This window comes from Salvelinus alpinus, chromosome 15 (genome assembly GCF_045679555.1).
Source record: "Salvelinus alpinus chromosome 15, SLU_Salpinus.1, whole genome shotgun sequence".
In the NCBI taxonomy this organism is placed as follows: domain Eukaryota; kingdom Metazoa; phylum Chordata; class Actinopteri; order Salmoniformes; family Salmonidae; genus Salvelinus; species Salvelinus alpinus.
The window spans coordinates 37,714,275-37,989,539 of record NC_092100.1 but is presented as its reverse complement, the minus strand read 5'-3'; the positions used below and the strand labels follow the sequence as shown (position 1 = coordinate 37,989,539).

The following is a 275,265-nucleotide window of genomic DNA, read 5'->3' as shown; positions in this document are numbered from 1 at the left end:
GTGTCAGTATGCATGTGTGCGCATGTTATGTGTGTGTGATTGTGTAGGTAGAGTCCAGTTTGTGTGTCAGTGTAAGAGATTTAGTGCAAAAAAGGGTCAATGCAGGTAGTCCGGGTAGCCATTTGATTAGCTATTTAGCAATCCTGTTTAGCAGTCTCATGGCTTGGGGGTAGGAGCTGTTCAGGATCCTATTGGTTCCACACTTGGTGCACTGGTACCGCTTGCCGTGCGATAGCAGAGAGAACAGCCTATGGCTTGGATGGCTGGACTCTGAACATTTTCTGGGCCTTCCTGTGACACAGTCTGGTACAGAGGTCCTGGATCGTAAGGAGCTCAGCCCCAGTGATGTACTGGGCCATACTCACCACCCTCTGTAGCACCTTGCGGTCGGGTGCCTTGCAGTTGCCGTACCAAGCGGTGATGGAGCCAGTCAAGATGCTCTCAATGGTGCATCTGTAGACATTTTTTAGGATCTGATTTCCTGAAATCCACGAACAGCTCCTTTGTCTTGTTGACATTGAGGGAGAGGTTGTTGTCCTGGCACCACACTGCCAGATCTCTGACCTCCTCCCTGTAGGCTCATCCTACCACCGTTGTGTTTAAAGCAAACTTAATGATGGTGTTGGAGTGGTGCATGGGGGTGAACAGGGAGTACAGGAGGGGACTAAGCACACATCCCTGAGGGTCCATGTTGATGATCAGTGTGGAGGATGTGTTGTTGCCTACCCTCACCGTCTGGGGATGGCCGTCAAGAAGTCCATGATCCAGTTGCAGAGGGAAGTGTTCAGTATCACGGTCCTAAGCTTGGAGAGGACTATGGTGTTGAATGCTGAGCTCTAGTCAATAGATAGCATTCTTACATTCCTTTTTGGTATTCAGGTATTCCTTTTTGTCCAGGTGGATGAGGGCAGTGTGGAGTGCAATAGAGATTGCATCATCTGTGGATCTGTTGGGGCATTGGAGTGGTTCCAGCGTTTCTGGGATGATAGTGTTGATGTGAACCATAACCAGCTTTTCAAACCATTTCATGGCTATAGATGTGAGTGCTCTGGGGCGATTGTCATTTAGGCAGATTACCTTGGTGTTCTTGGGCACGGGGACTATGGTGGCCTGCTTGAAACAAGTTGGTATTACATTTCTGGTCAGCGATAGGTTGAAAATGTCAGTGAAGACACTTGGTCAGCGAATGCTCGGAGTACGCGTCCTGGTATTCCGTCTGGCTCTGCGGCATGGCGAATGTTAACCTCTTTATTAATTGTCTTACTCACATTGGCTACGGAGAGCAAAATCACACAGTCGTCGGGAACAGCTTGTGCTCATGGTGACAGATTATTTCACTTACAATTCAATGTATCACAATTCCAGTGGGTCAGAAGTTTACATATACTAAGTTGACTGTGCCTTTAAACAGCTTGGAATGTCGTGGCTTTAGAAGCTTCTGATAGGCTAATTGACATAATTGGAGTTAATTGTGGATGTACCTGTGGATGTATTTCAAGGCCTACCTTCAAACTCAGTGCCTCTTTGCTTGATATCATGGGAAAATCAAAAGAAATCAGCCAAGACCTCAGAAAAAATATTATAGACCTCCACAAGTCTGGTTTATCCTTGGGAGCAATTTCCAAACACCTGAAGGTACCACGTTCATCTGTACAAACAACAGTATACAAGTATAAACACCATGGGACCACGCAGCCGTCATAGCGCTCAGGAAGGAGACGCGTTCTATCTCCTAGAGATGAACGTACTTATGTGCGAAAAGTGCAAATCAATCCCAGAACAACAGCAAAGGACCTTGTGAAGATGCTGGAGGAAACAGGTACAAAATGTTCTATATCCACAGTAAAACGAGTCCTATATCGACATAACCTGAAAGGCCGCTCAGCAAGGAAGAAGCCACTGCTCCAAAACCGCCATTAAAAAGTCAGACTACGGTTTGCAACTGCACATGGGGACAAAGATTATACTTTTTGGAGAAATGTCCTCTGGTCTGATGAAACAAAAATAGAACTGTTTGGCCATAATGACCATCGTTATGTTTGGAGGAAAAAGGGGGAGGCTTGCAAGCCGAAGAACACCAGCCCAACCGTGAAGCACGGGGGTGGCAGCATCATGTTGTGGGGATGCTTTGCTGCAGGAGGGACTGGTGCACTTTACAAAATAGATGGCATCATGAGGTATGAATATTATGTGGATATGTTGAAGCAACATCTCAAGACATCAGTCAGGAAGTTAAAGCTTGGTCGCAAATGGGTCTTCCAAATGGACAATGACCCCAATCATACTTCCAAAGTTGTGGCAAAATGGCTTAAGGACAAAAAGTCAAGGTATTGGAGTGGCTAGCACAAAGCCCTGACCTCAATCCTATAGAACAACAAATGTGTGCAAGCAAGGAGGCCTACAAACCTGACTCAGTTACACCAGCTCTGTCAGAATTCACCCAACTTATTGTGGGAAGCTTGTGGAAGGCTACCCGAAACGTTTGACCCAAGTTAAACAATCTAAAGGCAATGCTACCAAATACTAATTGAGTGTATGTAAACTTTTGACCCAGTGGAAATGTGATGAAAGAAATAAAAGTTGAAATAAATAATTATCTCTACTATTATTTATACATTAACTATTAACTATTATACATTTAACATTCTTAAAATAAAGTGGTGATCCTAACTGACCTAAGACAGGGAATTTTTACTCTGATTAAATATCTGGAATTGTGAAAAACTGCGTTTAAATGTATTTTGCTAAGGTGTATGTAAACTTTCGACTTCAACTGTAAGCATTCAGACCCTTTGCTATAAGACTCGAAATTGAGCTCAGGTGCATCCCGTTTCCATTGATCATCCTTGAGATGTTGCTATAACTTGATTGGAGTCCATCTGTGCTAAATTCATTGATTGATTGGACATGATTTGGAAAGGCACACACCTGTCTATAGTTGACAGTGCATGTCAGAGCAAAAACCAAGCCATGAGGTTGAAGGAATTGTCTGTAGAGCTCAGAGACAGGATTGTGTCGAGGCACAGATCTGGGGAAGCGTACCAAAACATTTCTGCAGCATTGAAGATCCCACAGAACACAATGGCCTCAATAATTCTTAAATGGAAGAAGTTTGGAACCACCAAGTCACTTCCTAGAGCTTGCCGACCGGCCAAACTGAGCAATCGGGGGAGAAGGGCCTTGGTCAGGGAGGTGACCAAGAACCCGATGGTCACTCTGACAGAGCTCCAGAGTTCCTCTTGGCCATTATGGTAGAGTGGCCAGATGGAAGCCACTCCTCAGTAAAAGGCACATGACAGCCCACTTTGAGTTTTTTAAAGGCACCTAAAGACTCTCAGACCATGAGAAACAAGATTCTCTGGTCTGATGAAACCAAGTTTGAACTCTTTAGCCTGAATGCCAAGCGTCACCTTTGAAGGTAACCTTGCACCATCTCTACGGTGAAGCATGGTGGTGGCAGCATCATGCTGTGGGGATGTTTTTTAGCGGAAGGGACTTTGAGACTAGCCAGGATTGAGAGAAAGATGAACGGAGCAAAGTACAGAGAGATCCTTGATGAAAACTTGCTCCAGAGCACTCAGGACATCAGACTTTCCAACAGGACAACAACCCTAAGCACACAGCCAAGACAACGCAGGAGTGGCTTCGGGACAAGTCTCTGAATGTCCTTGAGTGGCCCAGCCAGAACCCGGATTTGAACCAGATTGAACATCTCTGGAGAAACCTGAAAATAGCTGTGCAGCGACACTCCCCATCCAACCTGACAGAGCTTGAGAGGATCTGCAGAGAAGAATGGGAGAAACTCCCCAAATACAGGTGTGCCAAGCTTGTAGCGTCATACCCAAGAAGACTCGAGGCTGTAATCGCTGCCAAAGCTGCTTTAACAACGTACTGAGTAAAGGGTCTGAATACTTATGTAAATTTGATGTTTCCGGTGTTTTTGTATTATACATTTGCAAACATTTCTAAAAACCTGTTTTTGCTTTGTCATTATGGGGTATTGTGTGAAAGATTAATGAAGGGAAAAAACAATTTAATCAATTTTACTATAAGGCAGTAATGTAACAAAATGTGGGAAAAGTCAAGGGGTCTGAATACTTTCCGAATGCACTGTAGATGAGCTTCAACTCTGGTGTTGTTGTGGTTCCCGTTTACATTCTGACCTGACTTCATATGTTTGGTTAACAACTAAAGTGGTTCTATATTTTCTTTCAGGATTTCGAAAGGTCCATGCAAAAAAAAAGTCCTAGTGTTAGTTTAGTAAATTTCTAAACAAAGCCAATTCATTGATAAAATGAAGTCATAAGCAGGTTTTTTTTACTTCAGAAATTCACTAAGGGGTCGATTCCAATTTAGGAATGTATGCCTTTCCTAAGCACTTCTCAGTATTTGGTATTTGGACTTAGCTTATTCAGTCCGTAACACACTCTGCGGGTGTGGCAACTTTGCACGCTCTGAATAAATTGAATTCAACCGCTGAAAACCCTTCCACTTGCTGGCCAACAGATTTTCTTGTGGAGTTTTCATTCAATAGTGTTTTCAGTGCACTTATCTTAAGCCATCCTTTTAAATACATTGTACATTTTAGTTAGAATTTTGTCTACAAATACATAGAGAGAACAGGTTAAGAATATCAGGGATTAATGAAAGAAAGACACGTAAATATATGCATATTCCTCAGTGTTTCAGCACCAATTGGTAGATTAAAAAATCTCTGATCTTGTAGATTATTTAGGTTTTGGAAAGTATTCATGAATAATTTCATGCAGATAGAAAACAGTGGTTTGATTCATTCTGAAACTTGGCACATTCAGTTCTTCAACCCATGGTAATGTTGCAAGACTAGTGTACATATAATTATATTAGGAAGAATAGTGTATAATAATTGTCTATACCCTCATCTATTGCCTGCACCAACCATGTAACTGTGTGATGACACGGCCCAGTATTGCTCCATGCGTTAGGTTCAAACTGTTACGGCTTGGTCTGCGCTCCATAATGATTTATTTAGCCTACATGCCTACATATATATATGCAGTGGCGATTTTAGCATGTAAAACTCCCCACATTATTTGTAGATGCATGCCAGCAAAGCCACTACACAACTCAACACTAAACAATACATGCACTGCATTATAACAGTGACAAATGGTGCCCACAAACTGGCCTATATAAAGCTGTCCCAACAGCAGAGCTTTCTTTTCAGCACCATGGAGTGAATCCTTCCCACTGCTACACCGGGCTATCAGCAGAGCCTTGTCTGGCATAAAAACAGTTCATTCAGCCTCATTTACGTGCCTTTTTAAAAACATAGCTGATATGGCTGAGTTGCTTAAACAAATGTGGTTTCTACTGACAATTAAAATGTAGAAATTATGGCATAAGGGAATGACGAGCGGATAAGTGGCAATCCGTAATTTCGATTAAGACATTAATGAGTGTGCTAGGATGGAAGTAGTCAATATAAATATTTGTTCAGCACTTTTGAAATGTACAGAACATGGGCTGTTCTTACAGTATTCTCCCAGCACACCAAGTCAGAACCGTAGAATAAATAAAGGGGGCATATAAACAGACAATGAAAGCTCTTACAATAATCAAATATTACATTTCTCTAAAACAGGCTATACATATGCCCCACCAAGTCAGAACAGTATGGATAAATTATGAGGGGGAAAGGTACCAAAGTATTAGGGTGAGGCACATGGGCTACTAACAGCTTACTACACAACATACTGTACACTTAGTATTACTTTCTTAGCTACAGTATACAAATATCCCTGGCATATTACATAATTCATGTAGCAGCATACAAGACATTTTTGGACTCCCTTTGTTGTGCTGGTCTCACTTGGAACAGGAAGGTGGCGGGGCAGTCCTTCTTGTGGACTCTAGAAAAGAGGCCCGAAATCCAGACTTGGAATTCAGAGTTGGATGTCCTTTCAAAATTATTTTCCATATTTTCCAGTCGGAGCTAGTTTAATCCGAGTTGCTAGTTTAATCCGAGTTCCCAGTTGTCTTGAACTCACTGAAGTCTGAGATTTCCCAGATCCAAGTATTCCAGTTGTTTTGTACACAGCAGAAGTCATGCTGGATTGACACCATGGCCAATGTATTCAAACTTTTCTGGTCCATGGCGTTACCCCATTTTTAGTGATATCCAATTGGTAGTTAAGATCTTGTCTCATCGCTGCAATTCCCCTACGGACTCAGCCAAGGTCGAGAGCCAAACCGCACTGCTTCTTGACACACTGCTCGCTTAACCCGGAAGCCAGCTACACCAATGTGTGGGAGGAAACACTGCCCGCCGAAAGGAGTCACTTGAGCACGATGAGACAAGGACATCCCGGCCGGCCAAACCCTCCCCTAACCGGGATGATGCTGGGCCAATTGTGCGCAGTCTCATGGGTCTCCCGGTCACGGCCGGCTGTGACACAGCCTGGGATCCCGGGCTGCAGTGGCACCTTAGCCGGGCTGCAGTGGGCTGCAGTGGCACCTTAGCCGGGCTGCAGTGGCACCTTAGCACTCATTGTTGAATTTGTGCTTTCCAGCTTGTTGTGTAATGTTTATGTCCATTGCCTGATGAGCACCGATATGTTTATCTATAATTTCTATTCATATGACAAGGATTGAAAAGGATTTGCCAGTAGATTGCCGACTTGATGTATGATGATGACTGCTTGTCTAGCTTGCTAAGATTTTGAAAGTATGATGTTGACATGATCAGTCCAATCAAAGCTAAGGTAGATATATAACGTGATTTGATGTCATTTTATCTGTGGCCAATGACCTTGAGCCTTCTTGGATGGCAGCACGCAAGGGGCTTGAATTTTCAAGCTCTACCCGTAGATTTTGCGGTGACGTAGTGTCCCTATGAATGACAGAACACTGAGCCAATCACGGCATGACTAGAGAACATTACCAGCCCCTACACTCCGTATTTTCCTATGGCTGACCCACCACCACAGAAAGCACTGAGCTAGGCTGAAACACCTACATTTTGGAGCTGAATCAAGAATGCAAAAATATACTTTTTTTAACATTGTTTGCAAACTGATATGTGACACATATTAATGTCAAAATAACATGCAAAACTAAAAATGTTTATTTTTTATTATGCTAAATATGATGCATCACCACTGGTTGATATGCTTCAGTTTGCTGCCATATGACTGGTTTTAAATTTGTCTCCAGTGATTATAAGGTATAATAGATCTAAAACAAGTGTAATTTATATTTACAATTCCCTTGATCAGACGGATTACTCATTTACCTAACTCATCAATAGCTCTTATTAAGTTGTAAATTATAGTGCATGGAGAATGGTGTTAAAGTAGATGCTTTTTCCACTTGGAACCGGTAGGTTTGCTAGACCTTATTCACGGTTTCCTTGCGTGTAAAGGTGGTGAAACATTAGGGAATTAAGTCAAGGTCAGAATACAGTGTATCTGTAGACACACCTCCGCCACATCTTTATTTATTTCACCTCCACCACAAACGAATAGCGGGTGAATAGCATTTTCAAGGTCAGAATACGCATAGAGAGAAAAGTGCATAAAAAGGGAATTACTTTCTATTTACACATGCTTAAATCGGCCCCTATGTGCTCGACATTCTCCAGTTGTCACGCCCTGATCTGTTTCACCTGTCCTTGTGATTGTCTCCACCCCCTCCAGGTGTCACTTATTTCCCCTGGTGTATTTATCCCTGTGTTTCCTGTCTCTCTGTGCCAGTTCGTCTTGTATGTTCAAGTCAACCAGCGTGTTTTTCCCGTGCTTCAGCTTTTCTATTCTCTTTTACTAGTACTCCCGGTTTTGACCTTTGCCTGTTTTTCTGGACTCCATTCGCGCCTGCCTGACCATTCTGCCTGCCCTGACCTCGAGCCTGCCTGCCATTCTGTACCTCTGAACTGGTTTTGACCTTTTGCCTGTCCACGACCATTCTCTTGACTACCCCTTTTTGGATTGTTAATAAACATCTTGGACTCTAACCATCTGCCTCCTGTGTCTGCATCTGTGTCTCGCCTTGTGCCCTTATACCAGTCCATCTTCAAACACTCAGCCTTTAGAGCGATAATGGCTGCATTATGGATAGGCTGCCAGACCCCATACCTCATGGACATGTAGATGAGCTTCAACTCTGGTGTTGTTGGAGATCCTGTTAACATTCTGACCTGACTTCAACTAAAGTGTTTCTATATTTTCTTTCTGCATTTCAAAAGGTCCATGCTAAAAAAAAGTCCTAACCACCGGCCAACTCTTTAGTGTTAGTAGTGTTAGTGTTAGTTTAGCAAATCTCTAAACAAAGCCCATTCAGGCACAAAATTCCCTGTTTTTGAAACAGTTAATAAGTCATAAGTAGGTGGTTGATTACTTCATAGGTTCACTAAAATAACAATAAGCTAAGAGAAATGCCTGTTTTTGACCATGATTTGAGTAGTCACAGTTAAAAATAACTTTAAGCATTTCTGTCGAATAATGTCTGATGGTAAAAAATTTTTTTTAATATGCTCATTATTCAGCATACATATTTTAATAATACAGAAGAGGAAAGAGAAAAAAGGTGTGGTTCATTTATACTTTAAATGCATAATGTAGACGTTTTTATATCAATATCCAATTATTTGAGGATAACAAATACCTTACTATAAGAGATGTCCAATAAAATGAACAAAAATTGCTTTTTACCCAAAAAATCTTCTTCAAGCAAGAATTTTGCTAGGACTGTCTGGGAGTGGTCTAAGTGGGGAGGGGGAAACGGGAAAACTAGCTGTTATTGGCAGAACGGTTTGGAACTCTCTTTGTTATTGGTCTTTTAACCATGTGATGTCAGTGGCAACAGGTAGCCTTGAGGTTAGAGCGTTGGGCCAATAACTGAAAGGTTGCTGGTTTGAATACCTAATCGCTCAATTCTGCCTCCAGGACAAGACTCATCCCAATAAACATCAACCTTCGATTAAAGCTGCAGATGTTGTTTGCTGCATTCCGTGCACTGGGCCTTTAAGAAATATTGTTCTTAAACCATTTCTCACAATCAGGCATTATTCCCCTGCAACCATCCATTTCTTCAGGCACAGGGCACGGAATGCAGCAAACAACATCTACAGCTTTAATCAAAGGTTGATATTTATTGGGATGAGTCTTGCCCTGGGAGCAGAATTTAGCAATTTCCCCTAGAAAGGACAGATGCAAAGTCAACATTTTCCATATTGTAAAAATTCATAAAAACAAACATTTGCTTTTGGGTCTTAATTATTAGGTTAGGGTTATGCATCAGGGTTAGCATGATGATTAAGGTTTGGGTCAGATTTTATGACTTTGTGGCTGTAGCAGCTAGTGACCACTCTGCAGAGTTGCCTCCAGAACAAGATTTATGACAAAAAAACGCTAACCTGCGCTATAATCATGGTCACTATGGTCATTATTATTGACCCCACGTACACTATATATACACAAAGTATGTGGACACCCTTTCAAATTAGTGGATTCAGCTATTTCAGCCACACCCATTGCTGACAGGTGTATACAATTGAGCACACAGACATGCAATCTCCGTAGACAAATATCGGCAGTAGAATGGCCTTACTTAGGATCTCACTGACTTTCAAAAACATGAAACATGACATAATACATAACATTGATAGACAAAAACAGCTCAAGGATATAACTACATCATAGGATGCCACCTTCCAACAAGTCAGTATGTCAAATTTCGGCCCTGCTAGAGCTGCCCCGTGCAACAATAGCTCAGCCATGAAGTGGTAGGCCACTCAAGCTCACCGCCGAGTGCTGAAGCGCGTAGTGTGTAAAAACCGTCTGTCCTCTGTTGCAACACTCCTTACCGAGTTCCAAACTGCTTCTGGAAGCAACGTCAGCACAATAACTGTTTGTCTGGAGCTTCATGAAATGGGTTTCCATATCCGAGCAGCCGCACACAAGCCTAAGATCACCATGGGCAATGCCAAGTGTCAGCTGGAGTGGTGTAAAGCTCGCCGCCATTGGACTCTGGAGCAGTGGAAACGCGTTCTCTGGAGTGATGAATCACGCTTCACTATCTGGCAGTCCGATGGACAAATCTGGGTTTGGCAGATGCCAGGAGAACGCTACCTGCCCCAATGCAGAGTGCCAACTGTAAAGTTTGGTGGAGGAGGAATAATGGTCTAGGGCTGTTTTCATGGTTCGGGCTAGGCCCCTTAGTTCCAGTGCCCCCGTGCACAAAGCGAGGTCCAAATAGAAATTGTTTTTCGAGATCGGTGTGGAAGAACTTGACTGGCCTGCACAGAGCCCTGACATCAACCCCATCGAACACCTTTGGGATTAATTGGAACGCCGACTGTGAGCCAGGCATAATCGCCCAACACCAACGCCCGAACTCACGAATGCTCTTGTGGCTGAATGGAAGCAAGTCCCCGCAGCAATGTTCCACTCTTCCCAGAAGAGTTATAGCAGCAAGGGTGACCAACTCCATATTAATACCCATGATTTTGGAATGAGATGTTCAACGAGCAGGTGTCCACATACAGTACTTTTGATCATGTAGTGTATGATAAGCAGGTCCACTTTTCTATTGAGATTTGAACAAAGGGTCCTGTTTGGTGTAGGAACTGTAGATAGTGGAAGGATACAGTAGTACAGTATGTCAGAGTTGTGGACTGGTGTCACATGACTTGGACTCAAGTCTGACTTCAGTCACAAATTTGATGACTTGAGACTCCACTTAATAGAAAATAAAATAACTTGAGATTTGACTTGGACTTGGAGCTTCAAGACTCAGGTCTCGACTTTGACTTGAGACTGAGAACTAGAAATTCTCTGGCCAGGTTTTGTAATGTTTTATCATTCGTTTTGTGCCACCGAGTCTAAGTGGATTAAGCTACATGCAGCCGAGACAGTAGCCGCAGCATCGCCTTCGCAAAATTAAAACTGCAACCGATAGACTAGAGAAACGCACACTCGGGACACTCTGATTGGACCAGCAAACTGTCAATCAACACAGGTCGGGTGAGCTAGCGAACAGATTGCTGATTTGCTGTACAGCTATAGGATCTGTTGTAGCGCAAACGTGAAATTGTAGGGAAAGAGGATTGCCATGATAAATAAATATGCAGCTCCCCAAAAATGTGGTGATCAAGAATATTAACTGTTTTCTTTGCAAGCTCACCAGTAAAGGGGCAACAATTGTTTGATATTGACCATTTACAATATGTTGTTAAAATCAAATATTACTGTGACGAAGACGCACCAAGAGCAATTCACTTGCGCTCTCCAAACTCCCGCCAGCAGAGATTGCTTTTTTTTCTCCTTGAAATATGTGCTGTTGCTTTCACACATTTAAAAGCATTGGTCCTATGTGGTAAATCTAGATTCCATCCAATACTACAATAATTGCTAGCGTTTCATCATTCCATTACCTTACTGTTTATTGGAACACGTAGACATTTATGTTTCATGTTTGATAGGCCTACAGTACATTTTCATTTTAAAGCCAACCATTTCTTACCGTGCTCTGAGTGGGAGCGATGTTTATAGTGCATATGAACATTCGCAAGAGTCATGAGATAGACGTTATGTTTATTTAAGTCAATGGTTTCCTTTGTTCATATTTCCCGGGTTATGTCCGAGTTCCGTGTGTGTGTGTCCTATGTCTCTGCCACTTTTGCTGTGCGTAATAGGAGCGTGTGCGCCTTACTTCGCATAGAAATAGGCTAAGTGGCCTGCGCTCCACGCTTTGGAGTCAGAATGTTGAATAAGATAAAATGATTGTTCCATGTATACATGGTGTTGGAATATCATTAATAATCATTAAGTCTGATTAAGAACAATGGTACCAATGTAACAATGGAGGTTGAAATTGCCTTTTATATTGTAGAACCAGTTTATAGGATGATGTAATTGCCAATAGGGTAATTGCATGGTCCTGGGGGCCCAAGTGCTTATTATGTAGACCTACCTGTTTGAGCTCCTGTTAGACAGATTCGATTTGGTTTTTCAGATAGGACAGGTAAGACCTGATACGGAGGCTATTTCCTTTTGGGCTATTGCTTGTGTATATTTGGTCAATCTAAATATTATTTTGTATGATATGGTACTTTCACCATTGGATCACCAAGACCTGTACATCTACACTCTAAGCATGTCAAGCTGCCTTGCCTTCTGCTGATTTGATGCCCTTACGACTGTCCCTATTTTACAATTACATAGGCTGAAAAAATGAGTTGTAAACAAAATAATGAAAAGGGCTGTCCTGTAGCCTCGATAACTAGACAAAGATTTGTGGTTGAACAAGTCGTTGCATGTATAGATATTTTCTTTTGCTTAACTTGTGACTCGACTCGACTTGCTCTTAGAATGCCCTACTTGGACTTGACTCGAGTCTTCACCCCGTTCTACTTGGGACTCTACTTGAGACTCTGACCTTGTGACTTGAATAATAGTGACTTGGTACCACCTCTGCAGTATGCCGTGATCATGTTTTGGAGGTTAAGTCTGAATCTGGTTACCATGGGTTCTTTCAATCAACTACCACCACAACACCTGACATGTCTCTGCTGTGTGTTCCATCCCCCTCCAACCTCCCTTCCCTCCCACCATACCACCCCGTGATTGCTTCAGCACTATTGTATCCTGGTGGGTAGTAATTGTGTTGAGCTAACCCATACAGTGCATGTCCTCTGAGCTCCATATAGAGCTGTGTTCTCAATCATCGTAAACAGAAGCACATCAGCTTGCACTTTGAGGAAGGAATGGAAACTCTGATGCTGCTGAGGGAGCTGGTCTTTCTCTGTCTTGACAAGCTGTGAAGTGTAGACTAGTGATGGGTCGTTTGCGAACGTCGTGGTGAACGTTGGGAAAGGAACCGCATCGACTCCATGATTTGTATACTGCTGCTATTGCTTTTTGAACTTCAATCAATGATTATCTGCAAATAAGTTACAAAATAATTCTCTGAAGATGGTGAATCTGCACTGCAGAAACAATAAATAGTGGGGAGAGAACCTCATTCTGCTCCATGCTCATTTTTTGCAGTTCATAAAAAAATAGTTATTTTTTTCACAGGTGATCTAATAATTTGGAAAGGTAAAAATGTATTTGAACGTGCGCATCACGATCTGGCATTATGGTAGCCTACTTTTTTTTTGGGGGGGGGGGGGGGGGCTTTACATTAGAGATATACAAAACAAAATACATACATTTCTCCAACGCAACTTCGAGAGCTGGAGGCTGATCATTTATCTGGCATATTGATACAAATCTATTTAGTGAATTGATGGGAGACAAAAACTTATGTGACATTTATACTCATTTTCCAATCGCCCTTTCACATATCTTTCCTACTGTATCGTGTTAAAATGTGTTGAGCCTATAGGTCAGGGCTTCGTTGCTGCCGTGTTAGATGGAAATAGGATATTTGGAATTTCAAAATCTAGCAAATCAATACCAAGTTCAGACATAGAAAGGGCCATACTACAAATTGGTAGACATGTCATGTACACACAGGGAAACTCAGGAAATGCCTTATACTAACTCTGTGAAACCATCTGAGAAATGTCAGAATCAAGGATGACCAGTTAATTTGTTCACTTCAAGACATCAATGCCGAAAGCTAATAGTTATGAAGAATGTCATGACCAGTCAATTGGTTTACTTCTAAACAGAAACTTAGCACAGTAGGGGAGTAGGGGAGCGTGGGGTAAGTTGAACCATTTATTACATTCAGCATCACTACATAAATGGAAAAATAGTATTATTTCTAACTTATTGCTTCTACACGTGCTAACAAAGATACCTAAATATATTTCAGGATGTTGTTTATCCCTGGAACTAATCAGAATTCATGTAAACATAACAGTTTTGAAAACATAGCTTGTCCCCAAAAAAAGTGGTCTCTTGGCACAACTTAACCCGGGTATGGGGTAAATTGAGCGTACGGACAGGATATGTTTTTACACCTTGGAGTAAGTGGGTGATGGTGCCCTGTGACAGTGGGTGATGGTGCTGGTAGGTAAAAGTTTAATTCATGGAATGGGGAGTGTGGTATGATGTAAACGCAGCAAAAAAATAAATGTCCCTTTTTCAGGACCCTGTCTTTCAAAGATAATTTGTAAAAATCCAAATAATTTCACAGATCTTCATTGTAAAGGGCTTAAACACTGTTTCCCATGCTTGTTCAATGAACCATGAACAATTAATGAACATGCACCTGTGGAACGGTCGATAAGATACTAAAAGCTTACAGACGGTAGGAATGAGCGTTACACCGAGTCCTGTACTCTGGAGAGGATTCGATTTGGAGGTGGAGGGTCCGTGTGTCACAGCATCATCGGACTGAGCTTGTTGTCATTGCAGGCAATCTCAACGCTGTGCGTTACAGGGAAGACATTCTCCTCCCTCATGTGTTACCCTTCCTGCAGGCTCATCCTGACATGACCCTCCAACATGACAATGCCACCAGCCATACTGCTCGTTCTGTGCGTGATTTCCTGCAACACAGGAATGTCAGTGTTCTGCCATAGCCAGCGAAGAGCCCCGAACTCAATCCCATTGAGCACGTCTGGGACCTGTTGGATCGAAGGGTGAGGGCTAGGGCCATTCCCCCAAGAAATGTCTGGCAACTTGCAGGTGCCTTGGTGGAAGAGTGGGGTAACATCTCACAGTAAGAACTGGCAAATCTGGTGCAGTCCATGAGGAGGAGATGCACTGCAGTACTTAATGCAGCTGGTGGCCACACCAGATACTGACTGTTATTTTTGATTTTGACCCCCCCTTGTTCAGGGACACATTGTTCAATTTCTGTTAGTCACATGTCTGTGGAACTTGTTCAGTTTATGTCTCAGTTGTTGAATCTTGTTATGTTCATACAAATAATTCAGTAGATTGTGGGTGAATAAAAGTTCAAATCGTTGGATATCCTCAATCAGGCTAGATTCCAATAGTAATAGACATGACTTTGCAAGCCAGCATAATGTGACTTGATGCTGGGTTTGCAGGTGACAAGCATATGCTGCTTATGCTTATGCTGGTCACCAGTGTCCAAAACACAATGAAGGCTGGTCACAAGCAAAAACACAGCGAAGGCTGGTCACCTGCGAAAACACAACGTATGCTGGTCTATGCAGGTTTTTCTCAGCAGGGTCTTCAGTGTCCTTCAGTATTTTCTTTGTCCCTTGCTGATGCTCGAATTGACTTCTTCCCTTTTTTCACTTCCTTGGCTGCTCTCTCAAGAACCACAAGGGGGGCTAGACCCCTGCTTGTTTTATGTTTCTATACACGGGGAATGATGATGTCTGCTCTATAACAATAAAAAGGCACTATCTTGAGTTCATGTGCATGACACATTGCAAAAATACTATGCATATTATGAATAAAACTGACTAAATGTCATCATAATTTGTCTTGGGTATGATGGCCATTTGCTCAACTTACCCCATGGCCATTGGCTGGGAGATGACAGATGTTTGTGTTCCCAAAATGTCCTCCTTTTTAAAATTGCCTATATACTCCAATGTCCATAATTAGCCTACAGTCTCAGAGACATGACGCCTGTTGCTAAAGAGATATTATGCAGAGTCTGCCTCAATTGGTTGTACACGTACGTGCACATTATAAATAGAAACTGAGAAAACACCGATTCCCAAAGCTCAGTGAATGTATCACCTCACAGCACAGCACAGCACAGTGGAGTGCTGCTCTGATACCATACATCGCGGTTTAGGCAGGAGACACAAAAAGAGGAGGAAACAGCACACTACAAATGAACCTCAGGTCTAAGTTAGTCAATTACCATGTCAAACAAAGCAAACCAACAAGAGTATCCACATTTTGACGTGCAAATTGCCCAAAGAGACAACAATCTAGCAAATTACAGTGATCAAATGACTCTATAAGAAGTGGATTTGAAACTAATAAGGGAAATATGTAGCGTTGCTCTTTTTCACCCACTAAGGCCTCATTAGCGTGTAGTGAAATTTGTAGAACTCAGATCCTAGGTTCATATTTCATTGCACCAGTTGACAACCGATCCGTGTCATTAATGGTAGAACGGTGGATGAAAAGGAAAGATCTACTGCAGCATGTGATGCTCTGGTGGGCTGGTGAGGAGCTGTAGACAGACAGGGGCTGACAATATCTTCACCAAACCTTTGTTAATATTGTACACATCTCTCAAAACATACACAGACACAGCAGCAGACACGCATGCGCACGCACACACACACGCACACACACGCACACACCACGTAATAAGAGGTGGACTAGGAACAGAGTAACAACCCTGACCAACACTATTTGGAAATCAGCTCAAGCACGGCAGATGAGTGCTGCTCTCTGCTACCGCAGGGCAAGCGGTACCAGTGCACCAAGTCTGGAACCAACAGGACTCTGAACAGCATCTACCTCCAAGCCATAAGATTTCTAAAAAAGACTGCTAAATAGCTAATCAAATGGCTACCCGGACAACCTGCATTGACCCTTTTTGCGCTAACTCTTTTGCACTTAGTATGTACTCATACTGGACTCTACCCACACATTCACACATACTTAGAGTGACCCCCCAACACCCCAACACACACACACACACACACACATCAGTGGAGGTTGCTGAGGGGAGGGCGGCTCATAATAATGGCTGGAATGGAACGAATACTCCCTAAATACAGCCATGTTATTTTCTACTCCCTAAATACAGCCATGTTATTTTCCACTTCCGATATATAGCCATGTTATTTTCTGCTCCCTATATATAGCCACGTTATTTTCTACTTCCGATATATAGCCACGTTATTTTCCACTTCCGATATATAGCCACGTTATTTTCCACTTCCGATATATAGCCACGTTATTTTCCACTTCCGATATATAGCCACGTTATTTTCCACTTCCGATATATAGCCATGTTATTTCCTACTCCCTATATATAGCCATGTTATTTTCTGCTCCCTATATATAGCCATGTTATATTCCACTTCCGATATATAGCCATGTTATTTTCTACTTCCTATATATAGCCATGTTATTTTCTTCTCCCTGTATATAGCCACGTTATTTTCCACTTCCGATATATAGCCATGTTATTTTCTACTTCCTATATATAGCCACGTTGTTTTCCACTTCCGATATATAGCCATGTTATTTTCTACTTCCTATATATAGCCATGTTATTTTCTTCTCCCTATATATAACCATGTTATTTTCTTCTCCCTATATATAGCCATGTTATTTTCTACTTCCTATATATAGCCATGTTATTTTCTTCTCCCTATATATAACCATGTTATTTTCTTCTCCCTATATATAGCCATGTTATTTTCTTCTCCCTGTATATAGCCACGTTGTTTTCTACTTCCTATATATAGCCATGTTATTTTCTACTTCCTATATATAACCATGTTATTTTCTTCTCCCTATACAGTGGGGAGAACAAGTATTTGATACACTGCCGATTTTGCAGGTTTTCCTACTTACAAAGCATGTAGACGTCTGTCATTTTTATCATAGGTACACTTCAACTGTGAGAGACGGAATCTAAAACAAAAATCCAGAAAATCACATTGTATGATTTTTAAGTAATTAATTTGCATTTTATTGCATGACATAAGTATTTGATCACCTACCAACCAGTAAGAATTCCGGCTCTCACAGACCTGTTAGTTTTTCTTTAAGAAGCCCTCCTGTTCTCCACTCATTACCTGTATTAACTGCACCTGTTTGAACTCGTTACCTGTATAAAAGACACCTGTCCACACACTCAATCAAACAGACTCCAACCTCTCCACAATGGCCAAGACCAGAGAGCTGTGTAAGGACATCAGGGATAAGATTGTAGACCTGCACAAGGCTGGGATGGGCTACATGACAATAGGCAAGCAGCTTGGTGAGAAGGCAACAACTGTTGGCGCAATTATTAGAAAATGGAAGAAGTTCAAGATGACGGTCAATCACCCTCGGTCTGGGGCTCCATGCAAGATCTCACCTCGTGGGGCATCAGTGATCATGAGGAAGGTGAGGGATCAGCCCAGAACTACACGGCAGGACCTGGTCAATGACCTGAAGAGAGCTGGGACCACAGTCTCAAAGAAAACCATTAGTAACACACTACGCCGTCGTGGATTAAAATCCTGCAGCGCACGCAAGGTCCCCCTGCTCAAGCCAGCGCATGTCCAGGCCCGTCTGAAGTTTGCCAATGACCATCTGGATGATCCAGAGGAGGAATGGGAGAAGGTCATGTGGTCTGATGAGACAAAAATATAGCTTTTTGGTCTAAACTCCACTCACCGTGTTTGGAGGAAGAAGAAGGATGAGTACAACCCCAAGAACACCATCCCAACCGTGAAGCATGGAGGTGGAAACATCATTCTTTGGGGATGCTTTTCTGCAAAGGGGACAGGACGACTGCACCGTATTGAGGGGAGGATGGATGGGGCCATGTATCGCGAGATCTTGGCCAACAACCTCCTTCCCTCAGTAAGAGCATTGAAGATGGGTCGTGGCTGGGTCTTCCAGCATGACAACGACCCGAAACACACAGCCAGGGCAACTAAGGAGTGGCTCCGTAAGAAGCATCTCAATGTCCTGGAGTGACCTAGCCAGTCTCCAGACCTGAACCCAATAGAAAATCTTTGGAGGGAACTGAAAGTCCGTATTGCCCAGCGACAGCCCCAAAACCTGAAGGATCTGGAGAAGGTCTGTATGGAGGAGTGGGCCAAAATCCCTGCTGCAGTGTGTGCAAACCTGGTCAAGAACTACAGGAAACGTATGATCTCTGTAATTGCAAACAAAGGTTTCTGTACCAAATATTAAGTTCTGCTTTTCTGATGTATCAAATACTTATGTCATGCAATAAAATGCAAATTAATTACTTAAAAATCATACAATGTGATTTTCTGTCTCCCACAGTTGAAGTGTACCTATGATAAAAATTACAGACCTCTACATGCTTTGTAAGTAGGAAAACCTGCAAAATCAGCAGTGTATCAAATACTTGTTCTCCCCACTGTATATAGCCATGTTATTTTCTTCTCCCTGTATATAACCATGTTAATTTCTTCTCCCTATATATAGTCATGTCATTTAACACTCCCTGTATATAGCCATGTTATTTTCTGATCCCTGTATTTAACCATGTTATTTTCCACTCCCTATATATAGCCATGTTTTTTCCACAACCTATATATAGTCATGTTATTTTCTACTCCCTGTATATAACCATGTTATTTTAAACTCCCTTAAGCCATGTTATTTTCCACTCCCTTAAGATATCCATGTTATTTTCCACTCCCTATATATAGCCATGTTATTTTCCACTCCCTATATATAACCATGTTATTTTCTACTCCCTATATATAGCCATGTTATTTTCCACTCGCTATATATAACCATGTTATTTTCTACTCCCTATATATAACCATGTTATTTTCCACTCCCTATATATAACCATGTTATTTTCTACTCCCTATATATAACCATGTTATTTTCTACTCCCTATATATAACCATGTTATTTTCTACTCCCTATATATAGCCATGTTATTTATTTAATTCTTTATTTGTTATTCACTGTGTATTTATTACTCATTTCACTATTTCAATTTATTTTAAAATGTTTTATCTTATCTTTAATTCCTGTTGGAAAAGGACCCATAAGTGGCCTTTTCATTGTTAGTCTACACCTGTTGTCTACTATTTTATTTGATTGTTTTGATTTGATTTGGTGAATTGTTTATTTCCATTAGTTGTGTTACCTTTAATGTAAATGTAGATTTTAACACAACGGAGAAGAGAAGGCCATCAATGCTTCAGGGGTACTAATTCTGGCTCTGCCCTACCATTTCATTGATTGTCATCATTATTTGGATAGAAAGTAATTGTCGATTCAAATACTGGTTTCAATCTATCAATAGATTTTACCACAAGGCAGTAGGTCCCTCAGTCCCCCAGTACTGCACCCCTAAGAGAACATCCCAGTGCTCCTGGGTGTAGTAAACGCGTCGGTGTTCCTTACCTTTTCACAGTAGGATAGGATACTCAGAGTTGCTTGAATAAGCTTGTCACACAGAACCCTGTAACCTTAGTGCCACACCTATGTTGGAGATTACTTTGGGATAGGAATCATGGAGATTGTTGGCTTTTCTTTTGCACACTAAATAAGTGAACTACTTCATCAAACAAGGAAAGCCATAGAGCTTCGAACCTCCTTTATTTATACTATCATACATGGGATGCTTCACGGGGTCCTAAAAGATGCAATATAAAACATTGAGTATGTAGATCACATTTCAAATGTAGATATTACAGTTTCTCCATCTGAGGAGAGAGAGAATGGTCGCCAAACAAGAACAAATGCAATCACAGACCATGAAATCATAAATTGTTTAAAATGTAATAAATATTGATTCAAGACGGATAAGACGTACAGAGAGAGAGGTGCAAATGAAATTGAAATGGGTTGTAGATTACATTACAGATTCTATCTGGTCATAAAATAAGACATTTGATTTTTAAAAGCTTTGTACTCTCATACTTGAGATGGAGTTGAAAATATATCGATGCCCATTAAATAAAATCGGAAATAGAGGCAATTCCTTCCCTTATGACTTAATGGCTGTGGCTATTCACAAACTTAGCTTGTTTCATTTGGCTAAATTGGGTACTACAGGTGTAGGGTCTTAATTTGAATTTTCTTGCAAATTCGTCCAGAGCCCTAAACGTTCAAATCCGTCCAGAGCCTTATTCATTCATGTCCTGCTGTAAATATTCCTGGTAGCTAGCTAAATGGAGCTCGCAAAGGATATTTTCAATAACAGTATTTCGCAAGTAAATAGTTTTGCATTCACCATGATTTTAGAGATACAAGCTTACAACCACTGACTGGTTGTGTTAAAAATTTGCCTAGCTTTCTGTGTCCGCATTGTGTCCGCCTCTGTCATGTTTCTGAGGGGATTACTTTTAAGCCCTACCTGCCCAAACTTGTGATTTGTTAGAAGAGCTGTCAGTCTGAAGAGCACCCTTCCTGAATTGGCCAAGAAAATCCGACATGATTCCCAGACCTAGTGTTGTTGTCCTAGGTCTGGGATTTTCCGAGACTACTCTCGCTCTCTGAACTGATGACCACAGAGTTCTGTGTGAACAGCAGCTTTAGGCTGAACATAACCTTTCAGCCCAGACTCTCAGCCCTCTATGTCCTTATGACCACCACTTCTCAGCTATTCACGCCCCCCACTTAAGTGTACTACATCACTGTGTGGTTATTGCTTTTCTCCACTGCAGAGGATGGACACAAAGCAATGGGCCTCTGCTTCTCTTGCCATGTATGGAGCGCCTCTGATGAGATCTGTCACCCGGGGCATCAACACTCCAGCATCAGGGACTTATGAGAAACTCCAGTGTTGTCTCAGAGCATCATGATTACCTCCCCTAGCAGCACAGGGGGGAGCATCCTTATTAGTCACACAGGAAATAAGTGATTACGTGAACACACTGGCATAATTTTTCATCTGAGGCTAATGAGAGCTCCCTGCGTACTTTCATTTAAACCACTGCCTCCATATGAACGTCATTCCTCACATCCTCAACCTTAGGAACAACATTACAGCATGATATGATTAACTCTTAGTTCATGCAATTGTTTTGTGTTGTATTGTTTTGTGTACTGCTCAAACATCCAACCCCCTTAACAACGATGTAGCCAACAGCACAATCACTACTGTTTGTGATTGCAATCTCATCTCAATGATAACACTGACTTGATGAACACACCACCAATGGTTTACCATAGACCTACATTAATTTTGGAAGGTATAATGATCACCATTGTTCCTGTAAACGTTATCAAACCTGACATAGCAAAGTTTATGCAGTATCTTTGCCAGCAAACACACATCAAGACAAAGATAAGTATTGTGTACACTATATACAGTGTACTGTGTATACTATAAAAATAAGATACATGCTACAGTATACATACTGGAATGCAGTTTTGATTTAAGTGATCCCATGCAGTCTCTGTACTACAGATGTAGAATCTTAATTTGATCATCCTGTTGCAAATACTAGTGTATTTCAGGTTTAAAAAGGCTGCTGAAGTTTGTAATTTAACAAAATAATTCACATTTCCTGTTGCTGCCGGGTTAAATCCTTGCTGTAGCAAACAAAGTTAAGATCCTATGTCTGTAGCACTTTAAATTAATGATTTATACCCATTGATTCTTGAATGGGTATAAATCATTTAGCTCAACAGTCGGACCCAAAAATATACTCTGTTGTTTGTAATTAATGTAATTATAAACAAACACTGTATAGCCTCAATACATGGTTAAAACTGTCATTTTGATCTTGGATGGGCAGTCCTTGCATTCATAGCTCTGTCTAAACACTACATGAACAAAAGTATGTGGACACCTGCTCATTCCAAAATCATGGGCATTAATATGGAGTTGGTCCCCCCTTTGCTGCTATAACATCTTTTTCGGTGGGGTTGAGGTCAGGGCTCTGTGCAGGCCAGTCAAGTTCTTCCATACCGATCTCGTCAAACCATTTCTGTATGGACCTCACTTTGTGCACGGGGACATTGTCATGTTGAAACAGGAAAGGTCCTTCCTCAAAGAGATTTCCCTTCACTGGAACTAAGGGGCCAAGCCCGAACCATGAAAAACAGCCCCAGTTCGTTATTCCTCCTCCACCAAACTTTACAGTTGGCACTATGAATTGGGGCAGGTAGCATTCTCCTGGCATCCGTCAAACACAGATTCGTCCATCGGACTGCCAGATGGTGAAGCATGATTCATCACTCCAGAGAACTCGTTTCCACTGCTCCAGAGTCCAATGGCGGGAAGCTTTACACCACTCCAACCGACACTTGGCATTGCGCATGGTGATCTTAGGCTTGTTTGCGGCTACTCGGCCATGGAAACCCATTTAAGGAAGCTCCCGATGAACAGTTATTGTGCTGATGTTGCTTCCAGAGGCAGTTTGGAACTCGGTAGTGAGTGTTGCAAACGAGAACAGAAGATTTTTACCCGCTACATGCTTCAGCACTCGGCGGTGCCCTTCTGTGAGCTTGTGTGGCCTACCACTTCACGGCTGAGCCATTGTTGCTCCTAGATGTTTCCACTTAACAATAACAGCACTTACAGTTGACTGGGGCAGCTATTGTAGGGCAGAGATTTGATGAACGCCACGTTGAATGTTACTGAGCTCTTAAGTAAGGCCATTCTACTGCCAATATTTGGCTATGGAGATTGCATGGCTGTGCGCTCGAATGTATAGACCTGTCAGCAACGAGTGTGGCTGAAGTGGCCTAATCCACTAATTTGAAGGGGTGTCCACTTACTTTTGTATATATATTGTATTTTAGAGTGGTTACATTTCTCCAGACCCATTTCGCAGCTGTTTACCAAATCAGTGGCGTTGTGAACCTGTGTTTTTATTTAAACTGCATATTTCCTTTTTAAATGTATGGGTTATAAGATCCTATGTGTTTGGTTGCATATGTATGGTCTAATTAACTGGAGTTGGCACCATTTTGTGACAGTGAGACCCAGTGGCAGGTGGGAGCAGAGACATAGAGGAGCCTCTGTACCACACTCTCATTAGTCTTCATTCCATGATGAGAGAGGTGTGTGTGTCTTATGCTTTAGTCTCTCTCTGATTTATATTGCCTCTCAGAGACATACATTGTTTACGTGAGAGCAACAAGGACACTGGCAGAAAGCTACAGTTAGTTTTTCTTTAGTCTGTTAGTTGCCATAGACGACAAGAAGGCAGACTCAGATTTAAGGAACCGAAAAGCAAACCCTTTTTTTCCTCAGCATGTAGCCACAACTGTTGCTGCTGGGCAACTGGACTATTGGTGTGTATTGCACACTAAAAATCTGGGTGTGGAGAAATCAAATAATCTTTCAAATGTACAGTCCAAATTGCTTTCCTGAAGCACAATTTCAAGAATATTTCCAGATGAAGATACAGGTGTTTGTATGGTAGTGCATCACTGTCTATCAGTAAAAAGCTGAGGATTCCGATACAAGGCACCAATGAGACTGCTCTGCATACCAACGAAGTGTGTCTTTTCTCTCACTCACTTCCTGAACCCTAATGCCAAGAGTTTAAAGGACTGCTTTGTTTTGGACTAAGCTCTCATCTCATCTCTTTATCCATCTGTTATCAACATAAACTGAATCAGTGTTTTCTACTGTTTATTGTCATCATGGCTGAAGACCTTGAAGACCTTGGCAGAACCATGAGAGGAGCTTCTCTATCACAACATTGACTGATTGACATATCCACAGTGAGGAGGACCAGATCCCCTTTGTTCCTAAAGGCAGCTGGGAGAAGCTAAGCCTTCAGTAAATCCTCCCTAAGTAACAAACTCACATGCCAAAGGCTCCAGAGACCCCTGTTTGATCGCATCATACTTATCAGTGAGTTTCATGTTAGCACGCCATTTGACGACTTCACCTCTGCCTTATGACATCACCCCTTTCAGGTGATACGTATTGATGTCTTCAAACTATTACATGTAGAAAATTTGACATTTCAGTGAGTTATATTAGAGATGGGGTGGTAGCTCTGCATCTTGTGGACACAATTGTAATATCATTAATTTGCAGCCGAACCAGCTTTGTACATGCATACATATGTAAGCAATGCACACACAAATGGTCACACACACACAAACGCACACACACACATGCACATCTCACACACACGCACACATATAGACACACACACTTACACAAGCCAGTGTTTTTCAATAAATATGAGTCTGCACAAACAGAATGTAGGTCCATAGTATGGTGTGCATTCAAAGGAGAGCATGGTTCATGGTTAACTTGAAACAAGAAAAGCACTTGAAACACGAGTTGACTCATAACAGAGGCTGGAGAATGAAAAACATATTTTCCTATGCATTTCTTTGACATTTTACAAGTTAATATCTTCACAAAAGGCATTTCTTTGATATCTTACAAGTTGAATAGCTAGGGAACATGAAAGAGACCTGTATTTGCTCATTTAGTGAGGCTTATTTTCCAACTAGCTGACATTTACTGTCCTTTTCCTTAATTAGCTTAATTGTTAAAGGTCTGTGGTGAATCCTTACAAAGTGACAAATAGGGAACAGAGTCATGTTTACATTTTCTTTTTATCCATTCTTTATCCAGGTAAATCAATTAACATCACATCCATTTAAAAGGCGACTTCACTTCCTGATTTGGCCTTCTTTTTCATCAAGGCTCGTTAACAAATGCTAGTGGCCATGAATGAAGGCAAACAAGAGTTGTCTTGGGGGTGTAGTTTGATGTGGGTGTTTATTGGGTGTGTCCTTGCCAATCACAACAAAAAAGGTAAGTAGTGAATACAGCAAGGTAAGCTAAGCTAGCTTTGCTGTGGAGAGAACAAAGTTTTGAAGTTGAGGACTTCTCCCCTCCTGACTGACTTTTCATCTCAAGATGGTCAGCTAATTCAGTTCTATGTGTAGGCTAAAGCCTGCGCTGACCTTGTGTTTAGCCAAGCTGATAGAAGCTAGCTAGCTACAGTGGTTACCTCAACTAAAGGTTTTGAGATTATGCTGTGGGATTTAGAGGTAATTTGTGGTTTAGTATGGTACCCTGCGTCACTGCTTCATTGCTCCAGACCACCACAAGGGGGAGTTAGACCACTGATTATGCTTTTGTGTCCCAAGGCGCTAATGTGTCTCTGACAATGAATGGGCGACATAAACCAAATAGAAACTGATAATTGTGCACAACTTCAAAATGTAATTTCAATGAACTGAATGATGAGGATGAAGAAGGTGATTGAATTTAGAACAATAGTGTAAGAATTACTATTCCTCTGTCCTGCACACCTGGAAAAATACACATATTTTTTTATTACTACTCGTCAGTATTACTTACTGTTACAAATTACTGTTGTTACACTAAGGTTTTTATTCTAAGAGAAACTACAATATTCAATTATATTCCATGATATTCTTAAGATATATGTGTTGACTGAATATAAGCAAGTGATGTCTGCTAAAATAATCAAGTTGATGGCACAGTCATATAGCCTCAGCACCTACATAAAGCTGAGTGACTTTGGATCAAAATAAATAAGTACCAATATTCTTTCTGATAGTCTTTAATAAAGAAATATTTTGGTTATCCTGACCTAGGCACCAAGTATTATAGTCTCTAAAAGGAAAAATATTACCATCATCTCTTGGGCATGTCATTTTTCATATGGATCCATAACGAATTACTATGGAAATAAATATCACTGAATGACATAAATATTGGAACAAAGTAGGCTAATGAAGGTAAACAAAATGTTGCTTACTGGAAAATACTCTTTCAAAAAAGACAGCATTCAGAGGTCAAGACAGCGCTGCTCTGAGACAAGCATGGGGATTGGTCTTGATAAATCAATGAGATTTTTATTTTCACTTAATCTCCATTTCGGTATTGGTTAGACTACAATTATGGTGTGGAAATGTTAGGATTATTTTGCTCTTACTGTAGTACTGTAGCCTACTCCTGACCGGTCACGTTGTACAGCGCCATTATGGGCTATTAGCAGGACAATAGATACTTTGTGTGAGGCAATTGATCAGTATTAAAAACTTTGTGGATGGGGCCTCCCGAGTGGAGCACTGGTCTAAGACACTGCATCGCAGTGCAAACTGCGTTGCTATAGATGCTGGTTCAATACTTGTGCCGGCCGCGACCGGCAGACCCATGAGGTGATGGTGGGATTTTGGTTTCTTTCCCTCAAAAACAGAAATAAATCATTCTAAATAACAAACTGGCTTAATTAACAAAAAACTTTTGACAATGTCCCTCCAGTATCTATTGTCGTGTCTTTGACTATGCCGGATTAAGTGATATGACATGCTATTCTATAAAATCCTTTCTCTGTAATTAATATTACCTGATTGAGCTAATCATGTAAATGTAATTAACTAGAAAGTCGGGGCACCACAAAATAATATTTATAGAGCAGTTATCTTCCGAATAAACTCTTAAAGACCTAGTAATATTTTACATCAATAGCAGTCAATATTAATCGTCACCTTATTTCAGTCTCATCTGAAAGTTGTAAATTCTTGGTTATCTTCACGAACCCTGGCTAACAAGTTGAATCAGCAATACAAAATTGGGTTTAATTATTTATTTACTAAATACCTAACTAATCACACAGAATTACATATACACAGAATGAATCATACCTTGATTACAAATTATGTCATAAAGGAAAACGTCCCTAGCGGACGGAACAGATATGACAGCTGGTTACACAAAGAAAAGGGGGTTGGGTTTGAGTGAAAGAGCGGGAAGACTGAAGAACAAAGGGAGAAGCTGTGCTATCGTAAATACAGTATCCTATGCATTCTAAATTACCGCCCATTTGGAAAAGGAAAATGCAATAAATATGCTGCGCTTCAATAGGTTGGTGGTAGATGGAAGGCCGTGTTGTCCAACAGAGTCCTTTGTCCTTTGAAGAGTGTCTCTGGTGGTGACCGGGAAACGTTGTAGTGTCGTCGTTGTGTGGTAGACGGGATACTCTGTCTGTCCTCTCCTAGCCCACGTTTACAGCGGCCGCTGCTAACTCAATGGCTAGGAGGTATCACTTCTGTAGCGAATAAGAGTTCAAAGTTCATACCATTCGCAACCAAAGCTCACGCTGAGGTTAGCTTCATTCTGTAGTTATTATCTGAATCCTTCTGACATCGGACCGTAATCCTAATGTACCCGGAACCGGAGATTACATTTTCGTCAAGGGCTTATATAGTGGAGGGAGAGAAGGGTGTGTTTCATAGTTTATAACCCATGTCTCTTCACAGGGGCGGGCCACTGATTGAGCAGAGCTCTAATCTTATGAAAACCCAATTCTCTCATTTGGAAGCTAAAATTACATTTAATCTTTTCACAAATAGTTTCATTTAAATTGCATTTAAATTGCGCAACAATTCCATGTGAATCTGATAACTATAATGTGTAGACTTTCCCAGATACAGTTTATGTCGTCCTGTCATCAGTCATAATGTCTCAGATGACAACCGAACTGACATCATATTCATTAACGCATATTTTCAACTGGTTCTATTACCGAAATATGGTTCCTTTCCCTCCACTTGTTAGATGTTCCCAGACTCTCTATGTTTAACAAAGGCTATTCAAGAGAGAGAGGGAAGGGAGAAAGGTATTTATGGGGGGGGGGTCATAAACCTTGCCCACAGGCCAACTTCATGACACTATGCTGCAATACTTTGTGTGCCAGGGGTCAAGGGTCAGTCTGTCATATCTGGTGTAATTCTCCTGTCTTATCTGGTGACCTGTGTGACCTTAGATATGCTCCCTCTAATTCTCCAATCTCTCCCCCCAATTGCGCATCTACTTGTCCAGTCTGTGTTTCTTTTACAACTGCTACAGAAGAAAGAAGAATGTGGGATCTTAAGTTGGTATAGAGAAAGGAAAGGTAAAGGGGATACTAGTCAGTTGAGAGCAGTGGTTGCTTCGCAAGGTATCTCTCCCTGAAAATACATGATCTAAGTGATTGAGAGTTGGTATTCAGCAGTCATAAAAGTATCCCTTATTTACTTTGATTTTGTCAGACAGCATAGGCAGCAGCTCTATAGAGATGATGACTTGGAATAAATAATAAAGTAATCAAATAAAACAAATGTAATATACACAACAACTGAAATATCTTTTCTGAGTAAAGTAATGTGCATGAATGATGGTTAATAAGTGATAAGCAGTACTGGGCAGTCACTACCATCATGGGACTTTTATTAATTGTTTTATTCTGTGTTGTTAAAGCATTCAACCCACATAATGCATAGTGCATTTAATGTCAAATAAAAACTAAATTGAAACCCGTAATTTTTTTAATAATCAACCTAAAACTGAACCAACCTCAAAAACTTGTAATCGCTCTATGAACAACAAATCCACCAGGTTTTATACATAGCATTTGAAGAAATAAAATATCATCACTCAAGAAACTTATAGCGACAAAAATAAGAATATCCTAGCTCTGTATATGAAATTAAGGACATGTGTATCTGGAGCATGTCTACTCTTTATATCTAATAAAATATCAGATATAAGGAAATATATAGTTAAAGATATCCCCTGAGATCCCCTGATATTGACCCTCGAAGTGTATTTTTCTCGCTATATGTTATTGAGTGATGATATTTTATTTCATTCAAATGTTATGTACAAAACCTGGTGGATTTGTTGTTCATAGTGCTGATTCAAAAATGATTGACAGATTTTTATTAACTTAATTTTTATGAATTTATTCATACTATTTCATCCTTCCACAATATATAGTCTGACACAAATCTAGGGGTGCTACCCAAGCAGGCTGGACGCTCGTTCTATCGGTTCGGTTTCTAGAGACACGACCCAGTCGTTCAGTCTTTTTGTTCTGTATCTATTGACGCAACCCAGTCATTCGTTCTAAATGTTCCATTGCCATACTGGCTGGCAACGTTCTTATCCCTTGCTTGCTGGCTAGCCAACTACTACTAACCCACAGTCACGTCAAAAAGTGCAGCCAGAATAACAGAAAAGTAGCTGCATTTGCATTTGTTTAAGCTGTTTTCTAGCTACATTTATTTGGATACACCCATAACAATGAGCTAATGAGGCGCGATTTTGCCTGGCATAGAAAATGTGCTTCCTCATCAGGACACTGTTGTTCAGAGGAGCTAGTCAACAACACAGCTAACACAATCACTTCAAATGGAAGTTGGAAAGACAGCAAACTAGCTGCACTTCATTTCGTTTTACTTTTTTTCAATTGACATTTCTTTGTATATATCCATAAAAATGATGCCAGCTGATTCATGATTTCAACTGGTTGAGAAATGCTGCCTGTCTGTCCATCTAGTCCCGACACGTTCATTACTATGGGACAGCTGGAGATTGAATTTGAATATTTAAAAAATATTGCAAATGTCGGAGAGACAGACGCAATGTTTATACAAATCTTAGTCTAAAAGAAATGTGAGATCATGTCTAGATGCTTTTTATAGTGGAGATCAAGTTTATAAATTGCTTGGCTGGGCTGATGAAACAGTGGATTGTGCAGTCAGATGGAACAGAGTTAATAGGCATTTTAACATCATAGATTTAGCAGGTGGAATTTGCGGAATAGACACCAGCTGGATTGCGCCTTTAACCAATCAGCATTCAGAATTTGACCCACCCGTTGTATAACTACAGAATAGATTCAGGCCGGTGATGGTGATACCGTTACTATGCAACCAGCTGTGAACGTTGCTGAGTGCTTGCTGATACATTTTGCTATTTGCTGCCAGAGCCATAGCTATATTTGTAGTAGACAAGTACAATTTATTTTTTCCCTAGAAAATAAACGAGCCACCTAACTTACAAATCCTGGTTATTCATCATATCTTTGTCCAAGACTTGTTGAAATTAGTTGGCTAGCTAGCTAACGTTAGCTAGCCAGTTTGAGTTGAAAAATTATTGAAAGCAAGCTGGCTATATCCTAGCAAGCTAGTATCCAAGTACCTGCACTGTATTGACTCTAAATGCCAAAGACCTAGTCACAACTGAATGCATTCAACCAAAATGTGTCTTCCACATTTGACCCAACCCCTTTGAATCAGAGAGGTGTGGGGTGCTGCCTTAATTGACATCAGGGGAGGAGTTGTTGTAGGGGGTTAACTTAAGGGTAGAATGGCTCAATTTTCTACCTTGCCGGCTCATGGATTTGAACCAACAAATATCCACATGGCAGATGGGGGCAGACCACAACGTGTTTTCTCTGGGCAATTGGGCATCATTGGCGAAAGTGAGTATGTAAGTAATCCATAACCAACCCTCCAGTAAATTTCGACAAACTCACTTTATGACCAAATTTATGATAGAAATGATCCTATCTACAGTCAGTTTGACACTAGAATGAGTGTTTCTGACTCATATCGATGCCACATAGGCCGTTTAAAACCATAGAAGTTGGTTCTAAAGGGTAGGTGACTTTTAATTGAAGGCCTTGTCAAGGGTCTTCAAACACAGCTCAAATTACCAACATATTTTACATACGGTAGATTACCAACTGGGGTCAAAAGAAGAAACTATTGAAAAAAGCAACAATCATAGAAAAATATATACTTAGTCAATAGCTTGAGGGTTAAAGAAAATATAATAATTATTTATACTCCAAGCTAGCACATTTGGTTCCTTGGAAGTTGTTTTTGGTTTCACATTGGTCGTGGGAACGAAGCCATACGTCTCGTTAACGGTAAAACGGAACGTTTTTTAAACATTCTGAGAACAGACACTGGGCGAAAACGGTCAATATCAGGGGATATCTTTAACTATATATTTCCTGATATCTGATATTTTATTAGATATAAAGAGTAGACTCCAGATACACATGTCCTTAATCTCATATAAGAGCTAGGATATTTTCTGTAATGGAAGAGTTTCTACATGCATCTAATCCGGACCTCAGAAATCTCCCTGCTACCATATGAGTCCAGTGAGATATCTGTGTGTCACGCCCTGGCCTTAGTATTCTTTGTTTTCTTAATTATTTTGGTTAGGTCAGGGTGTGACATGGGGAATGTATGTGGTTTTTGTAGTGTCTAGGGTGGTTGTAAGGTTTAGGGGGTTTATTAGAGTAGTTGGGTTTATGTTTAGTATAGTAGTCTAGCTGTGTCTATGGTTGAGTGTAGGTATCTAGGAAAGTCTATGGTTGCCTGAATTGGGTCTCAATTAGAGACAGCTGGTTATTGTTGTCTCTGATTGGGAGCCATATTTAAGGCAACCATAGGCTTTAGCTGTTTGTGGGGAATTGTCTATGTAGAACGTTTGTTGCTTGTCTGTGCACTTACGTTATTTAGCTTCACGATCGTTTGTTGTTTTTGTATAGTTTGTGTAAGTGTTTCGTTTCGTGTTCATCTTCGTCGTTCAAATAAAAGAAGATGTATTCATATTCCGCTGCGCCTTGGTCCGTCTCTCCACACGATCGTGACAGAATTACCCACCAAAGGATCAAGCAGCGTGACAAGCGGCAACAGGAGCAAGGCATCAAGGATTCTTGGACATGGGAGGAGATATTGGATGGAAAGGGACCTTGGGCTCAACCTGGAGAATATCGCCGTCCCAAAGCTGAGCTGGAGGCAGCGAAAGCAGAGAGGCGGTGATATGAGGAGGCAGCACGGAGGCAAGGCTGGAAGCCTGTGAGTACTACCCAAAAATTTCTTGGGGGGGGGCTAGGAGGTAGTGGGCCGAGGGCAGGTAGGAGACCTGCGCCCACTTCCCAGGCTAACCGTGGAGAGCGGGAGTACGGGCAGACACCGTGTTACGCAGTAGAGCGCATGGTGTCTCCTGTACGTGTGCATAGCCCAGTGCGGGTTATTCCACCTCCCCGCACTGGTAGGGCTAGATTGAGCATTGAGCCAAGTGCCATGAAGCCGGCTCTACCTATCTGGCCACCAGTGCATCTCCTCGGGCCGGCTTACATGGCACCAGCCTTACGCATGGTGTCCCCGGTTCGCCTACATAGCCCGGTGCGGGTTATTCCACCTCCCCGCACTGGTCGGGCGACGGGGAGCATTCAACCAGGTAAGGTTGGGCAGGCTCAATGCTCAAGGGAGCCATTACGCCTGCACGGTCCGGTATTTCCGGCGCCACCTCCCCGCCCCAGTCCAGTTCCACCAGTGTCTACACCACGCACCAGGCTTCCAGTGTGTCTCCAGAGCCCTGTTCCTCCTCCACGCACTCGTCCAATGGTGCGTGTCTCCAGCCCATTACCACCAGTGCCTACTCCACGCACTAAGCCTCCTGTGCGTCTCCAGAGTCCTGTGCATCCTGTTGCTGCTCCCCGCACTAGCCTTGAAGTGCGTGTCCCCAGCCCGGTACCACCAGTGCCGGCACCACGCACTAGGCCTAATGTGCGTATCCAGGGTCCAGTATGCCCTGTTCCTTCTCCCCGCACTAGCCTGAAGGTGTGTGTCCTTAGCCCGGTGCCTCCAGTTCCGGTACCACGCACCAGGCCTACAGTGCGCCTGTTCCGGCCAGAGCCATCCGTCTGCCCAGTGCCATCCGTCTCCCCAGCGCCATCTGAGCCATCCGTCTCCCCAGCGCCATCTGAGCCATCCGTCTCCCCAGCGCCATCTGAGCCATCCGTCTCCCCAGCGCCATCTGAGCCATCCGTCTCCCCAGCGCCATCTGAGCCATCCGTCTCCCCAGCGCCGTCTGAGCCATCCGTCTCCCCAGCGCCGTCTGAGCCATCCGTCTGTCCCGAGCCATTAGAGCCGCCCGTCTGTCCCGAGCCGTCAGAGCCGTTAGTCAGTCAGGAGCCGCTAGAGCCATTCGTCAGTCAGGATCTGCCAGAGCCGCCAACCAGACAGGATCTGCCAGAGCCGCCAACCAGACAGGATCTGCCAGAGCCGCCAACCAGACAGGATCTGCCAGAGCCGCCAACCAGACAGGATCTGCCAGAGCCGCCAACCAGACAGGATCTGCCAGAGCCGCCAACCAGACAGGATCTGCCAGAGCCGCCAACCAGACAGGATCTGCCAGAGCCGCCAACCAGACAGGATCTGCCAGAGCCGCCAACCAGACAGGATCTGCCAGAGCCGCCAACCAGACAGGATCTGCCAGAGCCGCCAGCCAGCCATGAGCGTCCAGATCCGTCAGCCAGCCATGAGCAGCCAGATCCGTCAGCCAGCCATGAGCAGCCAGATCCGTCAGCCAGCCACGAGCAGCCAGATCCGTCAGCCAGCCACGAGCAGCCAGATCCGTCAGCCAGCCACGAGCAGCCAGATCCGTCAGCCAGCCACGAGCAGCCAGATCCGTCAGCCAGCCACGAGCAGCCAGATCCGTCAGCCAGCCACGAGCAGCCAGATCCGTCAGCCAGCCACGAGCAGCCAGATCCGTCAGCCAGCCATGAGCAGCCAGATCCGTCAGCCAGCCATGAGCAGCCATATCCGTCAGCCAGCCATGAGCAGCCAGATCCGTCAGCAAGCCATGAGCCGTCCAGCCAGGATCCGCCAGAGCCGTCCAGCCAAGATCCGCCAGAGCAGTCATCCAGCCAGGATCCGTCCCTCAGTCCGGAGCTGCCGTCCCTCAGTCCGGAGCTGCCCCTTATCCTGGTGCTGCCCCTTAATCCGGTGCTGCCCCTTAGTCCGGTGCTGCCCCTTAGTCCGGTGCTGCCCCTTAGTCCGGTGCTGCCCCTTAGTCCGGTGCTGCCCCTTAGTCCGGTGCTGCCCCTTAATCCAGTGGGGTTAATGTGGAGGGTGGCCATTTGGAGGAGGCTACGAAAGCGGGTAGTGACTATGGTGGGGTGGGGACCACGACCAGTGCCGGAGCCGCCGCCGTGGACGGAAGCCCACCCAGACCCTCCCCTAGACTTTGTGCTGGTGCGCCCGGAGTTTGCACCTTAAGGGGGGGGTTATGTCACGCCCTGGCCTTAGTATTCTTTGTTTTCTTAATTATTTTGGTTAGGTCAGGGTGTGACATGGGGAATGTATGTGGTTTTTGTAGTGTCTAGGGTGGTTGTAAGGTTTAGGGGGTTTATTAGAGTAGTTGGGTTTATGTTTAGTATAGTAGTCTAGCTGTGTCTATGGTTGAGTGTAGGTATCTAGGAAAGTCTATGGTTGCCTGAATTGGGTCTCAATTAGAGACAGCTGGTTATTGTTGTCTCTGATTGGGAGCCATATTTAAGGCAACCATAGGCTTTAGCTGTTTGTGGGGAATTGTCTATGTAGAACGTTTGTTGCTTGTCTGTGCACTTACGTTATTTAGCTTCACGATCGTTTCTTGTTTTTGTATAGTTTGTGTAAGTGTTTCGTGTTCATCTTCGTCGTTCAAATAAAAGAAGATGTATTCATATTCCGCTGCGCCTTGGTCCGTCTCTCCACACGATCGTGACACTGTGGTGAGACATGTTCAACAACAAAAGCACCTGATGCGCCTGCACCCGTTTACATATTTGTAGAATATTAACCCCAGAAAGGTTGTGTCAACATGCTGACATGTATAAGCCTTTAAAAACTTCTTCAGGCTGCAAGCCCGACGCCGGTACACTTATGACAACAGCCAGCTCAAGTGCAGGGCGCGAAATTGAAAATATATTTTTTAGAAATATTTAACTTTCACACATTAACAAGTCCAATACAGCAAAAAGAAAGGAGGACCAAGGCACTCTTCATATAATTAATTAAAATGCCTTTTAGTATGGCATGTTCAATAGAAACAAAGTTGTTTAAAAACCGACGCGTTTCGGCTGCATGGCCTTCGTCAGGGAGTACAGAAAAAAGAGAATACAATGTCCTCTTTTGAAAGGCTTTTCCAATTAGCCCATACTAAAAGGCATTTTAATTAATTATATGAAGAGTGCCTTGGTCCTCCTTTCTTTTTGATGACCAATTTACACCTTTTACCAAAGAGCACCTTCTATCTACCAAAATATACTATAGTGTACCTTAGTAGCGCTTCCCTTCCTCCTCTTCCTAAGTCCAATACAGCATTTGAAAGATAAACATCTTGTGAATCCAGCCAACATGTCCGATTTTTAAAATGTTTTACAGCGAAAACACCACGTATATTTATGTTAGCTCACCACCAAATACAAAAAAGAACAGACATTTTTCACAGCACAGGTAGCATGCACAAAGCCAACCTAACTAACCAAGAACCAACCAAACTAACCAAGAAACAACTTCATCAGATGACAGTCCTATAACATGTTACACAATAAATCTATGTTTTGTTCGAAAAATGTGCATATTTGAGGTATAAATCAGTTTTACATTGCTGCTACCATCACAGCTACCGTCAGAAATAGCACCGAAGCAGCCAGAGTAATTACAGACACCAACGTCAAATACCTAAATACTCATCATAAAACATTTCTGAAAAATACATGGTGTACAGCAAATTAAAGACAGGCATCTTGTGATTCCAGCCAATATTTCCGATTTTTTTTAAGTGTTTTACAGCGAAAACACAATATAGCATTATATTAGCTTACCACAATAGCCAGAAACACAAGTCATTTCCCAGCAGCAAAACTAATAGTACACAGTTCGACAGATATATGAAATAGCATCATAAAATGGGTCCTACTTTTGATGAGCTTCCATCAGAATGTTGTACAAGGGGTCCTTTGTCCAGAACAATCGTTGTTTGGTTTTAGAACGTCCTTTGTCCCTCTTGAATTAGCAAGCACACTAGCCAAGTGGCGCGAAGCTCTCCTTCCTGAACATACGCAGACAAAGCAACACGCCTAACGTCCTGAAAAAAATTCAATAATCTAATAAAACTATATTGAAAAAACATACTTTACGATGATATTGTGACATGTATCAAATAAAATCAAAGCCGGAGATAGTAGTCGCCTATAACGACAGCTTTCCAGAAGGCAATTCCAGGTCCATCCTCGCGCTTTCCAGAAAACAGGAAATGGGTGACACGTCATTCCAAGAGGATTTGTTCCACCTCAGACCAAGATAATCACCCCATTTCTTCTCTCACTGCCTCTTGACATCTAGTGGAAGGTGTATGACGTGCATGTATACTAATACGTATCATGCCCATTTATAGGCAGGCCCTAGAACAGAGCATCGTTTTCAGACTTTCCACTTCCTGGTCAGGAAGTCTGCTGCCAAATGAGTTCTGTTTTACTCACAGATATAATTCAAACGGTTTTAGAAACTAGAGTGTTTTCTATCCAATAGTAATAATAATATGCATATTGTACGAGCAAGAATTGAGTACGAGGCCGTTTGAAATGGGCACCTTTTATCAGAGCTACTCAATACTGCCCCTGCAGCCCAAACAGGTTATTAAACGAATCCACATATTTTCAGAAATGTATGATATCTTTAGTCATTACCTGACTGTATTTTTTTTAAATGCATAATTTTAATAGATATCCTTGATATGTAATAGTCATCCTCATATGTCTCATCTAAAACAAGCTAAATCTGACTCATGAAATGTCCAGCGCCCCAAATTATTTTACATGTTCAGGCCCCGAAAATGATTGTGCTCCTTCACATATCTGAGCACACATTTGCACCATATACTTAGTAGTAGGCTATACAAGGAACGGAAAGGCAAATATTGTCATATTTAATCCCAGTTGCTATTTCCAAAAGCACATCTATTTATTTTTAAAGAATGCATCATAGCAAATCCAGAGCGCCAATCACAACACGTTTGCTGTAAAGATGCAAACGTAGGCCAAAAAATGTATTTTATTTATTTAACAGAAAATTAAAATTGCGCACCCTCAATACCCCTGCCTGCCCTGTTTGTTATGGATGCCATGGGTGCAGATTGGATCATCAACGGTCGTCCTTCACAGTCCAGACCAAAGGTGGTGGTAGTGTTGGTCTGGGGTCCACTCCAAACTGTCAATGTTTAAATCATGAATCAAAATTGTGTTGACATTTCAAGAAAATATTGTCATTTCACATAGCCATACCACAAGGTAGCTACTCTACCTACTTCATTCATGAAGCCTTCCCCATTTCTCCTTCTCCCAAATCCAGTCAGCTGATATTCTGAAAGAGCTGCAAAATCTGGACCCCTACAAATCAGCCGGGCTAGACAATCTGGACCCTTTCTTTCTAAAATTATCTGCCGAAATTGTTGCAACCCCTATTGCTAGCCTGTTTAACCTCTCTTTCGTGTCGTCTGAGATTCCCAAAGATTGGAAAGCAGCTGCGGTCATCCCCCTCTTCAAAGGGGGGGACACTCTTTTGACCCAAACTGCTACAGACCTATATCTATCCTACCCTGCCTTTCTAAGGTCTTCGAAAGCCAAGTCAACAAACAGATTACCGACCATTTTGAATCCCACCATACCTTCTCCGCTATGCAATCTGGTTTCAGAGCTGGTCATGGGTGCACTTCAGCCACGCTCAAGGTCCTAAACGATATCCTAACCGCCATCGATAAGAAACAATACTGTGCAGCCGTATTCATTGACCTGGCCAAGGCTTTCGACTCTGTCAATCACCACATCCTCATCGGCAGACTCGATAGCCTTGGTTTCTCAAATGATTGCCTCGCCTGGTTCACCAACTACTTCTCTGATAGAGTTCAGAGTGTCAAATCGGAGGGCCTGTTGTCCGGGCCTCTGGCAGTCTCTATGGGGTCTCTATTCAATTCTTGGACCGACTCTCTTCTCTGTATACATCAATGATGCCGCTCTTGCTGCTGGTGAGTCTCTGATCCACCTCTACGTAGACGACACCATTCTGTATACTTCTAGCCCTTCTTTGGACACTGTGTTAACAACCCTCCAGACGAGCTTCCATGCCATACAACTCTCCTTCCGTGGCCTCCAATTCCTCTTAAATACAAGTAAAACTAAATGCATGCTCTTCAACCGATCGCTGCATGCACCTGCCCGCCTGTCCAACATCACTACTCTGTCGGTTCTGACTTAGAATATGTGGACAACTACAAATACCTAGGTGTCGGGTTAGACTGTAAACTCTCCTTCCAGACTCACATCAAACATCTCCAATCCAAAGTTAAATCTAGAATTGGCTTCCTATTTCGCAACAAAGCATCCTTCACTCATGCTGCCAAACATACCCTTGTAAAACTGACCATCCTACCGATCCTCGACTTCGGCGATGTCATTTACAAAATAGCCTCCAATACCCTACTCAATAAATTGGATGCAGTCTATCACAGTGCCATCCGTTTTGTCACCAAAGCCCCATATACTACCCACCACTGCGACCTGTACGCTCTCGTTGGCTGGCCCTCGCTTCATACTCGTCGCCAAACCCACTGGCTCCAGGTCATCTACAAGACCCTGCTAGGTAAAGTCCCCCCTTATCTCAGCTCGCTGGTCACCATAGCAGCACCCACCTGTAGCACGCGCTCCAGCAGGTATATCTCTCTGGTCACCCCCAAAACCAATTCTTCCTTTGGCCGCCTCTCCTTCCAGTTCTCTGCTGCCAATGACTGGAATGAACTACAAAAATCTCTGAAACTGGAAACACTTATCTCCCTCACTAGCTTTAAGCACCAGCTGTCAGAGCAGCTCACAGATTACTGCACCTGTACATAGCCCATCTATAATTTAGCCCAAACAACTACCTCTCCCCCTACTGTATTTATTTATTTTGCTCCTTTGCACCCCATTATTTCTATCTTTACTTTGCACATTCTTCCACTGCAAATCTACCATTCCAGTGTTTTACTTGCTATATTGTATTTACTTCGCCACCATGGCCTTTTTTTTGCCTTTACCTCCCTTATCTCACCTCATTTGCTCACATTGTATATACTTATTTTTTCTACTGTATTATTGACTGTATGTTTGTTTTACTCCATGTGTAACTCTGTGTTGTTGTATGTGTCGAACTGCTTTGCTTTATCTTGGCCAGGTCGCAATTGTAAATGAGAACTTGTTCTCAACTTGCCTGCCTGGTTAAATAAAGGTGAAATAAAAAATAAATAAAAACTAGCCAACTCGCTAGTTAGTTAGCTGGCTAAGTTAGTTGGCTAGCTAGATTATATTAACCAGTATTACAAAATACACCTAAACATTTTAAAAAGTTAGCTGTCACCTTGAGTCTTGATAGGGGTAAAAAGGCAATTTTGTTATTTGTTAGCTAGTTAGGCTACCAGTTAGCTTTTACTGCCCTATCAAGCCTAGCTAGCTAGCCTTACTGGCTGCTGACCAAATTAGCTAACATTCTTGGTTCTAGTTACTAAGATAAAACATCTCACTTCTTTGTTTCTCCAGTTGTCAGTTCGACCACACACAGTTAACACACTTATTTGTGGTGCCCAAATTCTAAAAGGACAGTTGGAACCCCATAGCAGAAAATATGTGATTGTTGAGTGCTTTTAGCTTGCGGTTTGCAAGCCTTTATCCAGAGGGAATACCAAAATTATAGCTAGTGTCTGAACGAATTATATGGATTTCATATTTGCCAAATTATTGAGCATGTCCTTAAAACTCAAATAAGCATTAGAAATTGTCCTTATTTAGCATATAAAAATGCATATGAAGATCCTGATACGGACCTCAGTCAAGAGCATATGCATTGTATGTGCTGAGAAAATATACTATGTAGGCCTACTGTCAGTATTTGTCACCATAAAGAGAAAATTAGATCTCCACATAGGCCTGTCTTAGGATATCTAAGGATTCAATACCAAGTGTGATATCCAAAAATGATTTGTTCATTGATGAAAAATATGGATTTCATATTTGTCAAATTATTAAGCGTGTAAACTCAGAAATGCATGAGAAATCGTCTTTATTTTCAGCATATCAAAAATCATATCAAGATTCATATATGGACCTCAGCCAAGAGAAGCATGAATCAATATAGCTTCATATCTTGAATGTGCTGAGAAAACACAGATACTGTATGTGATGTATAAGGTCAGTATTTGTCAACATGAAGAGAGAAAATAGGGTGTCACATACATTATCTCAGGATATTGAAGGAGTCCATATCCGGCCATAGGAAATGTCCATGTGGATTTTTTAAGTAATCCCAATATCATATATGTCTAAAAGACACATGAATTCAGAATTTGTCATGATATGGTGCATATTCAAAAGTCTAAATATACATTGGAAATGGTCTGTATTCTGTAGAATATCAAAACATATCATATAAAGATATTCCCTTATATGAACCATTTTCGTACAGTGAGATGTTAACGTTTTGCTTTATCTGGGACTGTTTATTTTTAGGTTGCAGGGAGGTTCTGAGAACGTTATACTCTGGTTCCTTGAAAGTGTTCCTGGGAGTTTTTATTAACACTATGAGAACAGAAATTATAGGTTATTTTTAAGTTTTGAGTAACTTCCTTAAAACTTTCACTTAATGTTTCAGTAAACCTAAGCACTGCTATCTTATTTGGGATTAGCATTTTTAACTCCAAGCACAGATAGAACACACAATGCAGTTCCTTAGGCATTAATCATGCAAACACACTTCTTTTTCTTCTGACAAGGCATCAGTGAGATTTGAACCTATTATCTCCTGTTCAACCAGGATGGAGCATAGCATGCCATATTTTTTTTACACATACAAAGCTGTTCATTTTAGTCTATTCAAACACCCCCCCCCCCCTTTTTAAAGTTTACAAGCACTCATTAAGATCAGGTGTGGCCAATTATTGAGCACAGCCAACACACCTGAACACACTGCACAATTTTGAGGATAGAGAGTTTTGTTGATGCTGAGAATGGAATGTATATGTTTTTAAATAACATTCTTAGAATGTGCTCTGAAAGTTACTAAAGTTTTCCTGTCATTTTTATTGAACGTTTTTATAATGTTCTCGGAACAATTTGAGAACATGACATTAAATAGAACTTTGAGGAAACTGAAGTGTGACTAGTGACTATCATACAACAGCCAGCTCAAGTGCAGGGCGCGAAATTGAAAATATATTTTTTAGAAATATTTAACTTTCACACATTAACAAGTCCAATACAGCATTTGAAAGATAAACATCTTGTGAATCCAGCCAACATGTCCGATTTTTAAAATGTTTTACAGCGAAAACACCACGTATATTTATGTTAGCTCACCACCAAATACAAAAAAGGACAGACATTTTTCACAGCACAGGTAGCATGCACAAAGCCAACCTAACTAACCAAGAACCAACCAAACTAACCAAGAAACAACTTCATCAGATGACAGTCCTATAACATGTTACACAATAAATCTATGTTTTGTTCGAAAAATGTGCATATTTGAGGTATAAATCAGTTTTACATTGCTGCTACCATCACAGCTACCGTCAGAAATAGCACCGAAGCAGCCAGAGTAATTACAGACACCAACGTCAAATACCTAAATACTCATCATAAAACATTTCTGAAAAATACATGGTGTACAGCAAATTAAAGACAGGCATCTTGTGATTCCAGCCAATATTTCCGATTTTTTTTAAGTGTTTTACAGCGAAAACACAATATAGCATTATATTAGCTTACCACAATAGCCAGAAACACAAGTCATTTCCCAGCAGCAAAACTAATAGTACACAGTTCGACAGATATATGAAATAGCATCATAAAATGGGTCCTACTTTTGATGAGCTTCCATCAGAATGTTGTACAAGGGGTCCTTTGTCCAGAACAATCGTTGTTTGGTTTTAGAACGTCCTTTGTCCCTCTTGAATTAGCAAGCACACTAGCCAAGTGGCGCGAAGCTCTCCTTCCTGAACATACGCAGACAAAGCAACACGCCTAACGTCCTGAAAAAAATTCAATAATCTAATAAAACTATATTGAAAAAACATACTTTACGATGATATTGTGACATGTATCAAATAAAATCAAAGCCGGAGATAGTAGTCGCCTATAACGACAGCTTTCCAGAAGGCAATTCCAGGTCCATCCTCGCGCTTTCCAGAAAACAGGAAATGGGTGACACGTCATTCCAAGAGGATTTGTTCCACCTCAGACCAAGATAATCACCCCATTTCTTCTCTCACTGCCTCTTGACATCTAGTGGAAGGTGTATGACGTGCATGTATACTAATACGTATCATGCCCATTTATAGGCAGGCCCTAGAACAGAGCATCGTTTTCAGACTTTCCACTTCCTGGTCAGGAAGTCTGCTGCCAAATGAGTTCTGTTTTACTCACAGATATAATTCAAACGGTTTTAGAAACTAGAGTGTTTTCTATCCAATAGTAATAATAATATGCATATTGTACGAGCAAGAATTGAGTACGAGGCCGTTTGAAATGGGCACCTTTTATCAGAGCTACTCAATACTGCCCCTGCAGCCCAAACAGGTTATTAAACGAATCCACATATTTTCAGAAATGTATGATATCTTTAGTCATTACCTGACTGTATTTTTTTTAAATGCATAATTTTAATAGATATCCTTGATATGTAATAGTCATCCTCATATGTCTCATCTAAAACAAGCTAAATCTGACTCATGAAATGTCCAGCGCCCCAAATTATTTTACATGTTCAGGCCCCGAAAATGATTGTGCTCCTTCACATATCTGAGCACACATTTGCACCATATACTTAGTAGTAGGCTATACAAGGAACGGAAAGGCAAATATTGTCATATTTAATCCCAGTTGCTATTTCCAAAAGCACATCTATTTATTTTTAAAGAATGCATCATAGCAAATCCAGAGCGCCAATCACAACACGTTTGCTGTAAAGATGCAAACGTAGGCCAAAAAATGTATTTTATTTATTTAACAGAAAATTAAAATTGCGCACCCTCAATACCCCTGCCTGCCCTGTTTGTTATGGATGCCATGGGTGCAGATTGGGTCATCAACGGTCGTCCTTCACAGTCCAGACCAAAGGTGGTGGTAGTGTTGGTCTGTGGTCCACTCCAAACTGTCAATGGTTAAATCATGAATCAAAATTGTGTTGACATTTCAAGAAAATATTGTCATTTCACATAGCCATACCACAAGGTAGCTACTCTACCTACTTCATTCATGAAGCCTTCCCCATTTCTCCTTCTCCCAAATCCAGTCACTGATGTTCTGAAAGAGCTGCAAAATCTGGACCCCTACAAATCAGCCGGGCTAGACAATCTGGACCCTTTCTTTCTAAAATTATCTGCCGAAATTGTTGCAACCCCTATTGCTAGCCTGTTTAACATCTCTTTCGTGTCGTCTGAGATTCCCAAAGATTGGAAAGCAGCTGCGGTCATCCCCCTCTTCAAAGGGGGGGACACTCTTTTGACCCAAACTGCTACAGACCTATATCTATCCTACCCTGCCTTTCTAAGGTCTTCGAAAGCCAAGTCAACAAACAGATTACCGACCATTTTGAATCCCACCATACCTTCTCCGCTATGCAATCTGGTTTCAGAGCTGGTCATGGGTGCACTTCAGCCACGCTCAAGGTCCTAAACGATATCCTAACCGCCATCGATAAGAAACAATACTGTGCAGCCGTATTCATTGACCTGGCCAAGGCTTTCGACTCTGTCAATCACCACATCCTCATCGGCAGACTCGATAGCCTTGGTTTCTCAAATGATTGCCTCGCCTGGTTCACCAACTACTTCTCTGATAGAGTTCAGAGTGTCAAATCGGAGGGCCTGTTGTCCGGGCCTCTGGCAGTCTCTATGGGGTCTCTATTCAATTCTTGGACCGACTCTCTTCTCTGTATACATCAATGATGCCGCTCTTGCTGCTGGTGAGTCTCTGATCCACCTCTACGTAGACGACACCATTCTGTATACTTCTAGCCCTTCTTTGGACACTGTGTTAACAACCCTCCAGACGAGCTTCCATGCCATACAACTCTCCTTCCGTGGCCTCCAATTCCTCTTAAATACAAGTAAAACTAAATGCATGCTCTTCAACCGATCGCTGCATGCACCTGCCCGCCTGTCCAACATCACTACTCTGTCGGTTCTGACTTAGAATATGTGGACAACTACAAATACCTAGGTGTCGGGTTAGACTGTAAACTCTCCTTCCAGACTCACATCAAACATCTCCAATCCAAAGTTAAATCTAGAATTGGCTTCCTATTTCGCAACAAAGCATCCTTCACTCATGCTGCCAAACATACCCTTGTAAAACTGACCATCCTACCGATCCTCGACTTCGGCGATGTCATTTACAAAATAGCCTCCAATACCCTACTCAATAAATTGGATGCAGTCTATCACAGTGCCATCCGTTTTGTCACCAAAGCCCCATATACTACCCACCACTGCGACCTGTACGCTCTCGTTGGCTGGCCCTCGCTTCATACTCGTCGCCAAACCCACTGGCTCCAGGTCATCTACAAGACCCTGCTAGGTAAAGTCCCCCCTTATCTCAGCTCGCTGGTCACCATAGCAGCACCCACCTGTAGCACGCGCTCCAGCAGGTATATCTCTCTGGTCACCCCCAAAACCAATTCTTCCTTTGGCCGCCTCTCCTTCCAGTTCTCTGCTGCCAATGACTGGAATGAACTACAAAAATCTCTGAAACTGGAAACACTTATCTCCCTCACTAGCTTTAAGCACCAGCTGTCAGAGCAGCTCACAGATTACTGCACCTGTACATAGCCCATCTATAATTTAGCCCAAACAACTACCTCTCCCCCTACTGTATTTATTTATTTTGCTCCTTTGCACCCCATTATTTCTATCTTTACTTTGCACATTCTTCCACTGCAAATCTACCATTCCAGTGTTTTACTTGCTATATTGTATTTACTTCGCCACCATGGCCTTTTTTTTGCCTTTACCTCCCTTATCTCACCTCATTTGCTCACATTGTATATACTTATTTTTTCTACTGTATTATTGACTGTATGTTTGTTTTACTCCATGTGTAACTCTGTGTTGTTGTATGTGTCGAACTGCTTTGCTTTATCTTGGCCAGGTCGCAATTGTAAATGAGAACTTGTTCTCAACTTGCCTGCCTGGTTAAATAAAGGTGAAATAAAAAATAAATAAAAACTAGCCAACTCGCTAGTTAGTTAGCTGGCTAAGTTAGTTGGCTAGCTAGATTATATTAACCAGTATTACAAAATACACCTAAACATTTTAAAAAGTTAGCTGTCACCTTGAGTCTTGATAGGGGTAAAAAGGCAATTTTGTTATTTGTTAGCTAGTTAGGCTACCAGTTAGCTTTTACTGCCCTATCAAGCCTAGCTAGCTAGCCTTACTGGCTGCTGACCAAATTAGCTAACATTCTTGGTTCTAGTTACTAAGATAAAACATCTCACTTCTTTGTTTCTCCAGTTGTCAGTTCGACCACACACAGTTAACACACTTATTTGTGGTGCCCAAATTCTAAAAGGACAGTTGGAACCCCATAGCAGAAAATATGTGATTGTTGAGTGCTTTTAGCTTGCGGTTTGCAAGCCTTTATCCAGAGGGAATACCAAAATTATAGCTAGTGTCTGAACGAATTATATGGATTTCATATTTGCCAAATTATTGAGCATGTCCTTAAAACTCAAATAAGCATTAGAAATTGTCCTTATTTAGCATATAAAAATGCATATGAAGATCCTGATACGGACCTCAGTCAAGAGCATATGCATTGTATGTGCTGAGAAAATATACTATGTAGGCCTACTGTCAGTATTTGTCACCATAAAGAGAAAATTAGATCTCCACATAGGCCTGTCTTAGGATATCTAAGGATTCAATACCAAGTGTGATATCCAAAAATGATTTGTTCATTGATGAAAAATATGGATTTCATATTTGTCAAATTATTAAGCGTGTAAACTCAGAAATGCATGAGAAATCGTCTTTATTTTCAGCATATCAAAAATCATATCAAGATTCATATATGGACCTCAGCCAAGAGAAGCATGAATCAATATAGCTTCATATCTTGAATGTGCTGAGAAAACACAGATACTGTATGTGATGTATAAGGTCAGTATTTGTCAACATGAAGAGAGAAAATAGGGTGTCACATACATTATCTCAGGATATTGAAGGAGTCCATATCCGGCCATAGGAAATGTCCATGTGGATTTTTTAAGTAATCCCAATATCATATATGTCTAAAAGACACATGAATTCAGAATTTGTCATGATATGGTGCATATTCAAAAGTCTAAATATACATTGGAAATGGTCTGTATTCTGTAGAATATCAAAACATATCATATAAAGATATTCCCTTATATGAACCATTTTCGTACAGTGAGATGTTAACGTTTTGCTTTATCTGGGACTGTTTATTTTTAGGTTGCAGGGAGGTTCTGAGAACGTTATACTCTGGTTCCTTGAAAGTGTTCCTGGGAGTTTTTATTAACACTATGAGAACAGAAATTATAGGTTATTTTTAAGTTTTGAGTAACTTCCTTAAAACTTTCACTTAATGTTTCAGTAAACCTGAAGCACTGCTATCTTATTTGGGATTAGCATTTTTAACTCCAAGCACAGATAGAACACACAATGCAGTTCCTTAGGCATTAATCATGCAAACACACTTCTTTTTCTTCTGACAAGGCATCAGTGAGATTTGAACCTATTATCTCCTGTTCAACCAGGATGGAGCATAGCATGCCATATTTTTTTTACACATACAAAGCTGTTCATTTTAGTCTATTCAAACACCCCCCCCCCCTTTTTAAAGTTTACAAGCACTCATTAAGATCAGGTGTGGCCAATTATTGAGCACAGCCAACACACCTGAACACACTGCACAATTTTGAGGATAGAGAGTTTTGTTGATGCTGAGAATGGAATGTATATGTTTTTAAATAACATTCTTAGAATGTGCTCTGAAAGTTACTAAAGTTTTCCTGTCATTTTTATTGAACGTTTTTATAATGTTCTCAGAACAATTTGAGAACATGACATTAAATAGAACTTTGAGGAAACTGAAGGAAATGTTATACTGAAGTACTGAAACTCCCACAGAAGAACCGTTGTTTCTTTAACGTTCTCTGAACTATTTGAGAACATTCTCAATGTCAAACCAGTTGGAGAACGTTCCTTAGAACATTACCACATTTCTTATTAAATGTAACCATGTTTAAATGTTTAGGAAACATTCTGTTATTAAAGTAATGAAATATCAAGAAAAGTATGTTTTTCGTCATGTGCTGAGAATGTTCCAGCCAAGCAACTATCCTACATCATTCCCGGAAAGTTGTGGGAAGGTTGTATGCAAAACAACCATAGGACAACCATGCTCTCACCAAGCTCTCAGAAACATATGGTTCCAGGAACGGTACGTGCTAGCTGGGCTGTAATCTAAAAAAAAACACAGAAATGCCAGGTTGATCAAAGCTCTAGTTAATTGTTAAACATGGAAAGTAGCCTTCTGTCACAATAAAAAATCCACAATTCATCAATTAATAACAAACCTTGAAAGATTGATTCACCACAATGTCTGTGTTTTTATTGCCTGTTCCATCCCTGGCTCTGCAGGGAACGATAGTGCAGGGTACCGTGGGTAGGCAGAACGGAGATTCCTGTGAGTGTGCATTGGGAAATAATTGCACGCAGTCAAAGCCATTCATTCAAGACCTTGAGGAGCACAGCTCAGTAATTCAGCACCACAGTCTAGTGGACACCGCACAACACACAACGCAACGGAGGACATCAAATATATTGAATATAAAATATATTCAAGATAGAATATAAAGTTTTGACATAGGCTTAACTAAAGTCATCTTTCAGAGGAAAACTTCGTTGGATAAAGAGTTTAGCCACTCTTCGCTTGCGTAATGCTGGTGTAGGCAAAAGTGCTATTAGGGATGACTGAATGCGCCCGGCGCCTGGAATCGGGGTCTTGATACTGTAGGCGTTAGGAGTGTTGTGGAGCTGCCGGAGAGCCCCTTCATTATTAAGAAGGATGCTGGTGGGAAATGCCTGGAGACAGAGAGGACGAGATTTTTCGAAAGGCTCTGGAACTGCTGTCGGATCTCTGTTCTAGGGGCGAAGTGCAAAACGAAAACTGTGTGGATTTTATATACTATTTTCGAGATCTTGCCAGACCAAGATACTCAGACTCAGGTATGTTGTGGAATGCTGTAACTAATATAAAAATCATGAGATGTATTTAAATAGATTTTCTTTTGCATTGTGAGATTTGAAACTTATGCCAACTCAATTTCAGAAGTTAATGTAGACTATATATTGGAAAATAGACTGAAAATTGCAACGATTTCAGTGGTTTTTAAAACTGTTTTTAAGACACTTTTCCATTGATTAGGAGCTTTAGGAACTTGTTGCATATGCTTTATATCAATTAAAACTGGATAACAGTGCATTGTGTATTTCAATTTAAACGACCTACATGAGCTTGCCTGTGGAGGGGATATGAGCCCCACCCATTCTCCATAGCCCAGATAACATAATGCTTTGAAGATTGCATGACACAATATTCCAGTGGCAGTATCATTCTAAATTATTCTAAATGTTTTGTATTCTAAATGTTAATTTGACTGTTTATTTATGATTTATATTGCTGTATATTGACTTTGATAACAAAACTACCTTTAAAGAGCAACTGCCCCTAAAAACCAACTAATCCCTTTGAAAAGGGCTTATGTGGCATTAACCTGGACTCAGGGGTAGATGTAACATAGATACATACATCCGGGACACACCAATTAGTATCATATGTTATATGTTTATATATGTATTAATTTATATTAACATTCACCTAATACCTTTTTTGCACGATTGGTTCGAGCCTGTAGGTAAGCATTTTACTGTAAGGTCTACACAGGTTGTATTCGGCGCACGTGACAAATAAACTTTGATTTGAATTTGTGGATGTCCATCATCCATTTTGTATGATATGTTATGAATTACAAGTTACGTTACACATTTCAATTGGTACAACATGCTACGAATTGCAATTCATACAATATGTTATGAATTTGCAAAATGTATGATATGTTACGAATTCTAATTCCTAGCTAGGTGGCTAGGTAGCTAACGTTAGCTAGGCTAGGGGTTAGGGTTAGGAGTTAGCTGACATGCTAAGTAGGCTAGTTGCAAGGTAAAAAAAATAAAAAAAACAGTTGCTAATTATCTAAAATGCTAAAGTTGTCCGTGATAAGATTCGAAACACCCGTGCTAGACGTTTGCGTTATACGCCGACCCATCCACCCAGACCAACCACCCTACTTTCGTTTTTGGCATCACTTTCTGTCTTACAGTGCATTCAGAAATTATTCACGCCTCTTTACTTTTTCCACATGTTGCTTTGTTGCAGCCTGAATGTAAAATGTATTCAAATTAGATTTGTTTGTCACTGGCCTACACACAATACCCCATAACGTCAAAGTGGAAGTACATTTTTACAAATGTATAAAAAAAAAAAACTGAAATGTCTTGAGTCAATAAGCATTCAACCCATTTGTTATGGCAAGTCTAAATAAGTAAAATATTTGCTTAACAAGTCCTATAATAAGTTGCATGGACTCTTTGTGCAATAATAGTGTTTAACATTGTTTTTGACTACTACTACTTAATCTCTGTACCCCACACATACAGATTCAACCACAAAGACCAGGGAGGTTTTCCAATGCGGGTATGATTTTAATCGTTGAGGCACGAATATATAATGGATGCAGCTATGGTGGTAATAGATAACTCATGTCTGACTATAACAGTATACTAACTAGCAGGAACAAACTCAAAACAACCCAGGGCCATAGCAAAACATGTCACAGTTGGTTGCATACTGTAACGGTGTCACCGCTCTTTACAATTTTTTCCTATGTCTGTCATTTTCATTACACGTCGCAATGATTATTTTTGGCGACGTTGCTATTTTAGAAAATACCTGGGTCTATAGCAATCTGCCAAATTACATTCTAATTAGATCAGATAGGCGTGTTGTAACTGTTTCCTTATAGTGACATTAACATACAGTACCAGCCAAAAGTTTGGACACACCTACTCATTCAAGCGTTTTTCTTTATATTACTATTTTCTACATTGTAAAAACTATGAAATAACACATATGGAATCATGTAGTAAGAAAGTGTTAAACAAATCAAAATATATTTTAGATTTTAGATTCTTCAAAGTAGCCACCCTTTGCCTTGATGACAGCTTTACACCTTCTTGGCATTCTCTCAACCAGCTTCATGATGAATGCTTTTCTAATGGTCTTGAAGGAGTTCCCACATATGCTGAGTACTTGTTGGCTGCTTTTCCTTCACTCTGCGGTACAACTCATCCCAAACCATCTCAATTGGGTTGAGGTTGGGTAATTGTGGAGGCCAGGTCATCTGATGCAGCACACCATCACTCTCCTTGGTCAAATATTCCTTACACAGCCTGGAGGGTGTGTTTTGGGTCATTGTCCTGTTGAAAAACAAATGATAGTCACACTAAGCGCGAACCAGATGGGGTGGAAAATCGCTGCAGAATGCTGTGGTAGCCATGCTGGTTAAGTGTGCCTTTGAATTCTAAATAAATCCCCAACAGTGTCACCAGCAAAGCACCCCCACACCTCCTCCTCCATGCTTCACAGTGGGAACCACACATGCGGAGATCATCCGTTCACGTACTCTGCGTCTCACAATGACACAGCGGTTGGAACCAAACATCTCAAATGTGGACTCATCAGACCAAAGGACAGATTTCCACCAGTTTAATCTCCATTGTTTGTGTTTCTTGGCCCAAGCTTGTCTCTTATTCTTATTGGTGTCCTTTAATAGTCATTTCTTTGCAGCAATTCGACCATGAAGGCCTGATTCATGCAGTTTCCTCTGTGAGTTGATGTTGAGATGTGTCTGTGACTTGAACTCTGTGAAGCATTAATTTGGGCTGCAATTTCTGAGGCTGGTAACTCTAATGAACTCTAATTATCCTCTTCAGTAGAGGTAACTCTGTGTCTTCCTTACCTTTGGCAGTCCTCATGAGAGCTAGTTTCATCATAGCACTTGATGGTTTTTGCGAGTGCACTTAAAAATGTTTTAAAAGTTCTAGACATTTTCCAGATTGACTGACCTTCATGTCTTAAAGTAATGATGGACTGTTGTTTCTCCTTGCTTATTTGAGATGTTCTTGCCATAATATGGACTTGGTCTTTTACCAAATAGGGCTATCTTCTATCTACCTTGTCACAACACAGCTGATTGGCTCAAACGCATTAAGAAGGAAAGAAATTCCACAAACAAACTTTTATCAAGGCCCACCTGTTAATTGAAATGCATTCCAGGTGATTACATCATGGAACTGGTTGAGAGAATGCCAAGAGTGTGCAAAGCTGTCATCAAGGCAAATGGTGGCTACTTTGAAGAATCTCAAATATAAAATATATTTTGATTTGTTTAAAACTTCTTTGGTTACTACATGATAGTTTTGATGTCTTCACTACTTTTCTACAATGTAAAAAATAAAGAAAAACCCTTGAATGAGTAGGTGTTTCCAAACTTTTGACTGGTACTGTATATTGCTAAGAATGTGAGAGTAGGGTGACCAGCACCAATGTCAAACACCGTAACCACTGTCCCAATAAGGGATTTCTCTAGGACATATGCTTATTGGGCCAGTATAGTTAGGCCCTGTCCAGAAAAAACCCTAATCCCTATATAAGTGCCAAGAACATGGTACTTATTTAACCAGATAGTCAGTTAAGAACAAATTCTTATTTACTACAACAGTCTACACTGACCAAATCTGGACAATGCTGGGCCAATTGTGCACCACCCTATGGGACTCCCAATCACAGTCAGTTGTGATACAGCCTGGAATCAAACCAGGGTGGCTGTAGTGACACTGAGATGCAGTGCCTTAGACCACTGCGCCACTCGGGAGCCCAAGTCACAGAGAGATTGTTGGAGCTAAAGCACAGGGAGATTCTGGCCGCACATTTTAATTCATGGCAATAAAAATAAAACACCAGGTAAAAAACCTAGGTGTTATTTAAGATTCTGAACTCAATTTCTAATCAGTCATTAGGATTGTGACCAAAATAGCTTTTAACCAACTTAGGAACATTGCCAAGGTGCGGCTGTTTCTCTCTCAGGCTGATACAGAGAGACTCATCCATGTTTTTATAACAAGCAGGCTTGACTACTGTAATGCTCTCCTGTCTGGTCTACCCAAGAAAGCCATTGTTCAACTGCAAAACATACAGAATGCTACAGCAAGGGTACTTAGCAAGACCAGACCGAGAGCACACATTACACCAATTTTAAGATCTCTGCACTGGCTGCCTGTGAGTTTTAGAAATCATTTTAAGATTATTCTGTTGGTTTTTAAATCAATCCATGATTGTACACCCAAATGTATGTCAGACTGGGAAATGTACCCAGTTGGTCCCTCAGGTCCTCTGGCACTGGCCGTTTAACTATCCCAAAGCCTAGGACCAAGAGGCATGGAGAGGCAGCCTTTAGTCATTATTCCCCCAGCCTCTGGAATGGCATGCCAGAAAAACCTGAGGTGGGCCGAAACTGTGTGTTTTAAGAGATCTTAAAACACACCTTTTTAGAATTGCATTTCCTTATGTGGCTTTTTAGTCATTCAAGATTTTGTTATTCTTTTGTTTTTTATCCTGTTATGTTTGTTGTGTAGTAAATATTTCAGTTTTAATTTGAATTGTTTTTAGTTTTTTTGTGAAGCACATTCCATGTCTGAAATTAAATATACTGAACAAAAATATAAACGCAATGTGTAACAATTTAAAATACTTTTCTGAGTTACAGTTCATAGAAGGAAATCAGTCAACTGAAATACATTCATTAGGCCCTAATTTATGGATTTCAGGACTGGGCAGGGGCGCACCGATGCACTTGGGAGCCAGATCCACCCACTGGGGAGCCAGGCCCAGCCAATCAAAATGAGTTTTTCCCCACAAAAGGGCTTTATTACAGACAGAAATACTCTACACCATACTTACTTACTAGCCCTTTCCCAACAATGCAGTTAAAAAGTATGAACATTTACAAATAGATAAAAAATCAAATGTTACACAAAAGAATAACACTATATACAAGGAGTACCGGTACCGAGTCAGTGTACTGGGGTACAAGGTAGTTAGGGTGATTGATTGAGGTAATGTGTACATGTAGTTTTGGTTAGGTGATTGATTTAAGTACTATGTACATGTAGGTAAAATTAAATCAAATTGTATTTGTCACATGCGCCAAATACAACAGGTGTAGACCTTACCGTGAAATGCTTACTTACAAGCCCTTAACCAACAATGCAGTTTGAAGAAAATAGAGTTAAGAAAATCTTTACTAAATAAACGAAACAATTATTATTATTTTTTTTTTAAAGGTAACACAATCAAATCACAATAATGACGCTATATAAAGTGGGTACCGGTACCGAGTCGATGTGCGGGGGTACAGGTTAGGCAAGGTAATTTGTACATGTACAGTAGGTAGGGGTGAAGTTACGATGCACAGATAATAAACAGTGAAAGGAGCAATGTAAAAACAATTGGGGGAGGCAGGTGTCAATGCAAATAGTACGGGTGGCCATTTTATTAATTATTCAGCAGTCTAATGGCTTTGGGGTAGAAGCTGTTAATGAGCCTTTTGGACCTAGACTTGGCGCTCCGGTACCACTTACCGTGCGGTAGCAGAGAGAACAGTCTATGAATTGGGGGACTGGAGTCTTGGCTTGGCCCCATTGATGTACTGGGCCGCACGCACTACCTTCTGTAGTGCCTTACGGTCGGATGCCGAGCAGTTGCCGTACCAGGAGGTGATGCAACCAGTCAGGATTCTCTCAATGGTGCAGCTGTAGAACTTTTTGAGGATCTGAGGGCCCATGCCAAATCTGTTCAGTCTCCTGAGGGGGAAAAGGCATTGTCGTGCCCTCTTCATGACTGTCTTGGTGTGTTTGGAACATGATAGTTTATTGGTGAACTTGAAACTCTCGACCCGCTCCACTACAGCCCCGTCGATGTGAATGGGGGCATGCTCTACCCTCCTTCTCCTGTAGTCCACAATCAGCTCTTTTGTCTTGCTCACGTTGAGGGAGAGGTTGTTGTCCTGGCACCACACTGCCAGGTCTATGACCTCCTCCCTATAGGCTGTCTCATCATTGTCGGTGATCAGGCCTACCACCGTTGTGTCATCAGCAAACTTAATGATGGGGTGGCCCGTCAGGAAGTCCAGGATCCAGTTGCAGAGGGAGGTGTTTAGTCCCAGGGTCCTTAGATTAGTGATGAGCTTTGTGGGCACTATAGTGTTTAACGATGAGCTGTAGTCAATGAACAGTATTCTCACATAGGTGTTCCTTTTGTCCAGATGGGAAAGGGCAGTGTTGAGTGCAATTGAGATTGCGGCATCTGTGGATCTGTTGGGGCGGTATGCAAATTGGAGTGGGTCTAGGGTTTCCGGGATGATGGTGTTGGTGTTAGCCATGACCAGCCTTTCAAAGCTTTAGTGCAATGGGGCAGTAGTCATTTAGGCAAGTTACCTTCGCTTTCTTGAGCACAGGGACTATGGTGGTCTGCTTGAAATGAAGGTATTACAGACTCGGTCAGGGAGAGGTTGAAAATGTCAATGAATACTCTTGCCAGTTGGTCTACACATGCTCTGAGTACAGGTCCTGGTAATCCTTCTGGCCCCGCGGCCTTGTGAATGTTGACCTGTTTAAAGGTCTTGCTCACATCGGCTATGGAGAGCGTGATCACACAGTCGTCCGGAATAGCTGGTGCTCTCATGCATGCTTCAGTGTTGCTTGCCTCGAAGCGCACATCTGGTAGGCTCGTGTCACTGGGCATCTCGCGGCTGGGTCTCCCTTTGTAGTCCGACGAGCATCAGAGCCAGTGTAGTAGGATGAAATCTTAGACCTGTATTGACGCTTTGCCTGTTTGATGGTTTGTCTGCGGGCATAGCGGGATTAGTGTCCCGCTCCTTGAAAGCGGCAGCTCTGGCCTTTAGCTCAGTGTGGATGTTGCCTGTAATCCATGGCCTCTGGTTGGGATATGTACGTACGGTCGCTGTGGGGATGACATCGTCGAAGCACTTATTGATGAAGCCGGTGACTGATGTGGTATACTCCTCAATGCCATTGGGGGGTGGGGGGTGAACAGCAGAACGTCTGGGTAGCCATTTAATTAACTGTTCAGCAGTCATGTCTTTGGGGTCAAAGCTGTTCAGGAGCCTTTAGGTCCCAGATTTGGCGTTCCGGTACCGCTTGCCGTGCGGTACCAGAGAGCACAGACTGTGACTTGGGTGGCAGTCAGGAAGTCGAGTATCCAATTGCAGAGGTAGGTGTTTAATGACAGGGTCCTTAGAATAGGGAAGAGTTTGGACGGCACTATGGTGTTGAATGCTGAGCTCAACCGATACTGATACCTGACATTGGTGGTGTAGTGGGAAGATTGGAGTACTGTGATCCAAGAGGTTGTGAGCTCAAATCCAGTGGTGTGTATTCATGGATACCAAAGAAGGTCAGGTTTCCCAGAAAATGTACCAAAAAAACCCCATATAAAATAATGTATTTTATCTTTCTGTGCATCATAATTTTCCTTCAATTTGGGAGAGGGTTCAATTTGGGAGAGGTACACTACCGGTCAAAAGTTTTAGAATACCTACTTATTCAAGGGTTTTTCTTTATTTTTACTATTTTCTACATTGTAGAATAATAGTGAAGACATCAAAACTATGAAATAACAGATATGGAATCATGTAGTAACCAACAAAGTGTTAAACAAATCAAAATATATTTTATATTTGAGATTATTCAAAGTTGCCACCCTTTGCCTTGATGACAGCTTTGCACACTCTTGGCATTCTCTCAACCAGCTTCATGAGGTAGTCAACTGGAATGCATTTCAGTTAACAGGTGTGCCATCTTAAAAGTTAATTTGTGGAATTTCTTTCCTTCTTAATGCATTTGAACCAATCAGTTGTGTTGTGACAAGGTAGGTGGGGTATACAGAAGATAGCCCTATTTGGTAAAAGACCAAGTCCATATTATGGCAAGAACATCTCAAATAATAAAAGAGAAATGACAGTCCATCATTACTTTAAAACCTCTCAGGCTAGCGGGACGCCTAGTGGACACCTTGTGGAAGCCATAGGAATTGCAATCTGGGAGCTGGAATTGCATATGCCCCTATGCTTTCCATTGTAAGAGCATGGGCTCTCTAAAAAAAAGATCCTGTTGGTTTTTCTTTGGATTTTCTCCGACCATATCTATTGTGTTATAATCTCATACATTATTTTAACATTTCTACAAACTTCAAAGTGTTTTCTATCCCAATGGTAGCAATTATATGCATATCCTGGCTTCTGGGCCTGAGTAACAGGCGGTTTACTTTTGGCACGTCAGTCAGGCGGAAATACAAAAAAAAGGACCCTAGCCTGAAGAAGTTTAAGATATGAAGTTCAGTCAACACGGAACATTTCAATAACTTTTAAAGTGTCTTCAAGTGCAGTCGCAAAAACCGTCAAGCGCTATGATGGAACTGGCTCTCACGAGGACCGCCACAGGAATGGAAAATCTAGAGTTACCTCTGCTGCAGAAGATAAGTTCATTACAGGTACATACAAGTGTCTTAGTACAAACAATGGATAACTACAAGTGGGGTGGCAGGTAGCCTAGTAGTTAGAGCATTGGACTTGGAACTGGAAAGTTGCAAGATCAAATCCCTGAGCTGACAAGGTAAAACAAACTGTCGTTCTGCCTCTGAACAAGGCTGTTAACCCACTAGGCAGTCATTGAAAATAAGAATTTGTTCTTAACTGACTTGCCTAGTTAAATAAATGCAGCCCCAAAAAATACATCACAGAGTTCAAGTAACAGACACATCTCAACATCAACTGTTCAGAGCAGACTGTGTAAATCAGGCCTTCATTTATTTAACCTTTATTTAACTCAGCAAGTCTGTTAAGAACAAATTCTTATTTACAATGACGGCCTAACAAAAAGCAAAAGGCCTCCTGGGGCTGGGATTGAAATAATAATACACTGCTCAAAAAAATAAAGGGAACACTTAAACAACACAATGTAACTCCAAGTCAATCACACTTCTGTGAAATCAAACTGTCCACTTAGGAAGCAACACTGATTGACAATAAATTTCACATGCTGTTGTGCAAATGGAATAGACAAAAGGTGGAAATTATAGGCAATTAGCAAGACACCCCCAATAAAGGAGTGGTTCTGCAGGTGGTGACCACAGACCACTTCTCAGTTCCTATGCTTCCTGGCTGATGTTTTGGTCACTTTTGAATGCTGGCAGTGCTTTCACTCTAGTGGTAGCATGAGACGGAGTCTACAACCCACACAAGTGGCTCAGGTAGTGCAGCTCATCCAGGATGGCACATCAATGCGAGCTGTGGCAAGAAGGTTTGCTGTGTCTGTCAGCGTAGTGTCCAGAGCATGGAGGCGCTACCAGGAGACAGGCCAGTACATCAGGAGACGTGGAGGAGGTCGTAGGAGGGCAACAACCCAGCAGCAGGACCGCTACCTCCGCCTTTGTGCAAGGAGGAGCAGGTGGAGCACTGCCAGAGCCCTGCAAAATGACCTCCAGCAGGCCACAAATGTGCATGTGTCTGCTCAAACGGTCAGAAACAGACTCCATGTTGCTGCCTGCAACATCCTCCAGCATGACCGGTTTGGCGGTGGGTCAGTCATGGTGTGGGGTGGCATTTCTTTGGGGGGCCGCACAGCCCTCCATGTGCTCGCCAGAGGTAGCCTGACTGCCATTAGGTACCGAGATAAGATCCGCAGACCCCTTGTGAGACCATATGCTGGTGCGGTTGGCCCTGGGTTCCTCCTAATGCAAGACAATGCTAGACCTCATGTGGCTGGAGTGTGTCAGCAGTTCCTGCAAGAGGAAGGCATTGATGCTATGGACTGGCCCGCCCGTTCCCCAGACCTGAATCCAATTGAGCACATCTGGGACATCATGTCTCGCTCCATCCACCAACGTCGCGTTGCACCACAGACTGTCCAGGAGTTGGCGGATGCTTTAGTCCAGGTCTGGGAGGAGATCCCTCAGGAGACCATCCGCCACCTCATCAGGAGCATGCCCAGGCGTTGTAGGGAGGTCATACAGGCACGTGGAGGCCACACACACTACTGTGCCTCATTTTGACTTGTTTTAAGGACATTATATCAAAGTTGGATCAGCCTGTAGTGTGGTTTTCCACTTTAATTTTAAGTGTGACTCCAAATCCATACCTCCATGGGTTGATAAATTTGATTTCCATTGATAATTTTTGTGTGATTTTGTGGTCAGCACATTCAACTATGTAAAGAAAAAAGTATTTAATAAGAATATTTCATTCATTCAGATCTAGGATGTGTTATTTTAGTGTTCCCTTTATTTTTTTGAGCAGTGTATATATATGTACTGTATATATATATAAATAAGGGGCAAAACATGCATCACGACAAGAGAGACAATACAACACCACATAAAGAGAGACCTAAGACAGCAACATAGGAAGGCAGCAACACATGACAACACAGCACGGTAGCAACACAGATAACAACAACATGGTAGCAGCACAAAACATGGTACAAACATTATTGGGCACAGACAACAGCACAAAGGGCAAGAAGGTAGAGATAACAATACATCACGCAAAGCAGCCACAACTGACAGTAAGAGTGTCCATGATTGAGTCTTTGAATGAAGAGATTGAGACAAAACTGTCCAGTTTGAGTGTTTGTTGCAGCTCGTTCCAGTCGCTAGCTGCAGTGAACTGAAAAGACGAGCGACCTTTAAGGGATGTGTGTGCTTTGGGGACCTTTTAACAGAATGTGACTGACAGAACGGGTGTTGTATGTGGAGGATGAGGGCTGCAGTAGATATCTCAGACAGGGGGGAGTGAAGCCTAAGAGGGTTTTATAAATAAGCGTCAACCAGTGGGTCTTGCGACGGATATACAGAGATGTCCAGTTTACAGGGGAGTATAGAGTGCAGTGATGTGTTCTATAAGGAGCATTGGTGGCAAATCTGATGGTCAAATGGTAAAGAACATCTAGCCGCTCGAGAGCACCCTTACCTGCCAATCTATAAGTTATGTCTCCGTAATCTAGCATGGGTAGGATGGTCATCTGAATCAGGGTTAGTTTGGCAGCTGGGGTGAAAGAAGAGCGATTACGATATAGGAAACCAAGTATAGATGTAACTTTAGCCTGTAGCTTTGATATGTGCTGAGAGAAGGACAGTCTCGCCATACTCCCAAGTACTTGTATGAGGTGACTACCTCAAGCTCTAAACCCTCAAAGGTAGTAATCACACCTGTGGGGAGAGGGGCATTCTTCTTACCAAACCACATGACCTTTGTTTTGGAAGTGTTCAGAACAAGGTTAAGGGCAGAGAAAGCTTGTTGGACACTAAGAAAGCTTTGTTGTAGAGCGTTTAACACAAAATCCGGGGAGGGGCCATCTGAATATAAGTATCATCTATATATAAATGGATGAGAGAGCTTCCTACTGCCTGAGCTATGTTGTTGATGTGAATTGAGAAGAGCGTGGGGCCGAATTGCTGCAAAGAAACCACTACTAAAGGACATCAATAATAAGAAGAGACTTGATTGGGCCAAGAAACATAAGCAATGGACATTAGACCTGTGGACACTTGTCCTTTGGTCTGATGAGTCCAAATTGGAGACTTTTGGTTCCAACCGCCGTGTCTTTGTGAGACGGATGAACGGTGAACGGATGATCTCTGCATGTGTATTTCCCACCGTAAAGCATGGAAGAGGAGGTGTTATGATGTGGGGGTGCTTTGCTGGTGACACTGTCAGCCTTCATGTAATATGCTTTGTGGACTTTACCACATCGGAGGCTGCTGAGGGGAGGATGGCTGATAATAATGGCTGGACCGGAGTAAATGGAAATGGTATTTGATGCCATTCGACTGATTCCGCACCAGCCATTACCATGAGCCCGTCCTCCCCAATTAAGGTGCCACCAGCCTCCTTCACCGGACAGATGTTACTCTCCGGTTTTTGATGAAACACCGGTGTGGTTGAATTTATTCTGCCACTGTATATTCTTATTTTCTCTGCCTTAGGCCTATATATATCACAGTGGCAAGACATATGAACAAGCAGGTTATAGAGCAAACAACGCAATCATCACAACACATAGGTTGTAATATGGCTAGTTTTTCCTGGCTCGGCTTCCCCAGTGTTTTTACCCACACACAGCTACTGTTCAAATCCCAGTTTAGGACATCTTGAATAATAATTACAGTACAGCTGAACATGCACAATGTAGTCATCTATGTTAAAGTGTGTCAAATATTTAAGTATGTATGTTAAAAGCATTGTCTGTGTGTACGTCATATCCCTAACATTGCCAACAGACAAAGAGCTATGAATGGATCAGTGGTTCACAGTTCACCAATCAAGCTGTGATGTGTAATGTAACTTTTTTTTTGAGAACGTTTCTTTGGGACCATCAGGCGACATTCTGACAACTGATACACAGAAATGTTCCTGCCACGTTACCATGAAACGTGTCTACAGCAATTGTATCTTATATTCTGAGCGCATGGCAACCATGTTCTGTGTATGTTTGGTGGGACGTTGATGGAATATTCTCCTAACCCTCAGAAACCTGGACACATGAATGTTCTTGCAACGTTCCCATGAGATGTGTCTAGAACATTAATATTTTAAATTCTGAGAACATGGTAACCACGTTCTGGGTAAGTTCTATTTCACATTCAGGGAATGGTCTTTGGAAACATTACTTGCACATCACGGGAACATTCAAATGAAAACTTTATTTAATGACCTAATGAGACTCTTAAGGGAACGTTCTCTAAAGTTGTGGGAACGTTTGTTGTTAGCTGGGTAGTTGCTACACACATTTTTGTTGGAGTGGTTAAAACGATAATTTTGATATAATGGATGGTCAGTCCTTGCATCCATAGCTCTGTCTATGAATTTGAGAGTCGTTACATTTCTCTAGTCCCAGCTTTTTACCGAAACAGAAACGGGGTGTCCGCTTTGTAATTGTTTCAGTTAAGGAGTCTAGTTTTAAGTGACAAATAGTGATTATTGAGCAAATGGAAATGGAGCTGGTACCCCAGACTAACCACCATATACTATCAAGTCACAGACCAGAGTTGTTTGTGAGTCATTTTGTTACAGTAGGCTCAATATTAGATGCTGGGCTTGACTGATGCGTTTAAACATGTTACAAATTACATTAAACATGCATGATCCTACGGAACTTCTGCTAACAGATATTTTCCTGAAAGACTCTGTGACCTATTTATTGCACATTACTCCACATGAGCAAGGTTCTATAGATGCAAAATGATAACAACACCACGGAAAGTGTGGAAACTATTTTTGACCCTCCCATACTGCCATCCATGTCTGAATAATAGAGGACCACAATGAAACTTGATGCCTTGGTTTTGGTCAGGCCCACTTGAGGAGAGAGCCTCATCTGGTCTGGACAGTCACAAATGGGATTTCTAGTTGGACACTAACTGGCCATAAAGCTACATAAACTGCTGGCATTAAATGCCTAAGGGCAATGGGCTTACTTACAAGAATATACAAACAGCAGTTGTAATAATTGGACAGTTGAGAAAAGTCATATCATATCCTCTGATTATGCAATAAAGGTTGCTTGGCAACGTAGCTAGAATCAAACGACAGAGATTGTCGCTTTCCTGATGAAGACGTTAAGAAAACCTTTTTTGTCCGGTTTCTTCACACAATTGTCTCATGCTAAACAAAGCCTCTGGGCCAGTTGGACCACTGCAGCAGCATCCAGTGGAGCAAGCGTTGTCAGTTCCAAGTAGTTTTCTTCGTGGATCGAACAGTCTGTTATCACAGCCCTTCTAGGGGAGAAATAGATCTGTTCTAAAGATCCATCAGAGGTGCCTGGGTGTCAACTCCAGTCTCCCAATCCCCCATATTAAAAGGACCACTCACCTTTGCAATGGTCCCTTATTGACATATTGTTGGCTGTGCTGCTGTTTGTCACAACCTGGGCTTGCCCTCTCTATGGATGAGTAGCAGACCAATATAAACAACACAATGGGTATAATGAAAGGGCCTATATGACCCAGGCGTGTATATTAGGAGTCTTCTGTAATTCGCCAAATAATTTCACCTTCATGAAAATATCAACTTTCGTAGATCTAAACCTACTGAGGGTTGTGGATGTGTATGGATCTGTGAAGACGGTTAATATTTGATCAAACATTATAGGACTATGGGGATTTCCCTCATCTCATCAGAATGAGGCACTTCAAAGAGCTTCTTTCTCCCAAACCGAGGTCATCCCCAGCAGGCAGAGTGTAACCCCTGGTGGATAGGCCAGGAGCCAGCAGCCCAGTGTAGGAGAAAACACAGGTCAGACCAGAGGGGCTCCTTGAGAAAGTATAACATATTCATAGCTTTCCACTCAAGCTGAGAAAAATGTGGCCGGTCGAACTGTGCTGTTGCCCTCTGGTTCGATGAGTTCTTCCCTTTGTTAATCTACTAACCTTCTAGTGCTCTTATGTTCCCTGTGGTTGATATTGCTCTTTTCAGCATTCAAAGAATCAATTCAAATCACATTTTATTTGTCACATGCTTCGTAAACAACAGGTACAGACTAACAGTGAAATGCTTACGGGCCCTTCCCAACAATGCAGAGAGAAAACATTTGAAAACTTGAAAAATAATAACACAAAGAATAAATACACAATGTGTATAAATAACTTGGCTATATACACGGGATACTGGTAGAGTCGATGTGCAGGGGTACGAGGTAATTGAGGTAGATATGTACATATACTGTAGGTAGGGATAAAGTGACTAGGCAACAGGATAGATAATAAGCAGTAGCAGCAGCGTACGTGATAAAAAAAATTGTTAGTGCAAAAAGGGTCAAGTCCGGGTAGCTATTGGTGAACTATTTAGCCGTCTTATGGCTTGGGGGTAAAAGCTGTTTAGGGTCCTGTTGGTTCCAGACTTGGTGCATCGGTACCGCTTGCCATGCGGTAGCAGAGAGAACAGTCTGTGACTTGGGTGGCTGGAGTCTTTGACAATTTTTAGGGCCCGAATGGCAGGGAGCTCGGCCACAGTGATGTACTGGACCGTACACACTACCCTCTGCAGCGCCTTGCGGTCAGAAGCCTAACAGTTACCATACCAAGCGGTGATGCAGCCAGTGAAGATGCTCTCAATTCTGCAGATGTAAAACTTTTTGAGGATCTGAGGGCCCATGCCGAATCTTTTAAGACTCATGATGGGGGAGAGGCATTGTCGCGCCTTCTTCACAGCTGTGTTGGTGTGCGTGGACCATGATAATTCTTTGGACACTGAGGAACTTGAATCTCTCAAACCGCTCCACTACTGCCCCGTCGATGTGTTGTATGTGGAGGATGAGTGTTGCAGTATGTAGCTCAGATAGGGGGGAGTGAGGCCTGAGAGGGTTTTTTAAATAAGCATCAACCAGTCGGTCTTGCGCTGGGTATACAGAGATGGCCAGTTTACAGAGGAGTATAGAGTGCGGGGATGTGTCCTATAAGGAGCATTGGTGGAAAATCTGATGGTCAAATGGTAAAGAACGTCTAGCCGCTCGAGAGCACCCTTACCTGCCGATCTATAAATGACATCTGTGTAGGATTACATCTCTGGTTAGGATGGTCATCTGAATCAGGGTTAGTTTGGCAGCTGGGGTGAAAGTGGAGCGATTACAATTGAGGAAACCAAGTCTAGATTTAACCTTAGCCTGCAGCTTGGATACTGTATGTGCTGAAAGAAGGACAGTGTACTCTCTAGCCATACTCCCAAGTACTTGTATGAGGTGACTACCTCAAGCTCTACATCCTCAGAGGTTCAAAAGAAGGTTAAGGGCAGAGAAACCTTGTTGGACACTAAGAAAGCTTTGTTGTAGAGCGTTTAACACAACATCCGGGGAGGGGCCAGCTGAGTATAAAACTATATAATCTGTATATAAATGGATGAGAGAACATTCCTACTGCCTGAGCTATGTTGTTGATGTGAATTGAGAAGAGCTTGGGGCCTATGATTGAGCCTTGGGTACTCCCTTGGTAGCTGAGACATCATATGTTCTGACTTTACACATTGAAATCTTTGAGAGGTAGTTGGTCTACCGTATCAAAATAGCAAAACAACATTGCTTAGAATCAAGGGCAGTGGTGACATAATTTAGAACATGTAAGGTTACAGTTACACATCTGTAACCTGAGCGGAAACCAGATTGCGTGCCAGTGAGAATACTATAGACATCAAGTCAGCCAGTCAGTTGAATATTGCCAAGTTTTTCCAACACATTTGATAAATAGGGCAAGACATGAATTGGCCTATAACAATTAGGGTCAGCTTGATCTCCCCTTTAAATAAAGCACTCACCGTGGCTTCCTTCCAATCAATGGGAACCTCCCCAGAGAGGAGAGACAGTTTAAATTGTTGAGAGATAGGCTCGGCGATGATAGGGGCAGCAACCTTAAAAGAAGAAAGGATCTAAACCATCTCACCCAGATGTTTTTTTGGGGTTCAAGTTTAAAGAGCTCCTTTAGCACCTCAGATTCAGTAACCGCCGCCTGCAGGGAGAAGCTGTGTAGCGGGGCAGTGAAAAAAGAGGGAGGAGCATCAGGGCTAGATGCATTATAAGGGCTGGGAGATGAGGAAGTGTTGGACAGGCAACGAGTGATGGCTGAGTCAGATAGGAATCCTGACTTAATGAAGTGGTGATTAAAGAGCTCAGCCATGTGCTCCTTGTTAGTAACAACCACATCATCAACCTTAAGGGACATGGGCAGCTGTGAGCAGGGTTTATTCTCCAGGTCTTTCACCGTTTTCCAGAACTTCTTGGTGTTAGACCCACAGAGAGAGAACTGCTCCTTAAAGTAACTAACGCTGGCCTTCGGGATAGCCTGAGTGCACTTACTTCTCATTTACCTGAATGACAGACAGTCAGCCTGAGTATTTGTGTGCCAAGTGTTTCGCCAAATGGTGTTTTTGAGGTGGAGTAACTCTGCCAGATCCCCGTCAAATCAGGCACTGAAACTGTTTTTAATTGACATTTTCCTTATGGGGCCGTGCTTGTTAACAATACCACTGGAAATATTTTAAAAAGAAGCATAAGCATCTTCAACAGAGGGGATCAAACTGAATCTATCCCAATTTACAGAGGCCAGGTGATGAAGGAAGGCTTGCTCATTCAAGTTTTTCAGCAAGCGTTTATGACAAAACAGGACAGGTCGTTTCACTGAGCAGCCATTACGAACACAGGACGTAAAACAATGATCACTAAGAGCATTACAGAAAACACCAGACTGATACCTTTCAGGATTATTTGTGAGGATAACATCGAGGAGAGTAGCCTTTCCTGGGTATTTGCAGTCATACCTTGTGGGATTGATAATAATCTGAGAGAGCTTTAGGAAGTCACATTGTTTTAAGACTTGGTCGGATGGTTTAAACATATCACAGTTTAGTTCACAAAGCAGGGTGAATTCAGACTTAGTATAAGGGGAGAGAGCTTAGGACTGGTAGGGTACAGGCCGGTGCTGATGGAGTTTGAAAACACCCAGCAACAGTCAGCAAAGAGCTATTTGAAAGCTTAATGCTTAAAACCAGCAAATCAAATAGTTTGGGGACAGACTTGATGGAGACAACCGAGTACTGAAGGTGTTCATTGGTAAAGATTGCCATCCCACCACCTTTGGAAGATCTGTCTTGCAGTCAAAGGTTATAACCAGAAAGGTTAACATCAGTGTTCAGAACAGTCTTTCTTAACCATGTCTCAGTAATGACAAAACACATCTGGATTGGAGCTGTGAACCCACACATTCAATTGCTACATTTTAGATAATAAGCTTCTAGTGTTAACGTGAAAAAAACCTAGGCTTTTACGAGAGAAGAAATCAGTGAAGCAGAAATCATCCGACAACAGTACGACGGGCCAAGGTGTACATTTCCAGATATCACCAGCAGTAATACAATTAGGGCACGGCAGAGGACAGGGAGAGCTATGCAGTGTTGATTATTTATGACATTAGAATGTGCATCAGATGGCAACAAGATCAAATTGTACAGCACTTTCATCAGGTAATATGAATGCAAATCCAGCTAGAGGGGGTTAAAATAGTATGGGAGGTCAAGAGACCGTGTAACAGATAGATAGATAAATAGATAGATAAAAAAACTACTTGGGGCTAGGCATTGTAAGTTCAAAGAGTCACTCGCCCCAACAACATAAGAGAGTAGCTCTCAAGTCCAGTAGGCTATAAAAGTCTGAGACAAAATCAAATAATACTAGGTCTATGCTAGTTAATTAAAGTGTTTCTGAGTGAGCTCACATAATAAGCTTCACAAGTTAATTAGCCTTCATAAAATTCAGGTCAGTGCAAAGTCTGCGGTGTGTGTGAATGTGTGTGTGTGTGTGTGCTGGAGGCGAGCAAAGGCTAGGGAGAGAGGGGAGTGTGGCGGAGGTACCTGTACCAGATGTGGGGAGCAGATCGCTGGGTGGAACTTATTTTTTACTTGTTCAATAGCTAAAAATACTTGTCCGAAACTGAAAATTCTGTTGTAGTAAAAAAAATATTATTGACAGATGCGATTTGATCCTTATTGTTATTTTAATAACAGTGGACATTTCCTGACTCTCCAACAATATGGGAACTATAACAAACTGAATCTGCATACAATAAAGTGCATAAGTTAATCAGTGAATTCATTTACATTTTCCCTTGAGGGGTAGAATTGATTAATTACCGTATATGACAACCTATGCCAGGCTAATTAAAGCTGCTTGATGTCTGTTAACCTCACAATAGCAACATACATAGATAAAGAGATGCATCTCTAAAACGCAGAGATCAAAATGTCACACAACACAATGACTCACACAATGAAGTTCAAGTCCACATGTTGATGAATAACACACAACTACCCACCAAGTTAAATTATATAAAATATACTTTACTCATGAATGATGCATGACAGTACAGTATGTACAGTACTTATAAGACTTACTAAGGAAGTCAGACATGGTGTATACCTACTTACTGCTTTAAATGAGGATCACTTTCCTGTATATCATTCTAGCAGGCAGGCAGACATAGACGGAGATACATAGACACGTGTGGGTGTGTGTGATCAGTCCTCCTCCAGTTCGTCTCCCCTCTGTCACTGTTGTCTGGACAACCCGGGGTTGAACCCTGGTCTACGTTTTCTCAGACTTGAAGACCACTATCTTTGGGCAGCTGCGGCAGCTGTAAAGTCTTCCATGGGAGGACCCTCCACCACAGGAACATGAGCCTTTGCAGTTGTGGATGACTGGATGGTCAGACTGGATGGCAAATCTGTTTTGATCCTCTTCATTGTTGAGAAACCACGTTCACACTGTCGTGACTTTACTTTCATTAATTTGATGACTGTTATTTATATAATCCACTAACTATGTTTAATTGTTACTCGATTCAATTAACCACGTAACAATTAACTCATTAGGATTAGGGGCACCACGAAATGAGTTGTTTAACGAGTTACCATCTCCCAAATTAAACTCTGGAAAATATACACTACCGTTCAAAAGTGTGGGGGTCACTTAGAAATGTCCTTGCTTTGTAAAGAAAAGCTCATTTTTTGTCCATTAAAATAACATCAAATTGATCAGAAATACAGTGTAGACATTGTTAATGTTGAAAATGACTATTGTAACATGAAACGGCAGATTTTTTAATGCAATATCTACATAGGCGTAAAGAGGCCCATTATCAGCAACCATAAGTCCTGTGTTCCAATGGCACGTTGTGTTAGCTAATCCAAGTTTAGCGTTTTAAAGGCTAATTTATCATTAGAAAACCCTTTTGTAATTATGTTAGCACAGCTGAAAACTGTTGTTCTGATTAAAGAAGCAATAAAGCTGGCCTTCTTTAGACTAGTTGAGTATCTGGAGCATCAGCATTTAGGAGTTTGATTACAGGCTCAAAATGGCCAGAAATAATTACATATCTTCTGAAACTCGTCAGTCTATTCTTGTTCTGAGAAATGAAGGCTATTCCATGCGAGAAATTGCCAAGAAACTGAAGATCTCATACAACGCTGTGTACTACTCCCTTCACAGAACAGCGCAAACTGGCTCTAACCAAAATAGAAAGAGGAGTGGGAGGCCCCGGTGCACAACTCAGCAAGAGGACAAGTACATTTGAGTGTCTAGTTTGAGAAACAGACGCCTCACAAATCCTCACCTGGCAGCTTCATTAAATAGTACCCGCAAAACACTAGTCTCAACATCAACAGTGAAGAGGAGACTCCGGGATGCTGGCCTTCGAGGCAGAGTTGCAAAGAAAAAGCCATATCTCAGACTGGCTAATAAAAAGAAAAGATTAAGATGGGCAAATGAACACAGACACGGGACAGAGGAACTCTGCCTAAGAAGGCCAGCATCCCGGAGTCGCCTCTTCACTGTTGACGTTGAGACTGGTGTTTTGCGGGTACTAGAAAGTTATTTATTTCTAGCCATTTTGAGCCTATAATCGAACCAACAAATGCTGATGCTCCAGACACTCAACTAGTCTAAAGAATGTTATTGCTTCTTTAATCAGGACAACAGTTTTCAGCTGTGCTAACATATCGTAATTGCAAAAGGGTTTTCTAATGATCAATTAGCCTTTTAAACATGGATTAGCTAACACAACGTGCCATTGGAAAACAGGAGTGATGGTTGCTGATAATAGGCCTCTGTACGCCTATGTAGATATTCCATAAAAAATCTGACGTTTCCAGCTACAATAGTCATTTACAACATTAACAATGTCTACACTGTATTTCTGATCAATTTGATGTTCTTTTAATGGACAAAAATGTTTGCTTTTCTTTCAGAAACAAGGAAATGTCTAAGTGACCCCAAACTTTTGAACGGTAGTGTATAAGTTATATATCGATAACAGTCACTTACTAATCATTACTTCATATCAGTCTCATAATCTGAACGGTCACAACCTTCTTGGATCCGCAAAAACCACAGCCTTGAGCATTATTCAGTACTACACAAATTGGTTTTATTATTTATTTTCTAGCTAACTAAATAATTACACAGAATACACATACACACTTACATGAGACAAAGGTCCCTAGTTGACTGACAAGATGTGACGGCTTGTTACACATAGATAGAGATAATACGAGATAATATTAATTAAATAATTAATTTGACTTTACAAACAACAAGAGGTCTTTATTGGAGTCTATTTCTTCAGAGACTAGACCTATATAAAATAACTTAACTGGCTGAGGAGGGCTATGATGCTTAACAGCCTAATAGAAGTAGGATTTTCTTTATTAGGCCTGCTTACAATTGCAACTGGGCAAAAATGTAGCATCCTACATAAAACAATAATTTAAAGGAAAAAAGTCTGCACGTTCAAACTAAAACAATGTAACTAATAATGAAAAGCGCACATTTGTAAATCCCAAACTCTAAAAGTAATTGGAAAGTTAGATACAAATAATGTGTGACATTGTGATTATAATAAAGCATGTAAACAAGATGCTGTGTCTTCACAACTGTAGCAGGTGCAGCCCATTATGCAAATGTTTCCTATTAGCAGGACAATAGACTTTTTATAGCCCGACTACTGTCGTGAAAATCCCTCAACTTGCAATGTATTCAATGCTTAAATGCTTTATTATGCAAATGTAAAAGCATATACTGTACAGTACGGTATTTCTTCGTCAGCTTCTTTATGCGTTCATTAATTAAATAATGATAAAAATACTCTTTCAAAATGCAGATGTTGATTTAGTTATGGATTCATAATGAATTACTATGGGAATAAATATCACTGATTTACAGAAATATTGGAACAAAGTTGTCTAATGATGGCAAACAATTTAGAATCCTCCAATCCTCATGCTGTAGCCTAGGTCACGTTGTACAGCTCCATATTTTCCATTCCATCCTAACAGAAACCCTTCTGTTTAGTTCTTCATGTTTCTCGGAATAGAAACACCATAATATTAATCTAATTAATTAAGCAACATTTCTTAAAATCAATCCCATATACAATGTTATTACAAAAAAGGTTTTAAATTCTCTGGTAATGCCAATACGGAAGATTATCAAATGCTTCTCAAAGTTGCCCTCTGGTGGTCAAACTAGCAATAACTTGCATTAACAGAAAAAATGGCTGACAAATAGATAACGTGCCACAGAATGCTGCAGCAGCCCACAAGGTGTGCCGCAGTATGACGCAACTTTTAAAGGAGGAACCACTGTACCTGTAGTGTAAATACTTTTCAAGTTACAGTATTCCCTTTATAACCTTACTAATGACATCACAAAATGAAAAACAATATGACATGATTATTCTTTAGGTCCCCACTGACCATTCCCCACATTCTGATGTTAGGAATATTGTTCCAGTGTTCACTTTTTGGACGTTAGATTCTTTGGGCGGCAAAAGTCTTCTGGAGGCTAAGACATTCCTTTGGTTGATACAGAAAGTTCTCTGCTGCATAAAAAACGTATGACCGGGTGTGAGGTGTCAACAAGCATCCTTAGGACACTTTGATCCAATTGATCAGATTAATTGTTAGGAAGATATCTTTTTGGGCGATTTTTTTTTTTGCTTGTCCATTTGGACAAGCTTAGTTCATATTATCCTTTTGTCCAACAATTTATTTTCCTTGTCCTGAGAAAAGCGCTAATGTGGGCGGTTTATTCAGTCGCCGACGTAGTCTCAACAGGGAGATTACAAATCTTCATCCATATCGAGGTTGGTGATCGCTCTTCTGGTGTCCAGAAACTGTTTTCGGTCATAGGAATTGATGGCGAAAATATGGTGTACAAAAAAAGTTACGATCAGAGTAAAAAAATATATAAAGAAAATAGCAGAGTTGGTCAGGAGCCCGTAAGACGGCAGCTATCCACTGCAATGCCATCTTCTACGCCACAAAACAGAACATCACAATACAGTGTACACTAAATACATAAGAGCTCATCTGCTTTAGTACTGTATGTCCCACGTGAACCTGCACAGTGGTTCTCACTCTTCTTCATTTCCATAGCGTCTATCCAACACATCCTTAACAAAATGTCAAGATTAAATCAGAGGTTTGTCAGCTTGATTGCTCCTTTGGTAATCACTGAATACAATAGGTGAATGGGTTTGATTCAGCATGCATGTGAAGGGGCGAACACCAAATCATTTTGCAATCAGCAGCAGCACGTATGCTAGAGGTCACAATGATGTGTATTCCCCACACTGAGTGGTGTCCTGCTGTGGAGACACGTCTGTGATCCATTTGGTTCAGCAGGAGGCCACCTCAACACACAGACACACACACACACACACACACACACCATCAATAAGTCATCATACATCATGCATGCTTTTGGAACACGCTTGTGTTCGTGCCTGACAGGAGAAATCGTGATGAAAGAGAGGATGAAGATGACACCTGTTTGATATGTCAGTACCGTATGTGACTGGATTATCATGCGTATCACATCTTTAGATTTAAAGATGGAATCCGCACTACTGGCCGCCCCACCGCCGTTGTTATTGTTTTTGTTGCCGAGCTGGTCTGAGGAGCGTCGCACAGCATGGTAAAAAAACAGCAGTAGCTATTGTGCTCTTCTATCGCGTGTGCAACTACACGTGGCTTTTAGGTGAGCTAGATGGCTCTTACGATGCCTTTTCATCTTTAATCCATCCTTCAACTTCTTGCTCTCTTTTTGAAGATCAACACCAATCATTCCTGTGAAATATTTGTTTGATCTCGGGATGTGACAAATGTAAAAATGTTCTAAATGTTTAAACAGCAATTTTTTGTCGTTTAAACTATAAGAAAAAAAAACATAAAATTACATGAGAATTCACAATGCACATATGGTCCTGCATTTGACCGCTAGGGGGTGATGCAGTTCAATCTACCGCAGTCCTGGCTACCAGACGGCGCTCACCTTACTGCTGTCCCCCACCCACTCAGCAATGATGGTAGTTAATGCCATTTTTTAGGTTCTCTGCTGTGTGCCTCTCCTCCATGCTCTCAGAGGTCAGTACATGGGACTTCATGTCCCACTTCTCGTCAATGTGATGGCTCGTTGCAGTGATGTATGACAGCGTGTTCATAGACGTCAAACAATCTGTTGTTAACTTCACGTATGGGGTGTTTGAGAGCTCGTGTTTTGTACTTGCAGAGCAATCATTGTACAACTTTTCCATTCGACCATCACAGTTTTTAGACCTGGCATCTTGTAGTCTGGTTCTAGATATGCCATCAAGGCATTGAAGCCAACATCCTTTACCATTGACAATGGCTGCATATCAACTGCAATAATTTCTGTAATCAGTGCTGTGATTTTCTCAATCCCTTATCGCACTTCTTTCGTGTGAACTACAGTATCTGCAATGACCCTTTTTGCACTAACTATTGACTCATCACATACACAGCTGCTACTGTTTTATCTATCCTGTTGCCTAGTCACTATGCCCCTACCTATATGTACATACAGTATCTACCTCAATTACCTCGTTCCCCTGGACTTTGACTCGGTAGTGGTACCCCGTGTATATAGCCAAGTTATCGTTACTCATTGTGTATCTTTTCCTTGTGTTATTATTTTTCTATTATTTATATTTTTTCTCTGCATTGTTGGGAAGGGCCCGTAAGCCTTTCACTGTTAGTCTACACCTGTTGTTTAGGAAGCATGTGGCACATACATTTTATTTGAAGAGCCAGTCTAATATCTGTTGTTGGGGGCCTGTGCTGCTGCCAGCAACGGTTTGTGTCTCATGGTGCCTCTCTTTCAGATTGTTAAGCATTGCACCTGTACTGTCATTTGAGCTCAATTCGACCTCGCAAAGTTTGCATTTCCCTACCTACTCATTTAACTTGCCATACAAGACTTCGCTGCTGTCGCTTCCCTGTCTCACTCTCTGCCATTTTTCCAACTGTTAACGACAATGATGTGCAGAGCATTTTATATCCGTGGCAAATCATTTGAAAGATGCATACAGTATCTGCACCTACTTACGTTACATCATTGTTGCGTTAGGTTAAATAAAACATTTTCCCTTTATGATGATGATGATCGGGACCTGTTGTATGGGGAAAACAAACAGAACAATTTTTGGGAGGTTAGAGGTTTTTTCTAAACGTTAACAATCCCAATTTATTTTAAATGTTTAAGCTTTCACACCCCTAGCTTGATCATCAGACAACTTTGGCCCACAGCAACCCTCGTTTGTCATGTTTTGTACAATTAATTCATTAAAGAGATAGTTAGACATTGTCAAATTAAATTGAGCAGTTTGGTTCACTTCAAAAGTGACATAACATCCTTGCCAGGAGATCTATTTAAACATTTGCATTGTTAAAAAAATCTATGCTATGCTGCTGTTATTTACCAAGACAGTTGGCGCCTTTACATTTGACTGTGTTTTCTGCACACATCATTTATAAAATATTGTATTGTAACGTGTGATTCCATAAAAAGTCTAAAACTAATTAAATAGTTTAGCAGCTACAGTACAACTAATTTATTTTTCATGCATGCTTGGACAGCCTTTTTTTGTGTGACCTACCAATTGAGGTGTGTTTTGAGTCGCAACCCAACATAACGGTTAAAAAAACATACACAGACCAAAGAATAACTAAAAAATATACATGTTTTTAAAGGTGGGGACCTGTGTGATTGAAATAAATATCGGCCCATTTCCAAACTCTGTTGCCTAGCAAAAATCCTAGATTCAGTACTTAACTTAGATCCTTTTCAACTATACACCAGCCCGGTTCCAGACCAGGTCATAACACCATCTCTGCTACTTCTTTGGTTTTAATAATCTTCTTAATTTTTGGAATAAGAAGAAACACCGTGCGGCCCTTTTTATTGACCTGTCTAAAGCCTTCGATAATGTGGGTCACTCATTACTTATTCAGAGGCTTGCATCAATTGGCCTGGACCAGGCTGTGTGTAGCTAGCTTGAAAATGATGCCAATGTCATCCTTGCGACCTACCTGGACCCTTGCCAAAACCCACAAGTGGGTCCCGACCCACAATTTGGGAACCACTGCATTATATCACCTACACAGCACATTGAATATGCATAGGCCTATACATACTGGATATACAATTATAAATAACAATGCAAAGATAATTTAAAAATTCGCACAAATCAGCATGTTTACACATTTAGGTTGTGTGTGTGTGTGTGTGTGTGTGGATATGCATGTGTGTGGGAGTGGCAGTGCAGTTTTGGGTGGTTGCTGGGTGTTTGAATGATACAATATTGATAATTAAAGTAAATAAGCCAATGCTAATTAAACTTGTCAGACAGTGTTGCTTTGAGAAAGTTTAAACTTTAGACATGTGTCCTGTTTGTAATTGATTGAGCTGCAGAATCAATTAAAGTGAGTGGTGTTTAGAGCTCATTGTGTTGATGGCACTTTGTCAGTTTTAGGATAGGAAGTGCAGTTGTCCCAGCAGGGCTGGGAGTTTGGTGGGACAACACACACAGTCACAATGTCTATCATTCCATGCATTCAATGAACATGGGCAAGAGGTATTCTGCTTCCAAACTCATATAGTGTCTTTGATATTTTATCTTTAATTTATTTTAGCTTTTTAGAACAGCCACGTTGAGATGTACCAAAGGTTGTCAAAATAGCAGATAACTAAATGAGTGAATCCTCAAAAAATGTGTCACCACTAAAATGAAGTGCCATAATGTCTGGGCATGCCATCTATCTCTGTGGCTTAGCGCAAAAGACCCAGCTGGTTTCCAGTGCAGTATGTGGGCCAGCCCAATGAGCCTGTGGATTCCACATCTTCTCATGGGTAAAGCCCAACCAGGATGGATTGGTGGGAGGAATAACCCATTTCCCTCCACTGGTCTAGATAATGACAGGAAAGTCGAGAGGACACATGGTCCAGGTACAGACAATGTAGACAGTAGATCTGATGGGAAGCTAGTGGCAGGACACTCTGACAAGGGCTTATTCACTGTGGACTAAAAGCCCTCTCTGTGTCTGCATGTTCTGATTCGTAATGACTGGGGATTGGAGAGGAGACATGGAGACAGAGTGAGCTCATTCATCAGATAGTGAGATGCACTTTCTGAGAAACATAACATATTCCGGTGGAACACACCAGGCTATTCCAGACACCAACCACTTCCCTTTTACTATCTGTGAGTGGATATTTGAGATGAGAGCACTTACTGATGAGTTCATGTTGATTGAACTGAACAATGCTACCTATCTGATGAGTTTCTCTTCCTTTGCTAATGGAAACAATTGTCACGTCTGTCATACTAATACTAATGTTTGTACAATATCAATTTGAGCAGCACATTGGGAGAGACTGAAAGAAAAGTTGATAGCATATTATAATATCTTGCTATCAATACAAAATATATCGTCCCACAGTTCCCTGCTAACTTGTTTCTCTCCCTGGGTCTGTCTATGCAGATGTGTCAGTGAGCCTGCTGTCTCTGGTGGTGACCACCTGTGGCCTAGCCCTTTTCGGGGTCTCACTTTTTGTCTCGTGGAAGCTGTGCTGGGTGCCATGGCGCGACCGTGGCCTCCCCAACGGCCTGAAGGATGGCCAGGGGGACCAGCAGCCAGTCATGATGGAGGTGGATGGGGTGGAGAATGAGTACAGTGAAGACTGTGTCAAGGAGCCTCCAGGCCTGTTAGTCCCAGAGGCAATCATGAAGATCAGCCACACATCCCCAGACATCCCCCTGGAGGCCCAATCCAAGCTCAAGGAGAACCATGTCCGCCACATCACCCGCGTGCAGCGCCAGATCACTGAGCCCACCTCCTCTGTCCGGTCAGTCCCACAACACAGAAAAAATGAACAAGTCAATTCAACTAACCATGTTGCATTGTGTCTATAGCTAATGATAACTGGTTTCTCTACCCTCTTGTAGGCACAACTCCATCCGCCGCCAAATGAACCTATCCAACCCAGACTTCAACATTGGCCAGTTCCAGAGACAGGAGTCCCTGGCCACTCTGGGCCGGATCAAACCCGAGCTCTATAAGCAACGCTCTGTGGACACGGACGACGGCAGGAAGACGGACAGCTGCGGCCGCATACATTTCATCCTCAAGTTCGACTGTGACCTGGAGCAGCTCATCATCAAGATCCACAAGGCCCAGGATTTACCGGCCAAGGATTTCTCAGGAACCTCTGACCCTTACGTCAAGATCTACCTGCTCCCCGACCGCAAGACCAAGCACCAGACCAAGGTGCACCGCAAGACCCTCAACCCTGTGTTCGATGAGGTCTTCCTGTTCCCTGTGGCCTACACTGAGCTGCCCACACGCAAACTGCACTTCAGCGTCTACGACTTTGACCGCTTCTCCCGCCACGACATCATTGGCCAGGTGCAGGTGGATAACTTCCTGGACCTTGCAGACTTCCCCAGAGAGACCAAACTCTGTAGGGACATCCAGTACGTCACCTCGGTGAGCTAACCTCTATATCAGTCTCACTACAGTATCATAATATCTGCTTGGGTATGTGGACATGCAACAATAAATGCAACATTGTGACTTGAAATGAGGTAGTGAATAAGGGTACATTATCTGAGAGAGTGTAGTTGGAAGTCCCTTCAGTTCTGGTCCCTGATCATTCAACTATGTCAGTTTAGGAGTGGGACTGGAAAGAGTTAAACACTTAGAAGCATATCGGAACCAGCTCTGTCCAAACAATAAAAAAATGTGTAAAGGCCATGTAACAGCAAGGCAGGGAGGAAAATACCAAAGTCTAAGTATGTCTGTCCCCACAGAACCCCTCCACCCTGGTTTAATAAAAAAAGAAGACTAACATAAAATGATACTTAGATGGGATGAATAATACATGACCACACCAGGAAACACATGGGGTGGAGACGTACATCTGAGTTGGCAGCAGTGGCTGCTTTGACATGAGGATACAAAGCTGGAGCTCCTCCCTCCATTATTCACATGGATCCCATTAATCACTGTGAGGTGTGACATACTGAAGATTTCACCTGTCTGATTGAATCTCACTGGACTCTCACTGGTGTCAAATCAAATCAAATCAAATTGTATTTGTCACATACACATGGTTAGCAGATGTTAATGCGAGTGTAGCGAAATGCTTGTGCTTCTAGTTCCGACAATGCCGTAATAACCAAAGAGTAATCTAACCTAACAATTTCACAACAGCTACCTTATACACACAAGTGTAAAGGGATGAAGAATATGTACATAAAGATATATGAATGAGTGATGGTACAGAACGGCATAGGCAAGATGCAGTAGATGGTATAGAGTACAGTATATACATATGAGATGAGTAATGTAGGGTATGTAAACATTATATTAAGTGGCATTGTTTAAAGTGGCTAGTGATACATTTTTTACATGTATGGCAGCAGCATCTCAATGTTAGTGGTGGCTGTTTAACAGTCTGATGGCCTTGAGATAGAAGCTGTTTTTCAGTCTCTCGGTCCCTGCTTTGATGCACCTGTACTGACCTCGCCTTCTGGGTGATAGCGGGGTGAACAGGCAGGGGCTCGGGTGGTTGTTGTCCTTGATGATCTTTATGGCCTTCCTGTGACATCGGGTGGTGTAGGTGTCCTGGAGGGCAGGTAGTTTGCCCCCGGTGATGCGTTGTGCAGACCTCACTACCCTCTGGAGAGCCTTACGGTTGTGGGCGGAGCAATTGCCGTACCAGGCGGTGATACAGCCCGACAGGATGCTCTCGATTGTGCATCTGTAAAAGTTTGTGAGTGCTTTTGGTGACAAGCTGAATTTCTTCAGCCTCCTGAGGTTGAAGAGGCGCTGCTGCGCCTTCTTCACCACGCTGTCTGTGTGGGTGGACCAATTCAGTTTGTCCGTGATGTGTACGCCGAGGAACTTAAAACTTTCTACCCTCTCCACTACTGTCCCGTCGATGTGGATAGGGGGGTGCTCCCTCTGCTGTTTCCTGAAGTCCACAATCATCTCCTTTGTTTTGGTGACGTTGAGTGTGAGGTTATTTTCCTGACACCACACTCCGAGGGCCCTCACCTCCTCCCTGTAGGCCGTCTCGTCGTTGTTGGTAATCAAGCCTACCACTGTAGTGTCGTCTGCAAACTTGATGATTGAGTTGGAGGCGTGCATGGCCACGCAGTCGTGGGTGAACAGGGAGTACAGGAGAGGGCTCAGAACGCACCCTTGTGGGGCCCCAGTGTTGAGGATCAGCGCGGTGGAGATGTTGTTACCTACCCTCACCACCTGGGGGGCGGCCCGTCAGGAAGTCCAGTACCCAGTTGCACAGGGCGAGGTCGAGACCCAGGGTCTCGAGCTTGATGACGAGTTTGGAGGGTACTATGGTGTTAAATGCTGAGCTGTAGTCGATGAACAGTATTCTCACATAGGTATTCCTCTTGTCCAGATGGGTTAGGGCAGTGTGGTTGCGACTGCGTCGTCTGTGGACCTATTGGGGCGGTAAGCAAATTGGAGTGGGTCTAGGGTGTCAGGTAGGGTGGAGGTGATATGGTCCTTGACTTGTCTCTCAAAGCACTTCATGATGATGGAAGTGAGTGCTACGGGGCGGTAGTCATTTAGCTCAGTTACCTTAGCTTTCTTGGGAACAGGAACAATGGTGGCCCTCTTGAAGCATTTGGGAACAGCAGACTGGGATAAGGATTGATTGAATATGTCCGTAAACACACCAGCCAGCTGGTCTGCGCATGCTCTGAGGACGCGGCTGGGGATGCCGTCTGGGCCTGCAGCCTTGCGAGGGTTAACCCGTTTAAATGTTTTACTCACGTCGGCTGCAGTGAAGGAGAGTCCGCAGGTTTTGGTAGCGGGCCGTGTCAGTGGCACTGTATTGTCCTCAAAGCGAGCAAAGAAGTTGTTTAGTCTGTCTGGGAGCAAGACATCCTGGTCCGCGACGGGGCTGGTTTTCTTTTTGTAATCCGTGATTGACTGTAGACCCTGCCACATACCTCTTGTGTCTGAGCCATTGAATTGCGACTCTACTTTGTCTCTATACTGACGCTTAGCTTGTTTGATTGCCTTGCGGAGGGAATAGCTACACTGTTTGTATTCGGTCATGTTTCCAGTCACCTTGCCCTGGTTAAAAGCAGTGATTCGCGCTTTCAGTTTCGCTCGAATGCTGCCATCAATCCACGGTTTCTGGTTGGGGAATGTTTTAATAGTTGCTGTGGGTACGACATCGCCAATGCACTTGCTAATGAACTCGCTCACCGAATCAGCGTATTCGTCAATGTTGTTGTTTGACGCAATGCGGAACATATCCCAATCCCCGTGATCGAAGAAATCTTGAACCGTGGAATCAGATTGGTCGGACCAGCGTTGAACAGACCTGAGAGGGGGAGCTTCCTGTTTCAGTTTCTGTCTATAGGCTGGAAACAACAAAATGGAGTCGTGGTCAACTTTTCCGAAAGGAGGGCGGGGAGGGCCTTATATGCGTTGCAAAGTTAGAATAACAATGATCCAGGGTTTTACCAGCCCTGGTAGCACAATCGATATGCTGATAGAATTTAGGGAGTCTTGTTTTCAGATTAGCCTTGTTAAAATCCCCAGCTGCAATGAATGCAGCTTCAGGATATGTGGTTTCCAGTTTACATAGAGTCAAATAAAGTTCGTTCAGGGCCATCGATGTGTCTGCTTGGGGGGGAATATATGCGGCTGTAATTATAGTCGAAGAGAATTCTCTTGGTAGATAATGCGGTCGACATTTGATTGTGAGGAATTCTAAGTCAGGTGAACAGAAGGACTTGAGTTCCTGTATGTTGTTATGATCACACCTTGTCTCGAAGTGCGTCTTCGAAGTGCGGTCCCAATAGAAGTCAGTCTCATTGGAGTCTCACTGTGGAAATAAGGACTTATGGTGTCATTGAAGGAGTGTAGGCTGTCTGCACGGGAGGACTGTAGTCTGAGTGATGTCTCAATGATATATCTCTATACTGTCTCCCCTTGAGGGCCACTTCTTTTTTAGATGTGTTCATTTTCACTTCCCATCGACATGTAGGGCTTGAGGACATCTAAACTGTGTGATTAGCCTAGTGGTTAGAGTGTTGGGCCAGTAACTCAAAGGTTGCTGGATCGAATCCCCGAGATGACATGGTAAAAATCTGTTGTTCTGCCCCTGAGCAAGGCAGTTAACCCACTGTTCCCCAGGTGCTGAAGACATAGATGTTGATTAAGGCAGCCCCTGCAACTCTCTGATTCACAGGGTTTGGGTTAAATGTGGAAGACACATTTCAGTTGAAGGTATTCAGTTGTACAACTGACTAGCTATCCCCCCTTTCCCTGATTATGTCATGCCTGCTCCCCCCTGAGGGTGCCAGGCTCCTGTCATCGTATGCACCTGTTACCATCATTATGCGCAGCTGCGCTCATTTGGACTCACCTGGACTCCCTCACTTTGTTGATTGCCCCTGTATATATGTCTGCTCCTCTGTGTTGTTCCCTGTAGTAGCGTTGTTTGTCGTGTTTATTTCCAGACGCTGTTCTTGTTCCGTTACATGTCCATCTATATTACATGGTTCACTCCCTGTACCTGCTTCTCATCTCCTGTGTTGGGCGTTACAGATTAGGCTCAGACAATGGATAGGTCTGAAGCTAGTATTTTGTATCAAGGCTGTCAAACTTGGCGACTTCATAGGTCAGGGTTTCCAAACTCGGTCCTGGGGGCCAAACCGGGTACGAGTTTTAGTTTTTGCCCTAGCACTACACGGCTGAAACAAATAATCAAAGCTTGATGATGAGTTGGTTATTTGAATCAGCTGTGTAGTGTTAGGCAGAAAACTTGTGCCGGGGGGGGGGGGGGGGGGGGGGGCTTGGACAGAATCCTAAATTTATCTGGGGATGCAACCCAGAGCATCTAGGAAACACAAGCATCAAGCACACACACACACACTCATACATAGCCACACACACACACAGCCATTCTCCATCCCAGAACTGGGCCAGCCCTTCTGGGACCCAGAGCATGTGACATCACAAGTCCAACCACTAGTCCATGCATAAATCATACCTCAGCGCTAAGTTGTGTTTCAAACATCCCATATGTAACATACAAACTGTAAACCGGCATCAAGTCTGACATTGAAGTGCTACATCTCCATAACTGAACTGTAGGACCATATGAACGGGGTCAAGAATAACCCACCATCTACTTCTTAGATAACATCAATTACAAGTCATGTAGCGTGTTTATTACATGTTTTTAACATACCTCTAAAATACAGGACAACTTCCAGGGACAGAGAGCTATACAAATACCCATACAAGTGACCGGCTCTAAATCTTTTACATGATCTCTGTAAGCTTCTACAAGCAGGTCTCAAATCCACCTTTATGAGGGTTGAATTAAACTGTTAGACAACAGAACAGAATCACTGGTGGTTTTGGCCAGCGGCATACCACCCTGCATCCAACTGCTGGCTTGCCATTGAAGCTACGCTGGGTTGGCCCTGGTTGGTCTCTGGCTGGAAGACCAGATCCTGCTGGAAGTGGAGTTGGAGAGCCAGTAGGAAGCACTCTTTCCTCTTGTCTAAAAAAAAGATCAGTGATTGGGATCATTACCCTGTGTCATTAAACGGGTGTCCTGACTCTCTGTGGTCACTAAAAATCCTATGGCACTTATCTTAAGAGTAGGGTTATAACCCCGGTGTCCTAGCTAAATTCCCAATCTGGCCCTCATACCATCATGGCCACCTAGTCATCTTCAGCTTCCAATTGGCTCATTCCTCTCCCCGGTAACTACTCCCTAGGTCATTGCTGTAAATGAGTCAACTTACCTGGTAAAATAAGGGTTATGTCACGACTTCAGCCGAAGTCGGTTCCTCTCCTTGTTCGGGCGGCGCTCGGCGGTTGGCGTCGCCGGTCTACTAGCCATCACCGAGCCACTTTAAATTTTCCGTTTGTTTTGTCTTTGTTTCTACACACCTGTTTTTCATTCCCATAATTATTGTTCAGGTATTTAACCCTCTGTTTCCCCCATGGTGTTGTGCGGGATTGTTTTGTGTCATGTTCGGTAATGTTGGTGACTGGTTATTTCGACGGGTGCTGTTTTTTGCCCGTGCGTAAAAGTTGATGTTCGTGTGTTTGTGTTTGGGCAAGTGTAGTGTTTTACCTTGCACCATTCATTATTCTAAGTAAAGTTACGTTGCTCCCAATTCTCTGCTCTCCTGCGCCTGACTGCATACACCAGCTACACCCACCATTATGACAGATTCAATCAAATATCCTGTCAGGGAGATAAAGGACTTGTATGGATGGATGACCTGTTCCTGTGGTATACTTTCTTTAATTAGACACAGCTTAACTTATTTATTCTAGAACTCAATAGAAGACCAATAGCCTCTTCAGGTTCACATTAATTGTCAGGCTGATATAACAAAGATTTCAAGAGCACTGTAATCTGTGTCCCTGCAACAGCAGTTTATAGTATTAATGTGAGCCAACTTGGGCGACAGGTAGCCTAGCGGTTAAGAACATTGGGCCAGTAACTGAAAAGTTGCTGGTTTGAATCCCTGAGCTGACTAGGTGAAAAATCTGTTGATGTGCCCTTGAGCAAGGCACTTAGCCATACTTGCTCGTGTAAGGAGCTCTGGATAAGAGCTTCTGCTAAATGACTAAAAAGTAAATAAAATAATTAGGTCTTTGATTAATGGGATGAGTATGTGGCTTGATCCAATGCAGCAGGTTTACTACCTAGCTCCACAATAACCACCACTGCAGCATCTGTAACGATCGTCGTATAGAGGAGAAGGAGAAGACCAAGGTGCAGCGTGGTAAGTACTCATAATTACTTTGAATGAATACGAATACTATAACAAAACAACAAAAACAATAAACGAACAGTCCTGCAAGGTGACATACACTAAACAGAAAACAACCACCCACAACCCACAATGGAAAACAGGATACCTAAGTATGGCTCCCAATCAGAGACAACGATAGACAGCTGCCTCTGATTGGGAACCACACCAGGCCAAACACATAGAAATAGACAACCTAGACATACAACATAGAATACCCACTCACATCACACCCTGACCAAACTAAAAATAGAAACATACAAAGCCATCTACGGTCAGGGCTTGACAGCATCATTTAATTTATTTAACTAGGCGAGTCAGTTAAGAACAAATTGTTATTTACAATGACGGCCAAACCCTCCCCTAACCCGGACGACACTGGGCCAATTGTGCGCCGCCCTATGGGACTCCTGATCACAGCCGGTTGTGATACAGCCCGGGATCGAACAAGGGCCTGTAGTGATGCCTCTAGCACTGCGATGCAGTGCCTTAGACCACTGCACCACTCGGAAGCCTCCAGTGGCGCAGCGGTCTAAGTGATGAGCACATCACATCTCCTTACGTTATGTCTTATTGATCTGCATTGTGGAAACAGACATGGGCTGAAAAGAATACTTGAGGAATGACTGATGAAGAAGGAAGGAAAGATAAAATGGGTTTACAACAATATGCCTTAACTACGGGCCAACTGCTGAGAGAGGAGCTATCACGTTTTGGTTCAAATGTCCACCTAGTCCATTGAGACTTAAGAATATTTTATTTTTCAAGATGACAACAGAGTCATTCCAAAGTCCATTATTATTACATGAGTACTACATTTATGAGTGATTGAAATGTGTTAGTTTACCCTGATTGTGTCTGTGTTCATTTAGAAGCCCAGTGAAACACATCTAAAGTGCTGAATCATGTCGTTCCACAGCTGCTGACTTACTGTCTGCTGACTTACTGTCTGCTGACGTAATAGGATGACATGCCAAGACATGGTCTTACACGTGCTGGCTATTGCAAAGCCATTTTCACCTCCCTCTCTATCTCCCTCCCTCTTTGTCTCCCTCTGTTTCTCTCTACAAACATGGTAGTAACACACCCTGTATGTTAAGAGGCTCTTAAAAGAGAGAGAGATCCTAGGGGGGAAGGTGAAAGATGGATAATTACACAAGATAGACTGTCAGCCTTCTCTCTCAGCCATATTGGGGGCCAGTTTAATTTCATTGAAAGAGCACAAGTGACGATAATTCCACCACTGACTTGATTTAAGTACTTCAATGAATGGAGGAGACTGTTATCCTATAGTCTGCAAATGGAAGTGGGTAATTGGATTATTTAGCCTGAGAGGGATGGGCTGCATGGTCCACCCCTAATCTCTTTGTGAGTATGTGTGGGGAGGTTGCATGTGTGTGTACGCACGTGTGTGTGTGTGTGTGTGTGTGTGTGTGTGTGTGTGTGTGTGTGTGTGTGTGTGTGTGTGTGTGTGTGTGTGTGTGTGTGTGTGTGTGTGTGTGTGTGTGTGTGTGTGTGTGTGTGTGTGTGTGTGTGTGTGTTAGTGTCTGTGTGTCTGTGTGTGTGTGTGTGTGTGTGTGTGTGTGTGTGTGTGTGTGTGTGTGTGTGTGTGTGTGTGTGTGTGTGTGTGTGTGTGTGTGTGTGTGTGTGTGTGTGTGTGTTAGTGTCTGTGTGTGTGTGTGTGTGTGTGTGTGTGTGTGTGTGTGTGTGTGTGTGTGTGTGTGTGTGTGTGTGTGTGTGTGTGCGCGTGTGCGTGTGTGTGTGCGTGTGCGTGTGCATGCGTGATTTGTACCACTTTACGACGGAGACCTCCTGCCGCGCCTTCTGAGTGACCAGGTCAGTGTAGCAAAGTGCGGACCGATGATGATGTACTGTAGGCTAGAGGTCACTGTGGTGTCTTGCCCTATGTTGACAGTCTTGATAAATCAACTCATTTGTTTGATTACATTTACAGTGATTTTGGACACAGGCCAGAGAGCAGTGATAGATCGCATTAGATCTGTCATTTCAATCATCCACATAGAGGACTTATTGATGCTTGAATGGATGTGCCAATTCTACATGTTCCACTATTACACTCCCAATCAATGACGTTGTCTATTGTCTAAAATAAACACAATTCAAGCCCGGTTACTGATTGTAACAATACAATACAAAATATAGCTTTTCTATAAATCTTCACATATAACTAATTGAACACAAGCACTATTTCTATATAGTGAAGATAAAAACTAAGTAAACAGAAGGCACAGTATGTGTGGATGGTGTGGTGTGTGTTTATTTTTATTTGTTATGTTTGAAAAGTTGAGTGAGTGAGTAATGAAATAGTTGCATATCCCAGAGCCAGTGTATTGCTGTGGGCCGGGTATGAGAGGGCTTTCAATGTTGTTCAGATGATGGATATACTTTTATAATGAATTACACGTCTTATTTATTTATTGTCCTATCATGGGGAACTACATTTTTAAAATAAATTATATCTAATTATTTATTATCCTATTTTAATGGTACGGTCCATGGCCCTATACCCTAGACACCCACATGAATAGCCCAGATACTAAGGAGAAGTCCCTAACTGTTTTATGTGCATGCTGTATGCGGTCTGTATGCAGCCAAAATGAGGCAGGGACCAAGAGCAGCACTGCCCCCTCAAGATTCTGAGCCTGCTTGGCAGGGTTGGTCCTGCAAAGCCAAAGCCCCCTAAAGGGAGAGCATAATAAACAAGGAAATTCTCAAAGCTGCTAATGAGAACCTTGATGACCTTGTACCTAGCCGGTGGGGATTCCGGTGGGGTGCCCCCACCCAGGCAGTGGCAGTGCTGGCAACACTAGCTGCAGTAACCCATGGGGAGGGGGTCACACTCGGACATTCAGAGAGGGGGTATATTATTGTGGCCCTGGTGGCACGAAACCAATCGGCTGCATGGAGAGGCTTGGGAACATGGTCAAAATGGATGACCGTATTGTGGGTGTTTCAGGAAGAAGGTGTACATTTGACCTCCATCATCTAGGATGTGACAATGGTAAATAAATCTCTACATTTATGCTCATTTTTTGCGCGGTCTTGCAGGCCTTCTCATGCAGCTGCAACTGCAAGTACATTTGTAAATCATGACCCATCTTGAGTTGGGCTCTGGGATGGTGCAATTGTTGAGAGGGTGAGCTTATGGTTGTGTGGGGGTAAGGGCTGAATGTGTGTGGGTGTATGTGTGTATCCCACAACTGTTGCGAAGGAAGAAGTAAAAGATGTTAGGGACTATAGAGGATGATTCACAGCAATATGTAATAAAAATCGAGGTGAGGGCGATGGAAATGCATTTGGCAATGGATCTGCTTCGGTTCGGTGGATGGTGCTGTGTGCACTTTTCGAAGGATGGATCCCAGTCGGTCCGGGGCTGTGCGATGCGGGGGGTCGGGGGTGGTCTGCCGGGCATTGGGATGACAACCCAACTCGAGATGGGGGCTTTTGGCGGGTGGAATAGTGGGGACCAATTGGAGGTTTGCTTAGTGGAGATGCAAATGTCATGGTACAACTATATAGACACTCAATCATTATGTTACTTTTTAATAGGACGTTTACAAACATATATTTTGATAAAAATAATTGAAAGGTGTGTCTCATTATGGTAAGTGGTGAAATAAGTATAGCCAGTTACAATTGTAATGGCTTAGCAGATAATAAGAAAAGACGATCAGTATTTACCTGGCTAAAAGAGAAGGATTATAATATCTACTGTTTACAGGAAACCCATTCAACAGTTTTAGATGAAGTTTTGTGGAAAAAGAACTGGGGGGGCGAAATATATTTCTCCCATGGGCAAAGAAATTCAAAAGGGGTGATGGTTTTAATTAATAATAACTTTGATCCAAATGTGCAACTTGTCCAAACAGATCCTCAAGGTAGATGGATTATTTTAAATATGTTATTGGACAATAAACATATATGGCTTATTAACCTATACGGTCCGAATAATGATGATCCAAGCTTCTTTGACAATATATATAAGAATGTATCAACTCTACAAGCAACACTAGACTCTATTATTATAGTGGGAGATTTTAATACGGTCTTAAATACCTCTATGGACCGGAAAGGAAATCACACTACAAACTATCACCCTCAGGCACTTAAGGAAATCAGGAATGTCATGGATATATTGGAATTAGTGGATATATGGAGACTTAAATACCCTGACCTAGTGAGATATACATGGCGGAGGCTTAATCAAGCTAGTCGCCTTGACTACTTTCTTATATCATTCTCTCTGGCACCAAAAGTTAAAAAGTGTTTGATAGGGGACAGAATGCGGTCGGACCATCACATAATTGGCATATATATTACTCTTACAGAATTTCCACGTGGGCGAGGATATTGGAAATTTAATCAAAGCCTACTAGATGATAAATTGTTTAGAACTAGGACAGAAGAATTTATAACTGACTTTTTTAGACATAACATAGGTACAGCAGATCCCCATATTGTATGGGACACTTTTAAGTGTGCCTTTAGAGGCCATGCAATTCAGTACTCATCTATAAAACAAAAGCAATTTCGATCAAAAGAGTCCATATTAACAAAGGAAATTGAAGGACTAACAGTACAGTTAGATAACAATAAAAACGGTACCATAGAGGCACAGAATAAGTTAGAGGAAAAACAAAAAGAAATGGAGGAACTTATTCAAGAAAGATCCAGTGTAATATATTACAAAAATAAAGCTAACTGGATGGAATATGGGGAAAAATGCACCAAATTCTTTTTCAATCTTCAATATAGAAATGCTACCAAAAAAAACGTATTAAAACTTGTTACAAATGATGGAGTCACGCATGATTCACCAAATGATATTTTGAAAGAGGAAGTAAAGTACTTTAAGAATATATTTTCGTTTCAGGCTCCTCCATCTCCACTAACTGAAACTAATTGTATGGATTTTTTCCCTAATAATAATGTAAAATTAACATCTGTACAGAAAGACTCATGTGAAGGCCTAATTACAGAGGAGGAACTACTTGATGCAATTGGGGCCTTTAAGGATGGGAAAACTCCAGGACTGGATGGCATACCAGTGGAAGTATACAAACATTTTTTTTATATACTCAAAGGACCACTATTAGCTTGTTTTAACCACTCCTATATAAATGATAGATTATCAGACACGCAACAAGAAGGTGTGATATCATTATTACTGAAACAGGACCCAAGTGGTATATATAAAGATCCAGTCCATTTAAAAAATTGGAGACCTCTTACACTTCAGTGTTGTGATGCAAAAATCCTAGCAAAATGCTTGGCGCATAGAATAAAAAAAGTTTTGTCAGATATTATTCATCCTAATCAGACAGGTTTTTTACATGGACGATACATTGGAGATAATATAAGGCAAGTACTGGAAACAATAGAACACTATGAAATATCGGGGACACCAGGCCTGGTTTTCATAGCTGATTTTGAAAAGGCTTTTGATAAAGTACGACTGGAGTTTATATATAAATGCCTAGAATATTTCAATTTTGGGGAATCTCTTATAAAATGGGTAAAAATTATGTATAGTAACCCTAGGTGTAAAATAGTAAATAATGGCTACATCTCAGAAAGTTTTAAACTATCTAGAGGAGTAAAACAAGGTTGTCCACTATCGGCATATCTATTTATTATTGCCATCGAAATGTTAGCTGTTAAAATTAGATCAAACATTAATATTAAGGGATTAGAAATCCAGGGTCTAAAAACTAAGGTGTCATTGTACGCTGATGATTCATGTTTTCTTTTAAAACCACAACTAGAATCTCTCCACGGCCTCTTAGAGGATCTAGATACATTTGCTATCCTCTCTGGATTAAAACCAAATTATGATAAATGTACCATATTACGTATTGGATCACTAAAAAATACACATTTTACATTGCCATGTAGTTTACCAATTAAATGGTCTGACGGTGATGTGGACATACTCGGTATACAAATCCCAAAAGAAAGAAATGATCTCACTCCAATAAATTTTTATAGAAAGTTAGCAAAAATAGATAAGATCTTGCTACCATGGAAAGGAAAATACCTGTCTATTTGTGGGAAAATCACCCTGATTAACTCTTTAATCATATCACAGTTTACCTATTTGCTTATGGTTTTGCCTACACCTAGTGACCTGCTTTTTAAATTATATGAACAAAAAATATTCAATTTTATTTGGAACGGCAAGCCAGATAAAATTAAAAGGGCCTATTTATATAACGAATATGAATTCGGAGGGCAGAAATTATTAAATATTAAAGCATTAGACCTCTCACTAAAGGCATCAGTCATACAAAAGTTATACTTAAATCCAAACTGGTTCTCTAGTAGATTGGTACGAATGTCTCATCCTATGTTCAAGAAGGGCCCTTTTCCCTTTATTCAGATTACACCTGCTCACTTTCGGTTGCTTGAAAAGGAAATAATCTCCAAAATATCTTTATTTTTTAAACAAGCCTTAGAAAGTTGGTTGCAATTTCAGTTTAATCCACCTGAAAGGACGGAACAAATAGTACAACAAATCTTGTGGTTAAATTCAAATATAGTAATTGATAAAAAAACTGTATTTATCGAAGAAATGTTTAAAAAAGGTATAATTTTTGTGAATGATATCATAAATAGGACTGGTGGAGTAATGTCACACATGCAGCTAACACAGACATATGGAAATGTCTGCTCTACCCAAAATTACAACCAATTAATTGCAGCATTACCACAAAAATGGAAGAGGCAGGTGGAAGGGGATAAAAGTAAGGAACTTGTATGTCGGCCTTATATTAAAGAACATAAATGGTTAAAGAAAAGTGTGATAAATAAAAACATATACCAATTTCATTTAAGGACCAAAAAACTTACAGCTGTGCCATATAAATTGCAAAATAGTTGGGAAGAGATTTTCGATGTACCCATTCCATGGCACATGGTTTATGAATTGATACGCAAAACAACGCCGGATTCAAAACTTCGAATTTTTCAATTTAAATTATTGTACAAAATTCTTGCAACTAATAGAATGTTATATATATGGGGGATACAATCTTCTCAGCTCTGTAGATTCTGCTGTGAGGAGGCAGAGTCATTAGACCATTTATTTTGGTATTGTCCGCATGTAGCTCGTTTTTGGTCACAGGTCCAGGAATGGTTGAAGAATTGCAACATTTGCGTAGAACTAACGCTACAGATAGCAATACTGGGGGATTTGAAAAGCCATAGTCAATCAATCAATAATATAATAATTATTTTAGCAAAAAAATTTATTTTTAATTTACAATCCGTGGAAGCTATGAGAATAGGAAGATTCAAATCTTTTGTGAAGCATCACAGCACAGCTGAAAAATATATGGCAAATAAAAATCCGAAATGGATGATGTTGGAAGATAGATGGGAAAGGTTGAGTGGAGCTGAAGGGTGGGACTAATAACAAGATAAACAATGTAGGGCATACGGGATCTGTGAAATGTGTATAGGTGCGGAGCTATTGTGAAATAGCACAGTTACAAGTGGAAATCAAACTGGATGGACAACAGAAATAGAGGAAGGACTAAGAACAAACAAGAGAGAACTATTATAAAGTAGACTGTGTCTGTAAATGTGTATAAGATGTATAAATTGAAGGTAAAAACAGAAATGTTTATCAGTTTACTCCAATTGGGGGATCGGTGGTAGGGTTTGCAGGGACTAATAATAAAGGTATACTCTTTAAAAAAAGTATGTATGTCTATGTAGGTATGTGTATGTATATATGTGTATATGTATGCATACGTGAATGGATATATATATTTACCCAAAAAAATATGGGGGATTGGAAATGATGCAGACAATTACATTGGAAACAACATTCTTTCCGCAATATTAAGCTGATCCACCCCCCAAAAAAAAAAAAAAAAAAAAAAAAAAAAAAAAAATGACGTTGTCTAAAAAACAAATATCCAACAACAACCACCAAAGTCATTCCTTACAGGACATGACATGATTTATAATGCACAAAGAATAGCAGGACAAGTCGCACCCATTATTAGTTCAAGTCATTAGCAACCATCTCTGTTGGATGTGATGTGAGGTGTTTTACACAGACGCTTTTAAATGGAACATCAAAGTAAGCAGCTAACTGTGTGAATTGAGCCATTTATAGTAACAAGGATTTTCATGTACAGAACATTAGAACAATGCAGCACATCAGACAGCATGTGTTGTTATTCTTAAACGTTAGTATTAACTTTGGAGTCTATTTGGGCTCTATTCATACAGAAAAACATTTTCCAATTCAGGTTCATGATCGTTGTGAGTTAGCAGTGAGTAACAAATGTAGCTGTGATTGCATTTCAATATACAGTGCCTTCGGAAAGTATTCAGACCCCTTGACTTTATCTATATTTTGTTAGGTCATAGCCTTGTTCTAAAATGGATTTCAAAAAATAATCTCATCAATCTATACACTATACACCGTCATGTCAAAGCGAAAACAGGTTTAGAAATATTTGCAAATGTCTGAAGAAAACCCCCCTGTAATATCACATTTACATTCAGACCCTTTTGTCAGTACTTTGGTGAAGTACCTTTGTCAGCAATTACAGCGTCGAGTCTTTTTGGCTATGATGCTTCAAGCTAGGCAAGATCTTTATTTGGGGAGTTTCTCCCATTCTTCTCTGCAGATCCTCTCAAGCTCTGTCAGGTTGAATGGGGACCGATGCTGCACAGCTATTTTCAGGTCTCTCCAGAGATGTTCGATCGAGTCCAAGTCCGGGCTCTGGCTCGGCCACTTAAAGACATTCAGAGAATTGTCCCGAAGCCACTCCTGCGTTGTCTTGGTTGTGAGCTTAGGGTCGTTGTCCTGTTGGAAGGAAAACGTTTTCCCCAGTCTGAGGTCCTGAGCGCTCTGGAGTAGGTTTTCATCAAGGTTCTCTCTCTACTTTGCTCCGTTCATCATTGCCTAGATCCTGACAAGTCTCCCAGTCCCTGCCACTGAAAAACACCCCCACAGCGTGATGCTGCCACCACCATACTTAACTGAATGGATTCAGGTCAAAGAGTTGAATCTTGGTTTCACCAGACCAGAGAATCTTGTTTCTCACGGGCTGAGAGTCTTTAGATGCCTTTTGGCAAACTCCAAGTGGGCTGTCATGTGTCTTTTACTGAGGAGTGGATTCTGTCTGGCCACTCTACCATAAATGCCTGATTGGTGGTGTGCTGCCAAGTTTCTTGTCCTTCTGGAAGGTTCTCCAATCTCCACAGAGAAACGCTAGAGCTCTGTCAGTGTGACCATCGGGTTCTTGGTCACCTCCCTGACCAAGGCCCTTCTCCACTGATTGCTCAGTTTAGCCGTGCGGCCAGCTCTAGGAAGGGTCTTAGTGCTTCCAAACTTCTTCCATTTAAGAATGATGGAGGCCACTGTGTTCTTGCGGACCTTCAATGCTGCAGCAATTTTTTGGTACCCTTCCCGAGATCTGTGCCTCAACACAATCCTGTCTCGGAGCTCTAAGTACAATTCTTTTGACCTCATTGGTTTTGCTCTGACATGCACTGTCAACTGTGGAACCTTATATAAACAGGTGTGTGCTTTTCCAAATCATGCACAATCAATTGAATTTACCGCAGGTGGACTCCAATCACGTTGTAGAAACATCTCAAGGATGGTCAATGGAAACAGGATGCACCTGAGCACCCATTTTATAAATTTGCTTTTTGCTTTGTCATTATGGGGTATTGTGTGTAGATTGGTGAGGATTTTTATTTTATTCATCAATTTAGAATAAGGCTGTAACGTAGCAAAATGTGAATAAAGTCAAGGGATCTGAATACATTACAAAGGCACTGTATTCAAACTTCATTAATAACTTCATCATTGAACATATCCCCCTAGTAAAACCCAACCCACAGAGAGCACAGTCACTGTGGGGCCCCCAACCCAGGATATGAACACGTCATAACCTAGGGGGGGACAACTCTGGTACACCTCTGCTATTTGGAGAACTAAAACCTGTTGCCACTATTGACAATGGGCTTGTCAAAGCCATGGCAGCTAGGCAGAAAGGCCTGATAGCCCTGGCAAGCTCCAGCAGGGTGTGAGCTAGATAGCTTCTCGGGGAGGCTGTGTCTGTGTGAGACTGGGACTGACCACTGACCAGGCTGGTGACCAAGCCAGACCTGATAATGAGCGGTTCTCTGTGGAGAGCTGAACTGACCTTTCCTGCTGAAGCAGAATACTGGGGCTTCCCACTGAGCCCAGGGGCCTGCCAATGGGAACTTTCACACAGGGAGAATTATCTGTTATAACAGGCCCATACAGCTAAGGGCTGAGGAGCACACACACGGCCATGCACACGCACACGCACACGCACACGTACACGCACACGCACACAAAGACTAATTCAGATGTCAGGCTAGTGTCAGCCAAGCCTGGAGATGCTGCTTATTTACAGTAGGTTCCCAGCTTCTAAAACCAGGGGCTTTGACCAAGTTTTTGGTCCGGTAGTCTGCATCTTAACTATGTTTGGTGTTTCCTGCTCCTACCTCAAGCTGAGAGAAACGTACAGTGGTAACAGGTTTGTCAGGGTTACATTACAACGTGAGGTGCATGCCTCAACTTGAGGTGAGACTCGTGGCCTTCATAATCCATGCCGGTAACTAACCTTGTGAGTGACGCTTGTGTCTAACGAACACATCACTCTCTCATGCTATTTTCAGAGGTGATAATTGGAGCGCTTCTCTTCCTGTTCACTTACATACGCCTTGCCGTAGCCAGCAAAAACCAGCGACAATTACCCCAGTGATTATCACATTGGTTGCAGTAACTTCAATCACCTCAGTCGTTCTACAAACACACAGCCTATTACAGTAGTTATACAATTAGCCGCTACACATTTACGCACATAAACTCAGCACCGGGATTCAAAACTATAATTGAATACGTACAGAGGGATCAGTTAGCAGAACAAAATATTTTATTAACAAAAGGTAAACAAATCTGTTGGCTTTACAGAACTGTTATTTTGGTTGTTGCAATTTTACAGCTAATTCCCTGAAATTCTACACATTTTATCATGTCTTATGCGATGTTAATATGATATCTGATTGAGAGAAACTAATCAAATCAGTGGGGGCCCCCTGGAGCTCAGGGCCTCTGGTCACGTGCTCTGCGTGCCCGGTCAGTAATTCAGCAAGTGTAGATAGCTGGCTAGTCTAAGTACACTAAGCAGTACCAATCTTTCTTTTTTTATTGACATGGGTTATTTGAGTGATTGTCAATGAGTGATATATAACAAGATGAAAACTGCTGATGCATAACCAAGCTTAGAAATTGCACGTTGTGCATTCTATTATTCTAACTCTCAACAGTAAGTTGAGGTCCCGACTGTTCACATAGTCCACTGTAAACCAGCGGAATCTCTAACAGCGAAGCCAGAGCTATATGGTGACATCGTGAGACATTCAGTTACTAACCAATTTCACTTATGTTTTTGTTGCTTTGTAGGACAATGTTGACTTGGGGGATCTCATGTTCTCCCTGTGTTACCTACCAACGGCTGGAAGGCTAACCATCACAATGATCAAGGCTAGGAACCTCAAAGCCATGGACATCACTGGAGCCTCAGGTAGGGGGTCCTTAATGTGGGGACTGGGGTACAAATGTGATGTTGATTCTGCTTAGTCATCACTGGATGGATAAATTATATGACAGACTAGTATATGAAATGGAATGGTCATTTCTGTCTCCCAGTCTTTTAATAATATGGCCCAATAAGTAGAAGCCATGACGAAACATATCAATGAAGCATAACTATTGAGGCCATGTGTGCGTCCAAAATGGCACCCTATTCCCTATACAGTTGAAGTAGGAAGTTCACATACACTTAGGTTGGAGTCATGAAAACTCATTTTTCAACCACTCCACAAATTTCTTGTTAACAATCTATAGTTTTGGCAAGTCGGTTAGGACATCTACTTTGTGCATGACACAAGTAATTGTTCCAACAATTGTTTACAGACAGATTATTTCACTTATAATTCACTGTATCACAATTCCAGTGGGTCAGAAGTTTACATACACTAAGTTGATTGTGCCTTTAAACAGCTTGGAAAATTCCAGAAAATTATGTCATGGCTTTAGAAGCTTCTGATAGGCTAATTGACATCATTTGAGTCAATTGGAAGTGTAACTGTGGATGTATTTCAAGGCCTACCTTCACACTCAGTGCCTCTTTGCTTGACATCATGGGGAAATCAAAAGAAATCAGCCAAGACCTCAGAAAACAAATTGTAGACCTCCAAGTCTGGTTCATCCTTGGGAGCAATTTCCAAATGACTGAAGGTACCACGTTCATCTGTACAAACAATAGTACGCAAGTATAAACACCATGGAACCACGCAGCCGTTATACCGCTCAGGAAGGAAACTTGTTCTGTCTCCTAGAGATGAACGTACTTTGGTGCGAAAAGTGCAAATCAATCCCAGAACAACAGCAAAAGACCTTGTGAAGATGCTGGAGGAAACAGGTACAAAAGTATCTATATCCACAGTAAAACGAGTCATATATCAACATAACTTGAAAGGCTGCTCAGCAAGGAAAAAGCCACTGCTCCAAAACCGCCATTAAAAAGCCAGACTACGGTTTGCAACTGCACATGGGGACAAAGATCGTACTTTTTGGAGAAATGTGGTCTGCTCTGGTCTGATGAAACAAAAATAGAACTGTTTGGCCATAATGACCATCGTTGTGTTTGGAGGAAAAAGGGGGAGGCTTGCAAGCCGAAGAACACCATCCCAACCGTGAAGCACGGGGGTGGCAGCATCATGTTGTGGGGTGCTTTGCTGCAGGAGGGACTGGTGCACTTCACGGTTGGGATGGTGTTCATAAGGAAGTACAATTATGTGGATATATTGAAGCAACATCTCAAGACATCAGCCAGGAAGTTAAAGCTTGGTTCCAAATGGGTCTTCCAAATGGACAATGACCCCAAGCATACTTCCAAAGTTGTGGAAAAATGGCTTCAAGACAACAAAGTCAAGGTATTGGAGTGGCCATCACAAAGCCCTGACCTCAAACCTATAGAAAATTTGTGGGCAGAACTGAAGAAGCAATGAGGCCTACAAACCTGACTCAGTTACACCATCTCTGTCAGGAGGAATGGGCCACAATTCACCCATCTTATTGTGGGAACCTTGTGGAAGGCAACCCGACACGTTTGACCCAAGTTAAACAATGTAAAGGCAATGCTACCAAATACTAATTGAGTGTATGTAATCTTCTGACCCACTGAGAATGTGATGAAAGAAATAAAAGCTGAAATAAATCATTCTCTCCACTATTATTCTGACATTTCACATTCTTAAAATAAAGTGGTGATCCTATCTGACCTAAGACAGGGAATTTTTACTAGGATTAAATGTCAGGAATTGTGAAAAACTGAGTTTAAATGTATTTGGCTAAGGTGTATGTAAACTTCCGACTTCAACTGTATACTGCACTACTTTTGACCAGAGGCCTGTGTGGATGCATCCCATGTGTTACTCCGTGGGTTTACCTGGGTTCACACTGTGTCCCAACTCTCTCTAGATCCATATGTGAAGGTGTCTTTGATGTGTGAGGGACGGAGATTGAAGAAGAGGAAAACATCCACCAAGCGAAACACTCTGAATCCAGTCTACAACGAAGCCATAGTATTTGATGTCCCTCCTGAGAACATTGATCAGATCAGTCTCCTAATAGCAGTGATGGACTACGATCGGTAAATACATTTTGTTTCGCAACCCTTTTTATGAACTGAACTTCCTATCATTATGACAGCAGTTTAGGTTTTTTATTCAGACAATAGCCTGCAAGGTTGTGGTGACTATGATGCACTGAAAAGGACTCAGATACCATGCTTTTGAGTGGACAGTATCTTTGCTGTATACAAATCAAATAACATATTATTTGTCACATACGCTTGTTTAGCAGACGTTATTGCGGGTGTAGCGAAATGCTTGTGTTTCCAGCTCTAACAGTGCAGTAATATCTAACAGTAATATCAAACAATTTCACAACAATACACACAAATCTAAAGTAAAGGAATGGAATTAGGAATAAATATTTGGGCAAGCAATGTCAGAGTGGCATAGGCTAAGATACAGTAAAATAGGATAGAATACAGCATATACATATGAGATGAGTAATGTAAAATATGTAAACATTATTAAAGTGAATAGTGTTCCATTATTAAAGTGGCCAGTGATTCCAAGTCTATGTGTAACGCGTGGGTGCAGGAATCAGGCGCAGAGAGCAGAAGGTTAGGACAAACGTATTTAATCCTGGTACTGACACGGTCACGTCAACACACTAGGCGCATAAAACCCAGATCGGCCCAAACCAGGACCCATGACAGTACGGCGTAAATACAACAAAATACAATCCACCACAACCTAACAGAAGGAACAAGCCCGCACAACAGAAAGCGGGCATTGCCAGCTTAAATAGCCCTAATTACAACTAAACAAGGAACAGGTGAAAACAATAAGACTCAACCAACCGAACAGGGAAAAAGGGATCGGTGGCAGCTAGTAGACTGGTGACGACGACCGCCGAGCACCGGCCGAACAGGAAGAGGAACCGCCTTCGGTGGGATTCGTGACAGATGTATATAGGGCAGCAGCCTCTAATGTGCAAGGATGGCTATTTAACAGAATTTAACAGTCTGATGGCCTTGAGATAGAAGCTGTTTTTCAGTCTCTCGGTCCCAGCTTTGATGCACCTGTACTGACTTTGCCTTATGGATGATAGCGGGGTGAACAGGCAATGGCTCGGGTGGTTGTTGTCCTTGATAATATTTTTGGCATTCCTGTGACATTGGGTGCTGTAGGTGTCCTGGAGGGCAGGTAGTTTGCCCCCGGTGATGTGTTGGACAGACCGCACCACCCTCTGGAAAACCCTGCGGTTGTGGGCGGTGCAGTTGCCGTACCAGGCAGTGATACAGCCCGACAGGATGCTCTCAATTGTGCATCTGTAAAAGTTTGGGAGGGTTTTAGGTGCCAAGACAAATTTCTTCAGCCTCCTGAGGTTGAAGATGCGCTGTTGCGCCTTCTCCACAACACTGTCTGTGTGGGTGGACCATTTCAGTTTGTAAGTGATATGTACGCCAAGAAACTTGAAGCTTTCCACCTTCTCCACGGTTGTCCCATCGATGTGGATAGGGGGATGCCCCTTCTGCTGTTTCCTGAAGTCCACAATTAGCTCCTTTGTTTTGTTGACGTTGGTTGAGAGGTTATTTTCCTTGCACCACACTCCCAGGGCCCTCACCTCCTCCCTGTCTCATCATTGTTGGTAATCGGGCGTCTGCGAACTTGATGATTGAGTTGGAGGCATGCGTGGCCACTCAGTCATTGGTGAACAGGGAGTACAAGAGGGGGCTGAGCACGCATCCCTGTGGGGCCCCAGTGTTGAGTATCAGCGAAGTGGAGGTGTTTTTTCCTACCTTCACCACCTGCCCGTCAGAAAATCCAGGACCCAGTTGCACAGGGTGAGGTTCAGACCGAGCCTTAAGATAATGATGAGCTTGGAGGGTACTATGGTGTTGAATGCTGAGCTGTAGTCAATGAACAGCATTCTTACATAGGTATTCCTCTTGTCCAGATGGGTTAGGGCAGTGTGCAGTGCGATGGCGATTGCATCGTCTTTGGATCTATTGGGGCGGTAAGCAAATTGAAGTGGGTCAGGTAAGATAGAGATGATATGATCCTTGACTAGTATCTCAAAGCACTTCATGATGACAGAAGTGAGTGTTCGGGGCGATAGTCATTTAGTTCAGTTACCTTTGCTTTCTTGGGTAGATGAACAATGGTGGACATCTTGAAGCATGTGGGGACAGTAGACTGGGATAGGGAGAGATTGAATATGTCCGTAAACACTCCAGCCAGCTGGTCTGTTGATGCTCTGAGGACGTGGCTAGGGATGCCGTCTGGCCGGCAGCCTTGCGAGGGTTAACATGCTTAGATGTCTTACTCACGTCGGCCACAGAGAAGGTGAGCTCCCAGTCCTTGGTAGCAGGCCGCTTTGGTGGCACTGTGTTATCCTCAAAGCGGGCGAAGAAGGTATTTAGCTTGTCTGGAAGAAACACGTCGGTGTCCGCGACTTGGCAGGTTTTCCCTTTGTAGTTCGTGATTGTCTGTAGACCCTGCCACATATGTCTCGTGTCTGAGACGTTGAATTGCCTGTTTGATTGCCTTATGGAGGAAATAACTACACTGTTTGTATTCGGCCGTATTCCCAGTCACCTTGCCATGGTTAAATGCGACGGTTCCCGCTTTCAGTTTCGCGCGAATGCTGCCATCTATCCACGGTTTCTGGTTAGGGTAGGTTTTAATAGTCACAGTGGGTACAACATCTCCTATACACTTCCTGATGAACTCAGTCACCGTATCAGTGTATACGTCGATAATATTCTCGAAGGCTACCCGGAACATATCCCAGTCCGCGTGATCAAAACAATCTTGAAGCGTGGATTCCGATTGGTCAGACCAGCTTTGAATAGTCCTTAGCACAGGTACTTCCTGTTTGAGTTTCTGCCTATAGGAAGGAAGGAGCAAAATGGAGTCATGATCAGATTTGCTGAAAGGGAGGCGGGGGAGGGCCTTATAGGTATCCAGAAAGTTGGAGTAGCAGTGGTCGATTGTTTTAGCAACGTGAGTACTACAGTAAATGTGTTGATAGAACTTCGGCAGCCTTTTCCTCAAATTTGCTTTCTTAAAATCCTCAGCTACAATAAATGTGGCCTCAGGATATGTGGTTTCCAGTTTGCATAAAGTCCAGTTAAGTTCTTTGAGGGCCGTTGTGGTATCGGCTTGAGGGGGGATATACACGGCTGTGACTATAACCGAAGAGAATTCTCTTGGGAGATAATACGGTCGGCATTTGATTGTGAGGTATTCTAGGTCGGGTGAACAAAAAGACTTGAGTTCCTGTATGTTATCACAATCACTCCAAAAGTCGTTAATGATGAAACATACACCCCCACCCTTCTTTCCGGAGAGATATTTATTCCTTTCTGCGCAATGAACTGAGAACCCAACTGGCTGGACGGACTCAAGACAGTATATCCCTAGAGAGCAATGTTTCCGTGAAACAGAGTATGTTACAATTCCTGATGTCTCTCTGGAAGAGATCCTTGCCCTGAGCTCGTCAACTTTATTATCCTGTTTCCTCCCCTATACAAGCACATAGCTGAGACTCCCTAAGTGTAACATGTTTTAGTTGATCATTGGCCTGGAAAGCAGCTGGCATTCAAGAGAGGAGGAAACAACATTACAAAACAAAAATACTGATGAACAAGCACAGACCACAGAGTACAGACTCTTTTCCTCCTTATGCTGTTCAGAGTAAATATTTGAGGAGTTAAAAATAATCTGCCGAACATCACTATAATAATTACACGAAGGAACACGATGTTGGACAGAAAATGCACTAGGATATGCACAACTGCATGGCTTCTAAATCTATCTGTAAGACAAGTGGACTACCTATTAAATGAAAACGTGTAGAGGTGCACAAATCAACATGGTTTTAAATCAAAAACATGAACATGAGTGCATTTATGGCAACAAAAGGTTTTAAAATGACCATATGTTTGTTCCCCCCTCTCACAGTGTAGGTCACAATGAGGTCATTGGAGTGTGTAGGGTGGGCAATGAGGCGGAGAGCCTGGGCCGAGACCATTGGAATGAGATGCTGTCATACCCCCGCAAGCCCATCGCGCACTGGCACCCCCTGGTAGAGGTATGTGTGTGTGTGTGTGTGTGTGTGTGTGTGTGTGTGTGTGTGTGTGTGTGTGTGTGTGTGTGTGTGTGTGTGTGTGTGTGTGTGTGTGTGTGTGTGTGTGTGTGTGTGTGTGTGTGTGTGTGTGTGTGTGTGTGTGTCTGTGTCTGTGTGTGTGTGTGTGTGTGTGTGTGTCTGTGTGTCTGTGTGTGTGCCAGTCCATTCATCCATCTGTCTGTCCCTCCCTCCGTCTTTCTATGTGAGTCAACACATAAAGTGATGGAAGAAGAAAGACTGTCAAAGCTTTATCCTTGACATTATGACCACACATCTCAAGTGTAAGTAGACAGCAAGCGGTAGAGCTCTACTTCTCTAGCTTGTATAGGGACAATAAAACACAAGCAGGATTACATAAAACAAATGTCTGCTTGACTTGTTTTTGTGCCATCATCAGAACAATCCATTCCTGCAGTGGGAGAGGAGGGGAGAAGGCGGCTTTATTGCTATTTAAAAACACTACTCCTCCATCCTCATTAATGGACGCCAGAAATAGATCAACATTTATTCGGAGTTGTTGACACAAAATCTATTCATATTCATCTGAGAGGTTAAAAGCAGAAATTGGAACAGTAATGTTGCCTACACAGTGGTATAACTGAAGTGCTTGTCATTGGATATCATTGTAGCTGCACAGTCAGAAGCCCTGGGGTGTATTCACTTGGAACCAAACAGAGCCAAACAAAAGCAAACAGAATCAAACGGAATGATATGGGGAGGGACCTTCCTGAATTTGTCCAATATAAACTTTTTGGGAGTAAACGGTTGCCATTGTAAAATGTTTTGCAACTGTTTGCCACGGTCTTCGTCTAATGAATACAACCCTGTTCCTCCTATTAAGCTGAAGAAGACACACACACACTTGACTTTTCATTATTTTCGCTCGCATCTTTTCATGGATTGGTGTTTTGAAATCTTAGTGCAAGACTCGCTGACCCTCAAGGCCACAGACAGTTCTCATCAATAATTCACATCCCGGGCCACTTGAGCCAAGGTTGTGCTCCCGCTACACAGAACCGCTAAAACAGCCCTTTAAACTGTGCTTACATCTCTCTTTCGCTCCCTGTCTTCCCCTGGGCTGCTTTTTCTGGCTGTTAAATTCCATCTAGGAGGAAAATAAAAAAGGGCAAAAAATAAAAATGTTTGGTATTTCCTACTGATTTTGTGTTTCTTGAAAGTAGGACAATTTATTTAGAGTATGTTTCTTATTAAACGGAGAAGGAATTTCGGAGACACAGTGCGGTGACAATGATTTTCAGACAGAGGCACGACAGAACCCACAGGGGGTCTACACACACCAAGGCCATTTTTTGTGTAAAATGAATTAAAACTACAGAGTGCATTGTGACTTCAGCCTCACAGTCTCTATTTACCGAAATTAGATTTCACCTCCGACTCTTTCCCTCTTTGTGCAATTCAGCTGTCAAATTGTATTCCCTTACCTGATATAACCTGGTTATGCTCATCTCTCTGACTGTGTTTCCTCTCGGTGTGTTCTCTAGTGGATGGGTCAGGGAACTGCAGGTGAAAGCCAGGGCGGTTCCACCAACTCTCTGAAGACTCCTCCTTCACCATAAAGAGAACACAGGGTGGTGAAGGAGAGGAACAGCAGAGACCCCAAGCATCAAGAGAGGAGGAGAGATCAGTATGCTAGTAATGGTAGATGTTACACTTGGTTTCCCCGACATTGATTAAGCTTAGTGCTGAACTAAAAAGCATGCTCAATAGAATATCCATTTGAAAGTGCTTACTGATCCAGGACAGGCTTAAAACTTCTTCAGGATTGGTGGGTCCCCTGCAGGACGGTTGAGCTAACGTAGGCTAATGTGATTAGCATGAGGTTGTAAGTAACAAGAACATTTCCCAGGACATAGACATATCTGATATTGGCAGAAAGCTTAAATTCTTGTTAATCTAACTGCACTGTCCAATTTACAGTAGCTATTACAGTGAAAGAGTACCATGCTATTGTTTGAGGAGAGTGCACAGTTTTGAACATGAAAAGTTATTAATAAACAAATTAGGCACATTTGGGCAGTCTGGTACAACATTTTGAACAGAAATGCAATGGTTCATTGGATCAGTCTAAAACTTTGCCCATACACTGCTGCCATATAGTGGCCAAAATTTAAATTACACCTGGGCTGGAATAATTTCTCTTGCATTTCAAAGATGATAGTACAAAAAAATTCAAAAAAATATATATATTTTTCTTTGTATTATGTTTTACCAGATCTAATGTGTTATATTCTCCTACATTCCTTTCACATTTCCACAAAAAGTGTTTCCTTTCAAATGGCACCAAGAATATATGTTTAGTCAACTGCATGTCCAGTGGCCATTCATTAGTACTATTTGTTTAAAAAACTACAGAAATCTAAAAAGTGTTAAAGTTTCAGTTGGGAGGTAATAGTATAGTCTTGTTTATGTCTTGTTTAATAACACATTGTTACAATTAATTGATCTTTGTTATTTGGGTACAGTGCATGGTTCTTTGTGCGTAATATTGCTCTTTGGTTGATTACTTTGTGAGATACTAACATACTGTAAACATAAAATGTACCATGAAACTAAGACCTAGTATGTAAATTGTCCATTCAGATGTTACTAAATAAATATTTATATTATAAATTTACCACACAAAGACAGATGGGTGATTTTATGATCTCAAGAGTGAATTTCTGTGTCAGGAAGAAGAGAGAAGCCTTAGAGCCTGTCCTCGACACCTTTCACCACAAAGACGCTCTCTTCACACCTGCAGTGACAAGTCCCCAACAGGCCACAGACACACACGACAGATGCCGAGCCCTGCACCAAACCAGTTGACGGCCTAACAAACCGCAACGAGGTTGCAGCAGGATGATAAAATATCAAAACTGATGAGATGTGATTGACAGACAGTGGGGAGTGCTCCAATCAGAGTGTATCTGAGCTGCACACTGGGCTGCTGATGGGAACACAACACAGGAACAGAGACAGATCCATCTGCAGTGCTGGAGCCAGATTTCGAATCAGTCCCCTCCCTCAGTGAAATCACACCCAGCACTGTGCAGTCTGCAGGTAGTCAACAGGTGACCTCTGATGAGGAGGATGGGGCCCCAGCAGCAGCCACATGGAGATCTCAATTAATGACATCAGAACAAGACCACTGATTACTACTACGCAGGGTCAGATAAAAAAATAAAAAAATACCTCAAACACACATCTCAACATCAATCACAGAATTAAACACACGTCAATATTAATGTTGACATGAAATGCCAAACGGCGTGAATAGAGGCAAATGGCAATATATTTCTGTACTTAAAAATACGACGGAAGCCACTTGTTTTTTCTGTCTGTCTTTGTTTTATACATAACCGGAATTGCTTCCCGCAATGAAGACCAACAGTTAGACAGTAGAAAACACGAGGTAGTCAGAATGCAGCTTAGACAACTGATTTTGTGAACATTCTCGACTCATTGCACAGGGCCCCATTTGGGACATTTTCCACGGACACTTCTGGCATGTTCTTCCGGTAAATAGAGTCAGTGAACAAGCATGTTATGACGGTAGTAGTAATACTACTACAGGAGAGGGAGGCCCAGGAGCACCTGGTTGAGGTGCTGTGTACTACTGTAATCAGGACAAAGGGATGGGATAGATGGTAGGGCCGACGGGGGTTGGGTTCCGTGGTGCGCATGCTCTCTCACTAATCACGTATTTCAGCATCCAGGCCCCTCTGTTCCAGTAATTACTGTTTGGAAAATAAATAATTTAACAGCAGGATCTCTCTGAAGTGCAAAGCAGTGCCAAACTGGGTGTTCTCTTCATGACTACTTCTTAACAACACAGCCACCATTAGAGAGCAGAGGGGACCCACACTTGGGGGCAAAGCGGGAATATAGACAAAGTAATTTATCCTTGTTTAAATTCATATCTTCATTCCACTCTTTACCCTTCAGTCTAATCTTACTTTAATGAAACCTCTTGTTTAATGAAAATTTTATTGAATCTATCCGCTGGTCTTCAGTCGTGGTTTGGCTAATGGTGTGTGTCAGAGCAACAAAGAGAGTGTGAATAAGAATCCCCCGGCAGACAGGCAGAGCCATGTGATATGTTGGGAGACCTGAGATGCTCCCAGGCTGCAGTCTGCTCATAGTCAGGTGCTAATTGAAAACATGTGGCCTGTCAGGGGACAAAATGCCCCAAGTAGATCTCCCAGGAAAACAATTGATGAACAAGATAGGAAGATCACATAAGGTGCCTACGACAAACAAGCATGTATAAAAAGCCATCCATAATGAGGATTTGACAGATGAGACCTTAATAACGCAATGGGTAGAACATTTTGATTTTCAGTTTCAACAGAGCAGAAGCTCACACTCAACAGACACACTAGACTACTACCATTGGATGAGTCCATGTCCAAGGAAAATGACTCTTTACAGCTGAAAACTGAAAATGTGGTATCCTTAGTGACAGTGTGTGGGAGTCTATTCAACATTTTCCTCCTCCTACACACCTGTATAAGTGCAATATAAAAATACAATTGACCTTAACAAATTCTGCGCTTTTTATTCTGCGCTCAAATGCAGCATCTGCAAGACATCTGATTTGTGTGTTACCTTTTGAACACCCGTAAATTGTACTGTGCTCACGACTCATGTGACCTCTTACTTCACACTTGACATTCTAACCCAGCCTCTTCACACACAGTTAGGTCCAACATTTTTGTCACCCTTGATGAAGATGAGCAGAAAACACTGTATAAAATGTATAACACAAATACTGACATATATTGTATGCAAAAAAAGGGAAAGTTATATTTGTTTATACGAATGCAGTCGCTCAGAGAACAAGTAAAACGAAAAATCTCTCAAAAAGATAGGGGTCAAAATGATTGGCACTCCTGTTTCTATACCGTTCAATACCTTGCAAGGTCAACGGCACTGAGCCTTTTTCTAAAATGTTTAATGAGATTGGAGAACACATTGGGAGGGATCTTAGACCATTCCTCCATACAGAATCTTTCCAGATCCTTGATATCCTTTGTCTGCTCTTATGGACTTCCCTCTTCAATTCAAACCACAGGTTTCCAATGGGGTTCAAGTCCTGGAGACTGATTTTGTGGTCAATTAATCATCTCTTTGTTGATTTTGATGTGTGCTTGGCGTTATTGTCTTGCTGGTAGATCCACTTGCGGCCCAGTTTCAGCCTCCTGGTAGAGGCATCCAGGTTTTTGGCTAAAATGGCCCAGTACAGGGTAAAGTTCATGATACCGTTGTCCTTAACAAGGGCCCCAGGACCAGTGTAAGGAAAATAGCCCCATAACATCAAAGACCAACCAAAGAGCTCTATTTTAATGTTATCCAACAAATGTAAACACATGGAGTTTGCTAAACAGCATTGTCACTTGGATTGAAACCGGTAAAATGGTCAGATGACATGAAAATAGAGTTCTTTGTCCACGCACACCATTGGTGGGTTTTGCATCAAAAAGAACCCCATATTAATTGTTAAATAAAATGTATTTGTCTGAGCAATTGTTTTAATATGTAATAATATACTTTTGAAAACAATATATCTCAGTATTTGTAGTATTTATTTTATAATGTCTATATCAAGGGAGCCCTTAATTATGGACCTGGCCAAAATAAAGGAAACACCAACATAAAGTGTCTTAATAGGGCCACCAGAACAGCTTCAATGCACCTTGGCATAGATTCTACAAGTGTCTGGAACTCTATTGGAGAGATGCAAGACCATTCATCCACAAGAAGATTCCATCATTTGGTGTTTTGTTGATGGTGGTGATGGAAAACGCTGTCTCAGGCGCCGCTCCAGAATCTCCCAGAAGTGTTCAACTGGGTTGAGATCTGATGACAGACGTCCATGACATGTGGTTTATATAGTTTTCATGCTAATCAAACCATTCAGTGACCACTCATGTCCTGTGGATGGGGGCATTATCATCCTATGGGGCCATAGTCATGGTAGCCAAAATAATGGCCTGCCCAGCATTTATATACATGAGCATGAAGGGATGTTAATTGCTTAATTAACTTAGGAACCACACCTGTGTGGAACCACCTGCTTTCAATAAACGTTGTATCCCTCATTTACTCAAGTGTTTCCATTATTTTGGCAGTTACCCGTATACGCACGCACACACACAAGCACGCACACAGAGCCACACCTAAGCATGCACACACACATTCACACACACATGAATGCATCTCTCTCACATTGCACAGGTGAGCTGCTGCCCACCGTACTGTATGTTCGGATGTGGTCATCTGATGTGCTTCACATACGCCATCCCCTTGGTAGAGCCTGACCTAAATGACTACTTCCATTTCCAACGCCGCTAAATCTATAGTCTATTTCAAAACATTCCCCATGCATAACTGTGCACGTGCTTCTTAGCTGGGTCCTTTCAAACAGGAGGCTGCACCTAGTTGACCTCCACTACTTTTCCTCTGCGTATCTCAGTGATACTTCAACTACTAACACACTACACGTATGTCTCTTTACAGAGAAACTGTTACCTATTGGTAGAGAAACTGTGCAATTGATAGCTACTGGGCTACAAAGGTTCAACTTCAAAAGAACGATGAACTCAATTATCAAACTCAAGCCCCTTCCTTGGACTAAAATGTAATTATCTAGGGTCCCCGGACGTGCAGACTCATAATGTTCCGGTAGACTAGTCTAGACTCCCAGGGTGTTCTCGTTAATTACTTCAATTTTCTCCCCTTCTGCCCTCAAATTAAACGAAACCCAGACACGATAAGGCTGTTTAACAAGGGCCTTTTCCTTTTAGAGACTCAGGAATCACACTGTTTTCTGTGATTTCTCTCACTTCATTCAATTTGGAAGATAATAATAACAACCGGCTCCACACACCAGGACTGGAAAGTATGAATTGTGTTACAGCTCTTTCATGAAATACACTATATATACAACAGTATGTGGACACCCCTTCAAATTTGTGTATTCGGCTATTTCAGCCACATCCATTGTTGACAGGTGTATAAAATCGAGCACACAGCCATGCAATCTCCATAGACAAAAATTGGCAGTAGAATGGGCTTACTGAAGAGCTCAGGGACTTTCAACGTGGTACTGTCATGGGATGCCACCTTTCCAACAAGTCAGCCGCAAAGTGGTCTGCCACACAAGCTCACAGAACGAGACCGCCGACTGCTGAATCACATAGCGCGTAAAAATCATCTGTCCTTGGTTGCAAAACTCACTACCGAGTTCCAAACTGTCTCTGGAAGCAACATCAGCACAAGAAGTGTTCATCGGGAGCTTCATGAAATGGGTTTCTATGGTTGAGCAGACGCACACAAGCCTAAGATCACCATGCGCAATGCCAAGCGTCGGCTGGAATGGTGTAATGCTCGCCGCCATTGGACTCCGGAGCAGTGGAAACGCGTTCTCGGGAGTGATGAATCACGCTTCACCATCTGGCAGTTGGACGGACGAATCTGGCTTTGCCGGATGCCAGGAGAACGATACCTGCCCAAATGCATAGTGCCAAACTGTAAAGTTTTGGTGGAGGAGTAATAATGGTCTGGGGCTGTTTTTCATTGTTCGGGCTAGGCCCCTTACTTCCAGTGAAGGGAAATCTTAACGCTACAGAATACAATGACATTCTAGACGATTCTGTGCTTCCAAATTTGTGGCAACATTTTGGGGAAAGCCCTTTCCTGTTTCAGCATGACAATGCCCCCATGCACAAAGCGAGGTCCATACAGAAATGGCTTGTCGAGATCGGTGTGGAAGAACTTGACTGGCCTGCACAGAGCCCTGACCTCAACCCCATCGAACAGCTTTGGGATGAATTAGAACGTTGACTGAGAGCCAGGCCTAATCACCTAACATCAGTGCCCGACCTCACTAATGCTCTTGTGCTGAATAGAAGTAAGTCCCCGCAGCAATGTTCCAACATCTAGTGAAAAACCTTCCCAGAAGAGTGGAGGCTGTTATAGCAGCAAAGGGGGGACTCCATATCAATGCCAATGATTTTTTAATGTTTCGACGAGCAGGTGTCTACATACGTTTGGTCATGTAGTGCAAGTTGGCCACTATTTGTTTGAATAACATAAAACTTCAGAATATTACATAAAGTAAATTTAGATAAACTGATTATTAAAATAATAAATAAATTACTTAAATTGCAGACATCCGTTTCACCTCTATACACACATGCATGCATGCACGTACACATTGCATTCTCCAGTAGTAAACATGCCCATTAGGCTTGCTTTACTCAATGGCGTGCTCTGATCATAATGGTTCCTCATCAGCCAGTTTGACTCTCAGCTCATTACGGCAGGAAGGAAAGTGTGGCCCACTTTCATGCTCTCATCTAAATGGACGGCAATCAGAGGAGTGGCCGTATGAAGCTCCTGCTATCTACAGCACTGTAAATTACAGCCAGCCTGGATCAGGGGTAGAATTTAGATTATTCCACCAGCAAGCAGCACTTAATTGAAAGAGCAGCAAAGAGGTCACTTAGCCTGCAAACACTACGATATCATCAAGAGATTGCACACATTGACTATTAGCAGATAATTGTCCTGCCTATTTCACAGCACAAGAATGGCTTGCTATCGTCTGACCCGTTGCTCATAGAATTATAGGTGATCTATTGGGGTTGAGAACGAAAACAAAAACATTGATGGGTTGAGATAGATTGCCCACCAAGAAATTTGAATGAGGCAAAGAGGTTGATCACTCTAAAGAGCAAAAAGGAGTGTATTTTTTTGATAAATGTCATAATAGGTGTTCAGATGGGGCGGCCACTAAAATGTGTTAGGTAAATGAGTCGAGGGGAAGTAGTTGCATTATTCATCTTATTCAGGGATCAGAGCGCTGGATCCTCAGTGAGGCACTTGGAGGGCCTCAGAGCTCCTCTGGAGTCCAGGGACTGACAGACAGCTCGGTGCAGTGGGCGAGGACAGCTACAGAAACACTGGCCTTCCCCTGGGACCCCTGTTCACTACACCATGAATACCACTCTGGGATGCATAGGGCACACTGGTACCACTGTGGTACTCAGCTAACATACAGGGACATGAGGCTGGTTGAAGCTGGTTCTTAGCATTGCTGATAAAAACAATGTTTTTCTAAATGCCAATAGAAATTAATTTATCCTTCATTCATGTCGAGAAGCTGCAACATGGCTATTGTTCTTCTAGGTGACAGAAACTCTTTCATCAATTTATCAAACAGTGCTTAAAAGCTTTCTTGTAAGACTTATTTGTTCTATTTCATTTTACTCTCAGCAGGTTTTAGAACATCTGATCTTAGAGTAGGTTCTCTATTGGTAAATAGAACCAGCTACACATGCTGTGAGTATGGTCTCCTCTACAGGCGTCAGTCTATAAGCATCAAGAGTTAATTCTGAAGCTGGTCTTGATGCATCATCGACATACAGCCCAGATGTTGACCAGACAGACTATGGAATCAGATACAAACAGGATTATCCAGCCATGTGCTTTGACCAAGACGACTGTGGGGGCTGACAAACAGGGAACAGACAGCAGCATCCCAATAAGAAACGGATAGCACTTTAAAGTCAGTCTGCCAGTGTTTACCCCATCCGTCTCTATTAAAGGGACACACCCACGCTAAGCTCAGCTCACAGTATTGCTGTCTTCTCTTTATTTTGGATCAACAAACGACTTATCACTCCCTGCAGTTAATCTCGTATTTTTTAGTCGCTAGATATCAAACAGAAGAAACGTGATTTGAAAAAACAAAACAATATGAACAAATAGAGACATCTCATTGAAGTATAATCATAATACTTTTCCAGCAAAGAGATACCATAGCCTATCAAGGCAATTTCCCCACATAAAAGCAACCTGGTCTCAGAAACATTTTGTATTAATATGTATGTAATTCCAAGACACTACATTTAGTATGATATATTACGTTTCGTATGGTATGTATTAATTTGTGGATGTCCATCACCTTTTCGTATGATATGTTAAGAATTACTATTCATGTTATATGCTACGAATTTGCAAATGGATTATATGTTATACATTAACTAAACGTACAATATGTTACAAATTCTAGCTAGGTGGCTAACATTAGCTAGCTCACTAACGATAGCTAGGCTAGGGGTTAAGGTTAGGGTTAAGATTAGGGCTTAGTTAGGAGTTAGGTTAAAGGGTTTGGGCTCCCGAGTGGCGCAGTGGTCTAAGGCACTGCATCTCAGTGCAAGAGGTGTCACTACAGTCCCTGGTTTGAATCCAGGCTGTATCACATCCGGCCGTGATTGGGAGTCCCATAGGGTGGCGCACAATCGGCCCAGCATCGTCATTGTAAATAAGAATTTGTTCTTAACTGACTTGCCTAGTTAAATAAAGGTTAAATCATTTAAAAAATATTATGTTAGGGTTAAGGGAAGGTTTGGCTAAAAGGGTTTAGATTAGGGTTAGGTGAAGGGTTAGCTAAAAGGGTTACGGTTAGGGTCAGGGGAAGGGGAAGGGTTAGCTAACATGCAAAGTAGTAAGTAGTTGCAAAGTAGCTAAAAGTAGTAAGTAGTTGAAAAGTTGCTAATTTGCTAAAATACTAAAGTTGTCTGTGATAACCTTTGGATCACTAGATGTTCGGATTATACGCCCACCCAATCACACTACGTTCATTTTTGCCCTAAGTAACCATCTGTCTTATGTACCATATGAAACATAGCATATCAAACTAAATGGAGTATTTCAGATTTATGTACAGATGAATGAAAAAGGAAACCGCACACTGCTCTTGATAGTATCACTGATCTTTAATAAGCGTACGTATCGGCCTCTGACGAAGGCCTGAGCTTATTAAAGATCAGTGATACTATCAAGAGCAGTGTGCGGTTTCCTTTTTCATTCATCTTGTTCAACTGTTACCATGCACCTGCAAAAAAGATTGCTCAGATGTGCGAATGCCTTTTGAATTTTGGATTTACGTACAGAAAATTCTGCAATGCTCTCAGACCAGGTTGATAAAAGGCTCTCTTCTTGTTATTGAGCACATTGGGCCAGGAAAAGGACTCATATCAGTGCATTTTTGTCTTTCAGAGGGACAATTTCAGGGGATCAAGAGACTGAAACAGGTCAATTGGACCCCCTCAATAATATACCATGATGAGTTTGATTGATTTGAAGAAAAAAAAACACTATTGTAAAGTGCCATGGCTTTGCACCACAGTGACTCAGTTACCTATTTTATGATTGGATACCCCAGTTGCCAAGTACAATTTTGGTTATGCCGGTCCCCCAGAGGCAGCCGGCCTGTTAGGAGAAACCGGAGAAACTCACAATTTCTCTTCTCTTTCCCTTTTCATCGGTCTGCGATGTACTGCTTTGGTCTGCATTAACAGTTCAGCAACGTGCGCTATTGAACACATTCTTCCTGGAAAACGACACACAACAGTGTCTTTCTCTCTCTTTCTCTTTGTGGTGCTTGCTGAGGAGAGGGTAAAAATGAAGGGCATCCCGACCTCCTGGGGGCGATAAAAAACATGTCTGGGACGGTTCAAAACAGACTCTGGGACAGTTCTGGGATGATAGATCCAAAATGCAAAGCAATCAGGCTGATGCAACAGATCAGAACATTTAGCGAAAAATTTTGATAAACTACACTGAAAAAAATATAAACGCAACATGCAACAATTTCAAAGATTTTACTGAGTTACAGTTCATATAAGGAAATCAGTCAATTTAAATAAATAAATTTGGCCCTAATCTATGGATTTCACATGACTGGGAATACAGATATGCATCTGTTGGTCACAGATACCTTTTTAAAAAAGGTAGGGGCGTGGATCAAAAAAACTGTCTGGTGTGACCACGCCTCATGCAGCGTGACACATGTCCTTCGCATTGAGTTGATCAGGCTGTTCATTGTGGCCTGTGGAATGTTGTCCCACTCTTCTTCAATGGCTGTGCGAAGTTGCTGGATATTAGCGGGAACTGGAAAGGGTGTTTCACACGTCGATCCAGAGCATCCCAAACATGCTCAATGGGTGACATGTCTGGTGAGTATGCAGGCCATGGAAGAACTAGGACATTTTTAGCTACCAAGAATTGTGTACAAATCCTTGCAACATGGGGCTGTGCATTATCATGCTGAAACATGAGATGATGGGGGCGGATGAATGGCATGACAATGGGACTCAGGATCTCATCACGGTATCTCTGTGCATTCAAATTGCAATCGATAAAATGCAATTGTGTTCATTGTCCGTAGCTTATGCCTGCCCATATCATAACCCAACCACCACCATGGGGCACTCTATTCACAACGTTGACATCAGCAAACCGCTCGCCCACACAGGCTCGGTACAGTTGAAACCGGGATTCATCCATGAAGAGCATACTTCTCCAGCGTGCCAGTGGCCATCGAAGGTGAGCATTTGCCCACTGAAGTCGGTTACGACACCGAACTGCAGTCAGGTCAAGACCCTGGTGAGCACCACGAGCACGCAGATGAGCTTCCCTGAGATGGTTTCTGACAAAAACTGACTGTGCAAACCTACAGATTCATCAGCTGTCCGGGTGGCAGGTCTTGCAGGTGAAGAAGCCGGATGTGGCGGTCCTGGGCTGGCATGGCTACATGTGGTCTGCAGTTGTAAGGCTGGTTGGACGTACAAACAAATTCTCTAAAATGACTTCGGAGGCGGCTTATGGTAGAGAAATAAACATGCTATTCTCTGGCAACAGCTCTGGTGGATTTTCCTGCAGTCAGCATTCCATGTGCATGCTCCCTCAAAACTTGAGACATCTGTGGCATTGTGTTGTGTGACAAAACTGCATGTTTTAGAGTGGCCTTTTATTGTCCCCAGCACAAAGGGCACTGGTGTAATGATCATGATGTTTTATCAGCTTCTTGATATACCACACCTGTCAGGTTGATGGATTGTCCTGGCAAAGAAGAAATGCTCACTAACAGGGATGTAAACAAATTTGTGAACAAAATTCGAGAACGATGAGCTTCTTGTGCATTTGGAAAATGTCTGGGATCTTTTATTTCAGCTAATTAAACATTGGACCAACACTTTACATGTTGTGTATATATATTTTTTCTGTATATTATTTCTTCAAATAACCCAAGCAGGGTTATTTTTCTTTTGTATTTACTTAAATCATACTTCATTAATATATTTGTATATATTTAAGTATATCTGTGATAAACACACTTAAATATTATATGCATTTACTATCAATTCTATTTATATTTTATTAACATTTAAGCATATTAAATACATTTAAAGTGATCTAAATTTGTACTTTTTTTGTACTTAAGTATATTCTTTGTATATTAGATAAAGAGCAAAACAAATATACTTTGAATTCACTTTAAGTATATTTTATGTATATTCATCATAAATTAGAAATATACTCAAATGGAATTTGAATGAGAATTCCTGTATTTTCTTTACAATAAAGTGTATTTATAATGTGTTTCAAGTATACTTTTACAAATACACTCTACTCAGTAACGACATTAGCTGTTGTAATTAGCCATGTAAGGGTTACCTAGATTGATCAAGGCATCTTCTCAGCCAATGTTAGTTAACATGATATTTACAAAGCAGTTGCGGCTGGACCAGCAATTTATAAGTAATGCTTTTGATAACTGTGCACCAGTGACATTTCACACTTTAGTCGTTCACATTACAGGGATAAATGAACATTTAAATAAAATGTGTAATATGTCATGTGTAATTAAAAGTACAACATTATTCAGTTTGAAAATGAACATCAAACCATTTGAATAAGCTAAATATGAGGAACACTATCTAATTAGTGTTAGGACCATACGTCACGGCAAACCGGGCATGATGACTCCTTGCTGTCCCCAGTCCACCTGGCCTTGCTGCTGTTCCAGTTTCAACTGTTCTGCCTGCTGTTATGGAACCCCTACCTGTCCCAGACCTGCTGTTTTCAATTCTTAATGATCGGCTATGAAAAGCCAACTGACATTTATTCCTGATTATTATTTGACCATGCTTGTCATTTATGAACATTTTGAAAATCTTGGCTCTCTCTAATTCTCTCCTTCTCTCTTTCTTTCTCTCTCTCGGAGGACCGGAGCCCTAGGACCATACGTCAGGACTACCGGGCATGATGACTCCTTGCTGTCCCCAGTCCGCCTGGCCCTGCTGCTATTCCAGTTTCAACTGTTCTGCCTGCGGTTATGGAACCCCTACCTGTCCCAGACCTGCTGTTTTCAATTCTTAATGATCGGCTATGAAAAGCCAACTGACATTTATTCCTGATTATTATTTGACCATGCTTGTCATTTATGAACATTTTGAAAATCTTGGCTCTCTCTAATTCTCTCCTTCTCTCTCTCTTTCTCTCTCTCGGAGGACCTGAGCCCTGGGACCGTGCGTCGGGGCTGCCGGGCGTGATGGCTCCTTGCTGTCCCCAGTCCACCTGGCCTTGCTGCTATTCCAGTTTCAGCTGTTCTGCCTGCGGTTATGGAACCGCCACCTGTCCCGGACCTGCTATTTTCAACTCTTGATGATCGGCTATGAAAAGCCAACTGAAAATTATTCATGATTATTATTTGACCATGCTTGTCACTTATGAACATTTTGAACATCTTGGCATAGTTCTGTTATAATCTCCACCCAGCACAGCCAGAAGAGGACTGGCCACCCCTCATAGCCTGGTTCCTCTCTATGTTTCTTCCTAGGTTTTGGCCTTTCTAGGGAGTTTTTCCTAGCCACCGTGCTTCTACACCTGCATTGCTTGCTGTTTGGGGTTTTAGGCTGGGTGTCTGTACAGCACTTCGAGATATTAGCTGATGTACGAAGGGCTATATAAAATAAACTTGATTTGATTTGATTTGATAATTAGAAATCAAAACATAAGCTGCAGAAAAGGATGCTACTGTATCCTGATACACCATCCAAAGCCTAATTAATAACTTCACCATGCTCAAAGGGATATTCAGTGTCTACTTTTTAAAATGTTTTACACATCTACCAATTGCTGCTCTTCTTTGCAAGGCATTGAAAAACCTCCCTGGTCTTTGTAGTTGAATCTGTGCTTGAAATTCACTACTCGATTGAGGGACATTACAGATAATTGAATGTGTGGGGTACAGAGAGGGGGTAGTCATTGAAAAATAATGCTAACTACTATTATTAAGCACATTTCTACTCCTGGACTTATTTAGAATTGTAACGTCAGGTGAATGATGGGTGCAGAGTCAGGCGCAGAGAGAGCAAAAGTATTCCAGGGAAAAAACGCTTTAATTCCACAGCATGAAAACAGGAACAGGTACAAACGGGTGGTGCCAAAACACAGGCGTAAAACAACCCACAGTCCACTGTTTAAAATAAAGCTGAATAGCGAAAATCCCACAATCAAAGAATCACTCACGACGTCCAACATGGATACACAAAATAAGCCCGCACAAACACTAGCGGGCGAAACTAACCTAAATAGTACACCTCCCAAAACCCCAACAAGAAACAGGTGAAAACAATTAGACAGACATAAACGAAAAGGAAAAAGGGATCGGTGGCAGCTAGTAGACCGGCGACGACGACCGCCGAGTGCCACCCGAACGGGAAGGGGAGTCACCTTCGGTAATATTCGTGACAGTACCCCCCTCCTGACGCGCGGCCCCCGCAGCGCGCCGACGCCGGCCTCGGGGACGACCCCGGGGGCGAGGCGCAGGGCGATCCGGATGGAGGCGATGGAATTCCCTTAGTAGATTTGGATCCAATATATCCCCCACCGGGACCCAGCACCTCTCCTCCGGCCCGTACCCCTCCCAGTCCACGAGGTACTGCAGGCCCCTCACCCGGCGTCTGGAATCCAGTATGGACTTTATCGTGTACGCCGGGGTCCCCTCTATATCCAGAGGGGGCGGAGGGACCTCCGGAACCTCACCTTCCTGCATGGGACCAGCTACCACCGGCCTGAGGAGAGACACATGAAACGAGGGGTTAATACGATAATACGAAGGAAGTAACAATCGATAACACACCTCGTTTATTCTCCTCAGGACTTTAAATGGCCCTACACACTGCGGACCCAGCTTCCGGCAGGGCAGGCGGAGGGGCAGGTTTCGGGTCGAGAGCCAGACCCTGTCCCCCGGTGCAAACACGGGGGCCTCACTGCGGTGACGGTCAGCGCTCTTCTTCTGCCGTCCACTCGCCTGACGCAAAGACTCCTGGACGGCTCTCCAGGTCTCCTTAGAGCGCTGCACCCACTCCTCCACCGCAGGAGCTTCGGTCTGGCTCTGATGCCATGGTGCCAGAACCGGCTGGTACCCCAACACACACTCAAATGGTGACATGTTGGTAGAGGAGTGGCTTAGTGAGTTCTGGGCGATCTCTGCCCAGGGGATGTATCTTGACCACTCCCCTGGCCGGTCCTGGCAATACGACCGCAGAAACCTACCCACCTCCTGGTTCACTCTCTCCACCTGCCCATTACTCTCCGGGTGATACCCCGAGGTCAGGCTGACCGAGACCCCCAGATGTTCCATAAACGCCTTCCATACTCTGGACGTGAACTGGGGACCCCGATCAGAAACGATATCCTCGGGCACCCCGTAGTGCCGGAAGACATGGGTAAATAGTGCCTCCGCAGTCTGCAGGGCCGTAGGGAGACCGGGCAACGGGATAAGCCGGCAGGACTTAGAGAACCGATCCACAACGACCAGGATAGTGGTGTTCCCCTGAGACAAGGGAAGATCAGTAAGAAAATCCACCGATAGATGGGACCACGGCCGTTGTGGAACGGGGAGGGGTTGTAATTTCCCTCGTGGCAAATGTCTAGGAGCCTTACTCTGGGCGCACACCGAACAGGAGGAGACATAGAATCGCACGTCTCTCACCAAGGTAGGCCACCAGTACTTCCCTCTAAGACTTCGCACCGTCCTTGAAATACCCGGGTGACCTGACGAGGGTAGACTATGAGCCCATCGAATCAATTGATCACGAACAGCGAGCGGCACATACCTACGACCCTCCGGGCACTGTGGAGGCGCAGGTTCCGCCCTTAGTGCCCGCTCGATGTCCGTGTCCACCTCCCATACTACCGGTGCTACCAGCTTAGCCGCCGGAATGATGGGAGTAGGATCGATGGACCGGTCATCAGTGTCGTATAGTCGGGACAGCGCGTCAGCCTTAGTATTGAGGGAACCTGGTCGATACGAAATCGTAAAACGAAATCGGGTAAAGTACATGGCCCACCTTGCCTGACGAGGATTCAGTCTCCTAGCTGATCGGATATACTCCAGATTCCGGTGGTCGGTCCAGATGAGAAAAGGGTGCTTGGCCCCCTCAAGCCAGTGTCTCCACACCTTCAGAGCCTTGACCATGGCCAACAACTCCCTATCCCCCACATCATAATTCCGCTCCGCTGGCCCGAGCTTCTTCGAAAAAAAAGCACAGGGGCGAGCTTCGGTGGCGTACCCGAGCGCTGGGAGAGCACAGCCCCGACCCCAGCCTCGGATGCGTCCACCTCAACTATGAACGCCAAAGAGGGGTCAGGATGCGCCAACACTGGCGCGTCGGTGAACAGCAACTTCAAACGACAGAAAGCTCTCTCCGCCTCTGCGGACCACTGCAAGCGCACCGGGCCCCCCTTCAGCAGTGAGGTAATAGGGGCCGCCACCTGACCAAAACCCCGGATAAACCTCCGGTAGTAATTGGCAAACCCTAAGAACCGCTGCACCTCCTTTACCGTGGTCGGAGTCGGCCAATTACGCACGGCTTTTACGCGGTCATCCTCCATTACCATCCCCGAGGTGGAAATGCGATAACCCAGGAAGGAAACGGCTCGTTTGGAAAACTCACATTTCTCTGCCTTCACGTACAGGTCATGCTCCAGCAGTCGCCCAAGAACCTTGCGCACCAGAGACACATGCTCGGCGCGTGTAGCGGAGTAGATCAAGATGTCGTCAATATACACCACTACACCCTGTCCGTGCAGGTCTCTGAGAATCTCATCAACGAAGGATTGAAAGATGGCTGGAGCATTCTTCAACCCATACGGCATGACAAGGTACTCATAATGGCCAGATGTAGTACTAAACGCGGTTTTCCACTCATCTCCCTCCCGAATACGCACCAGATTATATGCGCTCCTGAGGTCCAATTTTGTGAAGAATCGCGCCCCGTGAAATGATTCCACCGCCGTAGCGATGAGAGGTAGTGGGTAACTAAAACCCACAGTGATGGAATTTAGACCTCGATAATCAATACACGGACGTAAACCACCCTCCTTTTTCTTCACAAAAAAGAAACTCGAGGAGGCGGGTGACATGGAGGGCCGAATGTACCCCTGTCCCAGAGCCTCCATGATGTATGTCTCCATAGCCAACGTCTCCTCCTGGGACAACGGATACACGTGACTCCTGGGAAGTGCAGCGTTTACCTGGAGGTTTATCACGCAATCCCCCTGTCGATGGGGTGGTAATTGGGTCGCCTTCTTTTTACTGAAGGCGATAGCCAAATCGGCATACTCAGCAGGAATGCGCACGGTGGAAACCTGGTCTGGACTCTCCACCGTTGTCGCACCGATGGAAACTCCTAAACACCTGCCTGAACACTCATCAGACCACCCCTGGAGAGCTCCCTGTCTCCACGAAATCGTAGGATTGTGAATAGCCAGCCAGGGAATCCCTAACACCACCGGGAAAGCAGGGGAATCAATAAGGAACAGACTAATCCGCTCCTTATGATTACCCTGCGTCATCATATCCAGAGGTATCGTGGCCTCCCTGACCAGCCCTGACCCTAATGGTCGACTATCTAAGGAGTGCACGGGGAAAGGGGGGTCTACCTTAACGAGCTGAATCCTCAACCTCTTAGCGAGTCCGCGTTCAATAAAATTCCCCGCTGCGCCTGAATCGACTAGCGCCTTATGCTGGAGAGATGGGAAAAACCTTAGAAAATAGATTAACAAAAACATGTGACCAACAGGAAGCTCTGGGAGAGTGTGGTGCTGACTCACCTGAGGTGACCGAGGAGTGTTCTGCCTGCCCTCTCGAATCCCAGATGGACTCCTCCAGCACCGACCGGAAGTGTGCCCTCTCCGGCCACAATGGGTGCAGGAGGAGCCTCCTCCTCCGGTCTCCCTAGACGTAGCCCCTCCTAGCTCCATAGGAATGGGAGCGGGGGGGGCAGGAGGTGGAACTGACAGGACCCTCTCAGAACGTCCGCGAGCAGCCAGCAGATGGTCTAGCCGGATTGACATGTCGATCAGCTCATCCAAACTGAGCGTAGTGTCCCGACAAGCCAGCTCTCTGCGGACGTCCTCCCTTAGGCTACACCTGTAGTGGTCTATCAGGGCCCTGTCGTTCCACCCTGCTCCAGCAGCCAACGTACGGAAATCCAGTGCAAAATCCTGCGCGCTCCTCGTCCCCTGCCGGAGATGGAACAACCTCTCACCCGCCGCTCTGCCATCCGGGGGATGATCAAACACAGCCCGGAAACGGCGGGTGAACTCCAGGTAGTGACCCCTCGCTGAGTCGGGTCCATTCCATACGGCGTTGGCCCACTCCAGGGCCCTACCCGACAGGCAGGAAACGAGGACACTCACACTCTCCTCGTCCGAGGGAGCAGGCCGAATGGTGGCCAGGTAGAGATCAAGTTGGAGCAGAAATCCCTGGCAACCGGCCGCTGCTCCATCGTACTCCCTCGGAGGCGTGATGCGCAGGACGCTGGCACCGGCTCCCGCTGGAGGAGATGGTAATGTTGCTGGTGGGAGGGTAGGTGGGGTAGTAGGGAGACCACTCCTCTCCCAACGATCCATCCTCTCCATCATCTGATCCATTGCCGAACCAATGCGATGTAGGATGGACGTATGATGCAGGACTCTCTCCTCCATCGTGGGGAGAGGGGTGGTCGCTGCTCCTGCTGACTCCATCAGGTGGTGCGGGCTTCTGTAACGTCAGGTGAATGATGGGTGCAGAGTCAGGCGCAGAGAGAGCAAAAGTATTCCAGGGAAAAAACGCTTTAATTCCACAGCATGAAAACAGGAACAGGTACAAACGGGTGGTGCCAAAACACAGACGTAAAACAACCCACAGTCCACTGTTTAAAATAAAGCTGAATAGCGAAAATCCCACAATCAAAGAATCACTCACGACGTCCAACATGGATACACAAAATAAGCCCGCACAAACACTAGCGGGCGAAACTAACCTAAATAGTACACCTCCCAAAACCCCAACAAGAAACAGGTGAAAACAATTAGACAGACATAAACGAAAAGGAAAAAGGGATCGGTGGCAGCTAGTAGACCGGCGACGACGACCGCCGAGTGCCACCCGAACGGGAAGGGGAGTCACCTTCGGTAATATTCGTGACAAGAATTGCCATAACCAAGGGGTTGAATACTTATTGAACTCAAGACAGTTCAGATTTTAATTTACAAACAAAATTCCACTTTGACATTATTCAATTGGGTTGAGATCTGGTGACTGAGACACACACGCATACCCATACACACACACAAACCCTTTAAACCCCCTATGCTCCTTTAAGACCCCTCTTTCAAAGACACTGAGATCTCTTCTTCTAGCCATGGTAGCCAAAATAATGGACAACTGGGCATTTTTATACAAGACCCAATCAACCCAATTGAAGCATTATGGGATGTTAATGGCTTAATTAACTCAGGAACCATATCTGTGCAGAAGCACCTGCTTTCAATATACTTTGTATCCCTCATTTACTCAAGTGTTTAATTTATTTTGTCAGCTACCTGTACATTTATGCATTATTGGATGTTAATGGCTTAATTAACTCAGGAACCATATCTGTGCAGAAGCACCTGCTTTCAATATACTTTGTATCCCTCATTTACTCAAGTGTTTAATTTATTTTGTCAGCTACCTGTACATTTATGCAAAATAGATTTTAACATTATTCCAATGTTGGCCTTTTTGGAGGCATAATTTTGGCTCAGTTGACAGCCCCACTTATCTATTTCAGTAATAGGCCTAGTCTTATTATTTATTTTATTTAACTAGGCAATTCAGTTAAGAACAAATTCTTATATACAATGACGGCCTACAATGGACTCCCAATCACGGCCGGTTGTGATACAGCCTGGATTTGAACCAGGGTGTCTGTAGTGATGCCTCTTGCACTGAGATGCAGTACCTTAGACCGCTGTGCCACTCGGGAGCCCCGAGTAGCCTTTTCAATCACAGTGAATGACCTAGGTCCTAAAGTAGACCCATGTTTGCATGTCAAAACATAAAAATAAACACATTATTTTAATTTGGGAGAGTTGAAATTGCACTTCGGGGCTGATAGTCTCAAGCCCTGGGTAGCTGTGTTCACGAGCGGTGCAATGTATAAATGTTCTGAAAGTTTAAAATGAGTAAAATTCATGAACATTTCACTACTGTAATCTTATGTTGTTGTGTAACTAGCGAACTATTGGTGATGAGATAATATTGTTTTATACAGAGTGATGCAATGCTAGGTTGGCTATTTTAGCTAGGCTAATGTTAGCGAGCTAGTTAGCTAGCTAAGCTAGCACCAAAACTAGCACAATATCTGGATCTTCCCCTTTTCCAACAGCAGTTTCAGATGAGCAGCACACAGTGAGTCAGTGTTCACCCTAGTGAAAAAGTAGCAAGTGCCCTAATGGTGCGAATGCCAAAGAGGAGAAAAGTGCAGTACATGAGATTTTTGGGGGGAGTACAGAGGGCTGTAAGTAAATGAATAAATGGCTACTTAGTCAGCAAGCTAAGTACATTGTACCATTCATAATAGACTGGTACTATCTATTCAGCTAGCTAGCAATACCTATTGCCAGACAGTAAATAAATAATTTATCTAATAAAAAGCAGAATCTATTTCATGTTAATAAGCTAACCCCAAAGGCCAGCCATTTTTGTCATATGTTAATGGTATTTGGTCATATGATTTTGGCAGGGTTCAAAGACAGGCAAGAGAGAGAGAGAGAGAACACGGCCCATGTTGAAACAGCGAGAGGAATAACAGGTCATCAGATGAGAATTTGAGTTATAAGGCAATATCAGTTCAGCTCCTCTTCTTTGCTGACTGTAGCCCAAGTGCTATAACAAAAAAGATTGCAGTCAGAGTGCAGTTTAACTGCAGTACAATGCAGTATAACTGCTGTCAAAGTGCAGTCTATCTGCAGTATGCTGCAAATACTGCGTACAAAATAACCGTTTTTTTACTACAGTAATTTTGCAGTGTAACTACAGTTACAGTGTAGTATAACTGCAGTACACTGCAGTTATTCTGCAATTACCAAGATTCCACAAGCGACTGCAGTTACTGTACCTTCACTGCAGTTTCAAAACTGCCATCTTTTTTTGTAAGAGATTGCCTGTATTCTGATTTAATTTGGCTGTCATGGCAGGGGTCAGAGACAGTCAGTAGGGGACAGGGACAGATCACCAGGTGAGAATTTCAAATTTGAGTCATAAAGTAGTCTAGTAAAGCACGTTGCACAGCAATTTACATCGCACACCGATTGGAACTATAAGTTAAACTCCTCCTCTTTGCTGACTGTCGGCAGCTTTCCAATCCTTGGGGATCTCAGACGATATGAAAGAGAGGTTGAACAGGCTGGTAATAGGGGTTGCGACAATGGCGTCGGATAGTTTCAGAAATAGAGGGTCTAGATTGTCAAGCCCAGCTGATTTGTATGGGTCCAGGTTTTGCAGCTCTTTCAGAACATCTGCTATCTGGATTTGGGTAAAGAAGAAGCTGGGGACGCTTGGGCGAGTAGCTGCGGGGGGCGGGGGGGGCGTAGCTGTTGGCCGAGGTTGGAGTAGCCAGGTGGAAGGCATGGCCAGCCGTTGAGAAATGCTTGTTGAAGTTTTCGATTATCATGGATATATCGGTGGTGACCGTGTTACCTAGCCTCAGTGCAGTGGGCAGCTGGGAGGAGGTGCTCTTGTTCTCCATGGACTTTACAGTGTCCCAGAACTTTTTGGAGTTAGAGCTACAGGATGCAAATTTCTGCTTGAAAAAGCTAGCCTTTGCTTTCCTGACTGACTGCGTGTATTGGTTCCTGACTTCCCTGAACAGTTGCATATCGCGGGGACTGTTCGATGCTAGTGCAGTCCGCCACAGGATGTTTTTGTGCTGGTCGAGGGCAGTCAGGTCTGGAGTGAACCAAGGGCTATATCTGTTCTTAGTTCTGCATTTTTTGAACGGGGCATGCTTATCTAAGATGGTGAGGAAGTTACTTTTAAAGAATGACCAGGCATCCTCAACTGACGGGATGAGGTCAATATCCTTCCAGGATACCCGGGCCAGGTCAATTAGAAAGGCCTGCTCACAGAAGTGTTTTAGGGAGCGTTTGACAGTGATGAGGGGTGGTCGTTTGACCGCGGACCCGTAGCGGATACAGGCAATGAGGCAGTGATCGCTGAGATCCTGATTGAAGACAGCAGAGGTGTATTTGGAGGGCAAGTTGGTCAGGATAATGTCTATGAGGGTGCCCATGTTTACGGATTTAGGGTTGTACCTGGTGGGTTCCTTGATGATTTGAGTGAGATTGAGGGCATCTAGCTTGTAGGACTGCCGGGGTGTTAAGCATATCCCAGTTTAGGTCACCTAACAGAACAAACTCTGAAGCTAGATGGGAGATGATCAATTCACAAACGGTGTCCAGGGCACAGCTGGGAGCTGAGGGGGGTCGGTAGCAGGCGGCAACAGTGAGAGACTTATTTCTGGAGAGATTCATTTTTAAAATTAGAAGTTCGAATTGTTTGGGTATGGACCTGGAAAGTATGACATTACTTTGCATTTTTTTGGGGGGGGGGGGCTGCGCTACAGACGGCTATATCGGTACGCTAATACAGGACTAGTAAAGGCCCAGTGTACTACTTTTGTGAAGATTCTTTTTTATTAATATATTTTTTAATGATTTTTCAGGGGGTGCTGCAGCACCCTCAGCACCCCTACTTCCCACAGCTATGTACAGTATAAGCCCAGACATTTATATATGCAATCTCATGTGAAAGCAGTTTTGATGGTTGCCACTAAAAAGAGGAGTATCCCAGCTGCTGCTATATTTACTTCTCAGCTGCTAATATTAAGCAAATGCTCCGCCATAAAACCGTAGAAATTAAGCAACAAATCTAACTGAGGGAAAGCGGCCTCCGTTCGCTATTCGAGTGCATACGGAGGACATGTATTTTTCCCCTGCCCCTGTTCCTGCCCATTATTCTAAATCTAAACTAATTTGACATAATAGTAAAAACTAAATTAAGTTGAGTATGATCACTTGATGAGAGAAGATAGAGCCTGAGGCAAGGAACAGAGCGGTAGCTTTTTTGCAACTTTTTCAAATATATTTTTGGATTTCTAAGACATTCTAAGGTTTGTATCATTCACAACAAAATTTGCCAAATAACTCTAAATCTAGCACATAGGGCCAGTTTCAAATGATCACTTTTAGGCTCAACATAGCCACTCCATATGCGCACTTGTCCTTTCTATTTTATTCAGCTAAGTTCAATTATATTCTTCTTACTATAAAATGATATAATATAAAATATTGGCACAGGACTATTAAGCATATATTGTCTGCTAAATGAACAAGCCAACAGCCTATGGCGTGGTTCATAGCCAGATAACATACAGTAGGCCGACTCATATTTGGTTATTCTGAAATAAAAAAAAATTATATCATAATGTTTCTTTAAACCTGCTTGTAAAAAAAATCGGATTTATTGCGATGGTGTATATTAAAATGGATTTAGACTTTTTAAAATGTAAGGGCCTAGATGTTTCAAAGGCGTGCATCAGCGACTTGTATGCGTGGAGGCCTGGAGATGCAAAACATGTTTATGTTAATTTGTGGTAAATTACCGTGAGACCAGCAGTCATTTGCAAGACATTAACATGCACAATGGGGTCAGCCGGTTCAGGGGTACATACAGTACAGTATGTAGAGTACATGTAGAGAATGTAGAGTACATGTAGAGTACAGGGTGGCAGGTAGCCTAGTGGTTAGAGTGTTGGACCAGTAACCGAAAGGATGCAAGATTGAATCCCTGAGCTGACAAAGTAAAAATCTGTTGTTCTGCCCCTGAACAAGGAAGTTAACCCACTGTTCCTAGGCTTTCATTGAAAATAAGAATTTGTTCTTAACTGACTTGCCTAGTTAAATAAAGAAAATAAAACAGGTAGCCTACATAATTTAGGACTGCAGAAATACATCAGATAACACTGCATCAAATTAACTAATCACATTTTTTCAGAGTTCTAATTGGGTTGTCATGTTCTATTGTAGATTGTGTATATAGACAAATGGGAGAATATAGGCTGCATATGCAGGTATATTTCTTTAGGCACAAGCACTGTCCATGACAGAAACTATTCACACCCCTCTTGGGACAATCTTCAGAGAATTCTGTCTGATAGTCATCTTTTTCTGCAAGACGGAACCTACAGCAATACCTTGCTCTGAAAGACTCCACCAGGCCAAACAAACTATGTAGGCCCAGATTATCGCCAGTAACCTGGACCACACTGCCACGAATACCGTATAAAGGAACCACAATGCCATCACTCTCTAACACTTTAAGGTCTCGAACAATAGGAGCAAGGATTGCAGTAAATCCATACCGTTTAAGATCTTGAGCATGAAATAAGGCACGCAGGTGTATGTTAGCCAAACAATAATTCCATTTAGGAGAGAAGTTCCTTAAAGTAAAATACATAGCACCCAATTTATGAATTCCTAGCTTGGAACCCAGAGGGTTTGCAACCTCAAAATCATCATAGAACAATGGAATCTGTAGGGCGTGCCTTTCTGTTGAGATAAATATACACAAATATCACAGAGTCTTGTGTCACTGGTATCGCATCTTTGCAACATCTCTGAAACATGTTGACTTTTGAATATTGACTGCAAGGTGGACAATATTGGAACATAAATGAATTTGTCTTGAACTACAATCTGGTCATATGTTCCAGTCTTTTTGTTTGGTCTTGTGTCAAATCTTGAGCCAGTGAAATGTTCAACTGGTTCTACAGTTTCCCACTTCTCTGTGAAAGAATGTGGACCTCTTGCATTCAGAATTTAGCACAGTGAAAGGATTCTCTAACCCTTCAAAACATGCCTCAGCTTTCTTGGACATTTCAGTTTGTCCTTCATCACACAGAATATGCTTAACGACGGTTTCTTTAGCTCGCTGTTGGATATCATGAACTCTCTCTTCCATGGAATTCACAACAGAATTAACTGTACTTTGACCTACACCTGCTGCCTTTAGATCAGCAATTACAGACGCACAGCTATTTACAATGTCTGGGGAAGACGTCTCTGACTCACTCTCTAGATTTTCAGTCAACACTTCTCCAACACCACTACCCTTAAGTGTTAAAGGTGCTTTGAGGGTTTGAAAAATCAACATCACCGACTGAACCAAATGAACTGCAAATGTGGCAATTATTTAAATTATTTCTAAAACCAGAAAAGCTACCAAAGGAATGTGAACATCCCACTTGACCACATTCTAGATGAAGAGTTTTCCCTGGACAGAGTCCATGAATTACTTTAAGGTGCTTGACAAGGGTGTTTGAACTTTTATGCTCAGTCTTGCATAGAAAACACTTCATCATTTCACCTCAGCAGATCTTCACCAACGCAACATTCTTGCTCTCAACTCAGCAACTTGGGGAGTCTCCTTTGTTTCCCCCATATCAATGTTATAGATGGTTGTTTGCACAAAAGTGAAGGAGTTACTCAGGCAAGAACTGTATGACGTACCAAAGACGAAGTGAGCCTTAAAGAGTTCATCAAAGGCTCCCACTGAGGCCGCTGCCTTTGCATGGAACCGCATGCTTGTCGATCACAACAAAGTAGGAGTGAATGCTGCTCTTTGTGGATCCCAAGGCAAGAAGGTAAGGCTGACTGCTTTGGGTGATGCTGTCCAGATGTTGCTGCACACTGGTTCCAACTTAAAAACACAAGAGATATTGGTAGGAGCATTTAGTGACTAACGTCTGACAAAGGTTATAGGAACATCAGATCACTTCACACTATGCATAGGAGCTTGGGGTAGGGACAGATGAATTAAACTTGAGCCATTTCTGGTGTACACATTCCAGACAACTTTTCAACACACCTTTTGAAATTTGATAAGCTGATCTTCCGCTTGACATGCAGACATCTTTCCAGGCTTCTTACAACCTTGCACAGCTGGTGGTAGCAGCAGCAAGACAGCAGCCATGTCACTGTCCCAGCCTGTTGATCAGTAAATCAATGTCAAGTTGACATTTGCATTCAATACTGGTTGTGTCGGATTCGGGGTAAACTTTGAACATTGATATACTAGAGACATGATAGATCAGAAGCATAGTATATAAAGGAGTGAAAGAGACTTTTACATCAGAAGTGAAAGGTTCTCTGTAGAAAGACAGATGGCTTTGGAATGTGTTGGGTGGACCGGAGGACGTCACAGGATTGCTATAGGGGAAGCGGAGAGACATCTGTGGATTAGGCGAAGGAGGGGTTGAGGTCAGGTCAGATCCCCTGAAGGAAGAAATTATGATTCATTACCCTCTTCCTGTCAAACCATAAGATGTAAGGATTGGAGATAAGGAGGAGTGCCTAAAGTGGAGTATTTACATTTGTGGTGGGGGAAACGTTTTTGTCCGAATACAGCTGTGTCGACCCTTTGGGAAGAATTAAACTTGGTTAAGCTTCTCTAGTGTCCGTGAGTTATTTACTCTGAAAAATAAGAACGTAACAGTTGTCACAAACTTGAAGTCGGAAGTTTACATACACCATACACATACGCCAAATACATTTCAACTCAGTTTTTCACAATTCCTGACATTTAATCCTAGTAAAATTGAATCAGTTAGGATCACCACTTTATTTTAAGAATGTGAAATGTCAGAATAATAGAAGAGAGAATTATTTATTTCAGCTTTTATTTATTTCATCACATTCCCAGTGGGTCAGAAGTTAACATACACTCAATTAGTATTTGGTAGCATTGCCTTTAAATTGTTTAACTTGGGTCAAATGTGTCGGGTAGCCTTCCACAAGCTACCCACAATAAGTTGGGTGAATTTTGGCCCATTCCTCCTGACAGAGCTGGTGTAACTGAATCAGGTTTGTAGGCCTCCTTGCACGCACACGCTTTTTAAGTTCTGCCCACAAATTTTCTATAGGATTGAGGTCAGGGCTTTGTGATGGCCACTCCAATACCTTGACTTTGTTGTCCTTAAGCCATTTTGCCACAACTTTGGAAGTATGCTTGGGCTCATTGTCCATTTGGAAGACCCATTTGCGACCAAGCTTTAACCTCCTGACTGATGTCATAAGATGTTGCTTCAATATATCCACATAATTTTCCTTCCTCATGAAGCCATCTCTTTTGTAAAGTGCACCAGTCCCTCCTGCAGCAAAGCACCCCCACAACATGATGCTGCCACCCCGTGCTTAATGGTTGGGATGGTGTTCACTTCTCCAAAAGGTATGATCTTTGTCCATATGTGCAGTCTGGCTTTTTTATGGCGGTTTTGGAGCAGTGGTTTCTTCCTTGCTGAACAGCCTTTCAGGTTACGTTGATATCGGACTCTTTTTACTGTGGATATTGTCACGCCCTGACCATAGTTCGCTTTGTATGTTTATATGTTTTGTTTGGTCAGGGTGTGATCTGAGTGGGCATTCTATGTTGTATGTCTAGTTTGTCTGTTTCTGTGTTTGGCCTGATATGGTTCTCAATCAGAGGCAGGTGTTAGTCGTTGTCTCTGATTGGGAACCATATTTAGGTAGCCTGTTTTGTCATTGTGGGTGGTGGGTGATTGTCTATGTGTAGTGTTTGTGTCAGTACGATTGGTATTTAGCTTCACGGTTGTTTCTTTGTTGTTTTGTAGTGTTCAGTTTTTTTCCATTAAAATGACGAACACTTACCACGCTGCGTTTTGGTCTTCCGATCCTGCAAACTTCTCCTCTTCAGATGAGGAGGACGACAGCCGTGACAGATATAGATACTTTTGTACCTGTTTCCTCCAGAATCTTCACAAGGTCCTTTGCTGTTGTTCTTAGATTGATTTGCACTTTCCGCACCAAAGTACGTTCATCTCTAGGAGACAGAATGCGTCTCCTTCCTGAGCGGTGTGATGGCTGCGTGGTCCCATGGTGTTTATACTTGCGTACTATTGTTTGTACAGATGAACGTGGTACCTTCAGGCGTTTGGAAATTGCTCCCAAGGATGAACCAGACTTGTGGAGGTCTACAATTTTTTTTCTGAGGTCTTGGCTGATTTCTTTTGATTTTCCCATGATGTCAAGCAAATAGGCACTGAGTTTGAAGGTAGGCCTTGAAATACATCCACAGGTACACCTCCAATTGACTCAAATGATTTCAAATTGCCTATCAGAAGCTTCTAAAGCCATGACATTTTTCTGGAATTTTCCAAGCTGTTTAAAGGCACAGTCACTTAGTGTATGTAAACTTCTGACCCACTGGAATTGTGATATAGTGAATTATAAATGAAATAATCTGTCTGTAAGCAATTGTTGGAAAAATTACTTGTATCATACACAAAGTAGATGTCCTAACCGACTTGCCAAAACTATAGTTTACTGAAAATACATTTGTGGAGTGGTTGAAAAACAAGTTTTAATGACTCCAACCTAAGTGTATGTAAACTTCCGACTTCAACTGTATATGTTCTCATCCCATTCCTTAACTAGATTGTGTGTATTTTGCTGTGGAATTTGTTAGATTTTAGGTTTTGTTGTGGAATTGTTAGATATTACCTGTTAGATACTGCTGCACTGTCAGATCTAGAAGCATTTCCCTACACTCGGGTGTTGAGTGCTGGCAAACCGTGGCAATAATTCATCCAAACACCAGCTTCGAGGGCATTATCACTTTTGTACAATGGGTTATCAACATATTCCTATAATGATTTACATATCTTCATTAAAAACTAAATTTTTCTGAATTTATTCATCCTATTTCATCCTACCACAAGATATAGTCCTGACACAAATCTAGGATTGCTACCCAAGCCAGTTGGTCATTGATTCTATCGGTTCGGTTGCCAGAGACGCGACCCAGTTGTTCAGTCTTTTTGTTCTGTATCTATGGATGCGACTCAGTCGTTCAGTCTAAATGTTCCATTGCCATACTGGCTGGCAACATTCTTATCACTTACTTGTTAGTTAGCCAACTCCGGCTAACTTACAGTCACGTCAAAAAGTGCAGCCAGAATAACAGCAAAGTAGCTGCATTATGCATTGTATGCATCCATAGCAATGAACTAATGTGGCGCGATTTCGTCTGGTATAGAAAATGTGCTCTCTCGTCAGGACACTGTTGTTCAGAGGGGCTAGTCAACAACACATCTAACACAATCACTTCAAACTGAAGCTGTAAAGACTGTAAATTAGCTGCACTTTACATGTATTTGTTTAAATTCATAAAAATGATGCCAGCTGATTCATGATTTCGACTGGCTGAGAAGCGCGGCCTGCCTGTCTGTCTCGTCCCAACTCACGACACGTTCATTACTATGGGGCAGCTGAGGATCAAATTTGAATATTGAAACAATGTTGCAAGTGTCATAGAGACAGACTGCAAGGTTTATACAAATCTCCGCTGTTGAAAACAAAATATCAGTCTGAAAGAAATGTGAGATAATGTCTAGATGCTTTTTATAGTGGATATCAAGTTTATAAATTGCCTGGCTGGGCTGATGAGACAGTGGATTGTGCAGTCAGATGGAACAGGGTAAATAGGCATTTATGTCATAGATTTAGCCAGTGGTAAATTATGGAATAGATACCGGCTGGAACGCGGTTTTAACCAATCAGCATTAGACTCACCCGTTGTATAATACCTCATAAAACAAGTTTTATGCAATTCAGCTTTTGAGGGGTTGTTTACCATATCACACACAGACAAACAGATGATAGCGTTTCTCATTCACAATAGACAGACAGGCACAGGGGCAAACACACATTGAAACAGATACAACCTGATCTCCACTCCAGACATAAAGTGCTTCTGCCTTACACGAAGGTTAATGTAGAAACCATCTCTAGTTATTACTATTCAAGTTAAAACCCACATCTCACCAATTGCACTATACAATAGCATACATAATTGATCATTAGGATTTGAAATGCAATTATGCCTTTTGCATTCATAATACACACTGTATCACTACATAAATTGTTAAGTGGGACTGATCAGCGGTGCAATGAAAAAATTATCTGGATGATGTCACGTTCCTGACCTTATTTCCTTTATTTTGTCTTTGTTTAGTATGGTCAGGACGTGAGCTGGGTGGGCATTCTATGTTATGTGTTTCTATGTTGGGTTCTTTTCATTTAGCCTGATATGGTTCTCAATCAGGGGCAGGTGTTTTACGTTTCCTCTGATTGAGAACCATATTAAGGTAGGCTGTTCACACTGTTTGTTTGTGGGTGATTGTTCCTGTGTTAGTGTTTATGCCACACGGGACTGTTTCATTTGTGAGTTTGTTCCTGTTCGTGTGTTCTTCGTTGTCTGTAAGTTCTCATGTTCAGGTCTGTTTACGACGTTTATTGTTTTGTAGTTTGTTAAGAGTTTTTTTCGTGTTCGTCTTTCTTTAAATAAATCATTATGTCTTCATACCTCGCTGCATATTGGTCCGATCCTTGCTCCTCCTCAGACGAGGAGGAGAACGAACGTTACAGATGAAGACTTTGCTAACAATTGTAGCCTATATCAAATTCTCAATAACAAACTATTAAAGTAACAAAACAAACTGGCAATGATACATATCGTATTACAGGAAGTGGTGATTGCTGAAAGTACACACACTCTATCAATCTACCAATATAACATGGATCTACTGCACTGGATACAGCTAGAATGCAGGTCCTCAGGAGGAAATGTAAACATCAGTCTTCTCCGGATGATGTGGCACCATCTGCTGGTAGGAACAAGGTCACTATCTGTTGGAATCACTGAAATCAACCCTATTGGGAGAGGTCTAGCTTTATGGGGCCAAAAGGGATCTCCTAAAACTCTAAACATAGATGAAGAAATCTATTCAGAGCCTGTGCCTTTTCAGCAGTTATCTGACTAACGCTTCAAGATCTATAACAATGAAATGCATTGTTATAACAATGAAATGCAAAACCTAAATTATTTCATGAATGCATTATATTATTACAATATCCTAAATAGACAACAGGCCTTTACATTTTGGGAAATCTTTATACCATGGGGAAAAAACAATACATCAATGCCTGCATGAGTGCACTATAATACTCATTAGACTTTTTGATCATGCATAGGTGTATCTTTGTGGAGGACTGGGGATGTGTCAAAGGCCCATCTGGATAATACTAGAACTAAAGTCACAGCAGCCTGAGCGAAACTCTCTCTCAGAAAGAAGGACCCAGAGCCTATTTGATCCAGAACCTCCTAGAACCATCTCTTACAGAACAACAAACACAGCCAGATGCCTCTGGAACTCAAGTTCCACTCACAATCAACCAGGAAGGATGAAGTTAATCAGTAGAACCTTCGTAGGAACAGTGGTGGGAAAAGTACTCAAAAGTCCTACTTGAGTAAAAGTAAAGATACCTTTAGAGAAAATGACTCAAGTAAAGGTGAAAGTCATCCAGTAAAATACTACTTAAATAAAGTCTAAAAGTATTTGGTTTCAAATGTACTTAAGTACAGTGGTGGAAAAAGTACTCAATTGTTATACCTGAGTAAAAGTAAATGCTATGCATCAAATTCCTTATGTATTTTTTTTTCAGACCGACAGGGGCACATTCCAACATAATTTACAAATGCAGTATTTGTGTTAAGTGAGTTTGCCAGATCATAGGCAGTAGGGATGACAACTTGTTATATTGATAGATGTGTAAATTGGACCACATTGCTGTCCTGCCTGAGCAATCAAAATGTAATAAGTACTTTTGGGTGCCAGGGAAAATGTATGGGAATAAAAAACCTATATTTTCTTTGGGAATCCAGTGGAGTAAAAGTAAAAGTTGTCCAAAATATAAATAATGAAGTAAAGTACAGTTACCCCAAAAGACTAGTTTCAGTCGTACTACATAAACACTCCATAAATGTGTCACAAATCATCTAGAACTATGTCATGCTCCGTAAAGTGTTGATAAATGTTGCATAACTGTGTGACATAACCACCAATATCAAATGTGACATAACCCACTATGTCAAATATGACAAACCTGTGCTTTATAAAGAGTGGCATGAGCACCGCTTAATAAAGTCTTTATAAATCATATTAAATTGAGGCTTCACAAAGCATTTAGAACCTTGTCATGCATCTAGGTAGAGCATTGCAACGCCAGGATAGTGGGTTCGATTGCCTGGACTACCCATACGTAAAACTGGATGCACGTAAGTCCCTTTGGATGAAAGTGTCTGCTAAATTGTATATATTGTATTATATTACTCTAAAACATTTCTAGAATGGCCCAACCTCTTTCCCTCTTGGGTGCATAGCCAATATTGGACCGAACCTTAACTTTCCCCAAAATGCTGTGCTGCAGGATGACACACAGAAGAAATAAAAAATCTAAAACCTGTCAAAAAGGAACCAGATAAAATGATTTAGAGTGTTCACAACAATGCTTAAACCACATCAGGGGATGACTTTTGAGCTCTGGGAAAATAAAAATCGATTTAATTCTGTGTGCATGCCCTGCACTGTTGTTTGGATAGCGATGTTTATGTACATTTACATTTTACATTTAAGTCATTTAGCAGACGCTCTTATCCAGAGCGACTTACAAATTGGTGCATTCACCTTATGACATCCAGTGGAACAGCCACTTTACAATAGTGCATCTAAATATTTTAAGGGGGGGGGGGGTGAGAAGGATTACTTTATCCTATCCTAGGTATTCCTTAAAGAGGTGGGGTTTCAGGTGTCTCCGGAAGGTGGTGATTGACTCCGCTGTCCTGGCGTCGTGAGGGAGTTTGTTCCACCATTGGGGGGCCAGAGCAGCGAACAGTTTTGACTGGGCTGAGCGGGAACTGTACTTCCTCAGTGGTAGGGAGGCGAGCAGGCCAGAGGTGGATGAACGCAGTGCCCTTGTTTGGGTGTAGGGCCTGATCAGAGCCTGGAGGTACTGAGGTGCCGTTCCCCTCACAGCTCCGTAGGCAAGCACCATGGTCTTGTAGCGGATGCGAGCTTCAACTGGAAGCCAGTGGAGAGAGCGGAGGAGCGGGGTGACGTGAGAGAACTTGGGAAGGTTGAACACCAGACGGGCTGCGGCGTTCTGGATGAGTTGTAGGGGTTTAATGGCACAGGCAGGGAGCCCGGCCAACAGCGAGTTGCAGTAATCCAGACGGGAGATGACAAGTGCCTGGATTAGGACCTGCGCCGCTTCCTGTGTGAGGCAGGGTCGTACTCTGCGGATGTTGTAGAGCATGAACCTACAGGAACGGGCCACCGCCTTGATGTTAGTTGAGAACGACAGGGTGTTGTCCAGGATCACGCCAAGGTTCTTAGCGCTCTGGGAGGAGGACACAATGGAGTTGTCAACCGTGATGGCGAGATCATGGAACGGGCAGTCCTTCCCCGGGAGGAAGAGCAGCTCCGTCTTGCCGAGGTTCAGCTTGAGGTGGTGATCCGTCATCCACACTGATATGTCTGCCAGACATGCAGAGATGCGATTCGCCACCTGGTCATCAGAAGGGGGAAAGGAGAAGATTAGTTGTGTGTCGTCTGCATAGCAATGATAGGAGAGACCATGTGAGGTTATGACAGAGCCAAGTGACTTGGTGTATAGCGAGAATAGGAGAGGGCCTAGAACAGAGCCCTGGGGGACACCAGTGGTGAGAGCACGTGGTGAGGAGACAGATTCTCGCCACGCCACCTGGTAGGAGCGACCTGTCAGGTAGGACGCAATCCAAGCGTGGGCCGCGCCGGAGATGCCCAACTCGGAGAGGGTGGAGAGGAGGATCTGATGGTTCACAGTATCGAAGGCAGCCGATAGGTCTAGAAGGATGAGAGCAGAGGAGAGAGAGTTAGCTTTAGCAGTGCGGAGCGCCTCCGTGATACAGAGAAGAGCAGTCTCAGTTGAATGACTAGTCTTGAAACCTGACTGATTTGGATCAAGAAGGTCATTCTGAGAGAGATAGCGGGAGAGCTGGCCAAGGACGGCACGTTCAAGAGTTTTGGAGAGAAAAGAAAGAAGGGATACTGGTCTGTAGTTGTTGACATCGGAGGGATCGAGTGTAGGTTTTTTCAGAAGGGGTGCAACTCTCGCTCTCTTGAAGACGGAAGGGACGTAGCCAGCGGTCAGGGATGAGTTGATGAGCGAGGTGAGGTAAGGGAGAAGGTCTCCGGAAATGGTCTGGAGAAGAGAGGAGGGGATAGGGTCAAGCGGGCAGGTTGTTGGGCGGCCGGCCGTCACAAGATGCGAGATTTCATCTGGAGAGAGAGGGGAGAAAGAGGTCAGAGCACAGGGTAGGGCAGTGTGAGCAGAACCAGCGGTGTCGTTTGACTTAGCAAACGAGGATCGGATGTCGTCGACCTTCTTTTCAAAATGGTTGACGAAGTCATCTGCAGAGAGGGAGGAGGGGGGGGGGGGGGAGGAGGATTCAGGAGGGAGGAGAAGGTGGCAAAGAGCTTCCTAGGGTTAGAGGCAGATGCTTGGAATTTAGAGTGGTAGAAAGTGGCTTTAGCAGCAGAGACAGAAGAGGAAAATGTAGAGAGGAGGGAGTGAAAGGATGCCAGGTCCGCAGGGAGGCGAGTTTTCCTCCATTTCCGCTCGGCTGCCCGGAGCCCTGTTCTGTGAGCTCGCAATGAGTCGTCGAGCCACGGAGCGGGAGGGGAGGACCGAGCCGGCCTGGAGGATAGGGGACATAGAGAGTCAAAGGATGCAGAAAGGGAGGAGAGGAGGGTTGAGGAGGCAGAATCAGGAGATAGGTTGGAGAAGGTTTGAGCAGAGGGAAGAGATGATAGGATGGAAGAGGAGAGAGTAGCGGGGGAGAGAGAGCGAAGGTTGGGACGGCGCGATACCATCCGAGTAGGGGCAGTGTGGGAAGTGTTGGATGAGAGCGAGAGGGAAAAGGATACAAGGTAGTGGTCGGAGACTTGGAGGGGAGTTGCAATGAGGTTAGTGGAAGAACAGCATCTAGTAAAGATGAGGTCGAGCGTATTGCCTGCCTTGTGAGTAGGGGGGGAAGGTGAGAGGGTGAGGTCAAAAGAGGAGAGGAGTGGAAAGAAGGAGGCAGAGAGGAATGAGTCAAAGGTAGACGTGGGGAGGTTAAAGTCGCCCAGAACTGTGAGAGGTGAGCCGTCCTCAGGAAAGGAGCTTATCAAGGCATCAAGCTCATTGATGAACTCTCCGAGGGAACCTGGAGGGCGATAAATGATAAGGATGTTAAGCTTGAAAGGGCTGGTAACTGTGACAGCATGGAATTCAAAGGAGGCGATAGACAGATGGGTAAGGGGAGAAAGAGAGAATGACCACTTGGGAGAGATGAGGATCCCGGTGCCACCACCCCGCTGACCAGAAGCTCTCGGGGTGTGCGAGAACACGTGGGAGGACGAAGAGAGAGCAGTAGGAGTAGCAGTGTTATCTGTGGTGATCCATGTTTCCGTCAGTGCCAAGAAGTCGAGGGACTGGAGGGAGGCATAGGCTGAGATGAACTCTGCCTTGTTGGCCGCAGATCGGCAGTTCCAGAGGCTACCGGAGACCTGGAACTCCACGTGGGTCGTGCGTGCTGGGACCACCAGATTAGGGTGGCCGCGGCCACGCGGTGTGGAGCGTTTGTATGGTCTGTGCAGAGAGGAGAGAACAGGGATAGACAGACACATAGTTGACAGGCTACAGAAGCTTAACTTCAGAAAGTTAAGCTTACGTAGCAAGAATCTTATTGACTAAAATGATTAAGATGATACAGTACTGCTGAAATAGGCTAGCTGGCAGTGGCTGCGTTGTTGACTTTGTAGGCTAGCTGGCAGTGGCTGCGTTGTTGACACTACACTAATCAAGTCGTTCCGTTGAGTGTAATAGTTTCTACAGTGCTGCTATTCGGGGGCTAGCTGGCTAGCTAGCAGTGTTGATTACGTTACGTTGCGTTAAAAGAACGACAATAGCTGGCTAGCTAACCTATAAAATCGCTCTAGACTACACAATTATCTTTGATACAAAGACGGCTATGTAGCTAGCTATGTAGCTAGCTACGATCAAACAAATCAAACCGTTGTACTGTAATGAAATGAAATGAAAATGTGATACTACCTGTGGAGCGAAGCGGAATGCGACCGGGTTGTTGAGTGCGGAAGTTCTATTCGGTAGACGTTGGCTAGCTGTTGGCTAGCTAGCAGTGTCTCCTACGTTAAGGACGACAAATAGCTGGCTAGCTACCCTCGGTAAATTAAGATAATCACTCTAAAACTACACACTCTAAACTACACAATTATCTTGGATACGAAGACAGCAAAGACAACTATGTAGCTAGCTAACACTACACTAATCAAGTCGTTCAGTTGAGTGTAATAGTTTCTACAGTGCTGCTATTCGGTAGACGGTGGACGTTTGCTAGCTGGCTAGCTGCTGGGCAGATAGCAGTGTAGACTTTGTTAGGACGACGAAATACGATAATTACGCAATTATCTTTGATACAAAGACGGCTATGTAGCTAGCTAAGAAGAAATTGCTAAGATTAGACAAATCAAACCGTTGTACTATAATGAGATGTAATGAAATGTAATGAAAAGTTATACTACCTGCGGACCAAAGTGCGAATGCGACCGCTCGCTCCAACCCGGAAGTCAGAACGTAGCGCAATGTAGCGCAACAAGTGCATATGTGATGAGTTCGCAGATCAAATGCCCTCTTGTGGTGCCAGCGGACAGCGAAAAACCAGTACGTTAACCTTCATTTATTGTAATTTAAATTACATTTGTAGTAGTTAAGTGTTGAGTTATATCACATAGCTACCTAAATCGTTATTTCAAATAAGTTTGGTGACTTCACAGCAATTGCTAGCTAGCGAATGAAATTTAGCTAGCTAGCTAGCAGGCTCAGCTAAATAATAATCCCCCTAGATACAGCCATGTTTCATAGTCACGTCATGAGATTTGTAAACGAAAGAGGAATAGAATAATATGAAAAGAATTCCTCATCTACCCATTTAGAGTATTTCTGGCACAGCACAGAAATTCCCTTCTTCAGAGGGTGTAAAAATGGCATTTTCTAACTGACCTGCTAACTTTCTTTGTTGTTACTTTTAAGGTTGGAACCAACATGCAGTACCACCTGCAGGCAGAGAGGCAAGAACCATTAATCTGCCCGCTCAAGGACAAGCTACACTATTCACAGCCCTGTGTAATGTTCAATGTAATTAATTGCATTGCTGGACTTTTTGACACTTTATGTATTTGTATTGTATTAAACATGTCAAAATAAAAGGAAATGTAGGGTTTAAACATGTCTATAATGTTAATTTGTTTTTGCTGTTAGTGATAATTCCCTAAGTGTTAATACATTTGTGTTTACATCATTATGCCTTTATGTATGTGTTATGAATGACCAAAGGTGTCTGACTTTATAGTAAGTACAGCGTCATACAGTGCATTCGGAAAGTATTCAGACCATTTTTTTTCCTAAAATTGATTAAATTGTTTATTTTTTCCTCATCAATCTACACGCAATACCCCATAATGACAATGCAAAAACAGGTTTTTAAATATTTTAGAACATTTCTTAAAAATACAAAACTGATCTATCACACTTACATAAGTATTCAGACCCTTTACTCAGTACTTTGTTGAAGCACCTTTGGCAGCAATTACAGCCTCAAGTCTTCTTGGGTATGACGCTACAAGCTTGGCACACCTGTATTTGGGGAGTTTCTCCCATTCTTCTCTGCAGATCCTCTCAAGCTCTGTCAGGTTGGATGGGGAGTGTTGCTGCAAAGCTATTTTCAAGTCTCTCCAGAGATGTTCGATCGGGTCCAGGCTCTAGCTGTGCCACTCAAGAACATTCAGAGACTTGTCCTGAAGCCACTCCTGCATTGTCTTGGCTGTGTGTTTAGGGTTGTTGTCTTGTTGGAAGGTGAACCTTTGCCCAAGTATGACGTCCAGAGCGCTCTGGAGAAGGTTTTCATCAAGGATCGATAAAGGCCTGATTGGTGGAGTGCTGCAGAGATGGTTGCCCTTCTGGAAGGTTCTCCCATCTCCACAGAGGAACTCTGGAGTTCTGTCAGAGTGACCATCAGGTTCTTGGGCACCTCCCTGACCAAGGCCCTTCTCCCCCGATTGCTCAGTTTGGCCGGGCGGCCAGCTCTAGGAAGAGTCTTGGTGGATCCAAACTTCTTCCATTTAAGAATGATGGAGTCCACTGTGTTCTTGGGGACCTTCAATGCTGTAGAAATGTTTTGGTACCCTTCCCCAGATCTGTGCTTCGACACAATCCTGTATTGGGGCTCTACCGACAATTCCTTCGGCCTCATGGCTTGGTTTCTGCTCTGACATGCACTGTCAACTGTGGGACCTTATATAGACACGTGTGTTTCTTTCCAAATCAATTGAATTTACCACAGGTGGTTTAAAAAAATGGTCAGTCAAAGAACCACAGGTGTATTCAATTAAAAAGATGACTTATGAATGTGCATAATCTTATCATAATGAAAAGTATAGCCAACAATATATCCATTTAAATTGAGGTAACACTTAAAACAAGTGTCTCTCCGACATTTGCAACATCGTTTCAATATTCAAATTCAATCTCCAGCTGTCCCATTCTACAAGCGTATGGCACTTTAGGTTATAAACAGACAAACGTTATATAGTCCTATTCATGTTAATATAATAATGTTCATTTGAGAAAAATATGAGCTTCTGGTTTTGTGGTAACCTACCATTTTTTTAACTAGGTAAGTAAGTTAAGAACAAATTCTTATTTACAATGACTGACTACCCCTATGGGACTCCCAATTACAGCCTAATGTGATTCAGCCTGGATTCAAACCAGGGACTGTAGTGTCACGTCTTGCAGTGAGATGCAGTGCCTTAGACCGCTGCGCCACTTGGGAGCCCTTTGATAGGCAGCACGTGACATGTTATTATATATGATAGCTAGTAACCTCCTCACCAGGCTAATTGCGCATGGGCAGAAGTGTAGGTGAAAGGGATTAGGAAGACACTAGCCCTTAATGTAACCCAATATATTTTTGATGAGTTTCTGATGTAACTATGCTTGTCTCACTAATAACCACCAGATGACACTGTTGTCAAGAACTTCAGCAGATTGAGCCAGCTGCTGGCTTTTCACTCTGCCCCCTCCATAGCCCCCAGTGCAATACACTGTGATAAGATAAGATAAGTACATATTGACTTGTACAATGACAACTTTTCTACCTGTCTCAGCTAAAGTGGGATGGTAAATACTCAGTACGGTCTCTACTAACCAAATATGTTTAGTTTTGAAGGGGCACTGTGTTATAGACATATGCATTTAGTCCTGCGTGTTATATTAATTCCAAAACAATAAATGCATGTACTGTTGTGTTGAATATTAGCTGTGAAGACCAAACACTTTAACACTTGCTTACCCTGTTTGCTTCCAGTGTGAAATAACATGTAAACAAAGACAAACACACAATGTAAACGATGATTGACTGCATTACCTGTTAACAACCTAGACCCACATTGGTCGCAGTAAATCCAAAGGTTCGCGTCTTGGACTGATTCTATGGATCATAGCCAATCTCTCTAAATTGTCATTTGTGAGAAAATGCAAGTGATTATTACTTGGCCTTTGTCTTATTAGAAACATCAATGTTTAGCATTCCACTTCCAAACATAAAAGGCGTGCTTGACATTCTTTACAAGCAAATTATTACAACGGGAGAAGCAACGCGCACGTGCATTAAATGTGCAGCGGTACTCAGTAGAGAGACAATTTGGAAAAGCACTCATGATATTCTTGTACTTTATGTTTTTTTGTCTAAGGTCAAAAGTCACCACTGTAATGTGAACCCCTGTATCCCCATCTCACTTTATTGATCTTCCATCAGTTGGCAATGGGAGGTTGACCTACATATTGAGCTCATTAATCTGTCATTCAGGGAAAAATTGCAAAAAAGGGCTCTACTGGGCAAAGTTCATATTTGACTCTTTCCAATATTAAGATAATCTCTATAGAGATTACTTAAAGCAAACAGAATGAGTCCAAATGAACAATTCAGCAAAGTCATTTCACGGTTGGATGGAGTGAAAACAGGATAGACTATATAACCATTGCTTCAACAGAGGCTTCAAAACAGCGATATGTGGGACATTATAGAATCTTTTGTGTAGGAAATGCTACCTGCAATTTTTTTGGGCAGATGATCTCCTCCACATTCACAGTTTATGCCCTCAAAATTGCAGTCAAAATTGCAGTCAATGCAAAAGCTATGTATAGCCAGGGTAAAAAAAAAAAGAATAGCTGAACCAAGTCATATTTCAGAAAGAGGCATTTAAGAATTCCTTTCACTTCAAGCATCCCAAGAAAACAAGATTTGTTAAAACATGTAATACTGCTAACAACTTTCAACGGTCAAACTTTAAAGTAATCTATGCTCCAAAGACATTACTAATGAAGGTAGAAAGGCCAGAAAAGAGCTGGTTACCCAAGAGCTTGATTCTATCCTGCATATTCAACAGTATAACATGTACCTCTTTGAATGATCTATTATTTACCCATTTGTGAAGTCGTACACACTACATGGCAAGCTCTGGTATATCGACTGCACTCAAGTATCAAAATCAAGTGCGGGCTTTACCTTAGAGCAGGTACAAGAATTCATGAAGCAAGCTGTGTTCTATCTGGTATCATTCAAAAAGAAGCACACTACATATTTTTCAGAAATACAAAAGTCCTCTGTGCTCTGACAAATGCATAAAGAATGACTCGTCTGTGTCTAAACTTCTACTTCCAAAGACAACCAAAACTCTTCCATCTCCAGTTACTAAAGATGATTATAAAATATTAAGCAATGACAACAAGTGGTTCAATTACCAAATAATTGACGGGTACAATTGTCTTTTGAAGTCACATCTGAAGGAATTACGGAGTCTGTTTTGTGACAGCAAAGAGGTTTTGTCAAATGTGCCTGGAACGGTGCCCAATTGGTGACGTGTTGAGCATGTCATTGTGCCTGTGAACTTAAAGTCACATTGGACAGTTATAGCCATATATACACAACATATATACTGGACAAAAATATAAACGTAACATGCAACAATTTCAAAGATTTTCCTGAGTTACAGTTCATATAAGGAAATCAGTCAATTTAAATAAATTAGGCCCTAATCTATGGATTTCACACAGCCTGGGCTGGGCAGGGGCGCAGACATGGGTGGGCCTAGGAGGGCATAGAGGCCCACCCACTGGGAAGCCAGGTCCAGCCAACCGGAATTTTTTTTCCCCCACAAAAGGGCTTTATTACAGACAGAAATACTTCTCAGCACCCCCCCTCCCCCTCTTCAGATTATCCTGCAGGTGAAGAAGCCAGATGTGGAAGTCCTGGCTGGCATGGTTACACGTGATCTGCGGTTGTAAAGGCTGGTTGGATGTAGGGCCAAATTCTCTAAAACGACATTGAGGCGACTTATGGTAGAGGAAAGAACATTCAAGTCTCTGGCAACAGCTCTGTTGGACATTCCTACAGACAGCATGTCAATTGCAAGCTCCCTCAAAACTTGAGACATCTGTGGCATTGTGTTGTGTGACAAAACTGCACATTTTAAAGTGACCTTTTATTGTCCACAGCACAAGGTGCACCTATGTAATGAGCATGCTATTTAATCAATTGAAACACTGTTGCAAATGTCATAGAGACAGACACCAAGGTTTATGCAAATCTCCGCTTTTGAAAACGAAACGTTAGTCCAAAAGAAATGTGAGATAATGTCTAGATGCTTTTTATAGCGGAGATCAAGTTCATAAATTGCCTGGCTGGACCGATAACACAGTGGATTGCGCAGTCAGATGGAACAGAGTAAATAGGAATTTCAACGTAATAGATTTAGCCTGTGGTAATTTGTAGAATAGACACTGGATGGAATGTGGTTTTAACCAAACAGCATTCAGGATTAGACCCACCCTTTGTATAATTAAGCAATAAGGCCAGAGGAGGTGTGGTATATCGGGGATTTGTGCTATATGGCCAATATACCACGGCTAAGGGCTGCGTCCAGGCACTCCGCGTTGCATCGTGCATAAGAACAGCCCTTGGCCGTGGTATATTAGCCATATAGCACAAACCCCCGAGGTGCCTTATTTCTATTATAAACTGGTTACCAACAAAATTAAATCAGTAAAAATAAATGTTTTGTCATACCCATGGTATACAGTCTGTCAGCCAATCAGCATTCAGGGCTCGAACCACCCAGTTTATAAACCATTTTAAACTCTACAGAAAATGCCTTTGATTGATAATCAACATGTGTCTCTATTATGTAATACTTTTTAATCTTGTCACTGTTATTGGTTTTGAAAACAGTTTAATAGGACTTTACAGTATACTGCTAACCTTGGTAGATAAAAAGAGGCCTATAACTTTGTAAATAATGTTCTCCATTGTTGTTCTGAAAGCTTGATTTCACTGTGTACTGCTAGCCTTGTAGCCTCGTTGTCTCTTGTAATACATCTTAAACTCTACCAAAAGTGCCTTTGCTGACCTTGATCAATAATCATGACAATATAGCTTGTAAATAATCTTGTCTCTGTTATAATAATTTTTTTAACTAGGTAATGGGCCTTTACTGGGCCTTTTACTGCCTTTTACTGCAAACCTTTGTAGATAACAAGCACATATCGTCCAACAACATCAAAATAATTTCCTCTGTTGCTGTTAAGAAAGTGTGATTATGCTGTGTCCTAATAGCCTGGTTAATATTCCTTACATTTATCTTGTAAATAAATTAGATTTCATTTTGATAAAAAAAGCTTTTGTGTTTATTTTTTGTTGTTGTTGAGTGTGTATTGATTTCAGGGTCCTGGATAGTTCCAGGCCATTTAAAGCTTTGTTGCTGGATATGTACGACACAGTCCCCCACCAAAACTACACATATTTGGTTAGTAGAGAACCTACTGAGTATTTTTCACCCCCCTTTAGCGGAGACAGGTAGAAAATGTTTCTCTCTACAAGTCAATATGTATCCCATCTACAGTCTATTACAGTGTATTGCATTGGGCGTTATAGAGGGGGCGGAGTGAAAAGCCAGCAGCAGGCCGTGCAACACAGTTCCCCTCCAAAACGAACCATATTTGGTTAGTAGACAGGTAGAAAAGTTCTCTCTACAATCTCTCTAGTGTATGTGATGTGAACAGAGAGGTCTACTTCCTTGGGGACCAGAACATTGACTGGTTTCCATCAAGCTGTCCGCTTAAGAGGAAGCTCTTCACTGTAACCAGTGCCTGTAATCTGGTTCAGGTTATTAATCAACCTACCATGGTGCTTAAAAACACTACAGGAACAAGATAATCCACATATATTTATCAAACGTTTACTAATACTGTAGAACTTTGTTCTAAAGCTGTATCCGTCCCCATTGGATGCAGTGATCACAATATAGTGGCTATATCCAGGAAAGCCAAAGTTCCAAAATCTGAGCCTAAAATAGTGTATAAGAGATCATACAAAAGATTTTGCTGTGACTCTTATGTGGATGATTATTTGTTTGTCTGATGTGATTAATAAGGATCATCCAGACGCTGCACGTGATGACTTTATGAAATTGCTTCTTCCAAATATTTATAAACATGTACCTTTTAAGAAACGGACTGTTAAGGCTCCTTGGATTGATGAGGAATTGGAAAACTGTATGGTTGAAAGAGATGGAGCAAAAGGAGTGGCTAATAAGTCTGGCTGCACATCTGATTGGCTGACTTACTGCAAATTGAGAAAGTATGCGACTAAACTCAACAAAAAGAAGAAGAAGCTGTATTATGAAGCCACTTTAAATGGAGTACTTTAAACATAATTAAGGGCAGAAAGACACATTCAACTCAATCTTTCATCGAATCAGATGGCTTATTCATCACAAAACCATTTCATGTTGCCAATTATTTTCATGATTACTTAGGCCAACAACAAACAGTGAGCCATCGTATTCATGCATATTAAAAACAAATGATAGAAAAGCATTGTAAGTTTGAATTTTGTCAAGTTAATGTGGTAGAGGTGGAAACATTGTTGTTATCGATCAATAAGGACAAACCTCGCATTGACGACTTAAATGGAAAGCTACTGAGGATGGTAGCTGACTCTCTGTCAATGAGTATCCCATATACTGTGTATTACACTGCAGTGAATGGAGTGGGTGGAGTAAGGAATCATCAGTATTCTGTATTAAACCCATAGCCCAGCACAAGAGACCCATTTAAGTTTTGCAGGCTCTATTGAGTAATTCCAAACACATATTTGTATTTTTTCAAATATAGTCTACCTACACCATAGCTTTCAACATACCAGTATTTGTGTAAACTTTCAAAAGAAACGCTGGTATAAATAATACAATATAAAAAATTAAATAGGTCAAATTATCGATACATTTTTTCAAAGATGGTTGCAATACTGTGAAAAACTGTTTTACCGCACTAGAGTGCAAAAATAATCGATATTCACAAAGTTTAACATGTCTTTGCAGTGGGACTCTTATTTTATTTTAATTATCCACGATTGTGCCATCTATTCTGCTACTAGGGAGTACGGAAATCCTGAAGCCACAGCACTTCTCGCAGGTTCTATGTACGTGAGAGCGTTGCGAACCGATGGTCTGGATTTTTGACCTGGTTACATGCACATTGGACAACACAGCAGCTTTTCGGCAGGATTTGTTATTTCTGTATAACAATAAATCGGCAACGAAGTTGGCTCTTACAATTGGTTGCAATATGAAAGAATGTTGATTTCCCCCCAATTTTCGTGTGTGGTCAAGGGGATTTCCTTATTATTACATGATAATCGACTAGGGGGAAACGGTAGGCTAGAGCACGTGGACTGTGTAGTTTGATGGGATGGCACGCCCCTGGAATACCATGACAGATGATTGGTGGAGCGGCTTTACGATGAACGCACTAATGGCACCCGGAGTACACAGTCGGGCAAGGCGCGGAGCATCCTATCGGAAAAGATACCACTGTCCGTGTCAATGACATTTTTAATCTTAAAGTGGTTCAAATAGTATTTTCAACGGGTGCAGGGGAAGAATTCGCGTTGGAGAGCAAGTCTCCCGAAGTCCAGCATATAGTAAGTAATGCCAGAGACACACTTGTTTTCATATAGTTTATAATTTATATCCCATTCGCAGGTAGTCATAAACAGAAGTAGATCGATTCAAAGTCTACATATTGCCTAATGTACGTCGACTTTGCCAATAAATCCTATTTTGCCAGTTCTATACATATTTTTTCAGTATATGTTCAATATACCGATTTACATACGGCACATACCTGTGGATGTCCACCTGTGGATGAGCGCTGGGATGGTCACACAGACTAGAGAATAAAACCTGTCTGAACATGACACGTACTGTTCTGTAGGTTTCACCACTGTTTCTCAGCAGTCCATAGGTTGCCGTAGCATCGTATAGCACTTTGCATGTACTGTAGCGTTATTCAAATAAATAAGTAGTTTTTTCCCTCACTTTGTTTAAAATGGTAATCTGCTGTTGCTACATTTATTTTTGGATTTATAAATTAATGATATGTACCCAATGATTATTTAAGAATATAACTTAAATAATTAAGTTATGAGCTTAGTTCAACTGTTATACCATATCATAACCCAAAATATAAGCTTGTTTTACGCCAATGTTTGTAAACAAAGTAAACGTAACAAGCACTATATAGCCTCAAAACATGGTTAAAACTATAATGTTGATATCATGGATGGTCAGTCCTTGCATCCATAGCTCTGTCTATGCATTTGAGAGTGGTTACATGTCTTCAACCCCATTGCTCAGCGTTTTACCAAACCAGAAGCAGGGAGCACACTTTGTTATTGTTTCAACCGGTGATTTCCACTTTAAGTTGCAGTTAGCTTTTTGATGTTTAAGGTGTAAGAATTAAGAGGAGCAAATACATTTGATCCACACAAAAGCAATTCCCCATTTACATTGGTTTGTTTGGTGTGGCTTCTGTTGATGAAATGCAATTTTGTTGTTTTCAGTATGCTATAGAAGCCTATGTTGTGTTAAATGACATTGCAGCCCCACTCACCAGAGTGTAATTGCAGACTATCCATTATGGACTACATGACAAGCAGCTAAATATTTCTTGCTGTGAATGATATGGTCATTTCTGAATATCAAGGCTGCAGTACACCCAGCTGTGTGTGTTGTCATCAAACAGCGAAGATGATTCATAGACCAGAAAATACTTGAGTGTCTTGAATATGGACACAGAGTTGGAGGGGTCTTGCACCTAGGATACAATGTATTCTGTTGCCATGCTCATCGGAAGTGGCACAGGTCGCATGAATTTGACTAGAATTCCCCTAAACACCAGTGGTTCTTTGGCCTCCTAAATAATTCACAATGCTGTTGTTATCACAGAGATTGCCTGTTACATTCTGTTGAAGATACCCTTGATTGATCAAAAACTAATTTGATGCATGGTGAAACCATGGTCTGTCTCGGATTGTATTATCAATTTGGAATGAAATTTCAAATGAAGAAAAATGAATTCTTCCAACATACGAACAGTATGCAAAAGAGAGTTTGCATGCGCAGTATAAGCTTATGTCCTGCACTAAGTCATAGAATGAGGAAGATGATACCTAAGGGCAATTCCATGGTAAACGGAGTGCCACTGAAACACTTTAAAATGTAAAATGACACTTTAAAAGTTAAACAAATGATACAACTCTAAGCACAAGACTTCTTTTAATCATTTCCACTGAAAACTTCTTTTTTTTAAACGTGTTTGCTTGAAGAACAGTGCAGATGCAAAGTTTAGTAACAAAATGATGTTTTGTGCTGTTTGTGCCATCATTCTCTTACCAAACTTTGCATCTGCACTGTTCTTCAAATAAATGTGTTTTTGTTCAGTTATTGTGGAATTGCCCATAACCATAGCAGCAGATCAGGACATTATATTCTGATGATCAAAGAGTGTGTTTAATACCAATGGGAGTAGTCCTCCTCCAACCTTACGTTTGGATAATTATTATGTCAACTCACACAGCTATGGCTCTGTCAGTCATCTACATCTTTAGTCAGATACTGGATGTCAGAGAGAGGAGAGAGCTTACTACTCCCAGGAAGACTTGACAAATCCGAGGGAATAACATTTCTTTACTTCTTTCGTGTTGATTTAGCACCACATAATCAAGTTATTATATATTATTTTCATACTTCTAGCAGAGAAAAGCGGTTATTGCTGCTCTGTTTATGTGCTCTTTAAATGTTCAATGAAGCCTTTTTTTCAAATGTCAATATCAAATTATTTCTGCGTAACAATTAAGTACCTTACTGTGATTGTTTTCAATTAAAGAAACAAAAATAGGTTCTTAGCAAAGGGACATTTCTCAGGCATGAATTTTGCTAGGACTGTCTGGGAGTGGTCTGAGTAGGGAGGGGAAAACTGAAAATTTGCTGTTATTGGCAGAGCGGTTTGTAAGTATTTTTTATTATTGAATATTTAAAACATACAATATACTTGCAATGAAGCCACTCAACAACGACATCACATTAGTCATCTATCAGACTCCCATCCGGAGCGACACACAGAAGGAACCAGGGTCAACGCCCTGCTCAAAGGCACGTCGACAGATCTCCCACAAGGTAAAAAAAACGGGGACCCAAACCAGCGATCCATCATCCACCGGCCCAAGCTCCCAACCGCCAGGCCACTAGCCCTCCAAGACCCCCCCCCCCCCCCACAGTTCCCCAAGAGCTGCCCTTCAACCATCCAAGACCCCCCCCAAGCCCCCGTCCCCAATGTACCAACAACCAAAAAAATGAACAAAGAGGAAAAAAAGAGAAAGACAAAGAAAAAACAGACAACAACAATGCAAAAAACAAAGGACATCAAGGACAACAAAAATCATAACAGCAAGGCCAACTGAAAATGTTTGAGTGCATGTATGGCACTATTTACATGTGTGTGTGTGTGTGTGTGTCTCTGTACATTATGTGCACATGTGTGCATTTGAATGAGAGTGTGTGTATATGCATGTGTACAAACACCTGCACGACATCAGCCTCAGGCAAACAGGCATTAGCTGTAACTTTTTGTTATGTTTTATATTGACTTATTTTTTATATATTTTTTTACTTTTATCTTTGACCGTCATTCTATCCCCCGTCCAGCAACTCCACTCCCACTTGTCTCCAATTCCACATCCCAACCCTCAGCTTCCCTCAGCCCATCCCATCTATCTCTGCTGGCCACCCTCTTCGGATTTCTACGCACCATATATCTTTCAACTATGCCGTGATGTTTAACATACAATTTGAATCTATCTAAATCTATCTAATCGAATAGAATCTACAGATTGCAAGTTGAAGATAAATACTTTTACCAAGAGTATTAGTATATTAGTAATTGACTGACCCGGTCTCTCCAGATCTCCCAACAGTACTATTTCTAGGGTACATTTTAGATCAATGTTATGCATTTTCAGCCATTCCTGAACCTGAGACCAGAAACAGGCTACCTGAGGGCAATACCAAAATAAATGGTCTATTGCTTCTGTATCCACACAACAAAATCTGCAGAGCTGCGATGATTGTATGCCCCAAATATTCAACATTTTGTTGGTTGCAAAAATGTTATATAATAATTTTAGCTGAAAAGCACAAAGTCTTGAATCTTGCGTTGTTTTATATATCAACTCATACACCCGGTACCAACTATTTTGCAATCTGTATGGCACAGCTGTCAACATCCTGGTCCTCAAATGAAACTGATATACTTTATTTACTGGTATACCTATTTATGCTATTTTTATTCCTTTGATTCTTTATATTGGGCAGACAGACTAGTTCCCTACTTCCTCCCGCTTCCACCTGCCTCCTCCATGTTTGGGGTAATGCTGTAATCAATTGGTTGTAATCTTGGATTGAGCAGACCTTCCCATACAATTCAGATAACTTCATGAAAGACATCTCTACCATTCCAATTTACAATATAATTTAAAAACAAAATACCCTTTTCAAACATCTTTCCCTTAAATACAGGTCTTTTATCAACCAGCACATTTGAGTTCAGACATAATATTTGTTGTAATATTTGTTCAATCTTTTCAGGGGGGTGAAACTGAAATTGTAGCATTTTCAAACAAATGCTTGTTTGAAAAAGAGAGATACTTTGAATTAATCGCAAATGAGACATGGCAATCTGCACAAAGGCAAAAAGGCAATTTTTAAACAAAGGATGAGCTTTTCTTAGTAATCTACTTGAGAACCATTTAGGGTTCAAATAAAACTTTTGAATAAGTGAAGCTTTTAGAGAGGTTTAGTGCTTTTGATAATCTCAACTCACCCAATTCATAATCATTATATAGATAGGCATGATTTATCTTGTCTGGTTTAGCTTCCCAGATTAAGTGAAATATGTTTTGCTTATATGATTTGTGAACTGAGATATGACTAAGAAGTTAATCGGTGCAATCTTTCCATAAATAGACAGGTATTTACCTCTCCAAGGTTGCAGGATCTTGGCTATTTTGTAAGTCACTTTGTTATTGGTCTATTTACTCATTTACCACGTGGTGATGTCACCATGGAAGGCCACAACTCAATCCCACTAAAACAGGCTCAAATTTCACTGTATTATTTCAACCTAATAGTATGGAAATACATTGACTGCACTGGGCCTTTAAGGAAGGTTCTACCAGAGTTCACTCAGTGAAAGATACTCATGGACAGACCCCTGGGTTGGCTATGGATGGTGCTGGACATCTCTGTTTTGAGGTGGTGAAGATACCTAAGATAAAGAAAAGCCTGTGATGGGGATCTGCTGTGTTATTACATATTTTTTTTCAAACTCACTTATCTCATATAAACTCATATACCTGGAAAAAGTCAAGACAACACGTTAGTGATCCCACAGCTCCAGGGTGTACATTTCCCTGGGTAATGAGTGTGTTGGGCGGCAGGCAGCGGGGTTGTGCTCCGAGGATCATGTGCTCAGACAAAATGGATAAAGCACATTATTTGTCCTCAGCTCTGCTTTGTCCCGCTCCCCAGCCCATAGGAAACAGAATGCGATTGTATGCCTTTGAGATGACATTCCATCCCAGGACCCAGGCCAAATGCAACAGATATTGCAATTGTTTAGCAACTTCCCCCACAGGATGACTGGATTTTTTTTTTTTTTATAAGCAGGATTTTATGTTTATGGTATTTGGACTGCTATGCCTGTATATGTTCTGTATAGTAAACAAATGAACATCCATGCTTTGTTGAAATGACTCATTTTGTAACTAAAAAACATATTACCTAAGTTATTGATCCTGGGTTCCACCAGTGACATTCTTCAACCTGTGTGCTACCCCTTTAACTGTAATGAGAATTCAGGAGACATAGGTGAGCCACCTCCACCAGGCCATTAACTCTTTCCCTGCTTGACAAAAGGTTTATAGCTCCATGGGTCATTTCCATGTAAGAGGATGCCTAGCTACCCATCCACATCTTTTGCAAAACGGACGTTTCTTCTCCATGATGAGTCTACGATTTCTAGAATGCCAACATTGATTGGTTAGATTTGTTAGAGATGATCCAATCGCTGATTAGGAGGCAGATTAAGACTGAATGTATATACCGATCGATAGAGCTTGAGAGTTTCTATTGGTGTTGCATACTCTTTGAAAAATATACAAAACGATGGAAAGTAAGTAGGGTAATTTCCATCTAAAAGGACCCATGAGCACCATCATGTGAATCTCATAGGGGCATGTCAAATCTGGTTGCAAATGAAAGTTAAAGAGTCTATATTTTGGAGAAATTAAGGCATATATACATTTTTAACCTTTTTCTATACTGAATACAAGGAATAAGCAAAGGATTTGATTTCTGGTCAAAGATATGGAGAAGGGGTCTTATAAAACATCTACCAGAAAAAGTCTTAAAAGGAATACAAAATACATCAAAACACAATATTGTTGGACTAAAGACCCCTGCCAACTAATATCAATACTTATTATTATTATTATTTGCCTTGTGTAGGTTTAAGAAACATTGCCCTGTGCCTTTAAATTCCATTACCAAAACCCCACATACAGTGCATTCGGAAAGTATTCAGACCTCTTGACTTTTTCCACATTTTGTTAAGTTACAGCATTATTCTAAAAGGTACTACATTTGATATTTTTTCTCATCAATCTACACAAATACCCCATAATGAAAAGCAAAAACAAGTTTTTAGATTTTTTTTCCCCAAATGTATAAAAAAAAACGTATATTACATTTACATAAGTATTCAGACCCTTTACTCAGTACTTTGTTGAAGCACCTTTGGCAGCTATTACGGCCTTGAGTCTTCTTGGGTATGACGCTACAAGCTTGGCACACCTATATTTGGGGAGTTTCTCCCATTCTTCTCTGCAGATGCTCTCAAGCTCTGTCAGGTTGGATGGGGAGCGTCACTGCACAGCTATTTTCAGGTCTCTCCAGAGATGTTCGATCCAGTTCATCCGGGCTCTGTTTGGGCCACTCAAGGACATTCAGAGACTTGTCCCGAAACCACTCCTGTGTTGTCTTGGTTGTGTGCTTAGGGTTGTTGTCCTGTTGGAAGGTGAACCTTCGCCATAGTCTGACGTCCTGAGCGCTCTGGAGCAGGTTTTCATCAAGGGATCTCTCTGTACTTTGCTCCGTTCATCTTTCCCTTGATCCTGACTAGTCTCCCAGTCCCTGCCACTGAAAAACATCCCCACAGCATGATGCTGCCACCACCATGCTTCAACGTAGGGATGGTGCCAGGTTTCCTCCAGACGTGACACTTGCCATTCAGGCCAAAGAGCTCAATCTTGGTTAAATCAGACTGGAGAATCTTGTTTCTCATGGTCTGAGAGGCCTTTAGGTGCCTTTTGGCAAACTCCAAGCAGGCTGTCATGTGCCTTTTACTGAGGAGTGTTTCCGTATAGCCACTCTACCATAAAGGCCTGATTGGTGGAGTGCTGCAGAGATGGTTGTCTTTCCTGGAAGGTTCTTCCATCTCCACAGAGGAACGCTGGAGCTCTGTCAGAGTAACCTCCCAGACCACGACCCTACGGACAGTTCCTTCGACCTCATGGCTTGGTTGTTGCTCATGCACTGTCAACATGCACTGTCAACTGTGGGATCTTGTACTGTAACCCAAATCATGTCCAATCAATTGCATTCACCACAGGTGGACTCCAATGAAGTTGTAAAAACATCTCAAGGTTGATCAATGGAAACAGGATGCGGAAACAGGATGCACTTGAGCTCAATTTCAAGTCTCATAACAAAGGGTCTGAATACTTATGTAAATAAAGAATTTCTATTTTTATGTTTTATAGATTTGCTAACATCTATTGTGTGTAGATTGATGAGGAAAAAATGTAATACAATCCATTTTAGAATACGGCTCTAATGTAACAACATTTGGGAAAAGTTTACTTTCCGAATGTACTGTATATTTAAGATATTTTCACATTTCTCTCCCTTATGAGGAGGGAGAATAATGAAAGTTCACAGAAGTAACATGTAAAAATATCTATTTTGTTTATGAATTATTAAGTGATTAATACTCAAAATTCTGTTACGTAATTGGTAGCAGAATTTCAGAAAAATCTGTAACGGATTTACTGCAATTGACTTCTATGGGAAATCATAGTAGTCACAAACCACAGTTGGGTCACCTGCTTTGTCCTCCCTTCCACTGGCATATTGTTACGTTCAACCCATAACTGTTTTCTTTCTATTTCTGTTCTCTGGTGGTCAAAGTAAGTGTGAAAAAAGTCTGGACAACCCCTCCTCCTGAAAAGTAGTTGAAATTTGGTCAGTCCGCCCTGTCCTTGATTTCACTGTCCACAGACATTGTTTTTGGTCCGGTCCGGACCAGCCTTGATTTGTCCCAACAGAGATTTCCATGACGTCTTTCACAAGTGTAGAGAGCACAGTACAGTACAGTAGAGCAGAGTAGAGAACAGTACAGTACAGTAGAGCAGAGTAGAGAACAGTACAGTACAGTAGAGCAGAGTAGAGAACAGTACAGTACAGTAGAGCAGAGTAGAGAACAGTACAGTAAAGTTAAAAAAAATTGAGCAGAGTATAGTTCAGTGCAGTACATTCCTGTATTTTACTGTACAGTAGAGTAGAATAGAGTAGAGTTCAGTACAGTACACAGTAGAGCACACTAGGGTTGAGTACACTACAGTGTACTGTATTATACTGTACTGAACTGTACTCTACTGTACTGTATTGTACTGAACTATGCTTTACTGTATTGTACTGCACTATACTGTACTGTACTGAACTCTACTGGCCTGTGCTGTACTGTACTGTACTCTACTGAGCTCTACTGTGCTGTACTGTAATGTCCAAACTCGTGAAACATAGACGTCTGATTGTTTCAGATTTGGTCTGGTCCGGACCAACCATATTATTCTACACACTTGTGTGTGTCGAATAATACCCACATATGCAGAGGATCTTGCATATTTCCACCTTTGTGTACTATTTAGGATACATCATCATGTAGAGAATTACATTCATATCCATAATCATGCATTTATGTGTAGTACAGATCATGATGAAATTCCATAACAACAATTCTGTTGCTGAGTGGTAATCCACGTCACGTACTGTAGTTCAATCACCCCATTTTGTTTCTTCAAGATGTCATGTCATAGCCGACACCCCACTCTTTCTGCAGACATCGTTGAATCTTATTTCAGAGCTTTTAGAAAACGTGGTCACATAAAAAAAATGAAGGGAGAAATTCTGTTATCAAACTTTACTTCTGCACAGTTCTTCCAGTAAATGTGTTTTTGTCAAATGTTATCTGTAAATTGTTCAAATTAGTCATTGTGCATAGAGTTGTATGGTTTGTTAAACTTTGATTTCAGTGTTTTTTCTTTTGGCATACATTTTTAAGTAGAAAATCTGAGTCTGTTACCGTAGAATTGCTCCATGATAAACAGGCAGCCCAGAGTCAGCCGGAAGCCAAATGGAGAGGATGAAGTGAGCATTGTTTTAATCTGACAGAGTTATATGACCATCGCCTGTCAAGGCCAATCAAGCCAAAGCCTTCAGCAGAGCAGGGAAGAGTTGCGTGGGGAGTTATTGGGGGAGGGAAAGGCTGTGGGACAGTTTGATGTTTTTTTCTCATGCAGGTTGGTTGTTTTCCAGTTACAGTTTGAGTTCCTGAGCTAATCAGGTATCCCGGTGTTCTCCAGGAATATGATCCCTAAAGCAACCACCGCTCCACTCCCAGCCCAGATCTTAGTGAAGTATGGGGTCCTGCCTGACGGATGAGCTCTAACAAAATGTGGATTTGAAAACACTGCACTAAGTTCTGTTTAACTTGGCCCATTTATCTATGTCAATAATTTAGAGTCTCTCACTATCTGATTCTTTCTCAGAGATTAAAGGATGCCACTAAACTGTAACTACATTCTTTTTACAGCCTGAACCATTGTGAAATATTTCCTTTGTGTTTCAGCACGATGACAGACACTACCGTGTTGTAATATGTAAACCTACAGAACCTGGTTATAGGATTGGTTGATTTTTAAAGAACAAAGTATGATGGATTTGGAGAGCCAACTGAGAAAAGAGAGAGGAAGGTCATGTTGTGGCCTGTGATGTGAGACTGGCTAGACTTTCCAGAGTTGAGTTGAGTTGCCTCCTAGCCTTTTGTCTGATGTTTTCGGCACACTAGATTTCACCTGCTTGTGGGTGACATTTCTCCTCTCCTTCAACCTGCACTTCCCCGCATCAAAGCTGCCAGGTGAGCGGAACGATGAGTGGTCCAGTGAGCTGGCAAAAAGTCAACCCGGTCCAGGTCACCTGTCCTCACCCAACTCCAGAGCCCCGGTCAGGAAGGCTCAGTGAGGATGAGTAATATCAGCCTGCAGCTACTGTTATGACTTCATACTTGTCTTTCATGATATACTTTTGGTATAGACTTTTGTTTTGTGTTTGATTTCCACATCCATACAGTTTGCATGCCATGCACATGCAGTATGAATTTGAAAGCAAAATATCTCACTCCAACAATGGCCCCACATTGGATGTGCTGATTTCCTCTGAGCCCATGTTGCTCACTGGTTATATGACACACTTTGCAGTGTGTAATGTTATCCTGTCTTTTGAACAGGGTTTGTCCTGGTTGAGCTGACTTGTAGGTTAAGATCTTGAATCCATGTGACTTTACTCTGTTCTGTGCAACAGGAGTCATGCACTGTATATAGGAGTCTTGTCTATCAGCCATTTTGAATGAGTTGCTGTCGATTTTTTTTTGTTGTTGTTCCAAAAAGGTTCAATGCTATGTGTTGGGCCCTCTGCCAGCACTGTAACAACGATGCCTTGTCTATTATGCAAGAGATCACGCAGGTGCTCAGTGCCACAGACACGAGTCGATTCCCACTACTGATTTGTTGACTACCTCTCAAGCGCCCAGCTGAAATGGAAGGCTGTTTAAACTAAAGGCCTGCAGGCAGCTAGACCCCTCCGACGTGTCATCTTGTCAACAACACATGAACACATGTAAGTGGCAGAATGAGGCCCTGGTAGGATGTTGGAGCTGTCAGTGGGCCTCTGGCTTTGGTGCTTTTTTATTAAGCTGTGTTGGCAGAAGGTTGGTGAGAGAGATTTGAAACGCAAAGTTTTAAACGCACGATAAATATTTGTGTTTGAAAATAGAGAATGTTTAGTGTGATCATGTTATTTTTTTTATAGTGTCGACTTTTTCCGCAGGCAATCAGGCGTCATGTAATTGGTTCGAAAATGACTTGACAGAGAGGACACAATGTGTTTTTTCTGATGGTGTTAATTCAGGTTTCCTTGATATTACGAAAGGTGTCCGACAAGGAACGATTTTAGGTCCTGTACTTTTTGCTGTCTTTATAAACAATGTTCGTCTATCTGCAAAAATTGTAACATACACCTGTATGCAGATGACACTGTTGTGTATACTATTGCCCCCATGGTTGACCAGGCTTTTTCGGAGCTTCAATCTGCCTTCATTGCGTTGCAGAAAGCCTTTGTTGAACTGAAATTGGTACTTAATCCAGGTAAAACCAAGTATGCGCCTAAATTCGGGTATGTTCAAAAACCTTCTTTCTGTTGTTTTTTTCACGTTTGAGGCATAGGATGTTAATTTACTGTACATCCCACCCACTCTTTTGCTAGTTTAATCCCTCCAGTCATTTCTAGACCCAAGCTCCCTACCTTTTTGCATGTTGTACAGCCCAACCAATAATTCTCATTAGAAGCAAGTCAAAGAAGTGGTAGATCTGTTCTATGTGCGCTATTTCTATGCTTCCTGTTCTTAAGTTTTGTTTTTGTGTCTTTTACCTTTTTTTTTTACACCAGCTTCAAACAGCTTAAAATTCAATATTTTTGGTTATGGAAAATATATTTCACAGCGGTTTAGATGGTACACTGATTCTCTACACTTTACTTGTTTATTTTGTCACATAAACTGAACTTAGGCAATCCATTAGAACGGCAGAACCAGGAAAATGGCGGAGCGATTTCTGCATAGTGCATCTTTAAATAAAACATTTAAAACGATTGTAGTATGCAAACCATGTGATTAAAATGTGTTCCTACTTTCCTGAGCTAGTAAAACCTGAAACATGTAAAAACCTGGTCCACACATACTCTCCCAGGTTCTCTTACATGTATGGTACCAATGAGGTAGTGTTTATGGCTACTGAGTTTTCTTGACTTTATTTTCTAGTGTTGGAGGTAGCTTTATCTGCCACTGAAAAGAGCAATGCAGCTGTGAGGTGGCTGAGATCTCATGTTTGCTTGACATCCTCTGTCATGATTGTGCTTGATTGCTGATATGAGTATGACAGGGCCACGTAACATCCACTGCCAGGACGATTACACTCGGGGCCGCCTGATGTTGACATTTTAGAGCGCTAACGAAGCTTCGTCAGCGAGGGGAGAGGTGGAGGGGCTAAATATAAGGCTGACTGAGTAAAGAAAATCCAAGGTTACAGCAGGGTTTCCCACGTTTTGAAAACATATCAGTTAACCGAGAGCTTAGTTATTTAGTTGGTTAGTTATTAGTTAATGAATGTTTCAATCATCACCTACAGGGAGAGTTTCTGTAGGCTGCTGTTAGAGATTTGATCATTGAATATTCATGCCTCCTGGCTTGTAATAAATCTGCTGAGGATGCATGCTTCTGTTGACATGCAAAGCAGAGTACCACATAGCAGTCTTTTCTGTCTTCTTAAGAGTTGTGATGTGTGAATTGTAGGCATTGCCAAATGTGTGAGGACTTTTCTTTTTCCATGTAATTGACTGTAAACTAATATTCTAGATTTGATATTTACACATTTTAAAGGGTGAAGATGACCTACTTTTCTGTGAGCATGATTTAGCATGTGAAGAAGTGTTGGTAAAGGTCAGACAAGGGAAAATCCTCAAACAAAAAGGTGTAATGGGTTCGGAATCAAGAAATATTTGCATAAAGCTTACTTCATTATTCAATTTTTTTAAATTATTTTCACCGCATCAGGGATAGCGTACACAAACGTTTCGGCTTTAAAGCCTTCTTCATTGTGTAGGTAAAATTTTATTTGAATTCAAAACAGCAATTGTAAAGAACAACGGATATGCAAAATCTGATAAGGACAGTGTTTTTGTATAACAGTCTAAATGTGGCTTATAGGAAGGAGGTGAAATCTAATTCTTCGTTTAAACCGTGTGGAGATACAGAATTAAATGTATATATCCACATGGCTTCTCTGTGGAGTAATTTGTTGTCGTAATCACCTCCTCTACGTGGTGGATGATCTTTTTCAATCCCGATGCGACACCATTCATTAAAATAATTATTTTGTTCTATGAAGTGTCTTGCAACTGGCGAGGTGATATCTTGACGTCCAATAGTGGATTTATGTTCTTCAAGGCGTACTTTTAAGGCGCGGGATGTTTTTCCAATATAAATCTTATTTCAAGAACACTGTAACATATATAATGAATCTTCTGTTCATCTCTTCTGCCTTTGTGGTCTAAATTCTTCCTGCTTCTTCCTGTTTCCTGCTCAGCCTCTTATATTTGTGTTTGTGACAGCCAGGCCTCCAGTTTTCTCTTTCTCTCTCTGGGCTTCAGCAGCAGCTGGCTCTATTAATCCAAACAGGCCAGAGTCAATGAGGGAAAACAGTAAAATCAATATTCAACCGACCTCACAAAAGTGCAGGTTGCTCAGACATTTCTGCTCAAAGCAGAAGGACCACTTCTTAGGCCATTAGTGTCATAAGATCTGAGCGTTCCTCCTACAGATAAAGGTGCAATGTCTTTATTCCTGTGGTAACTAGTGATAAAGACAAGGGGCTGGCGTGAAGCCAGCACAATTGTCAAATGCACGCTTGTTTGCAATTTCGACCTGTTAAAACCGGCGCTCTTCCCTTTTCAAACCCTAACGCCAGGATTGTCAATTTACTCACTTGCGCTGAGGTGTCAGGGGTGGCAATATCTGAGGTGTGTCCTTAAAAATGTGCGCCAAAGTGCCAATTTCAGGCAGAGCTGGTGTGGATATTTAAGACCAACTAAAAGTTGGTTTTAGCGGTAACACGGTTGGTTGTGGCATGGATTTTGCGGAAGCGCAGAAGCGCACGGAAGCGCAGCATATCCAGCCATGACGTAAAGTGCCAAATGCACATGGAACGAGAGATGTGCTTTTTGTGCCTATAAACATCGTTTTTAGAAACATAAAAAACGTTAAATTCAATTTCATTTGATTTGATTTGATTTAAAACCAAGCATAGCAATACCTTGTGCTGGGGACAATAAAAGGCCACTCTAAAATGTGCAGTTTTGTCACACAACACAATGCCACAGATGTCTCAAGTTGAGGGAGCATGCAGTTGGCATCCTGACTGTTGCCAGAGTATTGAATGTTAACTCCTCTACCATAAGCTGCCTACAACGTCGTTTTAGAGAATTTGTCAATACGTCCAACTTACCTCAGAACCACAGACAACATGTATGGCGTTTTGTGGGAGAGCTGTTTTCTATTGTCAACACTGTGAACAGTGCCACATGGTGGCGGTGGGATTATGGTATGGGCAGGCATAAGCTACAGACAATGAACACAATCATATTTTATTGATGGCAAATTGAATTCACAGAGGTACCATGATGAGATTCTGAGGTCCACTGTTGTGCAATTCATCCACCACCATCACCTCATGTTTCAGCATGATAATGCACAGCCTGATGTTGCAAGGATCTGTACACAATTCCTGGAAGCTGACCATTTCCCAATTCTTCCATGGCCTGCATACTCACCAGACATGTCACCCATTGAGCATGTTTGGGATGCAGTGGATCAACGTGTACGACAGCATGTTCCAGTTCCTGCCAATATCCATCAACTTCGCACAGCCATTGAAGAAGAGTGGGACAACATTCCACAGGCCACAATCAACAGCCTGATCAACTCTATGCGAAGGAGATGTGTCGCGCTGCATGAGGCAAATGATGGTCACACCAGATACTGAATGGGTTTCTGATCCACGACACTACCAAATTTTAGAGGTATCTGTGACCAACATATGCATATCTGTATTCCCAGTCATGTGAAATCCATAGATTAGGGCCCAATGAATTTATTTCAATTGACTGTAAATTAACTGTAACTCAGTAAAATTTTGAAATTGTTTCATGTTACGTTTATATTTTTGTTCAGTATATAACTAGGCCACTCAGGAACATTCAATTTCATTCTTGGTAAGAAACTCCAGTGTAGATTTGGCCTTGTGTTTTAGGTTGTTGTCCTGCTGAAAGGTGAATTTGTCTCCCAGTGTGTGTTGTAAAGCAGACTGAACCAGGTTTTCCTCTAGGATTTTGCCTGTGCTTATAGCTGTATTCTGTTTCTTTTTATCCCAAAAAACTCCCTAGTCCTTGCAGATAAAAAGCATACCCATAACATGATGCAGCCACCACCATTCTTGAAAATATGAAGAATGTGTTGTGTAGGATTTGCCCCAAGCGTAACACTTTCTATTCAGGACAGAAAGTTCATGTACATTTTTTTTGTGTGTGTGTGGGGGGGGGGGGGGGGGGGCAGGATCACTTTAGAGACTCTAAACACACTCACAAGGCTACAGTATTTCTTGGCCAGCGTGAAGGACCGCCTCAGAACAACACTTTAATTAGATCAGCAAACCGTACCAGGCAGGGAACAGAGAGAGGGCCATAAGGATCTGACCAGCATTAAACCCTGCTTTCTTTTTTCAAACTGGGAGCTTAAATATGCTGCTTTTTATAGTGCTTCGATAGGACTGGAGGGAAAATCAACAGAAAATAATCTGGCGATTTTTTTGTTTGTTTGTATTAGGCAAAGTCATGGAAAATGCAAAGAACTATTTAGATGTTCAGCCCTTCTCCCTTGTAGGAATGTTGATTTTTGCCCCTTAGAGGAAAGTGTTCAGCCTTTTTAAGCATGTCCCATACAGTGCTTATCAGAGTTCTCCAAATGGATGATGTGCAGAAACCAGATACATATTTGGATGTCTGTAATGTACTTAGGACACTGTTCGGCATGTGATGTTTTCTGATGTCACTACTAATTTTACTGATAGAGGCAGAAGCACTCAGCTGCTTGGTGACTCTCCAAACTGTGGGTGGCTCAGAAATGCACTTATGCAAGTCACTGACCGAGCAGCAGGACAGAATAAACCTAGGAGAATCAGCGGTTTGGGGCTGTACGGACTATGCACACGTGCAATGGATTTGTATATTTGTTCGTCCAGGCCAAGAACCTATTAAGATATATTTTAGGAAGTTAGAGTGTTACAGTTCACACATTTTTGAAAACAGCGGCAAGAGATGATAAAATCTTTATATCGTATTCTTGATAAGTGGTTTTTGTTTAGCCCAGATGTAATAATTTTCAACAGCATACAACCGATATGATTGTATTAGGCTACAGATGTAACTTGACCTCAGAGAAGTTAAAAGAGGTTGTGTATGGTAGGGTAATGTATGTTTATCCAAACCAGCTCTGATTCAGAGTTTGTTTAGGGGGATGATGCGCTTCAGGATAGGGGAGGTTTGTCGTTTTAACCTTCAGAGTTTTTGGGCACACCACAAAAATGCACCAGCAGCTCAGTTTGGCTCAGCACGGAACCTCAAGGTTATGCAGCGTTTGATGTGTTCTTTGGAGTAGTTGAAAGTCCTTTATACCTTCCCCAGACAGCTAAACATTGTTCTGAACCTGCTCTTTTCTGCATTTTGAAATTTAGCCACTGCTAAAATGTTGGATTTTTTACATAAATGCGCTTTGATGGCACTGGGCTGGATCTGACTCTTTGTCGAGTCAATGGCTTATCCAGCTAGCAGCATGTGCAGGTGTTTGAATGGAGAATACACCTCGTGGCAGAGAAAGGTGCTGACCCATGGAACAATATTATGAGAGACTGCAAGGCTGCACTGTCCGGAACTGCTGGCTAATGTTATCCTCTTCAAACAGTCTCAGCGTACTCCTCTTCTCTGTGGGAAGAATGCCTGTGATAGCCGACTGGTGAGACTGGGGCTAAATAGAAGGCTTTGGGTCTAGGTGCTGTCAGGTTATTGATAGGTCTTATTGCTGTGTTATACACTCAGTGGCCAGTTTATTAGTTACACCATGCAGTTCACGAAAAGGGTTAGATCCTACAGATAGTGAGTCATGTGGCCTTAGCTTGCTATATAAAGCAGGGAGACAGGCATCGAGGCATTCCGTTACTGTTTGATTGAATGTTAGAATGGGCGAAACGAGTGACCTACTGTATGTTCATCGGTGTCAGGCGAGCTGGTTGCAGTATCTTAGAAATGGCTGTTCTCCTGGGCTTTTCACGCACGACAGTGTCTAGGGTTTTGCTTTTTAGCAGTGGCAAGAAAAAGTATGTGAACCCTTTGGAATTACCTGGATTTCTTCATAAGATGTGATCTGATCTTCATCTAAGTCACAACAATAGACAAACACTAATGACACACAAATTATTGTATTTTGTCTATATTGAATACATCATTTAAACATTTACATTTACATTTAAACTTTCCCAGTGTAGGTTGGAAAAAGTATGTGAACCCCTAGGCTAATGACTTCTCCAAACGCTAATTGGAGTCAGGAGTCAGCTAACCTTGAGTCCAATCAATGAGACGAGATTGAACATGTTGGTTAGAGCTGCCCTGTCCTATAAAAAACACTCACAAAATTTTGAGTTTGCTATTCACAAGAAGCATTGCCTGATGTGAACCATGCCTTGAACAAAAGAGATCTTAAAATACCTAAGATGAAGAATTGTTGACTTGCATAAAGCTGGAAATGTTTACAAAAGTATCTCTAAAAGCTTTGATGTTCATCAGTCCACGGTAAGAGAAATTGTCTATAAATGGAGAAAGTTCAGCACTGTTGCTACTCTTGCTAGGAGTGGCCGTTCTGCAAAGATGACTGCAAGAGCACAGCGCAGAATGCTCAATGAGGTTAAGAAGAATCCTAGAGTGTCAGCTAAAGACTTACAGAAATCTCTGGAACATGCTAACATCTCTGTTAGCGAGTCTACGATACATAAAACACTAAACAAGAATGGTGTTCATGGGAGGACACCACTGAAGAAGCCACTGCTGTCCCCAAAATACATTGCTGCACGTCTGAAGTTCACAAAAGAGCACCTGGATGTTCCAAAGCGCTACTGGCAAAATATTCTGTGGACAGATTAAACTAAAGTTGAGTTGTTTGGAAGGAACACACAACACTATGCGTGGAGAAAAAAAGGCACAGCATACTAACATCAAAACCTCATCCCCACTGTAAAGTATGGTGGAGGGAGCATTATGGTTTGGGGCTGCTTTACTGCCTCAGGGCCTGGAAAGCTTGCTATCGTCGACGAAAAAATTAATTCCCAAGTTTATCAAGACATTTTGCAGGAGAATGTAAGGCTATCTGTCCGCCAATTGAAGCTCAACAGAAGTTAGGTGATGCAACAAGACAACGACAAAAAACACAGAAGTAAATCAACAACAAAATGGCTTCAACAGAAGAAAATACGCCTTCTGGAGTGGCCCAGTCAGAGTCCTGACCTCAACCTGATTGAGATGCTGTGGCATGACCTCAAGAGCGGTTCACACCAGACATCCCAAGAATATTGCTGAACTGATATAGTTTTGTAAAGAGGAATGGTCCAAAATTCCTCCTGACCGTTGTGCAGGTCGGATCCGTAACCACAGAAAATGTTTGGTTGAGGTTATTGCTGCAAAAAGGAGGGTCAACCAGTCATTAAATCCAAGGATTCACAAACAATTATACTTTTTCATGTCTTTGTTGAACACACTGTGTAAACATTCACAGTGCAGGGTGGAAAAACTTTTTCCACATTTTTCCAAATGTTTACACAGTGTGTTCAACAAAGACATGAAAAAGTATAATTGTTTGTGTGTTATTAGTTTAAGCAGACTGTGCTTGTCTATTGTTGTGACTTAGATGAAGATCAGATCAAATTTTATGACATATTTATGCAGAAATACAGGTAATTCGAAAGGGTTCACATACTTTTTCTTGCCACTGTATCTGTTTGGGCTTATTGCGGTCAATTTGCAGTGTACAAATGATTTGTAATTATGTTCCGGCCCCCCGACCATCCACTCAAGAAAGAATCGGCCCGCGGCTGAATCTAGTTGATGATCCCTGCCAAAGACTGTTCTCTCTGCTACCTCACGGCAAGCAGTACCAGTGCAGCAAGTCTGGAACCAACAGGACCCCGAACAGCTTCTACCCCCAAGCCATAAAGCTGCTGAACAAGACGGCTCAATAGCTAATCATATAATCATTTGCTACCCAGACTACCTGCATTGACCCTGTTTTGCACTAACTCTCAAGGACTGACTCTATCCACACACGCTGGACACTACCCACACACTCACATACTTACACTGACACCCCAACACACACACACACACACACACACACACACACACACACACACACACACACACACACACACACACACACACACACACACACACACACACACACACACACACACACACACACACTTTCAGACTCACCACATTTGCTGCTGCTACTGTATATTATCTATCCTGTTGCTTAGTCACTTCACCCCTACCTACAGTTGAAGTCAGAAGTTTACATACACCATAGCCAAATACATTTAAACTCAATTTTTCACAATTCCTGACATTTAATCCTAGTAAAAATTCCCTGTCTTAGGTCAGTTAGTTAAGATCACCAATTTATTTTAAGAATGTGAATTGTCAGAATAATAATAGAGAGAATGATTTATTTCAGCTTTTATTTCTTTCATCACATTCCCAGTGGGTCAGAAGTTTACATACACTCAATTAGTATTTGGTAGCATTGCCTTTAAATTGTTCAACTTGGGTCAAACATTTTGGGTAGCCTTCCACAAGCTTCCCACAATAAGTTTGGTGAATTTTGGCCCATTCCTCATGACAGAGCTGGTGTAACTAAGTCAGGTTTGTGGGCCTCCTTGCTCGCACACGCTTTTTTAGTTCGGCCCACAAATTTTCTATGGGATTGAAGTCAGGTCTTTGTGATGGCCACTCCAATACCTTGACTTTGCTGTCCTTAAGCCAATTTGCCACAACTTTGGAAGTATGCTTGGGGTCATTGTCCATTTGGAGACCCATTTGCATCCAAGCTTTAACCTCCTGACTGATGTCTTGAGATGTTGCGTCAATATATCCACATCATTTTCCATCATCATGATTGCACTTTTCGCACCAAAGTACGTTAATCTCTAGGAGACAGAACGCGTCTCCTCCCTGAGCGGTATGACGGCTGCGTGGTTCCATGGTGTTTATACTTGCGTCCTATTGTTTGTACAGATGAACGTGGTACCTTCAGGCATTTGGAAATTGCTCCCAAGGATGAACCAGACTTGTGGAGGTCTCCAATTTTTTTCTGAGGTCTTGGCTGATTTCTTTAGATTTTCCCATGATGTCAAGCAAAGAGGCACTGAGTTTGAAGGTAGACCTTAAAATACATCCACAGGTACACCTCCAATTGACTCAAATGATGTCAATTAGCCTTTTAGAAGCATCTAAAGCCATGACATCATTTTCTGGAATTTTCAAGCTGTTTAAAGGCAGAGTCAATTTAGTGTATGTAAACTTCTGACCCACTGGAATTGTGATACAGTGAATTATATGTGAAATAATCTGTCTGTAAACAATTGTTGAAAATTGACTTGTGTCATGCACGAAGTAGATGTCCTAACCGACTTGCCAAAACTATAGTTTGTTAACAAGAAAATTGTGGAGTGATTGAAAAATGAGTTTTAATGACTCCAATCTATGTGTATGTAAACTTCCGACTTCAACTGTATATACAGTGGGGAGAACAAGTATTTGATACACTGCCGATTTTGCAGGTTTTCCTACTTACAAAACATGTAGAGGTCTGTAATCCAGAAAATCACATTGTATGATTTTTAAGTAATTAATTTGCATTTTATTGCATGACATAAGTATTTGATACATCAGAAAAGTAGAACTTAATATTTGGTACAGAAACCTTTGTTTGCAATTACAGAGATCATACGTTTCCTGTAGTTCTTGACCAGGTTTGCACACACTGCAGCAGGGATTTTGGCCCACTCCTCCATACAGACCTTCTCCAGATCCTTCAGGTTTCGGGGCTGTCGCTGGGCACTACGGACTTTCAGCTCCCTCCAAAGATTTTCTATTGGGTTCAGGTCTGGAGACCTGACTATTCAACCTTTTGTCCTTTTTTTTTGTCCTCCATCCACTTTCATGGGATTTCCTCAGCATTCTATTCACTGTAGAAACAGAGGTAGCTATTCAAAATGGTCTAGCTTCTTGGCCAGTTAAGCTACAAGACCAATTTTAAAACCTTCATGCTATCCTAACTTCAATAATCTATAAATATAAGCATTTGCATAGATTAGCGTAATTAAAAACACCAACAATAACTCTTGAACTGTTCAAACTAGAGTCACCAAACCAGATGTCATATGTTTACCGGCGCCGAAAAGAGATGGCTGCCTCGCTTCGTGTTCCTTGGAAAATATGCAGTATTTTGTTTTTTTACGTGTTATTTCTTACATCGGTACCCCGGGTAATCTTAGGTTTCATTACATACAGTCGGGAGGAACTACTGAATATACGATTAACGTCAACTCATCATCGTTCCTACCAGGAATATGACTTTCCCGAAACGGATCCAGTGTTTTGCCTTCCACACAATACAATGGATCTGATCCCAGCCGGCGACCCTGTGCGACGCCGAAAAAGGGGAAAACGTGGCGGTCTCGTGGTCAGGCTTCGGAGACGGGCACATCGCGCTCCACTCCCTAGCATACTACTCGCCAATGTCCAGTCTCTTGACAATAAGGTTGATGAAATCCGAGCACGGGTAGCATTCCAGAGAGACATCAGGGATTGCAACGTGCTCTGCTTCACGGAAACATGGCTAACTCAAGGGACGCTAACGGAGTCGGTGCAGCCAGCTGGTTTCTTCATGCATCGCGCCGACAGAAACAAACATCTTTCCGGTAAGAAGAGGGGCGGGGGGGTATGCCTTATGATTAACGAGAAGTGGTGTGATCATCATAACAACACACAAGAACTCAAGTCGTTCTGTTCACCTGATCTAGAACTCCTCACAATCAAATGTCGACCGCATTATCTACCAAGGGAATTCTCGTCAATCATAATCACAGCCGTATACATTCCCCCCCAAGCAGACACATCGATGGCCCTGAACGAACTTTATCTGACTCTTTGTAAACTGGAAACCACACACCCTGAGGCTGCATTCATCGTAGCTGGGGATTTTAACAAGGCTAATCTAAAAACAAAACTCCCTAAATTCTATCAGCATATCGATTGTGCTACCAGGGCTGGAAAAACACTAGACCATTGTTATACTAATTTCCGCGACGCTTATAAGGCCCTCCCCCGCCCCCCTTTCGGAAAAGCTGACCACGACTCCATTTTGTTGATTCCAGCCTACAAACAAAAACTCAAACAACAAGCTCCCGCGCTCAGGTCTGTTCAACGCTGGTCCGACCAATCTGAATCCACGCTTCAAGACTGCTTCGATCACGCGGATTGGAATATGTTCCGCATCGCGTCCAACAACAATATTGACGAATATGCTGATTCGGTGAGCGAGTTCATTAGGAAGTGCATTGACGATGTCGTACCCACAGCAACGATAAAAACATTCCCAAACCAGAAACCGTGGATTGACGGCAGCATTCGCGTGAAACTGAAAGCGCGAACCACTGCTTTTAACCAGGGCAAGGTGACCGGAAGCATGACCGAATACAAACAGTGTAGCTATTCTCTCCGCAAGGCAATCAAACAGGCTAAGTCTCAGTACAGAGACAAAATCGAGTCGAAATTCAACAGCTCAGACACAAGAGGTATGTGGCAGGGTCTACAGTCAATCACGGATTACAAAAAGAAAACCAGCCCCGTCGAGGACCAGGATGTCTTGCTCCCAGACAGGCTAAACAACTTTTTTGCCCGCTTTGAGGACAATACAGTGCCACTGACACGGCCCCCTACCAAAACCTGCGGGCTCTCCTTCACTGCAGCCGAGGTGAGTAAAACATTTAAACGTGTTAACCCTCGCAAGGCTGCAGGCCCAGACGGCATTCCCAGCCGCGTCCTCAGAGCATGCGCAGACCAGCTGGCTGGTGTGTTTACGGACATATTCAATCAATCCTTATCCCAGTCTGCTGTTCCCACATGCTTCAAGAGGGCCACCATTGTTCCTGTTCCCAAGAAAGCTAAGGTAACTGAGCTAAACGACTACCGCCCCGTAGCACTCACTTCCGTCATCATGAAGTGCTTTGAGAGACTAGTCAAGGACCATATCACCTCCACCCTACCGGACACCCTAGACCCACTCCAATTTGCTTACCGACCCAATAGGTCCACAGACGACGCAATCGCAACCACACTGCACACTGCCCTAACCCATCTGGACAAGAGGAATACCCATGTGAGAATGCTGTTCATCGATTACAGCTCAGCATTTAACACCATAGTACCCTCCAAACTCGTCATCAAGCTCGAGACCCTGGGTCTCGACCCCGCCCTGTGCAACTGGGTCCTGGACTTCCTGACGGGCCGCCCCCAGGTGGTGAGGGTAGGTAACAACATCTCCACCCCGCTGATCCTCAACACTGGGGCCCCACAAGGGTGCGTTCTGAGCCCTCTCCTGTACTCCCTGTTCACCCACGACTGCGTGGCCATGCACGCCTCCAACTCAATCATCAAGTTTGCGGATGACACTACAGTGGTAGGCTTGATCACCAACAACGACGAGACGGCCTACAGGGAGGAGGTGAGGGCCCTCGGAGTGTGGTGTCAGGAAAATAACCTCATACTCAACGTCAACAAAACAAAGGAGATGATTGTGGACTTCAGGAAACAGCAGAGGGAGCACCCCCCTATCCACATCGACGGGTCAGTAGTGGAGAAGGTGGAAAGTTTTAAGTTCCTCGGTGTACACATCACGGACAAACTGAATTGGTCCACCCACACAGACAGCGTTGTGAAGAAGGCGCAGCAGCGCCTCTTCAACCTCAGGAGGCTGAAGAAATTCGGCTTGTCACCAAAAGCACTCACAAACTTCTACAGATGCACAATCGAGAGCATCCTGTCGGGCTGTATCACCGCCTGGTACGGCAACTGCTCCGCCCACAACCGTAAGGCTCTCCAGAGGGTAGTGAGGTCTGCAGAACGCATCACCGGGGGCAAACTACCTGCCCTCCAGGACACCTACACCACCCGATGTCACAGGAAGGCCATAAAGATCATCAAGGACAACAACCACCCAAGCCACTGCCTGTTCACCCCGCTATCATCCAGAAGGCGAGGTCAGTACAGGTGCATCAAAGCAGGGACCGAGAGACTGAAAAACAGCTTCTATCTCAAGGCCATCAGACTGTTAAACAGCCACCACTAACATTTAGCGGCCGCTGCCAACATACTGACTCAACTCCAGCCACTTTAAAAATGGGAATTGATGGAAATTATGTAAAAATGTACCACTAGCCACTTTAAGCAATGCCACTTAATACAATGTTTACATACCCTACATTACCCATCTCTTATGTATATATACTGTACTCTATATCATCTACTGCATCTTGCCATCTTTATGCAATACATGTACCACTAGCCACTTTAAACTATGCCACTTTATGTTTACATACCCTACAGTACTCATCTCATACGTATATACCGTACTCTATACCATCTACTGCATCTGCCATGCCGTTCTGTACCACCACTCATTCATATATCTTTATGTACATATTCTTTATCCCTTTACACTTGTGTGTGTGTATAAGGTAGTAGTTGTGGAATTGTTAGGTTAGATTACTTGTTGGTTATTACTGCATTGTCGGAACTAGAAGCACAAGCATTTCGCTACACTCGCATTAACATCTGCTAACCATGTGTATGTGACTAATAAATTTGATTTGATTTTGATTTGATTTTACGTTATCCTAACTTCAAATTCTTTACAACTGTTATCAACTATAGCTATATAGTTTTCGGAAAGTTCAGACCCCTTGACGCTTTCCACATTTTGTTAGGTTACAGCATTAATCTAAAATTGAATAAATCTTTTTTCCCCCTCATATATCCACACACAATTCCCCATAACAACAAAGCAAAAACAGTTTTTTTGACATTTTTGCTAATTTATAATAAAAAAACGGAAATATCAAATTTACATAATTATTCAGACGCTTTACTCAGTACTTTGTTGAAGCACCTTTGGCAGCGATTATAGCCTCAAGTCTTCTTGGGTACAATCTTGTCACAACTATTTGGGGAGTTTCTCCCATTCTTCTCTGCAGATTCTCTCGAGCTCTGTCAGGTTGGATTGGGAGCGTTGCTGCACAGCTATTTTCAGGTCTCTCCAGAGATGTTCGATCGGGTTCAAGTCCGGGCTCTGGCTGAGCCACTCAAGGACATTCAGAGACTTGTCCCGAAGCCACTCCTGCGTTGTCTTGGCTGTGTGCTTATGTCCTGTTGGAAGGTGAACCTTCGCCCCCAGTCGGAGGTCCTGAGCGCTCTGGAGCAGGTTTCATCAAGGATCTCTCTGTACTTTTCTCCGTTCATCTTTCCCTCGATCCTGACTAGTCTCCCAGTCCCTGCCGCTGAAAACCATCCCCACAGCATGATGATGCCACCACCATGCTTCACCGTAGGGATGGTTCCAGGTTTCCTCCAGACGTGACGCTTGGCATTCAGGCCAAAGTGTTTAATCTTGGTTTCATCAGATCTTGTTACTCATGGTCTGAGAGTATTTAGGTGCCTTTTGGCAAACTCCAAGCAGGCTGTCATGTACCTTTTACTGAGGAGTGGCTTCCGTCTAGAGGGTGCTAATTTAGAAAACTCACAAAAGCTCTGACGAAGGCTGTGAGGCCGATACGTAAAGCTGATTAAAGAGCAGTGATACTATCAAGAGCAGTGTGCGGGTTTCTTCTTTTTTCAAATTGTATTCAACTGTTACCATGCACCTGCAAAAAAGATTGCTTGGATGTGCGAGTTCCTTTTGAATTTTGAAGGACAAATTAAATTAAATGCGAACAAGCATTGCTTCATGTAGAAGCAAGAAAAATAGACTTCCTTTCTAATTTGAAGCGCATTATGCTTTTGACGCCGTTGACACTCGCAGCACGTCTGTTTTCTGTCATTCACTACCGTGTATTCTATTTCCAGCAAGTACACGCTTGATAGCTCGTTCGCGTTTCGTTTGTCTTGGCCTTTAATCTACACCTGTTGTTTATGAAGCATGTGACAAATAAAATGTCATTTGATTTCATTTAAGCTCTACCAAGGCCGTGTCTTCAAGACATACATTAGATTGTACAGTAGCAGACAGTAGACCAGGGGTACTCAAGTACTTTTTGAGAAAGTTCGGTAACACAAATTTCCTAGGTGGCAGAGGTTCGAGGGATAATATTTTTTTATCGGCGTAGTAACAAACCCCCAACTCGCAACCCCAAACTGTTCACACCCCTCTTGTTGGCGGAGAGAACATTTTGCAGTTTTAAAGGTAATTTCCTGCAATTCTACAACTTTTGCATGGGGCAGAGATTTTTTTGTTGCTATTTTAAAGCGCATTTTCTGCAATTCTATGCATTTTTCCATGTCGTATGCACGTTTATACGGTACCAGGGGTCGAAGCCCAACTGAGTAAAAACAACAGGCCATGATTACTTTAAGACATGAAGGTCAGTCAATCCGGAAAATTTCAAGAATTTTGAAAGTTTCTTCAAGTGCAGACGCAAAAACCATCAAAGCGCTATGATGAAACTGGCTCTCATGAGTACCGCCACAGGAAAGCAAGACCAAGAGTTGCCTCTGCTGCAGAGGATAAGTTCATTAGAGTTACCAGCATCAGAAATCGGCATTTAACTGCTCCTCAGATTGCACCTCACAGAGCTCAAGTAACAGACACATCTCAACATCAACTGTTCAGAGGAGACTGTGTGAATCAGGCCTGCATGGTGAAATTGCTGAAAAGAAATCACTACTAAAGGACAGCAATAAGAAGAGACTTGCTTGGGCCAAAAAACACGAGCAATGGACATTAGACCGGTGGAAAGCTGTCCTTTGGTTTCTTTGTGAGATGCAGTGTAGGTGAACGGATGATCTCTGCATGTGTGGTTTCCAATGGTGAAGCATGGAGGAGGAGGTGTGGTGGTGTGGGAGTAATTTTCTGGTGACACTGTCTGTGATTTATTTAGAATTCAAGGCACACTTAACCAACATGGCTACCACAGCATTCTACAGCAATACGCCATTCCATCTGGTTTTCGCTTAGTGGGACTATCATTTGTTTTTCAACAGAACAATGACCCAACACACCTCCAGGCTGTGTAAGGGCTATTTGACCAAGAAGGAGAGTGATGGAGTGCTGCATCAGATGACCTAGCCTCCACAATTACCCGACCTCAACCAAATTGAGATGGTTTTGGGATGAGTTGGACCGCAGAGTGATGGTAAAGCAGCCAACAAGTACTCAGCATATGTGGGAACTTCTTCAAGACTGTTGGAAAAGCATTCCAGGTGAAGCTGGTTGAGAGAATGCCAAGAGTGTGCAAAGCTGTCATCAAGGCAAAGGGTGTGTCACGTTCTGACCTTAGTTCCTTTTTTATGTCTTTATTTTGGTTTGGTCAGGGCGTGAGTTGGGGTGGGCATTCTATGTTCTATTTTCTATGTTTTGTTCTATGTGTTGTATTTCTGTGTTTGGCCTAGTATGGTTCCCAATCGGAGGCAGCTGTCAATCGTTGTCTCTGATTGAGAATCATACTTAGGTAGCCTGTTCCACCTGTGTTTGTGGGTAGTTATTTCCTGTTTTGTGTTTGTTTCACCATACAGGACTGTTTCGGTTTTCTTTGTCATTCATTTAGTTATTTTTGTATTTTTTGGTGTTCTGTTATATTAAAGTAACATGGACACTTACCACGCTGCATTTTGGTCCGATCCTCCTTACTCCTCATCAGAAGAAGAAAACTGTTACAGGGTGGCTACTTTGAAGTATCTAAAATATATTTTATTTGTTTAACACTTTTTTGGTTACTACATGATTCCATATGTGTTATTTCATAGTTTTGATGTATTCACTATTTTTATACAATGTAGAAAATAGTAAAAAAATAAAAACCCTTGAATGAGTAGGTGTGTCCAAACTTTTGACTGATACTGTATATATGTTTATTTGTATTTTTTTTCGGGACCCGCAGACTCTTTTGACCCCGTGTCTGCTGCCCACTGTGCCAGTTGAATATAGGGGCAGTAGACTGCATTATTCTCTCTGGCCTGTCCATTAGTGGTTTGCAGTACCAGGGAGCCCTGATGTCCTCATGGCCTTTAACTGCAGGCTTTAATTGGGTTTGTATAATCAGGCCAGTTATTAGAATTCTACTGTCTGCTGCCCACTGTGCTGCTGTTACACAGAGGAGCTGTCACTACAGAGGCTCTGAATAAATGGAGCCATCACCCTCAGCCGTGTCCAGCTAAATCTGAACAGCCACATAATTAACACTGTTGACGCCTGGCTCCTTTCAACGAGCTGCCTGCTTCTCCCTGCCTGCCTGTCCGATGTCTACAGTTGCCTTTTGTCTCAGAGGCCTATGCCTGTGTTTCGCCAACGCCTCACAGTCAATGGTCACATCTATACTTTTTCTAGAGAAGATTTCTTGAATAATAATAGATATGTTTCCATTCTGTCATATGATAGTATGGATTTAGTTTGTGGGAATGAAATACTTAAGTATTTAAAGCCCTGTTCAAGATATTTCTATTGACTTTGATAATTGGAACTCATCATAGGTTGATGTGTGAGACAGATGTATTTCTTGGCACAACAATCAAATTATCAGTCACGCTTTACTCGGATCCCTTTTGAACTGTGTTGAAAACAAACCTGGTACTTTTCAGCAGTGGAGGCAAGGGTGGGGGTGGAGGGGTTGCATTGCTAACAGAGTTAGCGCAATGAAATGCTAGCTGTTCCCATAGACTTCCAGTCATTGAGCCAACGCCTATCCATTTAAAAGCGTGTCTCGGTAGAAATATACAGTTGAAGTTGGAAGTTTACATACACTAATGATGGAGTCATTAAAACTTTTCAAGCACTCCACAAATTTCTTGTTATCAAACTATAGTTTTGGCAAGTCAGTTAGGACATCTACTTTGTGCATGACACAAGTAATACCAACATGTTTCAAGCAGACCACCATAGTCCCTGTGCCCAAGAACACAAAGGCAACCTGCCTAAATGACTACAGACCCATAGCACTCACGTCCGTAGCCATGAAGTGCTTTGAAAGGTTGGTAATGGCTCACATCAACACCATTATCCCAGAAACCATAGACCCACTTCAATTTGCATACCGCCCAAAAAGATCCAGAGATGATGCAATCTCGATTGCACTCCACACTGCCCTTTCCCACCTGGACAAAAGGAACACTTGTGAGAATGCTATTCATTGACTACAGCTCAGCGTTCAACACCATAGTACCCTCAAAGCTCATCACTAAGCTAAGGATCCTGGGACTAAACACCTCCCTCTGCAACTGGATCCTGGACTTCCTGACTGGCCACCCCCAGGTGGTGAGGGTAGGTAGCAACACATCTGCCACGCTGATCCTCAAAACTGGATCTCCGCAGGGGTGCGTGCTCAGTCCCCTCCTGTACTCCCTGTTAACCCACGACTGCATGGCCAGGCACGACTCCAACACCATCATTAAGTTTGCAAACGACACAACAGTGGTAGGCCTGATCACCGACAACAACGAGACAGCCTATAGGGAGGAGGTCAGAGACCTGGCCGGGTGGTGCCAGAATAACAACCTCTCCCTCAACGTAACCAAGACTAAGGAGATGATTGTGGACTACAGGAAAAGGAGGACAGAGTACGCCCCCATTCTCATCGACGGGGCTGTAGTGGAGCAGGTTGAGAGCTTCAAGTTCCTTGGTGTCCACATCAACAACAAACTAGAATGGTCCAAACACACCAAGACAGTCGTGATGAGGGCACGACAAAGCCTATTCCCCCTCAGGAAACTAAAAAGATTTGGCATGGGTCCTGAGATCCTCAAAAGGTTCTACAGCTGCAACATCGAGAGCATCCTGACTGGTTGCATCACTGCCTGGTACGGCAATTGCTCGACCTCTGACCGCAAAGCACTACAGAGGGTAGTGCGTACGGGCCAGCATGTCACTGGGGCTAAGCTGCCTGCCATCCAGGACCTCTACACCAGGCGGTGTTGGAGAAATTTTCAAAGACCCCAGCCACCCCAGTCATAGACTGTTCTCTCTACTACCGCATGGCAAGCGGTACCGGAGTGCCAAGTCTAGGACAAAAAGGCTTCTCAACAGTTTTTACCCCCAAGCCATAAGACTCCTGAACAGGTTATCAAATGGCTACCCGGACTATTTGCATTGTGCCCCCCCCAACCCCTCTTTTTACACTGCTGCTACTCTCTGTTTATCATATATGTCTTCTCACTTTAACTATACATGGATGTACATACTACCTCAATTGGGCCGACCAACCAGTGCTCCCGAACATTGGCTAACCGGGCTATCTGCATTGTGTCCCACCCACCACCCGCCAACCCCTTTTTTACGCTACTGCTACTCTCTGTTCATCATATATGCGTAGTCACTTTAACCATATCTACATGTACATACTACCTCAAACAGCCTGACTAACCAGTGTCTGTATGTAGCCTCGCTACTTTTATAGCCTCGCTACTGTATAAAGCCTGTCTTTTTACTGTTGTTTTATTTCTTTACCTACCTATTGTTCACCTAATACCTTTTTTGCACTATTGGTTAGAGCCTGTAAGTAAGCATTTCACTGTAAGGTCAACACCTGTTGTATTCGGCGCACATGACAAATACACTTTTATTTTATTTTCCAACAATTGTGTACTGACTGATTATTTCACTTATCATTCACTGTATCACAATTCCAGTGGGTCAGAAGTTTACATACACTAAATTGACTGTGCCTTTAAACAGCTTGGAAAATTCCAGAAAATTATGTAATGGCTTTAGAAGCTTCTGATAGGTTAATTGACATCATTTGAGTCAATTGGAGGTGTACATGTGGATATATTTCAAGGCCTACCTTCAAATTCTGTGCCTCTTTGCTTGACACCATGGGAAAATCTAAAGAAATCAGCCAAGAACTCAAAACAAATTGTAGACCTCCACAAGTCTGGTTCATCCTTGGGAGCAATTTCCAGATGCCTGAAGGTACCACGTTCATCTGTATAAACAATAGTACGCAAGTATAAACACCATGGGACCATGCAGCCGTCATACCGCTCAGGAAGGAGACGTGTTCTGTCTCCTAGAGATGAACATACTTTGGTGCGAAAAGTGCAAATCAATCCCAGAACAACAGCAAAGGACCTTGTGAAGATAATGGAGGAAACAGGTACAAAAGTATCTATATCCACAGTAAAACGAGTCCTATATCAACATAACCTGAAAGGCCGCTCAGGAATGAAGAAGACACTGCTCCAAAACCACCATAAAAAAGCCAGACTACGGTTTGCAACTGCACATGGGGACAAAGATCTTACTTTTTGGAGAAATGTCCTCTGGTCTGATTAAACAAAAATAGAACTGTTTGGCCATAATGACCATCGTTATGTTTGGAGGAAAAAGGGAGAGGCTTACTAGCCGAAGAACACCATCCCAACCGTGAAGCACGGGGGTGGCAGCATCATGTTGTGGGGGTGATTTGCTGCAGGAGGGACTGGTGCACTTCACAAAATAGATGGCATCTCGAGGAAGGAAAATTATGTGGATATATTGAAGCAACATCTCAAGACATCAGTCAGGAAGTTAAAGCTTGGTCGCAAATGGGTCTTCCAAATGCACAATGACCACAAGCATACTTCCAAAGTTATGGCAAAATGGCTTAAGGACAACAAAGTCAAGGAATTGGAGTGGCCATCACAAAGCCCTGACCTCAGTCCTATAGAAAGTTTGTGGGCAGAACTGAAAAAGTGTGTGTGAGCAAGGAGGCCTACAAACCCGACTCAGCTACACCAGCTCTGTCAGGAGGAACGGGCCAAAATTCACCCAATTTATTGTGGGAAGCTTGTGGAAGGCTACCTGAAACGTTTGACCCACGTTAAACAATTTAAAGGCAATGCTACCAAATACTAATTGAGTGTATGTAAACTTCTGACCCACTGGGAATGTGATGAAAGAAATAAAAGCTGAAATAAATCATTCTCTCTACTATTATTCTGACATTTCACATTCTTAAAATAAAGTGGTGATCTCAACTGACCGAAGACAGGGAATTGTTACTAGGATTAAATGTCAGGAATTGTGAAAAACTGAGTTTAAATGTATTTGGCTAAGGTGTATGTAAACCTCCGACTTCAACTGTAAATATATTTTTTTAAATCTGAAAAATCAGATTGTTTGCAGCAGTGGCAACAATGTAGCTGCTAAATTAGTATAGGGGAAGCATTGCCCCAAGCCCACCAACCATCAGCTCTGTCAACAGCTGAAAGAAGCAAGACATTCACAGTGTGTTTAAATCCCGTAACCTGGGGGGCTACTCAGGGGATGTGCTGTTCTCTCTGTTTAAGAGGGTAGATGCTGACGGCTGTAAAGCAGAATGACAGAGGTTGGAGACCCTGCTGGGTGGCTCGGAGGCCTCATTAGAACAGGGGTCCTGTGCTGTACAGTCATCAGAGGGGTGGGGGGGAACCAGCCCCTAAGCCATGCCCTGTCTTACTGACGGTGATGATCCAGGGAAAATACCAGTACTCACTATACCAGGCCAAGCCAATGGTATCACACTGAAATGTATGCCTAGGAAGAAGACATACAATATCTGAAAACATTTCAATGGAGAATATATCACAGCAGTACAATTGATCCTCAGTACTCCGTTTAGGTATGTATATGTGGGTAATCGTACCATATGACATTTCTTAAACCTGCAATATGTAACTTTTTGGGCGACCCAACCAAATTCACATAGAAATATGAGTTACAGATCTGTCTTTGTCATTGAAAGCAAGTCTAAGAAGCGGTAGATCGGTTCTATGTGTGCTGTTAAGGTTTGTTTTTGCGTCTTTTACTTTCAGTTTTGTACACCAGCTTCAAACAGCTGAAAATACTATATTTTTGGTTATGGAAAATATATTTCACTTTAACCTCTAATCTTTAACCTCTTTTTTTTTACCCTTTTTTTCTATGTTGTTTACTGTTCAATGTGTACAAAGCTAACAAAGCTAGCATATATTAGATTTGAACTCATCTAGAATTCCTGATTCTTAGAATTTAACAATGGTCTTTCTTTCCTAGGACACCAAGCATAGAGGCCGATGCAGTAGTCTGTCGCCATGGCCTCAGATGCAAGTCACATGTTGGAGGCTGCCTTGGAGCAAATGGATGACATCATTGCAGGTAAGAGTGATTGAACTCATTATCATATTCCAGTATTTTGTCACTTTAATCTTTCCCAAATACATATAATCCACTCATCACAGTTCTTATTATGCTCTTTTGATTCACCATTGAAAAGATTTGTAAATGTAAACAAAGCTGAGAGATACATTTGGAATACAAAACAAACAGGATCAACTTGTTAATTTCTTTTGAAAATAGCTCATTACAGCATTATACCTTCTTTGTACACAGTTACTACCCAGCTAGCACATTTGGATTCTTGGAAGTTGTGGGAACATATGTTTTTAGTTTCTTATTGGTTCTGGTACTGAAGCCATAAGTTTACTGACTGGTAAAACAGAACGATTTTTTTAACATTCTGAGAACAAAGTGAAAATTTTGCCTGTTCTGGGAATGTTAGTTTTTAGGTTGCAGGCAGGTTCTGAAAATGTTTTACTTTGGTTCCCTGAAACTTTTATAACATTCTGAGAACGGAAATGATAGTTTAAGGTATTATATAACGTTCTGAGAACATTCTCTAAATTGTGTATGTTTTGAACGAAATGTAAAGGTTTTTGAATTACTTCCTTAAAACGTTCAATGAATGTTTCAAGAGGACTTTTAAAAACACTTCTAATAATACTAGCTTAATTTGGGTTAACTGTTTTGAACTCCAAGCACAGATGGGACACATGTAAATTCCTTTGCTTAGGCATTAACCATGCAAACACAAATGTTTTCTTGTGGCACGGCATCAATGATATTCAGATGTACAGTCAGGTCCATAAGTATTTGGACAGTGACACAATTTGCATACATTTGTCTCTGTACGCCACCACAATGGATTTGAAAGGAAACAATCAAGATGTGCTTTAAGTGCAGACTTTCATCTTTAATTTAAGAGTTTTGTCAAAATGATTGTATGAACCTTGTAAGAATTACAACCATTTGTATACATAGCCCCCCATTTTTAGGGGCTCAAAAGTAATTGGACAAACAAGTGTAACCGATGTGAAATGGCTAGCTAGTTAGCGGTGGTGCGCGCTAATAGCGTTTCAATCGGTGACGTCACTCGCTTTGAGACCTTGAAGTAGTGGTTCCCCTTGCTCTGCAAGGGCCGCAGCTTTTGTGGAGCGATGGGTAACGATGCTTCGTGGGTGACTGTTGTTGATGTGTGCAGAGGGTCCCTGGTTCGCGGTCGGGGCGAGGGGACGGACTAAAGTTATACTGTTACATTGATGCTGTTGACCCGGATCACTGGTTGCTGCGGAAAAGGAGGAGGTCGAAAGGGGGGTGAGTGTAACCGATGTGAAATGGCTAGCTAGTTAGCGGTGGTGCGCGCTAATAGTGTTTCAATCGGTGACGTCACTCGCTTTGAGACCTTGAAGTAGTGGTTCCCCTTGCTCTGCAAGGGCCGCAGCTTTTGTGGAGCGATGGGTAACGATGCTTCGTGGGTGACTGTTGTTGATGTGTGCAGAGGGTCCCTGGTTCGCACCCGGGTCGGGGCGAGGGGACGGACTAAAGTTAAACTGTTACACAAGCATAATCATAAATTAAATTGTGAGTTTTAATACTTGGTTGCAAATCCTTTGCAGTCAATGACTGCCTGAAGTCTGGAACCAATAGACATCACCAGATGCTGTGTTTCTTCCCTGGTGATGCTCTGCCAGGCCTTTACTGCAGCGGTCTTCAGTTCCTGCTTGTTCTTGGGGCGTTTTACCTTCAGTTTTGCCTTCAGCAAGTGAAATGCATGCTCAATTGGATTTAGGTCAGGTGATTGACTTGGCCATTGAGCCACATTCCACTTCTTTTCCTTAAAAAAGTATTGGGTTGCTTTCGCAGTATGCTTCGGGCCATTATCCATCTACAGTCGTGGCCAAACGTTTTGAGAATGACACAAATATTAATTTTCACAAAGTCTGCTGTCTCAGTTTGTATGATGGCAATTTGCATATACTCCAGAATGTTATGAAGAGTGATCAGATGAATTGCAATTAATTGCAAAGTCCCTCTTTGCCATGCAAATGAACTGAATCCCCCCAAAAACATTTCCACTGCATTTCAGCCCTGCCACAAAAGGACCAGCTGACATCATGTCAGTGATTCTCTCGTTAACACAGGTGTGAGTGTTGACGAGGACAAGGCTGGAGATCACTCTGTCATGCTGATTGAGTTTGAATAACAGACTGGAAGCTTCAAAAGGAGGGTGGTGCTTGGAATCATTGTTCCTCCTTTGTCAACCATGGTTACCTGCAAGGAAACACATGCCGTCATCATTGCTTTGCACAAAAAGGGCTTCACAGGCAAGGATATTGCTGCCAGTAAGATTGCACCTAAATCAACCATTTATCGGATCATCAAGAACTTCAAGGCGAGTGGTTGAATTGTTGTGAAGAAGGCTTCAGGGCACCCAAGAAAGTCCAGCAAGCGCCAGGACTGTCTCCTAAAGTTGATTCAGTTGCGAGATCGGGGCACCACCAGTACAGAGCTTGCTCAGGAATGGCAGCAGGCAGGTGTGAGTGCATCTGCACGCACAGTGAGGCGAAGACTTTTGGAGGATGGCCTGGTGTCAAGAAGGGCAGCAAAGAAGCCACTTCTCTCCAGGAAAAACATCAGGGACAGACTGATATTCTGCAAAAGGTACGGGGATGGGCTGCTGAGGACTGGGGTAAAGTCAGAATCCCCTTTCCGATTGTTTGGGGCATCCGGAAAAAAGCTTGTCCGGAGAAGACAAGGTGAGCGCTACCATCAGTCCTGTGTCATGCCAACAGTAAAGCATCCTGAGACCATTCATGTGTGGGGTTGCTTCTCAGCCAAGGGAGTGGGCTCACAATTTTGCCTAAGAACACAGCCATGAATAAAGAATGGTACCAACACATCCTCCGAGAGCAACTTCTCCCAACCATCCAGGAACAGTTTGGTGAGGAACAATGCCTTTTCCAGCATGATGGAGCACCTTGCCATAAGGCAAAAGTGATAACTAAGTGGCTCGGGGAACAAGACATCGATATTTTGGGTCCATGGCCAGGAAACTCCCCAGACCTTAATCCCATTGAGAACTTGTGGTCAATCCTCAAGAGGCGGGTGGACAAACAAAACCCCACAAATTCTGACAAACTCCAAGCATTGATTATGCAAGAATGGGACAATGTTTTATCACACAACAAAATGCCACAGATGTCTCAAGTTTTTAGGGAACGTGCAATTGGCATGCTGGCTGCAAGAATGTCCACCAGAGCTGTTGCCAGAGAATTTAATGTTAATGTCGCTATCATAAGCTGCTCCAACGTTGTTTTAGAGAATTTGGAAGTACGTCTAACCGGCCTCACAACAGCAGAGAACCACGTGTAACCACGCCAGCCCAGGACCTCCACATCCGGCTTCTTCACCTGCGGGATTGTCTGAGAGGGCAGAGTGGGGCTGCTGAGGAGTATTTCTGTCTGTAATAAAGCCCTTTTGTGGGGAAAAACTCATTCTGATTGGCTGGGCCTGGCTCCCCAGTGGGTGGGGCCGGCTTGCAAGTGGGTTGGCCTTTCTTAACATTCTCTGAACGTTCTGAGAACATTACTTTAAATAGAACCATGAGTAAACCTGCAGAAAACGTTATGTTGAAGTACTGAAATTCCCACAGAAGAACGTTGTTTCTTAAAATTCTTGGAACAATTTGAGAACATTACTTTAAATAGAACCATTAAAAAACCTGTAGGAAACATAATGTGGAAGTACTGAAATTCCCACAGAAGAACGTTGTTTCTTAAAATCCTTGGAACAATTTGAGAACATTACTTTAAATAGAACCATTAAAAAACCTGTAGGAAACATAATGCGGAAGTACTGAAATTCCCACAGAAGAATGTTAACGTTCTCTGAACTATTTGAGAACATTCTCAATGTTAAACCAGTTGGAGAATGTTCCTAGAACGTTACCACATGTTTTATTAAATGTAACCATGTTTGAATGTTTAGGAACATTCTGTTAAATTAATAAAATACCAAGAAAATAATGTTTTTTGTGAAGTTCCTTAAATGTGCTGAGAATGTTCCAAAGCCAAGCAACTATCTTGCAACATTCACAGAAAGTTATGGGAAGGTTCTATGCAAAATAACTATAGGAAAACCACACTCTCACCAGGTTCTCAGAACGTTATGTGCTAGCTGGGTATTTTCTGGTCAAGTCGCAGGGTCTGAAAAAACGTTGACATGATACATACTGTGATACTATAATAGCAATATAACAATACATGCCATTTAGTAGGTGCTTTTGTCCAAAGCGACTCATAGTCATGCGTGCATACATTTTCGTATCGGTGGTGTGTTTATATAATCTTTGACGCCATAACTCATGTTTAGAGACATGGAGGACATGGCAGGGCCTGTCTACTCATGCTGAAGATGCCCAGCAGGCAGTGATGGCCCGAATGACATATAAAAACAGTATTCATAGTGTGGATGGAAATCTCCAGCTAATGCGTTTCATTCCAACACGCTGAAAACAGAGAGGCAAATCTGTAGCTACTAGCTGGCACAGCCACAATGTAAGATTTTAAACCTAACCCTAACTGTAACCACACTGCTGCCCTAACCTTAAATTAAGACCAAAAGACACATCTTTGTTTTCAAATCGCTCAGCTCTGTCTCCTGGACAAGATGTGTCCCAGTAAACGTCAACCAGCCAAATACAGTTGATGTTGCAAAGATGAAGATGAATGAAAGAGATAGCATTCAAATGAAGAACCCACACTGGCTTACAGTATGTCAGACCTGAATGTTATTTCAATGGGCTTTGTTGGAGATCCTCCAGGATAAGGAAGGAGCATGATTGGATGTTTAGCTTGTTTACAGTGGAAATCAGATGAGTCTGTTCTGCTATGATGTGCTCCCAAGATATGAGTGTGTTTGAATGGCATCGTCCTTTTTCTTGCATGTACATTATGAAACCTGTTTAAAGGGTCTATGCAGTAACAGTTTGTGTGTGTGTGTGTGTGTGTGTGCAGTGTTTTCTGTAAGTACATGGAATAAGCAGCCAGATATAAAAAGTAGCCCACCATGGAATCCGGGTTGGGGGGTTCCGGAACTAGCTCTATTTTGGTGTCTTCTGGTACATTCTATTGCCTTGCTTCCAACTGAAATAAACAGCTAATTTATTGAATACTTAAATGACTTTACCTCCCAAATTGGTAAAATGAGTTGTGGTATTGAGTAGAAAGACATGATTACTGAAAATATATGAATTGTATGAATTCAGTGTGTTGTTAGTTGTTTTGGATATTGTCTAGGCCTCTCTCAGCCCCGTGACAAAATGTGTAGTATTGCAGGAAACAAATGTTGTCTCTGTGGCCGAGAGAAGGGCAATGCTTAGACCCCCCCCCCCCCCCCCCCCCACGCTAACTTTGCCACTGCTGCTGGAAAAATTAGAGGGGAAACATTCACACGGGGATGTGTAAATTCACTCACAGGAGACGATTAAGAAGCATCATGCTCTCCCTCCTCCGTGAAAATACATTTCACTGCAGCCAACCACAGCGTACAAAAATAACGCAGGTAGGCCTACCGAGAGGCGGGACAGACAGCAGATTGGCACACCAGTTTCCCTGTCATCATTTCCTTTGTGACTGACAGGCGCCTGTCCTATCAATAGATCGCTAAAAGATGCATATCATTCGGGAGAAGTATATATAGACTTTTCTGTCTAGCGAATGTAAACTTTGAAATGAAAAGAAGTCTGGTTAATATATGAAGTAGAAAAAGTAGCCGGCTTACAATGAGTCTGTTATCGGCTACTTAGCCGACTGCCAAGCTTTTGGAAAGCCACTGCGTGTGTACCCGTGTGTGTGTGTGTGTGTGTGTGTGTGTGTGTGTGTGTGTGTGTGTGTGTGTGTGTGTGTGTCTGTTAAATTAGGGACAATACTTTGTAGGGAGTGTGGCTCGGGGTCACATTCCCTGCAGCAAGCTCAGCTATTGCCAACATGATTTAACTAATAGAGGATAAATGTTTAATGCAGTCAGTCAACAAATTAGAGCGTGGGGGGTGGAGATCAACATGCCAGTTTGTTGCCGAAAGGATCAGCAAGACAACTCGCTACAATCAGACTCTGTGGAGAGAGAGAAAGGCCTGCAACACTGACAACCACAGGATTCATCATGGAGTCACTTCCTGTGTGTTCGGGAATATCACAGCAGTGTGTGTTATTGTGTAAATCTAAATACATCTTGTCTAATATTTGAATATCATGCCACTGGTCCTCCCCTTTCCTCTCAATCCACCATGACAAGAAATCAGGTTCAATATGCTTGACTGACCAAGTTGTCAAGGTGAAAACAATATGTTCACCAACTAAGCATTGCTATTACCACAGTAAGATATGGTCAATTAGAAGTCAAGTGTATTACTTCACTATGTAGCCTTGGTGTGTCACGAACTACAAATAGAATTTAATCAAAATGTAATTACTGCGAGGAATCCCAATCATCATATTTTGAGATACTGTTCTGATTACATTTGAGTATTAGAAAATACTTAGGAAATACTTTTTGTTTACAGTATACGTGGGAAACATCTCTGAAAGGCACTTGACATTAAGGTATAATATTCAGGTAATGAGTTGCTGCAGTGGTGGTGGGCTTGAAAATATGCCACCTACTGGTTATTGCTGGGACATCTGAATGAGATGAGCGATACAGTAATATTATCATCTTAAGTTGAATAATTCGTTTCTTTATGTTTTTTCACTTATTGTCAATCGATACTAGGATAATATGAATTAGTTATTTGAATAGTATTTGGAAACCTCAACCAACTTCAAACTATGCTCAGACAAAGAGAAGAACATACGAAACTACAACTACTGTTTAACTGAGCTGGCGTGTTAACTTGTTTAAGGCGTTTTATTGCACCAACTGTTTTGTAACAGGCTTGTGATCTGAATAAAGCTGAGTATACTAGATATGCTTGACTGACCAAGTTGTCAAGGTGAAGACAATATGTTCACCAACTAAGCATTGCTATTACCACAGTAAGATATGGTCAATTAGAAGTCAAGTGTATTACTTTACTATGTAGCCTTGGTGTGTCACGAACTACAAATAGAATTGAATCAAAATGTAATTACTGCGAGGAATCCCAATCATCATATTTTGAGATACTGATTGAGATACTGATATTTGTTAAAGAGATGCAGTTGAGCATGAGTATATAATCCATTCCTCTATGTTTGTATCCCCACTGACCCTCAGGCAGGCACAGGCATATTTATGGAAAATCTAGGGTTTTCTTTTCTACGTCGTCCTCAAATGTCAAGCCAACCATAGCATGCACTCAATGTACCATAGTTTCGCTGCATGTTTTTTCATCAGCGAAAGTACGGCTCTTTGTATACATAGATATGGACTAGTCCCAGATCTGTTTGTGCTACATGTTATGACATTGACCATAGGAGTGGGCAAGCAAACACAAACAGATCTGGGATCAGGTTAGTACTGCCAAGACCACCAGATTTTTTAAATTTTTGTAATTTAAAAAAAACTTTACTTCACTTTTCTGCTAACATAACAATAGGAAGAAACATCATTATGATGTCATGATACATCAGCCAGTTGAGTGTGAAGGCATTAGGGGGACAGAAACACGTGACAACTCTATCCACAGGCCCATGTGACCTCATGGCCCACCCCAGTATCATAGGAGTGGTGAGGCCATTTTCATATTGACCTCTAGGCCACATAGGCATTCCCTGGTCTTAACCAGCTATAGTACTTCACCGTGGTCTTATCAATGTAAATGTAAAATGTCCTCTGTCCTGACCTGTCCTTTAGGTCACATCATCTCTAGTTCCATAATGGCAAAACAAAGGAAATGTGTTTGCATGTTCTGCCTCGATCTGATGCTAGTGTAAAGTAGGCTAATAGGGAAAAAGGAAGCGTATTGGAGCATTAAGAAGTCATGATAATACACTGCTGCTCTGATCCTCTCTCCGTAATCTGGGATTAGCTACCAAACGTAAAATCTCTTCTTTCAGGCGCCACACTGTACACTTATTGCTCTTACCTAGGGCTCTCAGACCCTGTTCCTGGAGAGCTACCCTCCTGTAGGTTGGACGTGTAGTAGGGAGCTGAGTGGGTCTGATACTGCGAAATGTATATGTGCTGATATGTATTATCTTGTCCACTATAATGACTCTTTGTCCTTTGTCCCTGGCAGGCTCCAAAGCTGCAGCTGAGTACACCAACGGCCTGTTTGAGCTGGGCTCCCCGGGCAGCGCGGGACCCCTGCAGGTGCTGCAGCTGGTTGAGGACCTGAGGCTGGCCCTGGAGCTGCAGCCCAGAGAGGAGGAGAGGGACACCCTGAGGGCCCAGGTCCCCAGCAGCACCGCTCACATGCTCATGGACTGGCTGGACATGGACAGGTGCTCAGAAAGGGTCTCGGTGAGTAGCAGGAAGCACACCTGGGTCTATGGAAATGCTGTATTTTTGCCATTACTTTTGCCAACGATCTCAAGCAACCGTTACTTATGCCAACCATCTCAAGTAGTCGTTACTTATGCCAACCATATAAAACAACCATTACCGTCGCCAACCATCTTTAGCAACCATCGTCATCTTCCTTTGTCTAACAACATATATTTATATATAGGCTATAAACAGATAATATAGATGAGCATCATTCATTATTTGCTCAGAATGTTATCACAGATGTTTACAAGCCATCTTGGGTCAGTAGGATGAATAATATTACGTGGAACATTTCAACTTCTTATTTACTTCCAATTGAGGCAGGTTCTCAATTCTCTTCTTTTTTTGTCTCTTTGTATAACATTGAAGGAGAGATTCATTGCAGCAGCAGCTGCTGTGTATGAGTGTTAGACAGACCTACAACTATTCCTGGGTGCTGTTAGGTCTTAGCATGGCTGTGTCTGGGACTAAGGCTGGCCATGTTTAAAAGACTCAACGTGTTCCTCAGAGACTCCTAATAGGGCTGAACTCAACTTCCTGCCTTGTCCCCTCTTTCTGCATTACTCACAAACTCTCCACTCTCCCTCTTTCTAATCACCCCTCTCTTCTTTGCCTCCTACTCTCCACACTCACTTTTTCCCTCTCTCTTCTCACTCCACTTTCCCTCTGTTAGCTCTGTATGTTGTCTGTCTGGTCACCTCAAGCACAGCTGAAGCGCTCTGGGGTGTTAGGGGGTAAGTCCGAATCAATTCTTCATGTGTTCACTGTTCAGCTGGAGCAGCACATCGAACTCTTAGCCTATACATTTTTCTGTGAATGTCACGCTTGTTTCTTAGTTTTTTGTTTTTATTGTTGGCTGTCTGTGAATATCATGACCAGGTTTACGAGGGTATGCAGGCACTCTACATACATATTTGGATCATATTTAGGAAATGACAAGCGCATGATGATACTGCTACTGTGAGCCAGGGCTTTGTTCATTGTGGCCGAATGTTGACGTGAACGTTTGACGTTGTTATGGAATAAAATGTCTTGTCATTGGCCGAGGCTGCAGTAAACAACCTGTTGGCGGGGCTAAGGGGCCAATGAAAGGCTCTTTTTTCCCCCTCTCTCGGAGTCGGAGAGGCTAATGCTCTTTCTATTCAGCAGGGGTCTCACACGCTATACAGTCTCTCTACTGAGACCCCCCCACTTTACTTAAACACACACACACTCCTCAATTAAACCCCATACACTGCTCTCTGAGGAACTGAGCCCATCCACAGAGGAAATAGGATAAAGCTCCCGCCGTATGTTATTGGCAGGAAGAAGAGAGACCCTGTGATGCTCGCTATCGCTGACCTGAAGCTATTGTCTGTCGATCGGAGAATGTCAGACAGTAAGACAGGGGTCAAGTCTGGCGCAGAAGAAGCACGAGGCTGGAGATTTTGCCTTAAAGGGAAAGTTGTTGCCTTGACTTATACAAGGAGGGATTGTTTGAAAGAGAGATGGAGGGGGAGAGGGAGGGAGGGAGAAAGAAAGAAAGAGAGTTATCCTGGTGATTGTCCAACTCAGCAGTCAACATAGCCAGGTGCAGGACAGAATGCACAGTTAGCCCCTTCAAGCCCTGAAAGCAGTGAGTGTAGCAATGAAGTCACTGTAGCACTCTGCTTCCTTGTTCCAGTTCCAAAGCAGGGCTGGGAATATGATCAGAGCACATGCACTCAAGATGGATTACCAAATCTGTTTTCTTGTTGAGCCTGAAGACGTTTGCATGATTTGTATCCCTCATGATATGTATGCATTCTTGTGCTCCTGGGTGGCGCAGAGGTCAAAAGAACTGCACCGCAGTGCTGAGGCACCACTACAGCCTAGGGTTCGATCCCAAGCTGTGCCACATCTGGCCGTGACAGGGAGTTCCATAGGACAGTGCATGTGGGGCTGTCTGGGGTAGGGGAGGGTTAGGCCGGTGGGGCTTTCCTTGGCTCATCGTGCTCCAGTGACTCCTTGCAACCGGACCGGGAGCCTGCAAGCTGACTCTGGTCGTTAGTCGAACAGTCTTTCCTCTGACACATTGGTGCGGCTGACATCCGGGTTAAGCGAGTAGTGTGATAAGACGTAGGTGGCCAGGCGGGTCATGTTTCGGAGGACGCATGACTCGACCTTTGCCTCTCCCGAGCCAATTGAGGAGTTGCAGAGATGACCACCCTGAACACGCCAGTTCAAGGTCGGGCCTGGTTAGTACTGGGACGATAGACCGCCTGGGAATACCAGGTGCTTTAGCTCCAAAAAATATAAAAAATGACTAAAATATATATATGCATTCTTGGCTGTCTTTGAGCCTCTCCTGGTTCAGGAGAGGACATATCATGTGGGTCATTCCACGAAATGAGTGCCTTTTGCGTCCCAATCAAAAACATGATTTACCTGTGTTTTATATATAATTCCAAAATATGAGGTTGAAATAATACTGTGAAATTGTGAAAATTATGATAATGATCTTTTAATGTGAAACTTGAAACTTCAGCCTGTTTTGGTGGGATGGAGTTTTGGCTTGCCTGGTGACATCGCTAGGTGGTAAATTAGTGAATAGACCAATAAGAAAGACCGTTCCAAACCTCTGCCAATAACAGCTAGTTTTACGTTTTCCCCACTCAGACCACTCCCAGACAGTCCTAGCAAAATTCTTGCTTGAGAAATTGCTTTTGCAAAGAAGCTTTTTCTGTTTCTTTTTGACCATTTTGATTGAAAACAATCATATTAAATTGTTACACAGAATGATTTGACATTGAGATTTAAAAAAAACTGCTGCAAGTAGAAATTGGGCACACATATTGAATTGTATAAGCATATTATAGTAAATTAAATGCCTTTTAATATAGACCACATAGAAACTACTACTCCGGTGGTAAAGTGATGCCATGAACTCAGTGTTGAGAGAAATAAATTATATACTCACAGAAAGCTGTGACAGTAGTTGCTTTGAAAACTGTATTTTTCCCGCAATTGCATTTTGAGCAACAGTCATTTGGTTGTGCTTATTAGAATGCACCACTCCTCCATGCGCACAGTAGGGAGAGAGAGAGTGGCTCGCTCACACAGCAGCCGACAGTGAAACAGGGACAGGCAGATACTTTCAGATGGTACATTTTTGGTCAATTGCACAATACAGTTTGAATAAATCATAAATCAAAAGTGCACTGCCAAGTCAAGGGCCGCAAAAGCGAGTGTTTTGGTCACAGTTTTGAGCCCTGTTGTAAAGCCCTTGTTATTCAAAGTCATTTCTGAAGATAAGTATTTATTTCCTGTGATTAGTGATTCATTTTTAAGGTAAAAAAACAAACAACCTGTTCCTCATTTTAAGGTCAACCCTGTTACGGTAACTGAACTCTTGTTTTAATATGGTGAAGCCTCCCTCCCTCCCTCCCTCCCTCCCTCCCTTTTTTTTTTTTTTTTTTAAGAAACATTGAACATCTAATAGTCAAATCATAGTGTAAAAACAGGTGAGCTGGTTCTACTCATATGGGCCATTTTCTGTTGTTTTGTGATGGGAAACTGAGCGGATCGGGCATAACACGTCGTTCCTTTCAACCATCTATAGATAAACTAGAAATGTTCTAAAGAGCCAGTGCAGTCAATGTGATTTTCCTGTATTTTATATATACACTGAGTGTACAAAACATTAGGAACACCTTCCTAATATTGAGTTGCATGTAGGGCTGACCATACATGTCGCTTCACCGACAGTCATGAGGCACGGTAATCTCCTGTTATGCACTCTGGACATGCTTTGGTAGTACACAACTTGCTAACGATCATCAGGCCGCTAATGGTCTGGTACTCAGGGCTCTATCGTCCCTCTAACCACTCTGACATCAATGCAGAGATCAATGTGCAGTTATACAAAACATAGCCTACTGCATATTACCCATAGCAGAAAAACATAAAACAAAACTGATTTAAGATGTCTTCGGTGCATCATTGGTCTAGCCAATAATCCAAAATTAAACACATTTTAGTAATGGCCTTTGAGTGTGGACTGTATTATTATGCATACTGGGTGGACTGGTTACCTTATGCAAAATGTCTATCCCTGATTCTGGGAGAGAGCCCTAGGCGATGCTGATGGTTCATTGATTGTGCAGGCCGGCTTACAGGTAGCCTATAATTATAGTGAATTTGTATTGGATTTTGAATAACCTAGTAATAGGGATTTTTTAAAATATTTTCATAATTAATTGGGTGGCACATTACCTTTAGCTATACAGAATTTCTCACTACCATGCATTTCCATCTCTCTCCCTTTATTCCTTTTTCGAGCGTGCAGAAGGGCTGTCAACTGTTTAGTGAAATGTTACTAACGATGTTCCCGAACAGATTTCACGTGGTTTCCCAAATGAAGCACTGGGTAGCTCCGGGGTTAGGGTTGGAGAGGCCATGGTATACAGAGTTTGGGCGGTATATCCTCCTCAAATAGTGGTTGATGCATGGAGTGAAATAAGTGTTGTTATATTTATTTCTCAGCTGCTCATATTAAGCTCAGCTATAAAATCAAAGTAGCCTTTCAGGCATCATTGAAAAATGGACCGGCCTCCATTCGCTTTTCGAGTGCATACGGAGGACATGTATTTTTCCCCTGCCCCTGTTCCTGCCCACTGTTCCTGCCCATTGATAATGGGCCATTCCAAATCCAAACTAATTTGAAATATTAGTAAAGATTCAATTGGAGAATAGTCTTAGGGGTGAAGATATGATCACTTGATGAAAGAACAGCTGTGCAGCCTGAGGCAAGGAACAGAGCACAAGCTTTTTTTGCAACTTTCTCAAATCATCAATAGCCTATAGTCACATCATGCAGCTCATACATGTGTTGATTTCTAAGAAATTCTAAGAAAGGTTTGTATCATTCACAACTAAAGTTGGCAAATGACTCTAAATCTAGCGCATAGGATCTGCTTCAAACTCACTTTTACGCTCAACATAGCTACTTCGTATGCGCACTCGCTCCAGAATGGGAAAAATATAATTTAAATATCATTTAGATTTTATTCCGCTGCAAAATTATGGCACGGGACTTATTAGCATATCTTGTCAGCTAAATGAACAAGCCTACATCCTATGGCATGAAGCACAGCCAGCTAACAGTAGGCCAAGTCATATTCTGTTCTTCTGAAATACATTTTCTTCATATCATAATGTTTTTTAGACCCGACTAAAATAAATCATGGATTTATTGTGATGGCGTATATAACATTTATTTATTAGACTTTTTTTAAATGTAGATGTTCCAAAGACGAACATCAGCGGCCTGGAGATGCTAAACGTGTTTGTTAATTAACAGTCAATTATCATGAGACCGGCAGTCTTTTACATGACAATAACTGTCTGACAAAATTTCATGACCGCAACAGCCCTAGTTGCCACCTGTTTTGCCCTCAGAACAGCCTCAATTCATCGGGGCATGGACTACAAGGTGTCGAAAGCGTACCACAGGGATGCTGGGCCATGTTAACTCCAATGCTTCCTACAGTTGGCTGAATGTCCTTTGGGTGGTAGACCATTCTTGATACACACGGGAAACTGTTGAGCGTGAAAAACCCAGCAGCATTGCAGTTCATGACACACTCAAACCGGTGCACCTGGCACCTACTACCATACCCCATTCAAAGGCACTTAAATATTTTGTCTTGCCCATTTACCCTCTGAATGGCACACATGCACAAGCCATGTCTCAATTGTCTCAAGGCTTTAAAATCCTTCTTTAACCTGTCTCCTCCCATTCATCTACACTTATTGAAGTGGATTTAACATGCAACATCAATAAGGGATCATAGCTTTCTCCTGGATTCACCTGATCAGTCTATGTCATGGAAAGAGCAGGTGTTCCTAATGATTGGTACACTCTGTGTATATTTCCACATTATGAGGTTGGAATAATACTGTTAAATTATGATAATGCCCTTTTAGTGTAAGAGCTGTCTGAAAAGACAGATTGAAATTTGTTCAGGTTTTGGTGGGATGGAGTTTTGGCCTGCCTGGTGATATCAGCAGGGGGGACATTTGTTAATGGACCAATAAGAAAGAGAGTTCCAATAATCTCTGTCAATAACACCAAGTTTTCAGTTTTCCCTTCCCCACTCAGACCACTCCCAGACAGTCATAACAAAATTCTTGCTTGAGAAATTGTGACGCACTGAGCGTAGAGAGCTTTTTATGTCTCTATTTTGGTTTGGTTAGGGTGTGATTTGGGTGGGCATTCTATGTTCATTTTCTATGTTTTGTATTTCTTTGTGTTTGGCCCGGGTGTGGTTCTCAATCAGAGGCAGCTGTCTTTTGGCTTGAAGATAATGAAGCTGCATTATCGTTGTCTATGATTGAGAACCATACTTACAGTGGGGAGAACCATACTTACAGTGGGGATAACCTGCAAAATCGGCAGTGTATCCTACTTACAAAGCATGTAGAGGTCTGTCACACTTCAACTGTGAGAGACGGAATCTAAAACAAAAATCCAGAAAATCACATTGTATGACTTTTAAGTAATTAATTTGCATTTGCAAAAATAATTGTCTAATGAAGGTAAACAAAATGTTGCTTACTGGAAAATAATCTTTCAAACACACACAGGCATGTTGTACAGCTTCATTATGGCTATTAGCAGATAACTGGACAATAGACTTGTCTAGAAGGAGGGTAGGAGGAGAATTCTATCGTCAATATATATTTCGAAGTTAGGTTGGCTGTATCACAACTGGCCGTGATTGGTTGCAATTTCAGTTTAATGCACCAGAAAAGACAAAACAAATAATACCACAAAAAGTATTATTTTGTATCACATCAGACCATGATTGGGAGTCCCATAGGGCGGCGCACAATTGGCCCAGCGTTTCTCTCCCTCAAAAAACAGAAATAAATGTTTTGGCCTTTACAAATATTATTTTGGCCTTTATTCAGATTACAATCGCTCACTTTAAAATAAAAAAAATATTACGAAAAAACCTCCAAAATATCGTTATATACAGTTGAAGTTGGAAGTTTACATACACATAGGTTGGAGTCATTAAAACTCGTTTTTCAACCACTTCACAAATTTCTTGTTAACAAACTATAGTTTTGGCAAGTCGGTTAGAACATCTACTTTGTGCATGACACTAGTAATTTTCCATCAATTGTTTACAGACAGATTATTTCACATATAATTCACTGTATCACAATTCCAGTGGGTCAGAAGTTTACATACACTATGTTGACTGTTTAAACAGCTTGGAAAATTCCAGAAAATGATGTCATGGCTTTAGAAGCTTCTGATAGGCAATTTGACATCATTTGAGTCAATTGGAGGTGTACCTGTGGGTCTATTTCAAGGCCTACCTTGTATCACAGTGCTTGACATCATGGGAAAATCTAAAGAAATCAGTCAAGACCTCAGAAACAAAATTGTAGACCTCCACAAGTCTGGTTCATCCTTGGGAGCAATTTCCAAACTCCTGAAGGTACCACGTTCATCTGTACAAACAATAGCACGCAAGTATAAACACCATGGGACCATGCAGCCGTCATATCGCTCAGGAAGGGGACACGTTTTGTCTCCTAGAGATAAACGTACTTTGGTGCGAAAAGTTCAAATCAATCACAGAACAACAGCAAAGGACCTTGTGAAGGTGCTGGAGGAAACAGGTACAAAGGTATCTATATCCACAGTAAAATGAGTCCTATATTGACATAACCTGAAAGGCCGCTCAGCCTTTCAGAAGCCACTGCTCCAAAACCACCATAAAAAAGCCAGTCTACGGTTTGCAACTGCACTTGGGGACAAAGATCGTACTTTTTGGAGAAATGTCCTCTGGTCTGATGAAACAAAAATAGAACTGTTTGGCCATAATGACCATCGTTATGTTTGGAGGAAAAAGGGGGAGGCTTGCAAGCCGAAGAACACCATCCCAACTGTGAATCACGGGGGTGGCAGCATCATGTTGTGGGGGTGCTTTGCTGCAGGAGGGACTGGTGCACTTCACAAAATAGATGGCATCATGAGGATGGAAAGTTATGTGGATATATTGAAGCAACATCTCAAGACATCAGTCAGGAAGTTAAAGCTTGGTCGCAAATGGGTCTTCCAAATAGACAATGATCCCAAGCATACTTCCAAAGTTGTGGCAAAATGGCTTAAGGACAACAAAGTCAAGGTATTGGAGTGGCCATCACAAAGCCCTGACCTCAGTCCTATAGAAAATGTGTGGGCAGAACTGAAAAAGCATGTGCGAGCAAGGAGGCCCACAAACCTGATTCAGTTACACCAGCTCTGTCAGGAGGAATGGGCCAAAATTCACCCAACTTATTGTGGGAAGCTTGTGGAAGGCTACCCGATACATTTGACCCAAGTTAAACAATTTATAGGCATTGCTACCAAGTACTAATTGAGTGTATGTAAACTTCTGACTCACTGGGAATGTGATGAAAGAAATAAAAGTTGAAATAACATTCTCTCTACTATTATTCTGACATTTCACATTCTTAAAATAAAGTGGTGATCCTAACTGACCTAAGACAGGGAATATTTAAATGTCAGAAATTGTGAAAAACTGAGTTTAAATGTACTTGGCTAAGGTGTATGTAAACTTCCGACTTCAACTGTATAATCAAGTTGATGGCACAGTCATATAGCCTGCACCTACATAAAGCTGAGTGACTCACTCATTCATGGATTTGGATCAAAATAATTTAATAACAACATTATTTCTGATAGTCTTTAATAAAGAAATATTTTGGTTATCCTGACCTGGACACCATGTAGAGTATTATAATAGCCCAAAATGCGTTGCTACAGATACCCGTGCCGACCGCCACCCGGAGACCCATTAGGCGGCTTTCGGTTTTAATTTAGAATCATCCATTCCTCTATATGTAATTAATGGTGGAGAGTCACGTCATTTTTTTTTATATACTGTAGGCCTACCGTAGGCGACATGAGTCTCACTAGTGTTGAGTAATGTGCTGTTAAAAGTGGTGTAGGTCTTATTTATTTAAAGAGCATTTTGAAGTTAGAAGCAATAGGATTTGAAGCAATAGCCTATTTTAGCACCGTTTTGCGCTGCTCTGAGACAAGCATGGGGACTGGTCTTGATAAATCAATGAGATTTTATTTTTGACTGAATCTCCGTTTGGGTATTGGTTAGACTACAATTATGGTGTAGAAATATTATGCTCTTAGTGTAATCTTTATTTGACTAGGCAAGTCAGTTAAGAACAAACTCTTATTCACAAGGACAGGCTACTCCTTCCTCCCCGTCTGTGAATTGAACCCCGGTCTCCCGCATGCCCGCACAACACGGGGATTCTTTAGCTAAATAGCTAAGTACTGTAACTTACTGTTACGTGCCTCTTAAGGAGAGGTATGTGCAGGAGTCAGGAGCAGGAGAGCAGGAAGTTCCAGTGGCACAGACGTTTATTATTAAGTCCCAATACCACATCAACAGGTGGGGAAACACACCCCAACGAAGTCACCACACATAGGGGAGCTCACTGAACACATCGAGGAGAAACCTCTACTCCTAAACATTAACAACGGTACAACGACAGTGAGAAACAAAACCTTGTGGCGCAAACACACACCCCTTATAAAGCAAACACAGCAAATAATCCCGCACAAAGACTAGCAGGCAGTGGAGGTTAATAAACCCACCGAAATTAACTAATAGGACACAGGTGTAAACAAAACAGACAGACACAAACAAAAAGGAAAAATGGATCGGTGGCAGCTAGTAGGCCAGCGACGATGACCGCCGAGCAACGCTAACCTCATATTAGCCTAGCATGCCTAGCCTGACAAGCACAACTGGTGCTCCAACAAATGAGGCCTAATTAGACTAAATAAAAATTGAGTCGTTTGAACAAGATAATTAGGGATGTGCATCTTTCCCTTTCAAGACGATTCATTACGTACAGTATCTAGATACATGGGCTCTGACACAATGCAGGTACGATACGTTTTAGTTTGAAAAGTTTGCAATGTAGCCTATGATTTTTGACCCCCCACTTTGGTTCTGAAATCACCATCACCCACTGATTAACTTGTAATTTTTGCAGATGATGTGTTTGAGCTTGTAATATATCAATATTTATCGTTTACAAATGAGATATGACTTAGCCAATGAATACATAGCACAACTTTGGATTTCACCCCCTTCTCAAAATCAAATTGTTTTGACCGTTTAGAAGTTTTTACGGAGTGATCTTCTCCTCTCCCTACGGCCATGCAGTTTACCTCGCAAAAGTAATTCCTGTCCTCGTTAAGACATTATCAACTTGACCCTGTGTATCTCAAAATTACCATATACTGTACACTGATTGTTTAAAGCAAAACTACCAAAACTATTGCTGATGATGAACCATGAACAATCAAAATAAAATCCATTGTAAACCCCGTTCAGCAGCTATAGCCAGATGAGAGTTCTGTCTATGGTAGCTTCATTTTATTCCGGTAAAACACAATTATCAACAGTGCATAGATAACATTAATCTAGCAAATGACATATGTTGTCACTCAACTAATAAAGCCTAATATTACGCAAGCCATTTTAGCATTTGAATGCTAAAGGTGCCAGATGTGCAAGATCAGGAACAGGCTGCCTACCTCGTGTTGGTCAGCGCACAAAGCTGAGCACAAAGCTGGGCGCAATGTGCAGTTTGACTAGGCTACTGATATTGCCTGGGGTTGTTCGGCATGCAAAATGACTTGTAGATCGATGACTGTCAACACAGTTACAGTGGGGCAAAAAAGTATTTAGTCAGCCACCAATTGTGCAAGTTCTCCCACTTAAAAAGATGAGAGAGGCCTGTAATTTTCATCATAGGTACACTTCAACTATGACAGACAAAATGAGAAAAAAAATCCAGAAAATCACATTGTAGGATTTTTTATGAATTTATTTGCAAATTATGGGGGGAAATAAGTATTTGGTCAATAACAAAAGTTTCTCTCAATACTTTGTTATATACCCTTTGTTGGCAATGACAGAGGTCAAACGTTTTCTGTAAGTCTTCACAAGGTTTTCACACACTGTTGCTGGTATTTTGGCCCATTCCTCCATGCAGATCTCCTCTAGAGCAGTGATGTTTTGGGGCTGTTGCTGGGACTTTCAACTCCCTCCAAAGATTTTCTATGAGGTTGAGATCTGGAGACTGGCTAGGCCACTCCAGGACCTTGAAATGCTTCTTACGAAGCCACTCCTTCGTTGCCCGGGCGGTGTGTTTGGGATCATTGTCATGCTGAAAGACCCAGCCACGTTTCATCTTCAATGCCCTTGCTGATGGAAGGAGGTTTTCACTCAAAATCTCACGATACATGGCCCCATTCATTCTTTCCTTTACACGGATCAGTCGTCCTGGTCCCTTTGCAGAAAAACAGCCCCAAAGCATGATGTTTCCACCCCCATGCTTCACAGTAGGTATGGTGTTCTTTGGATGCAACTCAGCATTCTTTGTCCTCCAAACACGACGAGTTGAGTTTTTACCAAAAAGTTATATTTTGGTTTCATCTGACCATATGACATTCTCCCAATCTTCTTCTGGATCATCCAAATGCTCTCTAGCAAACTTCAGACGGGCCTGGACATGTACTGGCTTAAGCAGGGGGACACGGCTGGCACTGCAGGATTTGAGTCCCTGGCGGTGTAGTGTGTTACTGATGGTAGGCTTTGTTACTTTGGTCCCAGCTCTCTGCAGGTCATTCACTACGGTCCCCCCGTGTGGTTCTGGGATTTTTGCTCACCGTTCTTGTGATCATTTTGACCCCACGGGGTGAGATCTTGCGTGGAGCCCCAGATCGAGGGAGATTATCAGTGGTCTTGTATGTCATCCATTTCCTAATAATTGCTCCCACAGTTGATTTCTTCAAACCAAGCTGCTTACCTATTGCAGATTCAGTCTTCCCAGCCTGGTGCAGGTCTACAATTTTGTTTCTGGTGTCATTTGACAGCTCTTTGGTCTTGGCCATAGTGGAGTTTGGAGTGTGACTGTTTGAGGTTGTGGACAGGTGTCTTTTATACTGATAACAAGTTCAAACAGGTGCCATTAATACAGGTAACGAGTGGAGGACAGAGGAGCCTCTTAAAGAAGAAGTTACAGGTCTGTGAGAGCCAGAAATCTTGCTTGTTTGTAGGTGACCAAATACTTATTTTCCACCATAATTTGCAAATAAATTCATAAAAAATCCTACAATGTGATTTTCTGGATTTTTTTTCTCATTTTGTCTGTCATAGTTGAAGTGTACCTATGATGACAATTACAGGCCTCTCCCATCTTTTTAAGTAGGAGAACTTGCACAATTGGTGGCTGACTAAATACTTTTTTGCCCCACTGTATATGCAGTTCAATGAAGCAGAGGACGCATCAGTTGTCACAAAAGATGAGGTATTTTCGGAAAGTAGAAATAATGTAATATGAGCAAAACATTTTTGTGAACTGGCGATTCGTAACGTTTGAATAGATTTTTTTGGACCTGCTACAATTGGATTGGTTTGGGGTCCGCGGCCCAATGCACTTGTATCTTAAACATTTGAATCGGGGACCGATGCGTATCGGTGAATCGTTACATCCCTAATAATGAGCTGTTCAAAAGACTTAGTATCCTGTTCGAATGAGTTAGTATCTCGTTTGAACGACTAAGTAAAAGTTTTTTTTAAATTCTAGTATAAATGTTTTCTTTTTTTATTAAGTCGCTCAAATGAGACACTAAGTCATTCGAAAAAGATCATTCCAACAATCTACTTTTTTTGGGGCCTTGGGCTTTAGGGCTTCCATAGACAGAATATTAAAATAAGCTGAAATAAAAAGTTACACTATTCAAAAGGCACCTACATAGTGGAATGACCCATGTGCAAATGTCTCTGATGCCCCATCCATCCCTGTGACTAAGGGAGAAAAGAGAGGAGAGAAGGAGTGATCTGGACAATGTTAACAAAACTGTAGGGTGTTAAGACATAGAATCACGAAATACATTAAAGGCAACGTGCATCACAATCTCACTGTGCTCTAAGTCTAATTCACTTTTTTACTTACTTTACTCAGTCAAGCTCTGCAAGGAGCACCATCTGTCTGACACCGAGTTTACAAACAGTCTGAGTCTGAGCCTCACTGGCTGTAACCCATGATTAATTACACTCTGCGAAGAAGAGACAAGTTGCAGCATTCCCTACATACATGTCACCCCCCCTGTGTTTTTCTGTCTCTGACTGTGCTCTTTGAAGTGTGTACATGAAAACTGTCAGAGGCAGCCAAATGGTTCAGTGAGGAGGGGGATGAGTTTGTTTTAGAGAAGGATCCCATACACAGGAAATGGGGGGGTCCAGATAATGAGTTCCAGTCGGACCTAAGGCTAATGGTAGGAGGGCTGTTGCTGCATTGATTAGTCTAAAGAGATAAGGAGAGAGAAGAGCGAGAGAGAGAGAGAGAGAGAGAGAGAGAGAGAGAGAGAGAGAGAGAGAGAGAGAGAGAGAGGTGTGTATGCGTCTTTAATGCTGCTCCCTCTCATCTTAAGCCACAGTATTGTTTAGTTCAGGCTTGCGTTGTGACTTTAAGTTAATAAGAGGAGAGAAAAAGGGAGGGAGTGACCGTTTAGGAGAGACCATCGAGGAAAGAGCGAGCAGAGAGGAAAAGAGAGAAAGGGCAATACCGTTGAGGAGAGCGAGGGGAAAATAGAGAGAAAGAGAGTTGAGAGTTGGCATGGTCTGTTTCTCGGCTGACAGAGCCTGTTGCTCTCTTTGGGCTGTCTGGGTCCTCAGTCTGTCACAGCAGATGCTGAGGTGACTGGCTGCTGCAGCAGACGTCTCTTTCTCACTCTCCATTTCGATTTCTCTCTCGCTCTCTCTCGGCGGGAAGATTTGGACGGTTGTCTCACCACGTCAAGGAGGGGAGTGAGGAGGGGAGCTGTGCGGCTGCAGTCTGCAGCCTGACTCAGGAAGCTGGATCTGGGTAATAAAACCTATCACAGCGCAGCAGAGCACCAGGCAGCACATAGAGGGCCAGCTAGAGCCTCTCCTCTCCAGGCTGCAGCTCTCTAGAGCACCACAGCACTAGTCACTCCACTGCCAGGATAAGCAACTCAAGAACCCAAAAGAATCTCAGGCAGCAATGGGCCGACAACATGGAAAGTGATATTGACTTTTATAAGCATTTCACTTGGCTTAAGAAGGTGAGTGCATGTGCCTCGTATGTTGGCTGTTTTTCTCTGGCGGAACATACCTCTCATGTTTCTTGAAGGTTTTCTCAGTGCCTAGGTTTTTGCAAACTGTAAGAATGAACTGCACAAACATGAGAATGGACCATATCTTCGTGAGATCAGTATTCCCATGAGATGTTGCTGCCCTGTCTGGTAATAGTTTTTCCTGATGCATTTCTACTAGTTTGAATGTGAGTCTAGTTGCGTATCCCGGTGAGCTCATGTGTTGTGTTCGCTGGAAACGTGTTATCAGGTGAGAGGCATTACAGCACAAACCAGCTGATGTGTGTTTTGCAAACAGAGCCTTGGCACTGTTGTTCCTCTGTCTCCATGATGCTATCTTGTGATTATGTGATATCACAGCACTCTGCTGTGTAATCAAAAATGCCATGAAATTGCCATTGACGAAGACTTGAGAAGGTGGGTTTTGTAAGGTTGGTTTTCCCCAAGTAGATATACCAGGGTTTGAACTTAAATGTAAAGGTAGGACATGTTTTTGCAGGCTTGGTGTGACAGTCAACAGGAGAGTTAATTTAGTGGCTTGTACAAGATAGGTCGTGGTTGTTGTGAGTTATTAGGTAGTGGAATGGTGACTAGGAGTTGTGTCAAGAATGCAGAGCACGTCAAGAGGTGGAACCACTTGACCGCAGCCTAAGTGGGCATCATGCAGCCAAAATAAACCACTCATAACATTATTTTATAGAAAGAAAGGAGTAGTACCTACAATAACTGTGCTGACTGTCCACCGTAAAACTCAAGTGCAACAGAAACATTTGTTAAGGCCATTAAGGCCACTCTTGCTAACTGCACTGTACACAGTCGTCATGCATTCTCAGACAGTGGGATAATATTTAGCTCACTTTGGATTTGTCCTTCACTCTCTCCGCCTACAATATGTCTTCAAGAGGCATCAAACAGCCATGTAGCTCATGGCATAAGAGAGGGGTTAAGGGAAATTCCATTGTGGCTTGGCCTAGCCTGAGAAAGATGCCTCTATAGTTTCCATAGCAAATGTTTTGAGTTCGGTCTCTGTACAATGTGCTACAGCTCTAGGTGCTCTGTTTAAAGAGAGCTGGGTTATATTCATCAGTGCACATTGTAGTAACAGGCTTTCCAACAAAAAGCAAAAATGAGTGTTTCTTATTGGACAAGTTCAAGTAGTCCGTCCCTGTTTCGGTTTATTTTCTTTTGTTTGGTGCCTACCCACTGGGCACACACTGGTTGAACCAACGTGGAATAGACATTGAATTGACGCCTGTGCCCAGTGGGTATTGTACACCAACCCTGTTCTCTGTAACATGCGTCACATCCCCTAAGAGGAGAGGAAGTGGTCATTTGTCTGAGTGGCAGAGAACGGGCTGGCTCTCTGCTTTGGCTTGTGTTTACAGTCAGTATCATGACTAATCACTGCTAAACAACTCCATATGGACTTTGTCAGGATTCAGGAAGTGATGTAACCAAGCCCTTTGATCTCGTGGACATCTAGCAGCACTGCAGGAACCTGGGTATAGCTTTTGCTTTGGTGCATTGTTTTATGTAACCATGTTCAACGTCAATCATGGGGTACCTGGCAAAGTAAGTATTAAGTTAAGATGTAAAGAAATTGTAACGGTTCTCCTCTTCGTCTGAGGAGGAGTAGGAAATACCAGACCAATGTGCAACGTGGTAAGTGTCCATAATTAGATTTTTAATAAATCAAATGAACACAGAACAAAATAACAAAAACACGAACAAACAACCGAAACAGTTCTGTATGGTGAAACACAGACACAGAAATTACAATAACATAGAAAAAAAGAACATAGACTACCTAGACGTAAAACATAGAAACATATAAAGCAAACTATGGTCAGAACGTGACAGAAATATTCAGTATAAAGAAGCATTCAGTTAAGTGCACTTACATACACACACCTCTCCTCTCAATCAAATTCAATCAATCATATTTATTTTATAAAACCCTTTTTAACACCCAAAGAGCAAGCAATGCAGATGTAGAAGCACAGTGGCTAGGAAAACCTCCGTAGAAAGACAGGAACCTAGGAAGAAACCTAGAGAGGAATCAGGCTTCGAGGGGTGGCCAGTCCTCTTCTGGCTGTGCTGGGTGGATATTATAAGAGTACGGCCATTTAGGCCAGGTTGTTCTTCAAGACGTTCATAGATGACCAGCAGGCACTGCATCTCAGTGCTGGAGGCGTCATTACAGACCCTGGTTCGATTCCAGGCTGTATCACAACCGGCCCTGATTGGGAGTCCCATAGGGCGGCGCACAATTGGCCCAACGTCGTCCGGGTTAGGGTTTGGCCGGGTTAGGCCGTCATTGTAAATAAGAATTTGTTCTTAACTGTCTACATTTGAGTCTCAGAGAGGTCATGTGATAATGGACAGTGAGTGGGTATGGAAATGCTGTACCTCTTAAGTCAGTTGTGAAACTGCCTTCTGAGTGGACTGCCCTTTCGGATGACCCCGGAGAAACTGCTCCATATATGTGTGCTGTCAGTGCGATCCGAAGCAGTGGCCCCTAGACCAGCTATTTAAGACAGGATTATCTGAAGCCGTGCAGTGAGACAAAACCCAGCTCAGCGCTGCTCACAAGTCACAGCATGTTACTTTTTCCCGCTGTGACAGACCTTATGATAGGTCCCCAAGATGATCACATGGTGCTGTGGGTTTTCAGAGAAAGAGAAAGAGAGAGAGAGAGAGAGAGAGAGAGAGAGAGAAGCTCAGCTCGCAGGCTTAAGTCAAGAGCATGATGTTAAGACATCCCTGGAGAAGTTCTCAGGGACTGAGGAAGACAAGTGTTAAGCCCTAGTATGAAGTCAAGGGTCTTTGCACCGATGTAGTGGTTGGTTGAGAAAGCGTCCTAATGCTCCACGTCAGCTGACTGAGGCCAGGGAGAGAGGAAAAACTGCATTCCTCTGTAGAGGGGGATCTCACTGGTCTTAAAGGTCTGAGGTTTCACGCAAAACACACTATATCTAATTAGTATAAATTAGGTGTCTTCTTTTATGCAAATCAGGGAAAACACTATTATATCCTTGTTTCTGATGTTAGGGGTCAAAGGGTGTGTTTTTGTATGTTAATGCCACAATGCCACATGGTCACATTTCACATTGTTGTGATGTTGAATGTGTTAAGATTCTCAGCCGAGCTTCAATGTGGGTGTCAACACAGGTCTACTATTCTTTTCTTCAACCAGCTAGCTCATATTAGAAACTTTGTTTGAAACGGAGCAGTCCTCCAGCATGCTGTTGGCCTTTGGCTGCAGCCTTCAATACTGTATCTGAATGCAGATTAGACAACAGTGCAGTAGAAACAGTGTGTACCCATACCGGGAGTCGAACCTGGGACGCCTGAGTGAAAACCAAGAATCCTAACCTCTAGACCATATGGGAAGATGTTGCTAAACACAATACTTGTCTCATTTCTTCTCCTTTATTGGGTCAGGGCGGATGAATCATTGAATGGTTGATACTAAATTGTTTAGCCTGTTCAGTGACAGTCTTCAACCTTTGTCCTCCTCTCCTTCCCCCTCTCCACCTCTCTGACTCCTCTCTGCCATGTGTGTTGTTGCAGGTTAACCTCTGCTCCCCGGTGAACAATGAGAGCTATCAGGAGCGGCTGGTTCGCTTAGAGGGGGACAAAGAGTCTCTGGTGCTCCAGGTAAGGTGCTCCTGTCATCTGTCACTCCACCATCATCCTTGCAGGATTATAGTTTAGCTTTTAGAGAGAGATCGAGTGAAGGGGGAGCACAGAGCGAAACAGAGAGAGAGAGAGAGACAGAGACAGGCCCTGACAGTAAATCTCAGTGAGACAAAAATAATGGTGTTCCAACTAAGGTCCAGTTTCCAGGACCACAAATATGAATTCCATCTAGACACCGTTGCCCTAGAGCACACAAAGAAATATTCCTACCTCAGCTTAAACATCAGCACCACAGGTTACTTTCACAAAGCTGTGATCGGTCTGAGAGACAAGGCAAGAAGGGCCTTTACACCATCAAAAGGAACATAAAATTCGACATCCCAATTAGGATCTGCCTAAAAATACTTGAATTTGTTATAGAACCCATTGCCCTTTATGGTTGTACGGTCTGGGGTCCGCTCACCAACCAAGAATTCACAAAATGGGACAAACACGAAATTGAGACTCTGCATGCAGAATTCTGCAAAAACCCTTAACGTAAAACACCAAATAATGCATGCATATCAGAATTCGGCCGATACCTGCTAATGATCAAATTCCAGAAAAGAGACGTTAAATTCTACAACCTCGTAAAAGGAAGCGATTTCCAAACCTTCAATGACAAAGCCAACAGCTACAGATAGATTAACCTAGAGAAGAGTCCCCTAAGCAAGCTGTTCCTGGGGCTCTGTTCACAAACACAACCAAACCCCACAGAGCCCCAGGACAGCAACAGGAACATAATTAGACCCAACCAAATGATGAGAAAACAAAAATATAATTATTTGACACATTGAAAAGAATTAACCAAACAAAACAGAGCAAACTGGATGCTATTTGGCCCTAAACAGAGAGTACACAGTGGCAGAATACCTGACCACTGTGACTGACCCAAAATGAAGGAAAGCTTTGACTATGTACAGACTCAGTGAGCATAGCCTTGCTATTGAGAGAGGCTGCCATAGGCAGACCTGGTTCTCACACTGCCCACTAAATGAGGTGGAAGCTGAGCTGCACTTCCTAACCTCCTGCCAAATGTATGTCCATATTAGAGACACAGTGAAGAACATAACACTATTTAAATACAACCCATATTTATGTTTATTTATTTTCCCCTTTGTACTTTAACAATTTGCACGTTGTTATAACACTGTACATAGCCGTACTATGATTTTTGAAATGTCTCTATTCCTTTGAAACTTTTGTGAGAGTAATGTTTACAATACATTTTGTATTGTTTATTTCACTTTTGTTTATTATCTATTTCACTTGCTTTGGCAATGTGTTTTCCATGCCAATAAAGCCCATTGAATTTAACTTAATTTAATTGAGAGAGCCCCTCCTCAGGGGTCACCAGGGTCACGTCAGGTGAGTCTAAAGGCATTAGGGGGACAGAGACATGTGACACCACTGTCCACAGGCCCAAGTGACCTCACGGCTCTGCTGTTAAATTGAGAGAGGAACGGCAGTATATCACAGAGATGTTAGAATGTCCAGGGCAGGCTAGGGGGGCTGGGGGCTGGTTGTGTGTAGCAGAGAAGCTTAGTCAAACAGAACGCCCCTAGTACATTTCATGTCTGGATAATGCCTCTCGTATTTGGTTATACTGTATACATTAGGCTCAAGTGATTTGTCAGGACGCTCCATGCTTTTTTACATCTGTGTAATTGGTAGTTTATACATCTGTAATCTAGTCTACACATTGCATATTTATATTTTCCCTCTTCCTCCTCGGCCTCTGTCATGTCTTATCTAGCTCAACGTGTGCTGCTTAAAACTAGCTTTATCTCAGCCTTGTGCCACAGTAGCCCTTTCTTTCGCACATGCCAGCACATTCCTCAAGCCCCTCTGACAAACGCTGCTGATTGGCCAACTGGCTTGTGCCTGTTGACTGAAAACATTATTGGGCGGAGCAGGTAAAAGAGAGGTGCTTGCTTTCCCTTTCACCTGCTTCATTGTGGGCTGGCCAGAGTTGTGGGCTCAGTTTACTCAGCTCCGTTTTTGTAGTTCAGTGAACCATGGCAAGCGTAGGTTACCTTTTATGATATTTCACATTGGCTGTTGACATAGAGTTCCAATCCGGCTGAGGAATCAAGTGAAACTACCTGTGTGTTGTCAGAGGAATTAGCAGCATTAGCATACGGGTTGCTCCAGTCCTGACCAGGAGAGAGGAGGTATTTGTGTGACTGAGTGACTGAGTAAAGGTGTCCTGTGTGTGGGTTGGCTTTGTGTGCTATAGGTGAGCGTGCTCACAGACCAAGTGGAGGCTCAGGGAGAGAAGATCCGAGACCTGGAGAACTCTCTGGAGGAGCACTACCACAAACTCAACTCCACTGAGGAAATGCTACAGCAGGTAAGAGACATACTACATTATCACTACTCTATCACTGCTCAGCTCAGAGAGCTAACTGCTGTTGTTTACCTCAACTTGTTTCCTACATGAACATAGTCTGGTTTTAGTCCTAGATCAATTGACTGTATTTTGTAAATGTGTGATGAGAGCAAAAGATTACAAGGTTGCTCAGTAACAAATAGAATGAACAGCCTGTTCTTTTTCTGTTCCTTTAGCGAGAAGTAAGTGTGTGGTAAATTAGTAACAGGAAATGTGGTTTTCATTCATAACCATCCTACTAACATAAAATATTGTTGCTTGTGAGTGACCAGGGCCGGGTCTAAGGGGTGGCAAAGCCAGGCATGGACACCCCAGATAGAATTTGTGCCCCCACCAAATGGTATAAGAATTACCCTGCCAGGTTTTGCCAATATTGCACTGCCAGTAGCGCTGACTGGGACAGAGGCTTTTTGCCATGTTAACTCATTATCTGAGGAGGGGTGAGGGAGGGAGGGGGATGTAATATTTTATACTTAAAATCCCCAAATGCATTCTGATTGGGCACCTAGCCATGCAAAATCATAAGGTACCACCACCATCATTAAATTGTTTAGGAAGCTCACAGACAGGGATTTTTTTCTCTCACTTTTGCAGACAGCTACAGTTAATAATAGGCTAGCTAGTAGCTAGTAGCTAGTAGCTGTCACGACTTCTGCCGAAGTTGGTCCCTCTCCTTGTTCGGGCGGTGTTCGGCGGTCGACGTCACCGACCTTCTAGCCATCGCTGATCCATTTTTCATTTTCCATTGGTTTTGTCTTGTCTTCCTTCACACCTGGTTCCAATCCCATTAATTACATGTTGTGTATTTAACCCTCTGTTTCCCCTCATGTCCTTGTTGGTGATTGTTTGATTGTATGTTATGTGCAAGTTATGTTCTGGTGTGCGACATGTTTTGTACCCACTTTTATTATTTTGTATATTTTGGTTTTCGGAGTTTTGTGAGCACTTATTAATCGACTCCGTTTATACCAAGTTCGTTCTCCTGCGCCTGACTTCCCTGCCACCAGCACGCACCCATTACAGTAGCTTTGTTAAGTTCTGGTAGCAGCGCACTGAATAATTGTAGCTAGTTGGCTAAGCTTTGATCAGCACGGATATCCGAAACTGTCTGGGCACTGCCAAGAGCAAAATAATTGAGGACCACCATGTCGAAAGCCATGCCAAGCTCAACGAACAGCCTGCAGGACCGACCACCGAGGTTGAGGAGCCTAGCAGCAAATGTAATACCCGCCCATCCCCCACACCACCTGCTGACCAACAAGATGGAGAAGAGCCAGGGCCAGGCGCAAGCAGCAAGAGGGTAACATCACAACAAGCACCTGCACCTCCGTTACGCCAGCCACTAGACCTGACGACCTGTTGAATCTAACCGAAAATGAACCGGTGGAATCAGAGTTTATTTTGACTTGCAAAGTGAAATCGCAACCACAGCCAGCAACAACAAACGGACCCCACTCAGGGTTCTTCAAGGATACAGCGGAGCTTCGTGAGCAATGACGACTGTGCTGTTGGCACTGAAACGTGATTAGCATTTTTGGGGCATCTACAGCAATGTGCGAAACCTCCTTCTCCACCCTGAAGAACATAGTCAGTGAACACAGAGCATGTTACGTCAACGAAAAGCCCAGCTTGTCCAGCTGCCATTTGAGAGGGGACCTGACAAGTACATTTCGCCAGGAAGGAGAATGGAATCAGAAACTTCTCTTGAGGTTCAACACTGCATCGAGGAGGCTGCTGCAACTCGTCTAAATGGTAAGTTACAACCTTGATGGCACTCGCCGCCGTGCCAGAATGATTTATTCATTGGTTTTCCCTCATGTAAGCCTACTGGTTGTTTGGCAAATGTTTGTATAGTATCGTTTAGGCTTTTGCTTTTACATCAATGCATATTTTAGATTTATCTGTGATTCCTAATGTCATTGTTTTCTTTTGCGGATGTAATTTCTATTGACAGATATACAGCTTTGCTTTTATTTGATGGGTATAGGGACAATGACCAATGTAGGGAAATTGGTCGTGCTCTGAGGTGAGCCCTGGTGCAGTGCTCCTGTTGTCCTGGCTGTACACTATGGTGGTGCTGAAATCGGCAGCGCATCTAACGTTATCCTTTCATCGCGCTGACTGCCGGTAACCTTCTGTCCATGGTCCTGAATCGATGGTTACGGTGTGTGCTGTTTTAATGAGCGCATGTTGGGCTACCAGTCTTCATGGGGCTTCTCTTCAACATCACTTGCTTTCTTGTGAGCAAAATGACAATGTATATGGCTGCATTTCCGATAGGCCTAGATTTTTGTACATTTTGCATGTCGCAGTAGTAGGACCAATACCGTGTGTAGCCTACTGAAACAAGTAGGAAAACGTTCACTCTGTTATGATTCATTTGCATTACACACAGTCGCAAAAGTGATGTCAGTACTATGAAAGCGACACTTAGCCTACTTTTCCGCCCCCTCCCTGCTCTTGCTATAGCTTGTGTGTCTAAGAAACTCTCCCACACAGAAAATATTGAGCACCTGGAGAAGTGGTGGCTTAGTTACGCTCATTGCATAGTGTCACACATTCGACAGCATTGTAGCCTATAGTTATAATGATTGAAGTTTAAGCTATGAATCTTTGATAGCCTAGTGGTGCTCATCCTGTCGAGCTGGCATGTTTGTGTTGGTATGTGCAAAGCATGTGTAGGCCTATGGCAGCTACGGCGGCATTTCCGATACACTTGTATGGCGCATATCTTGGTGCTATTATATAAGACAGTTGTTGATGTGCATGGGTACATTTCAAACACATTTTTGTACATTTAAACAGTAGTAGGACCAATCTTGTTTGAAAGCATTACTACTCGTGCCACACATGGATTTAAAATGCCCCCTCAGGCATGTCATCCTGGAGTAACTCACCTCGAATGCACAAAGTTTGTCACTGAGAAGATGGAGGGAAACAAAGTTCACTTCCTTTCGGTCTTACAAGGTGACTTCCTATGGCTTACTGACTCCATTGTGTTATAAGAGCAGAGATTTTTATGGGAGTGGGCTCTACTAAAAACACACAGCATAGTCTTTCTGAATTTAAAACAGCACATAAAAATGTTGGGAATAAATGTGACTGAAAATGTCCGCTCTAAGCACACTGTATAGTTTAGGTGCACCCATATTAAAATACATTTACAGTTGAAGTCAGAAGTTTACATACACTTAGGTTGGAGTGATTAAAACTATTTTTTCAACCACTCCACACATTTCTTGTTAACAAACTAGTTTTGGCTAGTCGTTTAGGACATCTACTTTGTGCATGACACAAGTCATTTTTCCAACAATTGTTTATAGACAGATTATTTCACTTATAATTCACTGTATCACCATTCCAGTGGGTCAGAAGTTTACATACACTAAGTTGACTGTGCCTTTAAACAGCTTGGGAAATTCCATAAAATTATGTCATGGCTTTAGAAGCGTCTGATAGGCTAATTGACTAAATTTGGGTCACTTGGAGATGTACCTGTGGATGTATTTCAAGGCCTACCTTCAAACTCAGTGCCTCTTTGCTTGACATCATGGGAAAATCAAAAGAAATCAGCCAAGACCTCAGGAATTTTTTTGTAAACTTCCACAAGTCTGGTCCATCCTTGGGAGCAATTTCCAAACGCCTGAAGGTACCACGTTCATCTGTACAAACAATAGTACACAAGTATAAACACCATGGGACCACGCAGCCGTCATACCGCTCAGGAAGGAGACGCGTTCTGTCTCCTAGAGATGAACGTACTTTGGTGCGAAAAGTGCAAATCAATCCCAGAACAACAGCAAAGAACCTTGTGAAGATGCTGGAGGAAACAGGTACAAAAGTATCTATATCCACAGTCAAACGAGGCCTATATTGACATAAACAGAAAGGCTGCTCAGCAAGGAAGAATCCACTGCTCCAAACCCGCCATAACAAAGCCAGACTACGGTTTGCAACTGCACTTGGGGACAAAGATCTTACTTTTTGGAGAAATGTCCTCTGGTCTGATGAAACAAAAATAGAACTGTTTGGCCATAATGACCATCCTTATGTTTGGAGGAAAAAGGGGGAGGCTTGCAAGCCGAAGAACACCATCCCAACTGTGAAGCACGGGGGTGGCAGCATCATGTTGTGGGGGTGCTTTGCTGCAGGAGGGACTGGTGCACTTCACAAAATGGATGGCATCATGAGGCAGGAAAATTGTGACTATATTGAAGCAAAATCTCAAGACATCAGTCAGGAAGTTAAAGCTTGGTCGCAAATGGGTCTTCCAAATGGACAATGACCCCAAGCATACTTCCAAAGTTGTGGCAAAATGGCTCAAGGATAACAAAGTCAAGGTATTGGAGTGGCCATCACAAAGCCCTGACCTCAATCCTATAGAAAATGTGTGGGCAGAACTGAAAAAGCGTGTGCTAGCAAGGAGGCCTACAAACCTTTAACTTCAAATCAAATCAAGTTTATTTTATATAGCCCTTCGTACATCAGCTAATATCTCGAAGTGCTGTACAGACACCCAGCCTAAAACCCCAAACAGCAAGCAATGCAGGTGTAGAAGCAGGTGTAGAAGCACTTCCTGACTCAGTTACACCAGCTCTGTCAGGAGGAATGGGCCAAAATTCCCCCAACTTATTGTGGGAAGCTTATGGATGTCACGATCATCGTAATGATGAGACCAAGGCGCAGCGTGCATAGCGTTCCACATAATTTTAATAAAGAGAACCGTGAAGCTATACAACTAGTGCAGACAGGCAACTAAACATAGACAAGATCCCACAACTAACAATGGGGAAAATGGCTACCTAAATATGATCCCCAATCAGAGACAACGATAAACAGCTGTCTCTGATTGGGAACCATATCAGGCCAACATAGACATACAAACACCTAGATGACCCACCCTAGTCACTCTCACGCCCCAACCAACACAGAGGAAAACAGCTTACTATGGTCAGGCCGTGACAGTGGAAGGTTACCTGAAATGTTTGACCCAAGTTAAACAATTTAAAGGCAATGCTACCAAATACTAATTGAGTGTATGTAAACTTCTGACCCACTGGGAATGTGATGAAAGAAATAAAAGCTGAAATAAATCATTCTCTCTACTATTATTCTGACATTTCACATTCTTAAAATAAAGTGGTGATCCTAACTGACATAAGACAGGGAATTTTTACTAAGATTAAATGTCAGGAATTGTGAAAAACTGAGTTTAAATGTATTTGGCTAAGGCGTATGTAAACTTCCGACTTCAACTGTAGCTGTGTGTACCAGGACACAGTGCCAAACAGGCTTTGGATCGTCAGAAGTGGAGAGGTCTTGTCGCTGCCTTATGTGCCAGTAGGATGTAAGTAAGTAAGCCATGTTTGTTGTGGAGGTAGGGAGGGGGACAGGGTGAGAGTTGTCCAGTTTGTGCTCTTACCGTCAGAGACAGGGGTGAGGGGGTGTGAGTGGAGAGGAGCAGTGTCTGCTGATGCCTCTTATTAGGCTGTGTGTGCATGCCAAACATTGGCACACAAAGCTACCCAATTTAGGAATCAAAAAGCCCTCTGTTTGGGCTTTTCAACTGCTCCTTTGTCTACTCTGTGATTTTGACTCATCCAGCCGGTTTGCTCCCCATAAATGGCAATGGTAAAACGTGCATTTGTTGTTAATCAGTTTAATTGACCTCAAATGCCAAGCAGATTTTTAATTTTTTTATTTGGTTGCCTTTGTACATAAGCACAGGTCTAGGGGAAAACCTTTTTTTACCCTCACGTGGTCATGCAGAATATACAATAAATGCTTATTTCTGTTTATATAGGAGAGACCACAGCCACTGGTGTCTACTGTCTACAGTGCTCTGTGGTGTGGCTGGTATCTCTTAGCAGGTCCCTTGTGTTTGACCTTTGTTGATAACCAGACACTGTCTATCTTCACATTGTTTGGCTCCATTGAAGTTTTTAATGAGATCTGTTTAAACAATGTGTGTGGTGTGATTAGGCAAGGTCAATGGCAAGGTTGATCTTTGTCACTGCTGTTCTGAGCCTGAAATGGAGATAGCTCTTTTCTGAGTCTCAAGAGAATGCTTATCAGTATCTGCTGCCAGTTCCAGTAAAAGCTAATGGATGAGTGTGTTGGGCAGATTATTTCATCAATAGACTCATCAGACCTATACTTACTCAGAGCGAGTGTGCAAAGCTATCATCAAGGCAACGGGTGGCTACAGCTATAACATATATTTTGATTTATTTAACACTTGTTTGGTTACTACATGATTCCATATGTGTTATTTCATAGTTTTGATGTCTTCACTATTATTCTACATGTAAGGGGTGCGTAACCGGTGGCAGGAAAGTCAGACGCAGGAGAGCAGAACCAAGTAATAGCCGAAGCAGTTTAATAGCAAAACCAACGGCATAAAAAGTAACAAGACAATGGGTACAAATCCCGTCGTGCACCAGTCAACATGTGCACTTACAATAAACAATCCCACACAAAGACATGGGGGGAACAGAGGGTTAAATACACAACAAGTAATTGAGGGAATTGAAACCAGGTGTGAGGAAAACAAGACAAAACACATGGAAAATGAAAAGTGGATCGATGATGGCTAGAAGACCGGCGACGCCGAGCGCCGCCCGAACAAGGAGAGGACCCGACTTCGGCGGAAGTCGTGACAGTACCCCCCCACCCCCTTGACGCACGGCTCCAGCAGCGCGCCGACGCCGGCCTCGGGGACGACCCGGGGGGCGTGGCGCAGGGTGATCCGGATGGAGACGGTGGAACTCCCGCAGCATTGAAGGGTCCAACACGTCCTCCACCGGAACCCAGCACCTCTCCTCTGGACCGTACCCCTCCCAATCCACGAGGTACTGAAGGCTCCTCGCCCGACGCTTCGAATCCAGTATAGAGCAAATGGAGTACGCCGGGGCCCCCTCGATGTCCAGGGGGCGGAGGAGGAACCTCCCGCACCTCAGACTCCTGGAGCGGGCCAACCACCACCGGCCTGAGGAGAGACCCATGGAATGAGAGGTTAATACAGTAATCAGGGGGAAGCTGTAACATATAACAAACCTCGTTCACTCTCCTCAGGACTTTAAATGGCCCCACAAACTGCGGACCCAGCTTCCGGCAGGGCAGGCGGAGGGGCATGTTCCGGGTTGAGAGCCAGACCCGGCCTCACTGCGGTGACGGTCTGCGCTGTCTTTCTGGCACAGCACGGCCTGCTGGAGGTGAACATGGGCGGCGTCCCATGTGTCCTCCACGCGCTTGAACCAGTCGTCCACCGTAGGAGCCTCGATCTGACTCTGATGCCAAGGCGCCATAACCGGCTGGTACCCCAGTACGCACTGGAAGGGGGAGAGGTTAGTGGAGGAGTGGCGGAGCGAGTTCTGAGCCATCTTCGTGCCCAGGGCACGAACGCTGCCCACTCCCCCGGCCGATCCTGGCAATACGACCGCAGAAACCTTCCCACATCCTGGTTCACTCTCTCCACCTACCCATTACTCTCGGGATGAAACCCCGAGGTAAGGCTGATCGAGACCCCCAGACGTTCCATGAACGCCTTCCAGACCCATGAAGTAAACTGGGGACCTCGATCAGACACTATATCCTCAGGCACCCCGTAGTGCCGGAAGACGTGCGTCAACAAGGCCTCCGCAGTCTGTAGGGTCGTAGGGCCGTAGGGAGACCGGGCATAGGGAGGAGACGGCAGGACTTAGAGAACCGATCCACAACGACCAGGATGGTGGTGTTTCCCTGTGAGGGGGGAGGTCGGTAAGAAAGTCCACCGACAGGTGCGACCACGGCCGCTGTGGAACGGGTAAGGGGTGTAGCTTCCCTCTGGGCAGGTGCCTAGGAGCCTTACACTGGGCGCACACCGAGCAGGAGGAAACATAAACCCTCACGTCCTTGGCCAAGGTAGGCCACCAGTACTTCCCAACCAAACAGCGCACCGTCCGACCGATCCCAGGATGACCAGAGGAGTGTGAGGTGTGGGCCCAATAGATCAACCGGTCACGGACAGCAGACGGAACGTACAGACGCCCAGCGGGACACTGGAGGGGAGTGGGCTCTGCACGTAACGCCTGCTCAATGTCCGCGTCCAGCTCCCACACTCAATGTCCGCGTCCAGCTCCCACACATACCGGCGCCACCATGCAGGAGGCCGGGAGTATGGGAGTGGGATCCATGGGCCGCTCCTCTGTGTCATACAGTCGGGACAGTGCGTCTGCCTTCACGTTTTGGGAACCTGGTCTGTAGGAAAGGGTAAAAACAAAACAGGTGAATGACATGGCCCACCTTGCCTGGCGAGGGTTCAGTCTCCTCGCTGCCCGGTTGTACTCCAGATTGCGGTGGTCAGTCCAGATGAGAAAAGGGTGTTTAGCTCCCTCAAGCCAATGTCTCCACGCCTTCAAGGCCTTGATGACAGCCAACAGCTCCCAGTCCCCCACGTCATAGTTTCGCTCCGCCGGGCTGAGCTTCTTCGAGGAGAAGGTACAGGGGCGGAGCTTCGGTGGCGTACCCGAGCGCTGAGAGAGCACGGCTCCTATCCCAGCCTCGGACGCGTCCACCTCCACTATGAACGCCAAAGAGGGATCCGGATGGGCCAGCACGGGAGCCAAGGTAAACAGAGCCCTAAAGGTGACCAAAAGCCCTGTCCGCCTCAGCCAACCACTGCAAACGTACCGGGCCCCCCTTCAGCAGTGAGGTAATGGGAGCCGCTACCTGACTAAAACCCTGGATAAACCTCCGGTAGTAATTGGCCAACCCTAGGAACCGCTGCACTTCCTTTTATATGGTGGGAGTCAGCCAATTACGCACGGCTGAGATGCGGTCACTCTCCATCTCCACCCCTGAGGTGGAAATGCGGTACCCTATGAAGGAGACGGACTGTTGGAAGAACAGACATTTCTCAGCCTTGGCGTACAGGTCATGCTCCAACAGTCGACCAAGCACCCTGCGCACCAGGGACACATGCTTGGCGCGTGTAGCGGAGTATATCAGAATGTCATCAATATACACCACTACATCCTGCCCATGCAGGTCCCTAAAAATCTCGTCTACAAAGGCTTGGAAGACTGATGGAGCATTCCTCAACCCGTACGGCATGACGAGGTACTCATAATGCCCTGAGGTCGTACTGAACGCCGTCTTCCACTCGTCTCCCTCCCAGATACGCACCAGGTTGTAAGCGCTCCTAAGATCTAATTTGGTGAAGAAGCGCGCCTCGTGCATTGACTCACTGCCTTGGCGATAAGAGGTAGCGGGTAACTGTACCTCACTGTGATCTGATTTAGGCCTCGGTAGTCAATACACGGGCGCAGACCTCCCTCCTTCTTCTTCACAAAAAAGAAACTCGAGGCGGGTGAAGTGGAGGACCGAATGGTACCCCTGACGCAGGGATTCTGAGACATATGTTTCCATAGCCACCGTCTCCGCCTGTGAGAGGGGATACACGTGACTCCTGGGAAGTGCAGCGTCTACCAGGAGATCTATCGCACAATTGCCCCGTCAATGGGGTGGTAATTGAGTCGCCTTTTTTTGGAGAAGGCGAGAGCCAAATCGGCATATTCAGGGGGAATGCGCACGGTGGAGACCTGGTCTGGACTTTCCACCGTAGTAGCACCAACGGAAACCCCTAAAGACCTCCCCGAGCACTCTCGCGACCACCCCGTGAGAGCCTTCCGTTGCCAAGAAACAGTGGGGTCATGACAAGCTAACCAGCGAAGGCCTAGCACCACAGGAAACGCAGGAGAGTCAATGAGGAAGAGACTGATTCTCTCCTTGTGAACCCCCTGCATCACCATACCCAGAGGAGCGGTGGCCTCCCTAATCAACCCTGACCCTAATGGTCGACTGTCTAAGGCGTGAACGGGGAAGGGCACAGCCACGGGAACAATGGGGTTCCCTAAACTAAGGGCGAACGATCTGTCTATAAAATTCCCAGACGCGCCTGAATCGACGAGCGCCTTATGCAGGGAACGCGGGGAAAACTCAGGAAAAGAAACATACAAAAACATGTGTGCGACAGAGGGCTCTGGGTGAGAAGGGTGCCGGCTCACCTGGGATGACGCCAGAGTGCCCTGCCTGCTGCCTCGATCCCCAGACGAACCAACCCGGCACCGACCGGCAGTGTGACCTCTGCGGCCACAGATGGTGCACGAGCCAGAACCTCCTCCGGTCTCCCTGAGCGCAGCACCTCCCATCTCCATGGGCACCGGAGCGGCGGTGCTGGGGGATGGAACCGACAGAACCCGATGTGGACGTCCACGGGTGGCCAGCAGGTTATCCAGCCGAATGGACAGGTCCACCAGCTGGTCGAAGGTGAGGGTGGTGTCCCTGCAGGCCAACTCCGGACGGACGTCCTCGCGCAAACTGCAGCGATAGTGGTTGATCAGGGCCCTATCGTTCCATCCCGCGCCAGCGGCCAGGGTCCAAAAATCCATGGCGAATTTCTGGGCACTCCTCGTCCCCTGCCTCAGATGGAAGAGACGTTCACCCGCCACTCTACTCTCGGGTGGATGGTCGAAGACTGCCCGGAAGCGGCGGGTGAACTCCTCGAAATGGTCCAGCACCTCATCTCCTTCTCCCCACACGGCGTTGGCCCACTCCAAGGCTTTCCCAGAGAGGCACGAGATGAGGTCGGACACCTTCTCACGACCTGAAGGAGCCAGGTGGACGGTTGCCAGGTAGAGGAAACAGGAAACCCTGGCAGCGTGCAGCCGTCCCGTCATACTCCCGGGGAAGGGCGAGACGAATCCCACTGGGACCCGGTGAAGGGCGAGTAGTGGAGACCCTGGTTGTGCTGGTGGAGGCGCTGGAGGAACTCCCTGTCTCGCGCTCCTCCACCCCTATTCCAGGGGCCCCTGCTCCTGCTGACTCCATATGTTGGGTGTGGGATTCTGTAAGGGGTGCGTAACCGGTGGCAGGGAAGTCAGACGCAGGAGAGCAGAACTAATTAATACCCGAAGCAGTTTAATAGCAAAACCAACAGCATAAAAAGTAACAAGACAATGGGTACAAAACCCGTAGCGCACCAGTCAACATGTGCACAAGCACTGTTCCCACACAAAGACATGGGGGGGAACAGAAGGTTAAATACACAACAAGTAATTGAGGGAATTGAAACCAGGTGTAAGGGAAAAACAAGACAAAACACATGGAAAATGAAAAGTGGATCGATGATGGCTAGAAGACCGGCGACGCCGACCGCCGCCCGAACAAGGAGAGGACCCGACTTCGGCGGAAGTCGTGACACTACAATAGAAAATAGTACAAATAAAGAAATTAGTAGGTGTGTCCAAACTTTTGACTGGTACTGTATGTAAATGTGATATTTCAGTTTAATTTAAAAAAATAAATTAGCCCCCCCCCCAAAAAAATATATTATTTTCCTTTGTCATTATTGGGTATTGTGTGTCGATTGATTAGGGGAAAAAACGATTTAATCAATTTTAGATTAAGGCTGTAACCTAACAAAATGTGGGAAAAGTCAAGGGGTCTGAATACTTTCCGACGGCACTGTATTAAAGCAAAAATGCCAGAGAACCCGGGAGTTATCATGTGACAACTCCCGACAAGGGCCAGGATACAGCCCTTGGAGGGAGTTGTCACACGATAATTCTGGGATTGGGTTTGAGGGCATTATTGCTTTTCTAAAACAGTTGGCAAAATATTTATAGAAATATGAATGCATTTTAACTAGGGATGCACGATATCGAACATATCGGAATCGGACGATATTAGCTAAAAATTGCAACACCGGTATCAGCCCGATGTCTAGTTTAACGCCTATGTGCAAAACCGATGTCAAAGCTGACGTGCATAGCTATATAACATAGGTACAGGACGTAATGACGCCACGTAACATTTTGCGCTGGGAAAATTAAGTGTATAGGCATTTTTCCCAAGGGAGATGAAGTTGAGTGGAATTAGAACATTACCATGCCATTGTATTTTGCGCATAAACAACTCCCGCATATCAACCAATTAGCATCCATGGTCCAAACAACCTATTTTTTTATGCAATGTGTTCTATTTTATTCTGTGATTCCAACAACCAGAATGTCATAGTGACATCCTCATTCTGAGAAAGGAATTATTCAAAGCAACCATGACAACAAACACACACACACACTAAAGGCTGGTTAGCTTCTAGCTTGTTATCTGGCAAGCCACTTCAAGTAATGACCATATCATAGCTGACAATGTCTGTCACGCCCTGACCATAGATCTTTTATTCTCTATGTTGGTTAGGTCAGGTGTGATTTAAGGGTGGGTTATCTAGGTGAATTATATGTCTATGTTGGCCTAGTATGGTTCCCAATCAGAGGCAGCTGTTTATCGTTGTCTCTGATTGGGGATCATATTTAGGTAGCCATTTTCCCATTGTGCTTTGTGGGATCTTGTCTATGTATAGTTGCCTATGAGCATTATTATTTAGCTTCACTTTCCGTTTGTTTGTTTTGTTCGTTGAAGTTTTCTATTCCATAATAAAGGATGGAAACATACCACGCTGCATCTTGGTCTACTCCTTATGACGAACGTGACAATGTCTTAACTTTAGAAATGTTTTATTAATTATTACAGGAAAATAAACTCACATCAAGATTCATTATTAACAAGTTAATTGCGAGCTAATTACAGTGAATAGAATGTTAGAAAGTGCACTCTCATCGCTGTCTCAGTCAGGTAACCATGGCAATGGATGCAGTGACAGGGTCAAAGTTGAACTTTTTTCATCAGTCTGCGACAAGGAAACCGTCAGTCCCATTGTAATTATCTACAGACATGTTGATAGACAAAGTATTAACCAGCCTAGCCTACCCCTTTCCTGCAGTCAAATAACGAAGTGGCCTCATGGGTGGAATTAATCAACATTATTTCTTTTTTTTTACGCCGAAAGTCCGGTGTTCCTATGTCAAACGGTTTTTAGATGTTTCAGTCTTCTGATGTATATAAAGTGTAATATTGGGATGCAAACCAAAAATGTAACACATTTCAACTCTATATCTGAGATGTCACAGGTGTCTTCTTTTTTTTTAAGCCCATAACTAAGTGTGTGAGGTGTATACTTTTGTTTCAAAGTAGATTTGTTTAAGACGACCAAGAAACACCCTGTGAGACCCTGATTTAGCCCACTGCAGTAAAAGGCTAAGAAGGAATATTTGCTATTAGAGGGCCAGTCCAGTCCAGGATTGCAGGTTTGATAGCTTGACCTACCACACATCCCCCCTTCCTTCTCCCTGTGTCCTACTTGACCAAGCAGGTGAGGGTACAGTTAGAGAGTCAGTGGCACCTTAGCCGGTCTAGTGGTTCCAGAAATGTTTTGGCTGTTGAGCCAACTATGGGTGTTGTATGCCAAACATACTGTATGTCTTAGGAGTTGGTTATACAGCACCAACAGATCTGCGACCAGGCTAGTGGCACCTTGGGTCTGCTGAGAGGTCTGACAGACTGACACACCTCTGGCTCTGGTCCCTGGCCCAGGGAAAAGAAGAGGTCCTGTTTCAGAGGGACAAAGAGGGGCTTGGCCTCTGATCACTGTCTCTGAATATCATCATTGGTCTGATCACTGTGTCTGACTCTGAAAGCCTGAGTGGCATGTTGACCTAGTCAGGCTAGTCAGCCACAACACTCAGAATAAGAGGCCGTAGCAGTTCAACACAGTCCAATCAAGCCTAGATAAACGGATAGTTGGATATCAGAACGCCACAGCCTGCAGAGCTAGTTAGGAAGGGCTGATAATCCTGCATGTGTTTCACTTCTTAGTTAGTTCAAAGGAAGGATTTCATCAGGCTTAGCCAGCTAGCTACAGTGTCAGCTGTTGGGCTTTTACAGAAAAGACCTTCAAATTGCTTCTAAATGCTCAGCTGATCCCGCTCGAAGTAATGCCGGTGTTGGGTTGCACATGTCACAGGGTGCCACAACTTATTTAACAGATTTTATTTTCAATGTATTTCCCTTGAGCTGTGGTGATTACAGGGGTTTACAGTCCGTCTACACAGACTGTATAGGGTTCTTCGGCTGTCACCATAGGAGAACCCTTTGAAAAACCCTTTTTGGTTCCAGCTAGAACCCTTTTGGATTCCAAGTAGAACCCTTTCTACAGAGGATACTACATAGAACCCCAAATGAGTCTACCTGGAACTCAAAAGGGTTCTACCTGGAACTCAAAAGGGTTCTACCTGGAATGAGAAAAGGTTATTCTATGGGGACAGCTGGTAAATGAATGAAAAATAACAGCTGATAAATGAAAATGGCGCCGGAAGAAATGGCAGCAGTTCTACGGGCGCCCAACCAATTGTGCTTCTACTGTTATGTTTCACTGTCTTTTTACTGTTGTTTTTATTTCTTTATTTACTTACTTATTGTTCACCTAATACCTTTTTTAAGTAAGCATTTCACTGTAAGGTCTACACCTGTTGTATTCGGCGCACGTGACAAATAAACTTTGATTTGATTTGAAGAACCTTTTTGGAACCCTTTTTTCTAAGAGTGTATGTGTCTGCCTGGTGGTAGGGAGTTGTTATTTTTCATGTGATGTTACTAAGTGGCTCGTAGTAAAAGTGCGCTATCTCTGAACAATTTAGCTACAAAAGGGTATTGGTCGGGGTATTTAGGATAGCTTATTGCAGATCATGCATTTAGGCCAAGGCCTATGTATTGCTGTCTTGGTAAGGGACACCTAATTCAAAAGTATGATGGCAAGTTATTTTAAGGAGAGAGTAGTATTCTCTGGAACAGGAACCGAAATCAGCCTCCAGTGATGAGGGGTGTTGGGAAATGCATAGGGCGTAAGGGAAGTGTGTTTACTGTGTGTGAAACCTAGAGTCAAAGCTCACACACCCAACTGCTCTATATACACACACATATATATATACATATATACACACACACACACACCGCTCCTGTCCCAAGTCTTTTGAACATTTTAGAGTCTGTCTCTAACTTAGTGTTCTCTCTCTTTCTCTCTTTCTCTTTCTTTCAGTCTTTCTTTCTCTCCCTCGCTCCCTCTCTCTCTCTCTCTCTATTTCTCTCTCACATGTCTGAGTCAGACAGAGGAAGTAAAAATAGAGCCACATTGCATTGTGTATATATAGCAGAGCAGGGCCCGGGCTCCCAGGCTGAACTGTTGGTTTGGGGGAGCTTTATGCCCAGTGGAGCGGTACACTGACTTTATACTTCACTCTGGTCGCGCTGGTCAGTGGATAGAGTTCTGTGTGTGTGTGTGTGTGTGTAGGGGAGTGTTAATGTGTGTGTCTCTGCGGCTGTGTGTGCGGTACAGGAGCTGCTGAGCCGGACCTCATTGGAGACCCAGAAACTGGATCTAATGGATGAGGTTTCCTACCTGAAACTGAAGCTGGTCGACATGGACGAGGAACAGAACCACAACGACAGCAGCGAGGACCAGCAGAACAAAGCTGAGGTACGGTACTGTAGTACAGGCTAGGAGGAGGCGAGAGGATGGGTGTGTAAGAATCTCAGACTCTGGGCTGGTTTACCATAAAACTTGACTTCAACTCAGCCTGTTCTGAAAATGAATAGCACTGTTTTCTCCACTCAGGGCTTTGTATGGTGGCACCATTTACCCTCAGCTGTTAGTAAGATTCCCACAAAGCCCTATGAAGTAAGCCAACTTTGTTTATTTGCTAGTTAGAGCAGGATGGAATGCCAAGTGAAAAACATCATTCCATCACTAAGGAGTTTGGTCTCAGTGAGGTCTCTCTGTGCCTTTACCACTCTAGCCCCAAAGTGTAGCAACAAACGGTAACACTTTACTTGACACCCAGCATCATAACAGCTGACATAACCTGTCATAATATGGTCATAACCCTGTCATGACCCTATACTTACACCTGTAGTGACATACACCACATGACCAAAAGTATGTGGAGACCTGCTCGTCGGACATCTCATTCCAAAATCATGGCCAATAATATGGAGTTGGTCCCCCCTTTGCTGCTATAACAGCTTCGACTCTTCTGGGAAGGCTTTCCACCTGATGTTGTAACATTGCTGCGAGGACTTGCTTCCATTCAGCCACAAGAGCATTAGTGAAGTCGGGCTCTGATATTGGGCGATTAGGCCTGGCTCGCAGTCGGCGTTCCAATTCATCCCAAAGGTGTTCGATGGGGTTGAGGTCAGGGCTCTGTGCAGGCCTGTCAAGTTCTTCCATACCGATCTCGACAAACCATTTCTGTATGTACGTCGCTTTGTGCACAGGGGCATTGTCATGCTGAAACAGGAAAGGGCCTTCCCCAAACTGTTGCCACAAAGTTGGAAGCACATAATTGTCTAGAATATCATTGTATGCTGTAGCGTTAAGATTTCCCTTCACTGGAACTAAGGGGCCTAGCCCAAACCATAAAAAACAGAACGTTATTCCTCCTCCACCAAACTTTACAGTTGGCACTATGCATTGGGGCAGGTAGTGTTCTCCTGGCATCCGCCAAAACCAGATTCGTCCATCGGATTGCCAGATGGTGAAGAGTGATTAAACACTCCAGAGAACGCGTTTCCACTGCTCTAGAGTCCAATAGTAGCGAGCTTTACACCACTCCAGCCGACGCTTGGCATTGCACATTGTGATCTTAGGCTTGTGTTAGGCTGCTCGGCCATGGAAACCCAATTCATAAAGCCCTCGACGAACAGTTCTTGTGCTGACGTTGGTTCAAGAGGCAGTTGGGAACTTGGTAGCGAGTGTTGCAACCGAGGACAGACGATTTTTACGCGCTTCAGCACTCTGCGGTCACGTTCTGTGAGCTTGTGTGGCCTATTACTTCACAGCAGAGCCGTTGTTGCTCCTAGACGTTTCCACTTCACAATAACAGCACTTACATTTGATCCGACGCAGCTCTAGCAGGGCAGAAATTTGACAAACTGACATGTTGGCTAGGTGGCATCCTAGCCAACATGATGCCACGTCGAAAGTCACTGAGCTCTTCAGTAAGGCCATTCTACTGCCAATGTTTGTCTGTGGAGATTGCATGGCGGTATACACACGTTTTAAGGGGTGTCCACATACTTTTGTATATATAGTGTATATTACATTATTTTATGGCTGGTTATGACACCTACATAAGAGTGTCAAAACCCACATTTAATTCAATGTATTTTTTCCCTGCCAAGAAGTTTCCTTTCGTTTGAAAGTTTGTTTCTTAGGTCCTTTGTTGTTGTAATGAATTCTTTGCAGTTATGTTTTTTTCCATCATATTTTCAACAACTTGCTGAAAATACACTTTATAACACTGTCATGAAGCATTATGACCATCCTGTGTCACTTTACTTGGACTAAGAAAATGCACTTTATGACACTGTCAAGAAGCATTATGACCATCAGACAGATAGGCCGTACATGCCCGTATGTCAGTCATCAGTCAAAAGGAGGGTGTCTTGTCCTGCTCCTGAAATATGCTCCTGCCTTTGTCCCAGTCATCAGCAACAGAGCATTGGGGTAGTAGGTGCATGTCTGACATTAATTTGTGCGCAATTACAATGATAATTTAATATTATACATATCTATTTTTTTTATATAACATACTGTTGACAAATAGGCTATGGTGTAATGAAATGTTTCGCCTTCTTTTTTTATTTAACCTTTATTTAACTATGCAAGTCATTTATTATTTAAAAAAATATTATTTACAATAACGGCCTACCGGGGAACAGTGGGTTCAGGGGTAGAACAACAGATTTCTACCTTGTCAGCTCGGGGATTTGATGCAGCAACCTTTCGGTTACTGGCCCAACGCTCTAACCACTAGGCTACCTGCGGCCCCTTGTGTGGTAGGTTTTGTGGGTTTTGACCCTCTTATGTAGGTGTCATAACCAGCCATAAAATAACTAGCGTGGTAGGTTAGGGTGTTTTGACACTCTTATGTAGGTGTCATAACCAGCCATAAAATAACTAGCGTGGTAGGTTAGGGTGTTTTGACACTCTTATGTAGGTGTCATAACCAGCCATAAAATAACTAACGTGGTAGGTTAGGGTGTTTTGACACTCTTATGTAAGTGTCATAACCAGCCATAAAATAATGCAAAATATGTCACAACAGGTCTAAATGTATGTGTCATGACAGTGGTATGACCATATTATGACAGGTTATGACAAGTTAGGTCAGCTGTTATGCCATATTATGACATGGTTATGACGGTGTCATAACGGTGTGGGTGTCAAGTAAAGTGTTACCCATCACACTATTTAGCTAGCCTAGTGTTTGATATGCAATGTGAGCTCCTCGTAATGAACAGTGTTGACTGTCCTGACGAGAAGGCAAACTTTTCTAGCGATACCAGGAAAAATGGGGCGTCATCAGCTCATTGTTATGGATGTACCAAAATGAATGTCAATAGAAAACAGCTTAAACAAACGCAAATGCATCTACTTTGCTGTTATTCTGGCTGCAGAGGTCGTGACTGTGTTAGCCGTAGCTAGTTGGCTAGCTAGCAAGCAAGGGACAAGAACATTGCCATTGAGCATGGCAACGGAACATATAGAACGAACAACTGAGTTGCGTCCATAAATATCAAACTAATCGAAACAAACGACTGGAACCAAAAGATGAGAAAGTATAAATTCTCTTATAAAATGAAAATATAAAAAAATAATGTATTTCTACTGGTAAATGTATGCGTTGGGGTTGTTTTCTTTGGCAACTATGGTATAAGTAAGAGATAAACGCTGACGTTCTGTACATTACCTTGGAAAAATGACCAGACCACCAGAGTCTCTTTTTGCTCCAGTGTAATGGGCTAAGTCTTCCAATTACTATGAACACAGTTACGATTGTCCTTCTAAGAGCTTATACAGCTGTTAGATTGCTGATATTAGTTCATATTAGTGCCTCCGACTGTATCCGGAGCTAAGTCAGACCCCGCCTGACTCGGTGGATTTCCCCTCCTTACGTATTTACCCTGTTGCATCCCTCTGGGGAAGAGAAAGACTCGACCACAGTCAGCTCAACACCAGCAGCCTAACAAACTAACCCAAAAATTCCATTTCTACAGCAACAGCACCTCCGCCCCGCCTCTCCTTGATGAGCCATTAGTGCTGCTTTGTTCAATGTATCACAAATGCTCTCAAATGGCACTGCAGCATGTGAGTGTGAGACCTTGAAGAAGAGGGGATTTGAGGAGGAAAGAGGTAGACTTTTCATGTGGCGTTGGCTGTGTCTGTGTGGGAATCATCAGAGCCTCAGCGCTGTCACAACCCCAGTCTGTCTGTGTGGGAATCATCAGAGCCTCAGCCCTGTCAAAGCCCCAGTCTGTCTGTGTGGGAATCATCAGAGCCTCAGCTCTGTCACAACCCCCAGTCTGTCTGTGTGGGAATCATCAGAGCCTCAGCCCTGTCACAACCCCAGTCTGTCTGTGTGGGAATCATCAGAGCCTCAGCCCTGTCACAACCCCCAGTCTGTCTGTGGGAATCATCAGAGCCTCAGCCCTGTCACAACCCCCAGTCTGTCTGTGTGGGAATCATCAGAGCCTCAGCTCTGTCACAACCCCAGTCTGTCTGTGTGGGAATCATCAGAGCCTCAGCCCTGTCACAGCCCCAGTCTGTCTGTGTGGGAATCATCAGAGCCTCAGCTCTGTCACAACCCCAGTCTGTCTGTGTGGGTATCATCAGAGCCTCAGCCCTGTCACAACCCCCAGTCTGTCTGTGTGGGAATCATCAGAGCCTCAGCCCTGTCACAACCCCCAGTCTGTCTGTGTGGGAATCATCAGAGCCTCAGCCCTGTCACAACCCCCAGTCTGTCTGTGTGGGAATCATCAGAGCCTCAGCCCTGTCACAACCCCCAGTCTGTCTGTGTAGGAATCATCAGAGCCTCAGCCCTGTCACAACCCCCAGTCTGTCTGTGGGAATCATCAGAGCCTCAGCCCTGTCACAACCCCCAGTCTGTCTGTGGGGGTATCACCAGAGCCTCAGCCCTGTCACAACCCCCAGTCTGTCTGTGTGGGTATCACCAGAGCTCAGCCCTGTCACAACCCCCAGTCTGTCTGTGTGGGTATCACCAGAGCTCAGCCCTGTCACATCCCCCAGTCTGTCTGTGTGGGTATCACCAGAGCTCAGCCCTGTCACAACCCCCAGTCTGTCTGTGTGGGTATCACCAGAGCTCAGCCCTGTCACAACCCCCAGTCTGTCTGTGTGGGTATCACCAGAGCTCAGCCCTGTCACAACCCCCAGTCTGTCTGTGTGGGAATCATCAGAGCCTCAGCCCTGTCACAACCCCAGTCTGTCTGTGTGGGAATCACCAGAGCTCAGCCCTGTCACAACCCCCAGTCTGTCTGTGTGGGAATCATCAGAGCCTCAGCCCTGTCACAACCCACAGTGTCTGTGTCATAGAGGATCTGACCTTGTGTTAAATAAACATGATTTAGTGTTGTGGATGAACGCTGAGGTCCAGGGCACCCAAACGCCCTCGCTGCCCCAAAAGGCAATATAGAGACTGATAAACAGGGACGGAAATTGTCTGAGATGCGAAAACACGACGGGGCCTAAACGAGATCTTCTGACAGACAAGCGGGCAGATGAGAAATGGCGCGGAGCAGAAACGCCGGCTGTATTCAAGAAATTCTGATGAGCAATCATCAACTGAGCATAACGTTCAAGACATTTGCACAGCAGATCGAATACAATAGTGACATCTGTGGGAAGTCAAATCTCGGTTGTATTTCTAATGAAGTATTGCAATAACCGAGAGCAAACTGACTGTGACATTATGCAGAGATGTCTTGGGGACAGAGTAAGTTATACTGACTGAGGGGGAACATGTAATGTACACAGCCTGTCGGGTCACGCCTCTCTGCCCCCGTCCCATAAATCAATGATATCCGGGCAGAGCTGGACTCAACGCAGGTCGTGTTGCCGTGGTAACATGAAACCAGTCTGCATTTGTTTCGTCAACAAACACTTGTCCCTGGAAGTGACAGCTGCTGGGCCCCATGCACTAAGCGGGAATGGCAGAAATTCACTTGGAACATTCCACAAGTGCAAACACTTTCACCGCGGAGACCTCCCCTCGACCACCAAGCTCAGAGCGTACAGCTATATATAGAGCGGGAACGTGTGTCTTATCAGCCGTACTGTAAGTGTAACATCATCTGGCACTATCATATGAAACTTCCTCTGTCCACAGGCCTGGCATTTCTGTCAGTGTATCCAAGATTAGGACATTAAACACCGCCCCTCCCTACTATTCAGGATATGGAGTTGCGCACTACCACTCAGCGCGTTAGTGCAGTGGTATTTTAACTTTTTCAGCGGGGGCCCCATTTCTGGAAAAATTATTTTTACCGGTCTCCTCCCGTTCATCTACACCAGGGGTGTCAAACTCAATCAGCGTACGGGCCACATTGAAAAAACACTGCGAATTCGCGGGCCAGACATAGCCTATTGTGGGTTTTCTTTGTTTGTTACATTTACAGATGGGCTATGTACAGGTGCAATGATCGGTAAGCTGCTCTAACAGCTGATGCTTAAAGTTAGTGAGGGAGATATAAGACTCCAGCTTCAGTGATTTTTGCAATTCGTTCCAGTCATTGGCAGCAGAGAACTGGAAGGAAAGGTGGCCAAAGGAGGAATTGGCTTTGGGGGTGACCAGTGAAATATACCTGCTGGAGCGCGTGCTACCTAGATGCATAGATGACCTGGAGCCAGTGGGTTTGACGATGAATATGAAGCGAGGACCAGCCAACGAGAGTATACAGGTTGTAGTGGTGGGTAGTATATGGGGCTTTGGTGACAAAACGGATGGCACTGTGATAGACTATATCCAATTTGCTGAGTAGAGTGTTGGAGGCTATTTTGTAAATGACATCACCGAAGTCAAGGATCGGTAGGATAGTCAGTTTTACAAGGGTATGTTTGGCAGCATGTGTGAAGGATGCTTTGTTGCGAAATAGGATGCTGATTCTAGATTTAATTTTGGATTGGAGATGCTTAATTTGAGTCTGGAAGGAGAGTTTACAGTCTAACCAGAAACCTAGGTATATGTAGTTGTCCACATATTCTAAGTCAGAACCGTCCAGAGTAGTGATGCTGGACGGGTGGGCGGGTGTGGGCAGCGATCGGTTGAAGAGCATGCATTTAGTTTTACTTGCATTTAAGAGCAGTTGGAGGCCACGGAAGGAGAGTTGTATGGCATTGAAGCTCATCTGGAGTTAATTAACACAGTGCCCAAAGGAGGGCCAGAAGTATACAGAATGGTGTCGTCTGCATAGAGGTGGATCAGAGAATCACCAGCAGCAAGAGCGACATCATTGATGTATACAGAGAAAAGAGTCGGCCCGAGAATTGAACCCTGTGGCACCCCCATAGAGACTGTCAGAGGTCCGGACAACAGGCCCTCCAATTTGACACACGGAACTCTATCTGAGAAGTAGTTGGTGAACCAGGAGAGTCATTTGAGAAACCAAGGCTGTTGAGTCTGCCGTTAACCTTTACTTCTTACCCATCCCGGATCCGGGAGCATCCTCATCAAAAAAGCTGACTAGCATAGCCTAGCCTAACGGGACAGGGATATCATATAATATAATTTCATGAAATCACAAGTCCAATACAGCAAATGAAAGATAAACATCTTGTGAATCCAGCCATCACTTCCGATTTTTTAAATGTTTTACAGCGAAAACACAATATGTATTTCTATTAGCTAACCACAATAGCCAAACACACAACGGCATATCGTTGTTCGTGGTTATACATTGTGAATATGTAGCAACAATTCACCAAAATCTCCGGAGATATTTTGGACAGTCACCTAATCAAAGAACTCATCATAAACTTTACAAAAAAATACATGTTGTACAGCAAATGAAAGATACACTGGTTCTTAATGCAACCGCTGTGTTAGATTTTTTAAAATAACTTTACCACAACATACAGTATGCGTTATTGTGAGACAGCGCTCACCAACATGGCGGAGAATAGGAGTCAACATATTACACAGAAATACGAAATAACATCATAAATGTTGTCTTACTTTTGCTGAGCTTCCATCAGAATGTTGTGCAAGAAGTCCTATTTCCAGAATAAATCGTTGTTTGGTTTTAGAATGTCCATTTCTTCTGTCGAATTAGCAACCTTGGCTAGCATTGTGGCGCGAACATTCCCATCATCTCTTGGCGCAAAGAACGGAAAATTCCAAAAGTCCCAATAAACGTTGAATAAACTGATCAAACTCGGTTGAAAAATCCTACTTTATGATGTTTTTCTCATATGTATCAAATAAAATCAGAGCCGGAGATATTCGCCGTGTATACCGAACGCTTTTCAGAAGACAATGTGGAGCTCCTTCGTGCGCCGTGGAAAACTGACAAAATGGCTGACCTGTCACTCCAAAAGCTCTTATTCGGCCTCAGATCAAGCTAGACACCCCATTCAACCTTCCACTGCCTGTTGACATCTAGTGGAAGGCGTATGAAGTGCATACATATCAATAAATAAAAGCCAGTTGAATAGGCAGGCCCTGAAACAGAGCCTCGTTTTCAGATTTTTCACTTCCTGTATGGAAGTTTGCTGCCAAATGAGTTCTGTTTTACTCACATATATAATTCAAACAGTTTTAGAAACTTCAGAGTGTTTTCTATCCAATAGTAATAATAATATGCATATTGTATGATCTAGAACAGAGTACGAGGCCGTTTAATTTGGGCGCGATTTTTTCCAAAGTGGAAACAGCGCCCCCATATTGACAAGAAGTTAAGAAAAGCCTTGGCCAGGTGGATGAATACGGCTGCACAGTATTGTATTTTATTGATGGGGGTTATGATATTGTTTCGAACCCTGAGCGTGGCTGAGGTGCACCCATGACCAGCTTGGAAACCAGATTGCGTAGCGGAGAAGGTACGGTGGGATTCGAAATGGTCGATGATCTGTTTGTTAACTTGGCTTTCGTAGACTTTAGAAAGGCAAGGTAGGATAGATATAGGTCTGTAACAGTTTGGGTCTAGAGTGTCTCCCCCTAAGAAGAGGGGGATGACTGCGGCAGCTTTCCAATCTTTAGGGATCTCATACGATACGAAAGAGAGGTTGAACAGGCTAGTAATAGGGGTTGCAACAATTGCAGCGGATAATTTTAGAAAGAGAGGGTCCAGATTCTCTAGCCCAGCTGATTTGTAGGGGTCCAGATTTTGCTGCTCTTTCAGAACATCAGCTATCTGGTTTTGGGTGGAGGCGAAATGGGGGAGGCTTGGGCAAGTTGCTGTGGGGGGTGCAGAGCTGTTGACCGGGGTAGGGGTATCCCAGGTGGAAAGCATGGCCAGCCGTAGAAAAATGCTAATTGAAATTCTTGATTATCGTAGATTTATCGGTGGTGACAGTGATTCCTAGCCTCAGTGCAGTGGGCAGCTGGGAGGAGGTGCTCTTATTCTCCATGGACTTTACAGTGTCCCAGAACTTTTTGGAGTTTGTGCTACAGGATGCACATTTCTGTTTGAAAAGCTAGCCTTTGCTTTCCTAACTTCCCTGAAAAGTTGCATATCGCGGGGGCTATTCAATGTTAATGCAGTACACCACAGGATGTTTTTGTGCTGGTCAAGGGCAGTCAGGTCTGGAGTGAACCAAGGGCTATATCTGTTCTTAGTTCTACATTTTTTGGAATGGGGCATGCTTATTTAAGATGGTGAGGAAAGCACTTTTAAAGAATAACCAGGCATCTTCTACTGACGGAAAGAGGTCACTATCCTTCCAGGATACCCGGGCCAGGTCGATTAGAAAGGCACGTTCGCTGAAGTGTTTTAGGGAGTGTTTGACAGTGATGAGGGGTCGTCGTTTGACCGCGGACCCATTACGGATGCAGGCAATGAGGCAGTGAACGCTGAGATCCTGGTTGAAGACAGCAGAGGTGTATTTAGAGGGCAGGTTGGTCAGGATGATATCTATGAGGGTGCCCGTGTTTATGGATTTAGGGTTGTACCTGGTAGGTTCCATAATAATGTGTGTGAGATTGAGGGCATCTATCTTAGATTGTAGGACGGCCGGGGTGTTAAGCATATCCCAGTTTAGGTCACCTAACAGTACGAACTCTGAAGATAAATGGGGGACAATTAATTCACATATGGTGTCCAGGGCACAGCTGGGGGCTGGGGGGGTCTATAACAAACGGCAACAGTGAGAGACTTATTTCTGGAAAGGTGGATTTTTAAAAGTAGAAGCCAGAACTGTTTGGACACAGACCTGGACAGCATGACAGAACTCTGCAGTAGATTGCAACTCCACCCCATTTGGCAGTTCTATCTTGGCGGAAAATGTTGTAGTTGGGGATGGAAATTTCAGAATTTTTGGTGGCCTTCCTGAGCCAGGATTCAGACACGGCTAGGACATCAGGGCTGGCGGAGTGTGCTAAAGCAGTGAATAAAACAAACTTAGGGAGGAGGCTTCTGATGTTAATATGCATGAAACCAAGGCTTTACGGGTAGGGAAGTCAACAAATGATAGCGCCTGGGGAATAGGAGTGGTACTGGGGGCTACAGGGCCTGGGTTAACCTCTACATCACCAAAGGAACAGAGGAGGAGTAGGATAAGGGTATGGCTAAAGCCTATAAGAACTGGTTGTCTAGTGCGTTGGGGACAGAGAATAAAAGGAGCAGATTTCTGGCCCTGGTAGAATAGATTCAAGGCATAATGTACGGACAAGGATATGGCAGGATGTGAGTACATTGGAGGTAAACCTAGGCGTTTCGTCTCTGGCGGCACAAGTTATGCCAGGTGAGGTCTCCGCATGTGTGTAGGGTGGGACGAAATAACTATCTAATGCATTTTGAGCGGGACTGGAGCCTCTACAGTTAAATAAAACAGTAAAAACTAGCCAAGACGGCAGTAGACAAGGCATATTGACATTAGAGAGAGGCATAAAGCAGGTGCATAATATGCTGTGACCCTAATCAAAAAGTATTTAATAACTCCAAATAACAAAAACTTAGCTGTAGGTTATTATAACATTTTAACTTAAAACATTTTGTTCATTTGTTTTGCACTGCATGGATCACCAGTGCAATTGAATGCAGCATTGCTGTATGGTGCACTCAGAATGTCTTGTAGTTGAGTAGCCAGGCTACTGCTCAAATGTTGCTGTAATAGGCCTACATGTTTCTCCTTTGCATGGTGTTTTGTTGCAGGTTTTGCTTTTTGGTTATTGATTGTCAAGCTTTAAAAACTGAAGCCAGACTGCAACCCCGAGCTACTTTCCCTCCCCTGTGAGCTGTAAACGGGACACACAAAAGCTGTTGTCTCATTTATACTCGCTTGTATGTCCTATTGTCCTTTAGTAGTAATTTAAACCCATGTGTAAATCCTTTATCTTATAACTTTTTGATAACCAAGATGGCATTTTCTGTAGGCTACAGCAAGGACCCTTTGGAACAGAAACATGGCATGGACATTTAGCCTACAACACATTTAAACTTTCGGTCTGGTAGAATATTCCGTCAGTGCTGTTAGTGATGATATGATACAGTGCACTGGCTAGCTCGTGTGTAGGTAGGTGTGTGTGTGGGTCAGGGACACTGGCGATTTTAGCATGTAAATCTTGGTGGGGCAAACAAAAGAAAAACAGAACACTACACTAAACAATACATTAATTGCACTATAACAGGGACAAATGGTGCCCACAAACTGTTAGGGGGCATAACTAAAGCTGTCCCAACAGCAGTCCCAACATCTTACCACTGCTACCTGGCTCAGCTGTCAGCGAAACAGTTCATTCAGCCTCATTTACTGCCTTTAAAATAAAACATAGCTGATATGGCTGACTGGCTTAAACAATGGGGTGGCAGGGTAGCCTAGTGGTGAGAGCGTTGGGCTAGTAACCGCAAGGTTGCAAGTTCAAATCCCCAAGCTGACAAGGTCCAAATCTGTCATTCTGCCCCTGAACAAGGCACTGTTCCTAAGCCATCATTGAAAATAAGAATTTGTTCTTAATTAACTGATTTGCCTAGTTTATTAAAGGTAAAAAATGTGAATGTGGTTTCTACTGACAATTGAGATGTACAAACTATGGCATAAGGGGTTGACGAGAAGAGGTAATCTGTAACTTCAATTAAGATGTTAATGAGCGAGCTAGGATGGACATAGTCAATATAACTATTTGTTCGGCACTTTTGAAATGTACAACGACAGAATTCAGAACATTGGCTTACAATATTCTCCCTGTACACCAAGTCAGAACCGTAGTATAAATGAAGAGGCCATATAAGCAGACAATTAATTCTCTTACAATATTCAATGATTACATTTCTCTAAAATAGGCTATAGGCTACATGTGCACCACCAAGTCAGAACAGTAGGTGAAATTAAGAGTGGTGAATAGACCAAACTATTAGGGTGAGGCACATGGGCTACTAACGGCTCACTACACAACATAAACATTGCAATTTCTTAGCTACAGTATACATATCTCCCTGGCATATTACATAATTTATGCAGCAGCATACAAGACATTTTTGGACTTAACTTGTTGTGCTGTGCTCACTTGAACAGGAAGGTGGCGCGGCGGTCCTTTGTCATCAAAGTCTGGCATTCTCTGGATTTATGGTGCTTTCAAGACAAGTGGGAACTCTGAAAAAAACATTGAATCATGATGACGTCAGTGATCTTCAGGTCTGAGCTCTAGAAAGAGGCCTGAGTTCCCGACTTGAAATTCCGAGTTGGATGACCGTTCAAAACGTATTTTCCCAGTCAGAGCTCTTTTTTTCAGAGTTCCCAGTTGTCTTGAACTCACAGAAGTCAGATTTCTCAGGTCTGAGTTTCCAGTTGTTTTGAGCTTGGAAGAAGTCATGCTGGATTGACAGCATGGCCAATGTTGAATGTTTATCATTTTAAGCTTGGAAAAGAGACCCTTAAACCCAGACTTGGAAACACAAACCCACTCCACTGAATAGCAGGCTAGTGATTGCTTTGCAATGCTTGCAGTTAGCCACTAATTCCTTCCAAACCACTCATTGTTGAATTTGGGATTTCCAACTTGTTGTGTAACATTTATGTCCAATGGCAGATGAGCACCGATACGTTTTATCTATAATTTCTCATCATTATTTTTCTTCAAATGACAAGGATCAAAAACCAAAAACCATTTGCTAGTAGATTGTCGACTTGATTCATGATGATGACTGCTAGCTTGCTAGATAATAATTTTAATGTATGATGTTGACATGATCAGTCCAATCAAAGCTACTGTAGATATAACATGATTTGACATCATTTTATCTGTCGCCAATGACCTTGAGCCTTTTTGGATGGGAACTTCTAATGTAACTCTATGGCAGCACCAAAGGGGCTTGAATTTTTTAGCTCTACCCTTAGATTTGGCAGTGACATAGTGTCCCCATGAGTGACAGAACACTGAGACAATCATGGCGCAACTAGAGAACATTACCAACACCTACGCTCCGTATTTTTTCACCACAGAAAGCACTGAGCTAGGCTGAAACACCTGCATTTTGGAGCTGCCTAACTCAAGAAAGCAAAAAGACAACGTTTGTATGAAGCTTTATTAACTCAATGATTTGTAGATAATTATTTACATTGTTTGCAAACTGATATGTGACACGTATTAATGTCAAAATAACATGAAAAACAGGCAACTCACCCCCCAAAAAAACACTTAAACAAGGAGGCAAACAATGACATGCTACATTTAAATAAATTATGTATCATTGTATGTAGCCTACATTGAAGTATTATCTTCAGTGTCACTCTGACAATGAACGCACCCTGAAAGAGCTGAATGTGTTACCACTTTATTAATAGGCCTACAGCTTGCACTAGGATGTGTTGATCAGTTGATTGACAGGTGTACTGTAAAATGTTAAACTTTCCTCTAGTGTGGATGCTCACCAACATGGGCTCGTGTCCAGACTCGCGATAAACTTCTTAAAATAACAGTTACTGCAAAACATTAATCTGTAGGTGTTTGTTCACGTCCATCTACCTCAACATTTGTAATTGGCTGATGAAGAATTTGTTCCAGGATATAATCACTGGCACCTGGGGAAGTTAGCATCGGGCTAACTTCATGTTATCTGATGAGACCAGCTACAATTTAGCATTCTGTCACGTGTAAGTAAATCGACAATTTTTGTTGGTTGCTAAGCATTTTGAGCCAGATAAACTGTTTAAGTTTAAATCTGTGCTTAAGTTCGCAAGTATGCCCCCAAGGTAACTATCCACACATAGACATGGGCAGCAATCCTTCTCCGGTAACACAGGTTTGAGCAATGGGGGCTGGAATTAGGTACAGCAGGAGACATTGCTTGCAAACTGATATGTGACACGTATTAATGTCAAAATAACATGCAAAACAGGTGGGGCTCATAACAGCCCTGAATGATGAGTCGCCACTGCTCTGGAAGGAGCAGTGTGTGTGTGGCAATGCACTGTCGTTTGGCGTGCAGCACGTTGGCAGTGCTTGCTGTGACTTTTAGTGCAGTGCATGGCGGGCGGTATGGAAGCGGGCCAAAACGAATTGACAAACCAAATCATTGCGCTGGCCGGATAGAAATGTGTCATATTTTAAAATGTTGGCGGCCCCACTGCAGTTCCCCCGTGACCCCACTAGGAGTCGTGACCCCCACTTTGAATACCACTGTGTTAGTGAGACATCCCGTTTCACATGCCCTTAGGTTTAATCATAGTTGGCCAAACTGCTAAGAATTTAGCTAGGAATCAACATTCTGTCCTAAATCTTTGGTGCTTTCCAATTCCCATGGGAAGTAAAGCAAACTTTTGCCCTTGAGTCAGACAAGCCGTTCCTCCCTTTTGCACTTTGAGAACTTGCAAAGTAGGTCAGGAACTTTTCTAATGCTGTCTGGCAGCGTGTGACAGTTTAACCGTGTCAAATATGATCTGCATTGAAGCTCAGATGTCCCTTTACCCTCATCCTAGTAATAACCACTTCTGTTATGTGTCACATATTAAAAATTAAAAAAACATAAAAACATTTAACTCACAACAGTGCATATTATTTTGAAACATTTTTATTATTATTTCTCCGTTTTCTGTTTTGTATTTTCTTTTCCCTCTCACAGTGTGTGGTAAATCTGATTAGCGAGCTCCAGGAGCAGATGTGTAGGTTTCAGGAGGAGATCCACACCCGGATCATGGAGAAACGGGCCATGGAGGCCCAGGGGGAGAGTGGTGCCCGCAAGGCCTATGACCAGTGCCCCGACGTGGGCTTGGATGGCTCTGACGTGGAGGAGTTTTGCTGTCGCTGTGGAGGACAGAATGTAGGCAGACTCTCTGAACCAAATGGACGCACTCCCCCGTCTCTCTTAACCCCCTGTCCTCCTTACCCCTCTGGAATCCTCTACAGGCTTTAACACTAACCGCTTCTCCTACAGTGTCTGACGTCTCTACCTCTACTACTCCAGTGTGTGGGAATCCTGTGGTTTTCACGTGTGCTGTTTGCTTCCATGTCCAGGTGTTATCTCAATCTGCGTTACTCATTGTAAGTGGTGTGGTGTGTTTGCATATCCATGGGTCATCTTATTAATGCAGCCAAGGTTTGCTGGTCACTGTCTCCAAGTACTAGGCTTGGTTAATGGCTTACGTTACTAACTACCCTGTCTCTAAACATGAGATTCATTGTTAACATGTTTTTTATGACTTTATGACATTTTTAAAGAAACTTTATATTCTTGTTGCCAGTTTGTTACAATATTCAGTCTAGACACAACTTTTTATAATGTGCCTAATTGATGCTATAACAAACTGGCAACCAGACTAGTTAACTGACAGGTAATGGCCATAAACATTGGTCCTTTTAAATAGTCTGAGCCATCCATACTGAGTACAGTATTAGGGGACTGACTGACTGGTCACATATTAAAACCTGCTGTGTTTCCTGGGAAGTGGAGGTTTCGCTTTTTAACTGCACTGTGTTTTCGGCTGTTAAGGGAACAAACTACTTGGGATTTTGAAAACCTTCCCTTCTACTTTTTGGTGTAACATGTTCATTTATAAACTGAGAGAACAATGTCTATATCCTAACACTGGTTTTTGACTGTGGAGACATTTTTTGTGTGTGGAAGGCACAGTGAAGAGCATGGTGTTTTTAGTTTGGAGATTTTACATCAAAGGGACAGTTATTTTCAACTAAAACATTACAATATGTTCTGTGTTATTCCCAGGGCTTCCTGCAAGAACTCCGGTTTCTCAAGAGTAAAGTGGATGAGCTGGAGGGGGAGAAATCTCAGTATGAGAAAAAACTAAAGGCCACAAAGGTAAAAATCACTTCTGTCACCTTTTTTCTTTATAGTTCACTAATTATCTGTCAGTTTAGTTTATTCACATGGCACTTTGTGACACCCACTTTAGTTATTTAGTTACTTTTGCTTATTAATATTCCAATTTCCTTTGAACACATACGGTACAGTCGGAAAGTATTCAGACCCCTTGACTTTTCCCACACTTTGTTACGTTACAGCCATATTCTAAAATTTATGATTTTCCTCATCAATCTACACACAATACCCCATAATGACAAAGTGAAAAGAGTTTTTTTTATAAATTGTTGCTAATTTATAAAAAATCTATAAACAGAAATACCTTATCTACATAAGTATTCAGACCCTTTGCTTTGACACTCGAAATTGAGCTCAGGTGCATCCTGTTTCCATTGCATCCTTGAGATGTTTCTACAACTTGATTGGAGTCCACCTGTTGTAAATTCAATTGATTTGACATGATTTGGAATTGCACACACTTGTCTACATAACATCCCACAGTTGACAGTGCATGTCAGAGAAAAAACCAAGCCATGAGGTCGAAAGAAATGTCCGTAGAGCTCCGAGACAGGATTGTGTCGAGGCACAGATCTGGGGAACGGTACTGAAAAATGTCTGCAGCATTGAAGGTCCCCAAGAACACAGTGACCTCGATCATTTTTAAATGGCAGAAGTGGGAGGTGACCAAGAACCTGATGTTCACTTTGACAAAAATCGAGAGTTCCTCTGTGGAGATGGGAGAACCTTCCAGAAGGCCAACTATCTCTGCAGCACTCCACCAATCAGGCCTTTATGGTAGAGTGGCCATTTGGAAGCCACTCCTCAGTAAAAGGCACATGACAGCCTGCTTGGAGTTTGCCAATAGGAACCTAAAGACTCTCAGACCATGAGAAACAAGATTCTCTGGTTTGATGAAACCAAGATTGAACTCTTTTGCCTGAATGCCAAGTGTCACGTCTGGGGGAAATCTGGCACCATCCCTACGGTGAAGCATTGTGGTGGCAGCATCATGCTGTTGGGATGTTTTTCAGTGGCTGGGACTGGGAGACTAGTCAGGATTGAGGCAAAGATGAATGGAGAAAAGTACAGAGAGATCCTTGATGAAAACCTGCTCCAGAACGCTCAGGACCTCAGACTTGGGTGAAGGTTCACCTTCCCCAGGACAATGACCCTAAGCACACAGCCAAGATAATGCAGAAGTGGCTTCGGGACAAGTCTCTGAATGTTCTTGAGTTGCCCAGCCAGAGCCCAGACTTGAACCAAATCTAACATCTCTGGAGAGACCTGAAAAGAGCTGTGCAGCAACGCTCCCCATCCAACCTGACAGAGCTTGAGAGGATCTGCAGAGAAGATCTAGGCAAGTCAGTTAAGAACAAATTCTTATTTTCAATGACGGCCTAGGAACAGTGTGTTAATGGCCTTGTTCAGGGGCAGAACGACAGATTTTAACCTTGTCAGCTCAGGGATTCAATCTTGCAACCTTTCGGTTACTAGTCCAACGCTCTAACCACTAGGCTATCTTCCAAATACAGGTGTGCCAAGCTTGTAGCGTCATACCCAAGAAGAATCGAGGCTGTAATCACTGCCAAAGGTGCTTCAACAAAGTACTGAGTAAAGGGTCTGAATACATGTGTAAAAATAGGTTTTTCCTTTGTCATTATGGGGTATTGTGTGTAGATTGATTGAGGGGGAAAAAACGATTTAATCAATTTTAGAATAAGGCTGTAACCTAACAAAATGTGGGAAAAGTCAAGGGGTCTGAATACTTTCCGAATGCAATGTTATTGCCTCATTATGTACTTTGTTGCTCTTGGCAGCCCCAATTTTGGAGATAAACTTTGTTCCTATCTTCAAGCTTACTATCCACTCCTTCTGGCTTTCTCTCCCTCTAGCTGTCTATCTCTTACTCTCTCCATGTGTGTTACCAGTCGCTCTTGTCCAAGCTCTCTAGCCTGAAGCTCACTGTAGAGCACACTCAGGTGGAGAAGCAGCACTGGGAGGAGCGATGGCGGACCGCTCAGGTGCCTCTTCTTCCTCACCCCTAAACCGCCTCTCGTGCTGACTCCTCCTTCTCCTCCCCTTCTGCTCTAGTTGTGCTCCACCTCCTCCTTCGTCTGCACCTGTCCCTCTTCCTCCTCCTCCTCTTCCTCTGCTCCTCTTGTTAATCCCCATGGTTGTGGAATCTCATTCACCCAATCCCATACAGGTTCAGGTGGTTCTACTGAGATCCTCTGGGTAGAGTTTACTAGGAGTATTGTCACCTGTATGACTATTAAATGTACGGAATCCATATGAGGAACACCTCTGACGTACCCTTTTTAAGTCACTTTAGATTAGAGCTCAGATGTTATTTTCTTATACATTTAGTTAAAGAATGTGGAATGATATAAAAGATTCCTCCAAAATAAGGACATGTACTTTGTGTTATATATATTTTGGGAGAATGAGAGAAATTCAAAAAATAACAAATTAAGATAAATATATGAAAGAGAAAGAGAAAAACAAACAAATAGAGAAAAGGGAGGAGAGATACTGAGCGAGCGATGCTTTTGATATTGACTCGGTCCGACAGCTCACTATTACTCCCCCGTCCTCCCTTACCAATGACTAATAATACAGAAAACTCGGCATACTCCAATGTACATTGGAATAACAGAATGCCGTGTTTTGCAAGAGCGAGCGGAAAGGGGGTAGAGGGGGCGATATGTACGTCTCAGGCTGCAGACAGGTTGTCCATGTGCACAGGATATATCTACACTGTGCTCATCCAGCAGAGACGAGTCAAGTTTGTATGTGTGGTCATGAACGGTAGACAGAAGTTCACGCTAGGTCTCCTGTTTAGTTCACTGACCAAGTTCATGACCTCCTAAAGGTGTCTATGTAGGTATTGACTAGTGACTACTTCCACACAGGCTCCAGTCAGTTCGGACTGGCAGATAATCATCATGCTCACCTCCAGGCTGCCACTCAGGCTGCCCTATAGGCTATATTGGCTGAGTGAGATTCCCTGTTTAATGTGCATGTGGTCTGTTGGGTTTGTACTGCAGTGGTGAAGTGTACTGTTCTGCTTTCATCCGGCCTCATTCTCCAGTTCTATGTCTTCAGCTGTACCTAGTTCCAGCCCCCATTGCTCCAACCTGTGTTACCGGAGAAGGTTTCCTGCCCATGTCTATGTGTGGATAGTTACCTTGGGGTCATACTTGCGAACTTAAGCACAGATTTAAACTTAAACAATTTATCCGGCTCAAAATGCTTATCAACCAACAAAAATTGTCGATTTACTTACACGTGACAGAATGCTAAATTGCAGCTGGTCCCATCAGATAACATGAAGTTAGCCCGATGCTAACTTCCCCAGGTGCCAGTGATTACATCCTGGAACAAATTCTTCGTCAGCCAATTACAAATGTTGAGGTAGATGGACGTGAACAAACACCAACAGATTGCAGTTTGCAGTAACTGTTATTTTAAGAAGTTTATCGTGAGTCTGGACTCGAACCCATGTTGGTGAGCATCCACACTAGAGGAAAGTTTAACATTTTACAGTACACCTGTCAATCAACTGATCAACGCATCCTATACTGTAGGCCTATTAATAAAGTGGTAACAGCTGGAAAAGAGAGGCAAGCAATGTGTAGCCGAAGTAAGAAGTTAAATATTAGCTTGATATTAGGCCATTCATTAGCTAAATATTAGAGCTATAAATATTTACCTGTCAAAGTGCAAGGAAAAAAAGTTTACAGATTATGAAATGGCAGATCTGTGCGTTCCTCTGCGATCCCCGGGCACGCAAAGGTATTGATCAGGCCTATTGATTGTCTTTTTCTGGGACGCCATAAGATTTAAGAGGAATAGCCGAGGCAGCAGGGATGCCAGGTGCATAAATTCACAACAAAACAATGAAGTCAGACTAGTTCGAGATGTGTAACCTAAGTTAGAAGCGTATGCGCATTAGTCCATAATTCATTAGCTCAGTTAGCTCATTAACTCTTTCATTAGCTCTTAGCTTCATAAGTTCTTTCTGAAGACACTAGACGTGTAGGCTACACTTATAGTGTCTTCAGAAAGTATTTACACACCTTGACTTTTTCCACTTTTGTTCTGTTCCAGCCTGAGTTATTAATGGATTAAATTGAGATTTTTTTCCCACTGGCCTACACCCAGTACCCAATAATGTCAAAGTGGAATGATGTTTTAAGAACTTTTTACAAATTAATAAAAAACGAAAAGCTGAAATGTCTTGAGTCAATAATCCTTCAACCTCTTTGTTATGGCAAGCGGAAATGGGTTCAAGAGTAAACATTTGCTTTACAAGTCCCATAATAAGTTGCATGGACTCACTCTGTGTGCAATGATAGTGTTTAACATGATTTTTGAATGACTACCACGGCTCTGTACCCCACACATACAATTATCTGTAAGGTCCCTCAGTCAAGCAGTGATTTTCAAATACAGATTCAACCACAAAGACCAATGCCTCGCAAAAAATGGCACCTATTGGTAGATGGGTAAAAAAAAAGCGGACAATGAATATCCCTTTAAGCATGATGAAATAATTCACTACATTTTGGTTCTCAGTTGCCGGAGATGAAGGCAACCGCTCAGGGAGTGAGTGTGATAGGAGAACACTGAGGATGGATCAACAAACATTGTAGTTATTCCACAATACTAACCCAATTGACAGAGTGAAAAGAAGGAAGCCTGTACGGAATACAAATATTTCAAAACATTCATCCTGTTTGCAACAAGGCACTAAAGTAATACTGCAAAAAATTTTGCAAAGCAATTCACTTTTTGTCCTGAAGTGTTCAATACAACACATTACTGAGTAACACTCTCCATATTTTCAAGCATAGTGGGGGCTGCATCATCTTATGGGTATGCTTGTCATTGTTAAGAACTGTGGAGTTTTTCAGGATAAAAAAGAAACGGAATGGAGCTCAGCACAAGCAAAAATCCTAGAGGAAAAGCTGGTCCAGTCTGCTTTCCACGAGACATTGGGAGATAAGTCTCTGGGCTTACCGCCTTAGTGGAACACACCACCAATTAGTGATAGCAGTAAGGGTCAATTACAGCTATTTGGCAAGACCACAAGCGTCTTCAACTTTTTTTTAATGATGTACGAATATAAACGTACTTGTTCTATAATCCACCTACATCTTTATTGCTGTGAAAGCACACAAATGGGTGTGAAACGATAGGAAGAAACATGGGATTTTGTCATATATGGGAAAACGGTAACAGTTTGTCTCACGTTAGGACATTTTGTTACAGACCAGTGGTTTTAAATATCTCTCTAGTGGCCAGCGCTGACCTATTTTAAGAAATGCCATTGGTTGGTGGATATAAAGTCTAAGATCTTAGATGATGAAGAATTTGTTGCAGGATATAATCACTGCCACCTGGTGAAGTTAGCATAGGGCTAATGTGTGCCATGTTATCTGATGGGACCAGCTACAATTTAGTGTTCTGTCACGTGCAAATAAATCCATGATTTTAATTGGCTAATACCCATTTGGAAACTGTTTACATTAAAATGGTTGATCGCAAATATGGCCCCCTTGTGTTTAAAGTGCTTTGTTCGACTAGAATAGATGTCTTTGAAACACAGAGCTTTTTATTGACTTGAATTGATCAGTATTTGTTTGTTCTCCCTACCCCACTAAGGACTTAAAGAGATGCTCCAAAACGTTTGTATAATTTCAGCCAGTAGTTTTGAAAGTGGTGCTCACGAGCCAAAACGGATCCCCGTTTTTGTTGTTCTACGTCATCCAATTTGTATGATACAGTATGTTACGAATCCAATTTGAATGTGTTTAAGATTGTGGACTGTGTCTTTTATCAGGAATTATGCACCACACCTAGGGCTGTTGCGGTGACCGTATTACCAACACACCGTCAGTCACGAGTCATGAAGGCAGTCAAATTCCACATGACCGTTTAGTCACGTAATTAGGCTTCTCCAAGCTCTGATGCTACTGCTGATCATTTACCCTTCCAAACTTGCTAACTGCCTGGTACTCAGCACTCTATTGTCCCTTTATGCAATCTGGCATCAATGCAAATGTTATCGAAAATCAAATGTAATGCTTCATGAGAGCCCATGAACTCATGTTGCGCAACATTTCTATAGGCTATGCAATTGCACGAGAAAACAGAGTGAGGGCCTCTACTAAAAAGAGGAGTTTCCCATCTTATTTCTATAGGCTAGGCCTGCTATATTTATTTCTAAACTTTCCTAATATTAAGCACATTGCTTATATTTACAACAGGAGTATTGCCTACCTGGCTGGCATTAACTAAATTGGCCAAATAACTTCTTAAAATTAAGCACATTAATATGGGATCTATTGCATCCCACAACTGTCCCAGACTGTGTTTGGAATATTTAATTCTTGCACAGAATAGAATAGGTCGACCTTTACACTATGGGGGATATTAGATTGACATAGGCTAGTGCTTTTGTTGTTCGTTAGGCCTACTCATCTTGTTGGCTGACGAAAAGTAAATGTGGACAGTTCAGTTGCATCCCCGATGTGTCTGTCTTCACTTGTAGCATATGAGAAAGACCCGATCACGTGATGGAGAGCCATGTGAGTGAGAGGTGATTTGGAATGCTCAGGACGAAGGGCACAATGGCCACTGGCCGGCCGCAAAAGGCATGGATTTTTTTAGGGTGCATTACGGCCACACAAAGGGAATGCCGGCGTGAAATTCTAGGCATTATCAAGTGCTTGTCAAATTGTGAATGAGTGACTGATGTAGTCTGTACAGAACAAAGCAGAGCTCATGACTTTCAAGCAACTTTAAAAAGAAATCATCATTAGAGTCTCATCATGCAGCCTTACAAGATTTTTAAAATGAAAACATATAGCCCAACATTTGTAGAACAACTAAAGTTACATTAATAACTCAAAATTAAGCATATAGGAGTACCGATTTCTTTGTTAACCGCTCAACACAGAATAGCCGCATGTGCGCACTCCCTAAAATTGTTTGCAGAAAATATCCTTTGTATTTTATTCAGCTTTGTTCAATTGTATTCTTCATACTATAAAATAATGCAGCGGAATTCTAAGCAAATCTTGTCTGCTAAATGAACTACAGTAGAGTAGCCCACAGCCATTTGGCATAGGCAGATCAGGGCCTAACATGAGGACAACTAAGAGTATGTTGCTCTGTCCTTCTGAAATAGACTACATTTTCTTCATATCATGCTTCTTAGACCTGTCTAAAATAAACAATGGATTTATTGTGAATGTGTAGGCTATTTTTTCAAATGTAGATGTTCCAAAGGTCTGCATCAGTGGCTTGTGTGGAAGCCAGGAGATGCTAAATGTGTTTATGTTAATTAACGGTCAATTACCATGACACTGACAGTTATTTTCTTGACATTCACCTGCTGATGAAGTTTCGTGACTGCCACAGCCCTAACCACACCCCTCTCATGCTTTTCTCCTTGAGGAAGGCATAATTGTCTTGCCACCTTGTACATATATCTGTATGAGACCTAATGTCATAATGTGACTGTAAACATGCAGTATTAACTTGTATCACTCCATTGACCGTGACCCTCTCAGGCAGAGATAGCAGACCTACAGCAGATGCTGGCCTCCAAAGACTCTGCGATTGAGGGCCTACAGAGCCAGCTGGTCTCCAGAGGCCCAATGACCAATGAGAACCCAGAGAGAGGTAACTTTACCTGTCAAACATACATCGTCAGTAATACCAGGGACTGGCTATTTTAACGCATACTGTCATTATTTCAGGTGTCCACCTCAAACTAAATACCATCCACTAATGCTTATTCTACTGTCAGGGCAGGGGGAATCTTTGAACATTGACATTTGATAATACGAACTAATGATACATATTTAGAGGTTGAATTATACCAAGCTAATTTGATCCAGCTAGTCATCTGCATGTGGTGCCTCATTCAGATAATACAATACCTATCAAATGCCCTCTCTCTACCCCCTCCACTGTTGTCTCTTTACTCTATGCTGCCCCCTGCAGTAGAGGAGGTGTATAGGAGACAGCTGACAGACAAATGTAAGTCTCTAGTCTCTAAGCTCCTGCAGTTGTGGCCCTGGTACAATGCTGCTCCGCCGTCACTGCCTCTCTATTGTGCTGTATAACCCACGCTGGCATGCTGTCATGTCTGTCACACCCATTCCATCAGCCCCGGCAGCTGCAGAGGGGAGAATGGGGGGGGGGGGGGAGCTCTGACACATCCTCACACCCACGCCCATGAGAACATTGGAGATGAAATGGCCTAATAGAGAAGCATGTCTGTTCTACGAAATATATTCCCAAATATTTTATTTTCTCTGTTACGCTGTGTGCACTGAGCTAACATACATGATTGTTGCTGACACTCAAAAAGCCTACTGTAGCTGCTGGCAAAGTAATCCAAAGCCTCTACTTTATCACTCAGGATGTAACTTTCCAGTGCTACTATTTTTGCCATGTAATGTTATTATTAAAACAAAATCAGACCGCCCCATAGTAGAATAGTTGACCTATTTACCTAGTCGGCTTGTTGTACTGTGTTCTATGCAAGATAAATGTTCCTCTGAAGGCACATTCAAGTTGCGAGAGCCATAGGGAGAGAAACATACTCTGACAAGCAGTCAATGCAGAACAATTCTTAATGCAATTGCGGGGGGAAAATACTTTTGAAAGAAGTTTTGGCCTTTGTTATAAAAAAAAGAGGGGGATACCAGCTTTCCATTGCTACCACGTTCATTTCTCTACTCCTAAAATTGCGCGCATCATAAATAAAAAAAATGCTATATACATGGTCCAATATGTAAAAATAATTTTAACGTAATTTTGACCAATATGTTATTGGGCTCATTCCTGGAGGTGGAAAATATATTGTAGATGGTGTCAGCATCCTCATTTTTTAAAATGTATTTTGGAGTAGAATGTCCTTTCCCTCGGAGTACCCCGGACCCCCTAACAAATGGGACTGGAATTGGTCAAACTCGCAGTGTAATACATGTACAAAATGATCCTCTTTCCCTAAAGCATGATGGTCATTACTGCTTTACATAAAAGGTTAACTTGGCCCCGCAGACAATCGATCTGAGATCGACTTCAGTTTCAGTCATGGGATTTGTTTTTGCTTTAACCCCGGGAGTTATGAACAGTTGATATTTAAACATAATTACTCTCATGAGTCACAAAAATACATTTTCTTTTCTGTTTTCAGACCAAGAATTGCAAAGGTTGAAAATGGGGATGGAGTCTTTGGTAGCAACTAACTATGAGAAAGTAAGTAAATGTGTCATATTCTAGTTTCTTGAAGTTGTACAAGTGAAGGTATGTTATTAAAGTCCTTTCTATTTGTGTCAGGACCGTCACATAGAGGAGCTGACTCTTCTCCTGGGCCAGTACAGGAAGATGAAGGAGGTGATGGCCCTCACTCAAGGTAATATACTCACTGCTTATAAACACTCCCTCCCAGAGATGAGACACATTCACTGCTTTTATACACACTTACTCAAAGGTGATACACACTCACTGCTTTCATATACTCAAGCTGAGAGCTTGAAATTTTTCTAATAAATAATTCCAAGAATGTTGAAGAGGCATTGAATAAATTCTGAATGTGTGTGGGTGTATTTAGTGTCCAGTGAGAAGCTCCTGGTTGGGAGCAGTGAGGAGGAACTGAGTGGGAGTCTGAAGATGAGGGCTCTCACCCATAAAGCTCATTCACATATCATCCGGTCAGCGGTAAGAGAGCTCTGTCTGCTCCTCCTCTGTGGAACACACAACACAGTACAACTACAACCTTGCATTTCTCAAGTACTCACCCACTCATCATATTTTCATTGAATAGTACAAACACTCTGACTAGTAATACACTCCATGCCTCTGCTCTCATATACCATGCCGGTGTATTAGCAGACTATTTAGTGTGCATACTCAAAGTGTTTAAACTCTTGCTCTAAAGTGTGTCTGTGTGATATCGCCCTACCCAGATGTCTTCTAGAGGCTCCTCTCCCCTGTTAGTGTCTCCCTCGTCCTTCCAGAAAGAGCTGGACTCCAGGTAAATGGCAACCACTGACAACCACTGATTGCACACACATGGAGGAAGAGGTCCCCAACGGGCTTGTATTGTTGTTGTTGAAATGAGACGTCCTTGGGAGAGGTTGACCGAACGTGAATAAAAGGCACTTGCGCCCCTGTACACCCACACACGTGCAAGCCCACTCGCTCTCTCTCTCACACACACACACACACACACACACACACACACACACACACACACACACACACACACACACACACACACACACACACACACACACACACACACACACACACACACACACACACACACACCCCTTGTGCCCCAGCCGTGCTCCCTCAGGTTGACCGTGTTATATTGGACCTGTCCCTGTGTCCCAGCTGCCGCAGTATCCAGACCTCCCTGAAGACGTCGATGGTGATGGTCTCCCAGAGTGATGCTGGCTGCTACTACAACGGAGAATGGTAAGTAGAGCTGAGGCTGTGTGGGTGTGACAGCCAGGCCCGCTCGTTGTTTTGGTTGTCTTTAATTAGGGGCCCACTAAAGTGGCTGTGAGTGACCCTGTCACTGTGATGTCCCCGCCTGGCACAAACAGCCCCCACAGCCCCCCTCTCCTGTAGAGCCCAGCCTGTCACATCACATTACCCACAAACTCCTCCGAGAGGTAGGGCATCCCAAAGACCACAGGCCGCTTCCAACCACTGCCAACTCAGAAATCTACTGTGGAGAGGCCAGCCCTTAACCCAACTTGAAATACTATAGTGTTGTATTGCTAGTTTGGTTTCAATGTTGTTTTTCTCAATAGGTCCCAACCACGGATGCTTTCAAGTAGCCTGGAGGAGTTACAAAGTGGATCGCTACCAAAGGTTTCATGATTTTTCTGTGTTTATTTGATATATTTTTTTGACCAAGTTTTTATTTGTTTTGTCTTTTTTTGTTCAGGGGGTACATTATTTAAATTACAGGTACATCATTTAAATGTTTCCTCCGACACATTGGTGCGGCTGGCTTCCGGGTTGGATGCGCGCTGTGTTAAGAAGCAGTGTGGCTTGGTTGGGTTGTGTTTCGGAGGACGCATGGCTTTCGACCTTCGTCTCTCCCGAGCCCGTACGGGAGTTGTAGCGATGAGACATAGTACATAGATAGTAATTACTAACAATTGGATACCACGAAATTGGGAGAAAAAGGGGGTAAAATTTAAATTAAATAAAAAACAGGCAGACAAAAAATCCAAATTGTATCTGTAAAGTTCATAGAAACATGTCAAACGATGTTTATATTCAATCCTCAGGTTGTTTTTCGCCTAAGTAATCGATAATATTTCAACCGGACAATAACGTCGTCAATATAAAAGGTAAACAAGAAAGGCACTCTCTCGGTCGCGCGCATGAAAAAGCTCTGTGACACTTTAGGGTCCACTCATTCAGACTGCTCTTACTCCCTCATTTTTCAGAATACAAGCCTGAAACAATTTCTAAAGACTGTTGACATCTAGTGGAAGGCATAAGAACTGCAGTTTGAGTCCTAAGTCAATGGATACTGTAATGGCATTGAATAGAAAACTACAAAACCAACAAAAAAAACTACTTCCCGAATGGATTTTTCTCAGTTTTTCGCCTGCCAAATCAGTTATGTTATACTCACAGACACTATTTTCACAGTTTTGGAAGCTTTAGAGTGTTTTCTATCCAAATCTATCAGTTATATGCATATCATATCTTCTGGGAGCAGGCAGTTTAATTTGGGCATGCTTTTCATCCAAAATTCCGAATGCTGGCCCCTACCCTAGAGAAGTTAAACAAATCAAAATATATTTAATATTTTAGATTCTTCAAAGTAGCCACCCTTTGCCTTGATGACAGCTTTGAACACTGCCTTCAGCAAGTATTCATACCCCTTGACTTATTCCACATTTTGATGTGTTACAGCCTGAATTCAAAATGCATGAAATAGATTTGTTTTCTTAACCATCTACACACAATACCTCATAATGACAGAGTGAAAACATGTTTTTAGAAGTTTTGGCAAATCTATTGAAAATGAAATACATAAATATCTCATTTACATAAGAATTCACACCCCTGAGTCAATACATGTTAGAATCACCTTTGGCAGTGATTACAGCTGTGAGTCTTTCTGGGTAAGTCTCTAAGAGCTTTATACACCTGGATTGTACAATATTTGCACATCATTCTTTTTTAAATTCTTCAACTAGGCCTCTCAGGAACATTCAATGTCGTCTTGGTAAGCAACTCCAGTGTATAATTGGCCTTGTGTTTTAGGTTATTGTCCTGCTGAAAGTTGAATTTGTCTCCCAGTGTCAAATCAAATCAAAGTTTATTTGTCACGTGCGCCGAGTACAACAGGTGTAGACCTTACAGTGAAATGCTTACTTACAGGCTCTAACCAATAGTGCAAAAAAGGTACTAGGTGAACAATAAGTAAGTAAAGAAATAAATAAATAAAAACAACAGTAAAAAACAACAGTAGAGTAGCAGTAGTGTAAAAGAGGGGTTGGCGGGTGGTGGGTGGGACACAATGCAGATAGCCAATGTGCGGGAGCACTGGTTGGTCGGCCCAATTGAGGTAGTATGTACATGAATGTATAGTTAAAGTGACTATGCATATATGATAAACAGAGAGTAGCAGCAGCGTAAAAATATGGGGGTTGGGGGAGGGGGCACACAATGCAAATAGTCCGGGTAGCCATTTGATTACCTGTTCAGGAGTCTTATGGCTTGGGGGTAAAAACTGTTGAGAAGCCTTTTTGTCCTAGACTTGGCACTCCGGTACCGCTTGCCATGTGGTAGTAGAGAGAACAGTCTATGACTGGGGTGGCTGGGGTCTTTGACAATTTTTAGGGCCTTCCTCTGACACTACCTGGTGTAGAGGTCCTGGATGGCAGGCAGCTTAGCCCCAGTGATGTACTGGGACGTACGCACTACCCTCTGTAGTGCCTTGCGGTCAGAGGCCGAGCAATTGCTGTACCATGCAGTGATGCAACCGGTCAGGATGCTCTCGATGTTGCAGCTGTCTGTTGGAAAGCAGAATGAACCAGGTTGTCCTCTAGGATTTTGCCTGTGCTGTTCCAGTTAAAGGGTTGTTCAGATTCAATTAGATCAGGGGACCATCCTTTTTAAATGGCTAGCTCGGAATATGAGCTTTCCAAAAGTAGATTGTTCTGTGTTTTGATTTAAATTTACGATGACAATATATCCATCTTAGACATGCAGCATGTGCTTCATTTGTAATTGACCAAACACATTAGAAACGATATGCGTGCTCTAACAGAAATACATAGCCATTTAGCTTCTGATGACTGTTATTCTAACAAAAGCAGCTAAACACGTACACTACCGTTCAAAGGTTTGGGGTCACTTAGAAATGTCTTTGTTTTTTAAAGAAAATCTGATTTTTTGTATGTTAAAATAACATCAAATTGATCAGAAATATTCCATGCGAGAAATTGCTAAGAAACTGAAGATCTCGTACAACTCTGTGAAGGGAGTAGTACACAGCATTGTACGAGATCCTCAGTTTCTTGGCAATTTCTCGCATGGAATACCCTTCATTTCTCAGAACAAGAATAAACTGACGAGTTTCAGAAGAAAGTACTTTGTTTCTGGCCATTTTGAGCCTGTAATCGAACCCACAAATTCTGATGCTCCAGATACTCAACTAGTCAAAAGAAGGCCAGTTTTAATGCTTCTTTAATCAGGACAACAGTTTTCAGCTGTGCTAACATAATTGTAAAAAGGTTTTCTAATGATCAATTAGCCTTTTAAAATGATCAACTTGGATTAGCTAACACAACATGCCATTGGAACACAGGAGTGATGGTTGCTGATAATGGGCCTATGTACGCCTACGTAGATATTCCATAAAAAATCCACCGTTTCAAGCTACAATAGTCATTTACAACATTAACAATGTCTACACTGTATTTCTGATCAATTTGACGTTATTGTAATGGGCAAAAAAATGTGCTTTTCTTTCCAAAACAAGGACATTTCTAAGTGACTCCAAGCTTTTCAACGGTACTGTGCATGTATTCTAAGACTGTTGTTGCGTTGATGATGTCGAAACATTACTATACTAACAGTGTGTGTGTTCTCTTCGTTACATGCACGCTCCCCCCTCCTGTAGCATGTAGTGGTGGGTCAACCAGTTGAACCGGTTTCAGAGGTATTTTCTACTGCATGATCTCACCACCACTAACCCTTAATCTCTCACAAGCTAACTTTCCTATCTGACCGGAACAGAGCCACGGGTTCAGCCGAAACTGTCAAATGTAGTAGCGATCATACTCTAGATGCCCCTAAGGCTTTTGAAATTGGCCTTTTGTCTGTTGTCTCCTGAACACTTGTGACTCCATTGGCATTCCAATCGAATTAACAATGATATAGTCATGAAAGGACAAAATATAAATCTGATTCTCAAATTCTGTTCTGTAATTTAGCAGCATTTCAACTGAAATCTAATGTCAACAGATGCCATTTAATTCCATTTGAATAGACCCGTGACTTGCCTGTAACCATGCCCCCCCCCCCCTCTCCCCACAGAATCAGCACATGGAAATGAACAAATATCAGACCCTACCAGGGAAGCTGTCTCGACCTGACATGAATGGGGATCGAGAGCAGTATTCTACACCAGACCAGCTGTCCCCTGACGATAGCGAGGACAGTGAGTTTCACCTAAGTAAGTCACATCTCAAAACACTGCTGCTTGTCCTTTTTATCAAACAGCCTTCTGGAATGTTTCAAACAACAAATAACAACAAAACCTTCCCGTGGATGTATATTATAAATTGAATAAATACACTTCTATGGTTTTTTTGGTACAACTGCACTCTTCCACTCTTCTCTCACAATGCGGTTGGTTTGCATGGGGTGGCTATCCTCTGCATTCTCGCTCACTCTGTACTAATCTTCCACTTGCTGTTGTACTGTTTCTGCTGTCCCCTTTTTTTTGCGTGGCTTTCTGCTTGTATTATGGCTGAAGACCGCTGCAGGAGTGCCAGTGCTCCAGCTTTAGGTACCGTACTACTACTCACAGACAGAAGCCCCATGCATGTCAAAGCACCAGGCCCCTGTTTTCACTATGGATTAAAGTTGTGGTGACTTAAAGTTGATAACTCCAGCCTGTGTTGGAGGGAGTAAGACCCTCAGTGAGTCAGAGAGAGGCATCTCCGATTATGCCTGGCTCTTTTCTCTCGCATCAGTGAGTGGTGTTGCAGTGCACAAAGCTTACATTAACCTCAAGAGCAGGGCTACTTAGGCGTCGTCACGTGAGGCGTGTGTGCACAGAGGTAGACCATGGCTGATCTGGCTTAACCATACACTGTAAACAAATATAGATGCAACTTGACATCCCATTCGCCTCAGACCATCATTTAATTTCAGTGTATTAAACATGTTTATTAAATATGCGAAAAAAACTAATTTGTCTTCAAAGATTTGAATTGGCATCCATTAAGACAACATTTACATTTTGTGTGTAATGTAGCTGAAAATGCTGGAGCGCACTAACAATGTTAATGCTTTCCTGTTTCACTTTTCGCTTGCCTAACCTTTGGCACAGCAGGATCTTGTGGAAAGCATGATCTGTTTGATATGGGTGGGTCCTGCATGGATAATACCTCAACTTTAGACCCTAAGGAATTGAAGAAATACAGTGTCCTTGAAGCGTTGCATGACTTACTTTAATTAATAGAACAATGACTTAAATGATGAAGACAGTTTTAAATAGATTACAGTACTTACTAAAACTCCATATGCTGCTCTCACAGGAAAGTCGGAGAGACTGGATGAGTCCACGCTGTCAGACTTGTCTCCCCTGTCGTCTGGAGTGGACTCAGGACAGCAGTCCCCTGTCTCTCCAGAGAACAAGAAAAACCACCGGGGCATCAAGAAGCTCTGGGGAAAGTGAGTACCTGTACAGCCGACACACACACACGAAGGGCACACTGCTGAAGATATTTTTTAGAGATATTTATTCAGAGACTATTGGTATAAATGGAAGACGATCTGATATTTGTCATTCTGGGTAGAGGTGGTGGCCTAGCAAAGGTACTGATGTGTTCTATCTCCTCTACCCAAGGATAAGGAAGACCCAGTCTGGCAGCCTGCAGGGAGAGGACCTTGAGCCTGGAGAGTTTAAGAGGGGGGGACTGAGAGCCACCGCCGGCCCTCGCCTGGCCCGGGCCGGAGAGACATTGACCTCTGTGCGGTATGGGACGGACACTATCATAAAATACATCAAATACAGTGTATTATCTTAAACGTGCATGTGACCAAGAATATACCAAAAAAGCCAATGTCTTAATTAGATGAGCAGGAATTCCAAAATATTCCAGTCTTGATGATCCAATCAATTGTCTGTCCTCTCCTGCAGGGATCTGAAGACGCCCTTCTCCAAGTGGACTCCGGAGCAGGTGTGTTGCTGGCTGGAAGAGTATGGGCTGGGCCAGTATGTGATTCTGGCACGACACTGGGCCGACAGCGGGCAAACCCTCCTCTCTGCCTCACCACAGGATTTAGAGAAGGTACACACTGTACAGTCACACAAATTACTCTGCTAACTTATTTTGGTTCCCAGAACGCTGTTGGAAAGTTATTTGTCAAATAATGCAAGGACATCCTTCCGGGAACGTACTGTGTTAGCTGGGTGTTCCTCTAACAACACACTGTATAATCTCCATCAGTATGGCTGTCAAAGCAATGTTTAGCTCGTCCCCTCCAATCATTCTACCTGTCTAGTCATTGCAACATTCTCATCGCCATTTAGTTCTACCTGTCTAGTTCTCAAGACGTCATTTCGTTCCGTCTTTCACATCTTGTTGCTCAACCTTTGTTGTTGTTTTGAGCTAGTTTGGAGCTATGTTTCAGCTATGTTATTTTTTTGGGTTGCATTTGACAGGTTCCTGTACCAAACGTCATATCAATATATGTAGGCGGCTCTCAAACTAGCAGGGCAAACTAATTTGTTTGAATCTTGATCACAATTGTGAAATAGTGTGCCAAGTGACTCCAAATCCAGTTACTAAAACTGTCATTTGCAGCACTCACTTTGGAGTAAATAGTGTGCTCACAACCTGGATTCATTCTAATCTTGATATCAGGAGATGGGGATTAAGAATCCACTGCACAGAAAGAAGCTGCAGTTGGCCCTGAAGTCGTTCAGCACCAAACTGACAGAGAAATCATCTGAACTGGACCACATCTGGGTCACACGTATGTTGGACACAGTAGAGGCCATCAACATATTCACTCAACATTCAGCAAACTTGGTGCTATATTCGGTGTAATCGATCCAGTATAATTGGTTGTTATGTGGTTTATCCTCAAAAGGTTGGCTTGATGATATTGGTTTACCTCAGTACAAGGATCAGTTTCACCAGGGAAGGGTAGACGGCAGAATGCTTCAGTACTTGACAGTGGTAAGTACATCCATCGGTTTTCATCGTAGTTTTTGTCTCACAGTTGTGTCTCAGCTACTGTATATAATTCATAAGGCTTTCAGGTCTCCCTCGAAAAAGAGATCTCAAGGGACTTAGAAAAAGGGTTCCAAAAGGGTTCTTCAGCTGTCCCCATAAAATAACCCTTTTTGGTTCCAGGTAGAACTCATTTTGGGTTCCATGGGTTCCACCCTCTGGAGAAAAGGTTCAACATGGAACCCAATCGGTTTCTACCTGGAACCTTAAAGGCTTCTTCAAAGGGTTCTCCTATGGAGCACCTTTTTCCTAGGAGTGTAGTTAAATCCAGTACAAAAAAGAAAAAACATGCACAACATATTTGATTCACTTCCGTCAGAACAACCTCTTGTTCCTGAAAGTGACCAGTCAGCTCCATCACCTCAGTGTGAAGTGTGCTATCCACGTCCTCCACGTCAACAAGTTCAACCCCAACTGCCTGAAGAGAAGGCCTGGGGATGAGGTGAGACATGTGCATGTGCACGTTTGTAGGAATTCTTCCATTTACACACGTATGTAGTTGTGTTTGCTAAGACATGTGTTATTTCCTACTAGAACAAGACGTCTCCCTCTGAGGTGGTTCAGTGGTCTAACCACAGGGTGATGGAGTGGCTTCGCTCGGTGGACCTGGCGGAGTACGCTCCCAACCTGAGGGGCAGCGGGGTGCACGGGGGCCTTATCGTAAGTACAAGGGCCCAATGACTGAATCAGCCCCTTCTTATACCTTTCTACTGCATTTCAGCTCAGCTCAGGCCGTTATAGTGACAAATATGTCCATTATGGGACATGTATGGTTACATACAATTCCTAAGAGACTATCCCTAAAGAAACTTTTATTTTTAATTTAATAATTTCCACTAATTGGTCTTTTGACCAATCACATCAGATATTTTCACATCAGCTCTTTTTAAGAGCTGATCTGATTGTTTAAAAGAAGAATTAGTGAAAAAAGATAAGAATTGGGCTGCCCGTGTAGACGCTGCCTATTATTCCAATTCATTCCATCCTAACTTTCTGTGTAATCACCTGTATGTAGGCAGGTTAGCATTTTTCCTCATAAATCTTGTTCTGGAGGCAGCACTGCACTGGTCACTACCTGGCACAGCCATAAAGTCATCAAATCTGATTTTAAACCTAACCCTAACCTTAACCACACTGCTAACCCTAATGCCCAACCCTAACCTTAAAGCTGCAATATGTAACATTTTGGGCAACCTGACCAAATTCAGATAGAAATGTGAGTTATAGAACTGTCATTCTCATCGATAGCAAGTCTAAGAAGTGGTAGATCAGTTCTATATTATCTATTTCTATGCTTCCTGTGCTTAAGTTTTATTTTGCGTATCAGCCATAATACAGGTGTCAAACTCATTCCACTGAGGGCCGAGTGTCTGCGGGTTATCGCTCCTCTCTTGTCCTTGATTGATGAATTAAGGCCACTAATTAGTAAGTAACTCCACACACCTGGTTGTCTCTGACTTAATTGAAAGGAAAAACCAAAAACCAGCGGACACCAGGCCCTCAATGGAATGAGTTTGACACCCCTGCTCTACACTATACAGTGCATTCGGAAAGTATTCAGGCTCCTTTAATCCTTCTAAAATGGATTAAAATAAATAAAAATCCTCATCAATCTACACACAATACCTCATAATGACAAAGTTGTTAGAAATGTTTGCAAATGTATGACAAATAAAAAACAGAAATAACTTATTTACGTAAGTATTCAGACCCTTTGCTATGAGACTCGAAATTGAGCTCAGGTGCATCCTGTTTCCATTGATCATCCTTGAGATGTTTCTACATCTTGATTGGAGTCCACCTGTGATCAATTCAAATGATTGGACATGATGTGGAAAGGCACACATCTGTCTACGTATATAAGGTCCCACAGTGCATGTCTGAGCAAAAACCAAGCCATGAGGTTGAAGGAATTGTCCATAGAGCTCCGAGACAGGATTGTGTCAAGGCACAATCTGCAGCATTGAAGGTCCCCAAGAACACAGTGGTCGCCATCATTCTTAAATGGAAGAATTTTGGAACCACCAAGACTCTTCCAAGAGCTGGCCGCCCAGCCAAACTGAGCAATCGGGGGAGAGGGGCCTTGGTCAGGGAGGTGACCAAGAACCCGATGGTCACTCTGACAGAGCCCTGGAGTTCCTCTGTTGAGATGGGAGAACCTTCCAGAAGGACAACCATCTCTGCAGCATTCCACCAATCAGGCCTTTATGGTAGAGTGGCCAGACGGAAACCACTTCTCAGTAAAAGGCACAGGACAGCCCACTTGGAGTTTGCCAAAAGGCACCTAAAGACTCACAGACCATGAGAAACAAGATTCTCTGGTCTGAGGAAACCAAGATTGAACTCTTTGGCCTGAATGCCAAGCGTCACGTCTGGAGGAAACCTGGCACTATCCCTACAGGGAAGCATGGTGGTGGCAGCATCATGCTGTGGGGATGTTTTTCAGCAGCAGGGACTGGGAGACTAGTCAGGATCAAGGCAAAGATGAATGGAGCAAAGTACAGAGAGATCCTTGATTAAAACCTGCTCCAGAGCGCTCAGTACCTCAGAATGGGGCAAAGGTTCACCTTCCAACAGGACAACGACCCTAAGCACACAGCCAAGACAATGCAGGAGTGGCTTCGGGACAAGTCTCTTAATGTCATTGAGTGGCCCAGCCAGAGCCCAGACTTGAACCTGATCGAACATCTCTGGAGAGACCTGAAAATAGCTGCGCAGCGACACTCCCCATCCAACCTGACAGAGTTTGAGAGGATCTGCAGAGAAGAATGGGAGAAACTACATACAGGTGTGCCAAGTTTGTAGCGTCACCCCCAAGAAGACTCGAGGCTGTAATCGCTGCCAAAGGTGCTTCAACAAAGTACTGAGTAAAGGGTTTGAATACTTGTGTAAAAATAGGTTTTTCCTTTGTCATTATGGGGAATCGTGTGTATATTGATGAGGGAAAAAAACTATTTAATCAATTTTAGAATAAGGCTGTAATCTAACAAAATGCGGAAAAAGTCAAGGGGTCTGAATACTTTCCGAAGGCACTGTACTTGATTGTTTTGTCACATAAACTGACATTAGGCAAACTATTAAAATCGCTCAGTTCTGCTCCAGGGCAAGATTCATGAAAATAAACGTCAACCAGACTGTATCTTCCTCAATCTTCTCTAATGACCCCCCAGATTCTGGAGCCTCGTTTTAACTCAGACACCCTGGCCATGCTGCTAAACATCCCCCCTCAGAAGACCCTGCTGCGACGCCACCTGGCCACCAACTTCAACATGCTGGTGGGCTCCCAGGCTCAGCAGGAGAAGAGGGAGTTCATGGAGTCGTCTGGCTACACTCCCCTCAGCACCACAGCCAAAGTCAGGGTAAGAGATGACAGTACTGTAGTACGCCAAGGGCTGAACCACCACCCTGTTAGGAGCCCTCGTTTTTGTTGTTTCTCTCTCCCTCCTCTCTCACTCTCCTTTTCTTACTCTCTCATCCTCCTCTCACTCGCTCCTCTTTCTCTCTTCCTCTCCCTATCCCCCTCCCTTTCCCCCATCTCTTTCAGGAGACAGGCACCTTAATCCTTAGTGTGACACCTCAGACCTGGCTAAGCTCTAAGACCAGGGCTGCTCCAAGCAGCTTTTCGGGCAGCAGGCTTTTGTAGCGCCACGTATCTCTAACACCCACCTTTTTTTTTAAGGCTAGTAGAAAATGTGCGGAGGTAAAATGTAGCGATAGCATAATGTACTAAGTCAGCACAATTAGGCTTATAGGAACCATTTTTAAATAGCACTGTCCATTTGTACGCTGTTTAGAAATCTTTTCACTGATTATGGTTAAAGGGATAGAATAGAAATGATACACAGCTTTATCTCAGTCATGTCCTCCCATTCAGCCAAAGAAGTTGGGCTTCTCTAACTTTGGCCACCTGAGGAAGAAGAGATGTGACGACTCGACTGACTACATCTGCCCCCTGGAGGCGGCCCAGGCCCAGGCTCAGCTCCAGGCGGTGGTGAACGGGGCCCACCGGCCCTACTCCGGCTTCAGGGGCCTCAGCCCAATCCTGGACAGAGACCCAGACAGACGAGAGCAGGTGGGGCCATACAGCTGATGTCACACTACTGTATCTACCTACCCATCACTACTCAGCTTGCAGCCAATAACCCCACCTCTTCCTGCCATGCCCATCCAACGCTACCCAAAACCCACCCCAGCACACCCACCTCCACACCCCTCACGTGCCATCATCTAACACCCAACAACCAACCCTAGCCTTGGGCATGAGCTGCTTCTGGATACTTAGGTTGTTTTTACACAGGAAGCCCAATTCGGATCTTTCTTCCACTAATTGGTCTTTTGACCAATCACAACAGATATTTTTCAGAGCTGATCTTATTGGTCAAAAGACCTATTAGTGAAAACCCCTCCTATGTTCTCTGTGGATCTACAAGCCTAGTGTTCAGCTGTGATATATCAGCCATGGGTGTCATGTACCATTATTTTAGAGGGGGCACGAAGTATGTAAAGATGTACGGGTGGTGGCCCCCTGGAAGTTGGAGAATTTTGCAATTTTCAAACACCTGAAACAGCTTTTTCCTGCCATCTAGAGCCATAATCATTATGCCTAATTCAATGTTAAAAGAAAAATACAGTTTTTCTACATCGGTTATCTAAGCATACCTCTTTACCTGTTCAATTGTAATTGGAATGAAGGTGTCATTCTGACTGTTGTAAATCCCACAACTCAATATATTGCACTAACATGCCTAGGATGTTACTTCCAAATTACAACACAGCACGTGGGATCATAACACACATCATCAATACAGGAACATATCATGGCATCCTAATTACTACGCAAATATCATGATATTATCATAAGGTGCCAGATTACATTTAAACCAAGTCTTTTTCTGCATATCTAAGCATACCTCATGAGCTGTCAGTATCCTCCTGACTGACAGTTCTTTTTTTTAAAGAAATTAAATATGCTTCTGTGCATAAATCTGGGTCAAAGACTGAAGGAATGTGAGTCTTATTCAGTACATTTAGTAATTGCTTGCATTTCCAAAATTTGCCAACCTAACTTGATTGACAGCCCGAAATGGCTTGATAGCTTGTTATGAGGTTGGGAGACCGGGAACCAACTTCATAAAATTGTAAGGTGGCTAGTAATACAGAGAAACAACAAAAGATTTTTGTTTTATTCATTATTAAGAAGGAATCAATTAGCTACATAGCTTGATCAAATTAATTTACAAACCTACTTCCTGCTAGTCCTGCCCATCACCGACATCTAAAATCAATATCAAACGCTGTGTGTGTCCTAGCATCTCTTTGCTCTCCAGGGTGCACCTTGGAAGTAACCACTTACTTGGGGGGGTACTCTTTGCCTGGTCCAGTCAGTGTGCCCCCTCTGCAAAATACTGCTAAGAGATCTTTTTATAAACAATTACGATGAAATGTGTCCTTAAAAAGGAAGTTTAGTAATTCATTTTACATGTGCCCTTGTGCCCCATATGAGCATGACGCTTCTGATATTATCACATCAGCCCTTTACTGCACTAAGATTATGCCACTGACGTAAACAACATTGTGCATCATTTTATTGATCATTTTAACACAAACATATTTGAGATTCACGTAATGGTATTGATCCATTGTTTTAAAATGTTTTTCTAACCAGTAGAAAGCAATGTTGCTTGTTCGTCGGACAGTTGTGGAATGAACTCGTGCAATATTTGCATATGGAGGTATATATATATGTTGGTAAATTGAAAGATGTACAATGGAAAGTACAATGAGATTGTATAGCTGTGTAAATTTTGACGGAATCCAGATTGTGATTATCATGCACTGTTAATTTCAAATGTGACTGTTATAATATTCATTATAGTTAAAGATTACGCTTCAATCAAGGAAGCCCTCTTGTTGTCATTAATTGTAAATGGTACTATCCAAATCCGTCAATAAAAATCATAAGTGTGATAAAGCAGTGGAATTCTTCCTGATAACCTATTTAATATGTGCAATCTTTGTACCAAGCATGCTTCTCATATTAGAGGAGAAAGTAGTCTTGTCTCGGTTTTATGCTGAAATCATCTCTGCCCATTATCAATATTTACAGTTTTAAGAACTCGAATCAAAGATACACTGTAAGGAATTGCATTGCACGGCACAGGGACATCAGAATGCATAATTAATTAACCAGTATCATTCACTAACTAGCCCTCATCAATGCTTCGGATCATCATGATTGGCCCATTGTATGCAAGATGGAGGAGTGCATGTTGGAACAGGACTATCCCACCATGCACCTTGGGGGGAGGGGCTCAACCATCTGCAGGTACATCTTTATCATAAATCCATAATGACCATGTTCCAGGCTGACTTCACTGCAGACACCTGCCATAACTCATTGGTTTATGCAATGCAACGACTGAAATGTAGTCGGCCTGGAACGTGACCTATGACTTGAACAGTGGTGCTTGCTCAGCACCTACAGTAGATCCTTCTACCCTGCCATCCATCATGCATGGAAGTAACAACGTGTAACTGCCAAAATAAAGGAAACACCAACATAAAGTGTCTTAATACGGCATCGAACCACCACGAGCCAGAACAGCACCTTGTCAATGCCCCTTGTAATAGATCATATAAGTGTCTGGAACTCTATTGGAGGGATATAACATCATTCTTCCATGAGAAATTCCATAATTTGTGTTTTGTTGATGGTGGTGGAAAATGGTGTCTCAGGCGCCGCTCCAGAATCTCCCATAAGTGTTCAAATGGGTTGACTGAGACTGCCATGGCATATGGCTGACATCGTTTTCATGCTCATCAAACCATTTAGTGACCACTCGTGCCCTATGGTTTGGGGCATTGTCATCCTATGGAGGCATAGCAATGGTAGACACAATACTTTTAATACATTACCCTAAGCATGATGGATTGTTGATTGCTTAATTAATTCAGGAACCACAGCTGTGTGGAAGCACCTGCTTTCAATATACTTTGTATCCATTATTTTGGCAGTTACCTGTATGTCATTGATGTCCTAGCCTGTCAGTAGTACAGTAGCCCCAGAACTAGGTGTTGTGTTTGACTTTGCAGATGGCGGTGACAGAGGGGACCGTACTGCAGATAGAAGCTCTTTCTGAGGGAATAAACCAACTCACAGTAAGTAGTTGTTCAATCCGTCTCATTCAACAAGCTTTTTGACAGTACTGTAAATAATGAATAAACTAACCAGTTAACAAAGCATTTTCTGTTACGCTGTTAACACTGGTGTAGGATGCACCCCGCAGCGCCCACAAGCTCTGGGATCCCCCTGGAGGTATTGCAAATATTTCTCCCTGCCCCGTGGTAGAATTTCAGGAAGTTAGCTGCCTTGCTCAGACTTTGCGGGTGGGGCCTCGCAAAACTGCGCTACGCCACTTGCTGTTATGTTTTGTATTTCTCCTCAATGCTACAGTGCTATGTTGTTCTTATATTTCCTGACAGTGGAGGTTTCAACTGAATAAACCGGTTTCGACAAGTAGATTTTAAAGTTAGGGACATTACTCTAAAGCCTTTAACTGACAAACATTGCAGAATAATGCTTCCTGCTAACCCCAGCCCCTGGCCCTTCTTGCTTTCAGTATTTGCTAAGCCGAGACGAAGTTCTGAAGGAGATGAGACGGGCTCAAACAGCACTAGTCTGAGAGGACGCTACGCTGGCCACACTAATTAACGCAGCCAATCAACCAAGGGAAACCTCTATCTGCCTCATACCTCAACCTAACCTCAATGCAGGAGGCTTTACCAGCAATCTCAACTGGCCATACCCCTTACCTCATCATAATACAGGACTATAATGAATACTACTTCTGTATTAGTGACACGAACACAATGAACGGTGAAGGAATTCTGTTTTACATGCGTCATTGGTGTGTAGCTCTTCCCCAAACTAGAGTAAATAGCATGTGTTTTGTATTTTTGGTGAAAGGTATAGGCCTACAACATGCCACTTGAGCTTTTAGGACATGCTTTTCCCCTATGCAATCTAGCCTGTAAGATTGCACACACTGTATTATTTTGTACTATTTTACTACTTTTTTGATTAGGGTCGTTCCACTAAATTATTCCCTTTTGGGTAGTTTAATGTGGTTAAAAATATATATATATATTTTAACATTCTGTCATGAAGAGCACATGTTCAACTTAAGAAAAAAACATTTTTTCCCATCTCAAGAGGTTAAATGAAGAAAAAAAAGATAATAGCAAGTGCCTTGAGTGGCAAATAAAGTAACCGGGTTTATTGAAACAGGGTTGACGATTTCATCTTAAATCAGCCATAAATCCTCTTGTGAGAGGGGAGGGGTCAAATGAATGCAAGCTTCAAAAAAGGAAATTGTTAAAACATTTCTAGCCTGTCTATCTATGGGTGACAGGGTTGACGTGTTATGCTCGACCTACAAGAGTGGAACCAGCTCGCCTGCTTTTACACTATGATTTGACTTTAAGATGTTCAATGTTTCTCCTTTTTTTTATGTTCCAAAAGGAATAGTTTCACCATATTACAACGAGAGTTCAGTTCACGTAACAGGGTTGACCTTAAAATGAGGGACATTTCTTTCTTTCTTTTTTTTACCTTAAAATAAATCACAAATCTCATGAATTAAATAATAATATTCAGAAATTACTTTGACAAAGCAACAAAATAACTAGGGCTTCCAATGAAGGTGAAAACTTGGAGAAATGTTGGGGTTAAGTGGGTTAAAATCAGAGGGACATGTCAAAATGCTGAATTTTGGCACTTTAGCAAGTCTTTAGGCATATTTAAAACCAGATGCATTGAATTATCAATGTGGTCTATATTAAAGGGCACTTAATTTAATATAACAGTCTTTTAAAATGCCATATTTATGCACAATTTCTTCTTAAAATATCAAAAGGATGCAAAAGGGACTCATTTCGTGGAACAACCCATTACCTGGACACATCCATGATGCAAACAAGGCACTAAGACATACTGCAAACAAACACACCAACACTTAATACAGCCCATTTGTATATGACCAATAAGAAACAGTTTTTTCTATGTTTCAACACATAATTCGCATATAATTGCATAGGCAGATGTAGTCCTTTAAGTAAGTCCCTTTAACAGTCACCAGAATGGAGGATCGCTTCTGTAAGAGAGGAAATACTAAGGGAAGCCTGTGTTAGGTAGCCCGGTGAAGTGTCCAAGCCCTGGTATAACCTGTACAGTATGAGGATCCTATTGCAGGTTAATCTGCATCAACCCAGCACATCACAATATCTCACTAGGGTTTCAGAGAGGAGAGAGGGGCTGGAGCTGTTCCAAACATCAAAGGCAGACCCATACTGGTGAGTTTTAATTAACTTATTTTTCAAATTTTTTCACCACTCTAGAGCAAACATAGTACAATTAAAGTATTTTTAGGGTTGAGGGTTCTATTAGGGTTGAGTACCCTTATGTACCTTCAATCCATGTTATTACACAAGTATAACCTATGTAATGTTTTCATGTAAATTATAATTTCTACAACAATAAACTATACTGTTGTTATCATATGTGCAGGTCATAAGGGAAACCACCCTCTGACCTAATCCTGTAGACATGGGGAAGATAGAGAGCAAACAACCAGCCCTGGACATTCCCAAGATAATCTCAACCTGGTGGGAGAAGCCACCAGCCTCGACCATGACCATTCCCAACAGGAACTTCAATTTCTCAACCCTGTGGGGGAGGAGAGAGAGCAAGCCACTAGCCCCGGACATACCCAGTGTATTATCCACCCTGTGGAGAATCCTCAACAAGCCCAACGATTTTGTCCCTCTATCCAAATACTGTGTGGGGATAGTACCTCCTGGAGTACCTCCTGTTTCGCGGGACCCAGAGGACATGTTCCAGCCCCACAGCCCTCAACGAGATCTTCCTAATAACCTACATTACCCAGAGCAGGCCACCTCCACATGACCGACTCCTCCAACTGCACCGCAATGACAAAGCAGCAGGGCATCTTTCTGGGTGCTGACTGGGTGTGGACTGTGCTGGAGAGGCCCACAAAGAACCCCCGCATCTAGATCGCCATGCAGATCCTGCACATGACTGAGAGGGGGGAGGGACGGCAGAGGACTTCCCCCCCCCGGAGGTATATACTGAATCCATGCAAGATGGCCAAGACGGAGTCTGCTAATAGGAACAAGGCAGAGAGGATGGTGGATTTTTGCGTCTCCATCGGTAATGACTGCTACTCCCTCTTTCTCCTATTTGGCCGCAAGGCACCGGCAACATCTATGGGGTGCTGAGCAACAAATGTCACAATGCTATAGGAAGACTAAGAACAACTGGGCACTCATTGAGAATTTCTTTAAAAGGGTCCAGGTTCTTACATACGCCCACAGGAACGCTACAGGCTTTCGTCACCAAGAGAGACAGTGACCCTTTAACTCTGCTCATCAAGTTTACTTGACCAGTATGATCGATGACCGTGCAACCATTTGTTACATTTCTCTGTGTCTACTGTAGTGTTTCAAATGGGGGGGGGGGGGGGACAGTTGTGCTTGGTGGGTTTATGCTTGCCTGGGACTCGGGGACCCAGTGTGCTGAAATTGGCCTGTGTCCATGTCTCATGTGTAAACTACTGACCCATGCCTGCTGACAGTTGCTCACACCCCTTGTGTTTAGTATTTATTTTAATAGGCTTAACATTTCACTGGCAACGCACCAGTGTGGGATTTCTCTTATCACTACCAAATGACATTAAAACCTTTCTACAGCTTACAATACAGCAAATATGATTTGCCATAAAATATTTTTGTATTTTCTATGATGGATTTAATGACTGATCACATTGTGATATCTTCACCCATAACATGATTCTAAGTCAGTGACTGTTCATTTGATTAAGGTGGATTCTTTTTTGTTAAAAGTAGTAAAACAAAAATAAAAAAAAGAGGATGGAGTTGGAAAATAAATAAAATATGTATTTCTGGATGTCTTGAGTTATCTTGTGTAGAAAAGGAATATGTATGTTGAGTGAGGTTGACCGATTATGATTTTTCACTGCCGATACCGATTATTGGAGGATCAAAAAAAGCTGATACCGATTAATCGGCCGATTTTTATATATATATTTGTAATAAATGACAATTACAACAATACTGAATGAACAATGAACACTTTTATTTTAACTTAATATAATACATAAATAAAATCTATTTAGTCTCAAATAAATAATGAAACATGTTCAATTTGGTTTAAATAATGCAAAAACACAGTGTTGGAGAAGAAAGTAAAAGTGCAATATGTGCCATGTAAAAAAGCTAACGTTTAAGTGCCTTGCTCAGAACATGAGAACATATGAAAGCTGTCTTTTAACATGAGTCTTCAATATTCCCAGTTAAGAAGTTTTAGGTTGTAGTTACTATAGGAATTATAGGACTATTTCTCTCTATACCATTTGTATTTCATATACCTTTGACTATTGGATGTTCTTATAGGCACTTTCATATTGCCAGCCTAATCTCGGGAGTTGATAGTCTTGAAGTCATAAACAGCGCTGTACATCCCAGCATTACTAAGAGCTGCTGTTTGAATGAATGCTTACGAGCCTGCTGCTGCCTACCACCGCTCAGTCAGACTGCTCTATCAAATATCAAATCATATACTTAATTATAATTTAATAAACACACAGAAATACGAGCCATTGGTCATTAATATGATCAAATCCGAAAACAAAACGACGACAAAAATAAACTTTTCCGAGACTGACCAAAAGTTTTTATTTGGCTCGCTCGGTTGGGGCTTGATCAGTAAAAATAAAAACATAGTTACAAGAGAGGACCATTAGGACAAATTATTTAAGTTGCATTCGAGATGGCAAATGTATTTAAAATGAGTAGGCAACACTCACCAATAAGCCATCCATCCTCAACAACTCCCCCCTGTAGGCATTTAGACCAACATTGCTGTTCTGCAGAATTAACGAGTCATGCATTGTAAATTAGCCAGCATCCGGTGCCGACAGAGATGGCCGCCTCGCTTCACGTTCCTAGGAAACTATGCAGTATTTAGTTTTTTATGTGTTATTTCTTACATTGTTACTCCAGGAAATCGTAGGTTTTATTACATACAGTCGGGAGGAACTATTGGATATAAGAGCAACGTCAACTCACCAACATTACGACCAGAAATACGACTTTCCCGAAGCGGATCTTCTGTTTGGCCCACCACCCAGGATAATGGATCGGATCCCAGCCGGCGACCCAAAACAACAGCGCCGCAGAAGGGGCAGACGGAGCGGTCTTCTGGTCAGGCTCCGTAGACGGACACATCGCGCACCGCTCCCGAGCATACTACTCGCCAATGTCCAGTCTCTTGACAACAAAGGTAGACGAAATCCGAGCAAGGGTTGCCTTCCAGAGAGACATCAGAGACTGTAACGTTTGTTGTTTCACGGAAACATGGCTCACTCGAGACACGCTATCGGAGTCGGTACAGCCACCTGGTTTCTTCACACATTGCGCCGACAGAAACAAGCATCTCTCTGGTAAGAAGAAGGGCGGGGGTGTATGCCTTATGATTAACGAGGCGTGGTGAGATCATAACAACATACAGGAACTCAAGTCCTTTTGTTCACCTGACTTAGAATTCCTCACAATCAAATGCCGACCGCATTATCTACCAAGAGAATTCTCTTCGATTATAATCACAGTCGTGTATATTCCCCCCAAACAGACACATCGACGGCCCTGAACGAACTTCATTTGACTCTATGTAAACTGGAAACCACATATCCTGAGGCTGCATTTATTGTAGCTGGGGATTTTAACAAGGCTAATCTGAAAACAAGGCTCCCTAAATTTTATCAGCATATCGATTGCGCGACCCGGGCTGGCAAAACCCTCGATCATTGTTATTCTAACTTCCGCGACGCATATAAGGCCCTCCCCCGCCCTCCTTTCGGAAAAGTTGACCACGACTCCATTTTGTTGCTCCCAGCCTATAGACAGAAACTAAAACAGGAAGCACCCGTGCTCAGGTCTGTTCAACGCTGGTCCGACCAATCGGATTCCACGCTTCAAGATTGCTTCGATCACGTGGACTGGGATATGTTCCGCATAGCACCGAACAACAACATTGATGAATACACTGATTCGGTGAGCGAGTTTATTAGCAAGTGCATCGGTGATGTTGTACCCACAGCGTCTATTAAAACATTCCCCAACCAGAAACCGTGGATTGATGACAGCATTCACGCAAAACAAAGCGCGAACCACTGCTTTTAATCAGGGCAAGGTGACCGGAAACATGACCGAATACAAACAGTGTAGCTATTCCCTCCGCAAGGCAATCAAACAAGCTAAGTGTCAGTATAGAGAGAAAGTAGTCGCAATTCAACGGCTCAGACATGAGAGGTATGTGGCAGGGTCTACAGTCAATCACGGACTACAAAAGAAAAACCAGCCCCGTCGCGGACCACGATGTCTTGCTCCCAGACAAACTAAACAACTTCTTTGCTCGCTTTGAGGACAATACAGTGCCACTAACATGGCCCGCTACCAAAACCTGCGGGCTCTCCTTCACTGCAGCCAACGTGAGTAAAACATTTAAACGTGTTAACCCTCGCAAGGCTGCAGGCCCAGACGGCACCCCCAGCCGCATCCTCAGAGCATGCTAGGACCAGCTGGCTGGTGTGTTTACGGACATATTCAATCAATCCTTATCCCAGCCTGCTGTTCCCACATGCTTCAAGAGGGCCACCATTGTTCCTGTTCCCAAGAAAGCGAAGGTAACTGAGCTAAATGACTACCGCCCCGTAGCAATCACTTCCGTCATCATGAAGTGCTTTGAGAGACTAGTCAAGGACAATATCACCTCCACCCTACCTGACACCCTAGACCCACTCCAATTTGGTTACTGCCCCAATAGGTCCACAGACTACACAATCACAATCACACTGCACACTGCCCTAACCCATCTGGACAAGAGGAATACCTATGTAAGAATGCTGTTCATCGACTACAGCTCAGCATTTAACACCATAGTGCCCTCCAAACTCGTCATTAAGCTCGAGACCCTGGGTCTCGACCCCGCCCTGTGCAACTGGGTACTGGACTTCCTGACGGGCCGCCCCCAGGTGGTGAGGGTAGGTAACAACATCTCCACCCCACTGATCCTCAACACTGGGGCCCCACAAGGGTGCGTTCTCAGCCCTCTCCTGTACTCCCTGTTCACCCATGACTGCGTGGCCATGCACGCCTCCAACTCAATCATCAAGTTTGCAGATGACACTACAGTGGTAGGCTTGATTACCAACGACGACGAGACGGCCTACAGGGAGGAGGTGAGGGCCCTCGGAGTATGGTGTCAGGAAAATAACCTCACACTCAATGTCAACAAAACAAAGGAGATGATCGTGGACTTCAGGAAACAGCAGAGAGAGCAGCCCCCTATCCACATCGACGGGGCAGTAGTGGAGAGGGTGGAAAGTTTTAAGTTCCTCGGCGTACATATCACGGACAAACTGAAATGGTCCACCCACACAGAACGCATGGTGTAGAAGGCCCTGCAGCGCCTCTTCAACCTCAGGAGGCTGAAGAAATTCGGCTTGTCACCAAAAACACTCACAAACTTTTACAGATGCACAATCGAGAGCATCCTGTCGGGCTGTATCACCACCTGGTACGGCAACTGCTCCGCCCACAACAGTAAGGCTCTCCAGAGGGTAGTGAGGTCTGCACAACGCATCACCGGGGGCAAACTACCTGCCCTCCAGGACACCAACACCACCCGATGTCACAGGAAGGCCAAAAAGATCATCAAGGACAGCAACCACCCGAGCCACTGCCTGTTCACCCCGCTATCATCCAGAAGGCGAGGTCAGTACAGGTGCATCAAAGCGGGGACCGAGAAGCTGTTTTTCAGTCTCTATCTCAAGGCCATCAGACTGTTAAACAGCCATCACTAACATTGAGTGGCTGCTGCCAACATACTGACTCAACTCTAGCCACTTTAATAATGGAAAAATGTATGTAATAAATGTATCACTAGCCACTTTAAACAATGCCACTTTATATAATGTTTACATACCCTACATTACTCATCTCATATGTATATACTGTACTCTATACCATCTAATGCATCTTGCCTATGCTGTTCGGCCATCACTCATTCATATATTTTTATGTTCATATTCTTATTAATTCCTTTACACTTGTGTGTTTAAGGTAGTTGTTGTGAAATTGTTAGGTTAGATTACATTGTTAGACATTACTGCATGGTCGGAACTAGAAGCACAAGCATTTCGCTACACTCGCATTAACATCTGCTAACCATGTGTATGTGACAAATAAAATTTGATTGATTTGATTTGACCTGGCCTGGCCACTTTGCCACCATATTCAGCAGCGTCTTTTGCCTTTTGTGTGACATAGCTGAACTAGTTTTGGGATGGTGCCTTCATGGCGATGTAGGTGCCGTCTATTGATCCGTTCGTATTCAGGAACCCATTGATGGCATCATGGCAAAGAAGCCTCTCTTGACTTCAACCTGTTGTGCGATGGTGTATGGAAATTGTATGTGTTACTGTTCGTTTTGCTGATGGCGTGCCTCTAATTGACCAATTACTGTACTTTATATGGATTATTATCGTACCAAATGCACTGATGTGGTCAAATTATATGATATAACCAGTGAAGATATATTGCATGAATTCACAATGGACATACAATGAAATCAAAAAAAAGATTTAATTATTACTCTCACAATTTCACAGAAGTTCTTTCATATATTTCCCCCTTTCTATGCTTGACAAGCAGTTCCCTTATTCCACCACTTGGTACTGTGTGTACACACGGCTGTGTGAAATTTAAGGACACTCAAGAAAACGTTCATATTGATAGATCTCACACTTTGTGTGGAAATGATCCCACGCATGGTTTACGCACAGATTTGTGCCTAAGCATGATTGATAAATGAGACCCAGGCGTTTACATTTGTTGGATGCACAATAAAGTCTTTTTTTCTGGCAACCCTTCCAAATAGCTTATTGGCATGGAACCATGTTCCAGTGGCTTTAATCTTCTTAAAGATGTTTGAACTTTTACTGTTGAAAAGCGAAGTACACACAAAAATATGTTGTGAGAAAAATTGTATATTTTAGACAACTGCAAACTTCAAGGAGTAAGGCATCCAATAGAGGAGAAATGGAGTATGTCATATTACCTGTACTGTAATATGACATACTTGGACCACATATTGAGAGGTGTGTAAATCAGGTGTTAAATTAGGTGAAAGGGAGACTGGAGTGCCACTTCAATTATTACCCTAATAGTGGTAAGTGGTATATTTATAGTTTTGGCTATTTGTTTGTACCCATTGCCTGATTTATGGAGTTCAAAAACCATTTGTCTCTTTTCGTTTGTGAGTTATTTGCCTTTCCCCATGGTTCTGGATGACAAATTGATTTGACCACATTTTTACACCCCTTTGAAACAAGAAGTTTTGAAGGCCACAACGCAGTTCCTTAAGCTAAGATGAACAAAAAAAGTACAATGTTAATGCGGATTTAATTTTGTTTGATTTTATTTAAAAGAATCTTAAGGGGTGCCAGTCATTTTGACACCCACCTTTTTGACAATTGTTTTTATTACTTCTCTTTCTCTGATCAATTCTATTAGCTTTAAAAAATATAGAATTTCCCCATTGTTTTGAATATACAATATAGTTCAGTATTTGTATTATTTATATTAGAGTATTTTTTACTCATCTTTATCAACGTTGCCAATCATTTTGTAGGTGACTGTATACAGTAGAAGTAGGTGCAAATAATAATATTACTCTTTTTACCCAATACTACAAAGACAGACTATGTTTAGAGATGGATTTAATGATTAACCCTCCTGTTGTGTTTGTTTCATGTTAATTCATTATGTTTTCCCAGTCCAAAATGACCACCCCATTATAGCTGATTATAAATCCATAATAATATAAATATTATCACCTAATGTTGTGTTAGATTTTTTTATCAACTTAAGTTCTTGTGAAGATTACAAGTTTTGAACTACTATTTGCTATTTATGGCCTGCAGGCCTCATTGACCTGAGCTCATACAACTCATTTTTGAGTAAAAAAAAAAGCATAATGTATGGATTATTTTGACAATAACAAATACTCTGATGAAACGTATTGTGCTATTTATCACAGACTACTTTGTGTCAAAGTTTAACAAGGACTCTCTCCTCACCAGTGTTATGATCAAAGATATGATCAAGAGCCTCACATACAGTATATCGTTTGGTCATTGTGCTGCCACAGAATGAATTGTCAGCAAGGCCTCAAAAAAGCTTTATATACCAGAGCTGCGAGAAAAGTTCTATATATTATTGAAACAATGTTGCGATTGTTTGTGAGAATGCCAACAGGTGTGGTTCCCGTGGGGGAAAGATTATATTGGGGAAAGGTTCCCTTGGGGGTTGCCATGGAAGCCAAGAAGGGGAGTGAGGTGTGTGTGTGTGTATGCGCTCAAACACACATGCATGTGGGGGTCTGGGAGAGGAAGTGTGTCCAACTGATGAATGGGCATGTGCCTGAACCAATTTTTATACATTAATTGTAGTCTCACCCATTCATTTCTAATGACCGGTCATTTTTGACCGAGAACACTACACGTGTACCAAAAGTTAAATAAAACACCCAAAATGTAATGAAAATCATCCAAATGTATTGTGTGTGTTCAGATGCCCTGTGTGGACAAAGTCATGGAACCTTATGACAATCAGATTAAATGAACTACA

General features: G+C 42.7%; 3 protein-coding genes across 17 annotated transcripts in view; 2 read left to right on the top strand and 1 right to left on the bottom strand.

Annotated features, from left to right (window-relative positions):
• Positions 1–47,938: 47,938 nt before the first annotated feature.
• LOC139540019 (synaptotagmin-9-like) lies at positions 47,939–103,563 on the top strand. The gene is made up of 7 exons (XM_071343507.1): positions 47,939–48,444; positions 75,789–76,152; positions 76,253–76,793; positions 94,620–94,740; positions 96,702–96,873; positions 100,763–100,892; positions 102,431–103,563. Exons 1-7 carry the CDS (start codon positions 48,297–48,299, stop codon positions 102,503–102,505), a joined length of 1,551 nt encoding a protein of 516 aa, XP_071199608.1. The 5' UTR covers positions 47,939–48,296; the 3' UTR covers positions 102,506–103,563.
• A 43,224-nt stretch (positions 103,564–146,787) lies between these two features.
• LOC139540016 (liprin-beta-2-like) lies at positions 146,788–268,462 on the top strand. 15 transcript variants are annotated; one of them, XR_011668053.1, is made up of 32 exons: positions 146,788–147,156; positions 179,937–180,038; positions 188,218–188,441; positions 206,242–206,328; positions 208,589–208,702; positions 224,013–224,153; positions 238,748–238,945; positions 239,849–239,941; positions 241,837–241,965; positions 247,525–247,636; positions 247,961–247,996; positions 249,162–249,223; positions 249,305–249,380; positions 249,579–249,685; positions 249,934–250,001; positions 250,364–250,447; positions 250,789–250,849; positions 254,130–254,168; positions 254,546–254,684; positions 255,775–255,910; positions 256,086–256,214; positions 256,380–256,530; positions 257,107–257,218; positions 257,336–257,424; positions 257,798–257,920; positions 258,013–258,138; positions 260,649–260,837; positions 261,353–261,550; positions 263,686–263,803; positions 264,571–264,636; positions 265,098–266,829; positions 267,044–268,462. XR_011668053.1 is itself a non-coding variant. In XM_071343505.1 (30 exons), exons 1-30 carry the CDS (start codon positions 179,975–179,977, stop codon positions 267,065–267,067), a joined length of 3,237 nt encoding a protein of 1,078 aa, XP_071199606.1. In that variant the 5' UTR covers positions 179,957–179,974; the 3' UTR covers positions 267,068–268,462. The 15 variants fall into 15 exon arrangements, 1 of the variants encoding a protein (XP_071199606.1); XR_011668052.1 differs by lacking the exon at positions 146,788–147,156 and having other exon boundaries at positions 179,957–180,038; positions 266,770–266,829; XR_011668059.1 differs by lacking the exons at positions 146,788–147,156; positions 238,748–238,945 and having other exon boundaries at positions 179,957–180,038.
• A 6,713-nt stretch (positions 268,463–275,175) lies between these two features.
• cyb5r2 (cytochrome b5 reductase 2) overlaps positions 275,176–275,265 on the bottom strand; it is a 6,121-nt gene continuing 6,031 nt past the window's right edge. The window contains exon 9 of the mRNA XM_071343506.1: positions 275,176–275,265. This exon is cut by the window's right edge and continues 555 nt beyond it. The gene's annotated coding sequence lies outside the window, so the exon portion shown is untranslated.

Coding starts and splice junctions, on each gene's coding strand:
- LOC139540019 (XM_071343507.1), top strand. CDS start 48,297: ATGCCTGGAGACAGAGAGGACGAGATTTTTCGAAAGGCTCTGGAACTG. Junction 76,153..76,252: donor GAGCCCACCTCCTCTGTCCG/GTCAGTCCCACA, acceptor ACCCTCTTGTAG/GCACAACTCCATCCGCCGCC. Junction 94,741..96,701: donor GGACATCACTGGAGCCTCAG/GTAGGGGGTCCT, acceptor AACTCTCTCTAG/ATCCATATGTGAAGGTGTCT.
- LOC139540016 (XM_071343505.1), top strand. CDS start 179,975: ATGGCCTCAGATGCAAGTCACATGTTGGAGGCTGCCTTGGAGCAAATG. Junction 238,946..239,848: donor GTCGCTGTGGAGGACAGAAT/GTAGGCAGACTC, acceptor TGTTATTCCCAG/GGCTTCCTGCAAGAACTCCG. Junction 255,911..256,085: donor ATCAAGAAGCTCTGGGGAAA/GTGAGTACCTGT, acceptor CCTCTACCCAAG/GATAAGGAAGACCCAGTCTG.